At 38.3% G+C, this 288358-nt stretch overlaps 1 protein-coding gene and 2 non-coding genes across 4 annotated transcripts; 2 read left to right on the top strand and 1 right to left on the bottom strand.

The window, feature by feature from the left end:
• Window positions 1-59382: 59382 nt before the first annotated feature.
• Window positions 59383-256876, bottom strand: CHL1 (cell adhesion molecule L1 like). Of its 2 annotated transcripts, XM_060022923.1 has the most exons (27): window positions 256760-256876; window positions 140962-141142; window positions 134997-135102; window positions 131880-132067; window positions 121299-121421; window positions 120072-120242; window positions 119070-119117; window positions 117151-117271; window positions 112417-112601; window positions 105408-105572; window positions 97607-97747; window positions 97177-97288; window positions 95624-95790; window positions 91081-91246; window positions 84862-84986; window positions 81110-81211; window positions 80735-80932; window positions 79128-79198; window positions 74144-74366; window positions 72783-72898; window positions 72443-72647; window positions 72080-72202; window positions 69288-69467; window positions 65803-65964; window positions 65030-65161; window positions 63300-63372; window positions 59383-60718 (listed from the first exon to the last, which is right to left on the bottom strand). In XM_060022923.1, the coding sequence occupies exons 2-27, from the start codon at window positions 141050-141052 to the stop codon at window positions 60502-60504; spliced, it is 3711 nt and encodes a 1236-aa protein (XP_059878906.1). In that variant the 5' UTR covers window positions 141053-141142; window positions 256760-256876; the 3' UTR covers window positions 59383-60501. The 2 variants fall into 2 exon arrangements, with proteins under 2 accessions (XP_059878906.1, XP_059878907.1); XM_060022924.1 differs by lacking the exons at window positions 119070-119117; window positions 256760-256876 and having other exon boundaries at window positions 105408-105539; window positions 140962-141052.
• LOC132433058 (U6 spliceosomal RNA) lies at window positions 176504-176606 on the top strand. Its single transcript, XR_009521094.1, has one exon. It is a non-coding gene; the product is annotated as a U6 spliceosomal RNA (small nuclear RNA).
• Window positions 256877-264035: 7159 nt separating the features above from the next.
• Window positions 264036-264139, top strand: LOC132433038 (U6 spliceosomal RNA). Its single transcript, XR_009521077.1, has one exon. It is a non-coding gene; the product is annotated as a U6 spliceosomal RNA (small nuclear RNA).
• Window positions 264140-288358: the final 24219 nt, after the last annotated feature.

The following is a 288358-nucleotide window of genomic DNA, read 5'->3' as shown; positions in this document are numbered from 1 at the left end:
GGTTGAGACTCTGAGCTTCCACTGCAGCGGGCCCTGTTCGGGAAAGATCCCACATCCCACGGCGTGGTGAGGCAAAAAAAATAAAATATTTATAAACATGAAGTGGGTCTAAAATATTCTACACTGATTTTTCAAACTTTCAAATTATTTGGCTTCATATGTAATAAAGAAATCCATTAAGTAGAGGGAGTTTTCTAGACATACTGAAAATATATCCCTAAATGTTTGTCATTTATTAGCAATAGAAAATCAGTAAAGATAGTAAATTCCAAAATATATCAATGAAGGCAAATTTTTCCTTAGAAAAGATAATTTGAAATTATAGTATTGCATGGAGTTCTCCAGTGTTATTTGTTGATTTCTGCCTAATTAAATGCAGATTATAAAGCAAACATCTGCTAGGCTCATTCCCACCGATCAGTTGGGTAACTAAAGGTAACAAAATTGGTGTGTTTGGTTTTCTATCTAACACAGGATTTCTTTTATTACCAGCATTTTAAAATAGGATTTTTATCACCATTTTATGTGACTTGTAATTTATACATTAAAAATAAAAATTTCAAAAATAACGATCACTTTGCATATTATTCAATAGGAATGTAGGGTATGAAATCTTGCTTTGATTGAATACTAAGTTAGACTCCAGACTTCTAAGTGCCCCGACTACCACCTGGTCTTCCCAAATACTCATTTGTAATTTTGAATTAAATTTGAAATAATTTATTTAAACATGTCATACAAATACGTTGGTATGTTCTAGAACAAACTGTTCCTACTAGTAATACATCAGTGTATCAAAACAATTGTTTCTCTAAGCTACTGGTTTATAACTAGGAAACCAGACTTTGCCTTTTAGCTGATGTGCCCACTGCCTTACTCCCTCCAGTTCTGGGAATTTTGCAATTATTCTTCTAACCTGAATGCTACACACAGACATAAACACACACACACGCACACACACACACACACAGTTTTTGAAATAAATAGTATAACATAAAAATTCAATGGCCTGAATACCGTAACATGGTGGCTAACAGTACAGATTTTGGAGTAAATTGCTGGGTTCAAATCCTGTCTCAACCACTACTAGCTTAGGGCCCCTGGGAAAGTGACTTAGGCTCTCTGTTCCTCATTTCTTCATCTGTAAAATGGGCTAATAGTACCGAATACATAGGAGTGCTTTGAGGAAAAACTAATATTTGAAATGCATTGAGAATTCTACCTGCCACATATTAAATCATATAAGTGTTTGCTAAATTTTAAACAATGAAAATATATTTCTATTAGTACTCACATCACACACTGAAGGATTCTGTAAATGTTTTTTTTTTTTAAGTGACAAAGCTGGTATTTTTATTTTGTTTTATTTTTTAATTAAAAACTTTTTTTAACATCTTTATTAGAGTATAATTGCTTTACAACGGTGTGTTAGTTTCTACTGTATAACAAAGTGAATCAGCTATACCTATACATATATACCCATATCTCCTCCCTCTTGCATCTCCCTCCCACCCTCCGTATCCCACCCCTCTAGGTGGTCACAAAGCACCGAGCTGATCTCCCTGTGCATGCAGCTGCTTCCCACTAGCTATCCATTTTACATTTGGTAGTGTATATATATTAATGCCACTGTCTCACTTCGTCCCAGCTTACCCTTCCCCCTCCCCGTGTCCTCAAGTCCATTCTCTACATCTGCGTCTTTATTCCTGTCCTGCTCCTAGGTTCTTCAGAACCTTTTTTTTTTTTTTTTAGGTTCCATATCTATGTGTTAGCATATGGTATTTGCTTTTCTCTTTCTGACTTACTTCACTCTGTATGAGTCTCTAGGTCCATCCACCTCACTACAAATAATTCAATTTCATTTCTTTTTATGGCTGAGTAATATTCCATTGTATATATGTGCCACATCTTCTTTATCCATTCATCTGTTGATGGACACTTAGGTTACTTCCATGTCCTGGCTATTGTAAATAGAGCTGCAATGAACATTGTGGTACATGACTCTTTTTGAATTATGGTTTTCTCACGGTATATGCCCAGTAGTGGGATTGCTGGGTCTTATGGTAGTTCTATTTTAGTTTCTTAAGGAACCTCCATACTGTTCTCCATAGTGACTGTATCAATATTTTTTTAAATGTATTTATTTATTTTTGGCTGTGTTGGGTCTTCGTTTCTGTGTGAGGGCTTTCTCTAGTTGCGGCAAGCGGGGGCCACTCTTCATTGCGGTGCGTGGGCCTCTCACTATTGTGGCCTCTCTTGTTGCGGAGCACGGGCTCCAGACGTGCAGGCTCAGCAGTTGTGGCTCACGGGCCCAGTTGCTCCACAGCATGTGGGATCCTCCCAGACCAGGGCTCGAATCCACATCCCCTGCATTGGCAGGCAGACTCTCAACCACTGCGCCACCAGGGAAGCCCGTGGCTGTATCAATTTACATTCCCACTGACAGTGCAAGAGGGTTCCCTTTTCTCCACACCCTCTCCAGCATTTATTGTTTGTAGATTTTTTGATGATGGCCATTCTGACTGCTGTGAGGTGATACCTCATGGTAGTTTTGATTTGCATTTCTCTAATGATTAGTGATGTTGAGCATCCTTTCATGTGTTTGTTGGCAATCTGTATATCTTCTTTGGAGAAATGTCTATTTAGGTCTTCTGCACATTTTTGGATTTGTTTGTTTTTTTGATATTGAGCTGCGTGAGTTGCTTGTATATTTTGGAGATTAATCCTTTGTCAGTTGCTTCATTTGCAAATATTTTCTCCCATTCTGAGGCTTGTCTTTTCATATTGTTTCTGGTCTAGATCCCTGTGCAAAAGCTTTGAAGTTTCATTAGGTCCCATTTATTTATTTTTGTTTTTATTTCCATTTCTCTAGGAGGTGGGTCAAAAAGCATCTTGCTGTGATTTATGTCATAGAGTGTCGTGCCTATGTTTTCCTCTAAGAGTTATAGTGTCTGGCCTTACATTTAGGTCTTTAATCCATTTTAAGTTTATTTTGTGTACAGTGTGTGTTAGGGAGTAATCTAATTTCATTCTTTTACGTGTATCTGTCTAGTTTTCCCAGCACCACTTATTGAAGAGGCTGTCTTATCTCCATTGTATATTCTTGCCTCCTTTATCAGAAATTAGGTGACCATACATGTGTAGGTTTATCTCTGGGCTTTCTATCCTGTTCCATTGATCTGTATTTCTGTTTTTGTGCTAGTACCATACTGTCTTGATTACTGTAGCTTTGTAATATAGTCTGAAGTCAGGGACCCTGATTCCCCCAGCTCCATTTTTCTTTCTCAAGATTGCTTTGGCTATTCAGGGTCTTTTATGTTTCCATACGAATTCTGAAATTTTTTATTCTAGTTCTGTGAAAAAGGCCATTGGTAGTTTGAATAGGGATTGCATTGAATCTGTAGATTGCTTTGGATTCTGAAAATATGATGCAGTATCCACCTATTTTTTGATATTTACCTCTTCCCTTACCATAAGTATATTTGCTTCTTGCTACTGCTTTCTCAAAAACTTTATTACAAGGGGATTCCCTGATGGCACAGTGGTTAAAAATCTGCCTGCCAATGCAGGGAACACGGGTTTGAGCCCTGGTCCGGGAAGATCCCATATGCCGTGGAGCAACTAAGCCTGTGCCCTGAAACTACTGAGCCTGTGCTCTAGAGCCCATGAGCCACAACTACTGAAGCCCTTGAGCCACAACTACTGAAGCCCGCGTGCCTAGAGCCCTTGCTCCGCAAGAAGAGAAGCCACCACAATGAGAAGCCCGCGCACCGCAACGAAGAGTAGCCCCCACTCGCCACAACTAGAGAAAGCCCGTGTGCAGCAACGAAGACCCAATGCAGCCATAAATAAATAAATAAAAATATTTATTAAAAAAAAAAGGATGTTTTTTAAAAAAAAATTTATTACAAAGTATAACCATATATAAAATGCCCACATAGCTGGTTATTTCATTGAAACATAAAATTAGCCCCAGTCATCCACCCCTCAAATTATTAAACTCTTCTTTGTTGGGAATGAGTAGAATTGGGTGGATTTTACCAAGCAGAGTTTACAAGTTTTAATAGGGCCAATACTATAGAGAGCTTATGGCTCAGATACTCTTATTGAGGAATTTCTGTGGAAGGCCCCAGGAATACAAACATTTGCAAAGTCTTATCCTGATGCCCTCGAGGTGCCAGCATTAGTGATCACTGATCCCATCCAAGTTGAGATTTGAAAATTTCACCATCTTCATGTACTAAATCACACTCCACGTGAATAAGAAGCACTGTCTTTGACTCTGAGGCATGAAAGGAATTCATAGTGAACTTTTACTGATGTTTCAAGCTCAATAGGATCCACATAAAGAAAGTCATCCATTCTGTCTGCCTTTCTGTGCATTTGAATTGAAGAATTGAAACAGCTCTCTGCCCTACCTAGGAACCTGAGACTTGCTTCCTTTCACAAGTAGAATATGTTTCATATAAATATGATTTTCATCTGTCTTTTTTCCTTTTAATTATCTTATAGTAAACATGAATGGGATTCCCTTAAGAGTTGTACACATTGTTAGAGGTAAATACAGTTTATTATTTAATAGGTGAGGCTACTGGGTATCTTATTGACCTCAAATTCTCGATTAGCTCCCTTTAGACTCCCACGTGGTTAAAGTATTGGAAACAATGTGAATAGTTTTCATTGAGCAGCTCTCCCTGCAAAAGTTCAGCGGTCCCATTTTACTATTCTATTTACATACTAAGTTATACATTAACTTGTACAATAATCTTTGTTCCACGCATTGCAAATGCTGGAATATTAGTTTTGTATAATGTTAAGAAATGTTATAAGGAAAAATTTTTGCAGTGAATTTGTTTCAAAAACAGTGAGTTAAATCAAAAGAAATGGGTTTCTTTACCGCAAGTCTTCTCAGAACCATGTTAATATGCATCATCTTCAAGAGAGAGATGCAGGATGCTGTGTCTTCCCAACATTTTTACCAGCCTTTTTTTTTTTTTTTAACTTAGAGTATTTCTCAGAATTCGTGTTATGTGATACACTGTTTGGGAGTGGCTTCTTGGTACACTTTTCTTATTTCTGAAAACTGAGGCTAAAGTAATAATTTGTTTACCAACACTTGAATTCTTTTATCAGTTAATCCTTCTTCTGTTCCCAGATAGCGGAGGGTTAAGGAAAGCAGTGCAGTTGTGAATAATACTAAGAAACAAATATATACCACTTAGCTCATTCCTCCCCTGGGAAATGTAAGTACAGCTTTGAAATTTACTATTTCTGTCATCAATGTAGAAATTGATAGTGTTGAGAATATTTATAAAGAAAAGCTGTTAGCAAGACCAACTAGGTCTGCCATGGCACTAGAGAACCTCCAGCTGTTTCCCCTAGTCTAATGCCAAGCCATGGCTAGAGTACTTCTTCAGTGGCAGTGAAAAACAAATGAACACTTTCCATTAAAAGTCAAATGAGGATCAGTGAATAGGTACTCCAGGAAGCCAGCTTTGGGATTAATATGAGGGAAACATGGTCATACAAAAAGGCTAACGTGGTAAAATATGTAACAGAATAGATTAATGCTCTGAATGTAGGACCCAAAGCCAGTTAACCATACCCATGGACTTAGAGAATGTTTCTATTTGGAAGAGAACTTAGAGTAATAGTAGGAGGATTTCAGCTCCCATGATGTCCTAGTCCCTTTGGCCTGCAATTATAGAATATTATAGATTGGGTGGCTTATGAACAACAGAGATTTATTTCTCACTTTTCTGGAGACTGAGAAGTCCAAGATGCAGGTGCTAGCTTATTCACTGTGGAGCGAGTGCATGCTTCCTGTCTCACAGGTGGCTCTCACATGTTGCTGTGTCCTCACATGGCAAGAGGGGTGAAGGAGCTCTATAGGGTCTCTTTTATAAGGGCACTAATCCCGTTTATTAGGCCTGCATCTTCATGACTTAATCACCCCCAAGGTCCCCACCTCCAAATACCATCACACTGGGGATTGGGATTCAATTTATGAATTTCGGAGGGATAAAACATTCGATCCATAGCACATGCCAACTCTGATTGACTTGTAGTGGCTTTCTGAGTATTATGTGGAGGAAAATTCAAGTCTCAGTGTTAAAGTGTAACATGAACAATTAACAGAAGATCATATTTTTAGGAATTGGAGTGTTGACAGTGTATGGGTCACCTGCTTGGAATTTGAACCAGGTGTTTGCATCCCAAGTCATCTATAAAAATATACTCTGCTGAAGTTTACCCCCTGAGACAGCCATCATTGCCTTCCTTGCCATTTAAAATCTTAAATAAGACATTCAGTTATATGTCAATCATATTCACTCATCACAATTAGAGCTGTTGAAATGAGAACAATTTTTCATAAACCCACTTGGGTCTGAAAGTCTTCACAGAGCTATATAGGCTGAATAAAAGTGGAAGGGTCTGTCATTCCAACTTGTAGAGCAAACCAAGTTGGAAATCAGGCATGTTATTCTTCATAAAGAAACAAGTAGGGAAGAACAGAGAAATGTCCTTGTGTAGAAAAAGAAAATTTAAATATCATAGTTTTGCTTTTACCTTAGTGCCGTCTTTAAAATCTTTGTCTCTTGACTACACAATAAATAATGAACTCTATACATCTTATAGCAACAACATACCCATACAAAAGCTATTCAAAATATGTAATGGAAAGCTTTCTTTGCAGTGTTTCTTTTCCTCTTTCCTTTTGTCTTTGTCTTCGGACTTAAATAGACTGTCAGCCATCTATTTTTATGGAATTTTTTGTGAATTGAGCATTTGGTAAAAGATGAAAACAGAATTGTAGGTTTTAATCACATAGAGAGGGAGACATAGAGAATAATATGTTCTAAAATCTAGGAGATGTCTTACATATAAAAATGAAGTACCAGGCCTTCCCTGGTGGTCCAGTGGTTAAGACTTCACCTTCCAATGCAGGGGGTGCGGGTTTGCTCCCTGGTCGGGGAGCTAAGATCCCACATGTCTCGCGGCCAAAAAACCAAAGCATAAAACAGAAGCAGTACTGTAACAAATTCAATAAAGACGTTAAAAATGGTGGACATCAAAAATTCTTTAAAAATATAAAGTGCTGACTAAACGTTAATAGAACGTGCTTTGTGTCTTCCAGTTAATAATGTCTTTTCCAGATTTCAAGTAACTGGAATCTTGAATGTTCACAATGACTGGGATTGTCTTTGGTCATGGAATGGACACTGTGATTGTAACCTCATTAACACTCTGGTTGATTTTGTACTAATAGGATAAAACAAGCATGGTAAAAGGAAAGCAGAAATTTATCACATATAAAAATCAGAAGACCTTATTCATAAGATTAGAGAAATTTAGAACTGCAAGGGATTGTTATAGACTATTTAAACTTCTCCTTTCCAAATGAGGAAACATACCCCAAGAAATGTAGTGATGTGTGCTACGCACTTGGTTCAGTGTAATGGGGCCAAAAGTGAAACTCAGACTGTAAGATTATGCCATTTTAGTGTCCTTCCCCTTTACCCAATAGAAATGATTTTAAAATGACAAAATCATAAGCTAGTATAAACAAATTCCACTCTCATCCAGCCTTTGCAGTGACAATTTGGAAGGTCAGAACCACATTTTTTTCATTATTCTGCAAGAGTACAGTCATACGCTGAAACAATTTGAACACTTTATGGGATGTAGGCTTTCTAAGACAATTGTGAAAATAGTAGAACACTCAGATTGTTAATTTTTGAAGACACAGCTATTTCCAAACTGTTTTTACTTTCGTTATGTTTTGTCACTTACTTTTTTACACATGATGAAGATTAAGGTCTCGGTAATTTAAAAATTACGCAACAGCTGCTGCAAACTGCTTCTCACAGTGGAACATGAAATTTATGTTGGGAAAACACCTATTACTAGCTATAAAATGTGTATGAGCCTCTGCAGCCAACTTTCTCCTCGCAGCAAAATAGAATGGTTACTTTGCTTGGGGGATTAACCATTAAAGGAGAATTGTATTGATACGTGTTAAGTATTGTTCTACTACATGAATAATGCAACCATCCTTTGTGATGCTCAGTATTTTGGAATTATTTCTAGACCAATTTATTATTTAGATACTTGTATGCTGCCTTTTGCAGCAGATCTTATTTTGTTGGATAGCATGCGTAACTGTATAGGTATAAATGGCAAATGTGTATCCGTAATTAATTTTGGGTCTGTGTGTTCCCACAGCTAATTAGATGGGCATGTTTTATATACCATATAAAATATCCACATCAACCAGAAAAAAAAAATCGTACTATTTTGGGGGTGTTTTATGTTTATGACGAATGAGAAAAAGTAAGCTCTCAGGGATTTACTTTAAGAATTATTTCTCAGAGCATTTTGAATGTTTCACAAAGATAGTGTGATAATCTTGTTTTGTTTTCTTAACCATGTAAGTCTCACAGGCTTAGCAGCCCTGTTTTCGAAATCAAGACACATGGTGGTTAAACAGTTTAATCATCTTTTGCCAATGCTACCCCCAAACAGCCAAATTCATCTCCCCAAAGTATTTCTCATAAAATTTGGTCTGGTAGCTATAAAATCTTCAGCATCTCTTCCGGGTCTGCTGAATGGACTCATCTTCACATTTCGGGTCCTTTTGAGAAGCACAGCCCAGTGACTTTGCAACGCTTTCCAGCTCCACTCTCTAAATACACCTTACATGCTACAGCCCTGCCGTACCCTTATTGTTTTCTTTTTGTTCCAAGGCTCAGTCCCCCTCCACAAGAAGATCTATTCATCACCATCTTTAACAGTTCTAACTATCCTTTCAAACACAACTCAAATGCCTTTATTTGACAGTCCGATTACGTCTCATTTTATGGACTAGATATTTTGTGGGAAGTGGGAACAGTGGCCTGCAGGCTCGTGATAATCTTTCCTCATCCCCGAATTCCAGTAAAATGTACAGGTTAATATGTTGGAGATAGATCTACACTGCTTGGGTTTAAATTCCAAACGCACCATTTACTAGCTGTGTGCTTTACGGTAAGTTATTTAACCTCTTGTTACCCATCTTAGTTTGCAGCTGCTTTAACAAAATACCAAGACTGTGTAATACCCAGTTCTGGAGGATGGAAGTCCCAGGTCATGGTAGCAGCATGGCTGAATGAGGTCACACTTCCGCGTTCATTGCTAGACCGGTTTTGCTGTGTCCTCACATGGAAAGGGCTAGGGAGTTCTGGGGGATTAACTTTGTAGTTATGGGAAATGTCCACAAGATGGCAGTACTTCCTCCTGCCCAGCTCTGGTTCCTGGTGCCACCAGAGCCTGAGGGAAAGTGGGTTTTTGTGGTTTGACGATAGAGTGGCGTGTGCCAGCAGAAACGCCGCAGGGCTTGTGTCTCATTTCGTCTTTCCCCGTACCCTTCAGACTCAAGACAAACGGCAACCTCTGCCAAACCTCGATGCTGTGGCTGCCACCTCAGGAGTGCGCGGCCATCTGAGGAAGGAGGCTGGAGGTGGGAACCCCGCCACCGGGAGACCTGGAGACCTGGGGACATTTCAAAGCTAATCCCACCCAGAGGCTGCACCCTCCTTTGGGTGTGCTAGGCTTGCTTAAGCTGTAGGAGGGGCCATCTGGGTCAGGAGATTATGTCGCCAGCCAGAGGGGAGCAGGCACTCCAGGTCCAGTGGGGGCTCATTGCTGGCGCATCCTCCCCAGCTCCCTTCGCCCCAGAACAGTCCAATCTTAGACTCCAAGTCTGCATAGGCTCCAGGGTTGTGCCATCAGTTCCGTTTATCGAGGCCTGAGAGGAATAGGGATGGCATTTTTAAATTTTTAATTAGTTTTTTTTTGCGGGGGGGAAGGTTCTGCAATCGGTTTATAACATTGTGATAGTTCATGGTGCACAGCAACGTGATTCCCTCCTATATGTACATATGTCTATTATTTTTTGTAATCTTTTCATTATAGCTTAAAGTGCTAAGTAGAGTTCCCTGTGCTCTGCAGTACGTCCTTGTTGCTTATCTGTGTCATATATATTTGTGTGTATATGTTAAGCCCAGCCTCCTATTTTATCCCTTCCCCCATGTCCCCTCTTTTATAACCGTAAGTCTTTTTTCTAAGTCTTTGAGGCAGTCTGTGTCTTGTAAATTAGCATCTTCGACTCAGTTTTTAAATTCCCCCTATAAGTGATAGGCGATAATATTTTTCTTTGTCTCTCTTACATCACTTAGCCCTTGGTCTTCTTAGATCCATCCATGCATTGCGTATGGTAATATGGCTTGCTATTTCATTGCTGCGTAATACTTTTTTGTATATATGTACCACATCTTCTTTAGGCCATCCTCTGTCCATGGATATTTTGTTTGCTTCCGTGTCTTGGCTATCGTAAATCGTGGTGCAGTGAACGTTGGTGTGCATGAATCTGTGTGAATTACTTTTTTGTGCATATACGCCCAGGAGTGGGACTGCTGGATCATGTGATAGGTCATTTCTTAGCTTTTGAAAGAAGCTGTGTACTATTCTCCATAGTAACTGTATCAATTTCCATTTTGCCCAACAGTGAGGGAGGGTTCCCTTTCTTCCAGGGCCTCTCCAGCATTTATTGTCTGTAGACTTTTTAACGATGGCCACTCTGATTGACCTGAGGGTATCCCTCATTGTAGTTCTTAACTGCATTGTTCCAATAGTTAGCCATTTTGAGAATCTTTTCATGGGTTTTCTTTTTATAAACCGTTTGACTACAATATACTTGTTGAAGTGGGCTTCTTGAAAGTCGGCCCCCTTTTGAACTGCTTTTCAACTGCCTACCCCAGGGAATTTATGGGGTTCCTATGTTGGTTACAGCACCGCAGACCTTGTGAATATTCAATGCCAACAAGCTGGGGTTTTAACGTTGTAGTTATGGGAAATGTCCACAAGGTGGCAGCACTTCCTCCTGCCCAGCTCTGGGTCCCAGTGCCACCGGTGCCTTAGGGGAAGTGGGTTTTTGTGGTTTGAAGTTAGAGTGGAGTGTGCCAGCAGAAACGCCCCAGGGCTTGTGTCTCATTTCGTCTTTCCCCGTACCCTTCAGATTCAAGACAAACGGCAACCTCTGCCAAACCTCGATGCTGCGGCTGCCACCTCAGGAGTGCGCGGCCATCTGAGGAAGGAGGCTGGAGGTGGGAACCCCGCCACCGGGAGACCTGGAGACCTGCGGACATTTCAAAGCTAATCCCACCCAGAGGCTGCACCCTCCTTTGGGTGCGCTAGGCTTGCTTTAGCTGTAGGAGGGACCATCTGGGTCTGGAGATTATGTCGCCAGCCAGAGGGGAGCAGGCACTCCAGGTCCAGTGGGAGCTCATTGCTGGCCCACTCTCCGCAGCTCCCTTCGCCCCAAGACCATTCAACTCTTAGACCTCAGGTTTACTCAGGCTCCAGGGAAGTGATATCAGCCCAGATTTTCGAGGCCAGAGGGGAACAGGGTCGGCATTTCTTTTTTTAATTAATTTCTTTTCGGGGGGAGGGTGATTCTGCAATCGATTTCTAACGTTGTTTTAGTTCATGGTTCACAGCAACGTGATTCCCTTCTATACATACAGCTATCTATTATATTTTGGAATCTTTTCCCATATAGATTAATACAAAGTGCTGAGTAGACTTCCCTGTGCTCTGCAGTAGGTCCTTGTTGCTTATCTGTGTCATATATGTTTATGTGTATATGTTAAGCCCAGCCTCCTAATTTATCTTCTCCCTACACCATCCCCTCTTTCATAACCGTAGGTCTTTTTTTCTAAGTCTGTGAGGCAGTCTGTGTCTTGTAAATTAGCTTCTTCGACTCAGTTTTTGATTCCACCTATAAGAGATATGCGATGCTATATTTCTGTGCCTGTCTGTCTTACATCACTTAGCCCTTGGTCTTCCTAGATCCATCCATGCATTGCAAATGGCAATACTGCTTGCTATTTTATAGCTGAGTAATATTTTTTTGTATATATGTTCCACATCTTCTTTAGGCCATCCTCTGTCCATGGATATTTTGGTTGATTCTGTGTCTTAGCTATTGTAAATAGTGCTGCAATGAACAGTGGTGTGCGCGAATCTGTGCGAATTACTGTTTTCCGTGCATATACGCCCAGGTACGGGATTGCTGGATTATGTGATAGGTCACTTCTTAGTATTTTAAAGAACCTCCGTACTCTTCAGCGTAGTAGCTGTACCAGTTTCCATTTCACCCAACACGGAAGGAATGTTCCCTTTCTTCCAGGGCCTCTCCAGCATTTATTGAATGTAGACCTTTGGATGATGGCCATTCTGACTTGTGTGAGGGGATCCCTCGTTTTCGTTTTTATCTCCGTTGCTCTAAGCTTAGCGATTTTGAGCATCTTTTCTTGGGTTTTCTTTTTTTAAACGGTTTGACTACAGTATACCTGTTGAAATGGGCTTCTTGAAAGTCGGCCCCCTTTTGAACTCCTTTTCGACTGCCTACCCCAGGGAATTTATTGGCGCCAGGTGTTGTTTACAGCCCTGCAAGCCTTGTGAATATTCAGTGCCAAGATGCAGGGGTTTTCACGTTGTAGTTACGTGAAATGCCCACAAGATGGCAGCACTGGATCCTACCCTACCTGGTTCTTGCTGCCACCAGAACCTTTGGGGAAGTCTGGTGTTAGGGTTGTATTGGGTTGGCTAAATGTTTCGTTCGTTTTTTTCCCTAAGATGGCTCTAGTAGCACTTAGTTGTCTTTAGCTTTATTAGAAACAATTTTGTTAGATTGTATGTGACAGCTGTCATATCAGCGTGCATTTAAAGAAGAACGTATCAAAACTGGTGACGTTTTGTGTAGCCATTTTAATATTGAAGATAGAAAAAGCAACATTTTTGATGTAGTGTGCTTCATTATTTCAAGAAAGGTAAAAACGCAACTGAAACACACAAATATTTTGTGCAGTGTGTGCAGAAGTTGCTGTGACTGACCAAACAGGTCAAAAGTGGTTGCAAAGTTTCCTCCTGGAGATTTCTGGCTGGACGATGCTTTACGGTTGGGTAGACCAGTTGAAATTGATAGTGATCAAATTGAAACCGTAATTGAGAACAATTAACGTTATACACATGAGAGACAGCCGACATACTTAAAACATCCAAATCCAGCGTTGAAAATCATTTGTCCCAACTTGGTTATGTGAATCGCTTTGACGTTTGGGTTCCACATAAGTTAAGTGAAAAAAGCCTTCTTGACCGTATTTCTGTATGCCATTCTGTACTGAAATGTAATGAAAACGTTCCCTTTTTAATACAGATTGTGACAGGCATTGAGAAGTGGATACTGTAAAACAATGTGGAACAGAAGAGAGCGTCCGGAAAAAAGCGAACGAACATTTTGGCCAACCCCATACACATATCTCTTCTTCTTCCGAATTTTTTCCCATGTAGATTTTGACAGGGTTGAGTAGACTTCTTTGTGCTCTATGGAAGGTCCTTGTTGATTTTTTTATTCCATATATATTTGTGTGTATATGTTTATCCCAACCTCCTTATTTATCCTTCCCCCACTCCCCAGTCTCCTATTTGGTAACCGTAAGTCTGTTTTCTCAGTCTGTGAGTCTTTTGTAAAGTAGTTTTTATCTCCATTGCTCTAATAGTGACTTGGAGCCTCTTTCCATGTTTTTTCTTTTTTAAAACAGTTTGACTGCAATATCCCTGTTGAAATGGGCTTCTTGAAAGTCTGCCGTCTTTTGAACCTCTTTTCGACTTCCTACCCCAAGGAATTTATTAGGGTCAGGTGGTGTTTACAGCCCCGCAGTCCTTGTGAATATTCAGTGCCAAGAAGCAGGGGTTTTAACATTGCAGTTATGGGAAATGGCCACAAGACGGCAGCATTTCCTCCTGCCCATCTCTGGTTCGTGGTGCCACCGGTGCCTTAGGGGAAGTGGGTTTTTGTGGTTTGAAGTTAGAGCGGCGTGTGCCAGCAGAAACGCCGCAGGGCTTGTGTCTCGTTACTTCTTCCCCGTTACCCTTCACTACCCAGGCACATCTTAACCCTTCCAGAACCTCAATGCTGAGGGTGCCATCGTATGTGGGTGGGGTGACTCTGAGGAAGGAGGCGGGAGGTGGAAACCCCACAACCAGGAGGTGCTGAGACCAGGGAATATTTCATAGTTAATCCATCCCAGAGGCTGCACCCTCCTTTGGGTGCACTAGGCTTGCTTTAGCTGTAGGAGGGGCTTATCTGGGTCTGGAGATTGTGTCGCCAGCCAGAGGGGAGCAGGCACTCCACGTCCAAGGGGGGTTCATTGTGGCACATCCTCCCCAGCTCCCTTCGCCCCAGGGGAGTCCAGCCTTAGGACCCAAGCCTGGTCAGGCTCCAGGGGTGTGACACCAGCCCCATTTCCCCTGGGCTGAGGGTAATATAGTAGGTATACCTTTTTTTTTTTAATAATTTAAATTTTTTTTGGAGTAGTTGATTTACAATGTTGTGTTTATTTGAGGTATACAGCAACATGATTTAGTTCTATATATACACATGTACCTGTTCTTTTTCAGAATGATTTCCCGTGTAGATTATGACAGTATTGAGTAGAGTTCTTTGTGCTCTATGGTTGGTCCTTGTTGGTTTCCTAATTCATATATATTTATTGTATATGTTAATCCCAAACTCCTAATTTATCCTTCCCTCTCACTTCCTCTCCTAACGCTAACCCTCCTATCTGTCTTGTTGTGCTTACTTGCTTTTTGTTCTTTTTTATTTTATTCATTTTTTGGCTGTATTGAGTCTTCGTTGCTGCGTGCGGGCTTTCTCTAGTTGCAGCGAGCAGGGGCTGCTCTTCGTTGCGGTGCACAAGCTTCTCACTTCCGTAGCTTCTCTTGTTGTGGAGCACGGGCTCTAGACACGTGGGCTCAGTAGTTGCGGCCCACGGGCCCTAGAGCATGCGGGCTTCAGCCGTTGCAGGGTGTGGGCTCAGTAGTTGCAGGACGTGGGCTCTAGAGCACAGGCTCAGTAGCTGTGGCACACAGGATCTAGATCACAGGCTCAGTAGTTGTGGCGCACGGGCTTAGTTGCTCCGTGGCAGGTGGGATCTTCCCAGACCAGGGATCAAAGCCGTGTCCCCTGCATGGGCGGGTGGATTTTTAACCACTGCGCCACCAGGGAAGTCCTAGTGGCTACTTTTTTATGTCTTTATTTGTAGAAGTTCTGTTTTGCTCGGTTCCGGTCTCTTTCCTCAATAGTTGTTTTACAAATGGTTGTGTTTTTGGTGTCCAATGAGAGAAAATAAGCTCATAGTCACTCTACTTCATCATCTTAGCTGATCTCCTGCCGAGTTCCTCTTCCTGGCTGTTCTCTTGCTACCTCTGGAGGTGTTAGGCAACTCCCTCTTCGGTCCTGGATCCTAGCTGGGCAGTTTTTACCTTGTGAGCTTTCAGGCTGTTTGAGCATTTCTTTTCCCGGACTGGGTCCAAAACTCCTGAAATGGCAACACTGATTCCAGGGTTACTGCATGTCTCTTAGAACACACACTTCAGTAATATCCACAGTAACTCAACTTCTTCAGGAAGAAAGATATTCTGGGTAGTACTCTTCCATATGGGGCTTTTTAGTCCAGGATCAATAACCTGGATGTTAATATGCTGTAGAGCCTTTGGAAGATTTTGAGCAGGAGAGTGATATGGTCTAGTTAATTTTTGTTGTTGTTGTTTTTTGTTTTTTGTTTTTGCGGTACGCGGGCCTCTCACTGTTGTGGCCTCTCCCGTTGTGGAGCACAGGCTCTGGACGTGCAGGCTCAGCGGCCATGGCTCACGGGCCCAGCCGCTGCGCGGCATGTGGGATCTTCCCGGACCGGGGCACGAACCCGTGTCCCCTGCATTGGCAGGTGGACTCTCAACCACTGCGCCACCAGGGAAGCCCCTAGTTAATGTTTTTAAAAGTTCACCATGGGTCACTGCAAGTTAAACCAGGGGGACTGCAATGGCATGGTAGTGAGTAAGAGGAAAACCATTAGAGTGTGATGTCCTGGAAGGCAAGGAAAGAAAATAATTTTCACCATTGTGATTACTCCTGCGAGGTCTAGCAAGGACAAGGGCGTGCCCATTGGGTTTGGAAACATTAATGGCATTAATTGTATTGGAAGCAACTTTTGAGCAGTGGTAGGTATTTGAAGGATGACCGGAGTTGGAAGATGATGCAGAAATTGAGAAAGTAAATATAGACAGCTATATTAAGGAGTATGGCTTTGCGGGTGGGTGAAGTTGGAAGCCCAAGGATGGAGTGTGGTTTTGCATATGATATCAGTTAAGCCTGGCAAAGTTATGCTGACGTAACAAACAACCCTGCTGCTCAGTAGTTTAGCGCAACCCTTATTTTTCTCCCATGCTATAAACCTAATCAAATTTTGCAATGGGCTTTGCTTATCATTCTCACTCAGGGACCTAGGCTGGTGAAGGCTCTTCATTTGCTTCCATGAACACCTGGAGTGAGGCAGAAAATGTGAAAAGTCCTGACCTTGCTTTCAGACTGGAAGCTCTAAAAGTGGGAGGTGACTGACTGTAGCCATGTCTGCAGCTAACTTAAAGAAGCATGAAAAGTACACTCCTAACGTGCGTTTGCAAGGAGAAAGAAATGCTTGAAAATATACAGAAAGGAGCCTTAAAAACATCTGTAAGAACTTCTGTCATTAAATATTAGTTTCCCAAATTCTACAACACGACTGCCCCAAGTAGTGAGAAAGAGAAATGGATGATACAGGACAAAGGGGAATGGTGAAGATGGCAGAGGATGGTACTCCATGTTCAAACTGAGAAAATAGCCTTAATTCAATATAAGCAGAGATATTTGCTCTATTGTAACTATTGTAACAGAAGGCAATGCAGAACGTTTGGAGAGATTGGTATATTTGATGGGACTATTTAAATAAACAATAGGACATCACTGTGCTGACCTTTTAAAAATGGATGAAGTTTATATAGATGAAGACAGTTATCTAAAAGGTAAGTGTTACTGGAAAAAGAGTTGCATAAGACACTTACAAAATAAAATATTCTGTAAGAGGGCTTCCCTGGTGGTGCAGTGGTTGAGAGTCCACCTGCCGATGCAGGGCACACGGGTTCGTGCCCCAGTCCGGGAAGATCCCACGTGCCGCGGAGTGGCTGGGCCCGTGAGCCATGGCCGCTGAACCTGCCTGTCCGGAGCCTGTGCTCGGAAACAGGAGAGACCACAATAGTGAGAGGCCAGCGTACTGCACAAAAAAAAAAAAAAGAAACCCAGGTTATCAAGATGAGTCTTGAATCATGCAAGTTTTTAATATTTTAGGGCATTAGGAACACACTCTGGCATGAAGTGGAGTGCCCTGAACAACCGAGTGTATTAGCTGGAGTTTCAGAATGTGAGTAACTAAAGATAGATTAAATATCCCAAGAGGTCTGAAAAACTATTAACTATATAAAAATTTCTGAGCCCAAAGGGACTGGGAGAATGATGAACACAGGCTCTATAGCAATGAGCAATCTTGTAGTATCTTCCCTAACTGCCTGGGAAAACAGAAATATCACGGAAGGAAAGAAAGTATGCTTTCTTGCTAATTGAACCAATAACCAACATTTGTGCCTGAAGTTCTAGGACTGCACACTCACTAAAGTATATTTGACAGTGGATAGAGGATAATTGTAGGCAATTACTGATAATAAAGACTCCTTAATTATGGCAAAAGTTAATCTGTATTTTTCCATTGCAGAGAAATCTATCAAATGATTTTACTGGTTATTATCTTGATAAACAAACAAAAGAAACTACTGTAGTCTTGCCAAGCTGTCCAGAATGTGAAAATAGATGGTGGGTGGAGAAAAGATATATATGATGTATATCAGCCAGTCCTTTGTCTAATCAGGGATTTTAAAGTCAACTCCAATTTTTATTTCATGTTTACTTTATTAAGAATAAAGCTAAAATTTGTCTCCCCCTCACTTTTACGTATCTCCTTATTTCACAGTGTTTGGAAATTGCTTTGCTTTCAAATTCCCTTTCCTGCCCTTATGATTTGGGATTTCCTTGACCAATTACTTCTTTCTCCATTTGTTTCTTTCTTGAAGCAGGTATTTCCCCTTAGCCGAACAATGTACAACATATGACTGTCTAAGCATTTTTTTCACAAATGACTTTTCTTTGTTCTTGGAATTTTGCTATTTAGCTTTAGCGTGGAGACCCATGTCTAAACAGTGTCTCTTAAATCATATGAAGAAATAGAAACATTTAAATTAGAAAGCCAAAATAGCTGTTACAGAGGTCACTCAATATTGACCTCCCACACATAATATTCATCAAGTATGAATAAAGTTTTTTTATAGGAAAGTTATAAAGTGGAATTATTGGTAAAATTCACAGATACACGATGTTGGAGCTGTGTTAGTCGTGAAGTCGGACAGTTTGGTGTGGATGAACTAATAGGGTGGGTGCTAGGACGTGAAACATGAAAAGGTTTCACAGTGGGTTCTAGCGTGTAATTTTATTCAAAGAAATTCTGTGAATGTAACGACTAAAATGTTGTACACTAAAGTTACCATGGTATAACCTTGCCAGTTATTCTAAGGAAAGTTAAACTGATAATTATTGGTCTTTTAGTCTCCATGATTTACATCCTCTTACGGACTAAATGTCGATCTAAGAAAGAAATGGAAAATTTTGTTTGAGTCACAGTTTGAGGATTGTAACCCAGAAAGAGCATCTCAGAAAGCTCTGAGAACTGTGCCACCCATTAGAAGTCAAGGCACACTTACACAAGTTTTTTGAGACAGAGGGCTATACACTAAATGACACATTATTGACAGTGTACACCATCCAGATCATCGTGGCCCCTTACGAGATCTAGAAGAAATGTTACCTTTTAAGGCGCTGTCTTGTTGATGCTGGGAGAATGTTGCTTTTTATGGTCGAGCAGGTATTCCTGCCAGTGGAGGAGGTTTGGTTGATGCATAAAGCAGATGCACAAGGCACAGTAGGGGAGAGAGGAGGCCAAAGGGCAGAGAAAAATTTTTATGTTTAAATTTTTCTTGTCTGGCCATAAAATTTGAATTTTATTTCACATGTATATATCCCTTGAGAATTCTTGTGTTGCACCCCTCGCCCCTAGTGTGACTGTATTTGGAGATAAGACCTGTGAGGAAGTAATCATAGTTAAATGAGGTCCTGAGGGTAGGGCCCTCATCCTATAGAATTAAAAGAAGACACATCAGAGAGCGCTCTGTCTCTCTCTTTCTCTGTCTCTCTCTCTGACTCTGTCTCTCTCTTTCTTTCTCTCTTTCTGCCAGGGGAGGACACAGGAAGAATGCTGCCAGCTACAAGCCAGAGAGAGAGTCCTCACCAGGAACTGAATAAGCCAGCACCCTGCTTTTGGACTTTCCAACCTCTCGAACTGTGAGAAATAACTTTCTGTTGTTTAAGCCGCTCAGTCTGTTGTATTCTGTTAGCGCAGCCAAGCCAACTACGACACACAGGAAGTAGTATTGTATCTGTTAATGTTCACAGGGATGAGTACATCAATTAATGTGGGTAAGGCCACACATTAATCTTGTTGAATTGTAGCATTAAATAAAACTGATAGGTTGATGATTTTTGAAAATTAGTTGTAGACCTTTTCTAAGATAAAGTCACTTTTGACTCTATAGCATAGATCGGTGCTTCCCTACCTACAGATATTTATGGTGACAATGTTGAATTTTACCTCAGCCCTGTGCTCCTGGAAGAAGCCAGGACTCAGAAATCCTCCCACCATTTTGTGTTCTGGAAAATGGCTACTGCAAAAAGCACCTTTCCCCAGGTGACTTAGGTAAGAATCAAGATACCCACCCCCCAGTTTATATAAGACAAGGCTAGAGACAGACGCCGCAAATTCCCGTTCTTTGCCTTTTAAATGATTGGCTGGATCATTTTTTGTTCCCACTGACCAAGATAACAAAATACTTGTTAGAACTTGGTACAATATAGCTCAGTTTTCAGGTCTACAGAAGCTGCTGAACAACAAGAAACTTTATTAAAATACATAGAATTGGATTAGATAGAAACTTCTCTCCTTCCCCCAGGACTTAGTCTTGACCCGCGCTGAGCCAGTGCCAGCATACAGTCCCTCCTTAAAGGCCCTTCCAGGGAATAGGCAGGAGTTGATATTAGGACAAAATATTCTTCTCAGTCATCCTACTTCCCCAAGCCTGGTGTTGCCTGAAAACTGGCTTCGCCAAAAGACACGACCAAGCCAAAAGGGGGGAAGGAAGGATTTATTCATTGCAGCAAGTCAGGAGACCACCAGGGATCTTACCCAAAGCGGTGTCTCCCCTACAACAAAACTGGGGAAGTTTTAAGCTAAGGGTACATGCATACTCATGAAGGAGCTTGGGGGGTAGGCAGAGTCCAAGCTTTAGTTGATTGAAGTCCTGAGGGTCAGAAAAGGTCAACATCATCCCTTGGGTTCCAGTTGATCTGGTGGTTAAGCGCCTGAGGGGGGATTTAAATTCGGTAAAACAGCTTTGTCGTGGTCCAAAACACGGATTGGAAAAGATTTCCAGACACAAGGCAGAATGTAAAGAAGATAGAATTTATTAGAGAGAAGGGTCACTGCCAGAACAGCGGGACAGCTTCCTAGTAGTCTGAGAGAGTCGATCCCGAACATGTGCTGTTGATCAGTTTTTATAGCCAGAAAGCAAAGGAATGGTCTGAGGTGAAAATTTTGTTTACTGACTGGTCAGAGGCACATATACCTCCCTTCTATACGGTGGGAGTGGGACGGGCCAGATGCCTTTCCTTATTTGGGAGAGGTCTGGTTGCCCAGGTGGGCTCAGGAATTTCATAACCATCTCCATGTGTTAGGGAGGGCAATTAAGAATCCGGTAGGGGGTGTAACGCTGAACATTTTTCAGGCAGGGTCATCCTTTGTCCTTGAAGCACCACAAGCTTAAGACAGTGCTTTAGGCTTATCTTTGCCGTTGAAACAGGAGCGAGAGTCTTTACAACTGCTTTGTTATTTTTGCTGTTGTTATTTTTCTTGACTGATAAGTTTGTCCTTTTGTTCTCTTGAGCTTTTGTTAGTACTGAGACCTGTTTTTAAGCCCTGTGGGCCGGTTTAGATCACAAAATAACTTAGGCCAAAAATGGCTTCTCTTCTGTCAAGAAAGCCGTGCCTGATTCTCCTTCTCCAGAGACTACCGCCCCCCCCGGCCCCCCCCACCCCCACCCCCCCACCCCCCCACCCCCGAGCTTACACTGGTACTTCCTAGTCTTGTTTACTTATCCTGAGAAAAGCTGCTTTTGCCTGACCTCTGAGACACTGGCTGATCTTGTGATGCCAGTACTTCCCCCACTGCAATAGTCCCATTCACCCACCCCTCTTGTAATAATCCTTTAGAACAATCTCTCTTTACATCCAGATTGATCTTGCATTTGACGAAGGAAACCTGAAGGAAATAAAATTTTGTCAGAAGGCTCTGGCAATCTTAGATTATCCAGCTCCTCAGACTGTTCTCTCTCCTTTCCCAGTGACTACCACTGTTTTCGTTTCTGCTCCTATAATTGAACATGGATGGGTAAGATAAAGTAATACATGATCAAACTCGGGGGGGTTCGCCTTCCTTTTGGGAAGATCTCCTCTAGAATATTTTCTGTCTCATCCAATTCTACGTACTGGAATAAAGATTCTTGTTGTTCAGCACCTTCTGTAGACCTGAAAAGTGAGCCATTGCACCAAGTTAGTTTTAGGGGATTTTTATAAGATACATTAGAGAGCGATGGATGTGATTAATAGTCCTATAATGTTCTGATCAGAAGGTTTGCCTACTGAAATGATTGGGGTTCTCTCTAGGAGCAATATGTTCTGATTAGAAGTAAGTTGGGCTTGGATTTGCGACGTCCTGAGAAGAACTGTGGTTTAGAATCATGCAGAATTCGGTCCCAAGTTCAGTCTTCTGTTTTGCAGCAGCTGACTGAGTTAGGATCTCAACTGTTTCATCTGAAAATCAGAAGAAAAAATAAAAGCTCACATGGTTGCTGGGATGGGCATTGTGGGCAAAGTGCTTAGCACAGTGCCTGGGACCAGTTAAATAAAGAAATACTACTATTATTAATAAGGTACTTTTTTTTAGTCCTCCTTTGCTCAATGGAGGAAGTTCTCTTCCTGTCTCTGGCTGAACCGTTAGGCAGTTCTATGACTCTCCTGGTCCACTTTAATATCTTCAAACTCCTTTGTTAGTTTAAGTTGCAAGACACATCCTCGGTTTGGAAATGAGAATGTCTAGATCCAGAAAATCCTGATTGTAAAGTAAGCCAGCGTATGGGATCTGAATAAAGGATATGTATGTACGTGGAATATCTGATTTGTGTCTCTTTTTCTCCACCTCTAATCCTGACAGGTGTTTGTTGAAGATTCTTCCTCTCCTGGAGGATTTTGTTGGTTCTTTGGGGACCAACCCCATCCTATTGTTGGGGAACTCTTTCCTCCAGCTCCATTGACTGGGGCAAATGGATTTTCATTGCTGCTGGTCACTTCCTTCTGTAGCAGTTCCTTTAGAAACCAGAAGTCTACTGCTTGCTTTTCTCTGCTGACGTTATTCCTCCTCCAGGAAAGTCTTCTTGGACAAGATTTGACCACTAACCGCTGACCCTCCACCCCACGCTGGATCTCACTCCCTCATGGCTCTCACAGGAAAGACCTGCCCATCCTTGCCCCAACAGACACTTGTAATACAAGGTGATTCCCAAGCGGCTTTCTCTTTTCCAGCCTCTATTCCCTAAATTATCCATCTTTTGCTGTTCAGATTTCAGATAGAAGTCAAACACTAGTCTCGTCTCCTGTGTCCTTTCAACCTCAGGTGACCCATTTCAAGGTATCTGTGTGATTCTGTTGAAGTTATTTTCTCTAAAGGAAAGGGAGAAACCCTTCCCTCAATGTTGGTGGTCTGTGCAGAGACATATAACTGGTTCTTGGCCATCTAAAGCTTGCAAGTTCCACCAGGTAGGCTCTTTTACAGCACTCTTAGATATCTGCTATCTGATATCTTATAGATTTGAGTCCATTTTAACACCATCTTCCATTATTATTATTGGTTTATGAAGGCTCTTCAGCTCATATCCATAGGTTATATGTGTAATTAACATGAGCTTAGCACTAGAAATGATTCACTCCCTCTCCAAGTACAGAAACCTTGGGCAGGTGATCTAAGAAACTTCCAAAAGGCTCAGGAGGGAAAGTAAATAAATGAAAAGAAAATAAAAGGACGAGTTTTAATATTCAGCCCAAATTTCATACCAACAGCAGCAGCATGGGTGTTAGTGAAGTGTGTGGTACCAGGTTTAGTGGACATTTTAGCTTCCTTCTCAATTCATATCCTCCCTGATAGAATAAAAACACTAGCTACTATTTCTTTTCTTTTTTTTTTTTTTTTTTTTTTTTTGCGGTATACGGGCCTCTCACTGTTGTGGCCTCTCCCATTGCGGAGCACAGGCTCTGGACACGAAGGCTCAGCGGCCATTGCTCACAGGCCCAGCCGCTCCGCGGCATGTGGGATCTTCCCGGACCGGGGCACGAACCCGTGTCCCCTGCATCGGCAGGCGGACCCTCAACCACTGCGCCACCAGGGAAGCCCAGTAGCTACTATTTCAGTGGGCTTTATTAGCAGGCATTGTGCTAAACACTTTTCTATATTTTTTATGTCATTTAATCCTCAATGTCATTCAGAATGCCAGAAGAATTTAATAATGTGTCCAAGATCACATGATTAACAAACACAGAGGTATAAAGTTCATACCAGCTCTGTCTGGATCCATAACTTGAGCTCTTAGACACTGCACTGGTTGATGTTATTCCAGACCCTTTCCTAGGTTTTGCAGAAAATTTGTCCAAGGTCTTGTGTCACAATCATGCCCTGGACAGGCTCGTTCTGTGAGGAGGAAAACATGTTCTGAGAGTTTATTCAATATGTTTCCTTGAGTTTGTCTGGAGAAGTATCCTGCCACGTATCAGTTTAGAGAGCAGTGTTTTCTTTAAGTTTCCAGATGGTCCACCAGTGATACAATCAAAATCAATAATAATGGATTCAAAAGGTGCATTTTGTACACATAAACAACAGAAAATGACGTCTTATTTCTTCTTTGGGAAATACCAGACAGCCTAATGTTAGCTAGAAGGGTAGAGATTATGCAGTGAATGTACATACATCTGTTTATAGAAAGAAAAAGAAAGAGGGAGGAAGGGAGGCATGAAGGAAGGAAGGAAGGAAAAGAGAATGGGAGGGATGGAAAGGTGGTGGGGGGGGAGGAGAGAGAGAGAGAGTTGGAGAGGAAATGACTGAGATCATTAGCTCCTGAACTCTATTTTTCACATGTCCCACACGATGTTAATGTAGATTCTGTGATAGAGTTCTAAGAAGATGCACGTTTGTGAAACACTGGATTAAACAGGCTTCCATCCTACATTTTCTCAGTCTTTAACATGTATTTCAGCTCTCTAAGAAGGGGACACAGTTTACCATAATTTCACACTCCTTTGATCATAGAAGCCTTTGTTCCCTCCATCCACCCACCTCTCAGAAGAAACAAATATTACAAAGTGTCAGTGCTCCAGGGAAATTTCTTTGAGAAAGGATGGTCTTGGTGGTCACAGGAAGGAAGCTCCACTGCTCTAATCAAGTGTGATTATTGGAAGAGAAATAGAATCAGAATTGCAGGGGTCTTTTCTCCTAAAGGAACAAAGTCAAAATGGTTTTCTGGTGAGAAGGAAAGTGTCCAAGTCAGATGTTTCACCAATGGGAACACAGCATAATGACGCTGCACGTTCAACGCCACCATCTGTTGCACGTTCCCTGAGACGGATGGCAAGACTTAGGCTTCTCTTTGAAGATTTTAAGTGATAAATGCTTAGTTTTGGCGCCAAATGTCGCGGTCTTTTTTAGAGACTGATTTCCCTGCTGAAATAATTCATCATAATGATGGGCACTGACTGTACACTACAGATAAACTTCCTTCTGCTATCTGCAAATGGCACATAAACAGTAGGAGGGCACCGAGGCTGCAATATGCAGCTTCTTTTAGTAAAAGCCAGATGTTAGTAAGGGGAATGTTACAGGGCTTTCTAATTTACTTACTATTTTACATCACACAGTGTTAAAGGAGTCATATTAACCTCATTTTTCATTAGAAGAATAGCAAATAAGCTCTTCTGGTAGAAGGAAGTTATCCATGCTACTTTGGAAAACAGTGTAATGAAGATATCATTCACAGAAACTGACTTTCCTGGATTCCAAGGCTTTCTTTGCTACTAAACCCTCTTTCCACATGGCTGAGCCCAGCCAAATTGTCACCCATCGAGGATTCATGTTGACAGCTCAGAGACTGAACAGCCTTTTGCTGTGACCCTTATAAGCTAGCTCTGAAGTCACTTGGCCATTCCCCATCTTCTTGGAGAACCCCACTATTTTACCAAACCCTGCAACCATTAGCTTTCAAATCTCTTCTTAATTCTATATGAAAGTAGTTGCTGGGATTTCTTGAAAGCATAAATTCTTCACCCCTGAATCTAAGAGATTCCAAGCAAAGGAATTATGAGGTTATGTTTAAATTAGTAATTATATAGTCTGAAATAAGTGAGAAGATAATAACTCTGGTAATCTCAGATATGGGGTAAATGTGTGGTATTCCTTGCTCTTTCTGAATTTTTTAATGACATTAAAAGTCCATATTTTTACATACGTATAGAACTTTTAAATTTAGAAATTACCTTTGCTTGCAGTATCACAGATAAATCTTATCACAAGTTGGTGAGGAAGATGGAGTAAGAATTTGAAGCCCAGCCACGTGATTGGCCCAGGAGCACTGGCGAAAATGGGTCCCCCTTGATGCCATGATGTTTGAAAGGTCAGCTCACTCTCCTCTATGCATGGTGTCTCCTACAAAGATTATGTTTTTTGTTTGTTTGTTTGTTTTTTTAACATCTTTATTGGAGTATAATTGCTTTACAATGGTATGTTAGTTTCAGCTTCACAACAAAATGAATCAGTTATATATATACATATATTCCCATATCTCTTCCCGCTTGCGTCTCCCTCCCTCCCACCATCCCTATCCCACCCCTCCAGGTGGTCACAAAGCACCGAGCTGATCTCCCTGTGCTATGCGGCTGCTTCCCACTAGCTATCTACCTTACGTTTGGTAGTGTATATATGTCCATGCCTCTTTATCGCTTTGTCACCGTTTACCCTTCCCCCTCCCCATAGCCTCAAGTCCATTCTCTAGTAAGTCTGTGTCTTTATTCCTGTTTCACCCCTAGGTTTTTCATGACATTTTTTTTTTTTAATTCCATATATATGTGTTAGCATACGGTATTTGTCTCTCTCTTTCTGACTTACTTCACTCTGTATGACAGACTCTAGGTCTATCCACCTCATTACAAATAGCTCAATTTCGTCTCTTTTTATGGCTGAGTAATATTCCATTGTATATATGTGCCACATCTTCTTTATCCATTCATCCGATGATGGACACTTAGGTTGTTTCCATCTCTGGGCTATTGTAAATAGAGCTTCAATGAACATTTTGGTACATGACTCTTTTTGAATTATGGTTTTCTCAGGGTATATGCCCAGTAGTGGGATTGCTGGGTCATATGGTAGTTCTATTTGTAGCTTTTTAAGGAACCTCCATACTGTTCTCCACAGTGGCTGTATCAATTTACATTCCCACCAACAGTGCAAGAGGGTTCCCTTTTCTCCACACCCTCTCCAGCATTTATTGTTTCTAGATTTTTTGATGATGGCCATTCTGACCGGTGTGAGATGATATCTCATTGTAGTTTTGATTTGCATTTCTCTAATGATTAGTGATGTTGAGCATTCTTTCATGTGTTTGTTGGCACTCTGTATATCTTCTTTGGAGAAATGTCTATGTAGGTCTTCTGCCCATTTTTGGATTGGGTTGTTTGTTTTTCTGTTATTAAGCTGCATGAGCTGCTTATAAATTTTGGAGATTAATCCTTTGTCAGTTACTTCATTTGCAAATATTTTCTCCCATTCTGAGGGTTGTCTTTTGGTCTTCTTTATGGTTTCCTTTGCTGCACAAAAGCTTTTAAGTTTCATTAGGTCCCATTTGTTTATTTTTGTTTTTATTTCCATTTCTCTAGGAGGTGGGTCAAAAAGGACCTTGCTGTGATTTATGTCATGGAGTGTTCTGCCTATGTTTTCCTCTAAGAGTTTGATAGTTTCTGGCCTTACATTTAGGTCTTTAATCCATTTTGAGCTTATTTTTGTGTATGGTGTTAGGGAGTGATCTAATCTCATACTTTTACATGTAGCTGTCCAGTTTTCCCAGCACCACTTATTGAATAGGCTGTCCTTTCTCCACTGTACATTTCTGCCTCCTTTGTCAAAGATAAGGTGACCATATGTGCGTGGGTTTATCTCTGGGCTTTCTATCCTGTTCCATTGATCTATCTTTCTGTTTTTTGTGCCAGTACCATACCGTCTTGATAACTGTAGCTTTGTAGTATAGTCTGAAGTCAGGGAGCCTGATTCCTCCAGTTCCTTCTTTCGTTCTCAAGATTGCTTTGGCTATTCGGGGTCTTTTGTGTTTCCATACAAATTGCAGAATTTTTTGTTCTAGTTCTGTGAAAAATGCCAGTGGTAGTTTGATAGGGATTGCATTGAATCTATAGATTGCTTTGGGTAGTAGAGTCATTTTCACAATGTTGATTCTTCCAATCCAAGAACATGGTATATGTCTCCATCTATTTGTATCATCTTTAATTTCTTTCATCAGTGTCTTATAATTTTCTGCATACAGGTCTTTTGTCTCCTTAGGTAGGTTTATTCCTAGATATTTTATTCTTTTTGTTGCAATGGTAAATGGGAGTGTTTTCTTGATTTCACGTTCAGATTTTTCATCATTAGTATATAGGAATGCCAGAGATTTCTGTGCATTAATTTTGTATCCTGCCACCTTACCAAATTCATTGATTAGCTCTAGTAGTTTTCTGGTGGCATCTTTAGGGTTCTCTATGTATAGGATCATGTCATCTGCAAACAGTGACAGCTTTACTTCTTCTTTTCCGATTTGAATTCCTTTTATTTCCTTTTCTTCTCTGATTGCTGTGGCTAAAACTTCCAAAACTATGTTGAATAAGAGTGGTGAGAGTGGGCAACCTTGTCTTGTTCCTGATCTTAGTGGAAATGCTTTCAGTTTTTCACCATTGAGGATGATGTTTGCTGTGGGCTTGTCATATATGGCCTTTATTATGTTGAGGAAAGTTCCCTCTATGCCTACTTTCTGCAGGGTTTTGATCATAAATGGGTGTTGAATTTTGTCAAAAGCTTTCTCTGCATCTATTGAGATGATCATATGGTTTTTCTCCTTCAGTTTGTTAATATGGTTTATCACATTGATAGATTTGCGTATATTGAAGAATCCTTGCATTCCTGGAATAAACCCCACTTGATCATGGTGTATGATCCTTTTAATGTGCTGTTGGATTCTGTTTGCTAGTATTTTGTTGAGGATTTTTGCATCTATGATCATCAGTGATATTGGCCTGTAGTTTTCTTTCTTTGTGACATCCTTGTCTGGTTTTGGTATCAAGGTGATGGTGGCCTCGTAGAATGAGTTTGGGAGTGTTCCTCCCTCTGCTATATTGTGGAAGAGTTTGAGAAGGATAGGTGTTAGCTCTTCTCTAAATGTTTGATAGAATTCGCCTGTGAAGCCATCTGGTCCTGGGCTTTTCTTTGTTGGAAGATTTTTAATCACAGTTTCAATTTCAGTGCTTGTGATTGGTCTGTTCATATTTTCTATTTCTTCCTGATTCAGTCTTGGCAGGTTGTGCATTTCTAAGAATTTGTCCATTTCTTCCAGATTGTCCATTTTATTGGCATAGAGTTGCTTGTAGTAATCTCTCATGATCTCTTTTATTTCTGCAGTGTCAGTTGTTACCTCTCCTTTTTCATTTCTAATTCTATTGATTTGAGTCTTCTCCCTTTTTTTCTTGATCAGTCTGGCTAGTGGTTTATCTATTTTGTTTATCTTCTCAAAGAACCAGCTTTTAGTTTTATTGATCTTTGCTATTGTTTCCTTCATTTCTTTTTCATTTATTTCTGATCTGATTTTTATGATTTCTTTCCTTCTGCTAGCTTTGGGGTTTTTTTGTTCTTCTTTCTCTAATTGCTTGAGGTGCAAGGTTAGGTTGTTTATTCGAGATGTTTCCTGCTTCTTAAGGTGGGCTTGTATTGCTATAAACTTCCCCCTTAGAACTGCTTTTGCTGCATCCCACAGGTTTTGGGTCGTTGTGTCTCCATTGTCATTTGTCTCTAGGTATTTTTTGATTTCCTCTTTGATTTCTTCAGTGATCACTTCATTATTAAGTAGTGTATTGTTTAGCCTCCATGTGTTTGTATTTTTTACAGATCTTTTCCTGTAATTGATATCTAGTCTCATAGCGTTGTGGTCAGAAAAGATACTTGATACAATTTCAATTTTCTTAAATTTACCAAGGCTTGATTTGTGACCCAAGATATGATCTATCCTGGAGAATGTTCCATGAGCACTTGAGAAAAATGTGTATTCTGTTGTTTTTGGATGGAATGTCCTATAAATATCAATTAACTCCATCTCGTTTAATGTATCATTTAAGGCTTGTGTTTCCTTATTTATTTTCATTTTGGATGATCTGTCCATTGGTGAAAGTGGGGTGTTAAAGTCCCCTACTATGAATGTGTTACTGTCAATTTCCCCTTTTATGGTTGTCAGTATTTGCCTTATGTATTGAGGTGCACCTATGTTGGGTGCATAAATATTTACAATTGTTATATCTTCCTCTTGGATCGATCCCTTGATCATTATGTAGTGTCCTTCTTTGTCTCTTCTAATAGTCTTTGTTTTAAAGTCTATTTTGTCTGATATGAGAATTGCTACTCCAGCTTTCTTTTGGTTTCCATTTGCATGAAATACCTTTTTCCATCCCCTTACTTTCAGTCTGTATGTGTCTCTAGGTCTGAAGTGGGTCTCTTGTAGACAGCAAATATATGGGTCTTGTTTTTGTATCCATTCAGCCAATCTGTGTCTTTTGGTGGGAGCATTTAGTCCATTTACATTTAAGGTAATTATCGATATGTGTGTTCCTATTCCCATTTTCTTAATTGTTTTGGGTTCGTTATTGTAGGTCCTTTCCTTCTTTTGTGTTTCTTGCCTAGAGAAGTTCCTTTAGCAGTTGTTGTCAAAGATTATGTTTTGATACGTTTAGTTTTGAACTTGTTTGAAAGGCATGAATTTGGTGGGGGGGGGGGTTGGTTAGGAGGACAGATAAGGGATTGCTGTGTATTCTGTTTATTTTATACAGCAGGTTCTTATTAGTTATCTATTTTATACAAATTAGTGTATACATGTCAATCCCAATCTCCCAATTCATCTCACCCCATCCCCCCTGCCGCTCTCCCCCCTTGGTGTCCATAGGTTTGTTCTCTACTTCTGTGTCTCTATTTCTGCCCTGCAAACCAGTTCATCTGTACCATTTTTCTAGATTCCACATATATGCATTAATATACGATATTTGTTTTTCTCTTTCTGACTTACTTCACTCTGTAGGACAGTCTCTAGGTTCATCCACGTGTCTACAAATGACCCACTTTCGTTCCTTTTTATGGCCGAGTAATATTCCATTGTATATATGTACCACATCTTCTTTATCCATTTGTCTGTCTATGGGCATTTAGGTTGCTTCCATGACCTGGCTATTGTAAATAGTGCTGCAATTAACATAGGGGTGCATGTGTCTTGCTGAATTATGGTTTTCTCTGGGTATATGCCCAGGAATGGGATTGCTGGGTCATATGGTAATTCTATTTTTAGTTTTTTTAAGGAATCTCTGTACTGTTCTCCCTAGTGGCTGTATCAATTTACATTCCCACCAACAGTGCAAGAGGGTTCCCTTTTTTCCACACCCTCTCCAGCATTTGTTGTTTGTAGATTTTCTGATGATGCCCATTCTAACTGGTGTGAGGTGATACCTCATTGTAGTTTAGATTTGCATTTCTCTAATGATTAGTGATGTTGAGCAGCTTTTCATGTGCTTCTTGCCCATCTGTATGTCTTCTTTGGAGACATGTCTATTTAGTTCTTCTGTCCATTTTTTGATGGGGTGATTAGCTTCTTTAATCTTGAGCTGCATGAGCTGTTTATATATTTTGGAGATTAATCCTTTGTCTGTTGATTCATTTGGAAATACTTTCTCCCATTCTGAGAGTTCTCTTTTCGTCTTATTTATAGTTTCCTGTGCAAAAGTTTTGCTATACAAAAGCTTTTAAGTTTCATTAGGTCCCATTTGTTTATTTTTGGTTTTATTTCTATTACTTTGGTAAGTGGGTCAAAATAGATCTTGCTGTGATTTATGTCAAAGAGTGTTCTGCCCATGTTTTCCTCTAAGAGTTTTATAGTGTCCTGTCTTACATTTAGGTCTTTAATCCATTCTGAGTTTATTTTTGTGTATGGTGTTACGGAGTGTTCTAATTTCATTCTTTTACATGGAGCTGTCCAGTTTTCCCAGCACCACTTATTGAAGAGGCTGTGTTTTCTCCATTGTATATCCTTGCCTCCTTTGTCATAGATTAGTTGACCATAGGTGCGTGGGTTTATCTCTGGGCTTTCTATCCTGTTCCATTGATCTATATTTCTGTTTTGGTGCCAGTACCGTATTGTCTTAATTACTGTAGCTTTGTAGTATAGTCTGAACTCAGGGAGTCTGATTCCTCCAGCTCCATTTTTTCCCCTCAAGATTGCTTTGGCTGTTCAGGGTCTTTTGTGTCTCCATACAAAGTTTAAGATTTCTTTGTTCTCATTCTGTAAAAAATGCCATTGGTAATTTGATAGGGATTGCACTGAATCTGTAGATTGCTTTGGGTACTATAGTCATTTTCACAATATTGATTCTTCCCATCCAAGAACATGGTATATCTCTCCATCTGTTTGTGTCATTTTTGATTTCTCTCATCAGTGTCTTATAGTTTTCTGAGTAGAGGTCTTTTACCTCCTTAGGTAGGTTTATTCCTAGGTTTTTTATTCTTTTTGTTGCAATGGTGGATGGGATTGTTTCCTTAATTTCTCTTTCTAATCTTTCATTGTTTGTGTATAGGAATGCAAGAGATTTCTGTGCATTAATTTTGTATCCCGCTACTTTACTGGTTTCATTGATTAGCTCTAGTTGTTTTCTTGTGGTGTCTTTAGGATTTTCTATGTGTAGTATCATGTGATCTGCAAACAGTGACAATTTTACTTCTTCTTTTCCAATTTGTATTCCTTTTATTTCTTTTTCTTCTCTGATTGCCATGGCTAGGACTTCCAAAACTGTGTTGAATAATAGTGGCAAGAGTGGACATCCTTGTCTTGTTCCTGAAGTTGAGGAAATCCTTTCAGTTTTTCACCATTGAGGATGATGTTTGCTGTGGGTTTGTCATATATGGCCTCCATTATGGAGGTAGGTTCCCTCTATGCCCACTTTCTGGAGAGTTTTTATCATAACTGGGTGTTGAATTTTGTCAAAAGCTTTCTCTGCATCTGTTGAGATGATCCTATTTTTTTTAGTCTTCAATTTGTTAATATGGTGTATTGCATTAAGTGATTTGCGTATACTGAAGAATCCTTGCATCCCTGGGATAAATCCCACTTGCTCATGGTGTATGATCCTTTTAATGTGTTGTTGGACTCTGTTTGCTGGTATTGTGTTGAGGATTTTTGCATCTATGTTCATCCATGATATTGGTCTGTAGATTTCTTTCTTTGTGACATCTTTGTCTGGTTTTGGTATCGGGGGGATGGTGGCCTTGTAGAATGCGTTTGGGAGTGTTTCTTCCTCTGCAATTTTCTGGAAGAGTTGAGAAGGATAGGTGTTAGCTCTTCTCTAAATGTTTGATAGAATTCATCTGTGAAGCCATCTGGTCCTGGACTTCTGTTTTTTGGAAGATTTTTATTCACAGTTTCAATTTCATTACTTGTGATTGGTATGTTCATATTTTCTACTTTTTCCTGGTTTAGTCTTGGAAGCTTATACCTTTTAAGAATTTGTCCATTTCTTCCAGGTTGTCCATTTTATTGACATAGAGTTGCTTGTAGTAGTCTCTTATGATGCTTTGTATTTCTGTGGTGTCCATTGTAACTTCTCCTTTTTCATTTCTAATTTTATTGATTTGAGCCTTTTCCCTTTTTTCTTGATGAGTCTGGCTAAAGGTTTATCAATTTTATCTTCTCAAAGAACCAGCTTTTTGTTTCATTGATCTTTGCTATTGTTTTCTTTGTTTCTATTTTATTTATTTCTGTTCTGATCTTTATGACTTCTTTCCTTCTACTAAGTTTGGGTTTTGTTTGTTCTCCTTTCTCTAGTTCCTTTAGTTGTAAGGTTAGATTGTTTATTTGAGATTTTTCTTCTCTCTTCAGGTATGATTGTATTGCTGTAAACTTCCGTCTTAGAACTGCTTTGCTGCATCCCATAGGTTTTGGATCATCGTGTTTTTGTTGTCATTTGTCTCTAGGTATTTTTTGATTTCCTCCTTGATTTCTTCAGTGATCTCTTGGTTATTTAGTAACATACTGTTTAGCCTCTGTGTGTTTGTATTTTTTACGTTTTCTTCCCTGTAATTTTCTTCTAACCTCATAGCGCTGTGGTTGGAAAAGATGCTTGATATGATTTCAATTTTCTGAAATTTACCGAGGCTTGCTTTGTGACCCAAAATGTGATCTATCCTGGAGAATGTTCCATGTGTACTTGAGAAGAAAATGTAATCTGCTCTTTTCAGATGGAGTGTCCTATAAATAACAATTAAATCTGTCTGGTCTATTCTGTCATTTAAAGTTTGTGGTTCCTTATTAATTTCTGTCTGGATGATCTGTCCATTGGTATAAGTGAGGTGTTATTGTGTTATTGTCGATTTCCTCTTTTATAGCTGTTAGCAGTTGCCTTGTGTGTTGAGGTACTCCTATGTTGGGTGCATATATATTTATAATTGTTATATCTTCTTCTTGGATTGATCCCTTGATCATGATGTAGTGTCCTTCCTTGTCTCTTGTAATAGTCTTTATTTTAAAGTCAATCTTGTGTGATATGAGAATTGCTGCTCCAGCTTGCTTTTGATTTCCATTTGCATGGAATAACTTTTTCCATCCCCTCACTTTGTCTGTATGTGTCCCTAGGTCTGAAGTGGGTCTCTTGTAGAAGCATATATATGGGTCTTGTTTTTGTATCCATTCAGCCAGTCTGTGTCTTTTGGTTGGAGCATTTAACCCATTCACCTTTAAGGTAATTATCAATATGTACGTTCCTATTAGCATTTTCTTAATTGTTTAGAGTTTGTTTTTGTAGATCCTTTTTTTCTCTTGTGTTTTCCACTTAGAGAAGTTCCTTTAGCATTTGTTGTAGAGCTGATTTGGTGGTGCTGAATTCTCTTAGTTTTTGTTTGTCTGTAAATCTTTTGATTCCTCCATCGAATCTGAATGAGATCCTTTCCACGTAGAGTAATGTTGTTGTAGGTTCTTCCCTTTCATTATTTTAAATATATTGTGCCACCCCCTTCTGGCTTGTAGAGTTTCTGCTGAGAAATCAGCTATTAACCTTATGGGAGTTCCCTTGTATGTTATTTGTCATTTTTCCCTTGTTGCTTTCAGTAATTTTTCTTTGTCTTTAAGTTTTGCCAATTTGATTGTACCTCAGCATGTTTCTGCTTGGCTTTATCCTGCCTGGGACTCTCTGTGCTTCCTAGACTTGGGTGGTTATTTCCTTTCCTATGTTAGGGAAGTTTTCGACTGTAATCTTTTCAAACATTTTCTTGGGTCCTTTGTCTCTCTCTTCTCCTGCTAGGACCTCTATAATGCGAATGTTGTTGTGTTTAATGTTGTCCCAGATGTCTGTTAGGCTGTCTTCATTTCTTTTCATTCTTTTTTCTTTATTCTGTTCTGTGGCAGTGAATTCCACCATTCTGTTTTCCAGGTCACTTATCTGTTCTTCTTCCTCAGTTTTTCTGCTATTGATTCCTTCTAGTGTATTTTTCATTTCAGTTATTGTATTGTTCGTCTCTATTTGTTTGTTCTTTAATTCTTCTAGATGTCTGTTCTTTAATTCTTCTAGGTCTTTGTTAAACATTTCTTGCATGTTCTCGCTTTTTGCCTCCATTCTTTTTCTGAGGTCCTGGATCATCTTCACTATCATTATTCTGAATTCTTTTTCTGGTAGGTTGCCTATCTCCACTTCATTTAGTTGTTTTTCTGGGTTTTTATCTTGTTCCTTCATCTGGTACAAGTCCTCTGCCTTTTCATTTTGTCTATCTTTCTGTGAATGTGGTTTTCGTTCCACAGGCTGCAGGATTGTAGTTCTTCTTGCTTCTGCTGTCTGCCCTCTGGTGGATAAGGCTCTAAAAAACTCCAGCACTCCACACTCTGGAGGCCCTGCTTTGTATGTGCTGCCTCTCCCCTTCCGCACAGGTCCTCTGTGAATTCTTAATATCTCTGCTGCCTAGTTGCTTTTTCAGTGTGTGAGGAACCTGAGAAAATATTCTTTCTTTAAAATATCATTAGTAGAAGCAGTAATAGTACTGCCTAATTTTATTGACTACATAGCTGTATGCCTGGTACCACTTTACAAGCATTTAAAAATCATAACTATCAAGACAGAGACTGATGTGGGAAGAGAGAGGGAGAAAGAGAGAGAATATTAGTTTCCTCAATTACAGTTGATGAAACTGAGTGATACAGACTCAGAGATTAAATAACTCCCTGGAAGCCATTTACTTAGCTGGTTACCTAGCTGGTAAGTGGTGATGCCAGACAGTAAATCCAGGAATGTCTGACTCTTAAAACCTAGGGTTCATAACCACAAACCCAGGAAAGGCAAATACTCTGTGTATGTGCTGCTAGTCCCTATTCCTAAGTCCATGGCAGACATTATTAATCGATTCTGGCACTTTCTGTTGAACTACCTCAGTGTGCCTTCCTTCCCCACAGAGCTCTTCCAACAGCCACTACTATGTGATTGGAGCTGGCATGTAACGTGAGTTGCCGTCCATTCATCAACTATACTGACTTAAAAATTCATACTCTCAATCACTAAGATATACTTTGAGGAAAAAAGTAGCTAACTCATCTTATCAATTATTATCACGCTGTCAGTAGTAATATCACATAGGCATGGTTATATATGTATTTTAGTTGGTGACAGGTCGGAAAAGAAGTGAAGGATTGTTAATTTAGACTGCAGTGCATGCAGCCAAAGAGTGATGATCACAGACTTTGTTTGATATGGAATATGCATTTTTAATTATTTAGGCAAGTGACTCGTTGTTACTAGTTCCAAAGTATAAATAACATTTTAGAGACCATGTGTCCAACCATCTGCAGGATTCCAGTATAATGTGTGTTCTAATGAACTTAACTATACAATTGGGAGCTGTGCAAGCAATTAGTTGCTTTCTCTTTGTCCTCTGATTTCACCAAGGCTGGCAGAGAAAGGAAGAATTTTGTAAGGAAAAAGAATAAAAACAAATAAATACTTTTAATGGGTGGTGGGTCATGAATGCTATGGCCATTTGTGCATAGTCCCAAAGAAAGTATAAGGGTCCTGAAATCCTTAAAAGCAGGTTAAGGTCTTCTGTGTTACATTAGTTTCCTGAAAATCCTCAGACTATAAAAAATGGAGAACTACCCACTCAAGGGAAGCCCAGCAGTGGGCTACAATTAGAAGTGCATCCAGGGCTTCCCTGGAGGCACAGTGGTTGAGAGTCCGCCTGCCGATGCAGGGAACGCGGGTTCGTGCCGCGGTCCGGGAGGATCCCACATGCCGCGCAGCGGCTGGGTCCGTGAGCCATTGCCACTGAGCCTGCGCGTCTGGAGCCTGTGCTCTGCAACGGGAGAGGCCACAACAGTGAGAGGCCCACGTACCGCAAAAAAAAAAAAAAAAAGTGTGTCCATAGAATTTTTCACCACTTGTTTCAATTATAACAAGTCCCATACATTTTTCTGAGAAAGGCTGCAGACAATGATCAGTTTTGATGTGATGATTTCAGCGAGAGGATGGAGAAATCCGTGATGGCTGTTACAGAAGCTTTACGTCTAGCAGAGTAGAAAGATGCAAGACCTCTGGTGAGATGAAAAACTCAATAGATCCTACTGAAAAGCTCTTTTCCTATAACTTGTGGTACAGATAGTAGTTAAGACATTAAGATAGTTTATAAAAATCCATAACATAAATTATAAGGGATTTTATATTTTATGTAAGCAGTTATGGGTATTTCCATATTGATGATCATAGTCATTATCTTACTTGCTTTCACACATGAAAATCATTATATCTTACAAATAGTTACATTTGGCTTAAAGTGTCCAGCAACTATTTGGCAAGAACCTATTTTGCTCCTTGTTATTTTAGTTAAAATTTTCTTACTCATTCCTACCCACAAACCTGAAAGGTATCATCACAGATGAGAAAACTGAATTTTGAGGGGCTTGCTAGGTCATACAGCTGGAAAGTGGGGGAGCCAGGCTATGAAATCTAAAATATTGAAGGTTACCTTTTGGATTTCATCACTACAGATAAGCGATGTGACGTTAGGCAAGTCCCTTTTTCTGAATTCATCATATAAAATAATGATGTTAAACTAGATATCCTACTTTTTTCTAGCAAGGGATTCTAATCCAGAACAATGACAAATGTAAAAGCACAAACATCAAAGCACATTATAGAGGTTATACATATACACACACATTATATCCATATTTGCATACATACTTATTAAATACATATATATTTAAATACAGATATATGTATATAGATAGATGGATAAAAATATAGATAAGAAAATATGCTATATCTATATACTTTTTTCTTTCTTCCTTTTTTTTTTTTTTTTTTTTTAACATTCTGGCTACAACATGCAGCATGTGGATCTTAGTTCCCTGACCAGGGATCAAACCCATGCCCTCTGCAGTGGAAGCATGGAGTCTTAACTGCTAGATGTCCACGGAGGTCTCTGTATCTATATACTTTAACCACATGCTATAAAGAGCACAGTGACTTCGTCAAACTTTGTTTTTTAACATCTTTGTTGGAGTATAATTGCTTTACAATGGTGTGTTAGTTTCTGCTTTATAACAAAGTGAATCAGCTATACATATACATATACATATGTCCTCAAATCTCTTCCCTCTTGCATCTCCCTCCCTCCCACCCTCCCTATCCCACCCCTCTAGGTGGTCACAAAGCACCGAGCTGATCTCCCTGTGCTATGCACCTGCTTCCCACTAGCTATCTATTTTACGTTTGGTAGTGTATATATGTCCATGCCACTCTCTTACTTTGTCCCAACTTACCCTTACCCTTACCCTTCCCCATATTCTCAAGTCCATTCTCTAGTAGGTCTGTGTCTTTATTCCCATCTTGCCCCTAGGTTCTTCATGACGATTTTTTTTTTTTAGATTCCATATATATGTGTTAGCATGCAGTATTGGTTTTTCTCTTTCTGACTTACTTCACTCTGTATGATAGACTCTGGGTCCATCCACCTCACTACAAATAACTCAGTTTCGTTTCTTTTTATGGCTGAGTAATATTCCATTATATATATGTGCCACATCTTCTTTATCCATTCATCCATCTATGGACACTTAGGTTGCTTCTATGTTCTGGTTATTGTAAATAGAGCTGCAGTGAACATTTTGGTACTTTTGGTATGACTCTTTTTGCATTATGGTTTTCTCAGGGTATATGCCCAGTAGTGGGATTGCTGGGTCATATGGTAGTTCTACTTGTAGTTTTTTTTAACATCTTTATTGGGGTATAATTGCTTTACAATGGTGTGTTAGCTTCTGCTTTATAACAAAGTGAATCAGTTATACATATACATATGTTCCCATATGTCTTCCCTCTTGCATCTCCCTCCCTCCCACCCTCCCTATCCCACCCCTCCAGGCTGTCACAAAGCACCGAGCCAATATCCCTGTGCCATGTGGCTGCTTCCCACTAGCTATCTACCTTATGTTTGTCAGTGTATATATGTCCATGACTCTCTCTCGCCCTGTCACAGCTCACCCTTCCCCCTCCCCATATCCTCAAGTCCGTTCTCCAGTAGGTCTGCGTCTTTATTCCTGTCTTACCCCTAGGTTCTTCATGACATTTTTTTTCTTAAATTCCATATATATGTGTTAGCATATGGTATTTGTCTTTTTCTTTCTGACTTACTTCACTCTGTATGACAGACTCTAGGTCTATCCACCTCATTACACATAGCTCAATTTCGTTTCTTTTTATGGCTGAGTAATATTCCATTGTATATATGTGCCACATCTTCCTTATTCATTCATCCGATGATGGGCAATTAGGTTGTTTCCATCTCTGGGCTATTGTAAATAGAGCTGCAATGAACATTTTGGTACTTTTGGTATGACTTTTTTTGCATTATGGTTTTCTCAGGGTATATGCCCAGTAGTGGGATTGCTGGGTCATATGGTAGTTCTACTTGTAGTTTTTTAAGGAATCTCCATACTGTTCTCCATAGTGGCTGTATCAGTTTACATTCCCACCAACAGTGCAAGAGGGTTCTCTTTTCTCCACACCCTCTCCAGCATTTATTGTTTGTAGATTTTTTGATGATGGCCATTCTGACTAGTGTGACATGATATCTCATTGTAGTTTTGATTTGCATTTCTCTAACGATTAATGATGTTCAGCATTCTTTCATGTGTTTGTTGGCAATCTGTATTCTCCTTTGGAGAAACGTCTATTTAGGTCTTCTGCCCGTTTTTGGAATGGGTTGTTTGTTTTTATGATATTGAGCTGCATGAGCTGCTTGCAAATTTGGGAGATTAATCCTTTGTCAGTGGCTTCATTTGCAAATGTTTTCTCCCATTCTGAGTGTTGTCTTTTGGTCTTGTTTATGGTTTCCTTTGCCGTGCAAAAGCTTTGAAGTTTCATTAGGTCCCATTTGTTTATTTTTATTTCCATTTTTCTAGGAGATGGGTCAAAAAGGATCTTGCTGTGATTTATGTCATGGAGTGCTCTGCCTGTGTTTTCCTCTAAGAGTTTGATAGTGTCTGGCCTTACATTTAGGTCTCTAATCCATTTGGAGTTTATTTTTGTGTATGGTGTTAGGATGTGTTCTAATTTCATTCTTTTACATGTAGCTGTCCAGTTTTCGCAGCACCACTTATTGAAAAGGCTGTCTTTTCTCCACTGTATATTCTTGCCTCCTTTATCAAAGATAAACCCACGCACATATTGTCACCTTATCTCTGGGCTTTCTATCCTGTTCCATTGATCTATATTTCTGTTTTTGTGCCAGTACCATACTGTCTTTATTACTGTAGCTTTGTAGTATAGTCTCAAGTCAGGGAGCCTGATTACTCCAGCTCCATTTTTCTTTCTCAAGATTGTTTTGGCTATTCGGGGTCTTTTGTGTTTCCAAACAAATTGTGATTTTTTTTTGCTCTAGTTCTGTGAAAAATGCCAGTGGTAGTTTGATAGAGATTGCATTGAATCTGTAGATTGCTTTGGGTAGTAGAGTCATTTTCACAATGTTGATTCTTCCAATCCAAGAACATGGTATATCTCTCCATCTATTTGTATCATCTTTAATTTCTTTCATCAGTGTCTTATAATTTTCTGCATTTCTGGTCTTCTGTCTCCTTAGGTAGGTTTATTCCTAGGTACTTTATTCTTTTTGTTGCAATGGTAAATGGGAGTGTTTTTTTAATTTCACATTCAGGTTTTTCATCGTTAGTGTATAGGGATGCAAGAGATGTCTGTGCATTAATTTTGTATCCTGCTACTTTACCAAATTCGTTGATTAGCTCTAGTAGTTTTCTGGTAGCATCTTTACAATTCTCTATGCATAGTATCATGTCATCTGCAAACAATGACAGCTTTACTTCTTCTTTTCCAGTCTGGATTCCTTTTATTTATTTTTCTTCTCTGATTGCTTTGGCTAAAACTTCCAAAACTATGTTGAATAATAGTGGTGAGAGTGGGCAACCTTGTCTTCTTCCTGATCTTAGTGGAAATGGTTTCACTTTTTCACCATTGAGGATGATGTTTGCTGTGGGTTTGTCATATATGGCCTTTATTATGTTGGGGAAAGTTCCCTCTATGCCTACTTTCTGAAGGGTTTTTATCATATATGGGTGTTGAATTTTGTCGAAAACCTTTTCTGCATCTATTGAGATGATCATATGGTTATTCTTCTTCAATTTGTTAATATGGTGTATCACATTGATTTATTTGTGTATATTGAAGAATCCTTGAATTCCTGGGATAAACCCCACTTGATCATGGTGTATGATCCTTTTAATGTGCTGTTGGATTCTGTTTGCTAGTATTTTGATGAGGATTTTTGCATGTATGTTCATCAGTGATATTGGCCTGTAGTTTTCTTTCTTTGTGACATCTTTGTCTGCTTTTGGTATCAGGGTGATGGTGGCCTCGTAGAATGAGTTTGGGAGTATTCCTCCCTCTGCTATATTTTGGAAGAGTTTGAGAAGGATAGGTGTTAGCACTTCTCTAAATGTTTGATAGAATTTGCCTGTGAAGCCATCTGGTCCTGGGCTTTTGTTTGTTGGAAGATTTTTGTTTTTGTTTTTTTTATTTTTTTGCGGTACACGGGCTTCTCACTGTTGTGGCCTCTCCCGTTGCGGAGCACAGGCTCTGGAAGCGTAGGCTCAGCGGCCATGGCTCACAGGCCCAGCCGCTTCGTGGCATTTGGGATCTTCCCAAACCGGGGCACGAACCCGTGTCCCCTGCATCGGCAGGTGGACTCTCAACCACTGCACCACCAGGGAAGCCCTGTTGGAAGATTTTTAATCACAGTTTCAATTTCAGGGGTTGTGATTGGTCTGTTCATATTTTCTATTTCTTCCTACTTCAGCCTCAGAAGGTTGTGCATTTCTAAGAATTTGTCCATTTCTTCCAGGTTGTCCATTTTATTGGCATACAGTTGCTTGTAGGAGTGTCTCATGAGCCTTTGTATTTTTGCAGTGTCAGTTGTTACTTCTCCTTTTTCATTTCTAATTCTGTTGATTTGAGTCTTCTCCCTCTTTTTCTTGATGCGTCTGGCTAATGGTTTATCAATTTTGTTTATCTTCTCAAAGAACCAGCTTTGACTTTTATTAAGCTTTGCTATCATTTGCTTCATTTCTTTTTCATTTATTTCTGATCTTATCTTTATGATTTCTTTCCTTCTGCTAAATTTGCGGGTTTTTTGTTCTTCTTTCTCTAATTGCTTTAGGTGTAAGGTTAGGTTGTTTATTTGAGATGTTTCTTGTTTCTTAAGGTAGGATTGTATTGCTATGAACTTCCCTCTTAGAACTCCTTTTGCTGCATCCCATAGGTTTTGGGTCATCGTGTTTTCATTGTCATTTGTTTCTAGGTATTTTTTGATTTCCTCTTTGATATTTTCAGTGATCTCTTGGTTATTAAGTAGTGTATTGTTTAGCCTCCAATGTGTTTGTAATTTTTACAGATTTTTTCCTGTAATTGATATCTAGTCTTATAGTGTTGTGGTCGGAAAAGATAGTTGATACGATTTCAGTTTCTTAAATTTACCAAGGCTTGATATGTGACCCAAGATATGATCTATCCTGGAGAACGTTCCATGAGCACTTGAGAAGAATGTGTATTCTATTGTTTTTGGATAGAACGTCCTATAAATATCAGTTAAGTCCATCTTGTTTAATGTATCATTTAAAGCTTGTGTTTCCTTATTTATTTTCATTTAGGATGATCTGTCCATTGGTGAAAGTGGGGTGTTAAAGTCCTCTACTATGATTGTGTTACTGTCGATTTCCCCTTTTATGGCTGTTAGCATTTGCCTTATGTATTGAGGTGCTCCCATGTTGGTGCATAAATATTTACAATTGTTATATCTTCTTCCTGGATTGATCCCTTGATCATTATGCAGTGTCCTTCTTTGTCTCTTGTGATAGTCTTTGTTTTAAAGTCTATTTTGTCTCATATGGGAATTGCTACTCCCACTTTCTTTTGATTTCCTTTTGCATGGAATATCTTTTTCCATCCCGTCACTTTCAGTGTGTATGTGTCCCTAGGTCTGAAGTGGGTCTCTTGTAGACAGCATATATATGGGTCTTGTTTTTGTATCCATTCAGTCAGTCTGTGACTTTTGGTGGGAGCATTTAAGCCATCTACATTTAGGGTAATTATCGATATGTATGTTCCTATTACCATTTTGTTAATTGTTTTGGGTTTGTTATTGTAGGTCTTTTCCTTCTCTTGTGTTTCCTGCTAGAGAAGTTCCTTTAGCATTTGTTGTAAAGCTGGTTTGGTGGTGCTGAATTCTGTTAGCTTTTGCTTGTCTGTAACGGTTTTAATTTCTCCGTCAAATCTGAATTAGATCCTTGCTGGGTCGAGTAATCTTGGTTGTAGATTTTTCTCCTTCATCACTTTAAATATGTCCTGCCACTTCCTTCTGCCTTGCAGAGTTTCTGCTGAAAGATCAGCCCTTAACCTTACGGGAATTCCCTTGTGTGATATTTGTTGTTTTTCCCTTCCTGCTTTTAATATTTTTTCTTTGTATTTAATTTTTGATAGTTTGATTAATATGTGTCTTGGCATGTTTCTCCCTGGATTTATCCTGTATGGGACTCTCTGTGCTTCCTGGACTTGATTAACTCTTTCCTTTCCCATATTAAGGAAGTTTTCAACTATAATCTCTTCAAATATTTTCTCAGTCCCTTTCTTTTTCTCTTCTTCTTCTTCTGTGACCCCTATAATTCGAATTTTGGTGTGTTTAATGTTGTCCCAGAGGTCTCTGAGACTGTCCTCAATTATTTTCATTCTTTTTTCTTTATTCTGCTCTGCAATAGTTATTTCCACTGTTTTATCTTCCAGGTCACTTATGCGTTTTTCTGCCTCAGTTATTCTGCTATTGATCCCTTCTAGAGAATTTTTAGTTTCATTTATTATGTTGTTCATCACTGTTTGTTTGCTCTTTAGTTCTTCTAGGTCCTTGTTAAACGTTTCTTGTATTTTCTCCATTCTATTTCCAAGATTTTGGATCATCTTTACTGTCATTATTTTGAATTTTTGTTCAGGTAGACTGCCTATTTCCTCTTCATTTGTTTGGTCTGGTGGGTTTTTATCTTGCTTCTTCATCTGCTGTGTGTTTCTCTGTCTTCTCATTTTGCTTAACTTACTGTGTTTGGGGTCTCCTTTTCGCAGGCTGCAGGTTCGTAGTTCCTGTTGTTTTTGTGTCTGTCCCCAGTGGCTAAGGTTGGTTCAGTGGGTTGTGTAGGGGACTAGTGCCTGTGTTCTGGTGGATGAGGCTGGATCTCATCTTTCTGGTGGGCAGGTCCCTGTCTGGTGGTGTGTTTTGGGGTGTCTGTGGCCTTATAATGATTTTAAGCAGCCTCTGTGCTAACGGATGGGGTTGTGTTCCTGTCTTGCTATTGTTTGTCAGAGGGTGTCCAGCAGTGTAGCTTGCTGGTCGTTGTGTGGAGCTGGGTCTTGGCGTTGAGATGGAGATCTCTGGGTGATTTTCGCCGTTTGTTATTACGTGGAGCTGGGAGGTCTCTTGTGGACCAGTGTCCTGAACTTGACTTTCCCACCTCAGAGGCACAGCCCTGACGCCTGGCTGGAGCACCAAGAGCCTGTCATCCACACAGGTTTAGATTTATGTTGAGTGACTGGGCACATGCAGTTCAGTTGAAGGATATTTTATCTGTGTGCTGGTGTAAGCTTTAGCGGGTCCAGTCTCAGTCCTGTAGACATTTCTGAATCCCAGGGTAAAAGTCACTTACAGTGTTCAAGTAGGGATCCATGCCACGGTGGCCAGGAAAAGGCCCTGACCTTCAACCCGGCCTCCATCCAGGCTCTCCCACTCCCTCCTGGCTGCCATTCCCTGCTCCTCCTCAAACATTTTTTTTAGACCTCAGTTTCTTCTTAAATTAAACGTGGGGGTGACTAGATCAGGAGTTCCTAAGAAAGGTGAATAAACTGGGCTTGAGCAAATTCTCTAAACCCCTGTTTAAATGGAAAATTGAGCATCTGAGCAGCTTTGGGCATCTGATGAAAGCTATTACAGATTTTTCCCAGAAAATAGACATGTGCAAATAGATTCCAGGCTTATATATATGTCAGAATAGTAACTCCTGGACTCTGAACTCCAAAAGTTTCCATTGTGACATTCTATCACTATAAAGTGCTCTCTTCATAACAGGTTTACTTGAAAATGACTGCTTTTAAAATTTGAGTTGTATTGCTATTTTTTCCCTTACAGTTGAATATAAATTGTAGGAAATACAGTGTTCTTAATTACATTTCTAGAGTATATTTTGGGACTTCTTCTACATTTTGATACATACGGCCAAATTGCTCTTTTAAAATGTTTTACCAGTTAGTGTTACCAGGAGTTATCAACAGTTGACCATCTATCTCCCTTGCTAACCCTAAATACTATGATCATTCTTCCTCTTTACCTATCCTGTGGAGACTAATTGTGCTCTTTCTTTAAATTTTACTGTTACATTTTTTGCACCCTGTTTGCATGTCTCAGATTTGAATTTGCCACAGCCACAGCCTTGGTTGTAAATCAAGGTAAAATCTGAGAATGAAAAATGTTACCCTCTGAACAGTTATAGTTTCAGGAAGAAGTACGAACATAGATGCTTTCTCTCTGGAGTAGTGGGCTCTTGTGTAACTCTAGGAAAGTTCAGTGTTGGTATAATATGCATGTTTATTTTACCATGTACACTAGGCATCCCCATTAACTAAAAAACTTTCTAAAGATCTGTGAAGCAGAGGCTTGGAGGATCCTGGGAAGTAGGATAATTTCAAAATGGTTTACAGTAATCTGTTGTAGGCATGCACTTCTGCAGCCACTGGGAAGATAAAGAAATGGCCGAGAGAGGGGGGTAGAAACTGATTAAAGGTTTGGAAGGATTTAAGAAGTGTTGCTTATTCCAGTGCAAAGAGACTTTCTGCTCAGACTTGGAGAGAACCAAGAACTGTGAGATTGCTCTGCCACAGAACCAGAACAGACGCTGAAGCAATTTTCCAACCATTTCATAACTTCTCAGAGTCCCTCAAGAGTAGCTGTTTCATATGCTTAATTAAAAAAATATATATATATTGGGACTTCCCTGGTGGCACAGTGGTTAAGAATCTGCATGCCAATGCAGGGGACATGGGTTCAAGCCCTGGTCTGGGAAGATCCCGCATGCCGTGGAGCAGCTAAGCTCACATGCCTAGAGCCTGTGCTCTGCAACAAGAGAAGCCACCGCGATGAGAAGCCCACTCACCGCAACGAAGAGTAGCCCCCGCTCGCTGCAACTGGAGAAAGTCTGTGTGTAGCAACAAAGATCCAACAGAGCCAAAAAATAAATAAAACAAAGTAATTAAGTTAAAAAAATATATATATGTGTGTGTGTGTGTGTGTGTGTGTGTGTGTGTGTGTATGTACGTACATATAATAGGAAGTTGTGCAATTTATCCTAGAGCAGCATTTCTTGGGGTAAAAAAGAAAACATCTGTCAGCTATCCCAAAACATTGAAGATTAATATTACTTTGTTGTGGATTTTAGTCCGTAAATCATCAAGGGGATATGCTGTTACTTCTCATTCTGGAAGTTAATTTACTACTTGTGTGAAAAGAATATTCAGAGAACTGATGGAATGTAATTTTGTTCTTTCTAAATTTTTCTTTATTTTAATGGATTGTTTTCCAATATCGGCATTGTTGTAGGTCAGTTGTTCTCTAGGTGCCATCACCTGACCAGCAGGGGAAGCAGCAACATCTGGGAACTTTTAAACATGCAGATTCTTGGGTGCAACCCCAGATCTACAGAACCAGAAATTCGGGATGGAATCCAGCATTCTTGTGCTAACAAGCCCTTCAGGAGTTGCTGAGGGTGCCAAAGTTAACTTTTATGTACTGAAGTGAAAGTTCAACTTGAGTTTGAAGTTAATGTTTTATTTGTATTAGATGTCAACTCAGATTTCACTGCCTCACTTTTCTTAACAAGATAGTTTGCTTCAAATGGCACTCTTTTACTGCAGAATGATCAACATGATCATAACTACATTTTTTCTGTTAATAGGTTTTTTTGTGTTTTCTTTTGCGGTACGCTGGCCTCTCAATGTTGTGGCCTCTCCCGTTGTGGAGCACAGGCTCCGGACGTGCAGGCTCAGCGGCCATGGCTCACGGGCCCAGCCGCTCCTCAGCATGTGGGGTCCTCCCGGACCGGGGCACGAACCCGTGTCCCCTGCATCGGCAGGCAGACTCCCAACCACTGTGCCACCTGGGAAGCCCCCAGTTAACAGTTTTTAAAAAGTGTTTCATTACTAATGTCATCATGTGTGATTAGCACTTTGCATATGGCTGAGTTATTCACATATTTGAACTCATTTTCATCTTTACAACAGGCTGATGATACACGTTACTATTAATTTAGCTATGCAGATGTTCAGCAGAACATATTGTATCTTTGTACCTCTCGTATTTATAAATTACAGATAAAAGGAAGAATAAAAGGAAGATAAAAGGATAAAAGGAAGAATTATCAATTTGTTTAGAAATAGATAATAATATAAACAAATTGGAGGTCACTTCTGTTTCTACCAGAAAGGAAAAGATGAAAAAGAACATATATTTTTCATGTCCTAAGTATTATAGCACAATTTCATCATATATTGAGTTGAAAAATCCTGATCCCTTAGAAAAGACCTGTATAACTGACAAAACTTGAATTAATGAAGTTCAATAATGACACAACTTAGAAGTGAAAGAGTAAGGGTAAAAATCTCTAAGTAATATATACACAATACATGCTTCAATCTCGAAAACTGCCTTCAAGGAGAAAAACACCTTGACTGTAGAATGCTTTCTACAGGGTATAATATTGTGAAACACTCCCACCTGGTGGTTTACTCTTTTAATTACATTTTTATTAAAATAGCAAAATTATAAGATACTTATACTCTTTAACTTCATCACAGAGGCATGTGTTGGTATTTTAAAAATTAATTGTAAAACAGTAAATTTTTATACTCTATGATGAAATGTATTATCGTAGAAGTATTTGCCCTGTGAAATTATAAACATAAATTATAAATATTTAGTTATCAAAATCATTCTAATATACATTGTGCTACAGTTAACTTCTTTGTATGTAACTTGCTGAAATTTACCTCCCCCTCCAAAAAATGTGTATTGAATCTCATAAGTGCTTTAACTGATTTCATTACTGAGTTACATAGTTGTTTTACAAAACATTAAAAACAGCTTCTCCTGAAAGCACAAGACAGGGCTTGGCATCAGCTTTGAAAAAAAATTGTTTTTCCATGGTCAGGCCTGCTGTATGTAGTTTTGTATCTTTACTGAGGCACCTGTATATTCTTTTTTAAAACTGAGATATAATTGACATATGACATTATATTCTTTTCAGATATACAACATCTGACTTGATCTTTATATATATTTTGAAATGATCACCAAAATAAGTGTAATATAGTCTAAATATATGAATACTTATAAAATGCAAAATTCAGGTCAACAGGTTTTTTTTGTAGTTGTTTCTGAAGCATACTTAGGTAAGTTACAGGTGCACAACATAGTTGTTCACAATGTTTAAAGGTTAAACACCATTTATAGTTATTATAAAACATTGGTTATATTCCCTGTGTTGTATAATATATCTTCGAAGCTTATTTATTTTGTACATAATAGTTTGTACCTCTGAATCCCCTACTCCTATCTTGCCCCTACCTTTCCACAAGGTAACCACTAGTATGTTTTCTATATCTGTGAGTCTGCTTCTTTTTTGGTATATTTACTAATTTGTTTTATTTTATAGATTCCACATATAGGTAATATCATACAGGATTTGTCTTTCTCTCCCTGACTCATTTCACTTAGCATAATGCCCTCCAAGTCCATCCATGTTGCTGCAAATGGCAAAATTTTGTTCTTGTTTTTTCTTGTGTGGTTTTATGGTTGTTTTTTTTTGGCTGAGTAGTATTCCATTGTATATGTATACCACATCTTCTTTATCCATTCATTTCTTGATGAACACTTAGGTTGCTTCCCTATCTTAGCAGTTTTAAATAATGCAGCTACAAACATTGTATGTATCCTTTCGATTTAGTGTTTTTGTTTTTCTCAGCTATGTACCCAGGAGTGGAATTGCTGGGTCATATGGTAGTTCTACTTTTGTTTTCTTTGAGAAAACTCCATACTGTTTTTCACAGTGGTTGCACCAATTTACATTCCCAAGAAGAGTTAGGGTTTTCTCCACATCCTCTCCAATATTTATTATTTGTGTTCTTTTTGATGATAGCCATTCTGACAGGTTTGAGGTGGTTTAGATTTGCATCTCCCTGACGATTAGCGATGTTAAACATCTTTTCATATGCCTGTTGTCCAGAGTATTTCCTCTTTGGAAGAATGTCCATTTAGTTCTCCTGCCCATTTTTTAATTGTTTTTTTTTCTTTTATCTTGACTTGTATGACCTGTTTACATATTTTGGATATTAACCCCTTATTGATGATATAATTAGGAAATCTTTTCTCTACTTGGTAGGTGTCTTCTCATTTTGTCAGTGGTTTCCTTTTCTGTGCAAAAGCTTTTAAGTTTAATTGGGTCCCATTTGTTTCTTTTAGCTTTTATTTCCTGTGCTTTAGGAGACAGATCCAGAGAAAGATCGCTGAGATTTATGTTTAAGAGCGTTCTGCCTATGTTTTCCTCTAGGTGCTCTATGATTTCCAGTCGTACTTTAGGTCTTTAATCCATTTTGAGTTTATTTTTGTATACGGTGTGATCCAAATATTCTAGTTTAATTTTTTACGTGTAGTTGTCTAGTTTTCTCAGCACTACATATTGAAGAGACTGTCTTTTCTCCATTGTATATTCTTGCCTCCTTTGTCATAGATAATTGACTATAAGTGTGTGGGTTTAGTACTGGGCCCTCTATCCTATTCCATTGATCTGTGTGTCTGTTTTTGTGTCAACTTTGTGTAGTATACTCTGAAGTCAGGGGGTGTGATTGTTCCAGCTCTGTTCTTTCCTGGTATTGTTTTCTATTCAGAGTCTTTTGTGTGTCCATACACATTTTAAAATGATTTGTTTTAGCTCTGTGAAAACTGCCACTGTTATTTTGATAGGGATTGCTTTGAATCTGTAAAATGCCTTGGGTGGTATCATTTTAACAGTATTAATTCTTCCAATCTATAAACATGGTATATCTTTCCATCTCTTTGTGTCATCTTCAGTTTCTTTAATCAGTGTCTTACAGTTTTTGCAGTACAGTTCTTTTGCCTACTTAGGTAGGTTTATTCCTAGGTATTTTATTCTATTGGATGTGATGTTAAATGAGATTGTTTCCTTAATTTCTCTTTCTGATATTTCATTGTTACTGTATAGAAATACAACAGACTTCTGTATATTAATTTTGTATCCTGCAACTGTACCAAAATCACTTAGGATCTCTAGTAGTTCTCTGGTGGTATCTTTAGGATTTTATATGTGCAGCATCATGTCATCTGCAAACAGTGACAGTTTTACTTCTTCCTTTTCACTTTGGATTCCTTTTATTTATTTTTCCTGTCTGATTTCTGTGGCTAGAACTTCCAGTACTGTGTTGAATAAAACTGGTGAGAAAGGACATCCTTGTCTTGTTCCTGATGTTAGAGGAAATGCTTTCAGCTTTTCACTGTTGAGTATGATGTTAGATGTGAGTTTGTCATATGTGGCCTTTATTATGCTCAGATGTGTTCCCTGTATGCCCGCCTTCTGGAGAGTTTTTATCATCAATGGATGGTCAATTTTATCAAAAGCTTTTCTGCATCTATTGAGATGATCATATGGTTTTTTATTTTTCATTTTGTTAACATGGTGTATCTCATCACTTGATTTGTACATATGGAAAAATCCTTGCAGCCCTGGGATAAACCCCATTCGATCATGCTGTATGATCCTTTTAATGTGTTGGATTCAGTTTGCTAATGTTTTGTTGAGAATTTTTGCATCTATGTTCATCATTGATATTGGCCTATAATTTTTGTGTGTTATACTTTTGTCTGGTTTTGGTATTAGGATGATGGTAGCCTCATAGAATGAATTTGTAAGTGTTCCTTCCTCTGCAACTTTCTGGAATAGTTTGAGGATAGGTGTTAGGTCTTCTCTATGTCTTTGGTAGAATTCACCTGTGAAGCCACCTGGTCCTGGACTTTTGTTTGTTGGGAGCTTTTAAATTACTGATTCAGTTTCTGTACGGGTAATTGATCTGTTCATATTTTCCATTTCTTCCTGGTTTAGTCTTGGGAGATTTTACCTTTCAAGGAATTTGTCCATTTCTTCTAGGTCATCTATTTTATTGGCATATAGTTGTTTGTAGTAGTCTGTTATTATCTTTTGTATTTCTGTGGTGTCAGTTGTGAGTTCTTTTCCATTTCTGGCTTTATTGATTTGGGCCTTCTCTTTTTCTGTGTGTGTGATGAGTCTGGCTAAAGATTTATCAATTTTTTTTTTTTACAGGTTTCCTTGATTGATTGATTGGCTGCATTGTGTCTTCGTTGCTGCATGCGGGCTTTCTCTAGTTGCGGTGAGCGGGGGCTACTCTTCGTTGTGGTGCGCAGGCTTCTCATTGCAGTGGCTTCTCTTGTTGCGGAGCACGGGCTCTAGGTGCACAGGCTTCAGTAGTTGTGGCACACGGGCTCAGTAGTTGTGGCGTGCGGGCTTTAGAGAGCAGGCTCAGTAGTTGTGGCGCACAGGCTTAGTTGCTTCACGGCATGTGGGATATTCCTGTACCAGGGCTCAAACCAGTGTCCCCTGCATTGGCAGGCGTATTCTTAACCACTGCGCCACCAGGGAAGTCCCAGATTTATCAATTTTGTTTATCTTTTAAAGAACCAGCTCTTAGTTTCATTGATCTTTTCTGTCATTGTTGTTTTCTGTCTCTATTCCATTAATTTTGCTCTGATCTTTATGGTGTCTTCCACTAACTTTGGGTTTTGTTTGTTCCCCTTGCTCTAGTTCCTTTAGGTGTAAGGTTATGGTGTGTATTTGAAATTTTTCTTGTTTTTCAGATAAGCTTGAATTGGTATGAAGTTCCGTCTTAGAACTGCTTTTGTGTAAGATTTTGGGTTGTTGTGTTTTCATTTGTCTTCAGGTTTTTTTAGAATTTCCTCTGTGATTTCTTCAGTGGTCCATTGGTTGTTTAGCCTCCATGTCTGTGTTTTTTGCAGTTTTCTTCCTTGTAGTTGATTTTGAGTCTCATAGTGTTGTGGCTGGAAAAGAGGCTTGCTATGATTTCAGTGTTCTTAAGTTTAGAGAGGCTTGTTTTGTGGCCTAGCATGTGATCTGTCCTTGAGAATATTCCATGTTCACTGGAAAAGAATGTGTATTCTGCTGCTTTTGGATGGAATGTCCTATATGTATCTATTAAGTCCACTTGATATAATGAGTCATTTAAGGCCAGTGTTTTCTTATTGATTTTCTGTCTGGATGATCTATCTATTGATAGAAGTGAGATGTTAAAAATTCTCTACCATTACTGTGTTACTGGTGTTTTTCCCTTTATGCCCATTAATATTTGCCTTATGTATTTAGGTGGTCCTGTGTTTTCAGATGGTCCAAGGTAGCTGACTGCAGAACCCCAAGGAGCCCCAAGGCTAGTGCTGGCTCACTCGTGGTGGACAGAGTCAGGTTCCAGAAGACTCTGGTGCAGTTGCCAGCCCAACGGTATGTGAAGCCAAGTCCTGGGGTTAGCACTGGCCTACTAGTGGGCAGAGCTGGTCCTGGAGTCTGATTGCAGGGCGCAGGGGTCCCAGAGCTGGTGTCTAATTGCTGGGAGGGGGGTCAGTTCCTGACACAGTTGGTATGGGGCCTGGGGTGTCTCAAAGCTTGTGCTGGCCCAGTAGTAGTGAGGGTCAGGGCCCAGCTGGTCCCAGGGCAGGGTCTGGCCTGCTGGTGGGCATGCTGTGCCACTTGCTACAGGACTGTGGTTTTCTTATGTCTGCTGTCTGCCCCCTGGTGGTTGAAGCCGGTCCAGAGGCTAAAGCAGCCTTCCTGGAGGGCAGGGTGAGGGCCCAGGGGTTCTGGGGCTGGTGCCTGCCCCCTGGTGGGTGGAGCTGATTCCTGGGTTCTTGGGTGTCCAGAGGCAGCTCAGTGTGTCTGAAGGCAGCCTGTCTGCTTATGGGTGGGGCTGTGTTCCTGCCCAGTTACTTGCTTGGCCTGATGTATCCCAGCACTGGTGGCCTATAGGCTATTGGGCCAAGGTAGGGCTGGATCCTGGGGCTAAAATGCTACAGCAAGGATTCCACGATGGTGCTTGCCAACACCAGTATCCACATGGTAGGAGGAGCTCCCAAGAACGGTTCCCACAGGGTGTCTGTCGCCAGGGTGAGCCGCATCTCTCCCTGAGACTCTCCAGGATCACCAGGTAGGTCTGATCCAGGCTCCTATCCACTTACTGCTTCTGCCCTGGGTTCTGGAGTTCAGGAGAATTTGTGCGCCCCCTTTAAGAATGAAGTCTCTATTCCCCCAGCCCTCTCGTTTTTCCAGAAGCAAGCCCCACTGGGCTTCGAAGCAAAATGCTCTGGAAGCTTTGCTTCCTGGTCCAGGACCCTTAGGCTGGGAAGCCTGACATGGGGTTCAAATCATTCACTCCTTTGGGAGAACCTGTGCAATGTAATTATTCTCCAGTTTGTGGATCGCCCACTCAGGGATATGGGACTTGAGTATATCACCAGTCTACCCCTCCTACCTGTCTCCTTGAGGTTTGTACTTTAGTAGAAAGTCTTTTCTGGTAGGTTCTAGTCTTGCATCAAGGGCAATTCTGCGAATATTTGTGATTTTGATGTGCCCTTGGGAGGGTCTTACTACTCTGCCATCTTGTTTGATCTCTCCTTAGGTCAGTAGGTTTTAATAAGCAGACTAATTTGGTTTTTCCCTTACTGTGATTTGTTGTTTCCCATTTGGTGTTTAGCTCATTCATTTACCCAACAATTATCTTTTTGAGATCTATTACAGGCTGGGGCCTATTCTGGGTGTCAGAGCAGGGAACAAGATAGGCAAAGTTGCTTTTCTCACGGAGCTTACATTGTAGTAGGAGCAGGGACGAAAAAAAATGACATAAGGATATAAATTAATACAGTAATGACTGCTTTGAAGAGAGAAAAAGGAATAAAGTAGCAGCCCGTGACTATTGTAGAGTTGATAGAAACATCTTGTGTGAAGAAGTGACCTTTAAATGGCCTATGAGCCAGTTTATATAAGATTTGGGAGAACATTTCAGACAGAAAAACAGCAATTGCAAATGTCATTAGGTAGAAATGAGTTTTCCTGGGCTCTAGAAACACAGAGAAGGTCAGAGTGGCCAAAGCATAGCTCTCTACAGAAAGAGAGTATGAGATATAGTCAGTATGGTAGGCAGGTCACTAAGATAGCTCGTATGGTCATGTGGTTAGGAATTTGGAATTTTGGCTAAGTTCACTGAGAAACCATTAATATAATCTGATTTATACTTTGTAAAGCTCCCTGGGATTGTTCACGGATTGCAGAGGAGGACAAAAATGAAGCAAGAAAACCAGCCCTAGGAAAAAGATGTCTTTTGCTTGGTTTAGGATGGTAGTAATAGTGGTGAAGAACTATGAAAGGGTTTAAAATGTATTTTGGAGTTAGAACTGATAGGAGGTGATGTGAAACAGTGAGAGAAAGAGCGGATCCAGGAGTGACTTTCAGGCTTTTGGCCTGAGTCATTCAGTGGATACTGGGGTCATTTTTGAAGACAGAAAACCTGGGGAAAGAACAGTTTAGCGGTGCTAATGGAGATTCTTTCATGTTTGTGGACTCGCATTTTTCTCAAGTGCATTCATTAGCTGGGATATCTCCTTGTGACTCTCATTCTTTTATTTATTTAACAGATATTTAACAAATGTCCATCAGATGTCATACACTATACTAGACAGTTGATGTTTCCAGTAAAAACGAAGATGCAGCCCCCTACCCTTATAGAACTGCTAAACTAATCAGAGAAATAGACATGGTAATTAAATAGGCATGCTATAAAACTGCAACAGGGATTAGTGCAAAAAATGAGAGGTAAGTAATGTTGTGATACGCTAGAATAGCGTGATTTGACCTAGTTATGGAAGTCTTGGGAGGTCTCTCTTAAGAAATGGCATTAAACTTTAAAACAGATCAGTGATCTTGTGAAGAAGGAATAACTGTAAGGGGCTCATGACAGGAAGAAATTGACCAGATACTTGGAGCTGATAAAATATGGGTCTTAGCCTGAATTCCTTAACAGCAGAGCCTGCAGCAGTCAGGATATGGGCTACTAATTTATTAGGGAGTAGAGTCCTCATAAATTAGTATTAGGCATTAAGGGAAAGGGAGAATGAGGCAGGGAAAAAGTGAGAAACTATTAATAGAGGATGCACTATTCCACTGGTCACTGTTAAATGCAAACGACTGCTGTAATCCATGGAACCATCCTGTTAAAGGGAGGTGGGAGGGGACAAGGGAAAAGAGAAAAGGTTGGCATCTATCCACCAGTTTCCCTGTCTTACTGTGTAAACCTTTTCTCCATGGGGTGTTACTTCCTCCATGAGCAGGGTTCCGTGGTATCTCATGCCATAGTAGGAAGGGAAAAAGCCTGCCGGCAGAGTTTCGTCATGAGCACCCCACCACCCCGCCCTTAACCTCCACCTGGTTTTAGCCAGCTGTAGTCCATGCAGAGCCGCTCACTCCAGCAGCGGCTGCTACAAGGCAGACAGCACCCAGAGTATCCGAAGCAGGGCATAAGAGGCATTTGATACAATCACTGTAACAGGATTGGAGGGAGGAAGGGAAGAATGGTATATGATGGGAGCTTAGGAGGAGTCTGACCATGCTGGGTATTGAAGAACAATTAAAGATTTTTGTCCCTCTCTCAAGGGCACTGGAAAGTCATTTTGGGGGATCAGAATAGGGATGAAAGTGGTCCAGCTAATGTGTTCACAGGGCAGAGCAGGGGGCTGATCCAGGAGAAACACAGGCAATAATCTCAAGAGAATTTAGTGTAGGTTGAGTGTAGGGGAAAGGAGAAAGCTGGGTATGAAGGATGATGCCTAGGTTTGTGGCTTGAGTACTTGGATGGATGCTATTGCTTCAAATCACTGAACTGTACAGTTGTGGGGTGGGGGGGTGGGGGGAGGTGGATGGGAGCTGAACAGCTTTGGAAGGGGGCAATTGGCCTTCGCTTTTGAAACACTTCTCCCCCAGTCATCAGAGAGCAGACATCAAAACTTCAGCTATAAGAAGAATTCTGGGATAAAAATACCTTGAAGTCACTGGCCTGCATGTGACAATCAAAGCCTTGGATGGATGTGACACTTCAGGGAGACAGTAGAGTGGGAAACAGACTTGGAATTGAGTCTAGCAAGAACTTCAGGATCCGGTAAGTTTGGATGTCCTATTTTCTTCCTGGAGAATTGCAGTGTAGTAAATGTTACCGCTTTTTAGGTTGCATACAGTGAGCTGTTTTCTAGATACAGTTTGGCTTGTTTTCCCCCATTATATGTTCTGACCACATGATCTTAAAACCAAGCAGTTTCTAAACATGATCAATAAGTCAGCTTTGAACTCAACCTCACCTTTCTAAAGCATTCCTAAGAGGAGTGAGGGAATAAAAAATATATACTGTATGTAAACTGCTTAGTACAATTAAAACACTTTTAAAACTCACAGTTGTCCACAGATTGTCTGCTGACCCACAGGCAGTGCCCCAATTACCCACTAGCCTTATTTGAAAGTATAGCATATTGGATGTTTTCTTGCAAAGCAAAACTTCTACAGTGTTCTAAAAGCAATCAGATGAATATACATTCATCTTCATTTTACATTATCATAAACAGAGGGTTTATTGGCATATTTGTTTGTAGACGTGCATGATGTTAGATGGTTTATTTGTAACTATAGTCATTCAGATCAAAATCCTTTATTCATCCCTCATTTACGCTCTACTAATTTATACTTCATTTATAGATATCCCAGGATCAGAGGCAACTGAAGTTAAGGTTGATATGTAAATTCTGATTGTTCGTATCTGGGTAGAAAAGCATACAAACGTTTTTAGAGTACATGAAGGCGAATGTTTATTTGGAAAGTTGAATTTCTTGTATACTGAAAATATTTTTTTAAACCAAACATATTCATAAGTGTAATACAGACACCACCTACAATACAAACACATTTTAAGCAAGTTCTACTATGAATATTAACCTAAGCCAACAGAAAATCAGGGAAACCAGTTTCTACATACCTTTTACCTGTTTGGGGTTGTAATCAAACAATTTAAGATATAAAGAAAGCTTTGGCTCAACCCTACTTATTTCACTATGGGCACACTGGGATAGATACGACCACAGATTACAAACCCAATCCCTTTATAATCAATGTAAAATTGTTACAAGACTCATATCTTAATGACATGTAAACATTTTTAGGGTTTCAATTGGCAATTATGCTTTAAACGCTTAGAAAATCACACCAACATTTTTCATTTTTGTTCTCTCTTGAGCTCATCTCTTCCATGAATATAAAGTAGGAAAAATATTATTTGAGAATGCCAGCATAATTTCATTGTGCTTTACACTTTTATAAACATGGATACATCTAAAATATCAGATGCCTTTACACCAACAGAATAAATCCCCCAAATTCACATTTTCTTATAAATACACCTGCAAAATTCGTGAAAAACCCTTTTGTATAGCAAAGACCCTGCTTAATTATCTTCGGATTAATAATTTTTGATGGCATGTGCAAATCATTACTGCTCATGGAACAGTAGAGTGCGTTCCTGCAGATTTGGTTTTCTATAAAAATATATTTATGTGTTCACAGGGAAAAAGTTGAGTTGGTATGTGGGGGGTGATTTTCGACATATCATTAGATTATAGGTTTATGAAGTTAGAAGGCATCTTAGCTTTTATCATGTTCAAATTTTTCTTCATAAAAAAGAACACCCTGTGATGGAGAGAAGGTAACTGAGAGAATCATTAGCACTTTAGAGAGACAGTTTGAAGCCAACAGGTCAAGCAACTTGCCTACGGTTTATGTACAAAATCAGTGCTGGAACCAGGAAGAGAACTTGGATTTTCCCCGCCCTTGGACAGCTGTCTAGGAACTGATCCCCACCAACAGGCCTTGAGATTATATACAACCTATTACATTGAAATCCTATTGCCAGGAGACTAGAGAAAGTTAGTCATGGACCTATTCCTTCTGTGAAGCTTCCCGGTAGAAACCACATGCTATTGAGAAAAGGTAATAGAGGGTGATAGCAAAAGGCAGTGTGAAAGCAATCTCATTTTTCAAGTCCCTAAGTTTTGGCCGTTCAGAAAACATGAGCAGGAACATCCTTCTTACTCACGCAGTTAACGGAGAACTCTACGATCTAGGAAAAGCAAACATTTCATGATTTGTGTTTCCTTCTAACTTAAAGGTAATTAAATTGATAGTAAATCTAATCCTAATGCACTTCTGAGATTATGTCCATCCTGCAGGATTCCGTTAAAACCTTGTTTAGCTGATGACAAAGAAGAGCAAGTGGAATACTAGTGGGACTAAACTCAGAAGTCCTAACCTTGGCCTCATCGATAGCTGAGTACCCGAAATTCCTCCCAGGTAAGTCAAAACATGATGATTCTTCCTTGAGAAAAGTTGTGCCTTAAAATTAGATGGGGATGAAGCTCAAGGGGCCGGATGGGTGGGTGCGTGCACCCTCAGAGTGAGGGTGAGGCCCCACAGTAGTATCTTCCCCCTTTGGGAATTCTTACTTCAGGGGTGTGTTCAAGTCCTGAGCCCACAAAGAATTGTTTTAAATAAGACCTTCTTTTGCCGCCTATCCCTTTTGGAGGACAGACAAGGTTTAAAACGATCATTAGATATTCCATGTGGATTATTGCGTTGACCATTATACACACTCCCTCATTTTAGTGCACAAGAAAGAGCGGGCTACATACATCAAAGTCAAGGGTTTAACAATATACACCGATGGGTACAGTTCAAAAAACAAAGTAAAATCTGTGAGTCCATTTCACTTAAACATAATTAAGAAATACACTTAAGAATGTTGAGGTAAGGTTAAAAATGTTTTCCATAAAATGAGAAGCTCCACACTGAATTTTACTGACAGACATGCATGCACCGTCCTTCATAGTATTTCTAAACCGTTTCCATGTATAATTTTAGAAGGACTAGTAGCTCACGTGCCAGGAAATAAATTCCCTGACTTTGTACTGGCTTGGACAGAAGGCGAACATAGAAAACTATCCCCCCCACAAAGATGTTTAAAGTGGGATACAGGCAAAACCTATGTATAGGAATTTCTACTGTAAACAGTTTTCCTTTTGGGGGGCTGGGGTAGGAGCACACTCAACAACAAAAATTTACTTTGGAATCATTCCCCTCAATATTTATATGATGATATTTTATTTTGAGACAGTGGGGAAAAGCACATAAGAACAAAATCCAAATGCTTTGTACAAAGTCTTCAGTTTGGGAACCTCATGTGATTGGTTGGAGCTTTGGAATGATGAAACATGGTGTATTACTATATCCTCCAGCTGCACAGACATGCCTGTTAATGTTCTTTTTCTCACTCCAAAATAAAACAATCTCTATTTTAAATTGTGTAAATATTAACATCATATTTACAATGCATTCATGAAATATATGGAACATAACATTATACAAACATAGAGAAAAGGTACAGGCAGTCAGTTTAGAATGGAGCTATTAAATAGATACCAGTTGTTAGACCACAGCATCACGGACACCTCCTGCCTGTTCTTTCATAAGATAACCTGACCACTGCTTCTTTTGCAGCTGAATTGAGTCCAAAACAAAAACACAAAAAACAAAGATGTTTTTTGTAGATGTGATGAGTGACAGAAATTACAAATTCACGTTGAAACTGAAAAAGGTAGAATTCTGTCTAAGCATGACCGTCTCTGGGCAAAGAGTTAGGCGCTCAATAAATACTAGTTGATCGTTCACCTAAGACTTCTACTACTCAAATTTTAAATAATAAATTTAGACTGTATATATTCCACGAACTGTTTCATTCTCTTTACATTTTAAATAACCAGTTTGCTTACCATCTTTTAACCTGTCAGGAAGCGAAGTCACTAAGACAGTTCTCCGAGACGGAATACACGTGTGCATACACAGAAAACCCACAAGGTAGCAACATCTCTGCAAACACAGTGAAGAGTAAAACCAGGCAAATATGGAGTTCACTGGATGGATACTTTGGATTCAGGTGAGGTGAATCTAAATACAGGATTTGTTTTGTGTTCTACATTCTGAGCACCTGAAAAAAAAAAAACACAGGCGTGTAGGTGTTTTACTTTTTCAAGGCAGTGCTATTGTTCTCACCACAACTGCAGGAAGTTCGAATTCTGGATAAAGTCTTTTGCCACAATGTTTCTCTTCCTAGAGGAAAAGTTCTTGCTCCCTTGAAGCAGATACATATGGAATGTTGGTGTGCACCGCTGACGGGTTTCTATGCTCTGCGTTTACGCTCGGAGTGGAAATGGTGCTGTAGAACTTCCATTGCTTTCCACTGATCCTTTCTCCTTCGATCCAGCATAGGCGCCAATAAATGACCCATCCTCACTGAATAGACCGTGGTCACCTTCTCCATAATCGACTAAGCTGTCGGCACTTTCTGTGGCCTGCATATCCCTGTTAAGGGAGCGAAGGCTTCCTTTGAGAGGTTTTTCATCGCTGTCACTAGCAAATAAAAAAGAAGAATTCGACAAAATCTAATGTGAGGTATTCACGTAAAGCAAGACTCATGCACAAGTGCTAATAGGTTTTTAACTTTTCCGGATATTCATATCAGCACTGAAGACGAGACAGGTAAATCCTGAATGACCCCTTTCACCAAGAAATGTTTAAATCGTCATTACCAAATTTGTGTCGTTCTGAGTAACTGAGAAACTCACGACCCTCCTGCTTCCCTTTAAAACTGAGACATGCAGATATCCAATCTGTTGATTACATAGAGAACAAATGTTATTTCCTTCCCTTTCATGAACTTCTGGAACCCTCGTCTCGAACTCAAGTCTCAGTCTTCTTTCTTTACCTTTGATCCTGCATGTTCCTCCAAATCCCTCCAGAAATGTCTCTTTGTTTAGGTTAATCAATCAAATTCTGTTTCTTGTAACCAAAGAACTTTCTTGAGTTCCTAAACTCAGGTTTGTTAAATGAGAAAAAAAAAAAGCTGGCATTTTCAGAACAGAACTACTGCAAGTATCCTACATTCATTTATGCTTTGCATTCTATTCAACAAAAGCAAGTCTCAGTTAGTCCAAGGTCTATAAAATGATATAGTTTTCTTAATTTCTAGATGATGGGGTTTTTTTAATATCAACTTCCATCACACTAGAAAGCTGTACACCAAATTAGACGATTTTATAAAATTCTAAAAAAGGAAAATTTGGGAGAAAAATATAATTGCTGTGCTATTAGCACTTGAATGTGGTAGTCCCTGGTGCTGGTCATCCAATAGGTCCATATCTCAGCCTGCTGGAAGCGTGGCAGGATGATACTTCACTGCCCTCTGAGTTAGTTAGGCATTGCCATGGGACTTGCTTTGGCCAAAGTGAGCAGAGGTGACAGTCACTTTCCAGCCAGTACTCCGTTTGCCATGTTCCATTTCCTCTGCTGTGCTGACCCCTCAGTGCTCGCTCACCAGCCGGTGCTCCCAAGTGACCAAGATGGCTCGAGCCATCTGTGTTGCACACGCAACTTGAGAAAGAAAAATATATGGCGTTGTTTTCAACAGCAGCGTGACCCAGACTGTCCTGACTCATAGAGTGACTGGCTCCCGAACTGGGCTGCTACAGTTATAAAAGCAAATACGAAGAAAACAAAAAGACAAAATGTGGCATTACCTTAAGGACCAGGCCACAAATAGCGAGCAACTCTTACCAGAAGCTGGAAAGACGAGAATTCACGTTATGTAACTGTCTCCTTGCATAATTTTCCAGGTAAACATGTAGTTTTGGGGAAAGATGATGGAAACTGTATTAACTAACAGGATGCCAGGTGAAAGCTTGCAGGGGATGACTGTACCCGTCTTTTTACAGCAGCAGCAAAATATGAGGGAATGGGTTTGAAATAAGGCATGTCTTCGTTTTTTCCTCATAAAATCATAAAATCGAACCAGTAATATCTATCTTTCAAAAGTATTTTCAACAGTTGCCATAGGCTCTCAGTGATCCCTGCCTTGTGGGATTTGAGTCACAATTTCCTAAATTTGTATAATTCCAAGCTTTCTTTTCCTCTCTCTCCCTTCAGCCTTTAATGCTCCTTCTCCGTGGAAACTACCTCAGATGGAAGGAAGAAGAAGAAGTATAGTGCAAAGTAGAGCCTAGAATGAGGCTCAGATGTACATCAGTTAATGCAGGATGGCTAATCAGAATACTCCACATCCCTGATTCTAGTAATGATCCAGGGTGAGGCCACTCAGAGCCAAGCAAGTCCATTATTTGATATGGACGCTGGTCTTGTGTGCCAACGGCCATATACGCCTGGAAACTGTAACAGCTCCTTTGGCTGCAGTATACAGAGGACCTGACTGAAAACAGTGGCATCCTAGAAAAGAACAGGTAAGAAAAGAAGAGGTACCTACCTCATTCCAGATTTCTTGCAATTTCTCCTACGTGTGACACACTTTTATACCTTCATAAGTTTGCTCTGGTAGTTAAGAGTAACGCAGTCTTTTTCATCCTTTCCTCCTTTGGAATGGACCCTTCCCACAACTTCTCTTAGGCAGAAATGGTTGCTCCCTTTTCCGCTCTCTTATTCTCGTTCATTAATTACAGTTATTTATTTGCATTGATACTTTTTTCCTCTGAAGACTAGGTTCATCTTGAGGACATGCTCTGTGACTCAATCACCTTTTAGGTACACACCGTAGGTGCACAGGATACAAGTTTATGGGTGTAAACTCCATACAACCTGGGTTCACAATGGCCACGGCGAGGAGAGACTACAAGCTGTTTTGGCTACTCCATCTATAGCTACTCAATCTACATAACAGTAGTGTCCTCTGCATAACACCTTTCAAGAAAAGTGTCCTAGCACACACGCTACCTAGATAGCGGTTACATCCCCACCGCAGCACAGAGAAATTTGATTGGGCCCCTTAAGGCCCTTTGTTTTCTTTTCTTTTTAAACAAACTATTCTTTATAGGAGTATTAAAATATAGTCCTGTAATCGTTAAGAAGAAACACTTTTTTTCTATTTGTAAGCTGATGATGAATATGTGCTCTGCTACATTTTTCAATGGAACGTAATGTTTACCTGTATTCACCAAAGGTTTCGTCTTTCACTGACTGAACTTCTGGGTCTGGATGCAGATCTTCCTTTTCTTTTACTGAAAAAAAGGGGGAGGGGAGTAATACAAGTAATTTTTAAAGACATATTGAACAGTGCTGTTGACAGTGAAAGTCAGGTTTGTTGTGGTTGTACCTATCACCCATCAGAGTTATCTCTGCGTTCAAATAAAAACAGAAAAAGGATTCTCTGGCTTGTCTTCATTTGCCATCAGAGTTGCAGGCTGCTGCAGATATGCACACACGTAATGTAGTGTTATGTGGGCAACACGTTGTACTGGAAGAGTCCCTAACTTGGTTATGGTCTCTTAATGAAGACCAAATTACTGTATATACATTTTACTAGCCTAAACTTTTTGAAGATGTCATTGGCTGATAGCAGATCTATGTCATTACAAACGAAGGGGAATTAAGAAAAAGTCAATCATTTGGTGGTTCTCTCTCTCTTACTCCAAACTGCCTCAGTAAGCAGATTATTCAAGTCTATAATGACACAGAATAAATTAGATTTATTCTGCATCGTGGGAGACAGGCCCAGGAGGCTCTTGCTTCACTGTACCAGGAAAACTCAAACTAAAATCCTTCTTCATGGCACCTTTTACTACTACTTGCCGAGACCTGGGAGTTTCTCTTAGTTGTCCTGAAAATGAAATGCTGACTTGTTTTTCTTTTCTGGGCACGATTTGAAGAAGCTTCTTCAGAATTGGGATAGGGCAACATTTCACAAATGACAATTCGTTGGGACACTCAAAAGGAAATGCTCTCTCTCTTTAAAGTTTCCAGTTAATTACCTAGAGCGTTCATGAGTCATTAAAAATCTAATTCCTAACAAATTCAGTCTAAACAAGAAAAAACAGGTATAATGGCATAAATTCTGTGTAACTTGACAATTTAGAAATTATTCTCTTGTTTGATTGTGCAGTATACATCATGGGCTCCCCAAAATATTTTGCTGGATGAATCGTAAGCCAGTAAAGGATTTCACACTGATCTGAACATCAACAAACGAATAGCACTGGGATCTAAATCTTTGCCCCTGTGTAAAAGCATCATGAATGCTAAGCAAAAATAATAATAATAGTAACAACAGAACATGTATATCTGAAAAAGACAAACGAAATTTGGAAATTCAATGAAATTAAAGCCAAGCCAGATATTAATTAATAATTAATTAATTCAAGAGGCAGTGTATCCGATATATGTCATGGTAATAAGAAGTGTGTTCCCAGCACTGGTTAAGTTCAACACAGTTGACTAGCAGAGCCAGTACTATTATAATGGACTAATGCAAAACATCTCTGGGTCATGAATGTGTAGAGAGGCGTACTATAAATGGGTCCCTCTTTAGACATTAAAATATATGTGTGTGACTTAGTAACAGGTCTTACCAACATCTGTGATACTTTACAGATAGAAAATAGAAGCTTGGAAGTATTATATGTCTCCCTAGAGCCTATTTTATATACTAGAAACAAGAAAGCAACCAACTGGAGATAATATTCTAGACCCCACGTATTCCCTTCGGTTAGTTAATATAGGAATTTTTTCCCCCTCTCAGTATACTGTACACCTAATGTTCTAATATCAATTTGACTTAAATGTGTAATTAAAAAAAATTAAAGATGTCTCTGAAGACGGCCCCCGAGAAATTAAAGACAATTTAATAAAATTCAAAGTCATATTAAGAAACAACTTTACCTGAGTACTTTCCACCTTTGTTCCTCTTCACAAAGCAAACAGTCAACAACATTAGGGTGAGAAGAGCAATCGCACACATCAATCCAATAAACCAGCCTTGCGTGGAGATGTCATCATATAAACCAGCATATTCTGTTGTACAAAGAGAAGTCACACGTTGAGCACTAGAAACGGTCTTTGGAATTATGCCCTTCTGGGGAAAATTAAACACCATTTTTAAACGTACAAAATAGCATCAATTTTATTTTTTCCTTGGAGTGACCCTAGAGGGAATGTGATTCGAAGGACATTTCGTTGGGAGAATACTGATAAATCATTTAATCATTTTTTAGAAAGGGCCCTCTCAAATTGCGTTCGATTCTGTGGATGAAAACCAAAGACAGACAGTAGAGACAGATGCAGTTAAACACAGCAGCAACAGCAAGCAAGCAAAAGCACAAGCTGCCCCGGTTACATGCAGGTTGCTATGGAGACGCTGGGGTTTTTGGTTGTGGTTTACTTTTGGGTTTCTGTTATTAACACACGTTAATTAGCAGCAGACATTTTTAGGCAACTACTCTGGTAAAAACAATAAGGGATAACTCGGACCTTGGTGAAACATTTTTTGTTTTGACAATTTTCAAATGCTATGCCAAAACAAATGAAAACTACTGTTGTTATAGCTAACATACTTCGTATTTTTATCTTTAATATAGGAAGTATGTAACATTAAATAATCTACAGAACACAGATGTATTGTCTAAGATGGCTCCAAACAGAGTCTCATTTCTCACCTCTCCCTCTTGTCTCAATTACATCTTCAAAAATGCTATTGTTATCAACCCAATTCTTAGTCAATAGGCGAACTATATGTTCAGCTCCCGGCTCAAATGTCTCTACTGGGTGAATCTTTTGAGTAAGGTTTACTCCTTCTGATATCTTCCCGACACGTTTACCTAAGAAACGTACACAGTTAAATCATACGAATTGTCATCACTGAAAAGTAGGACATGAAAAGTAAAAAAGTATTGTTATTTGAGATGAATAAGAGAGCCCTTTGTAGCATTGTTTTCCTCAGTTTCTGAATTATCAGAAGATCAAGAAAAGCAACGTTTCAAGATTTTCTTTTTTAATATGCTGATATGGAGTAAATGAAATGAACTGATTCATGTCCTTTTAAGACGATGCACTTACTTATTAATGAAGTGATACTTTAAATCCACCTGGTCATATGAATGGTTTAAAACCAAACACAGACTTCAAAAAACTATACAATGTCATCAGTTGCAATTTGGACTTTCACAAACCTAGCAGGGACGGAATATGGCAATTTTGGCTTATAAGAAAGCATATGGCATCAAAGTCTTAACTCTGTATTATTACTTCTTTTTGCTTTGGTTGTCTTCATAAATATTGGTGGAATAGCATCACAGTATGCTCATATATTAAATATTTGAAAATTGTAGGAACTTAAGCTACATAAAAGTGCAGGTTTACAGGTACATTTAAATGAAATGCATTGAGATTTTCAAAGTGAGAAATTTACACGTTTCAAGAGAAACGTGAATATGTCAATATATTAATTGTAGAATATCAGTAGCAGATAAAAATATGACTCAAGTGTCATTAAAATATACATTTAATGTCTAATACTATAACAAAATACCTAAAATATTTTTCCTTTTGATCCATACTTTTGCTAAGAATTAACTCAATTAAATAAATGTAAACCAAGAAATGTCAACAAGTTATTTGAAAATGAAATATATTCCATGTTGAGAATATTAGGAGTCATTACACTGTTTTAAGTGAGAATGTGTCACACGTTAAAATTTAGTTACAACTTTTCACCACAGAGTAAAAATTGATTAAATAGTTACTGATAACACAAGGAGCGTTAAAAAATGGCACCATGGGAAAAATAAGACCAGTTATATTAGCTGAAGAAAGCCTTCAAGATTGAGCATCATTGAAACAAAACACAATTAATTTTGCCCTTGAAAAACAGAAATTTAGTGTTACGTTAAGTAGCGCAAGCTTTTGAAAAATAGAGCAAAGCAAGTGTTTTATTCAAACCAGTAATGACACAAAAAAGAATATTTCTGATTAACTCCATTTTTTCCCCCAGTTAGATTATGGAATGTGAGCCACCTGAAACTCAGAGTGACAACCAGAAAATGATGGGGGACAAAAATGCTTGTGTATCAAATCCCACTCTCTGATTTAATGCCAGATGACCTTAAAATGTGCCATCTATGCAAAGAGAAGAAAGATACACAGAAATAATTCCAATTTGCACAGAAGTTATCATTTTTAGAGTATTTAGTGATAGCAAGATGGATTTCCTCAATAGAAGTATATATATATATATATATATTATTTTTTCTCTTTTTCTCAAAGATCATGCTGAAATTGAGTGGCAGAAGGAGATTACAGTTTCTTTCCTGTAAATATGGCAAGATAGGCCTATAGAAGAAAAATCAGTGTCAACTAGGGAAGGGGACAGTATCTGAAAATGCAGGATCCTGAAAAAGAGCACAAACATACTAGTAAGAAACATTTTCAAATTTCAATACATGAGTGAAGAAATCTGCTGTAAAACACTCTAGCACATTAGTTATATCTTTAATTTGCAGAAAAGATGTAGCGTCATTTATAAAACCACATAAACAGCATTTTCTACCCTCTGAAAAGAGTTTGTCAAACATAAACACAACCAAGCCCAAATTCTCCAAATATTTCCATAGATACTAGAATGCCTAACTATTGTCAGGCAATTTTGTGAATTTCTTTTCTTACATGCTTCAAATTGGCAGGAATGGGATTAGCATTTCTGACACAGACTATGGTCTTGGTCTTAAAAAACAACCACCCTCTCCATGCCCTAAATTCTGATTTAGAAAATACGAAAGTTGCATGTTTACATGACCACTATTCTGACTGACTTTCTTTGTGTTGAACACTTGATATCCGTTTGAACTCTTGAGAAAGAAGAACCTTTTAGTTACTAGAAAGTTTTCAATCACCATCTTTAAATCTACCTCTTAGGAGTAAGTAAATGACTTCTTCATTTCACGTGGTGTCTAATCCATCCTTGGGAATAACTTGTGGGTTTCTGGGGAGAAACCATTTTGAATATATACATATATATTTTTTCCCCATAAAAGGGAGTTTGGAGTATTTAGGGAGTCTGAGGAAAACATAAGCTCTTCATTATTTAGCTACAGTAGGAACAAAATGAGAGGAAGAAACAAACTGACAATAAAGGTCACAGCATAACCATTCACACAAACCCATTGATTTTATACTGATTCACAAACTTCAATACATTTCCATATGTATCTTTTATAAATGATAGACAATTCAATTTTCTTCATTATTATTTTCTCTTTTTCCATAGTCTAAAAATTGGGAAAGCATCAAGAACACATAAATGACACATAAATGACTTATTTGTATTTCCCTTCCTACCATCTCCCTTCCTACCATCTCCCATTTCCTTTTGCCTGCCTCAGATATCCCTCTAAATCTGATGGACTTGAATTCTACACAAGGCCCTCTTTTTAAACTTATTAGTGTGTATATCCATTCCTCCAATCCATTTCCCTTTCTTGTTCTACCTTCTTATTTTCTCTCCTGATGCCCTGTTGATAACATAGAAAGCTTAGTAAAAATACCGCTAAAATCATAATTGGAGAAATAATTTGGGAAGGGAAATGGCCTGAGTTGGGGGAAAAAAAAAAGTGCAATTGCATTAGGAGAATTGTACAAATGAAACCAGAGATTTATGAGCCATTTTGAAGCTAGTTACTTGGCATCAACCAGTAGAGAGTAAACTAAAATTGATATATGAATCAATGTATATATGAGTCATGACATGGAGGTGAAATGTCTTAGATCAGCGTTGCTGATCAGCGTTGCAAAATGTCTACCAGTGCAAGAGGCAAATATTTTCCCGTGTGGAAACATTTCCACAAGAAAAATATCCCTCTACTAATCTTACGAGTAACTTTTTGACCTTATATCCCCCTATTTTAATTAAGCAAAATTATAGTTCCTGACCTTATATACACTAAGGCTATAGTTTGATTACTGATGTGTAGAAGTTCATACATTGAGGCAATGTGAACTTTAGAAACAAGATAAATTCTCTACGTCAGTGGAAAACAGAAGGTCAGACAGATTGAGATCACAATCATTTCTAATTTACAGTGACGAGCATGATGCAGCCCTTTCAGAGCAGTTTAAAACATAGCACGCATAAACCTCCTGTACTTACTCCCTTCTCCTAACGTGGAGCTTTCCTCGGTGATGGGTTTTCCACAGCCCTTTGAAGTGCAAGCCCTCAAGTAGAACTTGTACTTGGTAGTTGCATTGAGGTTTGAGAGACGCCAGCTGGGCTTTGATGGAGTTGTAATGTTGATATCATTTAGTTCTCCAATCTCATAGGTGTCATTTACTAAAGAAATAAACAGGCATATCAACGGCTCAAATTTCACAGCCTTAACCATTCAAGTTATGTTGTCTCTTATTTTTGCTTCTATGTACGCTTGTGGTCTGCAAGATATTATCTTAATTATTCAGAGCTATCAACTTACTTAATTCTCTGAGGTAGGTGTAATTATTATAATGTATTATACATGAGAAAATTAAGGTCTAGCAACAATAAACACCTTGCCTAGACCTAGAGCCACTAACTGGCAAACTGGGATTTGAATCCAAACTACAGCCTTTTAACTCCAGAGCCCATGTTCTTAATCACTATGCCATACTGGAAAATCACTCCAGCTTTACCACATCTATTTAAAATGATGAACTTTCCCCCATTATTATATTTTCATTGAACCCTTAAGTATTTTTTAATCTCCCTCTGGTGTGATAATTTGGACAATAATCTACATGAGTCTTCTATAGTTTCTGGTTTAATACGTGGCACCAAATCAGTACTCACATATGTAGACTCAAGAAACTGATAAATTACATATTTTTAAATATCTACTGTATACTAAGCACTATGTAAAGTCATATATGGAAAAAGATGATTTAGATAGTGCCTTTCAAAGAATCTGCCACATAGCAAGATCATGATAGTTGTGCAAGGGCACAAAGTACTGTAAGATTGCCGTAAGAATAATACAAGAGATGAAATGGTACCAAAACTGTGCAGCCATTAGTGGTAAGAAAACGACTAGAATAAACACTCTTGACGCTCAGTCCAAGAGACCATAAAAAAATACATTTACTCTTTAACATAAAAATGCCTCCATTGGTCTATATAATGCAACGATATGAATGGAAATGAAAAAGAAACTAATAATCCAAACACAGGAAAGAAGAAAGTAAAATAATCACCATTTGTAGATTATTGGAGAGCATTCCTGTAAAATACCACCAATCAATTGAAAAACTACCACAGTCAACGTAAGAATTCAGGAAAGTACAGAGAGAGCTCTCATATACACACTCGACAACTATTTAGAACATATAAGAGCCACAAAAATATATAAGCCACCTAAAAATATTTCAATCACTTAATAGAGAGCAGAATAAGTATATAATATTTTATTAAAAAATCCACATATCAAGTAGTACAGTAACCACTGCAATTGTTACTATTTCAGCCTTTTCTCTATATATTCTAAGAACTTGTTTTAAAAATAAATTTATATATTATATACAGATCAGCATGAAGGTTAGAATTTAATGTTGAGTTTCTTCATTATGAGGATAAAGATAAGGCATATCTTTATCAAGCAAAGTGACATTTGGAAAGTCTTCAAATATTTCTTCAGTGCTTTCTACATGTTTGAAATCCAGTTCATGGCATAGTGTAGGCTTTACAGTTCAGCACCTAGAATGACTGAGCTGGGTCTGAATCCTTGTGTAACACTTATTTTACTGCACAGCTCTCTGTAAGTGAGCCCTATATGCTTCTCGTCCATAAAGTAGTGATGGTACATACCTCATAGATTTCCTCTTTTAATGAAAAAAAAATGCAGGGAGAATTCTTAGTACTTACTGATCCTGCTATATACCAAACACTCAAAGACCCTAAAATGCTGCCTCTATTAGGGTTATGGCTGTATCCATTTAATCATAGGTACCTAAAACAGAATAGGCCATCAGAAGCTAAAGCTGGTACCTGACCTGAATTGCTGCAAGCCTTGAACTGACTGATGGCAGTTCAGGGCTATGATCAAGTTGACTTTTGCAAGCAGTGTAGACTGGGTTTCTATAGTCCTGGTGTTTTTTTTGTTTAGGAATTCATGTCTTCAAAGTTTAAATTTTTTCCATGAGCTCAGTCCCCTAATTTCCATTTTGCGATGATGCCTAGATTTGAAAACTATTGAAGATGGGAGGCGTTATGATTAAAATGAGCTGATTTCATCTAAACATGTTTGTTTGATTTTTTTTAACCTAACGGCACAGCAGCATAGGGGGAGAGCCTAGGGTAATGGTCCAAAGACAGCTTCTTGTTTCTCTCAATATTACATGACTGTACCACTGGGCTACCAATAGAGGATTCTCAAATACAAATAGATGCAGGGTTGAGATTGGAAACATGCACCAGAGACAGAACAGGCAGTGTAGTGTGGAAGTTAGTGCGCTTTGAATCTCCACTACGTCATTAAGTTTTTCTTTGCGTATCTCCTAATGCTCAAAGCCTCTTATATATACGTATTAAATGCATGTTTTCTGGTACCTATTAACATACTGCTTTTCTTCTAAAACAGGAATTGGCAAACCTTTCCGAAAAGGACTAGATTGTAAATATTTTAGCCTTTGTGGGCTATGCAATCTTTGTGGCAACTACTCAGCTTTGCCACTTTAGTGAGAAAGCAGCTATAGACAAATTTAAGTGAGTGGACATGGCCGTGTTGCAATAAAACGTTCTTTATACAAACAGGCAGCAGGCTGGATTTGGTCTGCCAGCCGGTTTACAAACCCTGTGCTGTAAAGGAAGTATGCCAGCTTACAAACCATGAATTGGATTCTCAGCATGGTAAACCAAGTACGCAACCAGGAAAAATGAAACATTACTAGGCAAATCCAGTTCAAATATGTACTTACTTATCTGGTACTGTAATAGATAGCCAGTTAAGTTTCCATTTAATTTCTTAGGTAGTCCCCAGGATAAAGTGGCAGTGTCTTTATCAACTTTGATGACCTTGAGAAAAGTTGGCTTTTCAGGTACTGGAAAACACAAGGTCAACAACAGACACTCATAAATTGGTAAATTTCTTTTAAAAAATTACAGTTTATTAAATTGAGAAGCTAACTCATATGACGTAAAGTACAGATTAACTAATAAGGGAGGAAATGTCTTGGCCATTGGGATATTTACTTGGTTATTTATTTTAAATTGTTATTTATTTAAAAATTGGATATTAAATTTATTAAATACATCGTTATTCTACATCATTATTCTCTCACCTCCTTCTGGTGTTTGAAATATATAAGGCTCACTCTCTGGACCAGCTCCTTTGGAATTATAGGCTAAGACTGTTAAGTGAAATTCACTAAAGGCATCTAGGGAAGGAACCATTCCATAGTTTCTTTGTCCTGAAAATCTCAGAATGTTTACTTCTTTAGGATATGTTCTTCCATCCAACAGACTTTTTGTTTTCCACCAATTTACCTGCAATGAAAATAGCAACGCTTGAACACATCAGCCGTGGTGACACATTCTCTTTTGGCTTCTTCTGGAATCAGTTCTTATTTACAGGAAATCTATTAATTCCACAGTGAGAAGAAGAAAATCTATGATAAAAACCTGATATCCTTTCAGATGTCCATGTACTCTTTCCTTTGGAATTGTTGACCAAGTAACTTTAACTAATGTGCTGTTTATCACATCCACCCCATGGATCACTGGAGCTGTATCAGGATCTGTTAAGCACATAAGAAGGATTAGCTTTCAGTAATCTCCAAGCACGATCATTAAGATCATTTCCAAAAGGTGATCTTTCATGTTTTTTAATCTGAGGAAAACACTTGTCTCAAATCAATTGCAAATGGAACCAAGAGTTTCTCATTACAGAAGAGTTTCAGGGTCCAAATAGGTTTCTAGAGAAGAGGAGAGCCTGGACCACACTGAGAAAAGCCCCCCTTCAGATGGATACAGTGTGGGCAATGTAACTGGAAACACGGGCCAGTAAAATTTTCTGTGGGCATCTGCCTCTGGAAACATGTGAGCTAAATTAATAATATAACTAAAATTACTTGGGAGTTCGATGAATCTAATATTCATAAGAAGAGCTGACATTAATTGAGCATATTCTGTGTGTCAGACACTGTGCTGAGGGCCTATACTGGACCGGCTCACATCATTGTTAGAACCACCCTATAAAGTGGTATTATTATCCCCATTCTACAGGGGAGCTAACTACATGCGAATAAACCAAACCCACCACAGCCAAGACTAATATATTAGTTCACAGTGAGAAGTCCTGTGTAGTGAGAATTTAGGTAGCAGGTGAACTAGACCTTCTTCTATTCTTGGATCAAAATATTACTTTGGATACTGCAAGAACAATGAGAATAACTCCTACCGTGTACAGATTTGGAATGCAGTCTTTCCTTTTTCCAATAATTTATTTGCAGCTGTTATTATGGTATAAATATTTAATAAGATCGTATCACCAGTACCTCAAAACTCTGTGTGTGTGTGTGTGTGTGCATGTGCTCACGTGAGATTCCATATGCAAATCTGGGTGTGCACCTCATCTTCATTAGGAAAGCTCCAGCTCTGAGGCCAGGGTGCGACAGCAGACAGCTATTAGGAAGTCCCTGACAAGTAAGGGTAGATGTGATTGGAAACCTTATGACAGTTATGCTGCTTAACTGTAGGCACTGCTGATTCCAAGTCTTTGATTTTCATGATAGAAATAGCTTTTTTGGGAAACTGAATAAAATTAAACCTTTCAACATTCTTCCTTACCACCCTATACTGACTGATCAACTCTCCTGCGGTCAACCCTGGAGTAGAAACCGTGTGTTATATGTCTTTTTATCTCCTACAGCTAGTACATCCACTTTGCATGCAGTAGTCGCTCAAAAATATTCATCGACAGAGTGTAATATACTTGAGAGAAACTATTATTAAGTACTTGGGGTTTCAGGTGCACCACTTACAGTCTTCTCCAGAATACAGAATCACTGACTGAGGCTCAGGGCCAGAGCCCAGGTGATTGATGGCTTGGACCTGGACATCATATGGAGCATAGACAGCAGACGTCATCACCCGCAGGGTGTGGTTTGTGACTGTTTCTTCCTCCCACTCCACCGGGGCTCCCTGTGGTTTCCAGGTCACTCTGTACTCCAGTCCAGGTCCATTCTGCTCCATGGGTTTCAGAGGCTGAAACAGAAGGCCACACTCATCTCGTGTGATCACAGATATGCTGAGTCAGAGACACAGAAGCCACCCTAAGTGGCCCAAGAAACGTTGCAATAAAGGTATCATTTCTTGGGAGATCTTCAGTCCCCCTCTTTGGTTTGGAAATACTTGTGAAAAATGTTGTCATTCTGTAAATTTAACCTTGAAAGTTACTCCCTTACCTCCCCAAGTAGAGACTCTCACAATTTAGATGCCTGGATTATGCCTAACAGTTCACATATGAAAGAATTTACTAAGAGATTCCACAGAGGGTTTTAGCTTTTGTTTACACTTTGTTCTATATTCTGTTTTGGTGTTTTTTCCACTCGCAGAGAAGTTGCAGAAATAAAAAGGACATGGCCATGAATTCCAGGGATGTAAATGGGATTTTTTCCATGGCTTTTCAGTCAGAACTCTTTCTACCTGACTCCCTCCATCCTCCTCCATCTTCCTTCCAAGAAAAGAGAGACAGCAAGTAAATATTTTTGGATAATATGCATTTTTATACATTAGTACCCAGAAGATGTACTCCTCTCTACAATAAAATATTTCCCCAGCTCCTTGCCCATTCTCTTTCTATTTCTTTTATGAGAAAGCGCTTCCCACCCTCCACTTTATTTTGCTGTATAGAAATATATAATGGAAGAATTTCTCATATAGGAATTGGTTATTTCCACTCCAGTTTTTAATCGAACAGTACTTTAATTCAAAAAACATCAATGTGATTTAAACCATCTGTTTAATATCATAAAAATGGGAATGTTCATTTAAGTGAATCAGTTACACAGAATACATTAAAAATGTGATTTTAGTCATAGATTTATAAGGGTCACTTATATAAATAGTAGTTTTGTCTGTATATGCAAGTGATTCAATAATATCATATATAGTGTTCTTACAGAATTTACAATGCTTCTGGACTCAGTCTGCTTTACTAAAATACTTGTTAGACGGATTGGATGGAATTAAGTTGAAAGTATACACTAAATCAGCAAAATAATTTCAAGTCTATGCTTATTCCAGGGCGAATACTTAAATTAGCTAGGAGGAAAAAATATCAAAACAAAAACTTTGAGATTTTCATAGTCATTGTTTATGTTTTGCTTTCCAAGTTGTGCCCCAAGATATCTTCTACTCTCATATAGATACAAATTCACTGGAGGCTTTAGCATTGCCTGGATAAATCAGGCCACAAGCTTTTAGTTCCATACTACAATCTGCAATTACAATTTCCTTTAGTCCCAACTGACAATAAATGTGTACAAATACTATTATTCAATTTACACGTTTTGCTTCAAGAAAGATCGTTACATTTGATAAAGCTCTCTGGAAAAACTTAAAACTAACTGTGCCACCAGAGGCAACACTTTTAAGAAAAATCTTACCTAAATCGCCAGCCTCCTTGGTGCCTAGGCTCCCAAAGAAACTGCAGGAATACTTCGTATTTGGCTTTCAGACAGTGGACAGCAAAACCTCAGCAAATTCTCAGATAGGTCCCCACTAAAGATAACAGACCAGAGGAGCAATACGGAGCCAGGGAGGTGAGTGGTGGGTAAAGACCACCAGCCTCCCCTCTGCTCATGAAGCTGCTCGGAAGGAAGGAATCTCTATAAAAGAGGTTCTTAACTTGATGGCTAGGCATCTCTAGATGGGGTCCATGAGTGCCCTTCAAAGGGTCTGAAAAGCCGTGAAACTGTTAGGAAAACTTTCTATGTATAACTTTCTAGAGCAAAACTATACTTCTATCGTATTTTCAAAGAGATCTATGAACAAAGCAAAGGTTATAATGACTCATCTAGAAACTGGACGGATTTTCTGTACTGCCTAAATTCATTTGAAAGGTGGTGGACTTTCTTATTATACTTGCAGTAGAAATAATAAATCCTAGGTCCTTTAGGAGTGAAACAACTTGGCTTTGATCATATAATCAGGTAACTGAAGCAGTTCCTATTTCCCGAACATTAGTGAATTGGGTTTTTGTTTGTTTGTTTGTTTTGTTTTTGTTCATCTGTTTTCTGGAGTCTTTGAGATTAGAAATTTGCTATTTTATAGAAGTTTAAATTTAACATAAATAAATTTACATCTAAGAACAAAGGGAAAAGTCAAGCAAGACTCATCATGGTATAATTATTTAACCAATCAGGGTGCAGGGGGCTCTTTTTCTGTTTTGAGGGATAGGAATATTATCATTTTTTAACACTTAAAACATGTGAGTGAGTCATGACCTACCTAATATAAGAGAAGTGAATCTTAGAAGATAATGCTAACTAAAAAGACTAGTTCTATCCGTAAGTTCAAATTTAATACATTAAAAAAATTTTGTATCCTTAATATTTAATGTGACACATTTATAAAGATAATTCATATATAATAGAACATGAGCTAAATAAAATAAACTGAAATTCATTTTTGACTGTAATATAAGGTTCACCCATTCAATGAGTAAATGCATATTCATTAACAAGCTACATACAAAAGTCTGTATATTATTTTCCCCCACTGAATTTTTCAAAATGGTATTGTTTTATTTCTCATGTATTTGCTTATCGTCTGTCTCTCCAACTAGATTATACATTCCAGGAGAACAAAGACTTTTTCTTAATTGCCATAAATAAACCAAGGACCTCATAATACATTGCTTTTATTCATATTTAATGCTAAAAAGAAAACATAAAACAAACAAAAATTAGGGACAACTAGTCTGTTCCTATTTAACCCTTTTGTGAAAGTTTTTTTTTTTTTTTTTTTAAACAAATTGGTTCTCTCTGGTCATTATCTTGTAGACAGGAATTATTTTGTGAGTCAGTCTTTGGATGGGATCTGGTAATACGTTCAGTGTGCGCTTGTCAACTTGGGGAATTATCTGGCATTTAACTCCTTTTTACACGATAATCGATGCAAAACAGTAACTGATGAGTAAATGTACTTAAACTTCACTGGTTGTGCTTATAGTTGTTAGATCTCTGACATTTCAAAATGATATGAAACACAATGGAATATATTATGAATATAATTGTCAACATAGTTCCAAATCTGAGTACTTTCTTCCTTTGGTCAATTAATTATTAAATTACATGTCATTTACTCTTCAAAGACAAATTGTAAACACTTTCATGGTATAATCCTATTCTTCCAAGAAGAGAGCATTAGTAATCAGTCTTATATATCTTTGGGGCGGGGGAGAAGAGTGATTTATGAATAAGATCATCAGTAAGAAGGACTGCAGATTCCTGCCCCCTTTTCATTACTGACTCAGGGCATGGCATCTGGATAAGGTCACTAAACTGACAGTCCCAGCTTCTCTGGACAGAATGTAATGCTGATACCATGGAGCTACTGTAGCCCTCCCAGAGGAGTGGTGAGGATTAAGGAGCTTATGTTAGTGGAAAATGGTATACTTCTTTGAGGATCTAACCTGGTAATGATACACTATTACTGTCATCTAATCAATCAGTTATATCATCTCTCTTACAGAAATTTCCATGGAATTTAAAAGAAGAAGTGATACTCTAAAAGAATAAGATACTACCATAATCTCAAATTCTAAATTAAATAATCATCAGGACAATGTGGTAGCAGCTATTTATGGCCACATATTCAAGAAAATAATAATATTCTTGAATATATTTAGTCTCTGTATATTACCAATTTTTGTTTCAAATGTGTAAAACTTAATTTCACTGAAATGGGAATAAAGGGTTAGTTCTGACATAAAATTACTGACTCCATATTTTGCAGGTATGGGCAATGTTGTCATATAAGACCAATATATGATGAAGAAAAAAGGAAATCAAACTTTGTACATTCTAAAATTATTCAGAAAATCACATCTGAAATGAGGTGTGGAAATAAATTAATATATTCCAGCATACATTCAAAAATGTTTGTAAAATTCAATGAATTCAATGTCAGAAAACTGTTATTAATCAGAATCTTTGGATGGGAATCTACTTTCAAGTAAGTTAAAATACTTGTTCATCAAACATGTCAAATAGAAGGGGAAAACAGCTTTCCACTATTACAGAAGAAATTTAGAAATGACATTCAAAAAAATTAAAGTCATCTGAGCAGATATAAGATTTTATGCCAAATTCAAGGAGGAAAGTCTATTTTAATAACTTTTAACAGAGATGTATATAAAGAGGAAATGAGTAGGGTTTGAAATCCAAAGATATTCATGTTGAAATCCTAGCTCTGTTGATTTCTAGTTGTGTGGTGATGGGCCAGTCTATCTATCAGCCTGGACCTCAGTTTCTGTATCTAGAACAGAGCATTAATGATGCTCTCTTGATAACACTGTTCTCAGAATTTGAAATGAGTATGCAAAATGCCTAATAGTGCTTAGTAAGTGGTGACTATTCCTTGCGAGTCATCCTTTTGATATGAATAATCTTTATTAGCCTATGTACCAAAATTTACCGAAAGACTTTCAGTATTTCTTTGAATGGGAGACGATTTAGAATATTGGTAATAAAAATATTAGGAATTGTAAACTTTGGGGGATGGATTATAACGAAATCAACCTGTGTAACCTTTCTTCAATTATCTACCACTGTTAAACTCTATTTCACAACATTCTAATCATGATGATCTTTAAAATATACAAATAAAATATTTTTATAAAATATACAAATCTTAGCCCTTTGTTCTTAAAAGATATTATTCTATCATCATACTTAGCGTGCGGACCTAAAAAAAGGAAAAACACACAAAGGTAATAAATAACACAGAAAGAATTCTCACCTCCCATTTGATAATCATTTCCTTGGGTTGAGAAGCTTGAACCCTTATGTTTTGTGGATTCTTGTCTGGAGCTGAAAAATTACAAGTATTAAAATTACTTTTTCCCACTGTATGGTCCATAGATAAATCATCATATCATCCCTCCTCCCACAAAAAACAGATTTTTAAAAACTTTGATTATATTTGTTTATTTCTATCTGGCCCAGTTTGAAAAAAGACTTACGGCAGTTTTCTTTTTTTCCCCAGCTGTACTGAGATATAATTGGCACATAACATTGTGTAAGTTAACACTATGTTAAGGTGTACAACATAATGATTTTAGAATGTATATATATCACATATATATAATATTTATATGTGTATATTGTGAAATGATCACCACAATAATGTTAGTTAACACATCTGTCATCTCACATAAGGCAGCTTTGAAATATATATTTTACTTCAGGGAGTAAAATCGTGTTCATGGAGTGATATAGTGATTATTCAATGGAGAGTGGAAGGTTTTCTTTACGTGTCTTCATTTTAACCCTGCTCTTTAAATTTTAAACCTGCTTTTAAAAATCTAAACCCACTATTAAAATATACATTTTTAGTTTTAAATCTGCTTTACTTTTTCTATTAGAATTATTGTTAGAAATTTTGCTGTGAATATTTGCCTCTAAGTGAATAAAATTAAAGATCATGTATTAATATCAACAGCCAAGTTTTAGGGGCATCAAATAGGGAACAGCAGTTAACGTGCCCATGAAATATATTCAGATGGATCCATTTTATAAAAAAGGGCTAAGTATGGAGTTTAGTGCCAAGATGAATTTATACTAAAATCATACAAGTACCTGATTCAGTTATTATCTCCCCTTGATTTTTCTCAATCCTAAAAGGGAATTCTATCCTAGCATATTTATTTCAGCCAGAGGAAAAAAACCAGGCTATGACCACATTGATAACCAATCCCAATTCAGTAATACAAATGTCAGCGCTGTCATTATTTTTTTGGTTTATAACATTATGTAAGTCTCATTCTTACAATATTATAGTTTGAATTCTGTATACACTACTACAGCATGCTCATTCTTGAGAATTTTTTTAAAAAGCATCTTGGGAATTTAGATAGGTATTAGATATTCGTTTAGCTATTGAGATACAAAAATACACTAAATGGATAAAATTAATGACACTAGATGCAATGAAAATTTAACAAGCTGCCTATAACATGTCAAATGTTTTATTTCAGGAAGTTGAAATGAGGAGAAAAATAAAGAGAGAAAGTTGACTTTCTCCCTATATACTGAACTTCGATTTAGAACTTACTTTATGGTACCTGATTTTAACACAATACTTAGCTATCAGAAGTTACTCAGAGTAATGCTTGTTCATGTACCTCCTTGTAATATCCTGCTATCTATCAAACATTTACATACGACTTTTGAGACTGATGTACTTTAAATTGTGTGCTGTTAAGTTTACAGAACTATTCAAGCTCTCTACTGGGAGAAATCTAAAATCCTACACCAGGTTATCAATCCTTTCCCTCCCCCACCGCATTTGTTCAAAGATGCGACAGACTAAAACTTGTTAGGAAGTTGAGGTGTGAACTTACATACCTGCTGGGGGTGTTTCATGATGGTCTGATGGCTGGCTAGGCTGGCTTCTCCCTACTTCATTCACGGCTATGACCCTGAACTGGTATCTCACATACGGAGCCAAAGATAACATGACTGTTGTTTCCTCTCCTTGGACTCTAGTCAATTCTTCCCACCTTCCAGGTTCCTCTCTGTTTCCTTCAAATTCTATAATATACTCTGGCAGTAGGAACATAGAAAAACACATTAGAATGGATTGAGAATGTTTAAGTTATACTAAGATTTATATACAATATTAAACATTTTAAAGGATGTTCTAAGGATAACCCACCCTTGGCGGTATTAATGGCTTTAATATTAACTCTGGAAACTACAGTTATCCCAAGTCTTCCCTACCGCTAATATTGCTGTTGTGATCATCTCCAGCCTCCCATGTCAGCCGAACACTTCTGTTCTGTCTTTCAGACAAGTGAAGGTTTTCTGGCGGATCCGGAACATCTGATTAATAATGAAAAATGACGGTGATGAGAAGGCAGATTACTGCCTTTGTCGATCCCACTTCCTCACTCAGGCACATTGCAAGCCCCCTTCCCCTCGGGGCCCCTGTCTCCACTCTGAACTGCCAAATCTCACCAATCTTTCTGGTTCTATTTCAAATGGAAGGAAGGGTGGGAGGGAGATGCAAGAGAGAGGAGATATGGGGATATATGTATATGTATAGCTGATTTGCTTTGTTATAAAGCAGAAACTAACACACCATTGTAAAGCAATTATACTCCAATAAAGATGTTAAAAAAAAAAAAACCCAAAAAACAAATGCAGCTTCCTTCACATCTGTACATTCCTGCCCTACTGTATTTACCTCACTCTGTGGTGATTCCCAGTTCTCAAGGGGCCATCTTTGACCATCGGCATCAGAATTTTTTTTTTAGGAGTAGTTATTAATGATGAAGATTTCTGGGACCTATTTCTCTGGCTTACTGAAAGAGCTGGGCCCAGGAGTCTGCATTTCTAAACAAATGTCCTGGTAGATATCATGAACAATGAATTTTGAGAAACATGAACTTGATCAAGGAGACCAGTATCTTCCAGCTCATATGCTTCTTTATATGCCTGGTTCATCTCCTGTATGCGACTAAACGGATCTTCCAGAGTAGGAACCATATTTTATTAATTTTTTCACCACCCACAATGCCTTGCACATAAATGTTTTGTGACTAAATAATTAAGTGAAAAATATATTATCACTTCAACCATGCATCTAATTATCATATTAGAGCAATAAATTTAGGCCCTATGACTACAGGAAAATAAGAGAACATGAACTCAGGCTTTCTTTTCTACATGGTTTGGATTTTTATTTTAATTTGTAACAGTGAGTTATCAGTATCTTATAGCAACTTTTATACTCTGTTGGCCTGGAGTTCAGAAGAATAGGAAGGGCGTTTATACTGGAAGAGGAAGATATGGCACTGAATGTTGTGACAGAGACTAGAAAATTGAGTAGGCGATGACAAATTTTAAGTGCTAAAGTACTTGGAAATTTCTGGTACTTTAAAAATAAAAGGAACAGTAAAAAAAAAAGTGATCCCTAATGATCCTAACTTCCAAACTTTGGTTTCAATTCTCCCATGTATTCAAGGACATTCATCTTTTCTCAGAGGAGACAATGAAAGTAGCATCTAATGGGGCCTTCTTATGGGCTCTTCTTTCTCCAAGTGGGAAGCAACATCCATTGCTCCTGCTGAGTATTTGACAATTGTTGGAAGTTTATACTGACAAAAAAATTGTTTTCAATTCAGAGGAGAATGTGTTTCTTTTAAAAATGTGGTCAGTGACTGCGTCCACACTGTAGAGCCTTAAATAAGAATTTATTTCCTTAACAGGCCTGAGGATCTCTGAGCTCGGAGAACTTAGGCTCCTCTTCAGCACTTACTAAGGCCACTCATTTCTGACATTTTCTGAACCAACCAGTGCAGCCTGTTGTGTCTGACATTAAAATCCGCTCTTTCCGAGAATCCCATGGAGCTACGATTGATGGACTGCAATTGAGACCTAAATGAATGATGCTCTTAAAGGATGTTTCTGGCAAGGCTTCTGAAAGTAACTTCTGTTTAAAATGGGTCAAGCATATACTTTAAAAGACTATTTTCCAGGAAAAAGAGTCTTTGAGAAATTATACGTGGATTTGTCATTTGTTACTGTCAGTTATGAGGCTATGCTTCTTAAAATCAGAGGCTGGCCTGAAAATTAGAATGTAAATGCCAAGAAGTGGTTAAGAAAATGCAGCCTATCTCATAGATTATTTTTTATTCTTTTCATTCTGAAAACATTTGGTAATTACCTCATAAGTAAATAGTACATGTAATCCTAGCCACTATTTATTTAAAATGATCAAAATTGAACAGTTCTAGAAGATGGCAGCCTCATTACAAGACAGATGTATTAAATTTCACAAGAAAATTTAGATGGCATGTACCAAGTGGTAGGGACCCCAGTCCCCTTGCCATTGCTCAAAATACTTGGGGGCAAAGGTCATGGATCCTGACATTTACACTTAAAACTGTCATGCCTGGGATAGACTCCAGTTTACCTTAGGTTCAACTATGTTGTCTGGAGAATTACTACTGGAATGATTACTAAGGATTGAACCTTTCTGCCCCTGAGGTAGCTGAAACGTATCACCTAAAGGTTTCATTCTTTTGAACCAAGTCCATACCACCTACCACCTGGGAGCTACATTTTTTTTTTTTTTTTTGAAAACCCAACATGGTGGCCATTTGCTTCGCTTGAAAGATGGTGGTCATTTATCTCACTTAAAATATAGTGGCCATTTGCTTCACTAGGAGAGAACCTGCCTATTTACTCATTTTTCACCAGCCTACCTCAAAAGAGACTGAATTCTTTCCTCTCAGCCTGTACCCATGGTAGGCAACCTACCTGTGAATCCCAGCCACCAAAGCGCTAAAGATACAGATACCTGTTAATAATCAGGATTAATCTAGACATATGGTAAAGGTGTTTAGGCCAAATCAAACCTCTTCTAAGAACTATCAGCAAACTCAAGGAAAACTAAATGGTGCCCACTGAAACAGAACTATGAGAGAAAACTGTAAAAATGTCTTTATCAGTCAGGGTCCCAGCACAGCAGAGAGTAAACAGTTCACACAAGTTAGGGTACTTCAAAGAGATTCTAATCAAGACTCTTTCAAAAGATGTGAGCGGGATATCCAGGGTGGGGGGTGAGGGGTGGGCAGGGCAGTTACTGGAATCCCATCAGAGAGAGCTGTGTGGACAAAGCCTCTGAGAGAATCAGTGACTTTGGCAGAGGGACACACACAACCAGCCTGCAGGGAGGGATTATCCAGAAAAAACACACTCTCCCCCAACCGCCTCTGCTGCCAGGGCTCCCCGGTGGCTGAACCGAATGAAAGCTTGAGGGTAGGTGGCTTGTTGGTGTCCACACAGGTCAGGTTTCCAGATTCAGAGAGCTGGTGGACGGTGAATCTGGAAGGGAAACTAGGAGAGCTATCCAACAGATGGTCTAAGAGCTAGCAACATGGGTAACTGCAGGGGTAATTGCATTGATTACACCAGTGAGGTGTGCACATTGTTTTCTAATCAGCATTATTATTTAAAAAAATCAGAGGCCTTTCTTTGCAGAAGAACCCTTGAAGTCCCTCCCTCCCCCCGTTCCTGGGACCCTGGGAGCTGAGCTCGGTCTAGGCCACTGGTTTAGGGCAGGGCCAGTGTTTAATCACCACTGGGCCCCTACCCTGACCCCTCCATGCTAGCCCGTCTCCATTCCTTAGCCACATTTCTCTGTGCACTAGGAAAGTGTAGCTCAAGGATCCTGGGAACTCAAGCATGCTTCAGTTTTCTTTCTGCTGATAGCATCACCTACCTCCCACCGCTTCTGGCAACATTACCCAAGTAGAGAAAAGAAGTTAAGCGTCAATTAACTTCTTTAGAACCAGAAGAGGCGAAAGCATTCGAAAGTAGGGTCACTCTTTAATTGAAAATTTCAAACTAACAATAAATGTGTACGGGCTTAAATAATCATTGGTTTAATTGCCTAAGAACAGTGGAATTTAATCGGTAATGGAAAAGAACTGAACAAAGATTTCTTTATTCGTTAGTGCACTTACCAAGGACAGTTACTTGAGTCATAGCAGCAGTGCTATCTAGAGCAGTGTGAGCTGAACACGAGTATACACCTTGGTCTTCTACGGTGACATTAGATATAGTCAAATTAGCTCCATCAATAATTATCCTACCAGGAAAAAAGTGAGTCTATGATGAGGATGAAACAAACAGAAACAATAGAAAAGTAATCCTTTCAAAACTAAATATTCCCCATAGAAAGCAATTTAAGGAAGAATTAAAAAAAAAAAACTTGTCCCATAATGTAAATTTTATTAGAGAATGCCATACTTGAAAACTGGAAGTATTATTCAAGCACACACAAATGTCTACAAGCCATGAAAGGGATCAGGTTGGTTGGTTGGTTGGTTTTTAAATTGCCAAATCCAACCATCTGTGATTCATGGGTCAGTGATGGAACCGTCTTGCCTGGTGTGTCTGAAGAGTGTACCATACCTCACAACAGCTAAGATAAATTTGAGTCATTCTTAAGGTATGTTTAGGGAACCACCTACATAGGATCAACTTGGGTGCTTCTTACAAAGGCAGATTCCTGAATCACACCCCAGTTCTGCAGAACCACAATATCTGAGATGAAGTCTGGCAATCTCTATTTTTGACAACTTTCTCTTTTCTCCATCCTTCCACCTCCCACACTGAATGCACTTTAAGATGGGATAAAAAGTGAACTCTGTGACTTATCTGAACAGTAGATGGCAGACTAGTGCTTCTTTTTGCAAATCATTTGGCTTTTTATTATTTGTTCTCTTTTTGCCAATTTGTAATTGAGTTTACTATATGAATTTTTAAAAAATGAATTACACCTTTACCCTATGCTTATGTATTATTAGCATAACTATTCAAGGATTTTTAAAAAAAATAAAGTTCCATTAAATCTGAGATATATTCACAGCAGTGAGCTATTTAATTGAAATAAACAATGTCTTCCTTGTGGGGAGGGAGGAAAAATCTTAAGTAATTTGGTTTCTTAACATAAAACTCATATAGGCTGCTGAAAAGTTCGAGTTATAGAAAACCAATTAAAACTGTAGTAAAGTCAAACATGGTTCTGCCCTTTGATTATAGACAAAGTCGGCCCCTCCACCAATCACTGAATGATTTGCTAATCAATACTACTTGGTATTGCTAGGCAAGAATCTCACTATAATTCTAATGATAAAGCTTTGACATAGTTTCTCAGTTCATGTTAGTTATGTGTCCATTTGGTACAAATATCAGAATATTACATACACTGACAAGTTTGCAAAGTTTACCTTCTTAGATGAAGAAATACAATTTAACCTCTTCAAGAGGGCTGTTTGTGTCCTGCACATCCACGAGGGCCCAGGGGAGCTGAAATCTAGCCTACAATCTTCTTGCCAAGATTTGTACCCCGGTGTGGGACTGCTTCACGCCAGAAAGAAAGGGCAACTTAAGGGCAACTTTTCTGTAACGCACTGTCTTTTAAAACTCACAAATGTCCCTCATTTTAATCAAGGTAGAATGACCCCCTGGTCCTTGAAATCTGGGAGGTATGATGTACCCAGGGAGGTTATTAAAAATTTCCTTTGTTGGGCTCAGTCCAGTTTCCAAATCAGAACTTTTGGGAATAGGACAAGGGCCACTGCATTTGAACATGATACCTAGGTAATTCTGGCTCACATCAAAATCTGACAACTATTTGTGTTAGCAAGGATACACTCTGCTGTGCTGAAGTAACAAACAGCTCCAAATTCTCAGTGCCTAAGACCACACTCTTTATTTCTGTCTTACACTATGTTTCTATCATAGGTCAACTGTATTCTGCTTGAAGAAATCCTTGTTAAGCACATTATACATTTTAAAAATGGTTTCTACTCTGCATAGAACCTGTTCCCTGGCTTCTTCTTCATCTCTGTTCCTCTCAGTCTTTCCCCGTTTTTACCTGCTTAACTACCTCCCTTTGCCTTCATTCTACAACCTCTCATCCCCTTCATCTGAAATATCCAGATCGCTAGTCCCCAAACCATGTTAACCTCCAGTGTTTTCTTGCTCCATTCCATCTTGTAACAAATTTCGCTCCAGGCAATATTAAAAATGTTGCTTTCTTTGGAGACCTGTGTTTGAGGCTCGGTTTCACCAACTATGACTTGTATAATCTTGCACAAAACTTGGAGCCTAATTCACCTTATTTAAGAAATGGGGATAACAGTATTTTCTTTCTTTTCAGGAGAAGTAAATGAGGGAAAACACATAAAGTGATTTGTGTATACAGCCTGGCTTACTATGTGCTCAAAGAGTGTTACTAATAATATTAATCAAATTGATTTAATTCATTGTTGGCTTGTAACTAATCACATTTCTTAATGCCCCCAACTCCCATTCCTCCTGCTTTTCTGCTTGAACAAATTACCTTAGTTCCTCTTTGCTTAGGAAGAGACCCTTCTCTATCCTTATAATCTCTGCCTAATCTAATGCCTTATAACCTCTGCATCCTTATCCCCCACCCTGAGTCCTACCCCATTCATCTGCTGCCACTTCTGAGGGGAAAAAGAAGCCCTTCCTTGATGCCAAGATAAAGCCCTCGCACTTGTGCTTTTGACAGCTTTTCCCTCTCACCTCCTACTCATGGACACGTGGACACGTCCCATATCCCTCTGCCATCCCTCCTCCTTCAGGACTGGGTCGTTCACTCTGTCTATGGTCATGAACAGTCCCCATTACATTTGTTGAGGACAGTCTAAATTTTAAAAGTGGTTTGATAGCATATCCACACTCCATTTCATTTTTCATAACAACATTGTACTGTCTAGAGCCACCTGCAGGTTAGAAATCCACAGACAATTCCTTGAGGTCATTTCAGCCTTCGTAATAGGTTTACTGTGAGCACCATAGAGGGAAAGCATGTATGGGAGGCACTAACATAACATGAGGCACCCAGCAGGTATAATGGTCCAGGGTAGCAGTTTCCAATACTTATCACACCCCTGTACCTAACAGGGGACAAAAGGGGAGAGAAGAAGGTATTTTACTTCTCATTTTCCTCTATGTGCCTTTGGGTCAGAAATCTAAGCACTTTCTAGGTAAAAGCTTCTGGTTCCCAGCCTAGTGATAAGGAGAAGGTGTCCCGGCAGAAGGTGAGAAATGGGAGCTTACTAATGGTTCTACAGAAGTTTAGCAGATACCTGTGATCTCAACTCCCTGCTACAATTCCATGTCTGCTCCTGGCTCTAGTCAAGACCAGCCTGCAACAGTCATTCCCAGCCCAGCCCACCCCAAATATCACTTCTGTCTTAAGGAAAACTAGAAGAATGTCTGCATTACTTAGGTGACTCAGAGAGCCAGAGGCTCAATTGGGTTCAGCCCCAGCGTCCTGCAGAAGCTATAAAACTGAGTCACACAAAGAGGCTGGTTGGAGAGTCTGGATTCAGGGCCTAAATATGCACGTCACATTACCAACCAGGCATGAGTCAGATTCCCTTCTTGGCTGTAATCCAGAGGTTATACGGAAGACCCCAAATAACTACACGGTTGACAAAACAGGGAGAATTTGGGGGGGATCTGAGCAGTTGACAAATCAACTCACACCTAACCAAAGGCTGAAGATCTCTGTTGCAACGTGTAGCCTGTTAGGTAGCAACAATTATTCTCCTTTTGTGTCACTGACAACTGGTTGCAGTACATATGCTGCCTTTCCACAAACATAAAATACAGAGGAGGGATGAGATGGAATAAATTAAGTACCCAGGGTGAAACCAATCAATGCCTTTATACAGAAGCGGCACACACACCCACAAATACCAAAAAAGACCAAGCAGGTAACAGAAATGAGACAAGACTACCAGAGAAATGAGGAGAATGAATCATCACAGCTAAACTGGACTGAGTATATTCTAAGTGCTTGGTGTTAACTCCTAATAACCCTATGATGAAGTGACCTTAAACCATTTTTTTGAACTAAACTATGTTATAGAATATAAAACTAAGGCACAGAAAAGTTAGGCAGCTGGTCTAAGGTCACAGACCCAATAAGTGACAAAGTTGGGATTCAATCCCAAGCCCCTGGGTTCCAGTGGCCGTCTTCTTAATGATGACACTGCCACCATCTTGCCTAAGGAATGCAAGTCCTGTCTAAAGATCTTCAGATTTAGTTTTTCAGAATGATGAAGAACAAGACGGCGGGTGAGATTTGGAACAAGGATGGTCAAGTTTTAACCCCTAACTTAGCAACAATGCAAAAGGAAGGGGAATGTCCTCTGCTTCCAAAAGACAGCACATGCATTCATTAAATATTGACTGTTTTCTCTTCCTTTGATACACTTAACAGTGTTTAAATATAGTGCCAGTCAGCGTCTAGTCACACTTACTCTACATTCCCTCTTCTACACTTTTACATATCCTTTACAAAGAAGCTGGAAGGCTCAAAAATATACTTGTCAATAATTATCAATGGGAAGGATCTGAGATATGATTTAGCTTCTACCCATGAGATAAATTCCTATGAGATTGGGAGGTAGAAGAGAAATGGGCAGCAGCTCCTCTGGGGCCTTGTGAGCTGACAGTGACTCCGGCAGATATAAGAGCTGGCAGTGCTGGACTCACCAGGAGAACCAGTGGGGTGAGGGGGGGCAGTGAAGACAGCAGCAATTTCCAGACATGTGAATTGCAGCTGCAATGCCACATCACCGAGAACCCAAAAGCTTAGTAAGCAGCACCCACAGACCTATCTCCTCCACTCTTTCCAACGGTTTTGTGAGCACCCAAGCCCATGCAATAAATATTCCTCAAATAACAGGAGCTGTTTCTGTTGCCTGCACTCACAGGACGGTACACGTTACATGAAAAATCGGTAGCAAAAATGAGGAGAGAAACGTGTGGAAGTGAAACAAGTACACTGTTTGACCTTTTAAATACTGCCTTAAAGACTGAAATGTCATAAGCAGTTTTTATATTTTAATTCAGTGTGTATACTTTTACAACTATTTTTCTTTCAAATGCAAGGTTTAATCCCAAGCAAATATTATGAGATACTATAATAGTTTACCATAAATAGGTGTTGTGTTTTGTTAAATTCTTTTTCTGCATCTATTGAGATTATCATATGGTATTTATCCTTTAATTTGTTAATATGGTGTATCACATTGATTGCTTTGTGTATATTGAAGAATCCTTGCATTCCTGGGATAAACCCCACCTGATCATGGTGTATGATCCTTTTAATGTGTTGTTGGATTCTGTTTGCTAGTATTTTGTTGAGGAGTTTTGCATCTATGTTCATCAGTGATACTGGCCTGTAATTTTCTTTAAAGACATACCAATTTCCAACAAACACATGAAAGGATGCTCAACATCACTAATCATTAGAGAAATGCAAATCAAAAACACAATGAGGTATCACCTCACATCGGTCAGAATGGCCATCATCAAAGAATCTACAAACAATAAATGCTGGAGAGGGTGTGGAGAAAAGGGAACCCTCTTGCACTGTTGGTGGGAATGTAAATGGATACAGCCACTATGGAGAACAGTATGGAGGTTCCTTAAAAAACTAAAAGCGGAACTACCATATGACCCAGCAATCCCACTACTGGGCATATACCCTGAGAAAACCATAATTCAAAAAGAGACATGTACCACAATGTTCACTGTGGCACTATATACAATAGCCAGGACACGGAAGCAACCTACGTGTCCATCGACAGATGAATGGATAAAGAAGATGTGGCACATATATACAATGGAATATTACTCAGCCATAAAAAGCAACGAAATTGAGTTATTTGAAGTGAGGTGGATGGACCTAGAGTCTGTCACACAGAGTGAAGTAGGTCAGAAAGAGAAAAGAAATACCGTATGCTAAGGCATATATATGGAGTCTAAAAAAATGGTACTGATGAACTTAGTGGTAGGGCAGGAGTAAAGATGAAGTCATAAAGAACGGACTTGAGGACACGGGGAGAAGGGGAAGCTGGGACGAAGTGAGAGAGTAGCAATGACATATATATAGTACCAAATGTAAAATAGATATCTAGTGGGAAGCTGCTGCATAGCACAGGGAGATCAACTCAAGGTTTTGTAATGACCTAGAGGGGGGGGATTGGGGGGTGGGAGGTAGGCTCAAGAGGGAGGGGATATGGGGATAAATGTATACATTTAGCTGATTCACTTTGTTGTACAGCAGAAACTAACACAACATTGTAAAGCAATTATACTCCAATAAAGATTAAAAAAAATAGTTTACATACCTGCCATCCTCTGTGCCATTAATTTCAAAGGCTTCTCCATCTTTACTCCAGGATAATTTTAAACTGTATTTCAAATGTGAGTCACATTTGCTCTCACAATGTAATTCAAGTGTGTGTGATCTGGGGACACGAGGATTCTTAGGAGAAACTCTAAGTTTTGTAGCATCTGTTTTTACAAAATAAAGATACTAGTTAGAGCTATAGAACACAGCTTACTTTGCTCTCAAGTGCCTGCAATTTAATCAACCAAATTGGTCAACACTGATAGTCAAATCCACATGCAATGTTTGTCACACTGTTATTTCCTAACATCATATGTCATTACTATTTTCATTCCTTCCAAGCCAGGGCACCTGGGTAGAAGTATTATATTAATAGCAATTTCCCATGAGTGTAAGCAAGCAAATGCCTCGGGATATTGAAAATAATATAAATTGTCTGGTGCTTCTGGACATGTGATCAAAATACCATAAAGAGGAAATCAATTAATTTTCTATTACCTTGTTTATTATTAACTCAAATCTGAGGTTAAATGGTGAAGCCCATGCATAGATGAACTAACAACATGAAGGTGTGGAACGCGAACATAAGCACCATGAACGTGGAGGCTTTGCTTGTTTTGTTTCATTCAAGTAACTCCAGAGCCCAGAAGGGAGCCTGCGTACAGTAGGTACTCAATACATATTTGTTGAATGAGTTACAGTGAGTCATATTTGGAAAGTAAATTAGTAATATCAATAATATGAATAAAATACCTAGGAATAAAAATAAAATACCTAGGAATAAACATACCTAAGGAGACAAAAGACTTGTATGCAGAAAACTATAAGGCACTGATGAAAGAAATTAAAGATGATACAAACAGATGGAGAGAAATACCACGTTCTTGGATTGGAAGAATCAACATTGTGAAAATGACTATACTACCCAAAGCAATCTACAGATTCAATGCAATCCCTATCAAACTACCAATGGCATTTTTCACAGAACTAGAACAAAAAATTTTACAATTTGTATGGAAACACAAACGACCCCGAATAGCCAAAGCAATCTTGAGAAAGAAAAATGGAGATGGAGGAATCAAGCTCTCCAACTTCAAACTATAGTACAAAGCTACAGTAATCAAGACCATATGGTACTGTCACAAAAAAAGAAATATAGATCAATGGAACAGGATAGAAAGCCCAGAGATAAACCTACGCACACACGGTCACCTTATCTTTGACAAAGGAGGCAAGAATATACAATGGAGAAAAGACAGCCTCTTCAATAAGTGGTGCTGGGAAAACTGGACAGCTACATGTAAAAGAATGAAACTAGAACACTTCCCAACACCGAACACAAAATAAACTCAAAATGTATTAAAGACCTAAATGTAAGGCCAGACACTATGAGACTCTTAGAGGAAAACATAGGCAGAACACTCCATGACATAAATCACAGCAAAATCCGTTATGACCCACCTCCGAGAGAAATGGAAATAAAAACAAAAATAAACAAATGGGACCTAATGAAATTTAAAAGCTTTTGCACAGCGAAGAAAACCATAAACAAGACAAAAAGAGAACCCTCAGAATGGGAGAAAATATTTGCCAATGAAGCAACACACAAAGGATTAATCTCCAAAATATACAAACAGCTCATGCAGCTCAATATCAAAAAAACAAACAACCCAATCCAAAAATGGGCAGAAGACCTAAATAGACAATTCTCCAAAGAAGATATACAGATTGTCAACAAACACATGAAAGGATGCTCAACATCACTAATCATTGGGGAAATGCAAATCAAAACTACAATGAGGTATCACCTCACACCACTCAGAATGGCCATCATCAAAATATCTACAAACAGTAAATGCTGGAGAGGGTGTGGAGAAAAGGGAACCCTCTTGCACTGTTGGTGGGAATCTAAATTGATACAGCCACTATGTAGGACAGTATGGAGGTTACTCAAAAAGCTAAAAATAGAACTACCATACGACCCAGCAATCTCACTACTAGGCATATACACCACAGAAACCATAATTCAATAAGATTCATGTACCACAATCTTCATTGCAGCTCTATTTACAATAGTCAAGACATGGAAGCAACCTATGTGTCCATCTACAGATGAATGGATAAAGAAGATGTGGCACATATATACAATGGAATATTACTCAGCCATAAAAAGAAACGAAATTGAGTTATTTGTAGTGGGGTGGACGGACCTAGGGATGGTCATACAGAGTGAAGTAAGTCAGAAAGAGAAAGACAAATACTGTATGCTAACCCATATATACAGAATTGAAAGAAAAAAAATGGATCTCATGAACGTAGGGGCAGGACAGGAATAAAGATGCAGACGTAGAGAAGGGACCTGAGGACACGGGGAGGGGGAAGGGTAATCTGGGACAAAGTGAGAGAGTAGCACTGCCATATATACACTACCAAATGTAAGATGGATAGCTAGTGGGAAGCAGGTGCGAAGCACAGGGAGATCAGCTTGGTGCTTTGTGACCACCTAGAGGGATGGGAGGGAGATGCAAGAGGGAAGGGATATGGGGATATATGTATACATGTAGCTGATTCACTTTGTTATACAGCAGAAACTAACACAACATTGTAAAGCAATTATACTCCAATAAAGATGTTAGAAAACAAAACAAAACAATATAAAGCTCAAACGTTGGTACCGTGGCTGTCTTGGAAAATGTCTGTTTCTTTATAATTGTTTCAAAACATATAATCCTTACTCTTAAGGACCATATTAAAGGCAGATATGCTTTACCCCAATGTGGCACTTGGTAATCCTCTCAGAAGCTAAATCTCATGAGCTGACCTCCAACTCCACAATCATGTTCTAATATTTGCTATCTATATGTTAGTCAAGAAACTGATTAAAAATTGAGGTGTTAGTAAAATTGAGTTTTTGATATTCCAAGCATGAAATCTGAAGAGGTTATCAAATTGAATTAATTTCAAGTGAATTACTAAACATCCTAGTTCTAAATTTAAAGGAATCCATTGAATACTAATTGATACCATTTAATAAGCACTTATTTCATTTAACTAGACTCTGTGAAGAAGTTTACATTCATTGTGACATTTTACAACAATTCTATGAATATTAATATCTCTACCTTACCGAGAAGATAACTTAAGGCTAAAATGAAATTAAGTAAGGATACTAGTATTTTCTGACTAGTAAGGGACTGAGCTGTGATTTGAACTCAAGGCTGGAAGACGCCAAAGCTCATGCTGCATAGCCTCTTATTCAATTCCATTCCTGACATTCCATTTTCATATGTGAAAAGTATGCCCTTAATTCTCATGGATACGGTTCCTATATAACCCTTACATATACAATGGACATGAGAACAGACCAAAAGTTTATGAACGTGGCCTTCTCTCTGGCCACTAGCAGTTTTGAGGTCCACTTTGGGCCAAGCACTGTGTTGGGCAATAGGAATGTGAAGGTTCATTTGGATTCCAGACTTCACTCTCCTTATCTTTCACCTGGCGGAGTTGCTTATCTTTGATCTAGGTTGGTTTTACAAAGTATAAAAAGAATCATCTTCATTGATGTTATAAGAGCATTTAAAAAATTGCACATACCACTTGAAAATGCAGAGAGACATCCACTATAAGTAGGCATCAGTGAATATTAGTGTGCCTTAAAAATATAGTCCATGGGGCTGGCATGTTGGGTAACTTAGGGTATAGAAAAAAATACGATGGAAGAAGGAAAGAAGGGTGTGCATGTGTGTGCAGAGAGAGAGACAAATGTTCAGGTAGCAGTGAAAACAGATGATTAAACAAATATGTACCTGTTATCTAAGCAGAGGTAGTAGCAGGCCATGACAGTGACCTGTCACAGGAAATACAAACCCTCCCTCCATTTACTATAGAATCTTTCTATTCTTTGTGTTTCCCTGAAAAGGGTTCTCTGAGCAATTTTAAAATCAAAATACTGCTGATGCCTGTGGATCTGGGTTCCAGTAAGCCTGAATCTAGGTGCTGAGATGCCCCTCTTTGGGACACTGACATATCTTGGCACATACTTAACTATGGGGAGCAATTACAAATGAAACAGGCTGCTTGAACAAGAGAAAAAATACAGAGCTGTTTATGACTCAAAAAGAGGACAAAACTCTGCTCACTTTGTCATGCCGGAGTCTTTACGAAACTGATCCTTTATGAGTTTATTTGTGAAATTTTTAGTTCAAAGAGTTGAATACTGGTGACATTACATTGAGCTGGTTACTGAAATAAAATAGAGTTACAGGAATACACCAAAATAGAGGACTTTTAAATATTGCTGGTCATCCATCACCAGGAACACCTAGTTCCCTCTTACAATTGTATAAAGCCATGGACACATCATCGACAATCCGATAATTCTTGTGAAGGTCGTTTAGATGAAACCCAATCTAGGAGTTTTGAAACAGTCTAAAGAAATTTAACAGATGCCTGAACTTAAATCATATTGTTTCACTTGGGAAAATGAAAAACTGAAGCCATGTGACAATTCATGCAAAGTAAAAACAAAATAAAATTACTTCTAATATCCAAATTGGCCGTGACTGCTGTTTTTCCTTTAGCGTTTTCTACCCAACAAGAGTAGGACCCAGCATCTTCTTCTGTGGTCTCACTGATCTGTAACGTGCCATTCTCATGGAAATGATACCGTCTGCCTTCAAGGGGTTTTGCTTCTTCCACCTTCTGCCTATAGAAAGTATAAATCAATGTGGGTTTGATAGAATCCTATACTCTTTGGCAAACTGGCGGCTGATGTCATTCAGTCTTATCCCTTCTTCAGGAGCTTAGCAGACCTTATGAAATGTTCCATTAGAGTTCACAATTTTTCCACAAGAGGCGATAGGGTATACATCTCACCTGCCCAAATAGACTGTGACTGGAGGAAATCTGTGTCTGAGCTCTACGCTTCTGCTGTATTTATAACAGCGCTCAGTACCACTTTACATCTGTCCTCAGAGTTTAATAAATACTTTCTGCCTTATTGATGGTGAACCCTCCAGTTAGTCATTGCTTCAGGGTACTAAATGGGAAAGCTGGTAATTGAACGAGATAATGAACATTCTGAACCTCCTGCTGTCCTAGAGGAACGTTGGTCACTCAGAAATACTATAGGCCAGGAAGTCTTTCCTGTCCTGTGGACATGGATAACACTGACCCTCATCACCCAGAGTCATTTTCTCCTACATTCATCCATTTTCCAAGCATTTGCTGCCCAGCTTGATTCTCCCTATGCGTTTCACAGTAAGAGGCTTCCGGAGAGAAAAGATGCAAAGGACAAAGTCTGGCTGCTGTCCACACGAGATTTTCCAGGGCGGGCACTAGGGTAAGGCAAGTGAGGCGCTTGCTTCCGAGACAAAATTTAAGGGTTGCCAAAACAAAAATCTCAGTATAATCAAGATAAATATTTTAATGAGGTATTTCTAAAAGTCAAAAATAATACAAAAGAATCCACAATGAACAAAATATCCAAATTTTAAATAAAGCTAGAATCTGACCCTATACTTGGATGACCTTGCCTTGCTCTCCTCATTCTAATCTCAGCCCTGCAGAGCCCTGGGGAAAATTATGTAAGACTAGTTTAACCAAGTTTTTCTAGTGAAGGAACAAATATGGTAGATTCATACAATGGTGTGTTTGAAGTTACTATACCAACTAATATATCGAAATTACATTCAAAACACATGTTGACAAAGTTTTAAACATAGGCACTTGGAATGAAATGCAGACTTAACAATTATTTAGATAACACCCAAAACGACAACAGTAATGTATGACCTTAGATATATCCGTAATGGAGACCTAAACTACCTATAAAATTGTCTTAGCAATCACTTCAATTTTTTGCTTTCCTTTGTGAGCAAAAATGGCTCACCATATTTCCCCATGTGAGAGAATACTACAAATCTAGTCAACAGTGCCAGGAAAGGTAGGTAAGTAAGTTTGCTACCTTAGTTCTCAGAGGCGCTCGCTACATGTAATAACTTGACACAGTGCAGCCTGTCAAGTGATGGATGAAGAAACAAGGCACAATCTACAACTGACATTCTCTTAAGAAAACCGTGTAACAGCTTACCAGGACACAATTGCCTCGGGTGAAGCAAAGAACTCACAGTGTAAGAAAGCACTGTACCCCACCACCGTGGCATAATTTTCTTCATCTGCAGTTTGTATCAATGGACGGACATCTGTTGGAAAACAATGTAAATGCAGTTTTAAATGTTCATATAATACAAGCAAATGTTTTTCTATACCCCAGCCATATTAATAAGGGAAAATAGTTGAATATCACAGTTCGTATTCCTGAATTGGAAAGTATCCCAATGCAATACATTTTTGGAAGTATAACTTTTAGTACGAGGTCTCATGCTCAAATGTAAGGTGAAAGGTACTTTGATTTTTCCCAACGTTTTATGTGCCAAGAATTCAATCTACTTGTGAGTATGACCGTGAACATTTTCCTGTAGAAAAGAGCAGACAAACAGTCTGCTCCCAAGTATGCTTACCTAAAACATCGATGTTGGCATTGGCAAGGATAGTGCCATGGACGTTCGAGGCTTCACACTGGTACACAGCAGTGTGATTCGGTTGCACATTGGTAAAACTGATTTCCCTGGGGGAGATGACGTCACCAGAAAATGGATTTCCTACAAGAGATGAAAGACTGTCAGTGTGATAAAAAATAGAACCTAAAATATTTATACACTATTCATTAAACGTGTCACACAGTATTTATATTTTAAGACCAGTTTAGGGTGAACAAGAGTTCACTGAAGCCAATTCTTTAGAATTTCTTAACATCAACCATGATTTTTTCTTTCCAGGCCCTTCTGCAATTTCAATCGTCCTTCAAATAAGTATTTTTTGCCAAAATATGTGTTGATCTCTAGCTGTCTGCCTCTCCATACCCCCATCCACAACAAAGATTCCACATTTTCTGTTTAGCACTCAAGTCCCACTATGAACTGAATCTCACTTACTCTTGTCATTGAAGTCCTGATACTGCCCAGCGTAAACCACATGATCAACACAGCTGGATCCCCCCAGTCCACCAATATTGACTGCTATCTTCCCCCTTGACATGTTTTTCCTGTTTCACTTCTCTGCCCGTCTGCGATTTTCCCATCTACACCATTCATTTCAATTGCCCTGCTTTGCTATTTAACCACTTCAGATAAATAGCTCATATATTTCATTTTCCCAGGAGGACTAAACTCTTCTTGAGAGCACAGACCAGGTTTTCTACCTTTTCGGCAATAAATCTTACCCCACTGCTTATCCATGTGTAATTCTGGAAATATCTTTTGCAAGTGAGAAAATCTAATATTTATGGTACTTTATATTTTTTTTAATTTATTTATCTTGGCTGAGTTGGGTCGTCGTTGCTGCACTCGGGCATTCTCTAGTTGCGGCATGCAGGAGCTACTCTTTGTTGCGCTGCACAGGCTTCTCATTGTGGTGGTTTCTCCTGTTGCAGAGCACGGGCTCTAGGCGCACGGGGTTCAGTATTTGTGGCACAAGGGCTCAGTAGTTGTGGTTCACAGGCTCTAGAGCACAGGCTCAGTAGTTGTGGCGCACAGGCTTAGTTGCTTCATTGCCTGTGGGATCTTTCTGGACCACGGCTCGAACCCTGTCCCCTGAATTGGCAGGCGGGTTCTTAACCACTGCACCACTAGGGAAGTCCCTATGGTGCTTTAATTAAGGGCCAGTGAACTCTGTTGGATACAGCACATGTGTTATCTCATTAACTCTGCTCAGAACCTGCAAGATCAGCGCCAGTATGGCCAGTGAGCAGGTCGGGGGGACTGTATTTCAGTCAATACCACATCCCACAGCATTTAAAAAAAAAATTTTATTTATTTATTTATTTGTTGTGGTGTGAGGGCTTCTCAGTGTGGTGGCTTCTCTTTGTTGTGCAGCATGGGCTCTAGGTGCACGGGTTTCAGTAGTTGTGGCACACGTGCTCAGTAGTTGTGGCACACGGGCTTAGTTGCCCCGCAGCATGTGCGGATCTTCCCAGAGCAGGGCTCGAACCCATGTCCCCTGCATTGGCAGGCGGATTCTTATCCACTGCGCCACCAGGGAAGCCCCATTCCCACAGCATTTGGCCATGTGTCAAAGCACGTGGCCTGCTCTGAAACTACAAACAAGAAGTGGGAAGAGAAACATATTAGCTAGGAATGTTGAATAAGGGGCACAAATGTTAAAATTTTTCATTTATGGGCTTCCCTGGTGGTGCAGTCGTTAAGAATCCACCTGCCAATGCAGGGGACGGGAGTTTGATCCCTGGCCCAGGAAGATCCCACATGCCACAGACCAAGTAAGCCCGTGCGCCACAACTACTGAAGCCCACGCGCCTAGAGCCCATGCTATGCAACAAGAGAAGCCACCGCAATGAGAAGCCCACGCACTGCAATGAAGAGTAGCCCCTGCGTGCTGCAACTAGAGAAAGCCCGCGGGCAACAATGAAGACCCAATGCAACCAAAAAAAAAAAAAAAAAGAAAAAGTGACGATGCTAAGTTTTAGGTCATAGAAAACATTGACTATTACATAATAAAATAGAAGATTTTTTTAACATCTTTATCGGAGTGTAATTGCTTTACGATGGTGTGTTAGCTACTGCTGTATAACAAAGCGAATCAGCTATATGTATACATATATCACCATATCCCCTCCCCTCTTGCATCTCCCTCCCTCCCACCTTCCCTATCCCACCCCTCTAGGTGGTCACAAAGCACCGAGCTGATCTCCCTGTGCTATGCAGCTGCTTCCCACTAGCTAGCTATTTTACATTAGGTAGTGTATATATGTCCATGCCACTTTCTCACTTCGTCCCAGCTTACCCTTCCCCCTCACCGTGTCCTCAAGTCTGTTCTCTATTTTATTCATGTCCTGCCCCTAGGTTCTTCAGGACCTTTTTTTTTTTTTTTTTTTAATTCTTATACATCATTTTTCCCTCTGGGAGTGAGAAATAAATACATCTTTACACTTAACTGTGAGCTCCATGGGGGCAAGACCTTGTCTATGTCTTGTGCACTATGTTCCTAGTGCCTAAAGAGCAGTTATCACAGAGGAGGCAGTCAGTAAATATCTCTTGGAATGACTGAAACATTTTTGTTGGGTGGCATTTTACCCATGGCCGAAAAATAGCCCCTGAAAGATGGCCACAGTCTAATCTCTACAACGTGTGAACATTTTACCTTATGGGGCAGAAGGGACTTTGCAGATGTGATTAAGGTCAAGGACCTTGAGATTGGATGATTATCCTGGATTATCCAAGGGGGCCCAAAGGAATTATAAGGCTCCTTATAACCAGAGAACGTTTCCTGGCTATGGCCAGCCAAAGAGAGATGTGACTACGCAAGGATGGTCGGAGAAACGCAACCTTGCTGTTTTGAAGTTGGAGGAAGGGAGCCGTGAACCAAGGAATGTGGGCAGCCTCTAGGAGCTGGAGAAAACAAGGCACGGGTTTCTCTCCTAGAGCCTCCAGAAAGAAGCACAGCACCGCTGACACCTTGATCTAAGCCCAGGGAGACCTGCATTGGCCTTCCAACCTACAGAACTGTAAAATAATAAATGTGCACTGTCTTAAGCCACTGAATTTGTGGTAACTTGTTATGGCAACAATAGAAATTTGATACAATACCGTAGGACAATGTATCTCTTAAGAAGCATCAAGATGAGTAGCTCTTACAAGTTTAACGTTAAAAAGAATTGTGTCTTTGATCTCATCCTGTACTCTCACACCCTACTTCGAATTTAACAAATTTCAGAGTAAACCCCATCATGCTGTTCAGTTCTTATACCATTTGCCCCATGGTAAACTGAGTCTGCATAGCATTACAAAAAGAAGAAATGAGACTATGGCCTCCTGTTTGGGTGACAAGTAATTAAACATTGCTCCAGGATGCCTTCTGGGATAGGTATGGAAACTGCAGAGTATTGTGGCATACAGACTTCCAGGAGTTTCCAGAATTCTAGAAAAATTCTAAAATTCTTTATCACACAAAAACCACTAGTCCTGACCTAAGTTGTCTTTGGTCAGCTCAAAGGGCAAACATGCAATATAGGGAGAGAAACTTCAGCTCCGGAATTAATCATTTCATTTCCATTTATGGCTCTAAATTCACTTGGGTTGTGTCCTCAATCAAGTAAGTAATGTAATCTCTGAGCCTCATTTGCCACATCTACAACCTGAAGAATAAAATTATCTCCTTTGCAGGGCCCACTAGGAGGCTCAGAAATATTGGATGCAAAGTATTTGAAAAAGGGTAGGCTTGTAATCAATAATAGTAATCATTTTGATTTAATTTTCAAATATTCTATATAAAGGATATGTAATTGCTAAAAATATAAGCTTAAAGAGATTTCAAACCCTTTAGTGATCCACTGGCATCAAACATCCCAATTATAAATGGTTATGACCTGTTGGCAGGGAAGCAAGGAGAGCTGTGGAAAGAACACGGAACATGGGTCCCAAAAATGTGGCTTTGGTTCTAGGTCTACCATTATCAGCTGTGCTATCTCGCATTAGTTTGTCTTCAGCCTTGATGTGCTCACCCATCAACAAACGTGTTGGCTCTATTTTGTATATAAATCCATAACCTACCTGTTACTACTACCAATCTAGCCCAAGGGCCCAGTATCTTTTAGGCAGCTCCTAATTGGAGTCATACAATTGCTTCTCCATTCAGAGGCCAGAAAAATTCTTTGTTAATAAATTAGATCCTGTCACTCTTCTGCTCTGAATCGTCCAAGAGCTGCCCACCTTACTCACAATAATATCCCAAGCGCCCTTCTGGACTTTCCCCTTTACATATGATGTGGTCCCTGCACCTCCGGACTAATCTCTCCCAGCACTGCCCCCTCCTCACTCACTCGGCTTCAGCCATACTGCAGTCCCTGCTTTTCCTCAACACTCCAAACATACCTCAGGTCTTTACACTCACTGACCTCTCCACCCTGAAAGCTCTTTCACAGGTAGTTGCATAGCTGCATCACTCTCCTCTTTCAGATCTCTACTCAAAGGTAAATAACCACAAGGATCTTACTAGTATTATCCTAAAATCGGAGAGCAGCTCTAGGTCCTGGACTCTCTTACACCCACCCCTTCCCCAGCTACTTTTCACTTTACCACATTGATGTGTTTATTCTTCTATTGCTTATCTCTCCCTACTAGGATGTCCGACTCATGAGAGCAGGGACTGTCTGTTTTATTCACTGCTATCTCCCAAGCAACAAGGCCAGTGCCTGGCACAAAGAAGGCATTCAATAAATATTATTGAATGAAATAATCAATCTGTTAAATATGAATAATCGTACTCCCTTTAAAAGGCTCATGTGGGGACAAAGCAGTACGTGAAAGTTCTTCGTAAACAGCCAAGTGCTATTCAAATATAAAATTTTATGATTTTATGTTCCAGAAAATCTGCATTTTTTGTTTTAGCACCCTTAACATTCTTTATAAACAAAAGTTGTTTTCATTTCTGATTTACCTGAAGTCTTATTTTTCATTTCTTATTCTGTTCTCTAAAGAGATGAGGAAAAATGTCTCAAATCGAGGAAACTAATAATGAGGGCTGAAGTGTCATCAACAGATGAATGAATAAAGAAAATGTGAGATAACTGCTGTATTTAAAATGGACAACCAAAAAGGACCCACTGTAGAGCACAGGGAACTCTGCTCAACGTTATGCGGCAGCCTGGATGGGAGGGGAGTCTGGGGGAGAATGGATACCTGTATATGTATGGCTGAGGCCCTTTGCTGTGCACTTGAAACTGTCACAACATTGTTCATCGGTTATACTCCAATATACAATGAAAAGTTAAAAAATAAATAAATAAAAACAAGACAGATTCACAAAAGCAAAAAAAAAGTAGAAAATGTGAGATACATATCTATCTATCTATCTATCTATATCACACACATATGCACACAACGGAGTATTATTCAGCCATAAAAATGAAAAAATCCTGTCATTTGTAACAGCCTAGATCAACCTTGAGAGCATTATTGTAAGTGACATAAGTCAGACAGAAAAAGACAAATACTGTATGATCTCACTTATATGTGAAATATAGAAAACAAAACAAAACAAGCTCATAGATACAGAGAACAGTTAGTGGTTGCCAGAGGATGGCCCAAATGGATGAAGCGGGTAAAAAGGTATAAACTTCCAGTTATAAAACGAACGTCATGGAGGTATAATGTACAGCCTGGCAGTAATAGTTATTAAGACTGTATTGCATATTTGAAAGTTGCTAAGACAGTAGATCTTAAAAGTTCTCGTCACAAGCAGAAAAATTCAGTAACTCTGTAAGGTGACAGACATTAACTAGACTTACCGAGGTGATCATTTTTGCAATATACACAAATGACAAACAATTATGTTGTACACCTGAATCTAATATAATGCATGTTCGTTATGTATCAATCAAAAAAAGAAAAGAAAAAAATTTTCAGAACTGTTCATTGTTTTGCCAAAGTATTTGTATTTTAAATAAGTAGGCACATTCTTTCTTCTGAAAGCTATAACAAGACAGAACTGAAAGTGATTTTGTGTTGTTATCTGCTGAGAAAGTAGATATGGTCATACTGTTATTTGACAATTTCTAGATTAATAGTCATAAGCTTGTGTGAGTAATAGATATTTTAAAATAACTATCATTTTAATTTTCAATCTCATCATCGAATATGTTCAGTTAGTATTTGCTTATCATTGACACTGTACCTATTGTCATACGAAGAAAAATGAAACAGATGCGTTTCTCAAAAATAACAATGAGCACTAAGGCTTCCTGAGTATTTGCTACGTGAAAACAATAGTAAACAATACTTTGGAAGTGCTTTTTGCATGGCAGTCACTGTGCTAAACATTCTCTGTGTGTGTCATTTAATCTACATAAAAATCCCCAATGGTTGGTGCTATTTTCATCCCCATTTTACTGATGAGGAAACAGGTTTTAAGAGGGTCAGTAATACACCAAATCACACAGCTAGTAAATGGTACAGCCTGAATGCAAACAAAGACCCTCTGGATCCAGAGTTTATAAACTTTCACAACGTTCTACAGATAAGTAATATCCTACTTGGTAGACTCCATCGGTCTCTTTCAATTACAACCAACTACCATTAGTTCCATTTTGCAGTTGAAAACCTAAGCTTCAGGAGATTCCCAGCTGTATGATCTTGAGCTGTTTAGTCAATCTCCCCAAGCTTAGGTGCACAGCCTAGTTGGGACTCCAGGTCTATATGTCACCAGGATGCCTGCCCTGATACGAGTGGGTCTAGGGCAAAGGAACTAATAGAATCAACACACATATGTCTCCATATTATAAATGCTCTAAATCAAGCTGATCAATTGACCAATAAGATCTGTTCTATTATCCTACTTTAACAAAGACATTCAAAATGACCAGGGACGGGACTTCCCTGGCGGTCAAGTGGTTAAGACTTCACCCTCCAGATCAGGGGATGCAGGTACATCTCTGGTCGGGAAGCTAAGATCCCACGTGCCTCGCGGCCAAAAAACCAAAACAGAAAACAGAAGCAATACTGGAACAAATTCAATGAAGACTTTAAAAATGGTCCACATCAAAAAAATCTTAATGAAAAAGGACCAGAGCTCTGGGTTCAAATTGAGGATTTGGGACTTCTTGGAGCTCTATGCTGCAACACAGTGGAGTAGGGAGATTAGGCATTCAGTTCTGGTCCATCCCTTCTTTTCCACGCCCAGCCCATCTGGGAAGGGCTCAGAGCTGACTGCGCAGGGGATTTTTCTGGTCTTGGGTTACTGAAGCTTGGTCGAGAACCTGCAGTGAGCCAGGTTCAGGCTTTGCATGTCACTTTGGCCCTGCGGACTTCTCAAATCACGGAGCTAGGCATGCCATAGCAGGTCCTTGTAAAGAGCAGAACCCAGTGAGGAGTCCCTGTTGCCTGGATCCAAGGGAAGTCCTAAATTCCAGTCTGTGCTCTCAACCACTAGGTCCCTGTTGCTGTTTCTTCTCAGGGAGAGGAACCTTCCTCCTTGGATGCATCCTCTATACCACTCAGTTGTCTTATTTTTTAAACCTTATTTTTATATAATTAACATAATAGCCCAACAAATATTATTTACGGCTTTTCCATAAATCTCAGCATAAATCAAATTGCTTTGAAAGATGCAATTTTGGATTCCCTGGTTAGATCTGTCTTGTCAGTCCAGCCACTTACCAACTCCACTTTAGCCATAACGAGGGTGTCTAAACACTGTGTCCCAGCAAACCACTGCCTTCAGCAGTGCCTCACAGTTGGCGTTTTCACTTACTCTCAATTGGGAAACCATTGACTCTCCACTTGATTGCGGGCTCAGGTTCTCCTTCAGACTCACACAACAGGATACCACTGCTCCCAGTGCTGTACACGCCACTCTGAGGTTTCTTTGTCCAGCGAGGGGGCTCTGGAGATAAACTGAAGAGCTCATCAACATTTTCTATATCACAGAAGGTCCAAAAATGTTAAGGGCTGTATTTCTAGTATGCACCAGCAGATGGCAGACACAACAAGGTGTTTCACACTAGCTGTTTTTCATAAATGTTCTCTAAGGCAAGATGGGCATTGTTTTTGCCTGGAATAAGGTTTGTGTGTGGTTATGTGCTTTTATGAGTGTGTGTGTTGCAATCTGGAATCTTAGCATGTGTAATAAAATCAACACACTAAAAGTAGTTACCTACAGTCACTGTATTTAGCTACAACGAGTATCTATCGCATTACAGAAAATGAAGGAGGGGTAAACATGTGAAGTTTATTGAGTGCAAGGCATCTAAAATGGCTGATATTCAAAAATATATTTTGAAAATTTTTTAATGAAATTAAAATGTTCAGCCGTTATTTAAAATATTTCTTAATTAATGACTCTATAGCATTTATCTTTCCATATGTAATTATCTATCTTAAGAATTTGGGAGACATTACTTCCTAGAATTTTTTTTTTTTTTTTGCAAGGGGGTGGGAGAAGGAATCCTAAAACCAATATTTACCTTTTTGCCTTCAAAACAATGGAGGAAAAGATAGATTTAAATCATACACTTGTATCTTTCTATGCCCTAACGCTCCAATCTTATAATTCTAAGTGGTGTGTCTCAGTATAGAAGGAGACATTCTTTAGTGCAAACATTACTGTCATGTTTTGTCACCTTAAGTATATTACTATGTCAGGAGTGAAGAAAAGATTCATATTAGAGCGTGGATGGTTTGGATAATTTGATTTCAGAGAAAACTGCACAATACCGGTAGGTAGTAATTCCCATCAAGTGTTGCTTATTTTCCCTAAGACATTTCTGGATTTCCATTTTTAGTCAAAAAGGAAAGTCTTTAAGATACATATATGTATAAAATGAAAAATGTCATTTAAACAATTTTTTAAGGAAAAGAGAGATTATGTGGGGGGAAAAAAGGTCTATAAATTCACCAGGGAAAACAAAAATATACAAATATCCTAGCAAGTTTAAGTCCAAACAAGAGACATGGCTTTGTAATTATTCAACAGGGTGTGGACTTGTTAAATTCCAAGTTATATATGTGTCTTCATAATCTACAATTTGTAAATATTTAGTCATTAAGTTTAAAATGCAGTAGTCCAAATTATAAACTGCACATGACCCTCCGAGGTGAAGGGTTTTAGCTTTTGTGTGTTTGTCTGCATTTTTTATGTGAGTGTTACTTTCTTTTGGTCTTTTCATATAACCACAGTGAAATTAAACATTTGAGTTAGAGAAAAAACATGAAATTTTTCCTATTCACAGTAGAAAACTAAGACTATTGCTTTCAGAACAGGTAAAAATACAGGAGATCATGGGGATGTAATATATAGCATGGTGACTATAACGGATAAATAATACTGTACTGTTTATGTGAAAGTTGCTAAGAGATTAGATCTTAAAAGTTCTCATCACAAGAAAAAAATTGTAACTATGTGGTAATGGATGAAAATGACACTTATTGTGCTGATCATTTTGCAATACATACAAATATCAAATCATTATGTTGTATACCTGAAACAAATGATGTAATATGTCAATTATATTTCAATAAAAATATTTCAATAAAAATAATAAAGGATACCATGTAATTATGACCTTTCCCTAAATCTTTATGAATAATAAAATCAAGATTTCCATTTCTATTCTCATCCTACAAATTTCATTAATCCTTCGGTACGCGGGCCTCTCACTGTTGTGGCCTCTCCCGTTGCGGAGCACAGGCTCCGGACGCGCAGGCTCAGCGGCCACGGCTCACGGGCCCAGCCGCTCCGCGGCATGTGGGATCTTCCCGGACAGGGGCACAAACCCGCGTCCCCTGCATCGGCAGGCGGACTCTCAACCACTGCGCCACCAGGGAAGCCCTTAAATGACCATCTTATCCAACCATTTCACCTTACAGATGGAGTACTGAGCTTTGGAGAAGTCATCTAACTTGCCCAGGGTCACCAGGAAAAGAAGCCCCACTTTCTGTTCTTGCCTTTCCATGGACCTGCAGACCTACTGGATGATCAGCACCGAGACTCCGAAGTAAACGTGGTGTTATTTCTAACTCATTACTATTTCACTAATTTGGATCACAGGTAGGAACCAAGGCTAAATAGCTTTACCAACTTTCACTCTGTGCTTCGAAATCCACGCTTCCGCAACAGCTATCAACTGACTCAAGAGGTTTTGCGTATCCACTAGAAATCATCGTTAAACTGTACCTGAACCCCTTCTCATAAGCTTTGTTTGGAAATTTGTTTTTATGCTTTTCATCCCTGTTTCTTCTGAAGAATTAATCTGTTCCTGAGCAAAGGTAGAATTGGCCATGCAATGCGAAAGGGACTTCAAGCCTGTCTTCTTCAGAGCATCTTCTTCTTGGGCCTGTCACGCCACTGCTCTCAATTCCAGGCCAGACTGAGAATCTCACAATTGGGATCTGTAGTGAGAGCACCTAGACTAGATCACCAGATGCGTGATCTCTGAAGAACCAGGGCAGAATTGTTCTCTTTCTGATGACTCCTCTGCTTTATATAGGGGAACAAAATCTGCCACCCCAAAATATTTCTTTGGCATCCAGATTACTTTGAGCTGAAAATAATCAAGGCCCAAAAGACTCAGGAAGAAACTCTGACCTCCCCGCTAACCGCCTAAGATAGTTTAGATAGAAGGCCTGTTTCTGGAAGAGAGCTACTACAGAAATATCTGCGAAGAACATGGGCCAGTTGTGGTAGGGGGAGCTCTGCAGGGCCTAGAGATTAGAGTCCACTCTGTGGCCCAGCAAACATCTGAGTACCAAACGCTTGCTCTACCATCTCCAGTCTTCCTTGGAGATGCTGTCCTGTCCCCCTCTGAAGTCCCAAACATCCTCTTTTGTCTTTAGCTGAAGACGGTATTTAAGATGAGGCTTGGGCCATTTGGGTGAGTTACTCAGTTTTTCTGGCTCTCTCCCATGTATACATATTATTACACTTTTGTTTTATTTTCTCCTGTTAATCTGTCTCACGTCAATTTAATTCTTAGATGAGCCACAACAAAATAGAAGGAAAGAGGAAAATTTCTTTCTCCCCGACACTGGCACAATGAGAACAGATGCTCGTGGGGTAATTTTCAGTTGAACTGAAATGACTGATCCCCAAAGACTCCAGTGAAAAAGGCACAGAGAAAAAGGAAGGGGCCTTGGACAGGAGGGAATCACTGACTTCTGGTCATTCACAATCTCATAATTTCATACCTTGATTGAACATATTTACCTCGTTGCTACTTTGTTGACAATAGGACGCATGGTGAGCCTGAGGACACGGGTACAGGATAGGAAATGTCTGGTGGCTGAAGTGAGGCTAAGGGCATGCAGGGACAGAGAACAGATTTTTCCAGAGGTTGGAACATGCAACCCTATTCCTGACAGGTAAGATCTATTTGAAAGGATGAAAAAAGGGCTCAAGAGAGAAGAATGATTAAAATGGAAAACTCTGAGAGAAAACAACATCACTGAACTCCAGTCTTTTATCTATTATCCTAAAATCTATGGTAACTGATAAGGGCTTCCCTGGTGGCGCACTGGTTGAGAGTCCGCCTGCCGATGCAGGGGACACGGGTTCGTGCCCCGGTCCGGGAAGAGCCCACATTCCGCGGAGCGGCTGGGCCCGTGAGCCATGGCCGCTGAGCCTGCGCATCCGGAGCCTGTGCTCCGCGACGGGAGAGGCCACAACAGTGAGAGGCCCACGTAACGCAAAAAAAAACAACCAAACCAACAAAACAAAAAAAATGTTAGCTATGGTAACTGATGAAAGCAACTTATGTTGAAACTTTACTCATTTAGTCATAATTGTAAATTAAAAAATAAGATGATAAATCTCTCTCACACTGCTCAAAACTGAGATGCAAATGTCTGAACATGTAGAATGTGATAAGCAAGCTAATTAGAGATGTTTTTCACTAGACGGAAAGCAAAATAAAACAGGAAATTTGGTACCTATGAAACATACAACACAGGTTATTTTCTTATAACAGATTTCTATAAAATATCTATATCCTAACAAATCAAAAATTATTAGGTTCAGCAAACGAGTTTCATTGCAGCTTTCTGGAAATAAATTTATTTGAAAATGAGGCTTTCTTAAATAGATCAGTGACTGAATTGCATTTGAGTTCATAACATCTTTTTAAAATGCAGTAAAATTATGGGTATATAATTATGTATAAATACTTTCCTATTATACTTACTAAGTTTCAAAAGCCTTACATGATAACAATGTTTGTGCTGTAAACTTTCGTACCGTGACTTTATTTAATCAGTGGAAATGCAACTGTGGTCATACTTTGATTTCTGGATTTGGAAAGTTTTAGATGCCATTTTAATAGATCTCTTTTCATTGAATGTGTAATATTATATTTAGACCATGGATTCCTAGAAAGGATAGATGTGCCTCAGCAAGACATCCCGGCTGTTGTTGCTTATACATATTATAGGATTTGAAAGTGCAGTTTGTTTTCCTATTTAGAATGTTGTAACCTAAATTACAGAGTTTGATTGTGTTTAGTAATAAAGAAGAAGTATCACAGATATAGAGAATACAGTAAAATACATGCTTTTACTTAAGCACAATGAGTGTTTTCAGAATGGGCTGGATTTTCAAAGTTCACAATAACATTGCTCTTTTCCTATATGGCTAATCCTTGTTATTTAATTTGAGTTTCCAAGCAAGAGACAAAGAAAGGGAAAGAAGAAGGTGCAGCAAGGCAGAAGAAAATTGAATGCAAGTGAACTCATCCGTCCATATAATTAATGAAGGATATATTTACTGCTTTCACACTTAACAGAAAAAAGACTTCTTGAGCTCAGTTTGCTTTTCACTCGCATGGGTGAAGAAAAACTCCTAAAACATACAACTGAGGGCTCATTTAGTAGTTTCTCATTAAGGATAAAGGATTAAATGTTCCTCATAAAAACATTATTTACATCTCAATAGTGCTAATAGCTGTTTTATGAATAGTGAGGACAATTTGTTCGGGAAACCTATATTCCTTTGGAGTCCTATAGTCAACCTTTTAAATTGTGTAATTAATTTTACATCCTTGATCTATTTTTTCCTTTTGCAACCTTTGCAGTTCTTTTGAAAGCTTCAGTCTTCTAGTCAAGAAAACCATGGCCAGATTGTTAAAATATTCAGCTACCGTAGCAATGTTCCAGCCATCTGGAAGGATTTCTAATAGTCAGCAATTCGGAGTACGAGCAGCTAACAGTGAGACCTGTCTGGTTCCTGGGTATGTGCTGGCGGGGACGGGGGCGGGGTCAGGAGTTACAGAAACACACCCCTGTTGCATGGTATAGCCATATTATGTAGAGGCATCAAACGATGACTAAAATTAGAGAAAAAAAATAAATCTCTCAAACTCTTCCTCTCTGAATTTCTTAGTGAATAATTTAATGTCAGAGGAATATGTCACTGTTGGCAAATGTTGCTATTTATCCATAATACGAGGCTTTCTCCTATACAGGTTTTGCTTGTGTGGAACTAAGGGAAACGATATTCTCATCTTTGGTTCTTCATTCTTCCTAACTTAACCAATCACACACGTTGAGAGAGGTCTTGGAAATACGCTGCTCTTCCAAACAGCAGCATGATTACAAGTTATCTTAACATTTACTTGTGAATATAATTTGTGTCTGAGTATTTTTTTTTCCACTAATTAAAACTGTGGGCCTTTACTTAGGCATTCCTTGTGCAAAATGAAGCTTTAAGAGGTGAACTTTATTGGAATAAAAATGGAAGCCTTAGAGCACCAGTTCATTAAATGGAAACCTGAAGGAGACCATTCCTTTCAATAGTTAAGCCTACACAGCACTAAATAAGTACAAATGCAGTCATCATCCCATTAATTTAATCAAAACAGTCAAGCAAACCATACACAGAAACCTCAATGTGATCAGAAGCACAGAAAATAGCCTGCATCAATCAAATTCACAGGATGAGTAGGTAACCTTTATATCTGCCCAGCAGGCAGAATCCTGCTATCTACATATTGGGGCTTACCATCTTTTTAAATGGTGACATCATCACCTACTTATTTCTATGAGTACAACGAACAAGAGCCCAACTTCTATTGCTCAAAAGGCTTGTTTACAGAAAGATGGCTTGAATATAACGTGTTTTTCTGGACCTTTTGACAGAGAAATAACACTTACACCATACTGTCTATGTTTCTTTCCCCATTAGTAACATATTTTTTTTTCCCATTAGTAACATATTAAACATCATCTGAACCCAAGATATAGACCCCAAAATAAGAAAGAACTAAGACAATAATTTGTCTGACTCCCTCAATTCATTGAAGAAATGGAGGTTCGGAAAGGTGAAGTAAATTGCTCAAGGACACAGGACGTTAATGACAGGACTGGGAAAGTCCAAGGTCTCTTCCAGGCCCATCATCATACTTTCTCCCATGGTAAGGCTTACTTAAGATTTCATATTATGCAGTGTCACATGTATATTAAAATAAATTTTTCTTCTCATAATATGGTGATATAGGAGATTAGGTTTAGTGACTATTCAAATAAATAATGGAAGTCATCTGTGTTCAGTCCCTAACCAGAGATCTTTTCTTGTCATTTGTCCCTTCTATGTGGTTTTGTGGGGTAAATGACAAACCTGATTAATTGAAGTGTAATATATTCCATTGCTTTCTCTAGAATTAAAAGTTGAAACAGCTTACTTGTTTTAACATATATGCATTAGAGGTCGACTACATATGGATTCCTTTTTTCTTTTTTTTAAATAGAAGAAAAATAAATCAACGTGGGAAACGTACCTTCTACTATAACATGAAAATCATGAATGGCTGATCCCAAGAAATTGTTGGCTGTGCAGCGATAGTTTCCTTTGTCCCGATAGGAGACATTCTCTATCTTCAAAGTTTTGCCATAATTTTCTTTTGTTTCTCTTCCCTTTGGTAAATCACCTCCCATTTTGTTCCAATCAACCTGTGGAGTTGGTCTGTGAAACAATACATAAATGATAAACATTTATTTTAAGTGAAAAATAAAAAGTAAAGAAATCCACAGGACACATCCCTCACTGTGGTGCTTTCAGGTCTGCACTCAGAGTTCCACTGAAAAACATCAGGCTTCCCAGTGCACAGACCTGCCCACCACCATCCATGGTGAACATCAGGGTTGGATCAAGTCTCTTTCATTGCAAGCTCCTTCACTAAGCTGCTTCCTCAGAAAGCCTCTATTTCCTCTACTGAGAGGGCTAACTCCATGTAAGTGCTGAATAGATACGGTTAGATGAATGACAGATTACTGGGCCTGTAGAAATATTACAAGGTATTTTTCAAGTGTGCTATCTCCCTGTGGGTGGTTTGAAAGGGCCAGAAATAACGGCCCTCTTCCCTAGAAGAGTTTGAAAAACACGATGAAGTAAGGCCCAACAGCGAGCAGCGGGAAACTGTGGTACCCCCTTTAATCCTTATGAAGCTGATATTGGACAATAAGACTCAGATGTAGGGGCCCAACGTGCTGTCTGGAACAAGGAATAGCTCATTATAGGGCAAGGTGGGCTCTGCAGCACAGACCTGGCCACCCAGGTAGCTTTCCACCCTGACGGGGAATACACCAATAGAGGAATGAACCAAATCTCCCTTGCTTAGAAAGATTAGATCACCCAATCAAAACAAACAAGTGATAAAAGAGCAAATCAATAACCAGACTGATAACTTGTCACACACAAACACAGTAACATTTTTCCACCTTATTTGGGTAGAAAACAAGAAGGAGGAATCAAGCCAGCTGCGTTTAAAACAGAAAAATCCCATCTCATGAAAACCAGACAATTGGGAGAAGTGGGACCCTCTAGACTTTTGTGATTTAAAAATGATGTGGAAAACACTGATGCCTGATTTTAACTGATGGATGTTTTTTTTTTTTCTCCTCTTCACTTGGGCTATATGACTGAGTGGAAGACACTTTTGTTGCTTTTATTGATGATTTTTTTTTCCTTCCCACTATATTTCTTTTTATCATTAATACCTGAAAGTTATTGAGTATGTTCTAAATGTGGTCATTATTATCATCATTTTACCAGTGAGGATTCTCAAGTTCAAGAAGTTAATTTGTTTAAAGTCACTGGGGTAATAAATGACACATTAGAACTTGAATTTGCCTGACTAAACTTGTTCTTTTGATCAATGTGTTCTATTTTATTTGTGCTTTTCCAACTCTTTTTTTTTTCCTTTCTAACCACGTATTCTTGGAATATAGGCTTGTAGTGAACTTAGTTACTAGTTAATAATTGAACAATTCATATTGTTTGTGTCAATTATCTTAAATTGTATTGTTAGGCGGTGGTTAAACTAATTCACTTATTATGCAAAAAATATTAGAGGTAAAGATGAAGGTCTTTTACACACATCTAGTCTCTTCCCCTTTCCTCGAGGCTCAAGTACTTACCAGCCTTACAGATCTGGAACCACTACCTTTTATTTTACCCGGCTTACAGTCCATGGCACACTTCTGCAGGAAACAGTAACGATGCTCAGACAGGCAGTTGTGAGAGTATGTTAGCCGTTGGCTTCCTGAGCACACCACCCAACAGGATGCATAACCCACGCCTCCTAACTGCTTGCTTTGCACTCCATCTGTCAAAATGGCCATTTGCCAAATTACAGGGTGCTCTGGACCTCAGTTGCTCCAAATCAGGAGTTTTTCGTGAGTCCATGCTTTAATAGTACAAGCATCTCACTTGCTGTAAAATCTTTTTTTTTTTTTGGTTAGGCCTTGGAAACCAGTCTGATCCTCTAATACCTATTCTTTGAAAGAACAGGATAAAATGATTATCTGTAAGTATCATATGACTATGAGACATAATTCATCTAAGGACACATCTATACCATTGCAAGAACGTCCTGTGATATTCTTGCTAATTTTTTTCTTTTTTTTAAATTTAATAAGCATTTACTAACAGCACTAGAACAATAAATTTTTGAAGGAAAATATATTGCTTAATCCATTTTTATACATAAATATACACCATGTCATCATCTCAAGCTTTTGTTCAGGTCTTTGCCCAGTCAACTTTAATTCTTATACTTCCTTTGTTTGCAAAAGAATCGTACGTAGCTTAAACTCGTGAATTTACAAAACAGAGAGAAAAGAGAAAATTTGAGCCCAACAGTCAGCGGAGGGAATTTGCCTTTAATCCTACTGAAGCTTTCGCAGGGTGTGACTGAGTGTGCACTGGCCCATGAATATGGTCTTTTCCACTGAGGGACTCACTGTCTGCACTTCTTCTGGGGAGGGAACGCTTTTCTTTTCTGAATGAAATTCACAACATCATTTTAACTATTCTCAGTTTCCACCTTACAGAATCTGTAGAATCTGAACCCTTCAACCTTTCCCTGTGAAAGCCTTCCCATTTTACTTAATAGTATCAATATTTTCATTATTAATAGCCATTTTCTGAAACACCTACTATAACCCACTTCTTTAGATTCAGGGGTAATGCCATCCTTTGTTCACCCTGGCTTTAACTGAACAAAACAGTTCATTTGCTTGAAATATGCCAAAGAAGTTAAATTTAGAGAGAGTTTAGGAGACAAATAGGATCGAATCCCAGCCTCCACTTCATACTAAGTGTAGAGAGGTGAATTCAACTCTCTGGCCTACATTTGCCTAAGCTGCAAATGGGAATAACTGTCATGAGAAACAGTGAGGATAAAATGAGCTAAGGTACCTATGCCAATGCCTAGAGGGGTGGGATAGGGAAGGTGGGAGGGAGACGCAAGAGGGAGGGGATATGGGGATATAAGTATACGTATAGCTGATTCACTTTGTTATACAGCAGAAACTAACACAACAATGTAAAGCAATTATACTCCAATAAAGATGTTAAAAAAAATGAGCTAATGTATGTAAAGGGCAAAACGTACCATCTGACACATAATAAAGAGGACAATGTCCTCGTTATAATTATATTTGTTACAGCACTTTAAAACTTCTAAGGAGAAAATTTTTCAGGTACTCTAAAAGTTTTACAATGTATCACCTTCACCTGAAAGGCAACCAGATCAGCCAGGATTCCCAACCCAAACCCACGATGAGTAAGAAGAAACCACTTCAGGTGAAACTCTTCTGACAAGGCATCAGGCATCCTCAAGTTCCCAAAGACAACACATATTGACATTCACTTTCTTCTTCTATATTGCTTCATGACATTGCATTTTCCAAAAAGCACGTGAGAGCCTTTCTATTATACTGAAGACAATTCATGTAGTTGCCGGCACACTCAAGAGGTAAGTTATAGCATTTGTGAGAAATAGGAAAAAAGGATTACTGACATATTCTCCCTGCCCAAAGAGTCAACCAAGAATAGTGATGAACCCTGAAAGAATTTAATTTCTACCACTATAAACGCATATGAATAAGAACAAAAGAGTAGGCAGTTACCAACATGATTCAAACTGAACCTGAGTCTTTCATCTCCTCACATAATACAGAGACCAAATTCCCGAACAGAGGCCATGTCCCTGCACGTCTAATTAATTTACGATCATACACTTTAGCAATTTAAGACAGATAAGCAACCTGAATATTTCTGCTGGATGGAAAGAGAAATTTACAAAGCTTAGGAGTTGTAAAACCATTAAAATCTGCTCCTTTTCTTCATAATCCAATTTAAAACCACCCATTCAGAATATACACTGGATTATGAATGAGTATGAACTTCAAACTCTAGTCCATGAACTAGATGCCCAGCTATGCAAAGCCCTTAGTTTACGAAATGATTTTGTAAACTTGGGTGCTAGGAAGGTGGAATGTATTTTCTCATGGTATTCCCAATGGCAGGGATGGGTATGTGGTGGTAAGCATAGAAGGATGATGATAGGAAAAAGGTGACCTTGTATGACCAAGTATTAACTAAGATGGTCCCTGTTTACGTTGACTTACGGTAGTTACTCAATAAAGTCACAATTTCAAGAGGTGACCAAGTGAAGACTCCTTAGCCTTTACTTGGAGGATTTGGAAAAGTGTTATTTCTTCAGTCGTGAAAAAAGTGTGGTTCACGAGTTCTGATGTAAAACTCTCTTAAATTGCATGATCTGGACCTGCTTGTGTGCAAAGGACAGGTGGGTGAAATAATAGATAAACAGGGCTCCGTGGAACCTGAAAAGACATTAACAAGCAGGGGCAGGACAAATACAACTGAGAGACACAAACCTTGCACTAATAGTGATGGGCGGACTCCTATCAACCTCATGCTCTAAGGATGGCATCCCACTGCTGACTGAGCCAAGGAGAATGCTGTCACTGACACCTCCATTCACACTTTCACCAACTGACAGAGAGATCTAATTATAAATCAATCTCAGTCACAGCCTGAAATCTGCAGAGTGAAGTGCAGATTACTTTCTCCAGGGATGTAGTAACAGGATTTTTTTTTTTTAAAGAAATCATTTTTAAAGATGCATGCAGGCACATCCTTCACTGCTACCTTATTCTTTACAGAACAGAACGGAAAAAATCAGGAACGGGGTCAAGTTACTCACAGGCCTTCAGCAAAACACTCGAGCAGCAGGGTGTCCCCTTTGAGGATGGTAACAGACGACTCACTGCCACTCTCGGGAGAAGGCAACAGTAGTCTGGGTTTCCTCTGCTTGATTGAATTCGCTACAAAGCAGAACAGAAAAGGATCAGATTTTTTTTTTTTCAAACTAAGAAAAGTAAACTCCTTTGGCACTCAATCTTTCTTAAAAAATATTTAACCATATGGACCTCTGTGTGTGTATGTATATTTACACACACATTTTAATTTATTTTCACACATTTACTTCACATGTTTTTCACACATTTTAATATACTCCCATTTAAATAGATTCCACTCATACCACGAAGCATGGGTTGCCCTTCAGATGCATTAAGTGTTGCATCAAGTTTTATGAAGGTTATGATTTAACCCACATCTTCAAATTCAGAAGTTCAAACACTGTTCAAGATAGTTAGTTTCTTGATGAAAGCCCTTAAGTTAATTGACAGTCAATGGTTTTATATTCTACATTTTAATCATACATGTTCATGTTTGATGGCCATGTGTATTTTTCTAGAATTTAAATGTGCCTAAATATTTGACAGGCTTCCTGGGCCCTGCACCCAGAAATTCTGATTCAGGAAGCCTGTGGTGCACACCAGGCATCTATGAATTTATCAGGCTCTTTAGGTGACTCTACTTGCAGTCTCAGGCCCTCAAAGACAAACACTGTTGTAGGAAAGACTCAGAAGCATTCTCAGTAACTGGGTAAGGAAATGTTCCATTTCTTATTTTCCTAAGAATACTTTCAAATACAATGGAAAATGAGGAAACTTCCATTTTCAATGCAAACTTTGATTTCATTTCCAAGTGTTCACACAAATTATGTTTCACATCCAATATCAATGTAATTTGACGCGATATGCAAAGAGTAAACAGGTGACGTGCTGTTGTCAGAGTAGAAGAATGAAAATTACTGGCAGCTCTGTGTACCCTGCTGTAGCTTCCTTCCAAGTGTATATTTCTTGAAAAATAATTTTGCACATGCAGGATGTGCAACGATTTTTACTGACTGCTGGAAAGATATGACAATATATGTTTGTGTTATTGACCTCAAAGGAAATGATGTTGGCCATATATACCTAGTCAGTCCATTTTCAAACTGAGGGTGTACCAAGAGGAGCCCTTATCCAGCCCTGCCGATGTTACTGGTATATTAGATATCTAAGCATGGAGGGTTCAATGCTGGTGCCAATTTTAAAAGGAATATTTGTCACATTCAAACAAATGATTCTTTTCTTTACAGAAAAACAGCCTACTATATAATTCAGGTTTACTCAGCCATCTTCCATAGAACACTACTGTGGTAAGTGCTCTGTGGGAAACACAAAAAATAAAAACCTTTTCATAGACAAATGAGTTTGGAAAATGCTGCAACCTATATTCTTTCTCAGTGAGTCACAATGGACAGTTGTGTATTAAGTACTCCAAGAGGTCTTGCACGGAAAATAACCATCTAACTTTCTTACACCCAACGCTTTCCCTATGTCTGTTACACTCGACCAGTCCTTTTTCCTTTTCTTCATGTAACAGCTCTGAACCAAACTGCTGATCAACCAGGAGAGACATTTTGGGAGACCTATAATAATTACTCCATTAAAAATGTGTTATATATGTGTATTTACTTATGTTAATTATATCATCTATAAGTATATAGGTGTATTTATATAGTTATGCATTTATAAATATCACTCCTTTTTACATATATTTAATGGGGATGGGAGGAAATAGAACCCTCTACGCTAAGCAGTTTTCCTTACTAAGAATATTAGTATTTTAATAAACTCACGACGGTATTAAAGGAAAAATTCAAATTCTAAGATGACAATGAGCTACCGTAGGTGAAAATAAATGTCAACATTCTGCACGTCATCAACTTACCCTTGGAACCAATTTCTGTGGATGAACTTGAGTCATTAGCATGCTTTACTGAAATAAAAAAATGGAAGAAAAAAACTCACAAACATAATGGTAGATGCAGATACCAAAACAGAATGAAAAGCCATAGTTTTCTCTTAGAAAAATTACAAAATGAGATATAACCATGCTTCACTAGAAAAGCACCTTTGGGGATATAGTTGAAAAACATTTATAACGAGCTTAATCTTGAACTACTACAGATGAAATCCAGGTGGAAGAGATACAAATTATAGCTCCATTAAAGAGAACTGAGGTTGCCAAAAGGATGCTATAGTGAAGCCCTGGCATAGTGAATCTACACACAATGATGAAAAAATTATGAACCAAATTAGACAATGGAATGGTCATGCCAACTTTTGACTCCACCAGAGCCAATTACTCAGTCAGTGAACTGCTGGAGATTACCTCCGCCCTTTGAATCTATGGTTCTTTCTCCCACTAATAAGGACTGTTTTCAAATGTAGGAACCCAGACTGGCATCTGCAGAATTAACTAGGAAAGAGGAGCAATTCAAATAAGTTTGCCAATTTGGGAAGGACAAAAAAGCTTGATGTGATAAAAATCGTAATACTGCTTCTTTTTATTTTTGACTCTGTTCTTTTCTTCCACGTTGTCAGCCTGCCGGTTTATCCAAAATCACAGAGATCCAGAGCCTGAGACTTGCTTAGAAAGTCCCTGGAATTTCCTCGTGTATTTCGCCCAGGGGAAATGACTAGACCTTCCAGACATCAAGTGAAATACATTTGTACTGTGAATTGAGATTTGATTTTCTGGATGCAGGAGACAGAGCTACCATCGATGTACAGCTGCAGATGTCTCTTTCATTGGGATGACTGTCTCTAGAGTTGAACTAAACACTGGTGGAAAATATCAACCCAGCTCTAACTGGCTTCAACCAGAATAAAATTATAGACACATTTGTATCCCCCATTCATGCTGGCACGAGAAATTATTTGGACTTACAACTGTTAACTGTTAGTTTCATAGGCATTTTCTGCACAATAGTCCTTAATCTTGGGAATGCAGCGAAGCAACAGTAATCATTCCGACTGTCTTTTTCTTCCACATTTGCGAAGTACAGATCTCCCTTTTGGCTCATGTATACTCTTTCATCTTGTTCGATGTGTTCTAATTCTGGAAAAGAAATATCTTGTCATTAAAAGGGGCAACTGTCCTTTATCATGTCTCATCTCCTTTTTTCATTATCCTTTCCTTTATATTAATTTTATTTTATTTTTCATGTCGGCTCTTCCTATTCCTCTCAAGTCCGGTCTTACTATAAAAGCAGTTAGTGAATAAGAAGTAAAATACAAAAAATAACAAAACCCTTGGGAGTGCACTTATCAGTCTGGGCATTCTACCTCCCCTGACCATCCAGGACTCTACCTGTGCTTTATGGGTCTGCACTGGCTTATCTGAAAACTGGTCCAATTCAGATAATGGCCTAATTATCACTCTTATTTTATTAGGATCATATATCTTTAAAACAAATTTCCACAAAAGTGTGTCTGAGATATTAATCTCTCTTCCATGGATGCAGCCTGGAAAGTTCTAAGATGAACGGAATCTGCAACTTGGGCTGCAGCCAAGAGTAGCTTCTTTTGCTTTCTTTCAAATGCTGTACGATTATTATTTTTCTCTGTGGGACACAATGGGAAAACATTTACAGAGCGCTGCTAAGGCACATGCCAGAAGTAGGCTTTACAAGAAACTGGAATTCCAACTCAAGAATTGGTAAACGTTTTTGACAAATTAAACACAAAAGTTAATACTAATTTCTATGTGTGTCACTGTACGAAGTGGGTACGACATTATTAAAAGAGAAATTTAAAGCTAGCAACACAGATACAAGCCATCCTCAGTTTTGAAATGGATAATATCCCAAAGGTAAGTAAATTGTTTGGAATACCAAAAGTATTTCCTTCATAGACATACTTTATCACATCAATAAAATAAATCCTCTACTCTTTCCAGATATGACAAAATCAAGAAACATATTTAGTGGTTTTCTAGTGCTTTCATGTGTATTTAGAACTTAGAGAAGACAACAGATAGAAATAGTTTTTAAAATCTACTTGATTTCACATTGACAACCATATATTAATTTTTTATCTTTAATTGCAGTATGTTAGTTTACATGATGCATGAAATTAAAATGTCCCCTTATGGATACAACAGAACATTACTTACCAATATTCATCCAATAAATGTGTAAAGGTGGGAGGCCTTTGGGAGGGTTGCACGGGAGGACAATTGGATCACCCTCCTCCACTTCAAGAGGGTCAATTTTTTCTTTTGGGAATTTTGGAACATCTGGTATAAAAAAATCATTTAAAGACATTATTTAAAATTTATGTTACAAGTAATGTTTTAACGTTACAAGTAATATCTTAAAGCGTTCTTTTTAAAAATTAGAGCATTTTTAATAAATTCAACACCCCAAATCTTGGTTCTCGTATCTCTCCTGCAGAGGAAAATACTGTTAAAAATATGTGGTGCATCCTTATACAACCTTAAAAATATTTCTGCATCTGTAACTGTAGACAACAGACGTTTTTGCTCTGACCAATAAGGCAACAGTATGCTTGTGCCTATTTCTCTGTGCAGAGATGTAAGCTGTGAGTCACAGGAGTCGCTCGTTTTAAGTTTTGATAGATAAGGAATCTTTTTTCTCCAAACCCTGTGATTTATTTTTAGGGAGATACTTATTTTCTGTCTTTTGCTTTATTGTAAAGCCCTTGAATGTGATTGGCAAATATTCCATTCAGAGCATAATCGAACTAAATAAACAATTCAAAGCCCACGTGGGGAAAACGGTACGAATGCAATGAAAAGCCAAACATGATCACTATATGTTGCAGAGAGAGTCATTCACATTGAAATCACTCCCAGTAAATGAAATATTAAGTGAAATGGAATTGATGTAGGAAAGGAGAGTTTGCAGTATTTCAGCATATTGTTTCTTTCCCATGCTGGAATCAATTTGCTAAAAATCAATGCATTGGGACTATAAGTCACAACTGGGTAGAAGTTGAAATCTGACACCAATGCTTGATGTTCTTATGAAGTGATTTATAAAATAGTTTTAGGAATATTCAAGATATATTCTTCCTCAACATTATTTGTACCTTTCCACTTCGTTATGGGAATTTGCGTTATAGAATTACTCAGACTCTGATGGACGAAAAGGACCTTAAGAAGGTACTTATAACCTTCCTGACCTGATGGAATTTATTAGCAGGTTTTCCGTCTCTGTATTTCATTCTTAAATTATGGTTCACAAAAGATTATCATTATTCTTGGGAGTCTAAAGATATACTCATTCATTGTAAAATTTCTTCTTGAGAAGCTTTGTGCAGTGCCTGTATATTTGCTCCCTTGAGCCTCACCCCCTAACCTAACTCTTTAGTGATTGAGGGAATTTGCTGACATTTCTTATCGATGCACTAGCTGGTTACAGTGAATTGCTTTTTGTCTAAATTCAAGGACCTTTCAAGGCTTAACACTGCAGGCGGCAGTGTGGTTATTACACTGCCTTTGCCAGTTCAAAAGGCAGGCATCAGTCATGTGACAGTCCTCAGTGGATTCCCTCATGGTCAACTCATTGTAACAGATTTCTCCTGGTGAGTCTGGAAATACATTTGAGATGGTAACTATATTGGAATCATCCTTTTGCTCTAGGTAGCATGAAATTTCCATCAAAAAATGGGAAAGAATGCTGAGTACGTTCCCTACCTTTACCTTGTAGATAAAGTATCAATACCACCTATTTGGTAAAGACTTAGCTTTGACGGACAAATGTTATGCAAGTCATTTTGCAGAAAGTATACCTTATGCAAGTTAAGTAGAGTAACTTACAAAACTAGTATGTACCCTAAGCTCCAAATTCAAATCAACTTTTACTGAAACTTGCTATAACTGAAGCCCGGTGTTTGCTGGTATTGAAGTTAGCTGTGTTGCATGGCAGTTACTGAATCTGTTTATATACAGATACGAGCAGCAAAAGAGGAAGGGAAACATAGATTAGGAACTGGAAGGAGCATGTAATCCTGTTCTATAACCAGCAAACTTTACAGTGCCAAATATGAATATACAGTTTTCTGGGTGGTATCTATTGTGAAGTAGCTAATGAAGTTGCACAAAGCCCTAATTGGAAAGCCTCCTCTTCAGTAAAAATTTAATAATTCAAACAGAGAGTATCGCCAGTGAAGCACTATCATCCTTGCCTTAATTAAATCTACATTATAGAATTCTAATTACAAAAATGTAACTACGTTATTCAACTGGCTTCCAAGGCATCAATAATAAAAAATAAAATAAAATAAAATTTAGAAGTCTACAAAACCTTTATCACACACACACCATAAATCTTTGGAACAGCTTTAACCAAAGATGAAATTAATACCTGGAAACAAGGAAGAATATTTATATATTTAATAATTTAAGGTCTAAGAATAAACACTGTAAAGGACATAAATTTGTCAGGTTTTCTTAAGTCTTACTCTTTGACTCTGAAACTATTTAGCGAGCCTGATGCAAAGCTAAAAAGTGAACATGTTAACATCCACAGATAAATGTGAAATTTAATTACTCCAACTTAACAGCAGGCATGAAGTTAATTCAAATAAAGAAATGAGTCTATTTAAAAATAACTCCAACCAATGACTTTTGCTAATTGTGTTTCTCTGGTATAAACATTAGCATTGTTGAGTCTGGACAGATGCAATACTTTAAAAAATGAATTGTAAACAATTGTTTTTCTTTTGCGTGAGCCAACTACCCTGCTTTAGCTTACCAAAACATTTCAAATAAGTGCTCCATCATCACCAAAAACAAAATAATTTGTGTTTCAGTAAGACTGGACTTTACCATGGAATGGTCTCTTTGCAAAGGGATCAGAACCAACTTCGACATCAGCATCTACCTAAGTAGGGCTTTAAAAATGTTTGGAAATCCCATAATAATCAAGTCTAGATGAAGCTATAAACATTTTGTCCCTATCAGTCTACCTGCATCAGAAAATCAAGCAAATCATAGCACTCATCTCTTTACTGTTCTCCAGTAACTTTCCACATTTATTATTCAATGTAGCAGACAGATTTCTCGTAACAACTCCAAGGGTACAATTTCCTGAAAACCCATCTAGCATGAAAAACCTTTCCTAGAGACAAAGTAGCTGCATGCTAGTCTTCTTATTGGAGCTATCAACGCATGGCAAACCTGCAAATACAAACTCTCTAGCGGCTCTACAACTTGAGGTGCTGACAATTGGTTTTGAAACTCATCATCTTAATTCTTTCAACTTAATATACTGAAAAAAATAACATCTCTGTACTTGAAATACAGAAGACTTCTGAAAAAAGTATTTTTTATCTATAGGATAGCCTACAGGATAAACTAGGCTCTAGCCCAGACACTAAAACTAATGGCTATGTAGCTTCAGACCAATATCTTTACCCTTCTGTGCCCCCTTTTACTTTTCTCTGGCATCCTAGAATCCTTTCAACTCATCTCTCTGGAGTCCTCAAAAGTCTCACTAGGTTAGAAATTTCTTAAGAGCAATCTGTAGAGTCCCACCATTCCAACACACTTAACGGTAAAGAACTGTAATGAAATGGCATCTGAGTAATTTAATTAAATACAAATCTTTCTAACTAATCACTTCAATGAAAAGATACTGGTGACTGAACCACCATCAAGTTATGTAAACTACAGATTATCTTTCTCTGGCACCCAAAGAATAAAATCAAATCTCCCTATATTCTCTACCTCTCTGGGAGTCTGATAATCACTGCCAAGGTATGTTCAACAAAGAAGTATAACGCTTTCTAACTCATCTAGAAGTTGTGTCAACAGAATGATCAAAGCATAGGCAACACTGTGTAGCATCGCGTTATACACTGCTCTGGAGCCAGCTGCCTAGGGCTGAATCCTGGCTTCATCACTTACTATGTGACCTGAACCTGTTACTTAATGTGCTTCAGTTTCCTCACTCATAAAATGGAAACTGTCATGACATCTAATACATTGATTTGCATCAAAGTTTAAATAAACAATTTCATATAAATCAATTAACATAGTGCCAGGCACTTAAAAATCACTCAGTATATGTTGGCTCTTATTCAAATGTTTTCACTTTGCATGGTACACCCAGCCACATTGTACAGAGATGAGTTGGGCAAAGAGACAAAGAGCTTTCCTTTGCTGCTGTTTCTGGTTTTTCGTGTAGCCTGTATCATAACAACTTCTGCAATTTTATGCAACTATTTGGAATTAACTTTATTAAAGAAACTAGGGAGGGGGCCAGAGGGAAGAAACACTATATATTTCATGGAGAACCTATGACTTGTTTAATGAATTATCCTGTACTGCCCTTCCTATGCCAAAGAACTTTATCTATTTTGACTTCTCACTGTTTACAGGACTGGCCTGGAGAGTTTTTGAGTGTGTTTCATTTCCCTTGAATGTGCTCGGCAAATTGCTTACAGGCTGGCACCGTTATCATGAATGCATGCTACTGAGCTCACATGCTGTATCACCCTTAACTCCAGTCTCTGTCTGCAAAGAGATTTAATTGATTCCCATTTCCTATGGTGTACCCCATTAACCCACTTAGAAGTACAGAGAAATAACATTGCCTTTCAGTCTATGAATTCACAGTAAGGAAGGACAACCAATTCAGCCCATTTCATTCTAGTCATTCACATACTCTGACGGATGAGAGCAAAATCCTGGGCCTTAATTAAACCTTTAAAACTCTAAGTTGCACTCTCAACTGAACAAATTGATCTTCTTTGGTTGGTTTGCATATATTAGTAGAAGAAGTTAACATATGCTACTGGACCCCTGCTTTTGCTAGCCCTCCCAAATCAGAGCAGTAAATAGCCAAGGTATGTCTTAAGGAAATTGACCTGAGGAATCTGAGGAAGCTGTACAAATGTAGAAACCCAGCACATTAAAAATTCAAGTCGGTTTCCATTAAAACAGTATACAGATATACAGATATACAGATATACAGCCATAAAAATGAACACACTACTGATTTATCCTACAACATGAACACATCACAAAGAACAGGCTAAGTGGAAGAAGCTAGATGCAGAAGATCATATATTGTATGATTCCATTTACAAGACGTGTTCAGAAAAAACATTTATAGAGGCAAGAGTCAGACTGGTGATTGCCTGGGGCTGGGGAGAGAGAACACCTACAAATGGGCACAAGGAATCTTTTGGGGATGATGGAAATGTTCTAATACAGGCTTTTAATGATAGTTATACCAGAATTTTTTTATGAAAAAAAATCCCCGATTGTGTACCTAAACACATAAAATTTATGATGTTAAATAATACTTCAAAAATTATTTGAAGAATACAAGGTAAGGAAAATTAGTATAGGCTAAGACGGACTGAGAATGCTAAGTGGAGAAGGTTGATCTGTGCCCTGAAGGACGCATAGTACTGAACAGCCAAAACAATTATTTATAGCATCCTTTTAACTCCACCGACGTCTGTCATAATGAAGGCAAGAAAACAGCTCATGTTCTCCCCAGACCCACTCACCACACCCACAGGATTTAAGTTTCTTGGTACAGGCTTTGTTTTGTTCACTGCTATATCTCAAATTACTAGAAGAGTGTCTGCCACATGAAGGGAGCTTAATAAAGATCTGTTGAATAATTCACTAACTCTCCATGCCATATCTTGGAAAATCCATTTAGTTAAATGATTTTCCCCATGTTTGAAAACAGCACGTTGTGTTTGGTTGGTTGGTTTTCTTTTACTCTTTCTTTTTTCAGCAAACTCAACTGCAATTTTGTTAAAAGCAGAAAAGTAAACATTGTGTATAAAGGTCTGTTTGTAGGGAGTAATAACCAGATTTTTAGCTACTGTACTTGTGTTCAAACTTAGGTGGATCAAGCCTTTAAGGTTGGTCTAAAGAAAAGTTTAAGAAATGAGAGATACAAACTCTAAAACTCAAATTACAAAGTTTAATATAAAAGAAGAATCAATTCTTTACAGCTTAAGAGAAGAATCAATTGATAAAGGTCGTAGGAAGCTTTAAATGGTCTCTGACCATTTGTCTCTGACAAATTCCTAAGAATTGGGGTGGCAGTCCTATTCAACATGTAAATGATTACAGAAAGCTGTTAGATGATGTAGTAATTTCAGGAGGGGCTGGAAATGATGCATAAGAAACCTAATTTATTTTGCTCTTTTCTATAGCAGCAGAAAAGATGGAGCAATTACCCACTACATAGCTCAGATTCAACTCTTCATCTCTTAACTACAATACTGGCAGATTCTGGCCAGAATTATCCTTATATTGTTCATGTTTTCACTTGGTCTGCTTAGATAATGAGAGAAAACATTTTTTTTAAATCCTCGTTGTAGAATCTTATACTAAAGTGTGCCATTTCCTTCTCTGCAATAGGTCTTGCAACTGCCTTTTTCCTTTGTGTTTCCATAGCAACCACTAGAATTCAGGTTAGGGATCACCCTCATGCCTTGTCTTCTACAACAGATTTTTAACATCTCCCTTTCTCTCCCTCTCTCCCATCTTATTTCAGTCAATTAGATATATATTGTATAGTTACAGTTCTATGTTATAGACTATAGTGTAGTTATATAATATAGACTGTAAGTATAGCTGTATAGTTATATGATTTTATGATTCTCAACCAGTTTTCTGACCCAGAATTCATGAACATTTCCTACTATCATTTCAAACCCAAACTCCAGAGGCCAATTTTCAACACTGTATGCCACTGCTCTGTCCATTATTATTCTATAATATCACACTTAATAACCGAGAATATCTAATTAAGACAAATCAGTATGCTACATACTTATTAATTTTATATATATTAAAAGGTCATTTATAAAATAAATGTAAAGAACAAAAAAATACAACACTCTACCTACCACCCATCATAAGAAAAACATAAAATCACCATTATCTTTCTGTTTGGTGCAGATCCTACCCCTTCCCCATTCCATCAGAGGTAACTACCGTCCTAAATTTTGTTTTCATCATTTTCTTGCTTTGCATTATAATTTTACCACATGAAATGACACTCCTGAACAATATGCTATTAATTTTTACATATACTGACCGACCTTAAATAAATAAAATCACCCTTTTTTTCTAAGATTTACTTTTATTGTTCAACATATTCTTAAGGTTCATCAATTTTCACTGCTGAGTAGTAATTCTTGTATGAATATACCACAATTATTTCATTCTATCACGAAAGAACTTCAGTTTTTTCCAGTATATTTAAAAAATACAAACAATGCTACCACAACTATTGCTGGTGCACGTGGGTAAGGGACATGTGCACGTGAACAAAGAAATGGAATTTCTGGGTCATAGGTGAGAACTTCTTTAATTAAGGAGGCAGTGACAAATATTCTCCACAGTCCAAGCAGTAAACTATTCTCATCAGTGGTGGATACGTGTTTTGGTAGCTGCACATTCCCACCTAAAATTGTTACTCTCAGACTTTGTTATATTTCCCAATTTTGTGGGATCAAATGCTTTTATTATTTGAGTTACAGTAAATCTATTTCTGATTACTAATGATATTAAAAGCATTTTCATATTTTTATTGGTCATACCAGTCTGAGGTGCAAGTTCATGTCTTTTACCACTTCATTTTTTGTTTTTTCCTTAGAGGATGGTAAAATTATTTATAAATACATTAGTATTATCTTTAGTTATATTCATTGGCCATGATTTTTTTTTTCTGGGTTGTGGCTTACCTTTTCCCTTTTGTCCTAGGGTCTTTTGATGAAAAGGGAATCTAAAAATCAAATGTAGTCAAATTATCCTTAATGGAGATTTAATTTGTCTTAAGTAATCTTTCTCTACCCTGATGTCATAAATACTTTGTCCGAATCACTTTCTAAGTTAAAAATTTTTTTTTCCTTGCAAAGTTAAGCCTTTAATCCACTTGGGATGTATTTTTTATACGATGTGACCTAGGACTTGAAATAAGTGTGTCTCTATGTGGATAATCAGTTGTTCCATACCATTTAGGGGGAGGGAGGGAGGGAGGGAGGGAGGGAAGGAAGGAAGGAAGGAAAGAAAGAAAAGAAAAAGAAAAGAAAGAAAGAAAGGGAAGGGGAGGGAAGGGAAGGGAAGGGAGGAAAGAAAGGAAGAAAGAAAGCCCATGCCAGCTCTTTCACACTACTTTCACATATATGAGGGCTGGTTTATGGGTCCTCCATGCTGTTCCACTGGCCCATTTGTCTAACGCTGTGCAAAACCATAGGCTTCAGTACATTTTACATTGAGTTTTACATTGAGTCTTGTTATCTGATAAGACCAACACCTCCTAACATTCTCCAAGTTTCTACCAAACCTTGCACTGTGTTCCTCAAATACATTTGGAAATCAAACTGGTCACGTTTCACAAACAGACAAAAACCAAACTAGAGAGTTTTGACTTTGATTATTCTATACATCAAGTCATGAAGAATTAAACTTTTAGCTTTACTGAGTCTTCAGATCAGTGAAGATGGTATTTTTTTCCACATCTATATCTTTTAAAAATGTTTTCCAATAAATATGTGTACTTTTAATACCTCCTTCTTGGATTTATTTTCTGCTTCTATACTATTGTTCCCCTTCGCTCTCTTTTGAAGTTTAACCTGTTATCTAAAGATAACTTATTAGGTAACAATTTTAAGATGAAAATGAAGGAGATAAGATTAATTTCCATCCCTTCTTCTTTTCTAAAGTATTTTGAAGATGAAAAAAATCTCTCTCCTCATAATACTTTAGCTGCCTCAAGTCTGTTTTGTTAAGCATAATTTCTACTATCATCACTTCAAAATACATTCTATTTTCCTTTGCCATTTCTTATTTGGCCTTTGAGTTAGACATGTTTTAATTCTGAAAGATATAAGACTTTTTCTAATTTTCTTTTTAATACTGATTTCTCCATTGTATTTTGGTCATATTTACTTCCTAGCTAATATACCATCAAATATTGAAAATCATTCTGCAGCTTTAGGTATAATGTTCGATACATGTTCATTAGCTAGAGCTCGTAAATGGGTTCTTTAAATCTTCTATGGGTTTTCTAATGTTTCCTCTGCTTGAGCTACCAAATAATGAAACAGATATGTTAGCATCTCTCATTACTATGGTAGATATTTCTCTTTCCCCTTGTAGTTCCTTTTCCTGCTTCAAACATTTTCGTATTATATATGCCTAGTACATTAATCTCCAGGAAGCCTTTATAAAATAAAGTCTATTTTGACTGATATTAATATAGCCATACCTACTTTTCTTTTGAATAGTATTTACCTAGTCAAGATATTTATTCAAGATATCTATTTATGTTTTCAAAAGATGGGACATGTTTTCCGTCCTTTCAGTTTCAACAATTCTATTTTCTTGTGATTTAGATGTGTTATATGGTAAATAGCTTATAGCTTTTAAAACATTTTGGAGCATTTAGTCTATCTACTTTCACCTTTAATGAGTGATATATTGAGATTTATTTCTATAGTTTTTTCTTTCTTTTTCTCTCCTTTCTTGCCTTGTTCTTCCTCACACCACATAGTTTGATAATCATTCACATTTGCTCTGTACATTTAATGTAATTATTCTGTAAATTTTAAGATGCATATTTTACCTGTCAGAGTCTAAATTTGAGCTATATTCTCTCCTCTAGAAAAATATAGAAAACTTAAAGAAATTTAAACCCAGTTCCCTGTCCCAACTTTGAGGATAACGCACAGACGTTTTTCATTATTTGTTTTTCCAAGGCTTGTGTACATTCTGCTCCTCCAGCATAAACCGTCCATATCCTGGAAGGTCTACGACTTTGAGTCTCTTCAGTGTCTAGAACTCTGCAAGAAGAAATTTCTAAATAGCAACTCTTGACAGTTTTATACCTAAGATTTTTTTCTGTAAACCCTTTGGTTAGAATCAAGTAGTGTTGGATACCTTAAAATCTGGGAAAATAAATGACCAAACTTGGAAGTCAGTCATCAGAGATCCCATGCTGGAGAGGCCAGATCTGATAATGAAGAAGTTGCTTACTCTTTGGAATAGTTATTGATAAATAACACTCTTAAGAGTAAAGGAGCTTGCAGTTTTCCATGATCATGATTTATGGAAAATATTACTACAATATACTAATCACTGGTTCTCCTCTCCTAGGGGGCACCCACAATATTGAACTTAAGTGGGCCCATGCCATTTGCTCTGCCCCCACCTAACAAACTGTGAGTAGCAGCTGCCTGTGTAACTTGTTGTTGGAAGCAACGTTCTCTGTCCTCCACTCTTTGACCTAGATGGCACAAGTTTCACATGGTGCTGACACAGGATGATGGGTACCTCCATTAGCTTGGATCGCCCAGTGGCTGCAAGGAGAACAGCTGCCCGACCCACAGCAAACTGCATCATCAAGGAATAACCTTGGGTTAACACGAGGGCTTGGGGATTACTTGTGACTGCAGTATAATTTAGCCAAATCTAACTAATATATTTAACTTTATCCTATGAGGCAAAACAAATACTATTGTTTTCCCATGTTACATATATTATTACTGAAACACAGCAAAATTATGTTGTTTTCAAGGTCATCCACTTCTAGTGGATGTATCAAGATCTGGAAGACAATTTCCCTTATAAATAAAATATAAGGCCTATATAAGCTGATTAAAGGAATAATCTGTTATTTCACTGCAGCCCAGTATAACGCCTGCTAAACTTCATTAAAACATTAAATGAAATCGCCACTGTAATACTTACTTGGAACTATAAATTCCATTTCTTCTGACATAGCAATTCCCAGTTTATTAGAAGCAAAGCAGCGGTATTTCCCTTGAAAGTGAGATATGTGCCCCTCATTCGGGATCCTGAATGTTCCCGAGTTGTTAGATACAATTATCCGAGGGTCAGAGAGATCAAAAGGCTTGTCATCCTTACTCCACGAAAATCTGTAAGATAAAACTAAAACTAGTAATCCTGAAAAATCGTATTTCTTACTTATAAACAAATGTACAGAAATGAGGAAACAGATCTTTTATAGTAAAAAAAAAAAGTATATATTTACATATTTAATTGAATATAATACAAAAAAGGGTCTCTGAAGAATCTGAGAAATCTTACAAACTCCTACAGACTGAAGGTTTATGTCCCCCTAAAATTCGTTGAAGCCTAATTCCCATTGTAATAGTATTTGAAGGCAGGGCCTTGGAGAGGTGATTAGGTCATGAGGGTGGAATCCTCACAAATGGGACTGGTGTCCTTATAAGAGAGACCCCAGAGAGCTTTCTTGCTCCCTTCCATCATGTGAGGTTACAGGGGAAAGACCGCTGTCTGTGACCAGGAAGCAGGTCATCACCACACACTATATCTGCCAGTGACTTGATCTTGGTATTCTCACCTCCAGACCTGTAAGAAACATGTTTATTGTTTAAGGCACTCAATCTGTGATATTTTTATTACAGCAGCCAGAATTGACTAAGAAACAAGCCATGAAAAAGCTGTGATAACTGACAGGAAAAAAAGGTGAAAATAGGTTTTGTTCTGTTCTTTTTAAAGTTATATTTTAAAACTTTTCCAATTAGAAAGATAATGCAGGATCTTTACTAGTATTTTAGAGACTGCAATATTTGGAGACTAAAAAATATAAATATACAATATGTCACTGTGTGTGTGTGTGCGCGCGCACGCGTGTGAAGAGCTCACTCAAAATTCAAAAACACACAAGCAAGTGCTATTAAATTTGGTCATATATGATCAATATTTTTGGACATAGCTGTAACATATTTGAGACCACAATGGATGTGTAATTTTTCCATGTGAGTTTTTCCAATTATTACAATGTTACTAAAGACAGATTTTATTACATTATCTCCTGTCTTACAGTTACTATTTAACTTACTTAACTATTTCCATTTTTCCCTTTTATGAACAATTTTGTTACAAAAAACCCTACATATTTATTTTTGGGGGTACTTATCCAAATATTTCATTAGGTTAATTCCTTAAAAATGAAACTGATAAACCAATAACATAAGAAATATTTTATCACTTTTGATAAACATTGCAGAATTGTATTCCAGAAAAAACATACACAAATTCCTATCCCCATATGTAACAGAGTCACTTCTATGGACAAGGCTGTAAAAAGCCTTTTATTAAATCTTTATCAATCCAACAGATATATAATGACTTCCCAATTAGATTTTATTTAGTATTTTATATATGAATTACCCATGCAAATTTAGGTTTGCTTCAGGACAACACAGTCTTACATAATCTAACATTCTTTCAAAAAGAATAACAAAATTTCACGAGACACATGTTTTTCTTCGGAGCATGCCTCTCTCCTGACAACAACTTTTACTTCTTTTCTCTCTCCATGTTTTTACTGCTTTAACTTACAAAAGAACACATAGAATCTGTTCTTTAAAATTCCAATACATTGACTAGGGTAACTCCACATATTCAAAATTAAGCATTTCCAATTGGTGACATGTTATATCTTTCCATTCATTCAAGTTTTCTTTTACCCTACTCTGCAATGTACATGCTAAACAGTTCATATTACGTTTTGTTGATATTGCTGTTACTATTGAAATTACTGGATTTGCTCCTTTTACTATTGTGATGGGATATTTCCTTCTCGTTTTCTAATATTTTCTGTTTTGTATAGGCATTTAATGACACCTTGAAAAAAGAATAATGATTGACTGCTTAATTCGTATTTGTAAAATCTTGGTTTTTGCCAGTGAATAATGACAATTTAACATGTTAATGATTCACTAATAATTTTTAAAATATCCAATTATCAGGCAATAAAAATGTTATTCACATTACAATTTTAAATAATCCTGATCAGGTAAATCAATAAAGGTATGTAGGTTTGCTTCCCAGAATCATTTAGAACTTTAAAATCTTTTTTTTTTAACTTTTATTGGAGTATAGTTGCTTTACAATGTTGTATTAGTTTCTACTGTACAGCTAAGTGAATCAGCTATACGTATACATATATCCCCTCTTTTTTGGATTTCCTTCTCATTTAGGTCACCATAGAGCACTGAGTAGAGTTCCCTGTGCTACACAGTAGGTTCTCATAAGTTATCTATTTTATACATAGTATCAATAGTGGATATATGTCAATCCCAATCTCCCAATTCATCCCACCTCCCCCCGCCTTCCCCTCTTGGTATCCATACGTTCGTAGAACTTTAAAATCTTGAATTCTCCCCACATCGTTTCCCTCCTTAATCTCAATACACGCACATTTCTTTCTCTCCAAACTGGGAGATACTTAGAAAAAACTTCATCACTGATTACAATTACCTACAGTAATAATTGTTTCACTAATAATAAAATACTAGATAGTAATATCCCAGTCATTTGTATGCTGCCATCTAGGATGAGTTGACATTTCTATGACAACTTAAAATATATCAAGTAACAACCTATTCACTGAATACAATATGGTTACATTAAAAGACATGCAATAACAACTATGTATAGAATATCACTTATAAATATATTAACTTTGGCTTAATAAATGCTACCTTTCACTCATCAGAATAAAGTATCTTCTGCTTTCTAGCTATCTTGTTCACTCATAAGGTAAAGAATTGTTTAATATTTCCACAATGCCAAAGTCTATGCTAAGTATTTAACGTAAGACATTTTATGATAAAAGTAATTTTAAGTGGCAAAAGAACATATGTAAAATAACCAAACTTTATTTTTATAGACATGGCTATCATTCATTTGGAAATCTTTACTTTCAATCATATGTAGACTTATAGTCCAATCAGCTTATACTGATTAGAGTAAAAATTAATATAAAGGATTGTATACATTTAAACAATTATTTAGTTTGAAGGAAATACTCACGTTGGTTCTGGATTTCCCTTAGCTTCACATTCAATTTGAAAATACTCATCAAAAGGAAAGGCAACTTGTACTTTTGACTGTTTTATGATTGTTGGAACCTGTTGAACTAAATATTAAAATATGTATTTAAATAACATGCTCTCCAATAATTGGGTGAAGTTAGTTTAGCTACAACAGAAATACTTTGAAATAAACACACTTTCTATATTGGTAAGTACAAGGATTATAAAAGAATGAAAATTATCGAACAAACCTCACTTCCTCTTCGCAAAATGTATTTAGTTGTAGGGAATATACTTCACTGCCATCAATTCATGTTGCCATATAACTTATTTAATGCCAGAATAACGTAACAGTGTAACAACTTTAAAACATCTATGTTTAAATTATTGGCATTTCATCTATGTTGATGTGTTTATACAGTTTTACTTGGTTCAGTCATTGACAGTTCTGTTTTTTATTTATAGTTTTGTAAGACATTATAGTTAATTTACTACTTCTGTATGGTTTCTTCCATTGGTATTTGATAATTTATTTAATAATTTTATTATTGGACATTAGATTTTTTTCATTCAATAGACAGCCTCAAGCATACAGATTTTTCCTTTATTGAATTAGTGACATGATAAATTTCCAGGCATGGACATAAATGGTAATGACTATGGATAAATGTTAGTATTTCATAAGGGGCTAATTACCACACACATGAGTACATTGGTTTCCCACATCCTTGCTGCCAACGAACAATAGCATTTTATAAATTTTTTTATTTATTTATTTTTGGCTGCGTTGGGTCTTCGTTGCTGCGTGTGGGCTTTCTCTAGTTACGGTGAGCGGGGGCTATTCGTTGTTGTGGTGCGTGGGCTTCTCATTGCGGTGGCTTCTCTTGTTGCGGAGCATAGGCTCTAGGTGCACAGGCTTCAGCAGTTGTGGCACGTGGGCTCAGCAGTTATGATTTGCAGGCTCTAGAGCGCAGGCTCAGTAGTTGTGGCTCACGGGCTTAGTTGCTTCGCGGCATGTAGGATCTCCCCGGACCAGGGCTCAAACCTGTGTCCCCTACATAGGCAGGTGGATTCTTAACCACTGTGCCACCAGGGAAGTCTCAAGAATAGCATTTTAAAACAATAAGATACTTCATTAATAATTAGCCAAAAAACCCAAAACCCTTCTCCTCTTTATTTTTATTTCCATTTATTGCTTTTGTTATATTTTTCCCTGAGCTTGTTTATTTGTAACTTCCCATTTACACACATTTTTTAATATCTTTTTCCTACTTGGAAGCTTGAGGGTACTTTTCCCCCGTATAGAATTTAACACTAATAATCATTAGGATAAAAATAATAACTAATAAATGATGGTTTCTTTTAAAAGGATTCCACATATTCAAATATTCCCTCATTGTGATAAACATTTTTAGTGTTTGACAAGTTAAGTACCTTCCAGACAAATTTACAAAGTATGGGGTGACTTTGTCTCTCGCCAATTCAAGCAGCTGGATGGCATTGCCGAGAATTATGATTATAAAATAAATGTACTAACGCTGAAGATACAAACTTGGATTAAGTTTTAAAATAGGACACAGATCATGATATATGTTAAAATCTACTGTCATGGAACACTCAACAGTTTTCAAATTAAGACATTACAATTTTAGTACAGTTCTAACAACCTCTGTCAGGGGACAGGATTGAATTCACAAGGAAATATAAATGGTTCAGTAGCAGGAATCTGATTCTGGCAAACATACTTTGAGAAAAGCAATTTGCAGAAAGGCCCTGAGTGTGATTCACATGGGTAATATTCCACAGCGGAGTTACAAATAGGCCCTAAACCCTGTGACATTGAGCCAGGCCCTGAACCACTCTGTTTTCTCATTTGTAAAATTAGAGATTCAAGCCAGGTAAATAGATTTTTTGGTCACTGAATGCCTTGACATTCTTAAAAATTATAGGAAATCCCAAAGTGCTTTTGTAAACGTACATTTAATAATATTTACCATGTTAGAAATGAAAACTGAGAAATCGTCTAAATATTTACTAATTCATTTAATACTATCATTTGTTAAAATAAATATTTTATCAAAAATACTAAGTATAATGAGAAAAGTGGCCTTGTTTTACATTATTGCAAATCTTGAATATTTTAATAGATGGCAGCTGGATTCTCATATCTACTTCTGTATTCCACATGTTGCTGTAAGTTGTTTTGTTGAAATAAGTGAGGAAAATTCAACCTTATACAGATATGTACTTGAAAAAGGGTGACATATTTTATAGTCCTTTCTGATTATTGTGGGCATTGTTTTTGGATAGTACACCGAAACTCACCAAGTGGCAGTTTCTTAAGGGTTTATTGCAATATGGAATCTGAAACCATATAGATAAATTTTCATATTCTGCCATTAAAGTGTTTTATCCATGGGTGCTTTTTAATTTGTGCATGATTTTGTAACATCATACAATATTCATCTGGAAAAAAATATTGGTTCACCGAGTTATACAGATCTTCCAAATACTGACACACATCACTATACAATTTAAAAAATTCACATTTGTTAATATCATCACGGATCTAAGAAAAGCCTTAAATGTGGGGAAGCTGTCAATCTCACAGTGTAGGATACAAGTTTTCCACAATTCTCATTTTCGCTTCAACAGCCAAATTTGATCATTGACAACATATATTATCAGTTGTTTCTCTTGAAGTGACAGGCTCACTTGGTTCGTTTTGGGGAAAATATCCATGAAAGTAATCAAAGTTTGTCTGTCAGTTGTACTTTTAAGTAAAAATGGTATTTGGCTTGGCACTCAAATAATGACACAATCAAGGAACAGAGACTGTCATAGTACTTTGTTACACAGCAGAATTATTTTATGTATATTTCACAGTTCATCCCACAGAATATTAAGACGAATGTACTCAAGGATGAAGATTTTTAAAAATCAATAATGTTTAACTGTTTCAACAAGGACAATCTTAAGCAAAACTTTGCTGTATGTTTTTTAGATGTTTTGTTGTTTTGGTGTGAGTATACGGTCCTGAGGAAACCCATGAGTTCGGTGTCAATGCCTTGATGTGTGCTGGGCAACTGCAGTGTTAGCACCACTGCTTTTGTGACATCAGTGCAAATGTCAACAGGATGGAAAAGGAAAAATGACACTTTAGTATTACTATGAAACATGTGATTGCATGGACTGCCTGAACAAATCTCCGTGACCCTGAGGGGTCCATGAATCACATTTTGAGCACTGACGGCCAGCCTAGAATAATAACTCAACAGCCATTTCCCATTTTAAACTTTTCTTTACTTTTGCCTAGTAAAATTTTACTAGTTAAGTGACAATGCAAGTGCAGGCTTCATATTCAGAAACATTTTAAAAACATGCAAAAAACATTCATATCTTCATTGACATTTACCTTGTTTCTGATTACCACTCTTTCTCAGTAGAGCAGATCTTGAACTTACTGCAAATTCACATACTATTTAAATGTTATTACAGTTATAAATGGTGAGGGATGGTGCACAATAGCAACAGTCCCTAAGATACCAGCTAATAACTTGTGAACAACTTGTTTATTAGAACATTATTCTTTCTTAAATTTGCTAAGGTTGTAAAGTCTCAGCCATAACTAATTATTCAGGGAGTGGAGCTAATAACCTTTGGGTGTTTATGAGAATATGTATCCTACATTATAAATCCTTTCCTCCATAATTAGGCCAATTACAGAGACACCAGACTCATTGACATTCAAATTGAATACCTGCCTTACTTGCATTTGCTAGTGAGAGCTCTAGAGTACTGAAATAAATGGGTAGTATTCAGATGTTCTGAAAACATGTCATTAATATTTTATAACAATTGTTGTCTAACGACATTAGAGTGTGAAAAGGCATAAGTAACTGAGACAACCAGAATAAAAATGTGTCTTATGTACTAATACAAAATTTCCAATCACCACTGGTGAACTAAATGAGAAAAGATGGAGGGAAAATGTACATGCTATGGTCAGAATGTATATTCTATGGTCAAGAATCTGAACCAGGAATCCCAGTGCATCTTTGGTGCTACTGGGAAGAAAATGTAAAATTATTAACCCTTTTTCCCACAAGGATTGCCAAGAACTGTGCTCTTAATTTGGCACTGCATACTCAAAACCCAAAGAATGTACTTAAGATGAATTATTTCAGGCTCTTGACCAGTGTTTGTACAAATAGGCCAATATATGTGTAGGCTAACAGATTTCACCTTGACTAAAGCAAAAGTTTAAATCTGAGAACATGTAAGTGAAATTCCTTAAAAGGGTGAATATTGACACAGAGACTTGAGGGCAGTAGAGAAAAGATTCTTACCTTGGGGATGAAATACAAATGCAGGGCCACCCAAAGTGTGTCATGTGAAACTGCTACATCAAGTATTTAAAGCAGCCCTTAGAAAATGGTTTTAGAACATATTATATACTCAGAGAATTATTTCCTTTTCTAGTCACACTCAGACTGTCCAAGTACTTCTGAAGAAAAGTTTCAGTTGCATTAGCACCTCTCCAATAGTTATTCAACTTTCTGAGGTCAAGACTAGTCCTTTGAAATTTAGATGATCTGCACAGATCATTTCCAATGCTAAGGTTCTAATAAACATTCTTATCTCTTACATTATAGCTCTCCTAATTAGGTATGGAAGAAATAATAGGGATTAATTCTTCAACTGTATGGATAAAAATACCTAAGTAATCTCTCAATGGTCTTTTTTAAAATCTTATGTGCTTATAAACGAGAAATTCCCCAAACCTGTACATTAGTTAATACACTATTACATAAATTGTGTTTGCACGTGTACTGTTTTTTGAACTAATTACTATAACTTGTTGAAACTGATTTATGATAGAGTTACATCCATTTTACCAATATATGTTAAGATATATCACGACTAACATTTTGATATGAATTCACCCTAGACAATGCTCTAAATTTGCAGAGGTGGTATCATTTTACATTTTTAGTTGTGTACTATGAAAACGGCTTTTTAATATTGTCCTAATTGTTTTCATTCTTAAATATATAATTAAAAAAAATTTTTATTGGAGTATAGTTGCTTTACAATGTTGTGTTAGTTTCTACTGTACAGCAAAGTGAATCAGCTATACGTATACAAATATCCCCTCTTTTTTGGATTTCCTTCCCATTTAGGTCACCTCAGAGCACTGAGTAGAGTTCCCTGTGCTATATAGTAGGTTCTCACTAGTTATCTTTTTTTTTTATTTTTATTTTTGCGGTACGCGGGCCTCTCACTGTTGTGGCCTCTCCCGTTGCGGAGCACAGGCTCCGGACGCGCAGGCTCAGCGACCATGGCTCACGGGCCCAGCCTCTCTGCGGCATGTGGGATCTTCCCGGACCAGGGCATGAACCTGTGTCCCCTGCATCGGCAGGTGGACTCTCAACCACTGCGCCACCAGGGAAGTCCTAGTAATCTATTTTATACATAGTATCAATAGTGTACCATTCTTAAATATATAATCATTTTGAAAATAATACAAAGTTTAATCAGTTCCTTTTTTGTCCTGATTAGTTGAATGCCAGTAACTTCTGGAGTCACATTTCTCCCTAAAATAAACTAATCTGATACATAAAAGTAATAGCTGTTGCTAATATTGCAGATTATCTTACGTGGTGAAATAGCACCTGATCTATAGGTTATATTTCTTGTTATGTGCCAAGTTTGCCTAAGAGGCTAAAAGCTGCAAAATAATTAATTATAGCAAGCGGCCAAATGTAAGTCTTCTGAAAAATTTAAAAGTCTTCTGAAAAATTTAAAAGGAGAATCATCAGAATGAATTCTGATGATAGATTGCTGTAAAATCTGTAGAAATATGGTAGAAAAATCACATCCTTAACATATAATTATTCTACTTAAAAATCAAAATGCAAATATGGACTTTTATAAGTAGGTATTGAATGTTGTCACTTTACCTGAAAGTGGTATATCAACAGCTGTTGAGAATTTTAACAAGAAGAAAATTAGAGATGTGATTAATCCTCTTCCACTTAACAGCATCCCCATTGTTCTTCAGGAAGGAAGCAACCCAGAAAGAATGAAAATCCTAATGTCTCTTCTTACTTTTGGTTGAAAGCTGAGAAGAATGTGGTTAACCTGGAAACAAACAAACAAAAGACTAACAAATTCATGTACTGTAGGGATTCTAAGTTCATGTACTATAAAAGGTCAACATAACAGCAATTGAATACATTTTTCTGTTGGTAATAATTTCCTCCTTATGAAAGTGTTCTCAAATAACTCCACACGAATCTTAGTTTTTCCTCTTTGTATTTAAAATAAAAGACAGTTGATAAATGCTATATGGTAAACCAATAAATCGTATTTTTTTGGTCAGAGGAATTTGTACTTGGAAGGTACTCTAGTATACTCTAATGAATGTCGGTGGCTATGAGAATAACCTCATTTAGGTCATTTCATTCAAAAGGTGACTCTTTCAATCAATTCTTTATATCAAGCATTCAACCCCATCTAAGTCATTCATTAAGTATCACAAATTTAACTTCTAATTTTCCTGGCAAAATACCTTTTCATGTTCAAAATTATCACACTAACAGATGGTGAATAGCAATATACAGGGAAGGGATAAAGGAAAAACAAATGGATAAGGACTGGCCATGTCAACTAAAATTTCCAAATCTAGGCTTTACTCAAGCAGAAGATAAGAGCATCAGTTACTTTCCACTTCGGCAGAATGTTTATTCACTCCAATGTTGACATAAATAGAGTAAGGATTAAAATATCAATTTTCCCTTACTTTCTCTTATGATTTTCCTTTTCTTCTGAAACATTATGATAATAGACACCCAAACGTTGTTTATAATGTATTGTTTTTCAATTAAATCAAAGATTCTTTAAGCTCTAGAGTAATTTACACTTTTTAAAAGTTTCACACACATGATTTCATGTAATCCCTTAATAACCCTTTTATTCCCCTATCCCTAGATTACCCTTGCCCCAGTGATAACCATTACTTTGTTTTCTGTATCTGTGCATTTGCTTCTTTTTTGCTTTATGCACTAGTTTGTTGTATTTTTTAGATTCCACATATCAGTGATATCATACAGTATTTTTCATTCTCTGCCTGACTTATTTCACTTAGCATAATGCCGTACTAGTCCATCCATACTACTGCAAATGGCATAATGTCATTTTTTTTTTTATGGCTGAGAAATATTCCATTGTATATACAATACCACATCTTCTTTATCCATTCATCTGTTGATGAATATTTAGGTTGCTTCCATACCCTGGCAATTGTAAATGATGCTGCAATGAAAGTTGGGGTGCATTGTGTCTTTTGGGGTTTTTTTTGGATGTATACCCAGGAGTGGAAAGCTGGGTCCTGTAGTAGTTCTATTTTTAGTTTTTTGAGAAACCTTCACACTTTTCCACAGTGGCTGCAGCAATTTACATTCCCACTAACAGTATATGAGGGTTCCCTTTTCTCCACATCCTCTCTTATTTGTGCTCTTTTTGGTGATAGCCATCCTGACAGGTGTGAGGTGATATCCCATTGTGGTTTTGATTTGCATTTCCCTGACGATTAACTATGTTGAGCATCTTTTCATGTGCCTGCTGAACATCTGCAGTTCCTCTTTGGAAAAGTTATCTATTCAGTTGTTCTGCCCATTTTTTAATTGGGTTGTTTGGGTTTTTTTTAATGTTGAGTTGTATGAGCTATTTATATGTGTTGGATGTAAAACTCTCCAGAAACTGGGCATAGAGGGAACATACCTCAACATAATAAAGGCCATATATGACCATCCCAAAGCTAAAATCATACTCAGTGGTAAAAAGCTGAAAGCATTTCCTCTAAGATCATGTACAAGACAAGGATATCCACCCTCACCACTTTTATTAAACATAGTTTTAGAAGTTGTAGCCACAGCCATAAGAGAAGAAAAAGAAATAAAAGAAATCCAAATTGGAAAAGAAGAAGTAAAACTGTCACTGTTTGCAGATGACATGATAATATACATAGGAAATCCTAAAGACACCACCGAAAACTGAGAGCTCAGCACTGAATTCAGTAGAGTTGCAGGATACAAAATTAATATAAGAAATCTGTCACATTTCTATACATTAACAATGAAGTAACAAAATGAGAAATTAAGGAAACAACCCCATTTACCATAGCATCGAAAAGAATAAAATACCTAGGAATAAACCCAGCTGAGGAGGTAAAAGACCCTACTCAGAAATCTAAGACACTGATGAAAGAAACTGAAGATGATACAAGCAGATGGCAAGATATACTGTGTTCTTGAATTGGGAGAATTAATACTGTTAAAATGACCATAGTACATAAGGCAATCTACAGATTCAATGCAATCCCTCTCAAAATGCCAAGGGCACTTTTCACAGAACTAGAACAAATGATTTTAAAATTTGTATGGAAACACAAAAGACCTCGAATAGCTGAAACGATCTTGAGAAAGAAGAACAGAGCTGGAGGAATCACACTCCCTAACTTCAGAGAATACTACAAAGCCACAGTAATCAAAACAGTATGGTACTCGAACAAAAACAGATACATAGATCATTGAAATAGGACAGAAAGCCCAGAAATAAACCCACATCCTTATGGTCAAGTAATCTACAACAAAGGAGGCAAGAATATACAATGGAGAAAAGACAGTCTCTTCAATAAGTGGTACTGGGAAAACTGGACAGCTACATGTAAAAGAATGAAACTAGAACATTCTCTAACACCATATACAAGAAAAAAAAACAAACCCTCAAAATGGATTAAAGACTTAAATGTAAGACCAGACACTATACAATTCTTAAAGGAAAACACAGGCAGAACAATCTTTGACAAAAATAGTAGCAATATTCTTTTGCACCTGTCTCCTTTAGCAAAGGAGATAAAAGCAAAACTAAACAAATGGGACCTAAGTAAACTTGCAAACTTTTGCACAGCAAAGGAAACCACTGACAAAATGAAAAGACAACGTACTAAATGGGAGAGGAAATTTGCAAATAATATAATGTATTCATAAAAATGAATTGGCTTCAAAATGTGATAATTAGTTTCTTCAGGTACATAAATTTTTCCATAAAAATAATTTATTCACTTACAACTAGTAGAAAAATTAATTCCATACAGTCAGATAAGACATCAAATTTATATTTAACTCCAAATATTTTGAGTTTTTTATTTCACCTCAAGTTGTACCTCAAGTTATGGACTGGTACTTTTCATATACTTATGCAAGTAGGTAAAATTTAAAATAGTAACTAATGCTGCTGTTTAGCTGTTTGAAAATTTTGAGAGTCTGAAGAGACAATAATCTCATTTATATTTTAAGAAAAGTTACATTGAGCACTAAGGAAAATACTGCCATCCACCCCACAAAACGTTGTGAATGTTTGTTCTTAAATTAGAGTAATGTCATTACTCTACTTTGTCTGACATCAACTGACCCATTTGTAAAATGGGAATTGGAAAAAACAAAAACAAAAACCTACCCTTGGGCTTCCCTGGTGGCACAGTGGTTGAGAGTCCGCCTGCCGATGCAGGGGACACGGGTTTGTGCCCTGGTCCGGGAAGATACCTCATGCCGCAGAGCGGCTGGGCCCGTGAGCCATGGCCGCTGAGCCTGCGCGTCCGGAGTCTGTGCTCCGCAACGGGAGAGGCCACAACAGTGAGAGGCCCGCGTACCGCAAAAAAAAAAAACCCAAAAAACCTACCCTTGTGTGGTTCAGAATAATTCCTAAAATAACAAATAACTTACATTGGTAATTAAAAATATTTTCAAATGTGTCATTATGTTAAATGACACCTATTTTCCTGGTGAAAGAATTATTCCAGTCAACAAAACAAAATGTGAAAAAAAATTGCTTTCATTATAAAAAGCAGAACATTGCCTAAGGACAAAAACTCAGTTCTGCATATTTGTATAAACTTGGGGGATACTGAACCATTTAGCTATTTCTAAGATGAAAAGTCAGAAGGAAATATTAATGCTGTGGGCTTTGAATTTTCCCTTTCCTTCTCTCTTCTGAAACACTCTGGTAATAGTAATCTAAATTCATTGTTTATAGTTATATATCACTCTTTACCTGCTATCTCTTATTTAATACTCTGTTCCCTTAATATTCAATGCTGATTTAAGGGCATTTCATGTATTTGTTTAATGAGCTGTCCTCTATCTGTAAGGAATAAGGCTTTCAAATGCTATTAGGAGACCGTATGTCCAGATTAATATATCATCCTACCCAGAAATAGAGAAAATACCAGACAATCAAATATGTGAGAACAGGCTTAATTTCAATTAACCTACTGATTTGGGCTAGTGAGCTCAACAGTCCCTAATTGCCATATTAAATAGCTTATAGATATGAATTGTTCAATAGTGATGATATGACTTTTGTAATTTTAATGATTTTTAACTACATGGTCTTGATGCAAGAAATTCTCTCCCATAAAAGTATGTCACATTGAAGCCTTGGCTTAAAATAAGCCTATAAATTAAGCGCCATAACAAACACTGATGACACCAGCAGTTTCCAGAATATGGATAATGGTTAGTTTGATATCTGACTTTATCTCCTGCAGGGAGTAGCTTCAATTTACCTGAGACTTCTATGTTAAGAGGCTGTTACAGAAAAGTCATTGGAAGTTAAAATGTGACCCCCTACAAGCAAGACTCCATTATGTGATGATGATGACAGCCCCAAATAGCTTTCCTATTGAAAAGGAAAAGTCAGTCATAATCTCATTGTCAGAATGCATAAAGGACATACTATTTAGTAATTATGTTTTACAACAGTAAGACAGCAATAAAATTATGGTAGCAATAAAATTATGTTCTCACTTGTCTTTCATCCAAGAATATGAATTTAATGCCTCACACCAGACCTCAAGATAAAAGCTACTATTGGAACTCAGGATGGAGCTGACACTTAGACAAGAAAAAAATGTACTAAACTATTTTTGAGGCACAGTCACATAAAACGGATGTCTGAATGACATTAACTCAGATCCAAAAAAGAATCAATGAATTTTCATGAATCTGGACCAATTGGGTTACATCTTCTTACTATGCTAGCTCATCCTCGGAAAGAAGAAAATCATCCCTGACATCTCACTCAAACGGAAATAGATGTCTTCTTGTCATTAACATCTGACTCTTCCTGATTGCTTCAGCTTCTCCAGGATGACTAGAGTCACAATGATTAAGAACACATTGGTTTCGAGACAGCAACTGAAACATGGACAGGCATGCATACCACATGAGACACTTCCAATACAGCAGTAAGGAAATGAAGCTCTTCGTTTCTCCAAAACAACAGCCTCTAACATACACACATCAACAACATTAGAAAGTGACCTCATAGATCCTTCTCATGTTCTTAAAATAGCTCCACTCTGGTAAATCTAGAAACAACTGACTCCCTTAAATTCATTTTCTGCTTTAAGAAATGGAAGAGAGTTGGCTTAGCCTTTTCATTCCACCTGGCCTCCACAAGTAAATGTCAAGAGACTCTGGCCTGCTGACCAGCCACAGAAGAGCGTGGTATGTAGTAAATAAGAACATGGAAAACGGAGTCAGTTTATCATGACCTCAAAGCCATCGCTCACTAATTACGTGGCCTTGGGCAGTTCACTTAACCTTTCTCATTCACCTCTATAAATGAATATGAGTTGCTGCCCTGTAAACATACTTATGAGTGTTAAGTGAGGCAATAAATGTTTAGCGTACGTGATAGGAGAAAAAATGAAATTTACTACTAGTGATAGCGATGGTCACTTTGTTGTTAGTGGTACTCGGGATATAGCCTCTAGTAATAATATTCTGATTCAAAGAGTATAGATAACTTGTATGGCTTCTATTTAATAAAACTGTAACGACCAAAAAATAAAACACTTTTCACTGAAGTATTCAATGGTGAAATGATATTAATTGATTTAAAACACTCTAAAAAAAGACTTTTTAAAAGTGTGGGGGGACTGTGATAAATTTTTTTTTTTTGACTGTGATAGATTGATAACAAAAACTCTTCAATTCTCCTTGATAACAAAAAGTCTTCAATTCTCCTGCATCCACATGCATTGCAAGATGACTTTACAGGTACATCCTGACTTCTTAAATCTGGCCAGCCTTTGACCAATCGAGTGAGCTCTGAGCTAGGGCATTGTGTGTTTTTATTCTCTCTTTTGGAACTGCTCAGTGTAGACTGCACTAGCCTGCTGGAAGATGCACGACATCACCCATCACCCTCTGAAATCCTGGCCAACAGCCAACCAGCCACCAGTGTAAAAGGACAGCCATCCTAGACGAACCAGCCCCAGATACATCAGTTGGCCACATATGCAAGAGCCAGCCTGACCACTATCAGCCCAGACTGGCTAAGATCAGCAGAACTGCTTGACAGGTTTCAGGACACACTACCCCAAAACGTGATACTTTGGCATACTGAATATTTTAAGCTGAAGGAATTTTAGGAATGGGAAGACTCTTTGACCTTCCCCTGAAGCAAATTCATAAAACCCTCATGTAAGAGTTGCTCTCCCTATACAGAGAGGAAAAGAAGCATCCTTATCTCCAAAGATGGAGGGATGCTGTCAAGAATCTAAATAAACAGACCTTGCCAACTTTCTTGCAGTTTACTATACTTAGCTCAGATTCCTTTTGTTCTACCGTATTTCCCCACGACTTTTCGTTCTTTCCCAAACCTAGCATGAAAAATACTCAGGTGTAACCACCTCTTCAGGTCTTCCTTCACTTCCTTATGAGGGCTCCCATATCACATAAAACTTACATGACATAAAGTTGCATGTTTTCTGTTCATCTGTCTTTTGTTACAGAGACCCAGCCAAGAGAGTAGAAGGAAAAATATATTATTTCCTCCTCCACACACCCAAACAGACAGACCTAGGAACAATAATAAATGGTTCTTGTATGAAATCAATCTGTTTTAGCATGGTTTGCAATGCAGAAAGAGCTAACTGATATAGTGCACATAGAATAAAAAAAATTGACACAATATTGATAATTGTTGAAGCTATGCAATAGATATACATGGAAGTTCCTTACACTATTCTATTTGGGGGTATATTTTAATATTTCCATAATAGAGATATTTTTAAATGTTTATTCAGTTTGTGGATATCAGAGATTAGCCTAAAATATTCCAACAGCAATAAGGAGATTCTTTTAGGCAAAACAAAGTCATGAGAACTTCCACTGGCATACTTCTTTAACAAAAACAAAATCATAGGCAGAAAGATTCCTTTAAGGCTACCACGCTAACCAGACCTCTTTTGTTTGAACTAGATTCAGAAGAATTTGGGTCCCTTTAACATAAGTGTATCTGTTCCACACATCCTGCACAACAAATAAATAATGTAACACAATGTCTGTTCCTTATTGTTTTATGGGTTTGGAATGTCCAACAAAAGAAAATATAAGCCCAATATATATAGTAATTATTTTAATCTGGGTAGCTGTTAGTATATATTTGATGTCTTTTGATATTTCTTTCATGCTTTCAGTCTTACCTCACTGACTTCGCATTGTTTCTGTTGGAGTCTGCTTTAAATTCCATTAATGAAGTATAAGAAAGGCAAAAAGGAATAAAAGAAGTGAAGATTACATCGTCACATTGGACTATTATATGCTACCTTTCTAAATCAAAGAGAAACACAAGTATTTTAAAATGAAAGGTCTCAGGCTATCGTTAATATATTCTGAATAATAATCGTTCCCTAATAACCACTTGTTTTTTACACTTAACAGTAATGGTGTCATGTTTACTCAAAACATTTGATACTATTGTTCTCCAAGGTCCTGTTGAATTATAAACACTTTTCTTTTTCCTTGAAAGCAATAATGTAACACAAATTCATATACTTGAATTTCAAAATAAAGACATTTCTACCTCATTTTAAAAGGAATACAATCTGACCAGTGAGGTGAATGAATCAAAAGCAGCTTAGCAAGCCAGCTAGTTCAGGATAGTAAAATTTATCTTGGTGGTATTTTTCACATTCTTGGCATTTTCTGTCAATAATTATTCACAAACATGTGCAGGTCAAATTTCTAAACAGAGACTATTATAAAGCAATTCCAAAGGGAAAAAACCCCAGCTCTTACGATCACTGTTTCTGCTGCAGCAGTTACACAAAGCAGCCGTGTCAGCGGCAGTCCACGTGCCATTTCTAAAGAAGGCATAGAAGGTAAACGGTCCCAAAAAGTGCTGTGCTGACATTCCTTTTCACTAAGACACAGCATTGAGTTGTTGTAGCCACTGTGATTTCTAGAGATCAGAATTAACTTAGGCACACTAAATCATTAAACATTTTTCTACTCGGGAAGCTTGAAATAGATCAGCAACCTTTATTATAGTCAGCAGGAAGGGATGTATTAGGACACTGGTGTCCAAATTGTGGTTTTAAAAATAACTCATTGGATTTGTGTAATAGTCTGGGACAGTGCCACAACACAGAATTATTTAACTTTTATTTTCTTTTCACACAATAAGGGCTTCAGAATCAGTGAGCTGCAACAGCAAGCGTCTTATATAAGGCTATCTGACATTTTCATGATGGGGTGGATGTCACCCTCACTTCCCTGTGACCTCAAGTGTCCCTTTATGAAACTCCTTTTTACATGCTTGTCAAGCTACGGCCAACTATTCCCCTGATTCAAGAATTAGGTCTTATGGGGAGGAAGTCCAGCGTACTTTGGTAAGACTAAAGTGTGATCTGAATCACTCAACACCTTGAAACTGGGAAAGGATAAACACAAAGAAAATGAAAAGGCTTTTTTTTCACTGACATGCTTGGCTAATACCATAAATCAATTTACAAGTGGCAGAAACATGTTAATCCTGAAATAACTGCTAATGGCATTTCGCTCTGAAAACAAAGGAAATATTGTACATTATGGCCAGATCCATTCAAATTCTGTTTCATGTCACTGAAGTGACAAGACAAAAGAATTGCTTCGAGTGGTAATTCATCCTCCCTACAGAAGATCAGAGAAATGTAGATTTTTATTATAAGCAAATTGATGTTATTGGAAAAATGTCAGCATTAATAATTATGTTGAATAAACTAACACCATTAATAATACCAATTGTTTAATTAAATAGCAAAATACTGTGCTTGAGCTCTGACAGGAATATAACTGACTATAATATTTTTTTGTTTTCCCCTTTAGTTACCTACAGATCCAAAATTCTTACCAGGCAGTATTCTGAAGTGATATCTAATTCAAATTCTTTCAACATGGAGAAAAACAATACCACCGTATTTCAAGGTCACTTGACTATAGGGATGGAGAAATTACGCTTCCACATGTAAGTCATGTTCTGAGTCATTTCTCACAAAACTCATGTATCAGTGATGATCACATAGTCAGTTTTTTAAAAACTGAGGAATAATACAGATGTACTAAAATACACAGAACTCAGGTGTACAGCTCAGTGAATTTTTACGTATGTATAAATTCATGTAACCACTTTTCAAACTTTTTAAGGAGTTCTAGGGACACAAGGCATTACATTAGCTTCCTTCCTAGAGGATTCCAGATGGCCAGTTCACAAGAAAGCAAAACCGGTTTGTGTTCCTCTAGCCTACTGGATCCAAATGTGGGTGGCACCTGGATTATGTGTGTGTGCGTAGAGGGGGGCAGTTTTGGTTGTCACAATGACTGGGGAGTGCTGTTAGCATTTTCTGTGCAGGAACCATGGATCCTAAATGACCTACATTGTTCCATGAAGTCCTGCCCAATGAACAACTGCCTTAGCTGAAAAGCTCCCCCTCCACCCCAAGCTATACTTGTGTTTAGTGTGCTTGGTGAAAAGAAGGTTGTGTGCTCAGTAAATTAGGGATATGCTATATGCTCTATTATATGCACCTGTGAAAATTTTCAGTGCATATTAGCATATAAAGGCTGAGAACCTTATTTTGCTAAATTCAGGGTTTCACAAACTTATTTGACTATGAAAATCTGTTTGTGTATTTGTGTGTGTGTTTGTGAAATTTTCATCAAAATCCACACATGGAAGAAACTGCTTCATGAGTCATCATCAGAATAACTGTTAATGATGAGATCAATAATAGCTATCAGCCTTTAAACTTTACTGAGCAGTTTTTATGTCATAATTCCTTTTACGTTTAATTCTCATATCTGCATGATGTAGATATTACAATGACATCTTATTTTATATATAAAGAAACTGAAATACAGAATGCCCAAGTCTTACAACTAAAATGTTGAGTTGAAGTTAAAACCAGTGGATTATGTTTCTAGAACCATTATTCTTAACTATTACATCTACAGCCATTTAGAAATAATCTTCAAGATTTCAAGACAATTACTGACTATCAGAATAAAACTAGAAGAAAACACATCAAAATAAGTAAGAAATATTTGGAAAGCTACTATGGAAAGTTTGTTACTGAATAATTCCATCAGGTCTTGAATAATATCGCCTAGAAAAATTGGCTAAAATACACTAATAGAGCATTTCCTTCATAGAAAAAATTATCTCCAACTAGATAATCTACAACTTTATATCACTCTAAAATTATCTCAACCAAGAAGAGTCCATCACTTCTAATTTGAGTGAAAACATTTGTGGATTATAGTCTCATCTAAAAACAAAAATCACTTTTCTAAAATAAGAGAATCGAAATACATAAAGAAATTACAACAGATTTCTGAACTATAATCAAAGATCAACTCAGGATATAAGTTCATAAATTAAAGAAAGCATCCTTACAACTCCATTTCCTTTTTCTATCTCACTTCTAGCCCCACTTCACAATACCTAAAATTCCGGAAGATTGCTAAGAGCTTTTAACAAATAAACTATTGATATCCAGCTGTCAATTAGATCAAAGCTCAATTTAAAAAATTTTTATCCTCCCCTACTTTTCTCCTTTCATTAACTACTATCCCCTCTATTTATTGCCTCTTTATTTACTCCTTATATATTTCAACTTTGCTCGGTATCAATAAAGACATTTTCAAAAAGGAAATGGTCTACCCCCAGGTAAGTTAAAAACTCTCTTCCTTATCATTTAAGACCAATGACATAAACATATGTGAAAATAGGTTTCATTGAGTCTGGAAATCAATGCTAAAAACCAACCATAAGCAAGAATTTTATAATTTTTTAAAAGGATAAATTATATAGATATAATATTTGATTACAACAAATTATTACAATTTTTAAAAAAGAAAACTGATTAAAAAATATCCCTAAGTTTTGGATGGTTTTAATATGGTTTTTCACTTTTCTGTATTAGTCAAATGCTTTTCATGTGCATAGTCTACTTATAAAACTAAAAAACGGTTCTCAAGTTGTTTTTGCACCTGCTTCGTGCACGGATTTGTAAGAGATTGTACATTCCTTGAGGCAGGCACCAGATGCTATCTGCCCTTATTTTGCATGTCTAAAATGTAGGAGAGGGACTCCCCAGATGGTGCAGTGGTTAAGAATCCGCCTGCCAATGCAGGGGACACGGGTTCGAGTCCTGGTCCAGGAAGATCCCACATGCCGCGGAGCAACTAAGCCCACGCACCACAACTACTGAGCCTGTGCTCTAGAGCCCGCGAGCCACAACTACTAACCCCACGTGCCACAACTACTGAAGCCCGTGCACCTAGAGCCTGTGCTCTGCAACAAGAGAAGCCACTGCAATGAGAAGCCCGCGCACTGCAAGGAAGAATAGCCCCTGCTTGCAGCAACTAGAGAAAGCCCGCATGCAACAACGAAGACCCAATGCAGCCAAAAATAAAATATAAATAAATAACTTCAAAAAATAAAATGTAGGAGACACTCAATAAACCTTTCTGAATAAATGAATGAATTTCATACACATGTTCACAAAATATATTCTGCATAAACATGTACAATGTTGATAAAACTCTACACTTTTTTCTTGTTTACCCAAAGACAACTCAGAAATTAAATTTTCTGAATTACTTATTACAGTAAATATGGATTTGTGTATGTAAAACATTGATCTAAACATTGCTAGGCTTGTTCCAATAATAACAGCTAGCAGAAATAGAACTTCCAATGAATATCAATTTTATCAGTGTCAACTTGAGGCCAACTATATTCATAGCTTTTAGTGGCTCTGACCATTGCCAACAGAAGTGAAATATTTTACTTTCTAAAATTTACTATAGAATACTTCAACATAAACTATGTTAGAGCTGCATAGATATGATGTAATTTTAATCTATCCCATGGTGAGTTTAGATAATATTTGAAAGGTTTTAATCATAACTCTTAATTTCTAATCAAATGTAGCAGAATTGGCTACTACAAGTACTTCAGCTGTCTTTGTTTTCTAAAATATCAGATGGCTTGTTAATCACCAGGAAAGATGTTAGAAGAATGTTCTATAGTAAAACAAGTGGTGTTCAAGATACAGGTGGCCTTGCTAGAAACGTTTGTCCCGACACAAGCGCCGTTGCATAAATGGGATACAAAAATCAAGCAAGCCCTACTCCAGACAATTTCACTGCACTCCAGGCTAAGGATCTTACTCATTCCTGCATTCAGAGTGTTTTCCTCACTCTCCAACTTGAAGGGTAGCTGAATCCAGCAGCTAGAACAGCAACTCAGCTGCCTCTACAGAAGCTTTCTTGCAGAGTTCTATCACAATGCCTCAAAGGTTTAATGGCCAGGACTGCACTGAGCTGAGAGAGCAGAGGGTATAAGTGAGTGTAGTGTGCACGTGTGTGAGCACACATAGGTATGAGCACGTGTATTTCTTTGATGGTTAATAAATATTGGGTTGGCCAAAAAGTTCATTTGGGTTTTTCTGTAACAAACTTTTTGGCCAACCCAGTATTTATTCTCCTGGGAAACTTCAGCCTAAGACAGTCCTTGCCCCATAGCACCTGATAGCCAGGTTACGAGAAAGGACAAAAACCCTCTTCTTCCTCTAAGTCCTGGAAACTATCAGTATCTAGAAAAAAAAACTAATGATGAAAAAAATGAATTGGATTAGGTCAAGATGCTAACATCAAGAAATTATTATATGCTGTAAACTTTCTATAAGGAGGCACTTTCAACAAAGATACTTATAAGTCTGAAGAAGTTATACACCATTGCCCTTAACCTTATTCTATTTCAAACTCTTTAAGGAATAAATTCCAACAATTGGTACTTGAGTGTGGTCTTATTTTTCTCTAATCTTCGAAAGGCACTTAAGAATCTTATAGTGACTGGGAGGGTCATCACTGTTAACAACTTCTAGTGACTATTAAGCACAGGAACAGGTCACTACTAGGTCTTTCAGGGAGGACAAGGCTGGATGATGAAGGTAACAGGTCCATGATTTGGAGTATCTTCCTTCTGATTTTCTGTCTATACTATCTCACAAGCACTTGTTAATTTTTTCATTTTTTCTGTTTTGTCCCATTTCTTTTCCCATTTTCTGAGGCAAAAGCATCCGAGGCAATTTATTGGTTAAAAATGCTAACGGCCATATAGTAATACTAAAACCTTCGACTTATTTTCTCTCTAAATTTGTAGTTCATAAAAATATCCCTCTTGTCAATTCAAAACTTTTAGGTGGAATATAGTGAAGCAAATCAACTATGATTAATGAGATCTGGGGCATATTAAAGAAATAATATTTATGCATTATCACAGTCTATGGGTTGTCAAAATGGGATTTCTTTATTTATATTTATAAAAAGGTGTATTTTTTTTGCAAATAGTCTGATAGATGTGTGAATGCCTAGTTATGCTAGAAATTTTAAGCTTGTCCCAAACAAGTCCTAAAAAGCAATCCTATTCAATTCAAGTCATAAAATTCAAAGGATGATTTCTAAGTACTTAAGAGAAATTTATAAATAGGTTATAATTTCCTTTGGCTCATCATTACTCTTTTGTTTCCTTCACCCAAAAGTTAGCTATTTTATTTTATTTTAATTTTTTAACATATTTTTTGGAGTATAATTGCTTTCCAATGGTGTGATAGTTTCTGCTTTATCACAAAGTGAATCAGCTATACATATACATATATCCCCATATCTCTTCCCTCTTGCGTCTCCCTCCCACCCTCCTTATCCCACCCCTCTAGGTGGTCACAAAGCAATGATGGCATTAGAGCTAACAAAGTTCATTCATCATTCTTTGTACTTTTATGAGAAGAATTAATGCAGAATCCTGGGCCCATGACCTAGATCTCTAAACCCTTTATATCTTGGACTCACTTTCCATGAATAAGAACAAGAAAGCAATATCACCTTATATGTTGTTCTGAACTGATTACCTTGTTTTATTTGTGCAGTAACCAGTTAGATACAACTTTCTGTGGTAGAGTTATACAGCTTTCTTAATACATATGTTAACAATATGAAACAATCTTATGCCTTTTGATTCTAAAACTAATAATACTTTTAAAATTGTACTTGGTATTATCACATACCATTTTACATTTTTTGTTGTTTACCTATTTTATAACAAAAACATAACTCTGTGAAATTCTAACAGAAAATAACATATTAATATATAATATTAAAATAACAATTAGATTAATATTTAATCATAATAATTAGATTAAAAGATTACATACCTCCCTTCTCCCTCCACCCCACCCAGCCAACAATTAAGGTATGACCACTTCCAGACATTTTTCTATGGGAACATATATACTATAAGGATATAATTTATCTGTTGTTACATAAATGCTATCATATATCTAGGATATTCTGTTAAGTGAAAAAGGCAAGCTGTGAACAAAGAAGAACAAAAGAATGTTGGTCTACCACTCAGTTCCACAAGGGTTAAGTCATAACCCACTGTCTTTGCCCACCCACTGTGTCACCTGAAAGAAATTCAGGATGAAAAACAGGGTGGGGCCCTCTGTGCTTTGGATATACAGGCCCTTAGATAGTTAGATGCATCTCTCAGGAAGAATTTTAATGACCCCAGATTCTTGCATCTCCCCATAAATAGAAAGGCACTAAAATCATTAACTTGAGATATCTGTTCTTTGTGATTAGCAGTAATCATTTACCAAGATGTATTCTTGACTGCATTTATTTCCTAGCCAAAAAAATACATACGAACATACATATACATATGTGTGTATGTATAGATACACACGTGTATATATATATATAGAGAGAGAGAGAGAGAGAGAGACAGACAGACAGACAGACAGACAGACAGACTTCTCTTCTACTGCTTCAGAGCAGCTTTCTCACAGCTAAGTGAGTGGCTGCCTCCCAGGTTACAGTCACCAGTAAGGTCCCTGAATAAAACTTAAATCCACAACCCTTATGTTGTGTGTCTTTCTTTAAGTCAACAAAATTATAGAGTGATATTTATAGAACTAAACAACTGAAGACCATGGGGCTCTTCCTGGGAAAGTCATTTCTTCTCATTTCAGTTTAGAAAAAGAATGACTGAAGGAAAAGCCAACATTTTAAACTTCTCCAGCTATAAATTATAATGAGGACATACGTTGCTGCCAGTATTATGAAAGTTTTTAAGTTCATCAACATTCCCAACATTAATTCATTCGTTGGATATTTCTAAGTACAAAGAACATTCTGTCTACTATAGAAAATTTTCTTTAGTATTACATTTTGTGACTCCAAAGACAATACTATATGCATTGTGCCAACTAAAAATTGGCACTTGCCATCTGCCTCTACAAGGATTAAATCACAAGCTTCCTTGTGACTGCAGGGTGGAGATCAGGAAAGAGGCATTCGGTGCTCTGGGAAAAACTGGCAGAACAGGACTTTGGATAGTTAGATATTTTCGGTAGACGATTTTATGAGCCCAATTCTTCATCCTCTCTTATCTAGAAAGGTACTAAAATCATAAACGTCGACATCTGCTCCTCGTGACTAGCAATAACCTTCTGCAAAAATGTGTGCTTGACTGCATGTATCCCCTCTTCACCAAAATCACGTATGCACTGATCTCCCCTCCTCTTTGAAGCAGTTTCTCAGAGATATCTGAAATGCTGTCTCCTGGGCTATGGTCCTCATTTTGCCCCCAATAAAATTTAACTCACAACTCTTACATTGTGTATTTTTTTCAGTCAACGATTGGAATATCCTGAGTCACTCTCAGATGACAGTGACAAAGAAGGTGTCTCCTAAATGTTTTAATGAAACTTGATGTGAACTAAAAGTGACTTTTAGCCATGATAATATCTTCCTTGTTAGAGATCTTTCCCTTGAATGAGAGATCTCAAACTATCATCCTTTGCTACTAACATACCATTAGCCTTAATAAATGATACGCTAGAAGTATGCTTCTTTCATTAATGTTGTGGTTTGTCACACAACCTGAATTCAACAGATCTAAAAGAGTCAAAAAGGAAGTAACATTTATCCATGATCAGGTATAACTGCCGTGTAATTTATCAGAGAGTAATTGATAAAGCTGCCATCCAACCACCCGAAGCGGGACCTCTCCGTGCAAGAAGATCCCAGGCAAGGAGGCAATTTCCATATAGTAATCACACAACAAGGGTAACTACTGTAGGGCAATGATGTATCTTTTTACAAGTGATTTTCACAGCATGATTTCTGCATTTTGCTCCTTACACTTTTAACTAGACAATGCTGAGTCTCTGCAAAGAGCTAGGCAATTGCAAAGAAATCCATTCTCTGAGCAACCAGAAATCACCTCCATTATGTATTGAATCATTCAACAGAGGATAATGGTACTCAGAAGATAACTGCTGACTCTGACAAGTCACTTTTGCTTATTTCTTGGGTTACAGTTGCCACTAGAGGTTGGCAATCAATTCTCTGAAGCAGCAAAAAGTGTTCTTTTGCATTCTCCTTATTTTTTGGGGGGGCGATGTATAGCTGGAACAATCTAGTTTCTCCAGACATGTGTCATTTGCCATCTGAAGCACTAGGTGACACAAAAACGTGGTCTGTGGACTAAGCCGGCCATGCCTGTTCGTGCACGCAGAAAAAGCTGTGGCGAAAGCTTCATGAGACCCCCCCCTCTCCTAATGCAGACCCTCTGGGGAGATGATGATTTCCTTCTATTTTGCTCTGGTTCCACAGCACTCCCTACCTGGGCTGTATTATCCAGGTAAAGAAGATGAAGGTTAACAATTGTTTAGATAGGAAAACCTAATTTGGTATCTCACTCTTAGGAGACATACAAAAGTCTTACCTTGTTCTCTCAGGAAACGGTTGACGGAAACCACCTGCCTTGGCCAGGCACGATGGTAACAAATTGCATGAGTTGTCTTGCAACAAGAGGTCCCAATGAGGAACAAGGTGCTGCCACCGAAAACTAAGCGGGAGAGTTCAGGAGGGGCCAAAAGGAGGATACAGGAGACAACACATCCTGCCACCTCCCAGAAACCCTCTCGCTGGAATCCGTCTTGGCTGAGAGATGCACACACCACCAAGAAGGACGCTGAGACAGAACAAATACGGGCCAAGCAAGATGACTGGCAAGAGACAACCAGGAAACTAATCCCATTACCGTAAAACCTGAGACTGCAAGCCACGTGACAGAGCAGTTCTCCTGGCTTGCCTTACCCTGCTGCTCTCCACCGGGGAGCCGCTTCCCAATAAAGTCTTTTGTTTTGTCAGCACGTGTGTCTCTTTCGACAATTCATTCTGAGTGTTAGACAAGAGCACACTCTTGGGCCCTGGAAGGGGTCCCCCGCCTTCCTGCAACAGTTCCACAAGTTCAGAATGGTCTAGATCCTGCACACATCTCTCACTGCTCTCTCTTTCGCTCCTAACTTCCCAAACACTCCAAACTACCTCTTGCCACAAGCCTCTACCTCAGTCTGGATCACTCTTCACTTCCATCACCTTTTGCAGAGACAACTCTTTATCTTTCATTTCCCAACCCGCCTTTACTTACTTAGAAGACCTTTCACTATCACAGGCTTCAGTTACACTGGGGTTTTTCCCCCCCCAGAAGCAAGACTTTTCCCATCAGAACATGTATACAAATTTGTAAGTACACATTCACTGGCATGATATCTGATGATATTTATCTCTCACTAGACTATAAACTCACGAGAGCAGGAATCATTCAGTCTTTCTCACTGAATGTGCTTTCCCCTTCACTCCCGCGAAGACAACTGAACCACGTCACTGAACTCCATGTCTTCTCCCCCAGGGACTCTGCTTCAGATCAAATTCCTGCCTGCCTATAAGCTATCTCCACCTGAAAGACCCAAACCTCAACCTTTAGATTCCTCAAACTCAGCAAATCCAGAGGTGCATTTTTTTTCCTCTCATGGCAGTTTATATCTCAGCACCGTCACCCCCCACCAAGCCTGCCACGATCAGAGTTAAAAGCTTGAGTCCCCTCAGTGTCCTAAACAAATCTTATTAGTTTTCGTTTCTGTCAGTTGATCTATGGTTGCCTCTCTAGAGAGGCAACTCTTACTCTTACTACCTTATTGCTGTCCGTTATGGCAGGCTTCTAACAATTTTCTCTAATTCCATGTTCTCTAAGTTTCCCACTTTTTCCCTTCAAATTCTTGACCAGTTTGTTTTTCTGAAACCCAGTAGTGATCCTGTCATTCCCCTACTGAAATCTTCTAGGTAGATGAGCTTAAGCATTTTGTGTTAAAGTGGGACCAGGTGCTGCGACCTGGATGGAAGGCAAAGGGAAGTGGACTTTTTTTTAAATGTCGTATTTCCAAGCAAGCTCACTATTTGTAGGTTTCTGTGTTACCATGGCTGTTCGCAGAGGCACACAGATGCAAACTATAGATGGGGACTAATTGTCGTCCTGAAGCCACCCATCATTGCTGATGTAGTTTCACTGCTTCCCAATCAGGTTAGTACAATGTGCAACCTCCAAGCCTATGGGAGCGTAACATATAAACCCATTCTCTCACCATGTGTAAACTCATTGAAAGAGAATGGGTTTTCACCAACACACTTCTAATTAGCTGTTGGACTAGACTGTCATTTATAAAATCAAGACACTATGTCCTCCAAATATGCTATGAGCATTCAGCGCTGCAACATTTCTACCTAATATTTTACCTGGAACATAGCAAGTTCTCAAAAATTGGTAGCAATATTGGAAATTTTTATTATAATTTATTCCTATCGACATTATTTATCACCTGGCCTAATCTACTTACCCACCATTTTCTCTCCTTATCACCCAAAATGGAACCAATGGTAAATATTTACAATTCCTTGGGCCCACTGCGTTCCCTTATACTTTGCCCATCTCACTCCCCTTCTCCTCCCCCAACCCGCTGAAAGCATTTTATCTTCCTGCTTTACCCCAGCAAGTGCTGATTCATCTCTCAAGATTTAACTTGTACCTTGATTCTGCATTTCTGGAGATCAACTGTGCTGCTCTTCTGAAAGATAACTGATAAATTTTTCAAAGCACCCTTATCATAATGTGTTTTTTTTTTAAAAAACACTTCCATCACCTCACATAATTACCCATTTTTTGTGGGGTGTTAACATTTAAGATCTAGTCTCTTAACTTGCATGTATATAATACAGTATTGCTAATTATAATCACCCTGTTTTACATTAGATGCCCAGAGCTTATTCACCTTTCAACTGTAAGTTTGTACCCTTTGACCAACATCTCCCCATAGCACCCACACCTCAGCCCCCCTTCTACTCTCCATTTCTGTGAGTTCAACTTCTTTAGGTTCTAAAGATAAGTGAGAATATACACAATCAAGTAAGAACAGTATTTGTCTTTGACTTACTTCACTTAGTGTAATGCCACAATGTGTTATTTATTTACCTGGCTATGTTCCCTCCAAGACCGAAAGCTCATGGGAAGCAGGAATTCTGTCTCATCTATCCTCCTATAGTGTCTGGCACATGGGAAATTATTCAATAAATGTCACCAGAATGAGTAAACTTGAAACATGTACCAATTGCATTATCCACTAAAAACCTTATCCTTCTCACAGTATTTAACCATGTTATAGCACTTCACCATTGCACTGTTCATACTACTTTAAAAAAATCGCTATCTGTTGAAAGACTTGTTCTGTGCCACATACCATGTTTGGGGTTTTAGATTCCTTATCTGTGATGTTAGTTTTGTGTTCCCCTCATTAGATTGTAAAAATATTTGAGAGCAGGGGCTGTTTCATTCATCTCTGTAACCACATCACTGAGGAAAAAATTTAGGAAGAATATGGTTAAACAGCAGGTCCGCCATTCAATACCTCCCTTTACCAAGAGAACACCTCTCAGAAATAAATGAGGTGGCCCAGTCCAATCTCCAGCTAATGGAGATAATGACAGACTTCCTTGCAAGTAAGTCAATGGCACTGACTAGTGAGAGAGTCCTTATCTGTGAAATGTTGACTGTCTAACACTGCCTATGGTAAACGACCCGGGATGTTAAGGTTAGTGGGGCATAGTCTATTGAAAAAAGTGGTGTTATTATCTGAACATAAAATGGAGATTTTTATGATCAAAATATTCCTTTGTACAAGTAATGAGAATGGCACACATCACTTAGAGACCTCCTGTGTGAAACTGGGCAGCATGCATGCTCTGAGGCAGCAAGAAAGGACGTGGGAACTTCACCGGAAGTCAAGTACTTCTCCCTCAGGTAATCACAAGGCACAAGAAGCAGGAAGAAGCCCCCAACCTCCAGTGAAGTTCCCACGTCCTTTCTTGCTGCATGAGAGCATGCAAGGGGCCCAGTTTTACACAGGGCTTCACCTTACCTGTACCCTTAAAATTACTAGTCAAAAGAAAGAAGTCCTGAAACATGCTACAATGTGGATAAGTCTTGAAAAAGTCATGCTAATTGAAAACAGTGGAACACAAAAGTCCATATATTGTGTGGTTACTGTACAATTCCACTTATATGATATGTCCAGAATATTTTAATCCACAGAGACAGGAAGTAGATTAATGGTTGCCCGGGGTGGGGAATGGGGAGGGGGATAGGGAGTGATGCTAACAAGTACAAAGTTTCTTTTTGTGGAGCTGAAAATGTTCTGCAATTAGTGTTGATAGTTGCACAACTCTGCAGACGTATTAAAAACCACGTAATTGTACACTTCAAAGAGTAAATTGCATGGTATGTGAATTATATCTCAATAAAGCTGCTGTTTTCTCTTTCAAGAAGTAAATATATACAAATGTTAAAAAAAATTATTAGTCAAGATATATTTGGGTCAGATCTGTGATTCACAGGATTCTGTTTTTAACAGTTCAACCCACTATATTATCTCAACCTCCAATAGATATTGCCTAGAAGAACACATTTTTATGCCTATTTAGCATACCAGGCGGAAATTCTGAGGGAGATCTCATTGGATATATCCAACCAACATTCACAGGCTGATACACTGTTTCTTCCTGGGACTCATAACCACTGAAAACAGTGCAGAAGTTCGGTTGTATACCCTCCGATGGAAGTAACAAGTCCACTTAGGAGTCCATTAACATAATCACAGATGATTATCAAGTGGGCCACCTAATACACGCTACCTCTGGACCTTAGAGCTATAACAGACCTACAGAGTTAGTTTGTATTTTGAAGTCTAATTCAGCTCTATAATCATTAGCCCACTGAGATGGCCGAGACATTTTCTGCATCAGAGTAAAGAAATCACAATATTAAAATCAATTTGGTCTCCTGTTGTTAACCGAGGGTCTGTTTCTTCAGTCCCACAGAGATGAGGCAAGAATGGAGCTCTCTTTGAAGCTAACAAAAGCTTAAGGTCAGATCATCTCCATGGGATACAAAGCAAACCCAGGGAGAAGTAACAGCCAAATGATATTTCAAGCATTCTATCAGAAGGGGTACTGCTATAATGCACAGCATTCAGGCACGACTGGATACAGTTTTGTTCTCTCTTCAGTGTCTGAAGTATTGTAGGATTTTAAAATATATGATGTTCTATCTCCCATTGATTAAAAATAGCACTACTTAAGAATTGTTATTACACTGGTTCACACCATATTGAAAGGCATTTTGTAAGTATGAAATCAATGTCACCCACAATCCCCGAAGTATAATATGCCTCCTAATAATGCCAAAATGTTCTACTTGCCAACGAAGAGCAAATGCAAAGATGATGATGAAGATAACAATAATATCACTTTAATTTTCTTACAACAAAGGACACTCTTTTGATCTCTTGTCTTCCCTGTGTCAATCTCTGGTCCTTTTCTCTCATTATCTTTGGCTCTCGCCCTCATATTTATCACCCCATCCTCTAACCATGTCTCTGTTCTAATCCTTTTGCTTGGTACCTCTCCCATCTATGCCCCTCTCACTAACTTCAGAATTCCCAACACCTCTTTCTGTTCTTCCCAATGCACATATTCTCCTCTCCACACTTGCTATCGTTCACCCTGTCCCCCCGACTTCACTATGCACTTTAAGTGCCGTCATTATATGCGTATATATTTCAACAAACCTAAAAAAAATCATATGTACGTTGCTTTAACTATTCTGCTCTGATTTAAGTCTATATTTCCCCCCTTACAGTGCTTTTGTCATGATATGATGAACAGCTATTATGTGTCTATAATCCTACCTTTTTTTTTTTAAATAACTTCCCACGCATTCTGTCCCAGGTGTGGCCTCATGGTCTAAGGTGGGGCATCCACAGCCCCTGACTTCTCCAGGTCACTGTGATATATGAATGTGTGGCCCAAGTGTGAGTAATGATAATGATACCCTGAGAATTCCCAAAGCCTCTTTTCCCCTGTGGTCATGAATTTATGAAAGCATGGACCAAAAACTGCCAGTGACCATGGTTCTAAATTCATGGATAAGTCAATTTAAAGAGAAAGTGAAACATACACACAAATAGAAGGAGAGACAGATATGAGAGGTGAAAGCATCTGAGTCCTCGTATCAGTATCTGTAAGGCCAGATCCATCCATATTTCACAGTTTTCTTATATGAAATAATAAATTCCATATTTGACATTAACTAATGTGAGCTCAGTTTTCATCACTTGCAATTTATCTGTAAAAATATAAAAATCTATATATTGGAGTACAGATCTGAACTTGATGACAGGCAGGTGTAGTTTTCAGTTTGGAGAAAAACCAAAACATTTATCAAGTAAGGAATTCAGTGTATAATGGGTTGCTAAAATAGAAATTTCAGCTGAGACACCAAGACACTCAAGAAATACCTTCCAAAGAATATGATGGATAAATCATAGCATTCACCAAGAAGGGTCCTAACCTCCTCACCACATCAAAGACGTAAAAAGATGGTGAGCTGATGAAAATTAGACGAGTGTTTCTTTAGAGACTTGTGCAGTGATTCCAACTCCCATCCTCCCCCAGGTAGGAGGCGTGCTATGGGTCCATCTTCTAAACTCAAACCAAATGAGGGAGAGTTAAGAGTTGGCAGATGATTGTACAAATCTACTTATGGTCACCTAAGCCTGGAACAAGGGAACAGGGCATACCTCTTCACTAGACAAGCAGTCTGCCATTCGGTAAAGAGCAAATAGTAAAGGAAGTGCAAAAGAAAAGCCACCGTCATTGCTTTGCTTCATGGGCCCTTTTCATGTGCTTAGCAAATTGCGTTTCACTTGATAATACTTCCAAATTCAACTGCATTACCTAGAGGTAGAGAACTGATTTTTTCATTCTCTTAGAATAGGGCTAACATTTTCCTTTATGTTTTTAAGGACTCTGGTAGAGATGGATGACTCAGAACAGAAAAAAGCCTTCCTTTTTAAGGGGAACAGAACTTACCAGGCCCAAATATGCCTCTTTGGCATACGGATCATTTTAGGCTGATTATTTTAAGAAACAGCAAACACAGGATAAGTTCTAAAAACTGAGTAGAAGTTACTCTTCTGTGAGAGATAGTTACACTATTTCCATTTATGAAGGTAATCTTCTCATTTCTAGAGTGTCTCCCTCTCTGTACCAGGAAGAGAAGAATGACTGTAAAACTCTAGAAACTCCTATTCATGGAGAAAGCAATGACTTAAATGGACACGATAAACTTACCCTTGTTCACTGTGCTTTTTCCTCATAAACTCACTTAACTGGCTTCCTCTCCTACCTCTAAATATCTTCCTTTTATCTTTGCTGAAGACGGTTTAAGGTTATCACTTGGGCCATTTTGGAGAGTTACTCAGTTTTCCTGGATATCTTCTATATATACAGGAGATATATACATTATTAAACTTTTGTTTCTTTTCCCACATGTTGATTTTTCTCTCTTTTTTTTTTTTTTTTATTACAGGGGGTTCTCAGCCAAGAAACTAGAGGGAAAAATCATTTCTCCCCTCACACACTTTCAAAGAACAAAACGTGATAATTCTTCATCCATGACCCCTCTCTTCTCATGATTTAATGCTACTTTTTAATATACTTTTTGTTGGTGGTATTATTTTTGTTTTAAGACTTACACATGTAAGTCCCATGCAGTGCTTTTGCCCATTAGTCAAAAGGCAAGTAATGTTCAAGCAGCTGTTCCTTTTGTGGCTCTGGGGCACTAATAACTCTTGCAATCAAACACTGTGTGCTCTTTGACTTCTTCCCTAGCTTCTTTGAAATGATAACCATTCATGGAAGGACGGTGATTCTGTATGGACCTTTAGCTCCTTATCACTCTTATGGGCCCTCTCAAGAAATGTGAAATCCAGCTCTCTCTCTAAACCCTTGGGATCTCCAAACTGTTGGGATGCGGATTAGAAGGAAGAGTGTGCTTACAAACAGAAATGACTTGGTGGAATCATATTTATGGCTACAACACCCAAAAAAGAAACTGTTAAAAACAAACAAACACAGGCCCAACATGGAGTCACTTATGCTAGGCCACGCTACCTAATTAGAGCTTAATACCTAACCTAACTGAAGCTGAGACCTCCCCCAAAAATGTAGTCCTAACTCGTCAATCAAGAACTTTCTGGTTAGCATCAGTGAGGTAATCTGTCATAGGACCATCTCCAACCCCCAAAGGAAGGTGACAAAATCTGCCACACAGACTGCTTCCCCTATAGGTAGGTTACCTGAGCCTGAAATCATCTTTTTTGTTTATGACTTCCTTGTCTTGCCTTTAAAATCCTTTCCCTTTCTGTAGCATGGAGCTCCTCTCTACTCACTAGATGGGATGCTGCCTGATTCATGAGTCTTTCATTAAAGCCAATTAGATCTTTAAAATTTACTCAGTTGAATTGTGAAGTTAAAAAGGAAGGAAGGAAAAAAAAGAGTCAAAATTTCATCTATCTATAAATTATCATTTTAGTAAGTAGGATTACAATAAGCAATCTAAAATATCTTAGAACAGCATTACAGTGTCTGGCACACAGTAAGCATCCCATAAATTCTATTAAATAAATAAAAAAGAATAAATCAATGACATTGACTCCCTACCATTTAGACATATATTGTCATGCATTGTCACAGTGAGTAGTTTGAAAGGTGAATTCTGGTCAGCTTCACTTCTAAAGGTCAAAATGTGTTCTGTCCTGCGATGTGGTGAATTGAATTTATTAACTATGTTGATTTAATTATTAGTTCCTACTTGGTGTACTGTTATTAATATATTAATTTCATATTCAGAAAAAAAATCTGCACCCTCGCCATGTTCACTGCAGCATTATTTACAATAGCCAAGATATGGAAACAACCTAAACATCTATCAATGGATGAATGGATAAAGAAGTGTGTATATACACACAATGGAGTATTATTCAGCCACAAAAAAGAATGAAATCTTGCCTTCCGTGACGACATAGATGGACCTCAACAGCATAATCCTAAATAAAATAATTCAGACAGAAAGATAATGACTGTATGATCTCTCTTATATGTGGAATCTTAAAAACAACAAGCTCATAGATATAGATATGGAGAATATAGAGAAATGGGCAACTGGGTTTTCTTTAAAGTTTCAATAAATTGAAAAAAATTTAAAATAAGAATTATTTTTAAGGATTTAATGAATGGCTACCTTTCAAAATACAGTAACAACAGTGATGTGAAAAAAAAGAAAGATAATGGACGGGTTTCTCTTAGATGCCTAATATATCATGAAGAATCTTGGTATAATTTGGTTTTGGTCATTGTTTTTAGAGTATCAGTCACAAACTACCATCCTACTTTGCTTTTCTAAGCATATGTAGCTAAATAATATTACATGGGTAATGTGAGTTCTGATAATTTCTTTTTTATTATTAATTTTATTTTTTTGGCCGCATTGCATGGCTTGCAGGATCTTAGTTCCCAGGCCAGGGATCAAACTTATGCCCCCTGCACTGGAAGCACAGAGTCCACTGGACCGCCAAGGAATTCCCTCTTTTTCTACTTAAGTCAATGGACTCAAAAATAACCTCCTTGATTCTAACATTTATTGTTAAAAATCTTGTACAGCCTTTCCTTGTATCCATGTTACAAAGCACAATGTAACACACAAACATGAATTCAATGATATCTTCAAGTCAGAGGGGCTGAGAATAATCATTTGGAAGCTTTGAGAGGAGCACAGAGGTGAAAGATGAAGAGGAATAACCAGTATCTCAAACATTAGAACATATCCTGCCTGACCTTTGATTTCTCAACAAATATTCCGTATTATTGGCTTCTGTTTATTTTACATTTGCTTTTTTTTTTTCCAGGAAAACTGGGAAAGATCCAGCTAGTTTAGATATCCAATCTATTTCTTTTCCAGCTAAAAAGTTTCCATTTACATTTCTACCTCAGCATTTCTAAATTTTAATAATGCATCAACAGTTCATTATTTAAAGGAAAGATAATGTCTTATAAACTAACCTAAAGCATTATGCTGTATCTATATTCTTACATCCAAACAATCAATAAACATTTATTGGGTCTTCCCATAAACCATAAGTCAGGTTGATAAAAATCATTAAAAAGCATTGGTACTTTATTTATGCAAGAATATCAATGTTCCTCCCAACAATATTTATCTCCTGGGGCGTGGTGAATCAAACTTACTAATTATGTTGGCTGTATTAATTTCTACTCTAGTGCTGTAGACAACGTTTCTAATATAAAAATTTTATACTTAGAAAAGAATTGCTTTAAAAGGATGTACTGAATGAATGACTTAAAAAGATGACTCTTTATTTCCGTAAGTAAAATAGCAATAAATAAGTATACAGTAGAGGCAAGCAAAACTTTGTCATTAGATATGTGCACATATCACAAAGTCAGTGCCTAAAAGATTAGGACTCATTCAAGCAACATTTTCGCTGTTTGCAGTAACAACACAAGCTTTTACAGTCCTGACTTAAAGCATCTTTGATGAAAATGGTGCGTGTGTCATTTAGGTAAGTTTATAGGACTTAACATATGGAGTCAGCATTGCTGGATTGTGAATTCGTAAGAAACACCTTTATCATTTCCAGAGCTCGTACATAGCAGAAAATGCAATAAAGAGTGACACACAAATAATAGTTTTAACATTTATGAAAAATGCAACATGAATCATTGTGAGCCTTTCTTTCTCCTGTTTAACACTGCTATCAAACTAAGAACGTGGATTCAAAGGTAAGTATAAATACTGCCTCAGGAGTATTTCCAAACATGCAAAGGTTTCATAAGCTGAACTGCAAGAGAATTTCCCCGCTGTGAGGCTCTACAGGACCAGCACAGTCAGCAGGATGTTAAGAATCCTTCCGCAAACATATGTTACCTAAGCTACTGGACTGATCCAAGGCTCATTATGTTTGCTGACAATCATTTTGAAAAGGCATAGGTCTAACACTTCTAAGGCAGCCAGTCATCATTTCAAAAAAGAATCAAAAGGTGTCCTTTAAAAGTCTCTAATTTGGGGCTTCCTGGTGGCGCAGTGGTTGAGAATCTGCCTGCCGATGCAGGGGACACGGGTTCGTGCCCTGGTCCGGGAAGATCCCACATGCCACGGAGCAGCTGGGCCTGTGAGCCATGGCCCCTGAGCCTGCGCGTCCGGAGCCTGTGCTCCGCAACGGGAGAGGCCACAATAGTGAGAGGCCCACGTACCACCAAAAAAAAAAAAGTCTCTAATTTGAAGAATGGTTAATTGAAAATATCAATATTCCAAAAAATTTCATACTTGACTGCTTAAGTAAACCAATTACTTATGTTGTAAGTTTTTATCAGTGCCCTTAAACACTGTTATAAGAAAGTCAAGGGGATGGCCAGAGTGATTAGGCCATCTTTCCACTGCTGGAATATTTAATTCCCTCTGAGGAAGAAAAATAAAAAATAAAACCAAATTCAACATGAAGAAAATTATATAGTTTATTTATTCAACTTGTTTTGCAAGGAACCTCAATAATAAAAAGGTGCAGGTAGAATTTATTTATAAAAATAGTGAAACGGAGTTAGGCTGATATGTATGATACTATTATAAATTTACATTTATGTTTTCAGAGGACAATAGGTTTGAAAGTCCTTCCTCTTTATGAACTGCAAAATTAACCTTTTGTTAACCAATCCTTCCTCCTGCCCTTGCATTAAGGGAGCCACTAATTATTATATTAAACATACATATTAAACAGGCAATCCCTATTTTATAGCAAAAATGTCCTATAATAATGTGTTAAACTGTATATCACTTATAAATTCATCAAGATGCTAATTACCACGTTATTAAAAATCATTACAATTGTCACCATAGCTAACATTTTTGCATGTGATTACAGCTACACTCACCTTATTGGCATTTGATGTTAACATCAGTTCCACAAAATTCCTCTTACAATGAGGGAAGGGGTTCATGCAGTCCTTTAAGCATTAATTGAATGCCTGCTATGCTCCCAGAATAAGGCCACGGGTTGGGAAGGAGAAAGGGGTGAAGACATGCCTCCTTCCTAAATTGTATTAGTCAGGGATGGTTAATTAGAATCTGCCCCTCAATTAAGCAAATCAGGAACGAAGAGATGGAAGGCAATACTAAAACAGTCTTCCATGGGCTCATCAAGTGACTAAGGGGAGCTAGTTTTCTCTTTTCTAACCTAAGAAGCATATGCAGGTGGCCCTCATTATTCGCAGATTCTATATTTGCAAATTAACCTAGCTACTAAAATTTATCTGTAGCCCCCAAATCAATACAGTACTTTTGTGGTCATTCACAAATATGTACAAAGCATCAAAAATTTTTGAGTTGCCTGATACAAGTGTTTCCAGCTGCCTTGAACAAGGAGTAGCTCTGCCTTTTTGTTGCAGTTCTCATACTGTAAAGAAGTGTCCTTCTCACGGTCTATTCAGTTTTTCTTGTATTTAGGCCTTTTTTCTTTTTTGGCCACACCACGCAGCTTGCTTGCAGGGACTTAGTTCCCTGACCAGGGACTGAACCCATGCCCTTGACAGTGAAGGCACAGAGTCCTAACCACTGGACCACCAGGGAATTCCCTCGTTTTAATGCTTTTTGTTGGTGATTTCACTATATAAAATGGCTCACTATTTAAAAGTGTGGTGCTCAAGTGCTGTTTACCGTTCCTAAGTTCAAAAAGGCTGTGACGAGTTTGCAGCAAAAACACATGTATTAGGTAAGTTTCATTCAGGAATGAGTTACAGTGCTATTGGCCCTGAGATCAATGTTAATGGATAAACAATATATATAATGAAGCGTCTTAAAACAGAAACATACATACAACAAGGCTATGTATTGATTGGTTATAGAAAATGTTGTGATCAAAAGCTCTAAGAAACCTAACCCTGTGTTTCCCCTTAGGAACAATGGTTCGGTATTCCATCAGTATTTGCGGCAACTTTATAGAATATAACTACCCTAAATAATGAGAATCAGCTGTAAATATTATTGTTTTTAATTATATTTTATAGCATCTCTCATATTTTTGAATTAGTTTGAGAAAAATCTTAATCCATAATAAAAGATTAAACCAAAAATCCAAGGATTAAGTAACCTATTGTCCATAATTTCCTTCACAATATTAATTGTATCAAGTTTCCATGTGTTTAAGGTAAAAAGAAATGAACTTTGCAGCAGTGAATTTTTAATCGCCAAAGTATTACATAAACATTTGTTCCACAACTCCCTTTTAAATGAAAAAATATTTTTTAAGATCATGAAATTAAAGCAAAATCAATGATGCTTATATGTATATACACATATGTAAATATATATATATATTTTTTTTTTTGCTTGAATTATAGGCTTTCAGTTCACACATTTCCCCTAGATTGCACTTCAGTGTCATTTAATCTGTGTTCCAATGGAAGAGCTATTGATTAAAGGTATTCAAAAGAATGGAATAGGTATTCTGATAGGTAGGTATTCTAAAATGCTTCTCAGTTTCACAATAAAGCTTATCCCCAGCTCTTTTTAATAACCTGTCTTCTCCATATAAAGATGGTATTCATGGTCCTGTTGATTTTTAAAAAAGTTTAAGGTCCACCCCTGTGAACACAGCCTGACACACAGAGAATGCAAAGATGGAACCCCTCCAACGTGCGTGCGCACACATGCACACACGCACGCACACAGGCGCGCGCACACACACACACACACACACACACATTTGTCAGGAAAATGCTGAGAGCCCTAACCAGTAGAGGCGGGGGGTTGGCAGGGAACTGATCACATCCTCCTACATGGCCCCCTCTGGTGACAAACAGCATTTGTGAAACAGCAGCCCAGGGGTCAGGGTAAAATCTGTGGCAATGGAACTGGACCAAAAAATAGACTCAGAGGAACAGTAGATATGTAACCTTGGCCTCATTAGTAGCAAACAGTAACCAACTGCTAATTACCTTATGGCTATATTGTAAACTGATAACGTGTGTATATAAATTGTGTATGTTTGTATATAAATTGTGTATGTGTGTATGTAAATTGGGTATGCTTGGCACCTAAAATTTGCAAGAATTTAATATGATTTAAGTTAGGGAGAGATGGTACTAGATTAACCAACACCCTCTAATGGAAAATGAAGGTTAAATCTTAAAGTAGTGATGAACTTTCTGGTGGAAAACATACTAATTGTACCAAGTATATTCACTTAGTCACATTAATTTAGCTTTGTTCTGTCCTGTATTCTGAGGAGGAGATAATTCAATCAGAATCAAAGTAAAATGAAGCTAGCTAGCTAACGCTTACCAGTAAAATAATACGTATGTTCTTCAAGAACAAAAATAATTCTTATAGTAGGCACATCACAATAAAAAGGATGCTGTAGTAAATGAAACAGTTTCTTAGAAATCCAGCTAGTTCCATGTATTGAATATATAACCTGAAGGATTAATTATATCAGAGCAGAGAGTGGCATTTATAACCTCTACAGAAGAAACTTTAGGATAGATTCTAAGATTACAAAGAGATGTCTCCCTCATCTTCCCCAAAGCACAGTTTTATAGCAACAAATAACTACAAAGCCGCATGTCTTTAATGTCTCCGTTCAAGTTTATACAAGAGACGGTGAGAAAACAACCCAAGATATAAGCCTACCAAGTGGCAATTACGGTTTGAACAGAAAAGGAAAGATCTCCAGCATCTAATACATATTGAGTGTCTATAAGTGCCAGGCACAGAGCTAGCATCCAGAGACACAGTGAAAGACAAGACAGACTTCATCACTGACTTAGTAGAATTTATATTTTAATGATGGCAAAGAGAAATACAAATGAATATAATGGTCATGGTAAGCGCCATGCAAGAGACAAACTGAGTGACGTAACTGAGAATAGGGTAGGCAAGGACCTCTTAGGGGGCTTAAAGGAGGTCTCCCTTGGGATATTTATGTTGGAACCAGAATTGTGAAAATGGGGGTAATGAAATTTATGAACTACGTTCATTGTGAATTTTGTTCACACGTTGCTCATTATTATAATTATATTCAATTATGAAAATGGGGAGGAGAAAAAAAACTGCCAGAGAGACACATAATGAGCAAAACTATATAAAGTTTCATCACAAGTCTGGAAACACTGCCCCCTCTCACTGCAACCATTTTTCTTTCTACCTCAAGCACCAATGCAGAGTCACATAGGTTCATAATCAATAAAGACCACAAAACCAAGAAAAGAAAAATCCCACAGTTTCTGTTGTTAAGTCACTTCCAGAGGATATAGGCTGCTCATAATAAAGCTATTATTTATCAAGCCTTGGCTATGTTATACGCATGCTTTGTATAGTACTTCATTTAATCCTCACAAGTCAAGAAGGCAAGCATTATAAACTCTGTTCTGCAGTTGAGTAAACTAAGAGTCTAAGTAATTTGTCGGCAGGTACACAGCTGTGGAGGAGTCGGGTTTGTATTCCGAAGCACAGTTGGACCTGTCAGACTGTGATTTTTAACTACTATGTTAGAAAGCAAAATTAAGGAAAGAATTGAAATGATTATCTTCTCTGGCTTTCTTTATTCATCCAATCATGTTCCCACTGACTGTACTGAATTTTGCACTCAATTACTTAATTGCAGTATAAAAATAGACTTTGGCTTCTCTGGCGACACAACTTTTACATGCCAGGGATACTTGTAGAGAGAACAGTGGGAGGGACTTCAGATTTCACTGAAATGCCCGAATCAAACAGCTGTAACGATACCTTCGTCAGATAAGAACTATCTTACCTTGTAGTCTGTATTTTTGTTTTGTAGAATTCCACATTTCATCAAGATGCCTGAATGGCAGCTTGATCCAGTTTTGACTTGATCCAGTGTGTAGCATAAAAGATGAAGATGTGATAGTGAAGTCATCATTCTAATTAATATTTCAATCATGCTTGCTAACAGCCTTTTACTTCCAATAGATAAACCAGCTTGCAAAAGGCGAGCACACCCCAAAAGATTTATCTAGGATTTCTCTTCAAACAGGAAATACAACCAGTGTTCAGACTATCTTATTGTGATTGGTCAAAGAGTGACATAATAGATTCTGTGATATTTTATACTTAATTTCATTATCTACACTAATGGAATTATAAATGAATCCACACACTCATAAGTTCATAGTTTTCCATTACCACAACTATATATAATTATCTAAAATACAGCCACCTTATTCAGTTATGCCTGCCTTAAAATGGGTATTTCAGTCCAATTCGAATTTAAAGAAAAATTAGGAATGTCTGATTAATGATTTGGGGTCTAACGAAGTTAGAGAGAAAAGTCATTCTCAAGATAAACATCATTTCCCTGCTTTCTTTTAAATCTATCAGGCCAGGATTTTTTCTCTTTTTTTTTTTTTTTTTTTTTTTTTTTTTTTTTTTTTTTGCGGTACGCAGGCCTCTCACTGTCATGGCCTTTCCCGTTGCGGAGCACAGGCTCCGGACGCGCAGGCTCAGCGGCCATGGCTCATGGGCCCAGCCGCTCCATGGCATGTGGGATCTTCCCGGACCGGGGCACGAACCCGCGTCCCCTGCATCGGCAGGCGGACTCTCAACCACTGCGCCACCAGGGAAGCCCCAGGATTTTCTTTCAGCAATTTTCTCTGGTCACCCCCATCTCCCCAGTTATATACAATGTCAAGAAGGTAGAAATCATATTTGTCATGTTCTCTGAATAATGTCAAGCTCTGATCACAGGATGTTTTAAAGTCTGCATATCTCACATGTGTTTTTAATGGTCCAGTATTCATGGCATTGTTATGAGAGTGAATATCTTTACATTGGTAGGATTATACACCGTCATTTAAAAATGAGCCAGACTTCAATTCGTTTGGAACAGTTTCTAAAAATTTCCATACAAATATTCCAGTGTTGTTCACATGTACAGATAAGTCAATATGCCAGCAAACGATCACCTCTTCACACTCCTAACATAAACCTTGTGTGAATAAGACATACGTCAACATGACTGAATAATTCATTCACATCCTTGCTTTGCTGTCCTCGTACTACTCAGGGCTCAGATTAAATGTCACCTCAGACAGTCCTTCTTAGTTCACTAATCTAATGTTACCCATCACCCCCTCACAACCTCCTGCTTTATTATTAACAGAATACTTATCAGCGATAACTTTTATTTAGGCGTTTGTTCTTTTTTCCCCCCCCCCGGTTCTAACCAAGGCCAGTAAACAGCATAAGAACAGAGACTTATATTTCACAAATCATTCCCACTACCTAGCAAAGTACTTGCCACATAAGAAGTATACAATAGGGCTTCCCTGGTGGTGCAGTGGTTGAGAGTCCGCCTGCCGATGCAGGAGACACAGGTTCGTGCCCCGGTCCGGGAAGATCCCACATGCCGCGGAGCGGCTGGGCTCGTGAGCCATGGCCGCTGAGCCTGCGCGTCCGGAGCCTGTGCTCCACAACGGGAGAGGCCACAACAGTGAGAGGCCCGCGTACCGCAAAAACAAAAAAAAGTACACAATAAATGCTTGTTGAATGATATATGAGTGGATGAATCAATGTGTGAGAATGGAAACCTGAGAAACACATATGGAAATACATTCATTCATCCGATAAATACCCCATCTTTAGGCATCATGTAATACTGATTTTTAAGGACTTGCATATTATGATGAAAGAAGAAAACATGTCTTTTATACCAGTGGTTCTCAACTGAGTGCAGAGGGGAAGGACATTTCGCAATATCTGAAGATGTTTTTACTTATCACAACTGGCAGGGTAATATTGGCATCTACTGGGAGGCCAGGGATGCTGATGCTAAGCGTTCAACACTGTGTAAGATAGCCCCCTACAAAACAGAAGTACCCAGCCCCAAACTTTAAGAGTACTGATGCTTTATACTATTCTCTATTCCTCATAAGAATTTAACTTAACACATATTTATTAGGCAACTACCATATGCTAGTATCAAATTGAATTTCTGTGAAGAAAAAAAGACATGCTGTAGATGGATTACAAACAGATTGACTAATAGATAGTTGACTTGCTAGATGGAAAGATAGAGGGATATATGGCTGGATGCATGGGTACTTCATAGATAGATATATGCATATATAAACCAAACTACAGCAGTCACAACACTCCGTGTTGGACTAAAATAAACCATATTAGTGATTGCTAATTGCAGGACATTTATAGTCTTGCTATCATCTTATTGTATCTCCATAGAACATGTTCTTTTTAACAACAGAATATTGGACTGCATAAAAAGATGCACATGAGTTTGGGGAGAGACTGTATGGTCATTCTGGCATTATTGCTAATGATATTTGTGAACAGATTGGCCGTAAGTGAGAACCGATCACCAGTTTTTAGTTAGGTGCCCCATGAAGTAAATATAATGTCTTCTTCAAATGAAAAGCATGCGTCTCTTTCCCAAAAACGAGCATCACTGTGACAAGTGAGAAATGTATTAACTATGTAGACGGAATGCTTCTGCATATGATTCGGTAGCAAACTGGAATCTAGGCAAAGACTTTGAGCAGAGGCTTTTCAAAAACAGATGCTCCAATAGTGGGGATTACACTTAGATCACTGGATAGAAAAGAAAAATTGTATTTCCTTGGAGGTCCTACATTTTACATAGCATGGCCCATAAATCAGGTTATGAGTAGCAAAGGCAGGATTTATAAAAAGATAGGGAGTAGAGGTAGCTTCCTCCAAGTCTTCCTCATTTCCACTATAGTACGGAGGGACCCATAGTGTATGCTTTGGAAGCTCATATATTAAAACTGAAATGATACGGAGAAGATTACCATGGCCCCTTTTTAAGGATGACATGTAAACTTACGAGGTCTTCCACATTTATCAGTGGGATGACGTATTCAAAGTGCTGATGATCAACCAAAAATTCTAAGTCCCTCAAGACAATTCTTCAAAATTAAGGAGAAATTAAGACATTCCCAGGTCAACAAAAACTTAATTTGATGCTACCATATCTGTCCCACAAGAAATATTAATGTGACTCCTTCAAGCTGAAATGAAAGGGCACTAGATGTTAAGTTGAATTTACACAGGGGAATAAAAAGCACCAGTAAAGGAAAATATATGACACTGTATATGTATTATTATTATTATTTTTTTGCGGTACGCGGGCCTCTCACTGTTGTGGCCTCTCCCGTTGCGGAGCACAGGCTCCGGACGCGCAGGCTCAGCGGCCATGGCTCACGGGCCCAGCCGCTCCGCGGCACGTGGGATCTTCCCGGACTGGGGCACGAACCTGTGTCCCCTGCATCAGCAGGCGGACTCTCAACCACTGCGCCACCAGGGAAGCCCTATATGTATTTTTTATAGCTCTTTTTTCCTCCTGATTAAAAGATAATGACATGAAGCAATAATTATAAAACTGTATTGATGAGTTTACATTGTATAAAGATGTGATTTGTATGACAGTAACAGCACAAAGCAGAGAGGAGATAACAGGAATATACTGGGGCAAAGGTTCTGTATACTACTATTTAGTATTAATCTGATACATTGTTTTAGGTCAGACTAATTGTAATCCTCAGGGCAACCATTAAGAAAATAAAATTTTAAATACAGAAAAAGAAGCAACAAGGGAAGTAAAATGATACACTAGCAATTATTTAACACAAAAGAAGGTACTAAGGGAGGAGTAGAAAAACAAAAAAATTGACAGAAAAGATAGCAAAATGCTAGATGTCAATTCTACTGTATCAATAATTACATTAAATGTAAATGGATTCAACACTCTAATTTGAAAGCAGAGCTTAAAGAAAATTTTCCAGCCAGATACTGTTCAGAAGTGAAAAATTTCTGATTCAAAAATGTTTATAGGCTGAAAGTAAAAGGAAGAAAAAGTAACCGAAACAGATCTTGGGTGGCTATGCTACCATTAGACAAAACAGACTTTAAGAAAAACATTGTTACTAAAGACAAAGAGGGACATTCTTTATAATGCTAGTAAGTCAACCCATCAGAAGATATAACAATTATAAACTAAGTGTACCTTAAAACAGAGTCCAAATACACAAGATTAAAAATGGGCAGAAATGAAAGGAGAAATAGACAATTCAACAATAATAGTTGGAAATTTCAATACTTCACTTTCAATAATGGATAAAATAACTAGGCAGAAGATCAACAAGGAAATTGAAGATCCAGAAGTTTCCATGGGCTTTTGTGGGAGGACACAGGAAGAGCTGAATAGAAATAGAAAACCACAGACACACTATACCAGGATGGAGTAAACCTGTATTAGTATGAGTTCTCCAGAGAAACAGAACCAACAGGATATGTATATCCGCATATAGATGTAAATACAGATATACAGGGATTTATTTTGAGAAACTGGCTCACACAGTAGTGGGGTTTCTTAAATCCCATTTGTGCAGAGTAAGCTAAGAGGCTGTAGACTCAGGAATGAGTTGCAGTTTGAGTCCACAGGCCGTCTGCTGGCAGACTTCCTTCTTGCCATCAGGCAAGGTCAGACTCTGTTCTATAAAAGCTGTCAACTGATTGCATGAGGCCCACCCACATCACAGAGGTCAATCTGCTTTACTTAATGTTCACCAATTTAAATGTTAATCGCATCCAAAAAAATACCTTCACAGAAACACCTAGAATAATGTGTGACCAAATACCTGGAAACTGTGGCTTAGCCAATTTGACACATAAAATTAACCATTGCAGGCTCCAGTGATGAGTTGGACAGATGATATGGCTAAGACTCAGAGGGGCCTAGCACCACGTATGGCTGTTAGCACAACTGAAGTCATCTTGGGCTCTTACATTTTCTCCTGTGCTTCTCTGACCCTACCCAGGACTGTACTGGGCAGTAAATCACTTCTGTTACAAAGGGCTTTGTAGTTAATAGGTATCATTTAATAATCATTAGGACCAGATGGCCTCTATGCTCTGTTAGTCCCGTTAGTCCCCAAACTATGATGACAACTTGTACTGACTATTCCCCCCAGCCACAAAACGACTGATAGTTACCCATTCATAAATCTTGACTTACGAATTCACGTCCTGTTTCCAAGCACCTATCCCTATGCCCTAGGTTAACTAGAAAATTATCCCAATGGCCCACTGGCAGTGTGGAATGCAGCTGCAAATGCTTCCAGATCTGTGTCTGCCCAATCCCACCCTGTGAGTAAATTACCCTGCCTCATTTTTCAGTCTCATGTTGTTCAGTTTGGTGGGCACTTTTTGTTCCCCCTGTCCTCCAACACACCACTTAACAAAACTTGAGGTGGAGAATCAAAACCAGAGGATTTCTGGGCCCTGGTAGTGCAAAAGAACCAGCAGAATCACAATTTTGCCAGCCTCATAATTTACAACAGCCTGGGGTGCTGGTCATGACTGGGTGACTGAGACATTAAATGCTAACCGCAGGGCATGATGGTGAGAGCAAGAAGGGAATCAGAAGATAGCACGGGCCTGATCACTTGGGCTATGAGCCCCTTTCTATGCACCCATGGAGTCATGTAAATTCCCAGGCTCTTTGGCAATTTCTTGGGGAGTAGAAGTCTAAAAAGGAATATCTGAAGCACTGAACAATTGCTAAGGAGACTAAGTTACTCAAAACGGTTAAGGTTTTACAACCTGAACACTACTGAAATTTTGGACTAGATAATTCTTTGCTTTCGAGAGATATCCTGCGCATTGTAGAACGTGTAGGAGCATCACTGACCTCTACCCATGAGAGACCAGTAGCACCCTTTCCTTTCCCAAGTTGTGACAATCAACAATCTCTCCAGACATTGTCAGATACTCCCTGAGGGGCAAGATCACTCCAGATGAGAACCACTAGGTTAGAGAATGTGATATTCTTAATTGGAAAATTCTCTAGCCAAGAGTTTTATATATTGTGTGTGTTTGTGTGTATATACATCCGTATGTGTGTGCACACGTTTGTATGTGGGTGTGTATGAGTGACAGGGAGGACGGGCACTTACTATTAGTTAACTCCTAAAACCAGGGAGGAAAAAGATTGCCATCTATAACCCATGAGAGAAGAATATGTATTAAACTACCCAGCTAACCAACACACCGAAGTTCTTGTAGTTCAACTCTTTACCCTTCACTGATCCCTCACAGGAAAAGTCATTTAGTTGATTATAGTCGAGGTGACAGTTTCCATCACCCCCTGACTCTCGCCTCTTGTGCCATTCTTGAATGCTTGCCTTTAGACAGATTCAGGCTCTCTTTCTCAGATCCTGCTCGCATGTAGTAAATATGCCAGAAGGAGTTCTGAACCAGCTTTACCAGTAATGAAAATATTTCAGCATTTTAATTCTTATCTAACTTATTTTGTAGGTCCTTCAGTTTGCCATTAATGATAAAATGATTTGCCACAGATTATTTTCTTCTTTCAAGAAGAAAATTATTTTCTTTTTTTAAGAAGACTGAGTTTCAATTTTCTTGACAAATTTTGCTAGAAAAAGGTTTATATACCATCCATGTCAACACAACAGTCTCTTGAAAAACCCCTGCAAAATCTCCCATTCTTTTAAGTACAAATTGTCATCACTGTTGCTGAAATTAAGTCTTAGTCTATCAATAACATTTTAAAATCTATTTCAAAATTTTATCTTAATTCTGACTTAGCAAAGATATTCCATAGACCCATAGAGCACCAGTATAGACCTCTTTTTTATTTATTTCTCTCTTTTTTTGTCTAGTGGAAATCTGATTTTATCCCAACATAAGCATAGTCAGCAGTTTAGAAAAAACACTGGATAATGTGAAATAAAGGACTATATTTTTATGCAGTGGTTTTATACTCAGTAGGAAAAAAAACCCAGTAGGAAAAAAAAAGGCATTAACACATTTTCAAGGGACTTCGCAAGTGCAATTTTTTCCCTTGGCTCAGCATTTCATTTTTACAGGATCTATTAATCAAGTCTAAGCAGCCTTTAAATCCCCAGTCCCTACTTCAGGTTGTTTCACAACTGCTGCCCTCTTCTCCCTTTGTCTCTAGTACTATCTTCCTCTTTCTCTATTGTTTAACTCAGCTCTTTGCTCTACTCCTTCAATCATCCCCATCTACCATCCTTTGAGAACAGCAGCCATCAATTTCCAAAACCATACAAGGACTAACGTTTATACTTTTGAAGGGAATTCACTGAATAATAAAGATCATTTAAGAAATGCCAGGAGAAATTGATCACTCCAGAACTTAGAGCAACCAGTCCAGACTGGAGAGAGAAAAAAAGGAAAAAGATGACAAATTCATCTTTGTTATTTATTGTATTTGAATATTAAAACTCACAGAATCTAAGAAGTGTTTAACTTAATTGAGAAGAGACCATCTATAGAAAATAGCTCCCCCTTAATTACAGTAAACCTTTTAAGAAGCTAAAGGTATGTAAAAAGATGTATAAGATTAAAAAAATAGTACAGCGATAAAAGGAACCACGTATCTCCTTCACTAGGAAATTGTTAGACCAAAATTTTTTCACTAAAGTGGAAAGCCAAGTAAGTGGTTGGCTATTTTCTTCTCTGTCCTTATCCTTAAAAGTAACTGAAAAATTCCCAAGTACCTAAAGGCTAAACATCATTAATCTATTTTTCTCAGATACCTGTCATAATTCTGAATGTTGTTATTCTATAGGTGCATTTTATTCATGTCCCCATAAAAATACTAAGATCTGGGCATGAGAAATACAGAGAAATCAGAGCAATCCCAACTTGATTGAAACCATTTAAAAGCCAAGGGCAAATCCAAGCTTCCTGTTTTTTTCTTCCACAACAAGACTCAAAATAATGCCATTTCTTGCTTTGTTCCTATCCTTGATAGAGTTCAGATACTAAAACATTACTTCCTGTCTGAGATTTGCAGACTGCTATTCATAACATCATAAGATACCGCTTTTATTGAGCAACTCTGTGTGTACCTCTGCAAGGAAACAGTCTCTTCCTTAGGTCCAATATCCCAAATCTACCATCATGCTTCTTGAAGTGACAGAAAACTGCTTTCAAATACAATCTCTACCCCGCCTTTTTATAGATACTAAAAAAAAAAAAAAAAAAAAAGCAGCAAATCAAAGGGGAAAACAGGTTAATTTTATGCCAATCACAAAACCTGGTGACAGGTGCTGCCATATGTTGCGACAAGATCTCTTGACCATGGGTCATCGCTTTGAAAGCAACTAGAGAATGTCTTGCAGTACTGTGACACACAGAAAGGCCCCCTGGGATCTCATGCAAAGAGACGGGTATGAAATTAACTCGTGGCATCATGGTATTTTCCAAACATGACAGCTCCCAGGTCAGTAGCCAGTTAAGCACAGTGGGGATTGTGGGCGGGGGTGGGGGGGGGGAACTTTGGCATCTAGTAAACGATTTCAGTGGAGTCTCTGGTGAGACCTAAGAAAAAACCATCCCCAGAGAGATGTCTAGAAAGGTTAAAATCATAGAAGGCAGTGGGCAAATATCAATACATTAAGTTAAGCTAAGTAACTCTGTTTTGGACAGTCTCCTAATTTTACTTTGCTTCCTGGACCAGTTTCCACAGAGAAGACGAATAAAGTATTCAGTATGATGATTTTGAAGAGCTCTTTGTTTCTTCCCTGAATTAGAACAAGAGTTTCAGTCATGAGTTGAGGAAGTACTGAAGAAACCACGCTTCCTCCCAACACACACACAAGGGTGCACACGAATGCGCGCACGTGTGCGCACGCACACACACAAATTCCCAAACTGGAACTTTCACAATTGTGTTACATGCGCAAATGTAAAATCTCATTATAGAAAATAAAGATGTTAAAAGAGCAAAGCAAAACACTTGCATCATATAATAAATGCATCTGTCGCAGGCTTACTTTACTGACTTCTGAGTTAATTCCCTTTCCTACACCATTTCCAAATGTCACGTCAAAGGTAATAGGTGGAAATGGGCAAATACAGAGTAGGAAGAATAAGCAAATTTAGCATCTAGAAATATAGCCACCTAAACCAGGTATTTATTTTCTTTGAATTCCTAGTATAAAAACAAGACTTTTGCACAATTTTCATAGTACGTTTTAAGAGAAACAAATCATAAGCACAGTGATTGTAGTTTGAAATGCAAGCAATTTTTGGTCCTGAAAGCATAAAAGTTACATAGGAATATGAATGTGGTAGGGAGCGAGAAATTACATGGGATTGAATGCTATGTTCTTCTGTCAACAGGCAAATTAAGTGTATTAAGGTTATGTGTGTATACAAAGAGAGACTATTAAACTCTAGTTTCACAGTCTGGGCACTAGTTACTAATGCCTAGTTCTTTATTTTACTTTTTTAAATACAAACTTTCCTCAGAATGACTTTATGATCATAGTATGTGGACCTTACCATTTAATTCTAGGACTGGGAATACCTTAATTATCAAATAATATCCTTCAATTTCCAAGCAGTTGTTTAACACATTTTAAGACCAGTAAGCATTCAGCATATTATAAATGATTTCCTGGAATGATTATATATATGTAACCAATACTATATAACACATACTATGTGCCACGCACTGTTCTAAGAACTTTATAAGTAATTCACTGAATCGTAATAGAACAATCCTCTGAGGTATGTACTATAATTATCTCTAACGTTCAGATGAGATAACACGGAAGCAGAGAAGACAAGCCATTTTAAACACATCTACAGCTAATATGTGGACTACTCTACAACTGAACCAGAATCCAGGCTCTTAACCTCCATGTCATGATGCCATGAAAGTCCTTTCCAGATCAGGGCTCAACAACCTTTCCAGTCATGATGTTTTCCCTGGGACTTAAGTTCTTTTTGTTATCACCATTTAAATTTCATGGACTAAGAGAATGGAGTCACTGAATTCCGTTAGTTGTAACTACACCACCAGCGTGATAAAACACCAACTTTCTTTCAAGCAGGTTAAATTCTTCTGCATCCCCAGCCCACCATCGCCCCCGCAAAGTCTCCAAAGCAAGACTCTAACAGCCTTAATGTTTTAACGACTCCAGCCTTCAGAACAAGATGATTCATTCAACATATTTTATTAACAACAATGTATACACATTATATATATATTATATGCATTAAATAGAGTAGTGAATTAAACAGACATGATCTTTACCTTTCACTTTTTATTTTGGTGAGGAAAATATATATTCATTGTCATGATTACTTTTATAACATAAAATTTATTTTTAAAAGAATGGTATAAATAGGTGACTTATTTGAACTTTGAAGTCCAGTAGGTCTTCAACTCTAACTCCTCTGATTACTAGGTTTTAGAACTTGAATTACTTTCTTCACCTTTCAAATTCACAGTTTTTTCAGCTATAAAAAGGGAGTAATAGTGCTTTAAAGATGAAATGAGATTAAGTATAAAATGCTTGGCATTTTATAGAAAATTAGAAAATTGCTTGGCACATATATATATATTCAATTAATAGTATCTTTACATCATTGCTAATAATGTTTAAATTTTACACATGCATCCTTTTATGTAAGTTTATCTTTACACAAGTGTTCTTTTCAGACTAAGAACTATCCTTTTGAATAGTAGTAATGGCCTTTTTTCAATTTCAGGAAATAAAGATTTCTTATGATAAAACAGTAAGTTTATTAAATTCCCCATTCAACAGTCTTATGAATACATAAACAATTAGACTACTGGAAAAAAGGCAACACACCTGGTCTCTAGGTGTCCACTGTTCCCTGTCCATGACACCATGCAAACCATCTGTTGGCTTTTTCTGCAGCAAAACACTGAATATTTCACTACACTAATTGACAAAATTGTGTCATTCTACATGGCAACTAAAACAATTCATAACATACGTTTTTTATCATAGACATGAAGCAAACCTGGACTCACTCTTGCCATCAATACACATAAACAGAAATAAGAATGTAATATTGTGGAAGTTAAAAGCACTCACAAATAACTGGAAAGCAAGTAGGATATTTGCTTTTGTTCTGCAATGATAGATTTATATTTTCAATCGGACAATGGAAATCTGACCAATGAATAGTAAGTTTAAAAAACAAATTAGGGCTTCCCTGGTGGCGCAGTGGTTAAGAATCCGCCTGCCAATGCAAGGGACACGGGTTCGAGCCCTGGTCCGGGAAGATCCCACATGCCGCGGAGCAACTAAGCCCGTGTGCCACAACTACTGAGCCTGCGCTCTAGAGCCCGTAGGCCACAACTACTGAGCCTGCGTGCCACAACTACTGAAGCCCACGTGCCTAAAGCCCATGCTCCACAACAAGGAAAGCCACTGCAATGACAAGCCCATGCTCTGCAGCGAAGAATAGCCCCCACTCGCTGCAACTAGAAGAAGCCCGCACACAGCAACCAAGACCCAACGCAGCCAAAAATAAATAAATATTTTAAAAACCAAATTATTTTAAGATAGCAAAATACATTCTTAGGATATTAGTATGATGCTACATAATGAGTCATGCAGTGAGCGAGAGCCTGGCCCAGCCCTACGAGCCAACAGCTAAGTAAACTTGGGCCATCACTGATCCTGCCTGCCCTCCCCCAATCTAAGGGGTAGTTTCATTATTAGCAAATGGGTAGAATAATCCCAACCAGCACCTACTGTGTGCACAGTGCCATGTTAGGCACTGAAGATACAGTGGTGAGCGAGACCAGCCTGGAGCCTGTGTCAACAGGATATAGTATCTAAGTTGCTTAGTCAGAAAAGGGAGGTACTTCTTTCTCATAAAATGCTGAGGCTAAGTTATATGGTCTACTAGAAAGACACATGAAGATGCTACAAGGATCACAGCGGTTTACACAGAAAACTTAAGAAATTAAATATCAGTGTTTCTTGCACATTAGCAATTGGGTAAATCCTCATATAAATGAAAGAAACACAGAAAAATTGGGCATTGACTGAGGCAAAATATACCTGTACTTCCCCAACTGGAGGAAAAATTTTTTTCAATTACAGATGGCTTAGATACTCCTGAAAATGGCCCAAAATATTCTATTTAAAATTTGAAAACCACAGTAGGGGAATCTAAAACCAAATAATGTGCTGTTTCCAGTGAAAGGGAGCTATTGGTAGCATGTGTGTCAGCCTACCTCACACTCGGGTTAAAAAAATAAATAAACCAAACAATGATTTCAACAGAAAGTTCTATTCCAGTATCTGGGTTTAGAAGCTCGTGGGTTGGTGAACTTGAAAACCAGTTCTTTCCTCATTTAACTCATTTGAATAGTGGGTATATTTATTCTGCTTATCTAAAGACAGCTTTAGTTGGCTTGATAGTTTTGAATGTTAATTTGAGCATGGTTTAACCTAGGCAAACTCATTTATATTGGAATAGTGATGTATACAAATAGCACCCAAAATGTATGCGTGTGTGCACAGTGCTTCACAGGGATCAGAAGTTCCATGTGAGACAGTACTCTGTCCAGATTTGCGCTTTCCAAAATGGTAGCCATTAGCCACATATACTATTTACATTTACATTCATTAATTTTAATTTTAATTAAAATGAAACAGAATTAACAATTTAATTTCTCAGTCAGTCACACTTCAAGTGCTCAACAACCACATGTGACTTCAGGTTACCATGTCGGACCAGGCAGATACAGAACACTTCTATCACTGAAGAAAGTTCTATGGGGCAGAGCTGGTGTGGACATTCGTTTATTTTCATTCATACATTCATTCGTACTCATTTTGGGTTCTTTGCACCACAAATATTAAGTACCTACCATGTGTCCAGCCAAGGGCTAAGCCCTGAGACACAATGGTAAGCAAATATATTGTTCCAATTACCACGGAGCTTACATTCCTATGGGGTGAATAGACATTAACTAAATAATCACACAAATAAAGGTAAAACTGAAAATATGGTAAGTGCAAAGAAGGAGATGGAAGAGGTGCTATTTTAGAGGGAGGAGATCCATCTACCCAGCAAAGATGACTCTGAAGTGACAAGTGACTTGAGCTAAGGTAGGATGTCCAGGAGCTAGCTGGGCAAAGAGGCAAGAGAGTGTAGTGGGCACAGATACATGAGCATGTGCAAAGGCTCTATGGTCAGGCGGGCCTGGAGAAAATGAGGAAGGTAAAGGTCAGTGGATGGGAGTATGTGAAGAGAGGGGGGATGTGTTCACAGTTGAGCCTGCAAGTTACTTAGGTTTGTATTACTGAAGCTTTGCAAACCATGTAAAGAGCTTGTCTTTACCCAAGATAATAGAAATTAATTTTAAGGCACGCCAAGTAATGTCAAGCAGAAGGATGGTATGATTAGCTTTGTATTTCAGAAAGAATCTCTATGTAGAGTATGAGGAACTACCATATGGGCAAGAGTATATAAGAACAGTTAGGAGACACATCCATGCATATTATCATCCTGCCACCTCGAGTTTAAATATAGACAGATTATAATTTAAAATCAAGATGCATCCATACTTAGACAGCTAAATTTTTGAAAGATGTTATTATAATAGAAAACATAAACCTAACATCAAACTCATGGATCTGATAATTTCCTAACATACGCAATTTCACCCATCCACAGAAGACAACGGGAGAGGGAAGCGACAGGGAATAATGTGAATATGCTGAATTTAGCTCCTACCAGTATCGATGAGGCTTAATGGCCGAACAATGAAGGTGCAGAGAGGACCCAGCTCCTGAATGAGATTAAAGGAGATGAGGGAGCCTGAGGAGAAAGTGATGAAGCTTCGGAGTCATAATTATCTCAAAGAAATTAAAGAGCTTAAATGCTGTGGGGAAAAGGCAGCCAAACTAAAACATATTGATTCAGGTTCTTGGAGGAGGAACTCTGAATGTGGTCACAGGAGGGGCAAACTCTTTTCGGTCGTGAAAAAGCCACTAAGCAAATTCTAGCTATTGTACACTCAGCAACACCAAAAAGACTGAAAAATGCACAAACTTCCATGAAGTGCTTGATTTACTATGACCTCCTCACTGTTCCTAGAGTATGTGCCAAACTTTCTTTCCTAAAATCTTTGCCACTGCTGTTCACCTCACTGGAATAGCTCCTTCCCAGATACTCACACAGCTACTACTCTGATCCAATGTTACCCCTTCAGAGAGGCCTCCCTTGGCTATCATATTTAACAGTGGCCCATGTCCCTGCTTTTACTTTTCTTAATAGGAAATATCACCACCTGACACTTTATTACCTACCTCTTCATTGGTTTGGCTATTTGATACCTCCCTAGGTTAGACTATAACTCCCATAAAGGCAGAAATCTGTCTTGTTCATCTCTGTATCCCCAGCACCAAATGCCTGGCAATCATACGAGTGCAATAAGTACTGGGTGAATGAATGCTTGAATGAATGAGAGGATGTGTTGAGTCGAGAGTACAAACCCAGCGGTCAGTCATCTTTGGAATGTTTATCACAAAATGTGCTGATTGCTACTTTGAACTCATTCAACATAAACTCTTGCCTGATCTTGTAACATCTTTTCCACAATGCAAACAACTCCATAGCCTTTCTAGTTATGAGACTGAAAAGTCTCTCCTGCCTTTGTTGGCTTCTTGCGGTTGAGTGTCATGGCTAACACGTTAACTTCCTACATAAGCTACCTGAGGGAAGAATCTATGTCTACCTCATCTTCTTATGTCCGCAGAACCAAAACACAGCATTTTGTAATGAAAGGAATTTGTGTTGTTGAAATGTTTCTGAGAGGGAAACTGCAAAGGGGAAATAAAAGAAGGCTTGACATTTATGAATTAGAAATATATCTATTACTAGGACTTCCCTGGTGGTCCAGTGGTAAAGAATCTGCCTTCCAATGCAGGGTACCTGGGTTCGATCCCTCGTCAGGGAACTAGGATCCCACGTGCCATGGGGCAACTAAACCCATGTGCCACAACTACTGAGCTTACGCACCCTGGAGCCCGCGCGCCACCACTAGAGAGGGAAAACCCTCAAGCCACAACTAGAGAGAAGCCCAAGCAGACCGCACGCCATAACGAGAAGATCCCACATGCCTCAACAAAGATCCCATGTGCGGCATCTAAGACCCGACACAGTCAAAAAAAAAAAAAAGAGGAGAAGTGTATCTATTACTAAACCTAAGACTTGGAAGAAGACCATAAAATCCATTCAGAAATGCCAAAGAACAGTGTACTGATAGGAATAAAAAACAAAATTATGAATTGGAAATACATATATCACTACCCCTAAGGTTTGGAAGAGTACAAGAGTACCTGCAAATTTCACAAAAAAACAAGGTAATGAGAGAAATAAAACAACTACAGCAACAAATATAGATACATCCTGAGGCTTTGAAAAGAATAAATTTCCCCAATATTTTTGGTATTGCTACATGTGCTTGTACAAATAAAATTTTTTAAATAACACTAGCAATATTATGGTAAAGTAAAAAAAAAAACAATGGCAATTTAAAAGTAATTAATAGGTGTAAGAATTCCATGTATTTAAGGCAACTGGTAAAATTATTTATATGCATATTATTTATGAATATAAAATTGCATTTGCCCAATTCTGCTGAAATCCTGCTACATTTGCAGAAAATGTCTACCGTATGATTTCACAGCTAGCACATGTCAAAACAGTGTTTTATCACAATGTGATTTTTAATAGCTAGAGATATGACTCCCAAATAGAAATGTCGCAAAAACATGATCTCCACTTAACATGAAAGACGACTTTCATAAGAGTGCTTCGAACACAGCACGCATACAAAAGGAAGAACCACGATGCATCCGTAACACACAATACTCTCACCACGTTCAATGTTCACTTTGATTTCCCTTTCCTGTCCCCATTGTTCCTCTTCATCTCTTTGTCAGATAACGTTATCACACATTTCCCGATTTCTACAGCTTAGCATGAAAGTATCAGCCTTAGCAGCTCTGCATCCCTGGATTTCTATTTATGCCAAGGTCCATTCAAAGTTAAAAATTGTGACAGTTTCTCCATCCTCACACATTCCGGGTATTTCATCTCATGGGAATTTCTACTTGGTAAATGTATCAAGTAGACTTCTGTAATCTCCCTGTCAACCACTCTGCCTATGACTAGCTAGAAAAAAATCAGTGGGCACAAGGGGTCTACGTGCAGGGAAAAGAGAACAGGAGGCCTCACGGAGTTCTCTAATCCAGCTGTGATTGGTTTATCAAGGATTCTCACCTAGGTTGGAACATTAGCAGGAAATGATTTCACTTTTTTCTTCAAACGTTGCTTTCAACACTACTTTGCCAAATTCTGCTTCCCACCACTCTATGCTGTCTTATTCCATAAGCCTCAAGTCACTCTTTAACACTAAATATCAGGCTGGTTCAGAATGCTCCCTCCTTCCCCACTTCTGGCCAGCACTATGCTGGAAGGAGTTGCAATGAGGAGAGTAATGTCATCGCTTCTTTTATTCCTCCTCTCTCTCTAGCATCCTGGAATTCGAACTGATGCTTCTAGACTGGATCTTCAGTTGTGTCGGCTCCTGAACAGGCCCCTGGCACTCCCACCTCTACCCAGTTTCCACCCCTAAGTACAGAGCCCAGACCCTCTTGTTGCTGTTGTCACCGTGCTCCTAGCCACCCCCCAGGGTGAGGTACCAGCTACTTAATACAATGTCTGTTTGATAGATGGGACATTTCAGGCACCCTGCTAGGCCCAATGGTGAAAGTCTGGACTGCTTTACCGGGTCCACCCTACCCTCTCCCCTCAGTTTGCTCCTGCCCTGCTCACATCAGCACAGTAGGAGATCAGGAAGTCGTCACTGATTCAGGTAACAGGGAACAAACTACCAGTCTCCCACCTTTCAGGAATATCAATCTGTGCGAATGTGTCATTGACCCCTTCACTTGGCTTTACAAAGGCAAAAGCGCTACAGAGAGAATCCCCTCTTACCACCGACAGTGTACATTGCGCAAGGCTAAAACATTTCAAAGAGCCACTCTCACCCTCCTGGCCCTGAATCGTGCTGTGTACAAGCTGGGCAGCTGAGGTAATGGTTGGGGAAATCTGGCTTCTTCTTTCAGCTCTTGGGAACCCCCTGCGTGGTATACTACTGTAACAGAGCAGGACTCTGTGACGCCTGCCTACAGTAGACCCCCACTCATGTCCTCCACCTGCCTTTTGTTTGCTAAAAAAAAAAAAGATTAGTCAACGAATAAATTTAATCAGAGAAATAAGAAAATGCAGAAAGAAAGGGAAACAGTCAAGAAAAACAAAATAATAATACTTTAGCCATTAAACAAAGTCAAGGACCTTTAGTTCCTCCTCAAGGACTGTAGATGATATTCTAAGCCGTGTCCTTTGAGCTGTTTTGCAGATACTGAAACCCCCACCAGGTGGAAGAAGTTAACTGTCTGCCGCCCACAAGCACGTAGACCCCAGACCAGCTGGAAGCAGAAGGTTGAAGATGCTGACTCCCGATTACCTCACCACTAGCCAATCAGAAGAATGTCCACGGAGCTGACCACGCCCTGCTCTGTGAACACTGTAAGACTCCTCACTACCCTCTCCAGGGCTGGACACACAGTTTTGAGGGCATTAGCCCACTGTGACTCCCTTTCCCTGGCAAAGCAATAAAGCTATTCTTTTCTACTCCACCCAACACTCTTTCTCCAAGTTTCTATCAGGCAGCAGTGAACAGAGGCCAAGTTCCAGCAACACAAGTCTCCGCTCTGCTTTCCGCTGTGGGTTCTAACTACCAACTTGGGAGCAACAACAACAACAAAAACACTAAGTCTCACTCAACATCCTTTCAACACTCATTACCAGAGAAGTGTAAATTACGCTAATATTTTAGCCACCACCTGAATTGCTCTTTGTCTTTATACCCTCTGTTCTAGAGAAGCAGAGCGAATTATTTCCTAAAACTGACTCCTAATAATGGACACAGGATCTAAATCCAAATCGGCCATTAAGATTGTGTTTTAATTGTTTTCTGTATGCTAAATAAAACTAAGATTTATAGGTGCCTCTGAATACAAAATTATTAAATTTTGTAACATATTTATGGCATGTATAATAACCTTGAATAAAGGAAAAGGAACCTGTATCAACAATTCCATTAATTATGAAATTGAATCCAATATAAGCACAATCTAGTCATCATTAAATATACTTTCCATGTCACTGTTGTAACTTCTACAAAATCTTATACTTTATTATTCCAAATTAGTATTTGAGTCACTGTTTAAAATAAAATGTAACATAGAAGCTTGGGAAATATACTGAAAATCTGCACGCAAAGAATTAAACCTATTGAACATGTGCTGGGGCAAAACACATTTAGAGCAAGAATAAACAGAAAATGTGATAATGACAACAAATATGAATGGAATAAACTACCAGCTGTGATTAAAAAAAAAAACAAAGCAAGTTTTTTTTCATAGGGAACATACCATTTTAAAATTGACCATCACTGGCACAGGTGATTAAACTCACGGCTAAAGGTGAGATTCCTGACGCAAATGCATTTCTAGGATAATCATTAGAACTTCTCCTTAAGAAAAAGCGCTCAATTTGCATTTACTTGTTTCTTGGAATTAGTTCACATGTTAAATCTATTTTCTCAACGAAATACCTCTTAAATCAGAGTTTGCCAGAAAGTTATATGTACTCTTCTTGAGTTTTATACAACTTAATGGAGAAAATCAACATGAATCTGGCCTTGCCTTTGAGATACACAGCAGAGTTTAATTAGGTGTTAATGTTAAATCAGTGAAGATCATAAAATATAATGTATAAGGTGATTTTAGATTCTCAAGACAGGAAATTTTATGTATGGAATGCATTTAATTTTAATTTTCTTCTGGCAAAATAAAAACAAAAAAATTTTCAGTTCTCATAATTTTAAGGTAATATCAGCCACTAGAAACTTGTCAATACTACAAGTTTTTAGAAAGTGAATACAATTTTAAGGAGAAGTAAATAAGAACAAAAATACGAACATAAAATAGAGGAAAATGAATAATCCCAACCTGCCCTAAGCCTAAAACACCTCAGGGTGGTGAATTTTGATCGTCTGCTAGTAAGTTGCTACCAGGGCAAGGAGACAAATTCTCGTCATACTTGGAGCCACGAGGGAAATGACAGCACGAAGCCTCTTCTTAGCATAATTTTGAGAAGAGATCTTGCTGCCAACTAAACGTGCCTTAACAAAAATGGTAGCACTTATTTTTTCAATTGTTCAATAGGCATTTATTTAAATCCTGGTGTATACAGTGAAAGGGTACAAAGTAACAGGAGCGTAGGATCCTTACCACTGTGAAATATGAACAACATACTGGAAATAGCAGGTGAATGCAAGGAACCAGGCTCACCAATACGAAAAATGAGGACAAATTATGCTGGTAAATGCTATGGAGGTGCAGACACATGACTTGTTATCAGCCAGCTTCCCGCAGACTCAATCCCTAGCATCTGAAGTAGGGGGAGAGTGAGATGATTTCCTGGATGTCTTAGTCTGTTCAGTCTACTGTAACTGTACCATGGACTTATAAACAACAGAAATTTATTTCTCACAGTTCTGGAGGCTGGGCAGTTGTCCAGGACGAAGGCGTTGGCAGAGTCAGAGTCTGGGAAGAACACGCTTCCTAGTCACAGGCGGCGGTCTTCTTGCCGTCTTCTCAAACGGTGGCGGAAAAGGTGAGGGAGCTCTGGGGCTCTTTTAAAGAGGCACTAATGCTATTCATGAAGGCTCCACCCTCAGGACCTAATTGCCTCCCAAAGGCCCCACCTCCTAGCCCCATCACACTGGGGATTCAGCTTCAACTTAGGCATTTTCAGGGGGTCATAAATATTCATTCTATAGCACTGAACCCTAAGATAATCAGGGAACAGCTCTGATTAATAACTACTGTTTTAATAACTACTGTTGTTACAATATGAAGTGTAAATAACTGTGTCTTAGAGTTTCCTAAACTGCTACTCCCAAGTGTTGCCTCGCTGATTTAGAGAATCCCCATCCCCAGGTGAGAGCTTCAGTGGCCACGCTGTGCTCACAGGTGTTCCAGGACTATCCAATTTGCTCCTACCTTATTTGTTCTAAGAGAAATCAACCTAACTTCTTGATGCAGGAAAACCACATAATCTCTCTCAGACAGGTTGCCACTGAGGGGGAGCGATGTATGCCACCCCCAAATGTGCCATTTTGGCATGTGGATTGTTTTGAACTGAAGCCAATTACGACCCAGCAGATTCAGGAAAAGCTTCCTGCCTCTCCCTTAACTGCCCAGAACAATATATTAATAGATACGGAGCCTGTACCAGGAAGAGAAAGCTATTGTCAGAAATAACTTTTTATATCAGAAAGATTTATCTGCAAGGCATGGCAAACATCTGATTACTAAATGGGCTCTTCTCACATTCTGTGACTTGTCTTCCACCCCTTTAAGGCCCCAGTCTCCCACCCCCTTCTCCTTAGCTCAGGATGGTATATAAGCCTCAGCTGCCTGACCGTCCGTGAGTCTCATATTTTTTTATGGAGCTCCCTAGGTACAAAATTGTTTTTCTCCCGTTCATCTGTCTCATGTGAATTTAATTATTAGGCCAGCCAAAGAAGATAGAAGGGAAGGAGGGAAAAGTTTTCCACCCCATCACAAAACAAGCCTCTACCCTGATGTTACTGGCACCAAAGCCAAAGCTTAACATTTTTACAAATAAAGAGCAGGCATGGTGCCAACTTATATCTCAAGGAAAGGGGCTAATTCTTCCATAAGTTCCATCAACTCCAAGACATCCCAAAGAAACTACAATCTAAGTAAACATAGCGTGCCTGTCATGCACATAGAGCTTCAAGGTCAGTCCCTACCCCACTTCTCAGTGAACCTCCTCCATGTAGAAATTCTAGAGCTGCCCTGAGTAAAGACACGCCCTCTTTTTCCATCTGCTGGTGTCACCTTTGTAGGTGCCTATTGGTGCCACCTGTAGCTCCAAAGGAACTGAGGCTTGAGCTAAGCCACCTGCTCCTGTTGTTGCCACAGCTGCTGGTAATATGTCCCGACTAAGCCATGTAATTCTTCAAAGTGCAAGAAAGAAGGCTCTTTCCCCAGGCATTTATGCTTAACCGAGAATGCTGCGCAACAAAGTTGGCCACGGTTACTAGACTTACCACACTTTGTGGAGCTTTTCGCAAGTGCCCTTGAGAAAATGATCTGCTCCTAGTGGACGAGGTATGCAGACCCAGAGCCGCCACCCCCTTTAAAAAGCCACTGGTCCCATTTATTTCTCTGCATGGAATTGTTTGGGGCGGGGGGGTTGGTTGGTTTGTTTATTTTCCTTAGAAGGCTTGTTATTTTGACCAAAGCTCCAGAGATTTCAAGAACTTCGAATACTGAGGAGAAACCTCTTCCATTCCAGAAGATTCCTGGGGTGTTTATCCAAATTTACCACCTCATTTTCCATTGCACTCCCCACCTTAGAGCAACCATCAAGTTTAAAAACCTTAAAATTCCACCTCATTAAACCCTCTGCTTCACTGTGAATACTTAAAAGCCTCTTTCATTGCATTCCCCACACCTCTCTCTCACACAGGTTTTGAAAGAATGTGGGGATAATATATTATTGTATAGAATTTGAGAAACATTCTGGGTAGGGGCTACCCTCTTCCTCGCTTCCGTATATCATCCTTCTCCTGGGCTTGGGGATCAGATCAATCAGAGTGTGCATTTCAACTGAGAAACTCAGTAGTTTTTGACTAAAAAAGTTAGTGTGAACCTCAATTCCTTATCTATAAAATGAGGATACTGAGAAAGCACAATTCCTTGAGTTACAGAGATCAGTAAGTGATATCAAAGTATCACAGTAGTAGATTTACAAACTATCTATATCTCATTTACAAAATATACAAAAGTCTGTATCTCACTTGTAGTTCTTTCTTAATACCCAAAATAAAGTGCTTTCAAAAATGCTTGGGATTATTAACCAGGAAGCAAAGACTGGAAAGTACTGTTGACACAGAGTTGTAGACGTCTAATTCACCTAGCACTCTGGTCTTTTAGGCAAATAGCCCATTATAAAAAAAGACAGAAGGTCTTTGTATTCCAGAATGATACATTTTCCCTACAACCCCAAGACTATTTTATTAATCAGAATGTCCTTTGTTAAAAGAGCAAGGATCATTCATTCAGAGAGTTAGATAATGACCAGACTCAAACCCCTCCCCCCGCTCAATTCTGAGTATCTCAAAGACAGGAAGTGAATCTGCCTCTGCAATCTTCATTATGGCACACAGTAGGTCCACGATACTTCCATATCCTGTATACAGGTCAGGGGCACTGTGCTAGTCTGACAGTCCTGAGTTATTAAAGATGAAAATTGCCAGCAAGCATTCTCACCGTTGATCTTTTGTAGTATTGTTTTCAAAACGACTTCTCCCTTTCTAAGTGATCTGTTTACGTGAAAACCTACGCAGTTTTATTACTACCGAGTTCTTATTTCCACTGGAATACAAATAGGGCCTCTACACGTTCATTCTCAAAATGATTCCCTAGGTGTAGGAAAGAGAGCAATAAAGGCAGGGGTTATGAACAGTATTATTTACTACGTGGGCTTGTTTAAAAAGTGCAGAAAGAAACAATTCACCTGTCCTAGTCATGTGGCAATGAGTTTAGTGTCATTTGAACAGAGTACATAAAATGAATCATTCAACTCATTTAACTACTAATTGGTTATCCTTATAGTAAGGTCTGAATGACAGTGCCAGAGCGAAGCACCCAAGGGAGAAAGAAACTAGAACAAGAAACTGCAGGCATTTCTGCAAATCTATCCTAAGACAGTGATAGTGCAGCCTGTCAACACCATCCATCTTAGATAAGCTGACACTGGACGGGAACACACAGGAAAAGGTCATTCTTTTCAAATCAATATTGACACTTTGCACTACCATCATGTGGCCCCGCACATGGATATATTCAAAATAGCTTACACAACTGTATGCAGCTAAGAACAAAGCAAAACAACTGTGGCATCCTTAAAAATCACTCTTTAAACACCCACTGACCCAACACAAATATGGTGAAGGCCCTCTATGTTCTAGAGCCTGTAAAAATCTAAAAGTAAGATATACAAAAGCAAATACATGCATAAATAAAAATAACATAATTCTTGTCTGATTGATTTATGGAGAAACTGACTCCATACATCAATTATGTGAATCAATCTTAGCTAGATGGAGAGATTTGGAGCAGTGACAAATGCAAGTGGCAACAAGGGACTTCTTATGTTTTGTCTAGAACATCCCACCACTGTAAGTTTCCAGTAACAAATGAGCATTTCCTTTCTCCAACATTATTCTTTCTTAAAAGAAAACAAAATAACAAACAAGAAACGTGCCACAACAAAACAATGAAGAAGATCTCGAAATTCAGAACCATCACAGTATAAAATGACAAATTTTCAGTTAAATGTTCAACATGTCCCGTGCATTCTTTTTTCATTAACTACTCCAAGAGCCATAACCTCTTAATGCATCAATACCACCCTGGGGATGAGACTGAATTAGCTCCTTCAAATGGCGAGGAGTTCATTTGATGAATCACCACAAGTCTCAGGGCACTAGAGCGGACAGAAGCTGGTCGATAGGGCGGCTCATTCCCATTTCTGAGGAGCTTAGCTGCCTGGGCATCTGGATTCTACTTCAGTGCAAATCATTTAGCAGGGAAATTGACACAAGAATCTACTCTCCGAATTTCCCTCACTTTGTGCTACGTTTTGGACTGAATATTATACGGTCCTCGTGTTTCAGGGCCATTCTGAATTCTATGGGGAAGGATACTCTTTAAATATCTGAACGAGATCATAAAAGAAACTGTCATTAAGGATCGACAGCTGATAGCAATTTACCTGGTAGTTGAAATGGGTAGAAGGCAACTCAGAAACCCTGGAATCAAAGGGGGGTGGGGGTGGGGGCAAACTCTGCTCTCAGGTGTCTTTGGTTTACCTTCCACACGGACTTTTCTTGAAGGCCTGAATTAGCTTCCATTGCTTAAACATTAAGCGTTTTAACAGTAAAATTCAGATTTCTGTCCTTTCTCTGAAAATGTAGAAAGTCTGACAAGACTAGTCCTGCTTTGGCATCTGGCAATGATCTTCCAGGACGTGAAATCAAGGGCAGTCATCAGTTAGTTCCCTTAAACTATAACTTGCTTAATAAATACTACGCTGTAATCGGCCTCCACTGACTAAACTCCTTTTAATTGTTCTTGCAAATTGCATACCCTCCAAACTTCACACAGCTTACTTAGACAAAACATCACAGGACTCCTTTAACTGCCCCTATAGATAACACCTCTGACTGGTGGGTTACTATAGTAACAACTGCTTAAACTGGAGCCAGTCTTGCCCAGTTCAAGCCGGTGGAGACCACTGACCTGTGTGAGTGTCCAATTGTCCGTCTTTCGACAACAGACGGCTCAGAACCCCCGCCTCAGCTCACATTAACTCTACCACTTTCTGAACATGCATCCCATGAAGATGTGTGTAACTCAGATACACCTGCACAGAACACTGATTACTTCACCATTTTCTTGCCTCCAACCATCCCTCCCCATGCCCAAGACCACCCTGCTTCTTTATCCCATAAATATCCCAAGCCCTTCATCTTTGAGGACCCTTGTTCTCCCCTCTCCTCATTTGTCTGCCTCATGAATAAACCCTCTGTCTGTGACAAGCCTCGGCGACTCAGTGTTTGGCTTGCTGCACATCGGGCAGACAAACCTCGTTGGGTAACAAGTAGAGCAGAGGTCTCCAGTTTAGAACAACCTGGATTCTCCAGGGCACCAGTCCCCACTCCTCCCCATCGTCTTCTACCTCTCCTGATACTCACCCCTTAGCATTTAAATGTGTGGCTCATGCCCTGTAAGCACTGCAGATCTTGGCTGTGAATGTACTTAAGCTATTAAAATTCTCAAGCTAAATTATTGACCTGAAGAAGTTATGAAGAATACATATTGTTCAATTTCCTTGTATTAAAATGTTAAACACTGAATTATACTCCAGCAATAGTGGCACTTCCCATTATTATCATTTTATTCAAAATTTACTTTTCCTTCTAAATTTGATTTAGGTCTTTTAGAGCCGATTCTTTGTGTCTCATATTTTTAAATAATTATTCTATTCTTTGTATTTCAAATTTGACAGATACGTTAAAAATCAAAGAGACATATAGTTTTTAAGGCTGGAATGTTGCTTCAGTATCCTTCAGCTCCAATGCATATATTTTACAAGTAAGAAATCTTAATAAATGTGTGACCTTTTGAGGGCACACAGGTAGTGAATATGATATTCAACCACGGAATATGATTGCCCAACCTCAGTAAACACTCAACTTTAGTAGCAACTGGCCTTACCTATTCCATGGTGCTTCACGAGGGAGAAAAAAATACCGTTTTCTGAATATAAGAAGTTTCTCCCATTCTCTCCCCCATCTCCCTCTCTTTTTTCTATCTTTTCTTCTTCCTTCCCCCCCTTTCTTCTCTCCCTTCCCTCTCTTCCTCCTTTCTCCCCCTTTTAAAGACCCAATATTTAATTCTTACCTCCAAGGAAACTAAACATCATGCTAAACAGATAACATTTTAGTGGAGAGCAGTATTGGGTGATATTTGTATGCAATTTTGTTTCATTAGGCTTGTATTATGCAGTACTGGACCTTCTTTTTCTACAATGATCAAAGTTAAAAACATGGGTTGTGTCCAGACCAGCTAGCTGAGAGGCAGAACTAAGTGACCAAACCATTGTGGGATTTAACAACTTAGCTCATCGTTCAGATGATTCACATTTCTTTCTGGAAAACAAATTCAGTACAATTAATTTAATAAGTGAAAAAGGGGTCAGACAGAATGGTTTCTCAAACTGTCACAAACCAGATTTCCAACAAGCTGGTGGTTGCAGAGCTGCAGAGACCTCGTGGAAAAGTTTGGGAAAAATAATTTCATTTAAAAACCATTTTGTCTTTCCTAATCTTGTTTGTTTCTTATTGCTCTTCTCCCTTATTTTATTAGTAATGCAGTTTATAGGAAAATAAGAGTGTCTCCTTCCGTGGAAAGCTTTTACGTAGATCTTTTCCTTCCACCATCCAATGCGTTGAGTTTTTGAGATCAACATTTTGAACAAGTGTCACAAACTACACCCCAGTGTCGATGAGGTAACTTTTATAAATGATCTCCCTGTCTTGTTTGTTTGGTAAGCTGCAGTAGTCTGCAAGTACCCATATATGTATGGATCTGTGCTGTCATACTGGCATGAGAATGTGATCTAGCAAAATATTATGGTTTGGGAGATAGTGATCCCATATTGGACATAATATGCAAATGACTTAAAATGTAAGATGGAAGTGGTTATTTCTAATGGCGTTATACAGATTTATGTCTTCTTTTAAGAATGTAAAGGAGAAGAACCATTTTTGGATATTTCAAAAATTTACTTTTTATATTTTATTTACAGTTTTTGGTGTATTAAACATTGTGTGCACATATGCAAAAACAGCCCTGCTAAAATTTTAGAATACAGATGAATTCCTAGAATCCCGGGCCCCCGCAGCCAGAGTGGGGCCCAGGAATCTGCATATGTAATTAACAGCCCAAGTCATTCTTTTACTCATTTATGCAATTATTCATTTAACAAAATCTTGTGACAAATATTATGCTCTGTGCTTGGTAGTATGGATAGACAAAGCCCCTGCTTTTGTAAATTGTTTTAATACGTAAATAAAAAGATATAAAATGCCTGGTAGCCACAAGAGCTACGGACAGAAATCAAATTGGGCAATAGCAGGCAAAGATGGATGAGGTAGCAAGATGGGATATTCAGGCAAGACCTCTATAATAAGATGTTGCGCATATAAATGGCTCAAGGACCAAAACCGGAGAAAAACTTCCTTTGAACAGGCTAAGGAAAAATAAAACTGATGTCTTGCTTTTCAGCTTACACATGGTGTCCGATATTTCATACGCCTTCAAATGTCTAATTTCTCTTGGTACTTAACAGTTTACTCTCATTTCCCTGCAATTCCTATTTCCTGCTACACACACACAACACAAATCACACATATTTTTATTAGAAAGACATTGGCATAAGTTTAAAACAAAGAAGGTGGGGCACAATTGTAGTATTTTTGAAAAAAGACAGTTAATGAATGATATAATAAAATTGCCAAAAAGTTGGTAATCCTAGGATATAGTAAAAGAAATACGGTATTTAGAATAAAGAATGTGATTGTCACACTTTACTTTTTTTCCCCTAAAGGAACACCTAGACATTTTTATCCAGGCTTAGGTGCTTAAATTTAAAATTGATTCAGACAATCAATGGACACCACCTCGTGGAAAGAAAGGCTGAAGGAGCTGGGGATGTTTTCCGGGGAAAAAAGATAACTCAAGCGAGACATAAAGCCTCTCTTCAAACATCTGAGTGTCACAGAAAGGAATTCGATTTTGTTTTCTAGGGGCCCAATGGGCAGAACTGGGAGAAACAAATGAAAATTCCTGGGAGAGAGATTCGAGGCTTGGAGTTACACACACATGGACTTGGAAGCCTCAGGAAGGAGCCCTCTTATCAGAGGAGGTGAAGTAGAGGTTGATGACCATGTATGAGAATGGTAATGCAAACGCCTTCACGTCCCAAAAGAATGGTTGAATTAAAGGACAGCTGAGGTCCTGCTGACTCCTATGACGCATGACTCAGAATTCAGTGACTCATAATAGTAGGACTGACTGCCCAGTGAAACAATAGTCCCTCTTACTCTCACAGGCCTCTCAAACTAGAAGGCATGTTGGTGCTGCCTGGACAGATACCCATGTGAGAAGAACTGAACATCTGAAGTTGATGCAGTTGGCCTTTCAAAGGGCCCTACGTGTCCTTCCAGGACTTGTCCACCCCCTTTGGGGGGCCGCCCTCTCCCAGCATCCATCATCATCTCCCAGGTGGCCCCAAAGACATACAAACACATCCCCAGAACATGCTGCCTCTTTCAGAACCACTCAGCCTGGGGGTCCCCAAGAGTCTCTCTTCCTCAAGGGGAGATATCAAACTAACAAAATAAACAAATTCAATGTTTCTCAAGCCATTCAAGTGATACATTCGTGATTTTTTTTCATATGCATGCATTACTTGCACTTATTTTTAATTGACTTACTTTTCTATTTAGATTAAAATATCTTTTTTTAACATCTTTATTGGAGTATAATTGCTTTACAATGGCATGTTAGTTTCTGCTTTATAACAAAGTGAATCAGTTATACATATACATATGTTCCCATATCTCTTCCCTCTTGCGTCTCCCTCCTTCCCACCCTCCCTATCCCACCCCTCTAGGTGGTCACAAACCACCTAGCTGATCTCCCTGTGTTATGCGGCTACTTTCCACTAGCTATCTACTTTACGTTTGGTAGTGTATATATGTCCACGCCACTCTCTCACTTTGTCACAGCTTACCCTTCCCCCTCCCCATATCCTCAAGTCCATGCTCTAGTAGGTCTGTGTCTTTATTCCCATCTTACCCCTAGGTTCTTCATGACCTTTTTTTGTTTTTTTCTTAGATTCCATATATATGTGTTAGCATACGGTATTTGTTTTTCTCTTTCTGACTTACTTCACTCTGTATGACAGACTCTAGGTCTATCCACCTCACTAAAATATCTTAAGGTAATATGTTCTCTCACTACTACAGAATGGGAAATCAGCACCACATCCCATAAAAATAAATACATTGAAACCTAAACAATTAAATTCTAAGCAGACACTGTGACCAGCTGAATCTTGGATTTTGAAGTCTGGTCTCTTTTTATGAGAAAGAGATGGTAGAACGTGTTAAAAATGTATAAAATCATGCACGCACAAAACTAGTTTTTGACTTAATCCGAAGCACCAAAAGAGAATGAAAAAGGAAAAATATTTGATTTATATGTCTGCTATTTACTTATACTTAATCTTAGATTATCTATGATTATTTTTTACTCCATCAGTGGTACTCATCCCATAACTAATCAAAGCTAATAACCCCATGTTAGAGGAGACATGAAGCCTTAACCCCTAAAATTACCCAGGTGGACAGAACTTTAAGGTGAGAATGCCAGGCACCATGGAAAATCCATGGAGAGATCTTTAATCACCTACATATTAAGTCCCCCCTTGAACTGGAATTTCCATGTAAGGACAAACACAGACACAGGCAGGACTCAGTTCTTGTTTCTACTGTAGTTCCCTTTTGCCTAGATACCAGGGCCAACAATATAAGGTTGTCCAGTCCAAGTCGTTCACTCATTCAATCATCCCCAAAATATATTGGGCAACCACCATATGCCAGCTGTTCTTCTAGGCACTGGGAATACAGCACTTAAAAGACAGATGAGGGGCTACCCTGGTGGCGCAGTGGTTAAGAATCCGCCCGCCATTGCAGGGGACATGGGTTCAATCCCTGGTCTGGGAAGATCCCACATGCCACGGAGCAACGAAGCCCCTGTGCCAGAACTACTGAGCCTGTGCTCTAGAGCCCGTGCTCGGCAACAAGAGAAGCCACTGCAATGAGAAGCCCGCGCACCGCGATGAAGAGTAGCCCCTGCTCGCTGCAACTAGAGAAAGCCCAGCGCGCAGCAACAAAGACCCAACACAGCCAAAAATAAAATAAATAAATTTATATATATAAAAAAAAGACAGATGAGGTTCCTGCCCTAACCTCCGAATCTGCCTGGGAACTGAGGACATTTCTTCCTTTGTCTACTCGCACACTCTCACCTTAATTCCTGGGATCTATGGTCTCATTTCCGAAAGGACAGTGAATTAATTAGAACTATACAGCAGCATTCATCAATACTGCTTTTGCTTCTTCACTTTCTTTGGGCTTCTGCTTAGAACTAAAAACATGTTAAACAAAGTAGAGAGTTCCTTGCCTCGGTTTGTGTGTATGCATGACAGAGAGAAGAAACTACAAAAGAGAAGCAATATTCATGAATGCAGTTTAAAAATATAGTAGACTTTAAGTATTCTATATCCTGGTCCTTTATTAAATCTCCAAATATATGTATATCACCAGAGCATGTCATTTCACCCATTACACAGTAAAGCAGAGCTTCTCCTTTTGAGTGATGTACAGCTGTTGTACAACTCGAAGGAAGAACTCTGCATAGAATACAAATGAATGATATTCCCTGGAGTTGTACAAGGCAGCATTCTTGCTTTGGTTGTAGGGAAGGAGGCCTTACTTAGAGCAGTGGTTTTTCAACCAGGGGTGATTTTGTACCTTCCTTATAGACATTTTAACAGACCAATGCTTCTCAACGCTACTTGTCGAATAAAATCATGGGTAGAGGTTGAAAAGAGCACCCACACCCACCACTACAAGAAATAGCTATCTGGGCTTCACCTACAAAGTTGGAATGGCTGCCCAGAGAGCCTTAGATCTAAAAAGTGCCACAGTAAATTATGATAGGCAGTCAAAGGTGAGAACTACTGTGCTAGTTTGCCAGGAAACACTGGGGGAAAACAACGCAAGAAGATACAGCTTGCAGCATATATATGAATCATTTATCTCTGCAGTTTCCGTATTTCAGATACTAAGCTTCTTCCACCAGGCACTGACACTTGCCCAAAATAAATGAAAACCTTTAGCGTTTACACTTTTTCCCGGAGAGTATACCTAAATAATTAGCGTGTGTGTGTGTGGTGTGTGCACGCACACACACACACACACACACACACACACACATACACGCCAGTTATCAGATACAAAGATGACATGGTGCCCATCTGTGCCTCTCTGTGACCTAGAAGTTACTGAATTCTAAAGGTCATTTGAATGACCCGAATCGTAAATCAATGTGGTATAAACTATAATCACTTCAAATGTCAGAAAAGGTTTTTATAATCTCATGAAACTCTAGGAAATATTCCCATTGCTTTTAAATCATAGCAACTGGAACTCTAGCCTTTTTAGTGGATAAAGAAAGATATTTCTTAAGCTACACATAATTGACTAAGTCACAACTAACAGCTCAAAACATCCTTTTCCCAGAAAACAACTGCTTTTTGAGACTATAATTATAGTAGCAAGCCAGTGAGAAGGTTAAGAATGAAAAGGTCTATAAATAGCATTCTGAGAGAAAACACAAATTCAAGTACAATTTCATAGGGCAGAAATGGGCTCCAAAGGGCGGAACCATGGTAGCTAGAGATAGGGGGAGGCGAATCCTGGTGCATGAGCAGAGAAAAGGGTAGAAACAATTGAAAATACAAGTCTAGCTTCTCTGCATGGCTTACAAGGCCCTGCATGGTCTGGTGCCTGCCAACCTCTCAAGCCTCTCTCCTCCCAGCATCTTGTGTTCTAGCTTTACAACGGTCATTTTTAAGACCCTAGAAAAAATCTAGCTCTTTCTCTGCTCAGACTTCAGAGCTATACTTCCCCCGGGCCTGAGGGTCTCAGCCAGCTTTAGCTCCTCAGAGAGGCCTCTTCTCTAGCTGGGGACGAATCTTAAGAAGTTACCATAGAAGATTTGTTTCCCTGGGAAGCAGACTCTGGTCTATTAATGAGCTATCTGAGATCAATGCATGGGGAAGGGATAGCAAGGAAGCAGAAGTGGACAAAGGGAAAAGCTGAGCTGTGACACAGCATAAAGAGACTCCTCAGCCCACCCTACAGGGAGTTCTGACGTGGGCATGATCCTTAGAGCTGTCCTAATCTGGGTTAGGGTCCTGGGTCTTTATCCCTCTACATCAGGCAGTAGATGTCTCCCTGCAAAGGAGCCATGACCTTGAGCAAGGGGGTACTCTCTTCATCTGAGGCAATCGTGACCCTGACTGGGTGCTTACATGTGAGGGCTGGCTGCTGGCAGCACTCCAAGCAACAGACAGAACCCCTGGTTCTCAAAGGCTGATCTGAGTGGAGCGTTACAGAATCTACCACTGTGACTTCATCTCATTGCTCCTCCATTCTCTCATTTGTAAAATGAGGTTGATACTAAAAATCTCAAAAGATATACAATATCTAACATGATGAATGACTCAACAGTAAGTTCTCAATGAATGTTAAATTTGCATCTTTACCTACTCTATTCAGGAAAAAATGTGGATGCAATTTTGACTAGGGAGCATTTTTTCAAAAGATGATTCCTTTCTTTCTCCCTTCATCCATTGACTCATCCAATATTAACTGAGTGGCTACTAGGTGTTAGAGATTTTCCAATATGTGAGGAAAGAGTGTAGTAGGTTCTTGTCCAAATGGAGTTTACACTTTAGTAACAGGAAGAAAGAAAATAACCATGTAAATAAATAAGTAATAGAACACTGTTAGGAGTAATAAATGTTAACTGAAGGTTGAAGAAATGTGTTTCTTAAAAAGCTGTATTATTGGACTCATTAATGGGTCATATAAACCCAAATCAAACTAACTTAATTAAGGGAATTTATTAGCCCACAAACAAAAAACATACAAAAAGCAGAGGGAGAACCATCACCAGGGGCCTCTGAATTCTGCAACCCAAACATCATCAAGCCATCGTGCTTACTCTTACTTCTGTCTTGTTTGTTTGCAGCATCCTTCTCTGAGACTAGCTCTGTTATTCCAGCGTGAGTTCAGTAAATCCCCAGCGAAGGATGCTGAATATAACCAAACTGGCATTACCTGTCCCATCCTCTAAGACTGTGGTGCTAAGGGAGGATGACTGGATCATAATTCGATAGGTACACAGCCTTGTAGCCAGGGCAATACAAGTCATGTTGTTAATAATTATCGAGGCCTTGCCATGTAGAAAATACAATGCATTTACATAATTGTATCTATTAAAAAATAAATTCTGTAAGTACTATTATCTCCTCTTTACTGAAGAGAAAACCAAAGCTCAAAGAGATTGAGTAACTCACAAATGCACGTGTTATTAGTAAGTACTGAAGGTCAAATCCAAACCCACTTCAATCAGATCTCCAAGGCACATGCTCATAACCACTAGGTAATTAGGCCATGCTAATGTTGGTTACTATATAGTTATATCATAATCAGTGTAATTATTTCATTACCTTAATTAATCCATGCTAATCGGTCTTCCACCTAACATGAAGGCATGATAATTGGACATTCACAAATGAAGAGCATATCCACACCAAGGCCAATAGAATGGGAAATGGCATAAGAAAAAAAGAGCAGAGGAAATCAAGATGAAATACCATTTAATGCTATAATCGTTGAGGCCAATCAGACAATGATTGACCAATTTAACCATATCTAATTCATGTCAGGGGTTTGCATGCTTCCATTAAGTTGGGAGGAATCTATATTACATTGGCAAATCAGTGAGGCACTGTAAAATGTACACGGGTCTAGAAGCTAGGAGATATAAGATCTAATTCTTATTCAGTAAATATGAATTTGACTTTGAATGAGTCAACATCTCAGTTTTCTAACCCATAATTTAGGGACAGTAGTCCCTAGGCTGCCTATTTAATATGTTTACTATGTATTCCCTAAGGGTTAAGATAAAGAAAAATACAAAAGAACTTAGAGTATTAATCACACAAAACATGAGGGTGAGTTTTTAAAATACCAGGTAGAAAAAACATATATCTGGATTCTTTCTTATATCTGTAGCACTAGAAAAAAAGATTAAATGTTTAACATAATACAGACGAAAGTAAACTTTGCAAAGCTGAAACATAAGTAAGTGAAGCATAAACAGACTGAAGAAGATGCTCCAATCAAACCAAACACTTATGTACTTAAATAAATAACGAGGTGTAAACTGAATCATTTTCTAGATTTAGAAATGTCATAGAATTTTACTTTGACCAAAATAACCTTAGAAGTATTCTTATGCATTTTATAAGAAATAAGAAAACACTTTTCTGGAGGTATTTCTACATGTTATAGTGGTTGAAAACTTTGGCCTGAAAGTTTGTTTTTTATCATTTGATTTTACAGTCCTAGAATTTCAATTTCCAACTCAGCTTGATATTTTTAGTTGGAAAATTAAATTCATTTTAAAGAGGACTGTAAAAATGTGACAATTACAAAGGGAATGATTTGAGAAACCAACCATAATGGGAAATTAAACATCCCACCAAAATCCTTTAAAGGCTTTTTAGCAGAAGAAGTATGTGTTATAAAATGTAATCTAAGATAATAGAAACTTCTAAAATGTGGATTATAGAAATGTAAGTAAAGTTGCTAAAAGGTGGAACTGTGCTTCTTTTCAAAATCTACTTCCCTAAAACAATACTTCCCCTAACCTGCCAGCATATAGACTTCCCATATCCAGAATGAAATTTCCAACTTTAGATTTGCCTGAAAAATCATGGAACCATTAGAACAGGAAGGAAGCTTGCAACCTAAATCCAACACCTCCATTTTATAGAAGTATGAAGTTGGAACTCAAAGTAATGAAATGATATGCCTAAAATCACACTACAGACCAGTGCTAGACCTCAAGGTTATGGTGGTGATGATGATGACGATGACAGCTACCACTTATTGAGACAATTCTGTAATGTACGGATTATGATCAGAAGCCTAAGGTTTGGAGAGGTTGACTAATTTGTCAGACCCATTCTCTTAATCAGTTTACTATCTACTGCACTGTCCTCTGCCCTGTATCTGGACCCATTTTCCACCACCACTTCCCTTCCAAGAAAAATGAAAGCGTGTTAATAAAATTCTCTAATCAAATGGATCCTTCTTACCTTCCCTTCTTGCCCAGTTTATTTCCTACCTCTGATCAGGCATCAGTTTCTCAGAGAAGCTTTCTCTGACATTCATAGGTCAAATCCCCATTTAACACTCCTTAGTAGCATTGATCAGAGTGGCAATTTCACGCTTTTTTGCATGATAATCTGATCAATCTGTGTCTACCCTAATAGAGATAAGCTTCATGAGGGTAAAAACTGCCTGTTTTAGTTTGCTGCTGTATCCTCAGCCAAGTGTCTCTTAACAGTTAAACAAAAATAATCGTTGAATAAATTAATTTTTTTTAAATGTTTAGTTTCTACAAATGAATGAAGCATCCTATATTAGACAACTGTAAAGTGATTTATAAGATTTATTTTGCTTTTACTGCCATTTTCCACGTGGCACAGGTTTAAAATGTTAAAAAATATGTAAAGTATGGGTGACAGGAGAATATAATGTATAGAGATATGGTACACAGTTAAGGAACTTGCTATACTCACAACATGGAGTGAAACACCAAAAATCACATAAGGGTTGATTAACCGGTTAACAAGAAGTTAACAGCATGGTAACATGGACTGAAGTCTCTGACCCAGCCCAAACTCAAAAGACAATAGTTACTCAAATGTAAAATAATTTGCCTTGTGTTTCCAGTTGTGAAAAGAACCCTAATATAGACAAGAAAGGGCCGCAAATAACTGGAAGCACAGCCTAGAGTCTGTTTGCAAGTAAGTTACTTAAGCTAATGGTGCCAGCTACTCTCGATCTCAAAAGCAGACCTCAAACATACTATTAAAAAAAAACAACAAGATTCATTTGTACTTTTCTAATAGTACGTGCTGTCCTTAGGAAAGGGAGTTTATACTGTACAGTGTTCTTAGAGAGCTTTGATGCATTTCTCCTTTTCCCTCCTTCTCTTGCTTTTTGTAGGGCAGGGAATGTTGTGGTGTCTGTGGAGGCCCCAATCTTTGATCTCTGTGCACAAGGCTTCTTTCCATGGCAGCGTCACTCATGACAGGCTAAATTAGCCTTTGATCAGAGGCTTTGATTTCCTTCCTACTTCCCAGCTTCATCACCAGGCTCTCAGATGCGCCTGCTAACTCTGTCCTCCCCAGCTCAGGTGGTGACAGAAGTGATGTATTTCATTGTTTTGCTTCTTCTCCAAGGCCTCAAATATTTGCACACATGTGCAGTTCAACAAAATCTGCTATTTAGGGGAGATGCCTATGATTTGTCTCACTGTTATACATGGTATTGTTCCCCAACATGGATTTCCTTAGGGCAAAAATGGCATTGTGTTGAGTAAACACAGTTTTCTCTCTTCATTGGATTTTACTCTAAGTCATTGTTTGCTGGTGATACATATTTCCATGGACATTTTATTTGTGCAGTAGGTCATGTTGCTACTTGAAAAGTCCTTTTAAATAACAATATAAGATCCACAGTGTTTGTTTATTAAAAACATCACCAAAGTTTTGCTGGGTTTCAGTGTCTTTTTGTCTTTAATTTTTTTTTTTTTTTTTTTTTTTTTTTTTTTTTTTTTTTTGCGTTACGCGGGCCTCTCACTGTTGTGGCCTCTCCCGTTGTGGAGCACAGACTCCGGACGCGCAGGCCCAGCGGCCACGGCCCATGGGCCCAGCCGCTCCGCGGCATGTGGGATCTTCCCGGACCGGGGCACGAACCCGTGTCCCCTGCATCGGCAGGCGGACTCTCAACCACTGCGCCACCAGGGAAGCCCTGTCTTTAATATTTTTATGGTCATTTTACTTCAGTCTTTTCTCTGCAAAGGAATAGCAACATTTTTCCTATTGAAAAAAGGCTCTGCCTTCTGCAATTGCATAGAGAAAATAAGTAAATGATTAGAAAATGGCTAGGAAGACTAAACCCAATCCTATTAAAATCTTACAAACCAACAGACTGGCAGTAACAACAAAAACCTGCAAAATGATCACAACGCTTGACTTTAAAATAAAATTCTTCACATAGTGCTCATTCTACAATCTTTTGATTTTGAGACTCCATTTCCCTAGTGACTTAAAAATCTACCTGTAGCATTTTAACAACATATTTGCGTATCTCACCTTCCCTCTGGAGCCCTTACTGCGTTTTCATGCTTTAGAGATCGCATTTATTTGTGTACGTGATTTGAGTAGAAGCAACTGTAATAAGACTCCAGTTGAAACAAACATGTTTTTGGCACCTAGATACCAAAATTATGTGTGCAAATTGGAGGTAATCCAAAGAACAGCCATGAGAATGATGGAGGGAATGAAGTGCTTGGCTAAGGAAGAAATGCAAGGCTTCTGAATGTCTCTAGAGTGGATAAACAACAATAGAGGAACAAAACAGCATATAAATATTTAAAAGGTGTAAACATCAACTATGGAGAGGAATGATTAATTCTGGGACAAGGGCATGGAGCTAGTTCTGATGCTCTTATATCACAGAAAGGAAAAAAAGAAAAGAAAAAGGATACTGTTTAATATCATCATTTTGAAATATGCAATATTAATTACTTATACAAAATATTTTAGCATCCAATGGAATCTTTTTTTTTTTCTTTTTGCGGTACGTGGGCTTCTCACTGTTGTGGCCTCTCCCGTTGCGGAGCACAGGCTCCAGACGCGCAGGCTCAGCGGCCATGGCTCACGGACCCAGCCGCTCCGCGGCATGTGGGATCTTCCCGGACCGGGGCACGAACCCGTGTCCCCTGCATCGGCAGGCGGACTCTCAACCACTGCGCCACCAGGGAAGCCCCAATGGAATCTTATCGTCTCTGAATGCCCTCTTTCAAGAGATGCTGAAAAATCGACACTTAATTATTCAAAATAGGGGAACTTCTTTCTGAGGAGATCAATTTTACTCAGCTTCCACTTAGGATTTCTTGAGGAGAGACTTTCATTTTCGGTTAAGACTCACTCAACAATTCCTCACGCTTTTATTTCAGAATGGTCCTGAAGTGAATTAGCCATAGGCAATGCCAATCCGGGGCCTCTTAGCCAGGTGGGGATATTAAAGACAGAAGAGTTAAGGGAACATTAGAATTCATCAGAAACCAAGTTTGAGTGAAACTAGAAACTGCTAGCAAGATTGCCTAGACTATAGGACCCAGAGAAGCAATCAGAGAATTTAGCCCAGTAGGTGTCCAAGGAGTGACCTATCAGGAGAATCTTTCCCTCCCTCTGTCCTTCCTTTTAAATCTCCCCATCCCCTACCTTTATAAAGCATCTAGTGTGAGCTAGGGTCTATGCTCAGTGATAACAAAGCAAATATATATTTGAACTGGGCCCTGCGCTCAAAGACATATTACTGAGACAAATGTGTAAACAAATAATTGAAACTTAGTGTAAGGCCCGTAAACAGAGTTAGAACAGAGAGAGGCAGGATAAGCCAAACAAGTTGCATTTGTGCAGTGTATTCATCAGGTTCTCCAGAGAAACAGAGCCAATAGCATATATATAGGGATAGAGAGAGATGTATTACAGAAATTGTCTCATGTGATTAAGGAGACTGAGAAATCCCATGGTCTGCTGTCTGCAAGCTGGAGAACCAGTAAAGCCAGTGGTATAATTCAGTATGATTCCAAAGGCCCAGGAGCCAAGAATGCTGATGACAGAGCAGAAGACAGGTGTCCCAGGTCAAACAGAGAACAAATTCCCCCTTCCTCTGCCTTTTTATTTTCTTCAAACCCTTGGTGAACTGGATGATACTCACTCAGATTGGTGAGGGTGGTCTTCTTTATTCAGTCTACTGACACAAATGCTGATCTCCTCTGGAAACACCCTTACAGACACACCCAGAAATGATGTTTCGTCAGCTATCTGGGCATCCCTTATCCCAGTCAAACTGGCATTTAAAATGAACCACCACAGGCAGTAAATGCAGCACAGTGCACTGAGAATATTTCAAAAAGGACAGGTTGTTCTATCTTGTTCCCCCCAGAGTATGGGAGCCAAGCCCTGATGTAACTGAGCATGCAGAGGGCTCTCTGAGAGGAGACATGGATTTCATTGGAAAATAATCAATACCTTTAGGACAACTTCACAGACCAGCAAGGGAAGGCAGCTATAATCTTCTCTCACATAATAGCACTATTCTAAGATTTAAAGGAAAATACTACTCTCTCTTACCTCCTCTCCAGACATGCAGCTTAGTCTTTGATATAAAAGAATATTCACCCAAATCCATAAAACAGTAGGAGGAGCTGTGTGTAGAGATAAGCACCATCAACCAGTCTCAGCACGTGACCCAAGGCGACTCACCATATTTAACAGAGCACACATTTTATGTGACCTTCTGCTATAAAAATACAGTCTCTATCATTCAACTACTTAAGCCTTCTGTTAAGATATATGGAGAGTATCATCTTCAGATAAAGTATACATAGGTATGGAAATGATTAAAATGTATAGATAAACCTATGTTAATGTGCTATGCACAAACTCAAGGTCATATGACCCACCTCCTAGAGGAATGGAAATGAAACCAAAAATAAACAAATGGGACCTAATGAAACTTCAAAGCTTTTGCACAGCAAAGGAGACCATAAACAAGATGAAAAGACAACCCTCAGAATGGGACAAAATAGTTGCAAATGAAGCAACTGACAAAGGATTAATCTCCAAAATTTACAAGCCGCTCATGCAGCTCAATATCGAAAAAACAAACAACCCAATCCAAAAATGGGCAGAAGACCTAAACAGACATTTCTCCAAAGAAGATACACAGATTGCCAACAAACACACGAAAGGATGCTCAACATCACTAATCATTAAAGAAATGCAAATCAAGACTGCAATGAGGTATCACCTCACACCGGTCAGAATGGCCATCATCAAAAAGTCTACAAACAATAAATGCTGGAGAGGGTGTGGAGAAAAGGGAACCCTCTTGCACTGTTGGTGGGAATGTAAACTGATACAGCCACTATGGAAAACAGTATGGAGGTTCCTTAAAAAACTAAAGATAGAACTACCATACGACCCAGCATTCCCACTACTGGGCATATACCCTGAGAAAAGCATAATTCAAAAAGAGTCATGTACCACAATGTTCACTGAAGCACTATTTACAATAGCCAGGACATGGAAGCAACCTAAGTGTCCATCGACAGATGAATGGATAAAGAAGATGTGGCTCATATATACAATGGAATATTACTCACCCATAAAAGGAAACAAAATTGAGTTATTTGTAGTGAGGTGGATGGACCTACAGTCTGTCATACAGAGTGAAGTAAGTCAGAAAGAGAAAAACAAATACCGTATGCTAACACATATATATGTAATCTAAAAAAAAAGGTTCTGAAGAACGTAGGGGCAGGACGGGAATAAAGACGCAGACATAGAGAATGGACTTGAGGACATGGCGAGGGGGAAGGGTAAGCTGGGACGAAGTGAGAGAGTGGCATAGACATATATACACTACCAAATGTAAAATAGATAGCTAGTGGGAAGCAGCTGCATAGCACAGGGAGGTCAGCTCCATGCTTTGGGACCACCTAAAGGGGTGGGATAGGGAGGGTGGGAGGGAGATGCAAGAGGGAGGGCATATGGGGATATATGTATATGTATAGCTGATTCACTTTTTTATATAGCAGAAACTAACACAACATTGTAAAGCAATTATACTCCAATAAAGATGTTAAAAAGAAGTATAGACTGTGCTGTAAACAAGTTCAAATACATTTGAGTGTTGAAAAACACAACAGCAAAATCAGTATTCATGTATTGTAGTCTATTCAGAGTCTTGGGGATTATTTCACCCCATATTTTTAATTCTTGAGAGGTTGTATGTGGGGGACTCTCTAAATCAGAGATTCTCAAAAGAAAATTAATGCTGAAGTATGTATGTGTGTGTGTGTGTGTGTGTGTGTGTGTGTGTCTATATCTCCTAGGACTATGATTCCCTAAGCACTTTCTGGAAGCTGCATAGTTGAATTTCTCAAGCTCTACAACAAAAATGGATGGCAAGGGAACTTATTTTGTAGAATTAAATAATGATTTGGTTGATTATCAAGAGGAACACAAGAAAATAAACATAACTCAATAAAATAAAGAATGCATTGTTATGAGTCAGCAGTTGTTTTGCAGGTTGCCATCCATTTTCATGATGTCAAAAGACACAATTATTAATACATCATCATGACACAACCCTAATTAAGGTTCCTCATGGTAGCATGCTAACATCTTTTTTTTTTTAATTTAATACCCCAGACATTGTAATTTCATCCTTTAATTTCTGAAAAGATTTACCTAGGTTTCTTAGGATCTAGAAATTCATTTGGATGAAATCATAAAAGTGTTTTAACATAATAAATGTACTCCTCATAACCAATCATCATCAAAGGATTCGATTAATCAGATTTCAGGAAGAGTTTTCTCTAAGAATATGAGTATATATCGCAAATGCTTTTTAATCTTCTAATAGACCAGCAGATTAACTGGAGTTAGAAAGACTGCACAGAGTAGCCTCTTGCAGCAAGTTCCAAAGGGAAGATCTAAATACAGTGGACGGGCAAAATCACTCCACTGAATGAGACGGAGAGCACAAGTTATTCAGAACACACACACAGTTTCCTCATAGACCTCTTCTTGGAATAGCCCCACATTTGTTTAGAAGGCCCCTCCTGGTTAACAGGCAGCAGGTAAGCTAGCAATGACTCAGAAAGTCAAGGAGTTCCACCTCTTTCCACATTGTCTTCCTTATAGCTACTAAGATCCCAATATACAACGAGCATATAGAAAGATTTTGCATGTACCCCAAAACATCTTAATTGTACAGGAATGCACATTCTTTTGGTAACAAAATGTGCTCTTGAGAAAGTAAAAAGAATATTATTCTTTCATTGAAAAAAATACCATTTTTTTCTCATGCAAAAAACGAGTGAACATAACAAAAAAGCAGTGGACTCACAGATACAGAGAACAAACCAGTGGTTACCAGTGGAGAGAGGGCTAGGGGAGGGGCAATAAAGGGGTAGAGGATTAAGAGGTACAAATTATTCATATAAAATAAGCTACAAGGATGTACTGTACAGCACGGGGAATATAGCAAATACTTTATAATAACTATAAATGTAGTATAACCTTTAAAAATAGGGAACCACTTATGGTACACCTATAATATTATGTATCAAGTATACTTCAATCAAAAATACTATTTTTTTCTCAAATTACTTTGTCTTTAAAAACTAATAATGTTAGTAAGGGTTGACATTTACCGAACAATACTATGGACTCAGCACAGTGCTAATAGCATTATCAAAATAATCTGATTTAACCCACACCTACAGGAAATTACAACTATTATTCTAATTTTATGAATTTGGAAATGGAGGTTGAAAAGGGCTAAATAGCTTCCCCACAACCAGATCCTTGTGTATCTGGCCCTTAAACGTAAACTTTTTCTCACTCTTCCAAACTCTTTGAAATTTGTTACAATTCAGCCTGGTACCGCACAAAGAATTTGAAAAAGCTCCAAAGGAGGATTCAGGTCAGATTTCACACTGATCCAGATCCAAGGGACAGTTACTGAAGCTGAAAGCCCTTCAGACCATGAAGGGGTGAGCTCTGTTTGACTGATGAAAATATAGGTTTTCTCACTAAAACTTCAAGCCGCCTAGGAAGCCAATCTGCTCAGATCCCAATGGAGAAATTCATTTTTCTATTAAAAATGATATTTAGGTAAATATCATCAAGATGCAACTTTCAAATATGCCCAGAGGTCAGCTAACAAGAAAAATAACTTTTAGTTATTCTGCTCTTTCAAAAATAAGCCATTTTAATGGAACTCCAAAAGCAAAAGACAACTCACATTATATATCTGGTCCATATCCTGGGTCACTCGCTATGGCTATATTCTTCTACCAAGCATTGCAATAATTAAATGCATTCAAGATGCATAAAGCACCTGATTAAGGAAAATATTCTTACAAGGAAATTAAGTTCCCTTTAGTTCCACTATGATATGTCTGCAGTATTAACACAGGGTTATTGTTTGTAGTTTACAGCACCTAGAGACAGATTAGAAAGAGATAATTCCCATCTAAGGATTCACTTTTAATTTTTACCTTTTCCCTGTTTAAGAAATTGATTTCATTTTTCTTTCTGTTCACCCCTCAAAAAAATTCCCAAATACCTAAACAATAGCATTGCTCTGTCGCTGAGGATAAAACACATCCTCTAGACTTCTATCTATGAATAAATGAAGCAGAGATGCAGAAAACAGCCACATAATTACTCTTCTTATTGAAAGAATTATTGACGTGTCTTTTCTCGCGGATTCAAGTATTTTGCAACAGACCACAATTTGTGCGAATTTCTACTTGGCAGTCCTCCATGAACTGTTTTTCACAATAACCATTTGCTTTTGTCTGAGGCTGTGACCAATCGATCAAAATAAAACTGTATAGTCTAAAACGATGAGAGCTCTATCAGGAAGCACTCTCCAAGATCAGAACTCTATGAATCAGAGTTAACATAAACCTTCCATTCAAGAGGCCATCTCTCACCCAGGTGTGTTATCATCAAGCCTCCCATCTTTTAAAAAATCAACATGTGAAATGAAGGAAGTGTTTCAACCAGTATATACAATCGTTTTAATGTTATTTCCCAAATCCTTTGAGGATTGGCTCCCAATCTCTAAAAGACTATTTATAAGCTTTTTTTCTGAATGCCATCCTAAGAGTACATCTATGAAAAGCTAAGATATTCTGTTGAACATAAGGACGGTCAAAATAAGTCAAAGATTTTTCTCATACCAGATGTCTTAACTTAATGAGCATCATTCAGAAGAGCTAAATTCCATCTAGTAATTCTAACTAATTCCTGTAGAAACTACTAATTAAAGAGATTTATAACACTACCATATCTTTCGCCTTAAGAGAAAGAAGGATAGCTAAAATATTCAAGCAACGCACTTCCTTTCTGTGCATTAATTGCCAACCTCTTTGGCCTTATTCCAAAAGCTGTTGTCAGAAAGTTATAAACAGATTGCAATGCCTCTGGAGAGAAACTCACACCGATACACTGAAAAGAAAAATTCCACCCTGGCAAGTATGAGAATAGTCCCTACTGCTTTCCAATTGACCAAGTGACACACTGCACAGACTGTGGCCCGTATACTTCTGTTTAGTGACCTCATTTCAATCCCTTTAGGCCGACTTCTGACACTGTTATAATTTGCCTTATTACAACAGAAAGAACTGTTTATGGATGACTCACAAAGCGCAAAACATTTAATATGGCTCCTAACCAGTGGGTTCATGGTACACTTAGCTTGAGTATAATTGTATCTATTGAGGTCTACAGGCTAATAGAAGCTTTTTCTCTAAATACAGGAATATAATAACTGGCCATCATTTGTTGTACCCAGCATCCTCTGTGTTTCAGTAGCCACCCAGTGGGGAAAAGAAAAAATGACATGTTTCCACGTGTGGATTCCAAATTAGATATGCTGACTGCCCCGCCCCATTTACTGAGGCTAAATTTAAATGATATAATATAGGATGTCCTCTACTTATCCCAGTGATAAAGAATGTCATAAATTGGGTACATTCTACAGCCAGGGAGCCACTTTTATGGTTCCCATATTAAATCTAAGACACCTCTTCAAAACCCACCCATCTCATATAGCTACTGCAGGTGGCTCTTCCCAGTGGGTCTCACCTTTTTACCTCTGTCAATGACACCCATGACAACAGAGATCAGTGCCTGTGCTGAATTATCCACACTCTCGCTTAGCAATTTCAAGATAGTTGCTTGGCATCAGGCATGGAGACTGTAGCTACTGATCAAACTTATTTGTATGCTCACAGCAGCAGCGTATGCCTGCTGAGCTCTCATCCGCTTCATTCAACTTTGGTTGAGAAGGTACTCACATTAATCACGGATATAAGTTCTAGGCTGCTAATCCAGTCATTGTGTGTGTGTGTGTGTGTGTGTGTGTGTGTGTGTGTGTCTGTGTGTGTGTGTTTGGTGTTGGTGTATATAAAGAATTATTTCTGTACTATTAGGTCTCCTTTTATTCCTTCATGTTGTATGTGTATGATCTTCAAAAAAGGGTACGCAGACAATCCCTTAGAATGCAACAAGTAATACTAAAACATATATATGTATAACTGATATTGAACATATATATTAAGGCATATAGTTTGATATTAAAATATCCATATACACATATATGAGCATATATGTTATTTTTATCGCATTGTATCACATTCTTTTAAATTTCTGTCTGCTTTTCTGTTTTCTTATGGTAAATATTAGCACACTGTGAATCTGTACAATTTGGGATATACATATGTTGGAAGTATAGGCTCAAATATTATTATGAGAAGGGTACACACATACACACACATGCACTACACTACTGAAGTCTAAGAAAATATCTTTCTGGTTCTACTTTTATTATATTTAGCAGGATACATAATCTTTTGAATTTGTTTGTTTAAAGCCTTTACCCTTTCTCCTATCACCAGATATTAGTATCACAGATTCTAATAGCTTCTTTTCCATTCTTAGAGAAAAGTTGCTTGTTTATTTTTCAAAGCCCCTAAGTTTTTCTACTTAAGAGATATTAATAAACATACCTACCAAATGTTAAGGGAGGAATGAGGAATCCTGAAAGGAAATCTGAAGAATTTAGAACCATAGTAAAGTAAAATGGGCATTTGAGGCCTTGTTGGTTGTTTGCTTTTCATTGAAAAAAAAAAGGACAACTGAAAGAAACTATAGTGTAGGCACATCAAACTAATTAAGTTAAACTCAACTCACTTGAGGAAAAAATAACAGAAAGAGAAAGTACACTAGAGGGAAAAAAAGAACTTTTTCAAAGTAAGAGGCAGTTAAAAAATGGATTGGGGTCCACCCAGTGAACAGTGAACCCATGGCAGGTATAAAACAGGAGCTTTGAATCCGCTGAAATCAGGTCTACATGCCTTCCTGATATGAACATCTTGCTGCTCTGAAGTTATTTAGAATGTGAAAATAGTATTTTTCACACAGTGTGTCCCCTACAAGCAAACCTATGACTTCATAGGTGCTCAGCAAAAGAAATGGTGATCTCTTACAATGCTGGGGGAGAGCTGGCTATATAAGAATTATTTAGAGGCAACATGCAATTCTTCTACATGGCACCATCCTGGGATACTTTTAAGGTGAATTCTCCTTACCACCGAATTTACAACAAATCATATGTAAATTGTAACTGCATTCTAGACAAAATCAGCAAGAGACCAATGGCTCTCATAAATATTCCTGCTAGCTTCCACTCTGTATTAACACAGTGAATCTTGAGTTCCATAATGTCAAACCTTGATTGCGGCTGTAATCCCAGTGCCACTGATTGGCAACATAATGAAGCTTAAAAAAATACATTTTGGATGAATTAGTGATTGAATGTGTAAAAGCTACACATATCAAAAATTAGTGGCACTTCAGTTCTTTAACCTCACAGTCATAGGTGTGAATGTCACTCTGATAGAGGCGGAAGGAGCACATTAACCACTGTATTTGGCAAAACAGACATGGAAGCATAAGGAAAAAGAGCCAGAGGAGCTAAAAATAAAGTGACTGTGCACTTACTCACTGTGTGATCTTAGGCTAATCACATAACCTTTCAGAACTCCACCTGTCTCATCGGTAAATAAGGGATAATAGTATCTACCTTGCAGTACAGGGTTGAGGGAGAGGACTAACATGTACAAATGGCTTAGCTCAGGGATGGGACCTAGAAAGTGTTCAGTGAGCAGAGGGGCAGCACAGATCTCCATCATCACCCAGAGGTAGGCAATGAGGCTGGGAGGGGCACCTGATCAGTGCCCCCCACAAGCTCAAACTCAGCCAATAGGTGGAAACCACATCCTAGCATAGGCACCTTGACAGCTGCTGTATAAGCTACCTGTGTGGACAGGTACATGCCTTATTCTCATGAGACAGAAAGGGATTTCTTTACAGTATTTTTTTTTTTTTGCAAGTTTGTGAGTTCCTCAAGGCCAGGAAAAACACTTGTTTTATTAATTTTTGCCTCCCTCAGACTCAAGCACAGTGGCTGTCAAGTTGTCAAACACTGGCTGCTTATGAAATGTACATCGAATGAAAATGCTTATTTTGGGTGTGTGTGCGGGTGTGTGTGTGTCTGTGCATGTGTGTAGTGTATGTATTTGGAATAAAGTGGATATTTTTTCTTTTCTTTTTCCTTTTAAAAATGTACCTAATCTTGGGCTTCCCTGGTGGCGCAGTGGTTAAGAATCCGCCTGCCAATGCAGGGAACACGGGTTCGAGCCCTGGTCCGGGAAGATCCCACATGCCATAGAGCAACTAAGCCCATGCGCCACAACTACTGAGCCTGCGCTCAAGAGCCCGCGAGCCACAACTACTGAACCCACAAGCCACAACTACTGAACCCGCGTGCCACAACTACTGAAGCCTGTGTGCCTAGAGCCCGTGCTCTGCAACAAGAGAAGCCGCTGTGATGAGAAGCCTGTGCACCTCAATGAAGAGGCCTCTGCTCGCCACAACTACAGAAAGCCCCTGCGCAGCAATGAAGACCCAAAACAGCTAAAAATAAATAAATAAAATAAAAAAATTTTTAAGTACCTAATTTCAATCTTTAACCACTGGAGAGTTTCTAGTGCTTTATAAAACAGACTGAGAGCACCCCAGCTTCTAGTCAATATTTGGGTCAATATCCTTAAGACGTTGTTATCGACTGACATTTACTTGGCATGAATGAGCTCTTGATTCAAATCATGGAGGTCCATACCCTCAAAAATGTGTGCCCAGATGCTCCATTCAATTCTGTTGAATGAATATAGTATCTTTTAAAAAGCAAGTGATAGGGCTTCCCTGGTGGCGCAGCGGTTGAGAATCTGCCTGCTAGTGCAGGGGACACGGGTTCGAGCCCTGGTCTGGGAGGATCCCACATGCCACAGAGCGAATAGGCCCGTGAGCCACAACTACTGAGCCTGCACGTCTGGAGCCTGTGCTCCACAACAAGAGGGGCCGCGATAGTGAAGAGGCCCACACACCGTGATAAAGAGTGGTCCCCGCTTGCCGCAACTGGAGAAAGCCCTCGCACAGAAACGAAGGCCCAACACAGCAAAAATAAATTAATTAATTAATAAACTCCTACCCCCAACATAAAAAAAAAAAAACAAGTGATATGTGATGCACATACTATTCTCTAGGATATAAGCTGGTGGTACAGTAGAAATGAACACACAACAGATATTCTTCAATATGCCTAACAAAGAATGCACAGTAAAATGAAAACAAACAAATGTTTGCTTTTGGAAATTATTTACAAGCAAAACCTTACACAAGCAATATGAAGATGTTGAATTTGTTCCTACAAACACTTCTGGAAGAATACTCTGAAAGAGTCCCTATTCCTGATCATTGGTTTTAGTATTTGTTGACTAAAAAAAAATTATTGACCCCTTACTAAGGAACAACTGAAGACATACTGGATGCTGGATGCTGTGCTAAGCAATTTGTGGATTATCTTATGTAACAGAGTGCCCTCCAAGTTAGGTAGCACTGACCATAATTTTATAGATGATTAAATGAATTCAAATAGGTTAGTTAGCCTACACAAACTCACAATAAGTGGCAGAGCCAAGACGTGAACCCAGTCTGTGTAACTCCAAGCCCATGCCTTTACCTACTAGCTTACCTTCCCTACGACATCATTCATGTCAAGTGCCATGAGTTTGAGAAAAGGACTCCATAATAATTATTTCTCTAAGTTCTATCACATTTTTTTTGTCCAATCACATTTTAAGATATACATTCAACTGTCCTAAAGATGCTAATAGCATAATATGGTGAAATTAGCAAAGAATATTCCAGGGCAATCTGACGACCTAATAAATATTATTCCTAGCTCTGTTATTAACATTGCCTATTAAGCGCAAGTTTTTTAACCAGTTTGGGTCTCAGTATCTTCATCTACGACATGAGAGTGCCAACAGTGATTTCGAGTTTCTTTTTGTCTCAGAAGTCTATAAGTACAAGAAAAAAATTCTCTGATAATGGAGTTGAAGGAGGTACACAGAAGATCAATTAAAATATTCAAGAGGCTAGGATCATGAGACATACAAGGGAAGACTCAAAAGGTTAGAAGTCTTTAGTGTGTAAAGATGAATACACAGAACAGATAGATCAAAATAAATAAAACCTTGAAGGATACAGGAGAGGTGAATACAATTGTCTTTTCTACAACTTGGACTGTTAAAACTTAAAAGCGAGGAGATCCCTCAGAAATGAGGTAATTCATACAGAATAGAATTCTATTACTATGATAGGCCATATATGTTAAAGAAATAGTTTCCAGAAAGGTCAAGTCATGTTTTTGGCAAGTGAACTCATAGTTTATTCACAGAAAGGAGGGCTTATATTTCACCATTTGAGAACATCATGCAGAACAAACACACCTTCTCAAGAACCCCTTCCTTCCCTATAGATGGCTAGTCTACAAGGATCTGGAATTAGCCAATGATATCGATTATCCTCAGGTACTCTGGATTTTGACTCAACTCCATCATGTAGCACACAGGAAGTCATCAATAAATATTTGCCAGAATGAATGAGTTCTGTCACTTACTAGTTGTGTCATCTTAAGGAAATTACTTAAGTCCTATCTTCTCTACAATCAAATGTGGCTATAATTTATTCCGTTGACTATCTGAAAGTAAGAATCAACATGACTAAACTGCAGGACAAATTCTCAGAGGTGAGGTTTTCTGCCAAAACTCCTAGGAAACCAGCTACAGCCAAGAGTTGAAGGCAGTTTGTTGTGCAGAACCCTGAGGTGGAGGAACAGGACCTGTTACTTTGGAGTATGATAGGCAGGGGCATTCCCCGTTTTCTCAATATGTCAAATGCATGTAAGTATTAACAGAAATCATTTCTGAAATGGTTTTGAAAGCAATAAGCAAACAGTCAATGTTTTAAGTTAAGAATAAATCAAATAGATAATCTTTTAGATCTCAAACAGGATCTAGCTCTGATTTTACATTACTTTCTAATGCAATTGGAGACTGTCTCCCCAGGTAGTAGGAATGTCCATTACAAATTTGCAGTAGCAATTCTGAAAACGATTGAGGAGCACTTTGCTTTTATATATGATCCAAAATGTGTGTGACAAAAATCTCATATATCAGAGAAGTGAGGCTCCTTTGACAAAAGCCTATCAAATCAGTTGATCATGGGCAAGTTAATAGCAAAAGCAGACTCATTTAGTGATGATAAGAGGATATGTTTATGTGGGGCTTGCTGTATGCCAGGCATTGTGCTAACTATTCTGTACTTTATGAATTAATTTCATCTGTACAACTCTATGAGGTAGACACTTTTTGTTTTTAAGGTCCTCATTCCAAAGATGAGAAACTAAGGCAGAAAGAATTTACATATTGCCTAGGGTTACAAAACCATTTCTCCGGAATGCACCTTTATAATTTTGATAGCCTTAAATACTGCCAAAGATATTACTGCAGCATCAGGACACTTTTAAAGCAGACCCTCGTTCTTTAGGGCTTCAAGCTTAGTGACACAAACATTTCAAATCATGATTAAAGAATGGAATTACAGACCATTAAAAGTCACACTGGAAAATGTACTGAAACTGCCTGAGAATCTTTCAGGCACATTTAGGTATGAAAGGGAGTTAACATGACTATTATTAGGACTTTCTGTCCCAAAACATTGCACAAGGGGTCGTTGTTTATTCATTCAAATATTTATTACTTGTCTACTCTGTGTCCTGCACTGTGGTCAGGCACACCCATGAATGGGGAGCCCTATCTTCCTGAAATAGGAACTTGTCTAAACAAATCCGATCCCAGGATATTATTCCCAATTTCCTGCTTGAGCCATTCCACCTGCTGCTTTGGTCAGAGCATTTGCTCAAGCGGTTTTCAACCCCTGACTGGTCTCCACTGTTCCTGCACCACTGGCTTGTGGACCTCAGACTCTACTTCCCTCTCAGCTTCACCGAAGCACACCCGAGCTACACTCTCTAATCTGCCCTTGAAATAAGACTAAATTTCAATAATCTGTCCACCTTCCCCAGATGTTTTCAGCACTGTATGTATTTTAGTCTTGATAGCTACTTAAGGTTTCACATCACAGGGAACCTTAGGAGACAAAGAATTTTCAAGTGGTTTCACTACTCCATCCATGAAGAACTCATTTTCACCCATGAATTCATGTTAGAAAGGCTTCATAGGAAATGACAATTGGTTAAGGTGGATAACTGTGTGGGGTTTTTTGCTTTATTATGAGTGTAATAAATGTTCACTGTAGAGATCTGGTAAAATACAAATGTATATGTATGTGTGTGTATATATAAATATATACATATGTGTATACACAGATATACATATAAAATAGAAATCATCTGCCAAAAATAAATATTACTAACATTTTAGTGCATTCCCTTCCCCAATTAATATATCGATATTCAACTAGTAGTACAGCTACACACACAAATATACACACATACATGTATGTATACTAATGAATACCTAAAAATCATAAACTGTTTAGCTATACATAACATTATGAACATTTTGCTTTATTGAATAACCTAACATACCTTTTCCTCTCACTGATGTGGCCTCTCCCGTTGCAGAGCACAGGCTCCAGACACGCAGGACCAGCGGCCATGGCTCACAGGCCCAGCCACTCCGCGCCATGTGGGATCCTCCCGGACCGGGGCACGAACGCGTGTCCCCTGCATCAGCAGGCGGACTCTCAACCACTGCGCCACCAGGGAAGCCCCCTAACATACCTTTTATGTTCATATGCTTGGGCCAATATTCACATAACTGGAAATCTAGCCTGATTTAGATTAAACATATGAAAAAATACTCAAACAGTAATGTAAAATGTTTACTTCCTGTAATTTATAATGATGAAATTTTGATTAACAACCTAAATGCTCAGAAACAGAGAAATAATTAAGTACTTGGAATATAGCTATGTATTAGAAAAGTTTGTAGGTTTTTTTAAAAATGTATTTTCAAAGAATATTGAATGCTAGAGAAACTTCTTATGTCATAATATTGGGTGAAACCAACAAAATTTTATAGAGTTTGAGCTTGATTTTACAAAAAAATTATATGTATCTATATCTACCTGGGCAATAACATTGGAAACAAATACATCAAATTACGAGCATTGCTTTTGGGGGGAAAGGGGCAAGGAGAGAGTAAATATGATCTAATTTAATAGATATTTTTTTAATAGTCATGAATTATTTTTTTGCACCAAAATGAACATGATAAGAAATGAAAACACTTTTCTCCCAAAGGCTGCATAGTTATCTGAACTAGGTAAGTAAATGGCCCAATTTATCAAGCTGAAAAGAAAGAAATTGCGTTCCAGTTTTAGGGTAGAGGGTGGGTATGGGAAAGCAAGAGAGGCAGCTGAGAAGTCTAAGAAAACAGAGCAGAGTCAAGAAGATAAATGAAGTTTGGGGAAGCTAAAGATAAAGACAAAGAAGAAATAAAAAAGGGATGAGGCTGAAAAAATGTAATCATTTCACAATGTATATCAAGTTATCATGTTGTACACTTTAAATATAAATGATTTTGATTCATCAATTATACCTCAATAAGGCAGGAAAAAATAAAATTATGTTTCTATTTAAAAAATAGAGATAATGTGTAACATGATGATCATATTTTATATACACTCATTGGCAAATGGAAACTTTGTTCTATAAAAAATTTCTAAGTGCAAAAACCTAACTGTGAAAATAAATAAGTAGCAGAGCATGGAAAAGTTACTCTGATAAACTCAAAAAAAATCTAAAACTGCTACAAAGAGATGTCATAAGATGTTCAAAAATTAAAGTAGGCTACTGTTATTTACAGACTTTAAATGGTATAGTAACTATTTAACTTATAAGTTATTAAAATAAAATGCTAATTCTAATTAATCGTAATGCAGAAGAAAATATACAAATTCAATGACAACTCTCAAAATACTTTTAATGGGAACCAACTCAAAATAATTCTGTATGAAGGGCTCCAGGAAACTGTGTGCAAGAAGAATAATATACAAACAAAATTGTGTCACTCAAAAGACCAAATTAATAATTTCTAACAACCCGCCAATATGTAGACCTAGACCATGATTCCCCAGTGCCTCTTCACACTGAGCTCAGTACAAGGCAGATGCCAAAACCACTGAGTTAAAGAGATGAATATGCAAATTCCCAGTATGACTTTCTGGTCAACCAGCAGTGATTGCCATGACTTCCACTCCTACCAAAAATTGATCAGTGAATCAATGAGAAATATAAGGGGATCAGAGATTTCTGACATGAAGAGATAGAAAATCACTAATGATGCTTTAAAAAATATTCATTAAAATAAAATTTATTTTGGGCTAAGTAAGGCAAAAGTATAGTTAAGGATCACACCAACCCATTGAGGGTGAGATACATTTGGGGTGATAGAGAATAAGAAATAAAGTCGAAAGATACAATTCTGGTTGAAAATTTCAATTAACATTAACTTTTTAAAATATCAAAAATCAACATTTAGAAAAAAATATTTAATGCAATCCTATTTTGCAAAATTTCAAATTTGGTCACCTAGGGCTAGGCCTGTTTCAATTCTCCATGAAACTGTGCATCTGCAATTACCTAAGACATTAAAGCAAAAGAAAAAGAAAAGACAGCAGTGGTGGTGATGGTGGTTGTGTTACTGTAAAAAAAAAAGAGAGAGAAGAAGGAAAGAAAGAAAAAAATCTGCCTTAATTATGGGAAATCACCAAAGTAATTTTTTATTTTTTATAAATATTGGGGAAAGTTATTCAGATCTCCAATCTGCATTGATTTTTATCCCCCAGGGAATGTGAAAAAGAGATAGTATAGTAAAACATAATGCAGAATTTCAGTTAGACAAAAACTCTAAGTAAATATAAACCAATATACTAAATTCACTTTTCAGGTATCCAATCCTATAGTAGTAGGACTACCAATTAATGCGAAATGAAAATTAGTGATGATTATCCAGTTAAGAGATTCTTAACCCCATTAGAATCACAAACACATTTGAAAATCTGGAGAAAGCTGACTCTTCAGAAATATACACACATATTCATGCATTAAATATACTGAACACAATTATAATGGTTTCAAAAATCCCCTCTGGGGCTTCCCTGGTGGCGCAGTGGTTGAGAGCCTGCCTGCCGATGCACGGGACACGGGTTCATACCCCGGTCCGGGAAGATCCCACATGCCACGGAGCGGCTGGGCCTGTGAGCCATGGCCGCTGAGCCTGCGCGTCCAGAGCCTGTGCTCCGCAATGGGAGAGGCCACAACAGTGAGAGGCCCACGTACCGCAAAAAAAAAAAAAAAAAAAAAATCCCCTCTGATCTAGATCATTCAAACAACTCAAGATAAAGTTCAACATAAACAGAGGATGTTCAGCCTTAAAATAGGGAACTAAAATATATCATAATTGTTTAATCAAATTTTATTGCAAATTACCTATCTTATATAACAATATAACATCTTACATTTTATAGCACTACATGACTTTTTTCATTTAATCCTTGAAATAACTTTGTGAATTTTATCAGGTTCATTTATATATCAGGAAAAATACAATCCAATGAACTAAGTTACTTCTTTAATTTCGCACATAGTAAGTGACAAAAGTCAAGTGTAGAAACCATATTGTGATTCCAATTCTAGTACTTTCTCAACAGTGTCATAATCCAGTTTCTAAGCTAAAAAAAAAAAAGTGGTTTTTACCTTGTGAAGTTAGACAGTTTAAAATAAAACAAACTCAATCCTTTACTGTGAAAGGAAAACTTTTTTTTTTTTCTCCAAATCATCAGCTGGTGGTTGTTATGACCCAGTGAGCAAGCTGTGGACCAGAGCTTTCCTACTTGGGATTTTGTCAGTTTAAAGCCTTTGCTTTCATCTATTTCTGTTTAACGTGATAACACAAAAGTCTAGAGAACCACCACCTTCCTTAGCTTCTTCACATAATCTGGGCTCATACAGGAGCTTAAAAGACATGTTTTATTCTCTTCATTATATACCGAATGCTCCATATTTATTATACAAGAAGAGATCCTTTGATCCTTCAGAAACAAGCTCCTTTTTGAAGCCCTGGCAACATAATGTTCAAGAGGGTACCTCCAATAGGGGCCAGTGGGTCACCCAGCACACATTCTTAAGTACTTACTTTGTACAGCTCCTTATTAGGTCTTTATAATAAGGCAGAAGCTCGGGGTGGGAGGATGCATCCAAAGCAAAACAAAACAAAAGCAGCAAACACTAAGAGGGGTTCAACTCCTTCCCTTAGTGAGCCCTCAGTGAAATGGAGAGAGGAAATTTTATCTAAGGAAGGCTGGGATGGTGGACGGAGGAGGGGTACAGGCGCGTAATTAATTTGCAAGTTCAAGACCAGAAACAGATTAAGGCTAAAATTGCATGCAATCAACGTTATTTTCTGTTTTCTCAAAGCCACCTAAAACATTACAAAGTATAATCTGAGCCCAGACATAAGGATCACACAGAAATCTCAATAGGCATTTTATAATTCCACAAGAGTGAAGAAACTAGTAGCTGAGAGCTGAATTAATTATCTGGAAAATTCAAGCAAAAAATCCTTTCCTCTAATACTTCCATATCCACAAATATTTCAGGAAATATTATGCTCTAGAGACCTATATATTCTAGAAAATGGACTAATTTCAGAAAAGCCAACTCTACTTCGGACATTCACATTCTTTTGGTTAGGAAATGTAATATTCTCAGGTTATTTCTTGCATTAATTATTCACTTAGTGTACTTGCAGTGGATGCCACTGAATTCGCTTCTGTGTTTAGGGCAAAATTTGTGGAACTTATGGATGGACACAAGGGGAAAACTAGCTGGTCAGTGAACGTTTGGGGAATAGCATTTTTTCCTGTCATTTTTACACATCAGTGGTCAAAATTAATGAAGTTTCTGAAGGAAATAACAATTAGAAAAAAAGATTAGGACAGACTTTTAATAAATTGTATCAGACATAAACCAAGTTGGGAGAAATTATAATTAATAAACGGTGAAATGTAACACCGCCTTAAAATAGAAAGCAGAATCTCCTTAGAAACAACACGCAGGCTAATACAAAAATCAATGCTCACCGTGCTGATTGTTTGCAAAATTACACAATTAATCCTGTGTAAACTAACCTATCAGCAATGCACACTGCAGGATGCCTGATAACTATTAGGCTGCACAATGTATTAAAGAAAGAGAACTTTAATGAGATCCCATGAGAACCTAATGATTTAAATCACTTTTTCCCCCCTAAAAGAACATTCTTACGCCACTTAACGGACATTATTTTCCATATCTAATACACATATGGTCAAATCCACCATTAAATCAATCACCAGGAACCAGAAGACAGTCTATCTTGAGTCTAAAATATGCCATTAAGCTTATTTCAAAGTAACAAAGGATTTAGAAATCTACATGAAAAAGATGCCACACTTATCTTCTTAGATTTGATAGTAATCTACTGCTATCCTATGTCAGTGGGCTCTCACAGGGGCGAAGGAGCCATTACAAAATCGTATTACCACATGATATACCACTCGAAGATATGTAGTCTTGTGTGCATTCAATTTATGTAAATTATAATCTGGCTTATTCCACTACAAAAATAACTAGAAATAAAGTAAGCATTTAGGTATAATCATTTTAAAGATAGTAAAATGATTATACATGTACCTGTTACACATGTACTTACACTTACATGAGCATATAAGTAAAGATGTTTACATTCATCTGTAGGTATTCCCTTGAACACTTAACAGATAAATAGACAATTCTGCACAGTTTAATCAGAAAAACAGTTCAATTTTTTTTTTGGGGGGGGATGATTGGGGTAAGCCTTTTAGGGACATTTTTCAACTCTTAGATTGAATGTAATTCCATCCAAAAGCATATCACTTGGATAGAGGCAAAGTGATTCTTCAAAAACTGCCCTGTGCCTTCATTACATACTCAACTGAATTGAAATGCCCTTGAAGAAGACATATTATTGTTAAATATTCCAATAACCTCATTAAATTTGGTCTTAACTTCTTCTGAGCCCTGATTCTGTAATCCTGACAGCAATCTTGTCATAGATGAAACCCAGTTAGGCATTGTCTACCTCTATACCAAACCTGCATGCCAAAATAAATGGATGCATGGATTGATCGATATGTCAATCCATCTATAGATCGATTAATACACAAGGGCATTAATTGCAATAAGCGAAATTGAGAAAAAGAGAAATGCTGTCAATCATCTTCCTGGAGCCAGTGTAGACATCCCAGGGAGCCCCAGGTGCACTCACAGGTATTGGCTGGTTTCCATCCCTTTACTCCACTGTTGGAATCAAACAGAGCAAAATTGCCAGTGGGAGGTCAGAAGCAAAGAGTACAGGTATCTTAAAGAGTAGAAAGATGGGGAAAAGTGAGGAGAGACCAAAAGAGGAAAATCCAGGAGGAGAAAAGAATACAGGCGCACAAAGGAGAGCAATTTGCCTGAAAGGCTGGAAGCCTCCAAAGCAATAAAGACAGGCTACATTTCTGCAGTGACGTGTCAGCACAAAAACTGTAGCAAGGGCCCACACGTGCCAGCGCCGTGCCACATGTCACCTACTGTCTTTCAAAATGACATGAGCCTTTTAGCTCTTATTTTCATATAATAATAAGAACGTTAAGAAAAAAGACAGGGTTTTGGTTAGTTCATTTTTTTTTCTCATTTAGCTCAGAAGCACAATACTCGCCTACTTAGTCCAAGGAACTAGCGCTGATATCTCAGCAGCATCACTAAGCGGAGCACACACACCCAGTGCTACTCTAGACCCCAACTTCAGGTCTTGCTTCTCCGGGTGGATGTATCACTTCCTGTCTCCTTATGTTTCTTCTCATATAACTTTTCTATGAACACAGTTAGGCAGAAACAAATATTAAAAGTGATCTACGAGACGGCTCCGTACTTGGTTTTAACAGATGGGCATTCATAGGTGGTTATTAAACTAAAAGTAAGATGAACATGGGGTGGGAAGGAGATGGCTACCATTTATGGTCCTTATAAACCCTGGTAATATCTACTGGGTTGGCCAGAAAGTTCGTTCGGTTAGTGAATAGGGTGTTCAATAAAATCCTTGGTGAAAATGAAAATTGTGTCTTTTTACTTAAAATCGAACGAACTTTTTGGCCAACCCAATACACCTGCTACTTTCTTGTATGATATAAATATTAATTTTACCATGAAGACTCCTGGTGAAATTATTTTCCTGAAATAATAGGCATGAATTAATCTGACATGCATTTCAGTGTTCACCAAAACTTTTCCATTTTCAACAAGAAAATATTTTGACCAGGACTAAGACACGCTTCATAAAGGACAGTCTGATACCCTGTATAGCTTCCATCGCAGCACTTATTATTCATCTATTCATCGTCTACCTACTGAGCTAGACGGTAGGTTCTTTTAGCGTAGGTAGCAATCCAGTTGCTCACTATTGTTCCTGAACTTAATGGAGAAGTTGGTATACACTCAGAGCTCAGTATTACACGTTGAAAGAATAAAAGGTTTATATACTTAATCCTCTAGTCAATTAGTACCTAACACAGTCCTTCTGAGTTCTTTCAATCAATTTTCTGCACTTTTCTCTCCCACAGAACTCTGCAATTTGATGTAACCAACATGGTTTTTGATACTTCACTGGATCTAATAATGTTCACAATTGCAGCAAATACATTTTTAGCAAATGCTACATGCTGCTCACTGTTCTAACAGTTTTTAAAAGAATAATCCATTTAGTAATTGCAACAATCTTCACAGATAGGTCTTATTCTTTATACGTGATACAGTAGCAGTTTCACTACAAAAATTGACCACGTTTTGAAAAGCAGATTAGTCCCAAAGAAAGATGGTATAGCACCCATACAAAAGTTAACTCTATGGGTCAACACTTAGAGGACATTTACCTTCTAATATTAACATCACCATGCATATTTGTTTTCCTATAACAGTTCACTTAGGTATCACTGTTTTATATCATATGACAGTGATGGACCATAAAGCTTTCACCCAAAGGTCACTTAATATTATGAATCTTTCAACCAGAAAATAGTTTGAAGGGTGGTATGTTTGGCTGAATAATGACTCCCAAAGTTGTCCACATGCTAATCCCTGAAACCTGTAAGTATGTTGCCTTACATGGTAAATGGACTTTGCAGATATGATTAAATTAAGGATATTGAGACAGTGAGATTATCCTGGATTACGTGAATGGAGCCAATGTAATCACAGGGTCCTTACAGGGAGAAGGTAGGAGGGTGAGAGTCAGAAAAGGGAATAAAAGGACAGAGCCGAGAAAGAAACTAAAAGATGCTATACACTGCTTGCTTTGAAGATGAAGAATGGGGCCGTGAGACAATGCAGGTAAACTCTAGAAGCTGAGAAATGTAAGAAACAGATTCTCCCCTAGAGGCTCTAGGGGGGGCACAGCCTTACTGACATCTGGATTTTAGGACCTGTAGCCTCCAGAATGGTAAGAGAAGAAATTTAAGCCACTAAATTGGTGGTAATTGTTAATAGCAACAATAGGAAACTAATGTAGGTTGTGTATAGCAATATGTAGATAAGAACTCACATTTTAATTTTGAGGGACAGTTTTTGGTACTTGTTTTGGGTTCATACAAATGCTGCCTTCATTCTAATTATTTTATAAGAAGATGAAGTAATATTATATTTATAAGCCAAAATTAAAATGACACTGCTTTTTACAGACACTTAAGTCTTTAAATAAGATTTGTCATGTAGATAGTCTCATATTAATCATTGAGCACATAAAATATTTTCATAAATTAAGCCACTTAATATTAAGGTAAAATGGATTAATATCTTGTATAAGTTAAACACAGCATCGACAGTCTTATTAACTTAATATGAAACAAGTAATTTAAACTCTCTTCAGTGGTGTGCTCATGTATATTCCAAGATAAGATAAGAACACTTACAGAACTGAGAAGAACACTGGGAAGATTATCTGATATTGCAAGTGTTACTAAAGTATGTCTTTGAACTTTGTGTAAGTACTGGAATGTTACTATGTAGATCCCCTCTACTCTTTTAAAGAAGAGACTGAGTTGATTTTTTTTTGCCTAGTTTTTCACAACTACCATGTTGAAAGTGGAAAGGCATGAGATTTCCCTTAGGTCTAAGCAAGTGAATCTTGGAATACGTTTACAGTCTAGTACAGGTAAATACTCTGATATGCTGGCATTGTAATCAGGAGCTGAAACAAACTCATATATCAGTCTTCTAACGATAATGTTTCCACAACTGAGGACTCAAAACCACTAACTCTGAATTTTCAATTTCACAATGTAGCTTAGATGTTTTTGTGTTATGAAGAAATTTGAATACAGAAAAGTAATACAGAAATACCTATATGATTGCCATCTGGAATTAACAAATACTAATATTTTGTCATATTTGCTTCATAACTCAACTTTTTAAATAAATAAAATACAAGAAATCAAGTCGAAGCCCCTTAAATTTCTTTTCTAAGTTCCACTTCCCGACTTCCCTGGTGGTCCAGTGGTTAATACTCCACACTGCAGAGGTAGTGGGTTTGATTCCTGGTCGGGGAAGTTCCGCATGACGCATGGTGTGGCCAAAAAAGAAAAAAAAAAAAATCCATTTCCCTTTACTTCCAGAAAGAACCAACATAATCCACTTGGTGTATAACAAGACATGTTTTATATTTTTCTACAAAGACAATATAATTTTGTATGAGTTTTTTTAATTCACATAATTGGTACCATCCGCAAGGTGTCTTTCTGAGACTTGCTTTTTTTCAGGTAAACTGTTGTTTTCAAAATCTGCATTTAGATTTAGTTCATTCATTTGAACTATTCTATAAAACTCAAGATCTATATATTAAATATTTTATATATGTCAAATTATTCATTCCCTTTAGAAGGACATTTAGGTTGGCTTGTTGTTTTGGGGGGGTTGTTTTTTGGGGTTTTTTTGTTGTTGTTTGTTTTTCACTTATAAATGGTTGCATGGAACATACTTGTATATTTCTCCTTGAGCACATGTGTGAGCATTTCTCTTGGGTGATCATGTAGCAGGCATGTGGATGAGCATGTGGCTGGGCATTGCAGGGTGTAAACATTTTCAACCTTTCTAGCTCTTGCGAATTCCTCCTCCAAAACGGGATTATGTCACTTTACACTCGTACCAGCAGAGTATGAATGCTTCCACTTCCTGGAATCTTCACAACATTCAGCACTAGAGGTTTTCATTGTTGTAGCCTAATAAATGTTAAGCAGCTTCTCACTGTGATATTTTAAAAATCAGCTTTATTGGGGTATAAGTCACATACCATAAAATTACCACATTTTAAATGAACAATTCAACGGGTATTGACAAAAGCATGCCGTTGTTTAAACATCACTGTAATCAAAATAGAAAATATCCATCTCCTCACCTCCAACCCCCACCCATCAGTCCCTGAAGTCACTGATCGTACCTCTGTCCCTTCAGTTTTGTCTTTCCCAGAATGTCATATATCGATAAACGAAATCACACACCGTTTGACTTTTTGTCTGACTCCTTTCTCTAAGCACAATGCTTCTGAGAGTCATTTCTGTTACTGTGTATATCAGCATTCACTATTTGTACTGCTGAGTAGTAGTCCATGCTGTGGATGAACCACAGTTTGTTTTCACTGTGATTTTAATTTGCACAGTCCTGATTACTCAAAAAGTTAAATATTGTTATATATATTTTGAGCCTCTTTTTTCTGAAATGGGTGCTCTCTCTTTGCCCATTTTCCCATTGTGTTATCTTTTTTTCTTATCAATTTAAAAACTATTCTTCGTTCTTTCTGTCATTCTCAGCATAAGTGATAGATATTTTTCACATAGATTTGAAAATAAATACCCAAAGTGTAAACTTTAATCCTCCTAGAAGAACACATTTAGCAGTGTTTGACATCTACAAGCCAAAAAATAGGGTAGGCATCTGGATTAAAGTCAGTGTACTTTATTTTCTATTCAGTAAACCTTTAAACGGTAGAATGGTTCTTTCCTAGGAAGGAGGGAGGTGGGTAATGTGTCCTATATTGACTTGGGGACACTTAATAGGAAACATTAATATATAGCAAGAGAAAAAGATATCTAAATTCTATTTGAAACAATTATCTCACCATTTCAACCAACACACATCATGCTTATGATCAATAATTGAATGGAAAATGTCTTCCATCTTCTACCCCCAACACAAAACTGCTGTACAAATTAATAAGCAGGTGCTCCCAGAGTAGTGTGCATGTACTCTTTCTGCAATTGCATGCCCTCATCCAGACCAGAAGCTCACTAAATGTCACTCACCCCGGCCCTGAGCCGCCCCGGGGCTCATACAACTCACTCTGCTACTAAGCAGCATGGAAACAAATATCTTAAACCTTGTCATCACACAACTCCTTATTCTTTGGTTGTTTCCTGTGTAGGTTTTCTGCCTGCACGGGCTGTGTGTTATTCCTTATAACAAGCCCCAAACCACCCATATCATCTTATTAGAAGTACAATAAACAGTCTCGCTTACAAAATCCCCTCTATCACACCCTGGTTCAAGTCCAAATCGTCCTCATCTCCCATGTAGAAAACCAACAGATCTTGCTCTCCATCATAATCTACTCTTCACACAATAGCAAAAGCGATTCTTTTTTTTTACAAACATAAATCAGATCAAGTTGCTTAAACCACCTGAATAACTGAATAGACATTTTTCCAAAGAGGAAATGCAGATGGCCAACAGGCACATAAAAAGATGTTCAACATCGCCAGTCATCAGGGAAATGCAAATCAAAACTACAATGGGATATCACCTCACACCTGTCAGAATGGTTGTCATTAACAGGAACACAAATAATACACGTTGGTGAGGATGTTGAGAAAAGAGAGCCCTTGTACACTGTTGGTGGGAATGTAAATTGGTGCAGCCACTATGGAGAACAGTATGACGGTTTCTCAGAAAACTAAAAATAGAACTAACACATGACCCAACAATTCCACTCCTGAGTATATATCCAAAAAAACCCACAAACACTAATTTGAAAACATACATGCACCCCAATGTTCAAAGCAGCATTATCTACAACTGCCAAAATATGGAAGCAACCTAAGTGTCTGTAAACAGATGAATGGATAAAGAAGATGTGGTATACACGTGCACACACACACACACACACACACACACACACATACACTGAAATACTACTCAGCCATAAAAAAGAATGAAATAATGCCATTTGCAGCAACATGGACAGACTTGGAGGGTATTACACTAAGTGAAATAAGTCAGATACAAAAAGACAAATCCTGTACGATACCACTTATGTGTGAATCTAAAAAACACAACAAACTGGTGAATATAACAAAAAAGAAGCAGACTCACAGATATAAAGAACAAACTAGTGGTTACCAGTATTGGGGCAATATAGGGGTGGGAGACTGGGTGGCACAAACTCTTGGGTGTAAAATAGGCTCAAGAATGTATTGTACAACACAGGGAACATAGTCAATATTCTGTATTAACTGTAAATGGAAAGTAACCTTTAAAATTGTATAAATGATTTTTTAAGTTGCTTAACTGCCTGGATTTTTTTGAAGTTACTTAAAATCCATATTCTCATGCATGACCTAGAACGCCTTATGTGATCTGCCTTAACCTCACCCGTGCCAAGCTCTCCCACGCTCACTGCACTCCAGGTCTCAGCCTTCTGTCAGTTCCAGACGACGCCAAATTCGTGTCTTCCACACTGCCTTTCCACTCCCTGCCCCTCTGCCTGCAACTCTGCTCTTCTGGCTCTTTTCCTATTTGCCTTCTCCCCTTTCTGGCTCAGCTTGAAAGTCACCTTCTCAGACAGCCCTTGCCAAAGTTAAGTTCCTTCTCTCATTTTTCTCTACCACAGTCCTTTGTTTCTTTCCTGTAATGATTTTATTGTTTATTTATTTATTGGCTGACATTCTCAGTAATGGCAAACTATGAGAGGGCAGGGAATCTGTCTTGACCTCAATGGTTAGCACAGTGCCTGGGATTTATAACAGCTCAATAGATATTTGAGGAATGAATGAATGACTCCTTGAAATCAAAACTACGCACATACCACACACACACACACTTCACTTGAAGACGCTGGTTCTTCTGTCTTCTATTTGGGAGCATAGCTACAGCCCCATAGGTAAATTTTTCTGATATGGTTCCTTGCCAGCATCAATCTGGTCAGACCAAGTTGCACAGAAGACAATTCCTCCCCTGATGCACACAGGACTGAAGGGGGAAAAAATCAAGCTAGTAAAAATTTCCTTCCTCTGCAGACTTGTAAACTGCTAATCAGCACAAGCAGCTTGTAGCAGATTGAGCTCGAAGTGTAGCTGAAATGGCACATACCTAATTCCAGGTGATTTAATATCTTACATGGCCCTAGTGAAAATACTGACAAAGAAGAAGAACACGATTTGGAGTCTTTCTGCACTGCTGAATTTGCTGTTAGCTTTGGAGCCTCTATCAAGGCATTTCCATTAACCAGCATTGCTGAAGAAAGGAAGTCTCGGTGTGGCATGCAGAAACCACTGCCGAATTGGGAAAATGCTAGAAAACGGTAAAATGCTAGTTATCCAGGTGTGAATATTTAGGAGCCCTTTCTCAAAATGTACGGTCCCCTTGGTGAGTGTCAATGTAACGTCCAGCAACGCGCCTTGAGCGGTCGATGGCACGTGCCTAAGGAGGAAGTAAGTCTCCTGAGTATACTGCCACTACTCACAGGCAATTACCAGCGTTAAGGGAAATATGACGTTGAGATTCTTCGAGCAAAGTCACATCTTACTAGTGCCATCTGTAAGCACAAACTTTCTTTCTTTTTTATAAACGGGTCTGATGGAAATTGACTACTCTAGGGTTCAGAGATCATTATTTTATTCATAAAAGCTTTCTCTAGGGACTTGCCTGGCGGTCCAGTGGGTAAGATTCCGTGCTCCCAATGCAGGGGGCCTGGGTTTGATCCCTAGTCGGGGAACTAGATCCCGCATAAATGCTGCAACTAAAGATCCCGCATGCCACAATGAAGATCCCACATGCTGCAACTAAGAACTGGTGTAGTCAAAATAAATAAATTTAAAAAAAGCTTTCTCTAGTGCATTATTTCAGAATTCACTCTCCTTAGCTTTATAAAAGGTAATAGTCGCTTTAATTCTTCTCCTGACAACATTAAAAAGAATACAGGGGCTTCCCTGGTGGCGCAGTGGTTGAGAGTCCGCCTGCCGATGCAGGGGGTTCGTGCCCCGGTCCGGGAAGATCCCACGTGCCGCGGAGCGGCTGGGCCCGTGATCCATGGCCGCTGAGCCTGCGCGTCCGGAGCCTGTGCTCCGCAACGGGAGAGGCCACGACAGTGAGAGGCCCGCGTATCGCAAAAAAAAAAAAAAAAAGAATACAAAAAGCAGGGAGATTTTTTTTTTCAATTGTCATATAGGAGAGTCAAATTTGAAATCATGGGACATCAAAAAGAAAAACAAAACTGTAGTATTTAGAATTATTGTGCCATATACCCTCAAAGATACATTTTACCCTCAATGAGCCAAAACTTCAAATACCAGCAATACTATTTCTCCCACAGTACTTCAGTTTAAAGCTGTACCATTAGACATCAGATTTGAAATATCACCTGATCAGTAGTGTCCCTCTAAAATACAGCAGTATTTTTTAAACACCATATTTTGTTTACATATTCTGGCAGCTAGGTCTCAGATCCTAAATTCTTAGGTTTAAAATATCTCCAAATATATATATTCTCACTCAGAACATTCATTATACCAAAGTTCAAAGGTTTAGGCTGGCAGTTGACAAATTTGATAAAACGGACCGATCCATGGAGCCAATAAATGAAAAACGAGTGGAAATGTTGAAAGTCAAACAATTTTAGAAATCGTAATATGGCAAACCCAGAGGTAAACTTCACCATTGAATCATTCAACAGATGTCAATGACACCGTTGTCAAAGCCAAGTTGTAAACCTTTTGCGAGAGATGGTTCAATGCACAGAACAGTTTTATAATTAATCACCTAGTATGTGGCCAAGAAATAGATGTCACGTTTTGCCCTCAATAAGCATACAGTGGCATAAGCAAACCCACTGACAATTTTAAGAGGTTTTCACTTTGCTGATGAATGCTTTATGAGAAAGCATAGCCTAAGAGAGTGAATGCAACATAAGTGAGGTTCTGTAGATTTGCAAAAGAGCAATTACATACACGTATGTGAGTATGTGTGTGTGCTGGCTGTGTTTAAGCTCTCAACTTTTAATCTCTACATTATGCCTTGACACTGTTACTTAGTAGATGCACATAATTATTCATTGTAAGGATATGTCACATCACTGTAACTACTGCTTTATAAACTCTACCAACGGAAGCACTTCTTCCAAGAGAACTGTGGAGTTTTGTGTATTTCTAGGTATGAATAAAAAATTCATAGCAATTAACACAGGGTGCATTATTCAGAGAGCTATCAGAAGGAAGAAGATCCATTACTAATCAATATTGTGGGTATTCATTTTTGTACCTTCTTTAAAAAGTAAAATTACTTAAAGTTGTGAGATTATACAAATAAACAAGAATTTAGAGAATCCTGATATTTCATAGTCAGACCCTAATATTTGAAGTCCTTATCATTACTTTCCTGTTTCCCCTTTTTTTCATTTCACATGCATATTATGTTTACAAAACTGACCACAGAATGACCATATGTGCATTATCTGAGCTTCCATGACTAAGAATGAGGTCCTAGAAAAGACTAGAGAACGCAGAAATAGCAGTACTCTGAAACATGGAGGAGAAATTAACCCAACTGCAAAAAAAAAAAAAAAGATAGTGCTGTGTTTTCCTACTGGTTTCCTGGACATCTTAAAACTGAAAATCACTTCGCAAGGTCACTGGCACCAAACATCCCTACGATGGCTCAGGATGCCCATACCCCTGACCTCTCTGCCAGTCAAGCAGGCATTAGGCTGGCTCCCTAAACGCAGATGCTGTGACGGTACCATCTTCCAAATACGTTTGGCTTTCTGTAAGCCCACTTCAAATTAGGGAGGGTTCTTTTTTTATAATACGTGGGAAGGTCTTTCAGAACTTGAGAAAGGTATTCAGATCACATTTTAACACTTCAGATCTTCTCAAACAGCACTAGACTACACTGTGACAAACACTGCTAAAAATCAAATGCTCATTAAATAGGGCTTGAACATGTATTTTGTTTCAGAGAAATGATAACTGAAATGGAATTTTGTCTTTGCCTTTCAAAAGTTCTGCCTTTTCCCTGACACCTTTTAGTAGTGCACAAGCTGGAAGTAACCTTTCTCTATTTTGACCACACATTATCAGTACATTAAATGGCATTTATAATCCTTTATTTTGCAGTATACTTATTTGTGTACTTGTCCCAGCTCTTTAATTAGACATACTCAGATTAATAACATTTTACGGGCATGTATTCAGTGGTAACTGTAAGCATCTTCAGGCCACCAACTGTGTCTAATTCATCTTGGAATTTGTCCATTCAGCGTAGTGATTTCCACACAGCAAGAACTTCCTAAATTTTCACGTAAAGATTAAATGCAGGAACATAATAGAATAAAAAGAGAGGAGGACTGTGATGAATTTTTCTTAGGGGTGTCTTCACCCTCCTGCAGTTGGGTTGCATGTCCTGGAGTAGTAGTCTCAGTATTGAGACAATCTTAGAAAGTGGCTTTGGGCAGGATGTAAGTGAACATCCTTTCTCTTTTAATCCTTCTGACTATAAAAACGTGGAAGTCTCAGGTAGGTTCTAATATATCATTAACAGCGCTTTAACTCTTCTAATCTTGCTGTTTCATAAAGAGGGAGCAGGACTTAAGCCTGGAGACTTGGTCAGGCAATAGGACCTCGCTAGAATGTAACGACCTTGGGTTGTTTTCATTGTATTCACGTTTGTAGTAACCTTTCATTATTTCCCACTGACGCAGGTGTTTCATTGATAGTAGTGTAATAAAACTTACATTTTAAGTCAGTGTCTTTTTATAATGAGCCAGTTAAAAATTTAAGTGAATTATGGTAGACGGCACAAAGATAAGACAAAAATCGTGACAATCGTTACATTTCAGCGAGTACAGTCTTAGAGAATTGTAGATTACTGAGTGACCAGTGACTTTAAGAAGAAAGGACAGCAGGAAATGTGTCTGAGAAGACAGACAGGAGCAACGAGCTGGCCAGTAAGAGGAGGGGGTCTCTAAGGATACAAGAAAGAAGAGAGGAATCATGAAGCCTGAGCCCAGCTGGATGTGGAAACCAAGTATGACAGTTACTTGGCCCACAGAGCAGTGGGGAGCCAGGGGAAATTTTCAGGAAGTAAGTGACATTATGGTCAAAGTGACAAGCGAGAAAGGGGATTTTAACAGTGACGTTTAGGTCTTAGTGGAGACGGGCGACAATAAAATGCAGAAATCCAGTGAGAGAAAGGTTGCTGTGGTCTAGTGATTAGAAGACTGAACAAGGAATTTTCCGGAATAGCTCATGAGAAATAAATCTCAGTGTGTCAAGGAGAAAGCTGAAGCAGGTTTTCCGGTTGTTTAAAGTAGAGAAAGGTTAAAGAGGACAGAAAATGGCAAACTGCTAAAGGGAGATGGGAGAAAAGATGCTCTCTGCTACAGTAAAAATGTATTTGCTATATCAAAAAAAAACAAAACTGTGGGGAAACCTACGATTGCTTGTGTTTCAGTAGTCCCAACCATTTTTTTAAGTACAAAGTCATTATAGAAACCTCAGTTTACAACCACCATCAATTGCTTCCATTTCTTTCATTTTTTTTCTGAGATCCAAGAGAGCAGAATTTAAAATTTATAAGGTTTTAGGTTATATCACTGAAAAATGAAACCTGTTCAGAAAACTTGCATTTTCTGAATAAAGAAATCTTTTATCAGTCACAAATGATTTGCCATTAAAATAACTTTAAGACAAAATCAGATGACCTGATTTCTAGTTCCACATTCACACATATGAGTTCCACGAGTTCCCTTAACTCTCTGAACAGGATCAATACCTACCTTGCTTAAATACCTAGCCCTTACGAGTACCAAATTAAATGTACATACATTGTGTCTTTCAAAGGCAATTTAAAGCATCACCAGTATAGAATTAAATACACCGTAGCATAGCCTTTTAGGGTTACATATATTGCATTTTGCCTGTTGACATAATTTTTGAAATATGAAAAATATAGTGCAATACTCTGCTGGTGCTTTCGGCAAGACTGCAGGAGAAACACGTCTACTCACGTTTATCAGAAAGGTGGGAGTCAGAGGTATAAGGAAAATAGCATGCTTGGCTCCCAAGTACTTAGAGAAAAAATGGCAGGCTATAGAAGGAAGAATATGATGGGAGGATTTGAGAAAATAGAAAGGCAGAAGCAATGAGAACACAAACGGAACCTACATCAGGCATGGCGGTAGCTGTTCTTCAGCCACTCTCAGTGAGCCCTTGAAGAGAAAGAAATAGTCCAAGAAAGCTCCCTGGCTATATATTCTTAACCTGCTTCTTGTTCTGTGCACAAGAAGAAATAAGAATAATGTTGGTCCTCGCTCCCCATTAGCGCCTTCCCATTACAGCCATGCTTCTGAAAGTTACAGGTAAAGCAGGGTTGCAGCCAAACGCACAATCATCATTTCAGGCCAAGAAGCCTGCTTCCTTGTCCATGTGTGGCTGTAATGGACAAATAGAAGGAAATGGAGCAGCTCTTCTCTCTCCCTCCTCAAGCCTGGTGCCTTATGGAATCTCAGCAGTCACCTCCTTGATTCCTGGCCTTCGAGTTCCACCTTGGCCCTTCTGACTCTCAGGAGGTACTCCTGGTTCTCCCACACCCAAGCCATTTCCAAGGTAAATGGAGAAGAGTAAGGATAAATGTAAATGGATCAGAAGACAAAAGCATCAGAAAAGCCTATCCCGCTGAAGAATCTTTAGGCAAAAGTATTCTTGGCCAACTCGTCCCTCCCTTACTCTCAACTCTAGCCTCTCTCTCCAGACAAAACCACAGGCACTTCCATGGAGCCCAAATTCACCCTCTTGTCACACTCCCTTCTCAAAGGCATTTGTTTTCCTGGGCTTAAGATATTCAGGAACTGGGGAAGACAAAGGAGTATCCCCTTGGGACAGAGAGTAGTTCTACTTGTTCCATGTTTCTTCCACTTTTTAATCAATCGTGTATGAAGTACATGGTGTCACAGTGGGCTTGATAATCCTGTTATTAGCATGTCTTTGAAAAAAAATTTCTTCCTACCTTGTCTACTAGAATCCTCCAGCAAGGTAGTTAGATGAGTCCTCCCTTTGAATCCAGAATAGTCTTTGATGGCTTGGACCAATGGATTACAGCAGAAGGGCTACTCCACACCTGGCCTTTAAGACAACTGACAATCTTCTAAGTTTAGCTCTTGGAGCCCTGAGCCATCACTCAAGAAGTCCAACAATCTGTTGCAGAAACCAGTGAAGAGGCCATGTGGCTACATGAAAAGGAAGAGAAGCCCAGCTGAGCTCAACCCAACTGGCTAAAACAACGGACATGCAAGTGAAGCCATCTTGGGGCCACCAGTCCAGCTTAGCCACCATCTGAAAACCACGAGGTGACCTCAGTTGTTACGAGGTGGGGCTAAAGAAATCACTTACCCCAGCCCAGGCTGAATTCCTGACCCACAAAATTATGAAATTTCATAAAATGGAGTTTTAACTTGTTTAAGTTACGGGTTAGTTTGCCAGGTAGCAATAGATTTATGGGACAATGCCCCTTCACATTTTACATGAATTGCTACATGGTCACATTTCTGAATCATTTTTCATCATTTCCCCTCTTAGCTACACATAAGCCTCCAGGTATTTTTCTTCCAAACAATAAGCAGCTTGTGTATTTCCCCAAGAATCTCATTTGCAAAACACGTATCTACTGAGGTCTTAAACAGTTTTAAGCCATATGGTGAATTCCCGGTACACAATTCAACAAAATAAATGATGAAAATAGCGTGAACTCAATTTCAGAAGTCAATGGAATGGTGATAGTATTTACACAGCACAGTCTCCCTAAGTGATGGTAATAAAAAAATACACTGTGATTTCCCTATAGTGGGCAATACAACATCTTATCTGCAAAGAATAGTACCTTGGATAGTTATCAGTACATTGCTTCTACAAGGACATCTTGTAAAAGGTTTGGAGGTTTTATTATTGCTCTTTTGTATTTGTATTTAACATTCTTAAACAGCTACATCACTAGTTAAGAGGGTTTTACGTGATTTTCAGATAAATGATCTGTACTCCTATACGTGGTACATGAAAATTTATCTTTTCTATTCTAAACTATGTTGTAATTTCTTAATGACTCAGAACCATCCATATACGCATGATTTCTGAGTTGTCTTTTTCTAGCGTTTCTATCTTTATCCCTTGCTGAAGAGATGTTAGCTGTAAATTCTTTTGTCTGTGAATGAATCTGCAACATTTCCTTCATCTGCTCTAACTTGCAGTTTATCCTGTTGTCCGCTAAAATAAAACAGACAATTAAGCTTACTGGGATGCTTCTAAATTAAGAGTAAATAGTCATCGAATAAGGCTGGTCTTTCCACAATAAAATTATTGCAGTTTGGTGAATTTTTGCAGAGATTAGATTTAGGTTGCTATGATGCCTCTTTTGTTCAATTTTTAGATACTAGCTTAGGATTTAAATACTGGAGTTACCTGGTGAGTAAACTCCAAATGAATACCTATCATTACAGTCATTGATTTATTTGACATTTTTACTCTTATTTGTAGCAGTAAAACAGCATGGAGGAAAATGAGCATTGTTTTGGCAATAGGTGAGAAATATTTATTTTTAGGACATCTACATAGGTCAAAATAAATTCGGATTGAAAGTATTTAATATGATATGTTAACTACAGATTAATAAACTACTCTGTATTATTCAAGGCTTCCAATTTTATTTTTTTAATATTTATGGACTGGGAGTAGCTGTGTAATTACTTCAGCTTTCCACTTCAGTTTTAGCATGAGTTGTGAACAGTGCACACCCTCCTGCCCACCCCATGCACGTATACACTTACAGCCGCTCACATAATCTTGTTTCATTTATGGAACCAGTTGTAAATAACCAAAACCATATTGGTATGCAATCTTCAAAGACAGTAAGTGCGATGTAAATCCAGTTGAATAAAAATCTAGAACAGGGCCTCCGTTCCCTTCATAGGACACAGAACCAAATGGACAGCCAAATTAGCCTCCCATTAAGGACACATTCTAATTTTCAGAGGAGACAATCAAGGGACTCTCCACCAGAAGCATTCAGTCTGTTAAACCCATTATTTAAATGAACTTGGGAAATGATGACACAAACCTTTCTGTCCCTCCTCATCAGCTCAGAATTTGGAGGGGCAAAGGAAGCGGAATGCATGCTTAATTGAGGCAGTAAATGCTAGGCTGTAGCAGACTGTTACACTGTTAAACACAGCAATGGGTTTTTAATGGCTGCTGTCCAAAATTACACTGGAGATAAATGGTTTATTAGTAATAATAATAGCTGGCACTTTTATCCTCAAAACACTTAACAAATATTAGCTCATTAATCCTCCAACTGCCACTGGGAGGCAACAGTAAATGCTTCTATCCTCAGTTTACAGCTGGTGAAACAGGGAAATAGAAGGTAGTAACCAAGTTTTCAAAAGGAGGTTTTGTATATGGAGGTCAATTTCCAATTCAAACAACTCATGTCAATTTTTATACATAATTGGATGGTATTCCCTCTAATGACTGCCAGCCCTTTTTTGAGGGGACAGTGATTAAGGTCAAATCCAATTTATTTGAACTTGACTCCCATGAGTTATACCTGAATTGCTCAAGCCTGGTCCTTTAGCATCATTTCAAGCAAATCAATTGTGTTCAAAATCTATTCAGCCCAAATCAATTACATGCGGAAACTTGTATGCATGGAAAAAGGTCTCTTGAGATCCTTTGAAATCTAGCTCCACTGAGAATTGCTGGAGGTCACAATGTGAAACAGGGTCGAGGTCAAATTTAAACACCTTTATTTTGGCTTTCTATTTTTAACCATTCACTCAGATCTCCTTTGTGGAAAACAGTATATGTCTCAAATTAGTGAACAATAACGAATAACCCAAAATAGTCCGTTATTCATTCTGGTGTAGTCTATAGATGTTAAAATTATTATATTTTTCTTTGTTTACTTTTCCATCGTGGACAATGTTTTCAATTTCTTGCCATTGTATAATGCCTTAAGTATGTTAATTTAATGAATGATTTCTCTGCTGAGTCATCAGAGGCACTGTACAGAACAAGTTTAGAAAGTCTCTGAATTTATAATACCAAAATAAGTTCATTTCTTGAGGAGCTAAGTGCTGTACTCTAAAGAAGCAGGCATGGATCAAACAAAAGCCTTAAAGCAATTCCACTCCATATAGTCCAAGGAAATGGGATCTGCTCTATAGACAAAGCAGAAAGCAAACACATTTTTGCCACTATCTATTATATAAAAAAGAGCCTTTTGGAGTCAGTGTTTGAGAATGCTACTTGTATTTTGCATATTAAAAAATGTACATTTTTTTCTAAACACCACACACCAAAAAAATCAAACACCTCTCAAAAATCCTAAATATATTGACCATGCCTATAATAGAGTTGATTTCTTTTTCCCTCCAAAGCCTTATCTTAACTGACAGCTGCTAATAAAGACAGCGCCGTCGTTATGATAGGTGTCATTTTCAAGAACAGTCAGGCTGGGATATGGCATCTATCACTGCCGACTATTTCTGTCTTAATCGGGAGTGGCAGATACACCTTTGTGGAAATGTCAACCGTGTAATGCAATTGGTTACATATAATACCCAGATATGAAGGAAATCCATGCATATTGATACTATAGAGCATCAGAAACATTCCTGCCAAGAAATAAGAAATGGTAATGAGGGCAAGCAAAAGCTTTGGTGAGGGTGAAGGTTGATTTTTACATATACTGGTGCCCAGGACACATTTCAGGAAGACTCAGACACCAAACACTTTTATGACATGATTTTGGAGAAAACACAGATGTCCTCCTTTCCCAATGTATCTCCCACATGGCAGTGCCTCACAATGAATCTTTGCAACAAGAATTTTAAATCCACCATTTTAAATGCCACCATTCCTGGTATAAACATACAATATCATGTAATACCCTAGGAGGAGCCCTTATTATCTACTTTTCCACATGTTTACCTGAGGTAATAAGACACGGAACAGGTAAATCTGGTTGGACAACGGGGATGAGTGCTGGCCCTTGATGAAGACCATAGTTAGAGAATCCTACGAATCCAGGGGGGTACTGACGGACATTGCACACATGGGAAATGAAGTCAAAGAGAGAAGAGAAAGGGTGTGCAATGGACTGAACGTGTGTGTCTCCCCCAGATTCGTATGTTGAAACCCTAATACAGATGTGATGGTATTTGGAGGTGTGGCCTTTGGGAGGGAATTAGATCATAAGGGTAGAGCCCTCATGAATGAGATTGGTACCCTTATAAAAGGGAAACTGGAGAACTCTCTTGGGCCCTTTCTGCCGTTCTCCCTGTGACAATACAACAAGAAGTCAGCAGTCTGCAAACAGAAGATGGCTGGCACCCTGATCTCAGGCTTCTAGTCTCCAGAACTGTGAGAAATAAATGTCTGTTTTTATAAGCCTCTCAGTCTGTGGTACTTTGCTACAGCAGTCCAAACTAAGAGGGGGTGCTGAAGGGGTCTGCCGGACTCAAAGGCAGCATAGTGTAGTAGTTAAGATCTTGTGGCTGGGGAGCAGATACTTCTGAGTTTAAGTTCCGGCTCAGCAACTTCCAGGCCATATTGTGTGAGCCAGGACAAGGACGCCCCTACGTCTGTGACACTCAGCGTTAAATGGGTATTATCATAATAGTACTTTCCTCAAAACACTGATGCAGAGATTGCAAAATGCATCATAAACATTTAATAAGTGATAGCTATTTAAGTGTTTGCCTGGCACAGTCTCAGTCCTGCGCAAAGCAGTTATTCAATAAAAGTTTTTTAATGATTGGTCGCTGTCAATGTCTCACAGAACATACAATCAATCAATCAACTAATCAATCAATGTGCACTGGAATTACGGAAGCTATGTAAAAAAATCTAATCTCTCTACCTTTGGGCAGGGCTATATTCAACCTTGGAAATATAATTGGTGAAGTTTTCAATACTTCCCCTACATTTACTGCATCCCTCAGCATATATATTAACTCTGAATTTGTTTTTAAAAAAAGAAATCAGCTATACGATAGTTCTCTTTTTTTTTTTCAAATAAGGAAATCTAAAAGCTGTAGAGTGGATTATGAACTTGGTTACATATCAGGGTATCTGCACTTTAATTCTGGTTTCACCACTGCCCAGCCCGCTATTCGACCTTGCTTCAGTTTTTTTTCCTCTATATAATGAGCTAGCAAACCTGTCACTTTTTGTGTGCCATGTTGTTGAAAAAGTCACATGAGATATGGGGCTTTTAAAACTCTTTAAAAAGCTCAAATAAGTACTCAAATAATGCAAGACATGGTGATTTTTAAATAGAAATATTCAGAAGGAATCTTCCAAATGGATGGAAATGCAGTGTCAAGTGTCAAGAGTCTCAGAAAAGGTCAATACTTATCTTCCCCTTGAACCTTTGCACATGAGAGGTGTTATTTCCTTTGAACACATCAATATGTAAGACATCCCATAGTAAGCTGATATTCTATCACATTACATTCTTTAGTGGAGGTCTTCAACACAGAACAAACTGAATTCACAATCAACTCTAATAGCATCAAATCATCAAAAATCTCCACATTTTTCTCACCAATTTACCTTCTATTACACTGACTACGTCCCTTGGCCAGGGAACATACAAATTTCTCACATCAGGATGCTACCAATGCATCCCTGATCTATTTCCTCATCCTCTTTACCCTGACACCACTACACCAAAGAGAGGTACCCTCCAGAGACCCAAATATCCAGGTCGCAGTGACTTCAGGCTGCCAGAGGATTATTTGAGGGTGTCTCCACTTCCTGGGTACGACACCTGCAATCTCTAGAGTTAAAATCACCACTTACAGCAAAAGCTTTTGTTAGGGAGGAAACTCTGCTAAAAATGCAAGCCTGTTACCTTAGAAGAGAGAATACATCTTTTGCATTATTCTCTCTGCTGTAAAGCTCTCATCTTGGAAAGCAGAGATAATGCAAGGGAATAGACAAGTTTGTTTTGAAGTTTGAAGGCTGCAACTGAAACTCACCTCTGGCCATGAGCATGCCCACCTGGGGCAATGAAAGAGGAGCCGAGAAAGGAACAACAAAGAAAAAGAGGAAAAGATAGCCCTGAATGCAAATTTAATGATTCTCCATCTTGTCCTGCTTTTGGCGATTCGAGCTTTCTTCCTCCCCATTACCCACATTCTATACATTTGAAGCCTTCAAGGTGTGCTTCATATTCTTCATTAACCCCCCAGATTCAGATCCCTTCTCCACCTTTCTCCAGGCTGCTCTGTGCAGAGGGATCCAACTTCAGCAGGACACTTGCACCAGGCTCCCTTGTGCACTGCCTGCTGGTGGGTACAGCCACTGCGAGGAAGGAGCCGAAGATCTTGGGGTAGGAGACCAGTGTCCTGTTACTCAAGAATGGCTATGTTTCTCTAAAACCACAATTCCTGTCTGCAGCCTTCCCCAAAGCTATGGCTCTCACCTTCCAGTAAATTTTCTCTCTTGTCGTCCCACTGGACTAAGGGCAGTAACAGCCCCAGGGGTGCCTCTGCAGCCCTTGTTGGTTTCCCTCAACCCTGCCCAAAAAGATGTGGTCCCTTCTTTAAATGCCCTTCAATTGCCCCATTTGAGTACTACTTATATACAGGAAAAAATCAAAGTGAAAGCAAGAGAGTGCCAGGTTTTATCCAGAGAAGATGAAAAACTCTGGGTCCTTTAAGACTGCCAAGGGGACATGTTACCCAGTTCCAGCCAGTGGTACTCTCTGTCACCTGGGCATTCAGGTCCAATATTCCAAGAACATCAAGTTTTCCAAGGTAAGTCAGAAATATGAATTTTATGTGAAATATCTGGGTTTTAAATATTGGCTCAAATATTTCTTAAACATGCCTCAGGCCAAATAACACATATATAGGCTGGGTTCAGTCCAAGGGACACAGGGTTGGATCTTAAATAGACTACGGTGCCTCTTCTTAAAAAAAAAAAAAAAAATCTGCTTTTCCTTATAATGCAGAATTATAACAAGAAAGGTAGAAATTCTCATCTATACAGCTCTTTCCTACTCAATTATTTAGTCCAAAAACAACCACCTTCCCTCCCTCATTTGAAATCTCAAGGCGAAAAGAGAGAAACAACCAGAACTCAAAAGTGACAGGAATCTTGATATCTGGGTCTGTTCTAAATGTATGAATCTAATCAAATTATTTAATTTCTGTATGGCTCTCTCCATTCATCCACGAAATCAGGATAATGACTTTTTTCCTACCATCTTCACAGAGACATTTGGCTGAAAAATGAAATACATAGTAAATGAAAAGCACATTTGAGCTCTTCAGAGAATAAAGTGCTGTCTAAACCAAAGGGATTAGTAAGAAAAACCTCAGAGGTTTATCAGAGCTCTTCTTTTTCAACCACATTTCATTATGCCAAGGTAACCGTGAGTCAATGCCTCAGGCCAACATGATATTATAGAAGACCCACCCAAATCTAAGGCGGTGGCTCTCAACTCTTGCATCAGAATCTCACCGGAAGCTTTCAAAAATCCACATGCCTGATGACCACCTCCAGGGATTCTTATTGAACTGATCTGGGTTGCTAGTTTTAAGAAAAGCTCTCCAGGTGATTCTCATTTCAGCCAAGCCTGAAAACTACTACTCAGGATCTTTCAAAGATGTGAAACAATCACAACCAGTATATGTGCAGATAATTGATGTATATGTGCACATAATTGATGTAGGTGTCAACCCATGTTCCATACTTTTAATAATAATATAATAAGCTCATACTTATTCATATACATAGATACACACTTATGTCTATCTCTCTTTTATCCATTCATACACTGAGCATGGAGTAACTATTATAATAAAAAAGCCAGAATTTACTGAATGCTTAATGAGTTCTAATAAGTTGTCTACATAGACTGCCCCATATAACGCTCATAATAACACACGTGAGCTGGGTGTGGATATTACTCCTCATTTCCATAGATGAAATCAGTCTCAGGGAGGTTAAAATGACTCAGCCAGGGCCACACACTGAGGAGTTCACAGAACTGGATTTGGAAGCCTGGCAGCCTGACTATTACAGCCACACCAGTCTGCTTCCCACTGTGCCAGAATCTGTAGGGTTTATGAGATGCATAGAATGAAGCATGCGCCCTCAAAAGATTTTACCATCTGAGAAGGGAATTACGATGCACACTAACATTCACAGGCTGAATAGGAAAATGGTATATGGTAGTCCCTGGAGTCAGGGAGAGGTGGACTGAAAGATGGGCAATGGCTGGCTTTGCTAAGCTCCTACTTCACAACTACAGGGGAAATGAGATGCACGCAAACATCTGAGGAGAGAGTGTGATAAGACCACCTGGAGAAGAAACCCTGGTCAAAGAACAGAGTGCATTTATATATCTGCCATTCAGCACATTTATTATTCTGATCATCTCCCAGTATCACTTGGATTGAATGTTTATGCCCCCCTAAATTTACCAAATTATCATGTCAGTCATGACTTTTGAAGACTTCACCTCAGTTCGAAATTTATTTCTGATTCTTACTGAAAAATTGTGTACACACAATTTTAACATACACACATACACACACACACAGACACACACACTCCCAATAATTTGACTTCCAAAGAGGTACACAAGTTGCAATCTTTTGGTAGTAATAAACTAATGTGAAAATTAAGTAAACAGTTTTTACGGAAAATTTTTAAAAACTGAAAACAGAATATTCTCTTTGTATTTTTACTATCTAAACACAGTGGAAAGGTAAGCAGGATCATTTTTCATCCACAATACATAAAATCTAAATTAGTTATGGTCTATTTGTGCACTGACTAAAAACATTCGTTAACAAAACAGAATTTTCTAGTTTACTGGATAAATATACCAGGAGAAATTGCAGAATAGTGTTAGGTTGCCAAGCAACCACTGCTCTACTCCCTCATTCATCAAGCTTCTTATCCCAGTGCTAGAGAATTCCAACCGATTTGTTTCTTGGGAAAATTACAGTGACTTTCGGTAACACAATAATACTTCTATTCTCAGAAGATAAACTTAGATGTTCTTTTGATCAAAGAGATGTGTTAATTCATTATTCTCTACATGGTGCTAATGAGAAAGCTATAATTAACTAACTATACTAGTGCGACACATAAAATAAACTGCAGTAATCAGTAATGTTTAAGGTTTTAACCAGATTCCCAAATCAGAAAATACAGAATCTTTCCTCCAATAAAGATGTAGAGAAAGGAGAAATCACCATAACTAATTAAATTGAGAACTGTTTCCATTCTCTACCCTCTCCCCCCCAAAAAAGGGATAGAGGCACGGGATTGCCAAAATGTGAGAGATTTCACTTTAATAGCAAAGAAAATAGCTCAATGACAATTCTACTTGTAGGTAGACATAAAATGCCGGAGAATACTGTAATCTTTTCTTTGAAAGAATGCTTAGCACAATATTTTTCCAGGAATGAAAAGAAAGAATATTAGGCTTTCACTCACTAGCCGTGTTAATTTAGCATATTGTATGTAAATCACCATAATAATTGCATTCCCTTCATACGGAATTAGTTAGTTAGAATGAAGCTGTAATCAAAATGTTCATAATTGAAAATATAGTATTCTCGGTCTCGTTTTGAAAAAATAACAAGGAACACTGATTGAATCAGATAATACAGTACATCATTGAAAACAGCCTTGGTATAGAGACAGGTTGGTCCTCTAGATTATACCTTAGCATGTCAATTAGCTCCCCAGATTCAGGACTCAACACTTCTGGATCTGTCATGGGTTTTTATTTTTACCCTTTGTCTTCAGCCTAACTTAAACTTTCCATGTGCATTACTGCTTAAATTTTTAGGGAAAATACAAAATAGTGAAAAGCTAAATTTTGTTTCTAAAAAGTATTAGACTCTATGGCACTGCTGGCTGTCATAAGTCAAAGTGCAAAATAATTTCCAATAAATGAAACATTTAATGCCAATGCTCCTGGGAAAGAATGTGTAAATGATCACATGAATTTCAGGCAAGCTGTCACACTAATTCCTCAAGGCACCCTTTAAAGATGACATATTCACTGTGAAGAAGGGGGTGTTGGTTGTCGTGCAAAAGTCAAACTTGACTCAATACTCTGCTATCTGAATTGATATTCACAGAGCTTCCTGACACTCATTTCTTCAAATCTAATGCCATTAGCTACCCTCTATTACTTAATTTTCTTTTATGAGATAAAAACTAGTAGAATCTTAAATCAGTCTTAAATCATTACTTTTATTTATAATTCTCCATTAAAAAAAAATGAATCAGGCTAAAATATTTCAAAAAAGCAATTTTGGGTCAAACAACCTGCTATCTTCAAAGAATTCAGAAGTTAACTATAAAAATCAAGCTCCTATCCAGCAAACATTTTCCTAGGTGAGGTCTATTTTGTAAAATCATAAGGAGCTTTGTGACGGTGACATCTGTCTGGTTTTACTTGCTTCAGCTTCATCAAAACTTGCCAATATTTTAATAAGCAAGTAATTTAAAAATGAATTTAATACTACTTCATTTAATGAGATGAATTAACTTTAAGGTAATAAATACATTATGTGCAATATCAAATCCTGTCAGACCTGTAATTAGGTCAATGGGGTGTATAGTTTGCTCATCACCAGATATGTTGGAGCACCTATATAACCAAGAGTAGTAATAAACGTCCGTAGCCTTTTCTTTAAAGGGAAGGGCCCATAAGATGCAACAGAGAACAATCTGGAAAACACAGATTAATCATCACAGTCCTGCACTTCTGCAGTGAAGAGTACAAACATGCTCGGAAAGAGATTTTAATGAACTTTCTTAGCCAGTACTCACACCTGCCTAGACATAATTATTTGTCTCCATTTATTCACTGACAGTATTCAGGAGCTTGTGAGGAATGATTATACACTGTGTGCCCTGCCGTTCCTAGAGGTGAGTCCACTGCAGCACTTCAGGCCATAAAATGGAAAGCCATGTTACACACTAGACTCTACAACCAAGTTAAATTTTGAAAGCCACAGGGTGGTCCATTATAAAGAGAATGAAATTAAGACAAAGCCAATTGCAACATTAGCAGGTGAAAGAGGAAACATTTTTACACACAAAGCGGTAAAAGCAACTGTTTTTTTCTTGTCACTAAAAGTTTCCCCCAGTAGCTTTCTAAGCTTCTCTCTCCATCCAGTTGGTCAGTTTATATCTTCCAATCTGCTCCAAAGCAACGCTTTGTAGGAGTAGGACTGGCCAGTAATATTAATGTCAATTGATGGTCTCCAAAAGTAGAAATTAGTATTTTGCCTTGAATAAAAATGCAGAGTAATGAGAACACGCCGTATCTAATTGAGGACTAACTTATAATAAAAGTAACGGCGTCAGCAACCATAACTTTTAGTGTTTATTATGCATCAGACACTGAGCTAAACTGTCTACTGGAATTATCTCATTCCAGGCGCTCAAAAACCCTAAAAGGAAGGTACTGATATTATCCCTATTATTCAAAAGGGGAAACTGGGGTACGGGGTCGATAAATGTCTCGTCCAAAAGCACACATCTCAGAGACCATGGACCTGAAATTCGAACGCACGTGAGCACGGCGAGAGCCTTTGCCTTGCACGAGCCCAGGTGGCTCACCAGTTGCCCACCTCCGCGCGCACGCGCAAATGTGCCCCCCACCTGGGGCGTTCCCGTGAGCGCGCCATCGCGCGCGCGCGTGCCAGGCGCCGCTTGCCAGCTCTGGGCGCTCTTTGGGAGCTCACGCGGGCGGGGCTGGAACCCCGCGCCCCTCGAGTTGGGCTGGACCTGGATCTTCCTCCCCGCCTTGCCGCCCTGCTGTGTCACTACACACCCGCCTTCAGCCGCTCACCTCCCACCCCTTCCCCTGCCCGCCCTTCGGCGGACAGCCCGACCACCCACCCTGCGCTCGCCCCAGGGCGCGGCTCCGGGCGTGGGTACCTGAGCTAGCGCGGCGGAGGCTTCTTGGGCCCTGGCTTGTCGCAGGAATTCCTCCGTCCTGCCCTTGCATGAGAAAGTGAGGCTCGCAGCGGGCAAAAGGAGTGGGAATGAAGAGACTGGCTAGCGTTCCCCAGCCTCCTGGCTCCAGTCTCTGCTCTCCAAATTAATCACTTTCTCCCTGCTCCCTCCCCACGCACACTCTCACTCAAAAAAAAAAGAAAAAAAAAAAGGAAGGAGGAGAGGCACAAAGAGGAAGAAGGGACCTTCCATGACTGGCATCTCTAGCTCCCTCAGCTTCGCTACCAGGGAGCCATGGCAACACGCCCCCAGCCTGACCCCTCGCCCCCTCGGTGGCCTGGGGAGGTGGAGCTCCTAACCCTCCCAGTTTTCTCGCCCCCCAACCCAGCTGTCCACAGATCTCCCTTTTCCAGCTGGCGTCGCGTACCGAACCCCAGCGGGATCTGGAATCCTCCCCTGAGAGTGGGAGCAAGACAGTGGGGCGGGGGTGTTGGCGGAAGAGAACTGAGCCTTACGACCCAAGAGATGGTAAGGGGCAGAGAGGAGTGAAGCCAGGACTGACCCCAAACCCAGCTGGTCCTCGCAGCCCCCTCTCGGGAGAGGGCTGGAATCTCCAGGAGGGTCTGGAATCCTCTCCAGAGGGTAGGAAGAGATGCTGGTAAGGGAGGTTGGAGGAAAGACAAGAGGGTCAACCTACCCGTGACCAGGCGGAGAAAGTGGGAGCCGGAGGATTCGAGGACCCGTTTACTCCGTCCGACTGACCGGAGGGGTCTGAATCCAGCCTCAGCCTCCAGGGGGCGGGGCTGGGAAAGGGGGTGTCTCTAACTGGTTTAAGGCTGAGGGACCTCGGACCACCCTACTTCGTGCAACAACGGAGCCCTGATTGCACACCATCTCCGACCCATAAGGAGTTGACCCCCTCCCCCCAGAAGCAAACCACTTACCCTCCTGCTGTCTCGCTCAAAGATTTGGGGAGCCCCCAGGGCTAACGAAACAAACGCAAACTGACCCTCACCCCGGACACACCTGAGTCGCTTCCTGCACCAGATCCGTTCGGTACCTTCCCTCGGGAAAACCTCTCCCTCAGGCTGGCTTGGAACGGCAGAGGGACGTGGGGGTCCAGTAGCTCCCGGCAGATCCACGGGAGTTTCTGGCCGGCCGCTCCCAGCTGATCTGCACGCGGGTCTGCCCGCGGAGATACCGCCGCGCCCCGCCCACCGCCGGCAGTGGCCGAGAGGACGCGGACCTGTTCTGGCTTGCGCTCCGTTCCACGCCCACCCGGTAGAGGCTGGTTCGCGCCTCTCCTCTCTCCGCTGGTTCTGCTCCGCTACCCCTCACCCACGCCGCTTATTTTCCTTCCCTTTGCACACTCCCGTGGGACAGGGAGAGTTACAGGCTTAAGACTTTTATTTCATGGTGAAAAGCAAGGGACGAAGCCAAAACTTTGCTCGCCATTTTCCACATCTATGGTCAAAGAGGTCAAAAGATCGCTGCCCCTTTTGTCTGGAAAAAAGAAATTTTAAAGAAACCCCTCCTCCTCCCGAGAGTTCCAGTCAGTACATATTCCAGACACGGGTCGCCAGTCTGGTTTTCTCTCAGTGCTGCGTGTTGAAGGAGTGTGATGCCATGGACCTATTAAAAATAATTCTTTTTGCTTTCCTTCCTCATTTAGAGGCGTGATGGGGCGTGCTATTTAATTTACAAATGATGCTACTTCCATAAACTGCCAAATTATTGTATACATAAATTTACGCACCTTCTTCTGTTACCATTTTAAAAACATTGTTCTAACACTTACGGTCTATAATTTTACCATATTGTTCCCTAACATTTTTTTCCTATTTATTCTGTATTAATTCACTATTATAAAGTAGAAGAAAGCCCTGCGTGCTTATTTCCATTGCAAAAGGCCACTTCTGATGCCTTATCAATTCCACCAAAAAAAGCAAATTTTATTTTAGGATTCCAAAATTAATCTGGGAAAGTTACAGTCCTTGCAGTATAAGTGGTTTATATACCCCTTTCATTTTTTTCTCCACCGTGATCATATTTTCCAAAATTTTCACACAGTACTACGTTTTTTTTTTAAAAAATCCTGTTGAATTTAAGTTCTCTTTGATGGTTAGAGAATCATTGACTTCTAATTTTTACTCTAGTAAGGCAGTGAGATTGACCTTACAGTCTGGTTTTGTTCTCATCTAGTGCATTGAACAATGAGGACATTTAGAGCTGTGAGCTACCCTCAGAGCTGGATGCCACTATAGTGAGCAGCAAGGGGAAGGCAACTCAGGATTCAGCTTCAGAAGCAACTGAATAAAATATTTTGAAAAGGAATAAATGAACTTTTAATTTTAATAATTGCTAACCTTGAAGCCCCAATTCTGTCAGTTCATGTGTGGGCATAGTTCTTACTGACTGCATCGCAAATTGCAAATGCAAGTGAGGGCAGGATTTGTCCTGAGTTTAAATTGAACTGCTGGAGTAATTTCTTTGCCTGAGGCCTCATTATTCACGTGGCATGTCTTCTAAAGTAGAAACAAAGATAGAATATTGAATAAAATTCCAACAGGGAAAATACTGTGTCTGTAGGAAAACATTTCCAAGGTCAAGGAGACACAAAGCTAAGTTGATCTCGGGAGTTTACCACCTTCTGGATAAACATCTGCTGAGCAAAAGACTCAGAACTCCATCCTGGCCAAACCAACAGAATACTGAAACATATTGTTCTTCTTTTCTCTATGATGAGTTTGCTTGACATCTGGATCATTATTTTAAAAACAAATGTTTATTGAGCACCTACTGTTTATCAGTCATTGTCCTAGGTGCTAGGGTACAGTGGAAAATTCAACAGGCAAGGCCAGTTGCGTCTTTTTAAATCAACTGCCCAAAGATATATAAAAGAATACCAAAGTATAATACCTGAAACAAGAAGATGAAGTGTCAGCTCTTAAATATGGGTTTTTATTGAAAGGAAAATAACAATAACATACTTCTGAGCCTCTGGCACTGCATATAAATTAGGAAATACCCAAAGAGTGAACCCGTGGCTTACCAGGGACAGCCATTAAGTCAACATATACACAAAAAACTTTACTCCAGGCAGCTACATTTTAAGAAAGAAGTGAGAAAGAAGAAAAAGATAGGTAAGGAAAAGGGAAGAAAGGGAGGGACAGACGGTAGGAGGAAGGAAGAGAGGGAGGAAGACAGGCAAATGATTAACCAAGAAAGGAAAACAGTATTGAGAACAAGAAAGTATTTTAGCCAACTAAAGGAAGTTTTTTTTTTAAAGGAATACAAAATGGAGGCAATGACTTAAACTTCCACATCCAAGAAACACCTCATAGCTCTTACCTCCAAGGATAAGTTCTTATTTTTAATACATATTTAAGGGCAGGCAACCAATCTAGGCTTTCCTGTCCCAAGAAACTTGCTGCTTTGAAACCCTCTCTTGGCTCCCATTCTCCTGTCTGACACTTTATTCAGCACATTTCCCACTCTACAAACAATCCTAATCTATCAGGCATCACGCCTTTGCACGTGGGTGCTGCAGAAAGACTAGATACTTATGTCACGTAAAAATTTGATTGCATTAGCCTTGAAAGGTGTGAATTGCTCTCTCACAATGGAGGAACACCACGTAAAATAAAAATTCAACTATTAAATCACAAATGAAGGGGAGAAAAGGAGTTCTTTCATGAATAGAAGCAGAAGGTGAGAGAGATAGGCCAGTCATCTGGAAAAAAGAGAAAAGGTATTAAAAGCTGGGGTATTTTTTAGCTTTTACTGCTAATTTACTACTTACCCCGGCCTGAACCATCATTTGGTATCATTCCCAGAGTAGGGCCATTGGAGGAATACTGCCTTTTGGCAAAGCCCAGTAGCTAGGGATATGGCATCACTCCTAGAAAAAATTGTTTAGCAGAAGAGCTGTAGTTTTGGAAATGGCATTTCAGTCTATCAGTTCAGAATAGTCACAGATCGACAGAGGTTTTCTGGCCAACTGCTATAAAAAAGGAAAGCCGGATGTTCCACTGAGGGATAAACTCTCAAAGGAAACCTTGGAAGTACAAAGCAGCCACCTTCGGCTTAGATATTAATCAAGCTAAAGAAGACCGTATTAACTCTGAGGACTTAAAATGACAGAGTCGATACTCCTTTAACCTGTCCTTTAATGTGAGAACAAACGACATGTGTTAAAAATCAAAGGGCAATAATTCTGGAACAAATAAAAAGATAAAATCTTGTATTTCATTCTGTGGATCATTAATATGTGTGATTCACCCTTAGGAGGTCATGGAACCAGATACTTTAACTGGATTCTAAAAGGGCTAGCTAATGTTATGGTCATTAATAACATTATACTTACATAGCTAAGACATTGCTTGTATTTTGCCAAATCTCAGGCTTCAGGGCATTTGTTGATTTCTTGTGGAGATCAGAAAGATTTCCTATCCTCCAACCAGAAACGCCCAACTGACAATTATGGCCAGCTCACTTTCCTATTGGTGATTGCCCTAAAGTCCTAGTCAATCAAATTTTGTCTCAAAGACCTGTGAACTGTGTTATAGAATGAATTCACATTTATTGCGGGAAAACACTGGTATTTTGGGAGGGTGGGAATTTCATCTAAACCTCTCTACTTCCAACATAATATAAAATCTTTTCAATCTGATAGGGACCTCAGATAAAATATTCTCCTACAACTTCTTTTTATATTGATACCTGAGATGGGTAAGGTTCACAAATTTTCTCAAGGTTGTACAATCGGTTAGTGGCCTAGAAAAAATTGAAAGATCTCCTAGTTTTTAATCTTGTGTCATTTTAGAATATGACAAGCCACTGCCATCTTGGAAGATAATTTTATTTATTCCAATTCTGCTACAGCAAATAAACGTAGGCTGAATAGTCAAATGGTGAGTGATACCACAAGAATAAGGGTATTTGTCTCTGACATTTACAGAGACAAATAGTTTAGTCGAAGTAAAGGACTTAGTTTATCCTTTTTCCCTGTCTATTTTGTCCAGTTGATTTTGGACAATAGGTTTTACCACTGTCAACATGAAGTAAACATGTTAGAGAAAAAGGAGAGAACCAGTGGCTCTCCTTAATGTAAGACCTTGTGGCAGGGGACTTCCCTGGTGGCACAGTGGTTAAGAATCTGCCTGCCAGTGCAGGGACATGGGTTTGAGCCCTTGTCCAGAAGGATCCCACATGCCACAGGGCAACTAACCCCGTGCTCCACAACTACTGAGCCTGTGCTCTGGAGACCGTGAGCCACAACTACCGAGCCCGCGAGCCACAACTACCGAGCCCACGTGCCACAACTACTGAGCTTACACTCTAGAGCCCGTGCTCAGTGATAAGAGAAGCCACTGCAATGAGAAGCCCGCGCACTGCAACGAAGAGTAGCCCCCGCTCGCTGCAACTAGAGAAAGCCCATGCGCAGCAACAAAAACCCAATGCGGCCAAAAATAAACAAAATTTAAAAAAAAAAAAAAGGACCTTGTGACAGGATGTTGTTTGCTCTCCTCCCTTCTCCTGCCTCACCCCCAAATCTGTTCCTTCTGTTTTTTTTCTTCCTGGGCACATGGCCACCTACCAAAAGACTACATTTCCCAGTTTCCCTCGTGACCAAGTTTGAACCCAAGACTAAGTTCTCACTAAAGCGACATGAGGAGAAATGTAGTTGGCAACTTCCAGGTCATCTACTTAAAAATAATCTAGCTTCACAGCTCTTTTACCTTCTAGCTAGCCTGCAGTGGTAAAATTTTTATGTTGAAGAAGACAAAAAAACACCCCTTAGCCTGAGTCACTGGATGACTCCATGGATTGGAGCCCACTTCTTACCAGGAAATGACTTTATCTCTTCTTTGAGCCAATGTCTTTTGCGGTCTCTTTATTATAACCGTTTAAGCTTTTCCCTAACTAATACAATTGTGATCTCTGTCATCAGAACGATTTCAGAATAGTAAAGGAAAATAAGAATGGAAGCTGCAGTGGACAGTGCTATTTTTTTGTTTGCCTGGCATTTATCTGCATTCATAGAGCTCAACCAGCTTTAGAGAATAACATCCCCCTGTGTTTATATGGCTGAGTTGAGGCTAAGTGCAATGCTTCTTATCTACCTCTGGTCCAGGTGACACAGGCATGAACAACCAATATTTTCTATCCCTCTGATCAGAGCAATGAAAGGCAGATTCAAAAGGAGCCAATGAGAGACCTACCTTGGACTCACTCTGAGCAATGGGGATAAAACCTGAGGATTGCTCAGCAGGCATGAGGGAAGTGAGGCTGTTTTTTATCAACACTTAGAGCACGCCTGACAATGAAGGCACCGCAGGGAAAAGAAAAGGAGAGAGACAGTTACTTGACATTCTTATTTGAAGACTTAAATCTTCAAATAAGCTGAAAGTTCATTGTTTATTAAAAGCTGAAACTGGAATACATCTTGACTCTGTAGCTAGGTGAGTGGAAAAATATTTTACATAAAATAGTTTGTATTGGTTTCCTGTTTCTTGTGATCGAAATCATTTTTATTCACTATAAATGCCCAAGTAAGATTATTCTCTTGGGATAAGTTGTTTAGTAAAAGGGATGTGCATGGCAAAGTGTCTTCCTTTCACGAGATCACCGATCTGATTGGCAATGACCCCCTGAAATACTCTGTCCAAAGGATTCCACCCTATATCTGAGTTCAGCAGGAAAGGACAAAGTGATCTATTAATGATGCCTGTCATTGATATTACACAAGAAATGATTCTCATGTGCCACAGGTATTTGTCATCCTTGTTTTAAGTCATTCTTAAAGTTTGGCATAAATCTAGATGTATGTGGACTTTACTTTTGTAAAAAATTATGACATAATAGTACATTCTCTGGGAGCACATTTTTAGCTCTTTAAAAATGAGCCATGGACCAATTAGTCCTCTCCCTGTAGTGTTTAGTGGCCATAATTCATGCTTTCATTTGACTTTTTTCCTGCAAAATAAACAAATTAATTAGCAGACTTGCATTTAAAGCACAAATTGCTAGTATGTTATACTGTGTTAGCAGAAACCATAACTCAGTGATTTAGTCATTGCACTGGATTTATTTTCTTTCAAGGGTTAAATGAGACTTATCAATCGATTTTTTTCATGTTGTTTTTCAGAATATGATAAACAGACAAACTCAGTAAGGCATTCCAAACCCTATGCCACAGTACAATAAGCTCACAGCAAGGATTCTGAATCCCGTTTGTATTGACACAAAAGATTTGCCTTATCATATAGGCATTAGTTCTTCTATCTTCCGCTGTACCTTTTGTGTTTCTCACTCAGGTAGTTTTTTGCCAGCTTATGCTAAAACATTTAAGGACACAGAACTACAGGCACGAGTGTTACATAACCCTTATATTGCCGATATATAGTGTTTCCTCCAAACAAGCAAAATTTATTGGCTTATATTCTTTTTCCTATTGCTCAGTCCATCACACTAATACAAATGGGAAACATGGTTAAAATTTTTCATATCTTGTATAAAGAAGCCAGCATAAAAGTTTCCTAAAATTAAGCAGCTTTTAATATCCTCAAATATAAGTAAAGGAAGAAATTTGATGATGCAAGTCTGGAATATTCCAGGGTCCCTAAAATATTCTGATACAGTATCCAAAGAAGACATACATGAATTGACAAGTACCATGAATATATGCAATGTAGATAATAACGAACAACCATAGCACATAAATCAAAGTAAATAACTTGATAATATTTTGGCTAATGAAAATAAACTAAACAAAACAAAAAAGCAAAGCCCAAATATAATTGCATTACCCAATTTTAGGACAGACACCATTTTAGACACCATTAATTCATGTAACCATTTTAGGAAAAAATAATTACATTATGTATTATTGTTTTAAAATTAAATAATAAAATTAGCAATTATACTCAATAAGTTTAAGGATGTCCATAAATTTGGATCCAGGATTCCCACTTCTACGGCTCTATACAACGTAAATAACCTGAAATACAGGTAACTCAATATGCCCATAAATACTCAATGATAAAATTAATTATAAATACATGAGAACATAATTACCAGGTTGAATTATATGAAATTGTTCCTATGTCAGTCCTGCAAACATGGTGATTTCACACTGTTCAACCTAATGAATTATTCTGCAACCTTATGATGATTAAACAGTCTAAAATTATATTTTTAAAGATTTGTAATGTAAGAAATTCTTTCCAATGTAAAGTTGTGGAATTCTAGTTATGGTTCCTTTCAGGACCAACCCTCCTGTAGATAAAAACTGTAAAGAGTGCTCGCTTCGGCAGCACATATACTAAAATTGGAACGATACAGAGATTAGCACGGCCCCTGCGCAAGGATGACATGCAAATTTGTGAAGCGTTCCATATTTTTCTGTTTAAAAAATTATATATATGTAGAACTGGGGGGTTTGAATACTCATTAGATATTTGGTAATATTAAGGAATTATTGTTAATTTTGTGGTTGTGATAATGATATTGTGGGTTTTTTTTTTTAATCCCTATCTAGAGATACATGCTGATATATTTAAAACAAAATAATATGATGTTGGGAGCCATTCAAAATAATCTGGGATGAGGGGTGAGTAAGTAGCATTATTGTTGAAACAAGATTGTCTATGAGTTAACTGTTGGAAGCTGGGTGACAGGTCATGGTGGAGGGGGTCCTCAAACTCTTTTCTCTTTTGCTTATGTTTGAATTTTCCATAATAAAAACTTAAAAATAAAATAAAAACAAGCAAGCAAACAAAAAAACTGTAAAGAATGGATAGAATATAAACGTAATAACTGAAAGCGCTGGAAGGTTTTCCCAAACAGGCAGATGCTGGAAAGGGTAGAAACCCAGAGGAAGGAAACAGCACTGGATGAGTTTCCTATTTTATAGCTTTTAACCAGAGGGCAGGACCCAGTCTGTCAGCTAGATCAACAGAAATTTTCCAACCTCAAAGAGAGAGACAAGATTGGAGGGAGAAAAATGAATGCAGCTTCAAAATACTTAATATGTGTATAATTGGAGTCCCAAAAGAAGAGAGAAAGATGGGGCATAAAATATATTTGAAGAAATAATGGCAAAGATTTACCGAAAGTGATGCAAGTCAGAAATGTATAGATTCAAGGAATTCAGCAATGCTATAGCAGAATAAATACAAAGAAAACCCCACCTAGAGCACAGTAATTAAGCTGCTAAAAAACAAAGAGTAAAAGAAAACCTTGAAAGAAGACAGAGAGAAAAGCAACACATAACATACACATGAATAGCAAGCTTAAAGTGCTAAAAGAAAAAAAAAAAAAAACCCTAGAAGTCTAGATCCAGTGAAAGTATTCTTCAAGTATGAAGGCAAGATAAAGATAGTTCCAGATAAAAGAAAACTAAAGAGGGTTATCACCGTCAGAGCTGCACTACAAGAAATGTTAAAAGTAGTTTTTAAGGCTGAAGGGAAATGATACCAGATGAAACTAAGATCTTTAGAAAGAAATAAAGACCCTGGAAATGGAAATATGTGGGTAAATATTAAAGACTATTTTTTCTTCCAATTTATTTAAAGTATACGTGACTGTTTAAACAAAAAGCCCTAGCTCTTACTTCCAATAAAACTGAGACAATTCTCCCAACTCAAGAGAAAATGCACATTATTACACATACAAAAAAATACCATATATATATACCATTTCATATATAAAGATATGTTTCAATAATTTATATTCCTGAACAAAAATATAGCATCTTTCATAATGTAGATTTCATCCAGGGTTTTATTATTAGCACAACTGCAAAGCCTGCAGAGATTTTACAGAAAGATCAGCCCAATTAGATAAAAATGAGAATCCTCTTTTCAGATCTAAATTTTGCATCATTATCTCTCTAGGAAGAGATCATTAAATTATGATTTAGTCACAGGGCTGTTTACTGATTAGAATGCAAAACACTTAACCATTTGCATTTGAAAACAAAGTGGAAGATATATAGCTAGTCCACTTTAAAATAAAAGAGCTTAAAATTTATCTACATTTTAATGAATTGCTTAAGAGGAAGTACAAAACAACTCTCTGCCCAGTATAGTGTGTTTTTTCTATTATGCACGCTCAAAGGGCTGATAAATTGATAAATATCTTACACACAAGGTAATTAACAACAATTCTTGTATACCAAACATGTTTTCTTTGCTTCATCCAATGAAAAATACATTTGGGGGAAACTTGTTTCTGTTTCTCAAAATTAGACTGATGTTTATTCCAGGACCAGATACAATTATTATGAACCAAAAAAGTATTTATCTTACGGTGTTTCAACCAATATCATATCATGCAACAATTGGTTATCATGAGCAGAAGAAAGATCTTTTTTATTTTTCATAATCATCTAATAATCAGAAATTATGAAAGCATAATGTATAATGCAATTTTTGTGAGTTTTCAAGGCACTGGTAAGTATTAAGTGTCAAGTTAAAAAAGAGGACAAGACAGAATAAATAAATGTGAGTTTGTTTTATATTCCTAAAAATTTTTCTTTATAAAATAAATATTTGAAGGATACCATGTTTTTAACACACATAAAAATATGACAAATCTAATGTACATACAGAAAACACAATTTTCCACTAAACGCTACTGAAATAAATTGCAAATAATGTTTTTATAAACTGATATTATCTGGCAGCCTAATTATGTCTTTAATTCACACACTCACTCCAAAATTCAGATATAGTGAAAAGATAAAATGCTCACCAAGGGACTTCCCTCGTGACACAGTGATAAGAATCCGCCTGCCAATGCAGGGGACACGGATTCGAGCCCTGGTCCAGGAAGAACCCACATGCTGCAGAGCAACTAAGCCCGTGTGCCACAACTACTGAGCCTTTGCTCTAGAGCCCGCAAGCCACAACTACTGAAGCCTGCGTGCCTAGAGCCCGTGCTCTGCAACATGATATACCACCACAATAAGGCGGTGCAGCTCAATGAAGTGTAGCCCCTGCTCGCCGCAACTAGAGAAAGCCCACGCACAGCAAAGAAGACCCAACACAGCCAAAAAAAAAAAAAAAAAAAATGCTCACCAAGATATCTAATGAAGGATAATAGTAACCTTTTGAAAAATTTAAAATGCTATTGAAATATTTTCATTTTGAAAGTAAGCTAACATATTTACTAGGGACAAATTGCAAAGCCTTACTGACTAATTCTTACTCAAATGATTTAAATATCAAAGACTGTTGCCAGATTTTGAAGGTGATAGCTGGCAATTAACTTCTGTGAAAGTTTGTGAATAAAGCAAGGCATATGTTCCACACTTGACGAATTACACACATCCATTATAAGATCTAGAATAGAAAGACAGTCCCATGCCAACCTTCAAGCCTCAACAAGAATTTATTCAAGCCATAACTCTACACTGATGACAGAGCAAACCAACATAAAGTGGGGACTTTACCAAAGGAATTGTTTATAGAAGGTCAGAAGAGGTTTCCCGTAAAATGCTGTGGAAACCCAACTGTTTTGTTCTATTTTATACTTACCATAATAAACTCCTATCCTTTAAGTTATAGAATTTTCTCACCATCATGTGATCTAAAATGTAAGGTGAAACAGGCCCTTGTTGGAATTATCTCAAAGAGGGAAAATAAAATATGGTCTCTGAAATGGTGACTGTGGTTTTGTTCATATCCTTTGACAAATGAATTAGCCTCCTCGGGAATTGGTAGTTAAATGTAATTCTGGTCGTGGAGATCATCACCAATTTTGTACTTACTTCCATCAGTAGGTGTAATCTTCTATATTTGTTGAAGATGGATGACTTTGTCTGTGCTCTTGATTCCCCAGAGATTGAAATTCTGTAAAAGAGTACAGAAAGTGTCATTAAACGGGGCATCTATGGTGCACATTAAACTCAGAAAAGTGCATAATAAAGTCAGAAAAATAACAAGCCTAAAACACGAGCAAACATTGCTTCCCTAAGTAAGCAGGAGCAATGGAGAGAGACAGAAAGGGAAAAACATAAATCGCATAATGCATACTAAAAATGCTTCCTCTAGAAAACACATTTTTATACCTTTATTTCACATTCTTTGAGAAATAAATAACCCTATCAATAAAATATGTGGTATTCTAGGGTCAAAGCGGTAAACTGAACTTAAAAGGATCATTCAGATTTTAAAAGGGAATTGGAAAATAGGCATAGGCACGTAATTGACAACCAGATGCTTTTGTGAACCTTAGACTTTGCGAGCATTTCAGAGGCCCTCCAAGTGAAGAATACAGTTAAATTGTATAGTGATACCATTGTTCATATAAATTATCTTAGGAGAAAGAAAGAGTCTGTAATGCTACCTGAATCATTATCTAACACATATACACATAATCTGCATATGGGAAACATGTAACATGGAAACTTCTGCTTGAACCAGAATAGTTAATTTTCTAATATTTGGAATAAATGGAACTTTAGTATGTTTTAAAGACCACCTTGAATACCTTATGGAAGCAATAGGTCCTTCTTGTATCTAAAGTTGGAGAGATTCACTGCCTTCATAACAGCCTAATCCTTACCAAGGGATATCCTGTGGAGATGTTCAGTATCTGCCATAATAGGGATTCCTTTCATCTGAAATGTAGCTCTGATAACAGTGCTGCTTACAGGATACTCGGGAAGTGAATAGAAGTGGAGCATCCTGCTATGAGCTAGAAAGCACAGGCAGGATCTTCACCACTCTGCCAGGCCAACACCAAGGCTCCAAAAACAAAGGGCTCTTTCCTAGTAGAGGTACACACAACTCAGTCCAGGTGAAATGCATTCCCTAAGGCTGATTTGTCTTCCCTCCATGCATCAACGAGGTTATAGTCCAATTGGTCCAAATGGCCATTTCATTAAGGCTCTCGGTAAATACTGGCTTGGCATAGTAGTTGGCCAAGTTTAAAAACAAATATGTTTTATTCTGAGAGGTAAACTATTTAAAATAGCTCCTTGGTCTTTACAATCACAGTATTTGATCAAAACAGCAAAACCAGCAAAGTAGAGCCAAATAAGATGTTTCCATCTAAGTTGATTTTTTCTCCCGATGGGGAAAACAGGGGTGATGTTCATATATAAGCAAAATTCTGTAGAATAATCAAGTTCTTAATCATTCTGAAGAGTGTATCTCAGAATTATAATCAGTTGATTTTGTTCTCTAATTTTACATCAGTGGAGATGACTTGGCTGGTGTATCTACAGACTTTTTGTCTTGTAACAAAGCACCACATGCATTTTTAACCATAAATTATCCTTGATTTGATAGTACTGAATGTAACCATGGAACAAAGTGACAACGTGAATATATCTTCATAAAATAAAGTGATCTGAGAATTCCTAAATCATTTGCTTCAATCAAAGAAGATATATTTCAGTAAATGATCAAGTATTTGCTGAATACTTATTATGTACCAAAAATAAAAACTCTGAAATAATGCATAGTTCATTCTTACTCCACTTGGGACAATGCAATATATAAATGGGGATAAATTATAAAACTGGCCTTTATAAGGGTCAGGCATACAGGAATAGGGGATCATTGTAAGATTTTAAGTTATTTTAAAACATTGATTCCATCAAATTTTTCCCATACTCAAAAATCTAAACTGTCTCCCCATCATGAATAGGAGGAAGTCCTCATGTCCTGGGTTATTACTAGAGGCCAACACCAATCATACTCAGTCCTACCAGCACCACTCACAAGCACACAGTCTATGTTTGTGCTGGGATGTTAAATAAACTGATTCCACAGAGACCGTAGCTCACCCATGACCTTGAATCACCATAACTCTAGATGACCCATCTTGGCTCTTAACATGTGTGGTCTTATTGTCGCAATTATCCTTTCATTTTTCATTAATAATAATAATGACAATAATAAGGGCTAACACTTATTGAGGGTTTACTAGAGGTTTGCCACAGTGCTAAGGTTTAGATATGCCACCTCCTAATTTGTACTCACAAAACATCTCTCAAGGATGTACGATGATTATCCACATGAGAAAATGAGCCATGGTGAGGTTAAGCAAATTGTCTAAGGTCAGAGAAAGTGATGGAGCCACGACTTTATCACAAGACAGTTTGAGTCCATAGTATAGAGATGTGATCAATATCTAGTGTTCCCCAAGAGAAGGTACTTTTTGAAAAGCTAGGAGTTGTCTGATATTTCATGTATCACTCACAGTGAAGCCTGCAGACTATTTGGCCCATAGTAAGGCCTTAATGATTGTTGAATCGGTGCATGGATGGATAGATGGATGGATGGAAGGACAAATGGAGAGATACTAAGGGCAGGAATTAATTCAGGGATGAGGCCTGAGGTTCTTTTAAACAGATGGTGAAGATAGGATATTTGGCACGAAGGACAGGATTTGAGAACCGAATGAATATGAGAGGAGAAGAAGTAGGAGAGTAGAACATGACTTAAACGTTGTAAGACTGGGAAATTGAAGCAATGGTGGCAAGTTAGAAAGATGAATCAAGTTTCAGACCACATATTCAGTTCGGTTTGGGACATGCTTTGATATGAATAAGATACTCATGGAAATATCAGCTAATCGTAAAGTTGCAAATGAGAGATTTTGAAGTAATGAACCTAAGGATTTTGTTTTGTTTTGGGGGTTGTTGAGAGTTGCTGCTCTGTAAGGGTTCTCGAGAGTGTGAGCTGCGGGGGGGCGGGGGGGCACGTGCGGAAGGAGTACCGGAATAAACCACATCCACCATCACATTTTAGGAGGCAGAGAAAGAAAGCCACCAAAGCACATGAAGAATAAAGTATAAAAAAAGTAAAAGAAATACTAAAAAGTACAATGCCATGATCATTACAGCAGAAAAATATGTCAAGGAAATGGTATTTAACAATATCAAATGAATAAAGGGTTTGGAGCCAAAAAAAAAAAATAAAGTAACTGTTGACTTTGCTGAAACATTGGTAGACTTATGGTTCTAGAAATCTTATTTCATTAAAAATCGGGTTATTGAAAAAAAATTAATAAACTGTTTACAAGGGATTACTAGGTACCAAAAACTGAACTCAGTGGTATATATAGACTAACATTTAATCTACACAAAAACAAAGCTCTGAGTTTGATACTATGATTATGCCAACTTTAAGAATGAAGAAACTGGGACTGAGGGTGAAGTGCTGAACCCCAGGGCTAAAGAGTGAAAGATCAGGGACTCGAACTTGGATCTGTGTGATTCATACATGCTTTATTGCATCATTTGGCAGATCTAATTAGAAGAGACAGCAATATCTCAAGAAGGCACTTATGATATAAAGGAGATAGACTGGTATAGAAGGATAAAGTGGAGATGATTGGTAAAAATAAGGGTGACTATGAGATTCCTCAGGATTTAAGAAATAGTGAAATCAAGAAAAGTTATCTCGGGCTTCCCTGGTGGCACAGTGGTGAGAGAATCTCCCTGCTAATGCAGGGGACATGGGCTCGAGCCCTGGTCTGGGAGGATCCCACATGCCGCGGAGCAACTAGGCCCGTGAGCCACAACTACTGAGCCTGCGCGTCTGAAACTTGTGCTCTGCAACTGGAGAGGCCGCGATAGTGAGAGGCCCGTGCACTGTGATGAACAGTGGCCCCCGCTTGCCACAACTAGATAAAGCCCTCGCACAGAAACGAAGACGCAACACAGCAAAAATAAATAAATTAATTAATATACTCCTACCCCGAACATCAAAAAAAAAAAAAAAAGAAAAGTTATGTCTACAGGCAAGAAAAACCAATCCTTCCTCTAAGACAAATCAAAGTTAGGAGGAATTCACTATAACATCTAGCTGTGTTCCACCACTGTCTTCCCCTTGTCACTTCTCTTTTCTTTCATAACCAGATCAAGTAGTTACCTTTGATTCCAAGGACAGTTTTCACAAAGTAACTTTGTTCTCTCCTGCTACAAGTGATACTCCCTGTGGTCTGACCAGGTAAATTCCAGCATAGCAAAGCCATATTTTGATGTTACTGCTGGGCAGTCCCCTATGCTCACTGTCTATGCAAAATTATCTGGGCATGAGACTGAAATTCTTGCAAAATAACAGATTACCCAATATGCTGGCTGAAGGGTCGCCAAACCAAGGCCTGTAGGCCAAATCTGTCCTGCCACCTGTTTCGTAAATAAAGTTTTATTGATGCATATTCATGCTCATTTGTTTACCTATTGCCTATGCACGATTTTGTGCTACAATGACCGTTGAGTTATTTCAACAGAGACCATATGGCACTGAAAACCTAAAATCTTTGTATCTGGCCCTTTACAGAAATGTTCTCAACCCCTGTCCTGGACCTTTGGGATTGCCAGCAAATGTTTACAGTGTTAAGAGTAAATCCCCAAATCCAGATGGTCTTCTAAGTTATCCAGATAGGCATATATACTATAACAACTTAACTACTCCTTTTTCTCCTTTTCCATTATATATAACTCTGCAAAATAGAAGTTTGGTAGGCCACGAGGCAGAGACTACAAGTGTCAATCAATACTCTGTTCTCCTTTTGTTCCTGGGCATGCAGTTGAGCTAGTTTTCTCAGGATCCCTTGCAGCTGGGTGGAATCATGTGACTGATTTCTGGCCAATGGAATATGGGATGGAGAAATATGTGCCCCTTCCAAGGATGGTCATAAAACAATCTTTCAAGTTTGCTCTCTTTCCACCTTTGGGGATGAAAGCAAAGGGGAAAACAGCTGTGTTTCAAGAGAGAAAGAACCTGGGCTCTCTGCATTAACTTTTAGAGAAGAGACACCTAACCTGGAACACTTACAGTGAATTTATATGAACAAGGAAAAGGTTCTGTGAAGCCACTAGGATTTTGGAGAAGGGACAAAAATTTCGTTATATCAGCAAACATTAATTGCTCTAATAAGGCCCATAAGATATAAGTTTTCCACCAAATAAAATGATAGTATTATGTTTTTAACCTTTATAATATAACCATCAGATCATTAGAAAACAGTTATTAATGATCTTATTTTACAAAGCCTGAGTTATGGTAACATGCCCCTGTTAATACTAATTATCTGCATCTATCTAAAAATGTTGTTTCTATATTCTCTATTTCTGTGAATCACACTGTGTTAGTTTGCTAGGGTTGCCATAAAAAAATATCACAGATTGAGTTGCTTAAACAACAGAAATTTATTGTCTCACAGTTCTGGAGGCCAGATGCCAATATCAAGGTGTTGTTAAGTTTGGTTTCTTCTGAGGCCTCTCTCCTTGGCTTGCAGATGCCTGTCTTCTCACTGTCTCCACACCTGATCTTTCTTCTGCATGTACACATCCCTGGTCTCTGTGTGTCTGACTTTCCTCTTCTTATAAGGACACTAGTCAGATTGGATGAGGGCCCATTCTGAGGGCCTCATATTAATTTAATGACTTCCTTAAATGCTCTATCTCTAAATATTATCATATTCTGAGCTACTGGGGTTTAAAGCTTCAACATATAAATTTTGGAGGGGACACAATTCAGCCTATAACAGGCACCAAGAATCATTCATTACTTGACCCTTGTTCCTTTCCCCTGCGTCACCTCATATATTTGTCAAGTCTGATTAAGTTTATCCCAGAATTATCTTTCATTTCTGTTCCTTCATCCCCATTTCTACTGCCACCGAGTCCATAACCTCATTTCTTTTAGCCTGAACTTCAGTAAACTGTCCTTCTGTATCTACTTCCCTGCATCTTCATACCATCCCACTATCTGCTCAAAATTCAACAAAGGTTTTCAACTACCCTATGAAATAAAGATCATACTTTTAGACCTATCATTCATAGAAGATTATGTTTCTAGCCTTCTATCCTAATACCTGCTTTCATTCAAATTTGACATTTATTCCCCCAAATCTAATCTGGTTTTCTTAACACTCGGCATTTAATTTCTCTACTCCTTGCTCCTGGAAAACCTGTGCTGTTATCTTGATCTACCTTAACTGAATGTATTTTTAAACTCTCCAACAGAATGCTTCTGATCTCCAAAGTTATTCCACAGAAATTCCCTTCTGAACTTCCATCACATCTTCAGTTTCACTTACACTAGTGGAACTCCATTTTGTCTTATCATTACTGTAATAATTATTACATTAGGTACTGTGCAAAATGCTTGACATATATTACCTCATTAATCTTCCCTTTCATCTTCAATATCTGTAATTCTTTCCCCCATTTCACAGAGAAAAAAATGAATCTTAGAGAGTTGAATATCTTCCTGAAGTTTACACAGGTAAAAGTGGCAGAGCACACACTTGAATCTAAGTCTGTCTGCTCTGGTTCCAGTGATTTTAAACACATAGTATATTACCTCTGCAGACTTACACAGAAGCTTTTCTATCTGTGAGCATCTCACTTATGAACTTCCATGGATGTGGTCAAAGCCATTCCCAAAACAGAAGCATATCAACTCTGTCAGCTGCCAACAAATGGCATGTGATATAGGGTCACTTTCGTCTCTGCCATTATGCTCACATACAGCCCATTTTCAATTATGGGTAGAATCATTCATATTTTAGTCACCTTTGTAAGCCATAGCGTTCACTACCTGGTGTGTCTTGCGTATGTATATGCTACACAAAATGATGCACAAATCAATTGGAAAAATGAAGAGTATTATCAATTTCAACCAAGAAGATCACCATATTCTCATGTATGATGGATTGCCATCTATTAAAAAAAGAAAGGAAAGGAAAACCTATACAGAATTAAAGTTTGTGTTATATTTTTCTCTGGATCATTTCTCTCCTCTTAGGATGTCAGACATATATGGCTTTCAAAATATGTGGCACCCTTTTTAAACAGAGTGAACAAATTAAAGTACTTATAGACACTAATTATATAAACTATTCACATTTGCTTGATAATATATATGTGCATATATATATTTCTCAACAAATTAGAAATTTGGTGTTATTTAAACTAAATAACAATGTGTATTTATTTTAAAAATCATGACCACTCATTTTACTACCATGACTTAAATCATATCTACACCAAGTAAAGTGAGTAACTGAGGTAGTCATCCAAATAATTCAGATCAAATCAACTTTAGTACAAAAATTCAAGCAATTTTCCTTTCTGAATTATTCTGTTAATTGTTTGTACTCTGAACTTCACTCTATTTGTGAAAAAACAGAATTATTTCCAAATCTCTGTTACTATTAAGTCTGGATCATTAATTAGTAATACATTTTCTGAGCTCAGAAGGAAATCACACATGAGGCAGTGACCATGGGCATAAGGAGTTGACTCTATCAAAAGACTAATTTTATGATCAATGCAGTAACAAAAAGAAATCTCAGTATGATCATCCAAATTGATTTAGTTGAAACAACAAAACTATATCTGCATAAACACAGTCTGAATTTCACTTTTTCCATGGTATTCTTAGTAGGTTAGCAAGTACAAAGAATCAATTCATGAACCTTCTTTACCTCAGGTATATTCTGAGCAGTCTATAGAAGGAAAAATTAGTCTCTGGACCCAAATTTCCAATGCCCTGTCTTAGTTTGACAAAAACACATAAGGGCAAAGATGTATGTGGGCTAGTGCCGCAAGTTCTTCAAAATGAAGAAATGCTTACAATGCATTTAGAAAGCATGTTGGTGACAGGCAAATGAGACCTAAATTTAGCTTGAACTGTGGTGAAGCGGATAAAGAGTGATTATGGCTGTTTGTTCTGATGAGGTTAGTAGCCTGGATCATGACCTCTTGAGAAAAATAAGATGGAGTGTTCTAATGGATTTTTCTTAATCTAATGTAGAAATGACATTGAATGATGGTTCTTAATTAGCATCTTCCTCTTCACCAGCATTTGGTGTGACATCCCCGCATTTGCTTTGATAGTCTGAGTAATACAAAGCTAAGTCTCAAAAGGTGAGCTCCTTCTCTCTGCACGGAGGACATGAGAACGACAAATTTAAATTGGTACCATGCAAACGAAGAAAGAGACGTTGCCTCAAATTTTCACAAGTAACTCAAATTTGTATTGCAAAGTCATAAGAATGCTGGCCAATGTTACAATATAGCACTTCTAATTCCTTTACAGAATTATTCACTCTTGACTCTATCACTCAACGGATATACAATGTTAAAAAACACAGCAGAAAAAGCATGGTGGTGGATATTGATCGTTTTCAAAGGCTTTGGGCAGTAATAGCCCTTGAGAGTCTATGCACGGTAATTCATCCTATGTTTAACGATGTAACAAGAGGGTGCCAGATTTATTTTTTCCTTACTGCTTAAAGAAACAGCCTGTTGTTCAACATCCCCTCTCTGAAACAAGAAAAAATAAAAGGAATATAAGATTCTGAAAATCCTTCCTCAATTAACCTAGTGTCTGACTCCTGTATTTTGGCTAACATAGTACCTTACCGCGAAGCATGTAAGTTTCTTCCAAGATTTTCCTGCAGGAAATCTACTAATGACCTCGGAAAGAAATAGAATGTTTGGTGGTGGTAGTGGCTATGGCGGGTGGGGGTGGGGGGGCACAAGGTGTGAGGGCTTGCTGTCTGACCCATGTTTTAAGATAACCTCATATCAGGAATTAAATTCAACATTCAGAATCCATTCCAATTCCTTATCTTTAAAACCAATAGAGCTGGTAATTCGGAAAAGCCGGATGGATAAATGGAAAACCAGACTCTGATTTCCTCAGGAGAATCAAGCTTGCAAATCCCTGCTGAATCATGGAAATTAAGCATTTCCCCAAACCAACCTTTTCTTTTGCCCTAGGATAACCTGATCACATTTCTTGGCTTCATTTTCTCTATTGGGCTAGCAGTAATATGAAACGCAGAGGCCCTGTCAGGCCTAAAGCCAATTTCAAAGGAAAGCCAGTTCCTTGGGGGAAAGGCAGCCATGCAAAGGCAAGATTGTGCTAATAGTTAAATCCCATCTTCAAATGCCACCAACTGTCTTAAGAGAAGATGAAATAGGAAGAGAGAAGAAGAGAGAGAGCCAATATGAGGAAATAAAGCAGCAATGAGAAGGAACAGCAGAAAATGGAGACAGAGGGCAATCAGTGGAAGAAGGCAGTGAAAAACAAAAGCTCCTCCATGTTTTAGGAAATGTTCTATCTATCCTGGGATCTGCAAGCTAAATGCAGACTAGTTCTTCACAAATAATTTGAAACGTTCTTCATGCTGATTTGTTACGTGAAAGAATTAATTCAAAGTGATATTTCATAACACCTTTGAAGCTATTTTACTCTGATGACTATTTGGGTAATAAAATGAGAATCATTGGGGAAAAAAATAGCTATTTATTTACTTACTTTATGATACTACTTTATAATAGTGACTTTCAAATTCTTCGTGATTTTGGAGAAAATTTAGCTGATACATTCTGAGAATTATTAGGTTTTTTACAGTATTGGCTATTACACTTTATTATTGTTGCAGATTATATTAAATATTGGCTATTATAGACTATGTCCAAGTATTATAAATAGAGGTGTTTGAAGAAGAAATTTTTGGTATTACATGTATGTTGGGTAAGATATTATTATTGAGAAGTGGTACAGAATAGAAATATTACTATTTAATGACCTTCCTTACCTGGTCAAATTACCTTTGAATTAACAATTCGTAAGGTGTATGAATACTAATCAAAACAATGTGCATTGTTAACATGGAAATTACTTAACAGGAAGTCATCTTTTTTTTTTTTACCCTGAGCGGCCATAAATTCAACACAAATTCAAATTCTAAGTAACATTCATGTAGAAATTATTAAGAACATTGTTCATTTAGGAAGCTTCTGAGCATAGTTTGCTTAAGTTAATTTATTCTGAAATTTTCAAACAACAAAAGGAAATATGAAGGTTTATTTTCAATTATTTAATGAGCCAAGCTGAGTAATATGCAGAAGACACAAATCACAATTTCATTCCCAAAGACCACTTACTTCCTCATGCTTAGACCAGAGATATTAAGATTTGTAATTCTTTATCTTTCTTAGTCCCACATTTGGATTTTAAGAAGCTCCTGTTCCTTTGCTTTGCTAAATCACTATCATGATGTAGACATCATAAGGAAAGCGTAAGAAATAATTTTTGCTCTAGGTTTGAGGATTTAAACAGGTACATAGGAGAGTAATAAGTAAAAGAAACAGAATTATAAGAATCCAGGAAAAAACAAAAGGCAAATGAAGATAAACAGAGAATGAGATTGCATGCAGCAGAAAAAATAACAATAAACAATTTCAGTAGTTCACGTTTATTGAGAACCTACTATGTGCAGCACACAATTAAGCAATGTGGTTTCACAAACTTTCCAGAAGAACAAACTGAGGCTGAAAGAGAATACATAACTCAGCCAAGGTAACACAGCTACAAAATTACTGAGCTTGGATTCAATCCAGGACAACAGAATGTACACTGCTCTCTCTCACTGATGGCTCTATTTCTGAATAAAATTAGATTTGGATAGAATTTATTAAACTTAATTCAGGAAAAAATACACCCTGAACTACCAGGATTCTTTATATCTTATATATTTAAATAATTCTTTAATAATGTCCTGAAAATTTGAAATTTGTAGTCTCAACTTGTAATATGGAATTCCTCCAGAAAATATACAGACACATTCAAAGTTATATCCACAAGAAAGAGAAATTTCTTTAGTACTTCACCTTAAGTTCAAAATATAAGCCCAGAACAGCATTAGCAATAAATCAAATTAATGAACATTAATAAAATCCTAGTGATATTGCTGCAGTCCAGTGTAAAATACAACCCCAGAGAGTACTGTCATATTTCAAAATAAAAATACATTTTGCTAAGTTGGTAGGAATGAGATGTATATCTTATTTCATAGCTACTGTTTGAAGACCAAAAGGTCTGCTTTCAGATTGAGGCACGCCTTCTCTAATGTCAGATAAAATGTTAAGAACTACCCTTTGAATTTTCAAAGAGGTATCTTATAGTTTATCACCTCAGAGTTCATTTGCTATCGGTTAGGGCTTTCGCTCTAGAAGCCTGGAGCTGAGAACAATTCAAGGTCACTCACTTGACAAGTTAGAACTTGGAAAGAGAGTACCACATGCAGTGAATCTGGTTCAGATTAAAAGACTCAATATTCAGCTATGTCAGTCCACCATCCCAGAGTACACTTTATAACACTTGAGGATTTTATAAACTTAAAAAAATTACACCTTTAAAATTTGCTTTCAGATGGAGTGAAATTGTCTCTGTCAGTAATGACTTTAATATTTTTAGTACTTTAAAGATCATTTTAGATTTGTCTATATATGTTAGATCCAAAGATATCAAATGCATACTTTACAAATGTACCCTGCATAGTGATGTTTTGCATAACATCTGCAAACCATGAAAATAGTCCTGAAGACTCTAGGAAGAGCTTATGTGCGAAAAGTACCCAGAAAAGGAGATTTATGGTGACCTGTTGATGGTTTTGGCTGTGTATGGACAAGACAACCAGTCCAGTGAGGGAATGTTTTACTTTGCATCCTGTAGCACTGTCAACTCACATTTGCAAAGGTCAAAGGGTCATGACATCAGAAGGATTCAAAGAAGCTTCGTACCAATTCATTAAAAAATCAATTTGCAAGCACAGATAGGATATCAAGGTATTGGTAACAGCCAAATCTGATTTATCAAAAATGAATCAAGCTAAATAAATACAACTTTTATCATATCAAAGAACTCACACTGCAGGTAGGAAAAATTTAGAAATAAGAATGGATTTGATTTTTCTTTTGTTTTGAACCTACACTCACATGAAGTTTTTATTTACAAAATGGTGAAGGAGATTACTTCCGGAACAAGAATAATTCAAAGAAAGCACACATATGCTCGTATGCTTGTATACAAGTATATACGTAGTTGTATATATGAATGCATACTTCCATGGAATTTTCCATGCAAACTTCCTGGAGTTTTCTGGCATTTTCACTCAGTTTTTCAAATCCAAATTACCTGCATTGAGGATGAATAGAATTTAGATAAGAAAGAAATATATTAATATAATATATAATATAATCCAGTGGTGGGAACACTTAAGCAAATGCATATAGATGGGCATAATTGTAGCTTGTTTATCATACATTGAGAACAGTGGGCCATCCGGACATAAGGAATGTGTTGGAGAAGAATGGTAGCAGGAAGAGACGCAGTCAATGATGAGTATTCAAAGAGAGGCAAAGGAGTTTGGATTTATATGTATTTAGATGTAGGAACCTAGCAAGGATTTGAGCAACAGCAGAAATGGCATGGCTCCAGAAATGTGACCTTCAGTAGTGAGCAGGATGGATTAGAGGAGAGAGACGAGCTGGGAAATAAGCTAGGAAGATATCACAATGATACAAGCATGACTGTGATATGGTGGCCAGATGGGGTTGGCAGGGGGTTGGTGGTGTGACACTTCAAAGACAGAATCGGGGGAACCTGGTGTCTTTACCGCCCGCATACAAAACCTGAACTAAGGATTCAATCTGGGCATTGGGGAAATTGGGAGAAAAGTCTTTGTATAAACACCAACTGTGTGATCTTGGGCTCATTATGTTTTCCCTTGAGATTCAATTTCCACATCTGCAGGTAAGGTTATCAGTAGATGCTTTTTCTCAGCTCAGAACTCTATGCTTCTACAATACAATACACTGAAAGAATGGCCACAGTAAAATGGACTGCAATGAGATAAAGAAAAAAGTAAGAATGGATAGTTGTTTGTATATAAAACATACTAGCGCACTTAATATGGATGAGGAATTGTGTTAATTATTTCATATTTAGTTTCTTGTTTAGGTCTCATAGCAAACCAGTAACTCAAGAGGTAGATTAAAGGAACGAACAACCAGCCAATAGAAATGCATGTCGAGGGAGGCAGCAAAGTATCCTCTGGGGAAAGATGGGCTAAACTGACAGGGTAGAAATCTGAGGGTGTTCTGGAATGAAGCAGTCTCCGTCAAGTCTGGCCCAAGTGGCCTGGGGTTCAGTTTAATACTAACTCAATGATATCTCTTATTTATTTAACTCCCAGTGGCCCATCTGAAAAGAAAGGGCAGTGACACCCATCTTAGTCTCCATTTACCAGCAGGCTGTGAATCTTCTTCTTTTCCTACTTGCCAACCTCAGACCACTAAATTCCTATAGCTGCCTTGTTACTAAGCCATTTCAGCATCAAATGCATTCCTTTTTGGCCTCTCCTGACCAGGAGCAAAGTAGAGAACAATTGTTTAGGTGACATTAACACTCGAGCTTAGATTAATGATGCCAAATCTGATTTATATTGTCTCTCCTCAGCCATATGATCTAGCATTCTCTGTGCCCTTTCACTGCAGTTGCACATTAAGCTGCATGCTTTAGAGGTTTTCTGCAACAACTCCCAGACCACTTTCCTAATCAGTATTCGCCAGTATCTTTCCTTCCAACAGAAGCACATTACTTTCTTCTCCCTTTGTTCTTATGTTTATTCTTGTAAGGTTTGTCAGCATCAACTTTACAATTTATTAGTCTGGTTTCAATAATGACCGAACATCCTATAAAAATATATATTTACTTTGCTTGATAGAAAAGTACACCAGCCTGTTTATAGGAAAATTACGAGGTAGCATTTATGAGGAATGCCTAAAAATAAGACATCTTTCTTCAACTGGGTAATCAAATATTGACAGAATTTTTAAAGTTTTAAGATTTATGGTGGAATCTTGGTTTAGGTCTTATAATAGATGACATATTTTATCTTACTGTGTGTAAAATCATTTTGGTCAAAATATGTATAAAGGCGTCAGTTTGTTTTGGAAGAGAAAGAATGAATGCATTATGAAACTGTTACAAGACTTTATTTTTCTTTAAGCTCTGGTATGTAATTTTTTTAAAAGGCAACTAATTGCAAAATGTTATTGAATCAATCTTAGATATAAGATTTTCAGCTTATGTATTTTCAGCTTTCTTGACACAAAAATGTGAAAAGCTTGATGAAAATCGAAGAGTATGAGATGCTGCTTAAAGATAATAATCTTTTCATTCTGGGCTCACAGACTGTGCCAGGGAGAAAGCACAGGGAAACAAAAGCATTAGGCCCCAGGCTTCCAAAGGAGGAACAGACAGGATTTCAATCCGTGGGTTTATTCAAGTGGTGGTCACTGTGATTCACTAGCTGAATTCTGGCTCTAATTGCCATTACTCAGAGTATGCCTATTTATCCCCAGACAGGACAAAATGGCTGTCTTTGTAGCCCAGCTTTACAGCAGCACATTTACAACGATCAACACTTGCAATTGTTCTTTATTCATGCCTCTAAGAATACAAATTGCACTGAATGGTGAGAAGTAGCAAGATGAGTAGTGCTTATGTTTTAAATCAATCAGGTTATGCATTCATTCATTCACTCATTCATATATACATACAATATATATACTAGACATGGTGCTAAATGCTGTGAATAAATAGTGAAGAAAAGCAGACACAGTCCCTACCTGCAAGGAGCTTACAGTCTAGTGGGGAAGGGGGTGGAAAGAGGCGATGTTAATCAAAACATCACACAAATGACAATTATCACATAGGCAGTGAGGGAGAGGTACATGTGTACCAGAGCCCATAAGAGGAGAATACACACCACGGTCAAGAATCTCCGTGAAATTGTCCCAGAGGGAGTAACACAACACTGTGATAATGTGAAATGATGGAATAAATTAACAGGGTGAAGAAGCAGCCCAGGCAGAAGAAACAGGATGGGTAAGCCCCTGGTGTGAGGGGAGCTTGATGAAAGGAACTAAAAGGGCAGCTTTGTTGGAGTACAGACTGAGAAGTTTTAGCATCGCAATAAGAATCCAGTTTTAAAAAGAGTCCTCTGGGCCATAACATGGAGTTTTGTTTTATTCGGTATGGAATGGGAAAATATTAAACTGTTTCAAATAGGGAAGGCATAATCAGATTTGCATTATAAAAGAATCGCCCTGGCTTCAACGTGGAGAATAGATTATAAGAGAAAATCAGAAAATCCCCAGGACTCTTCATGGTCTGTAGTGCAAACAAGTGATGAGGCAATTACATTCCCATTTTGGCTGTACTGAAATTAGAAAGATGGCAGAGAAGATATACTTGGACTGAGCTGACAGGTTAGATTGTGACCCAATTGCTCTGCAGAGCATGGTCTGGTCTTAACAACCTAATGAGGTTGGAAACAAAGTTCTCTATCAACCTCTTCACTTCCATGACCCCCAACTCTGGTTCAAGTCATAGATCGCTCTTTTGCTCCTCCAATGGCCTCTATCTAACTTGGAGTAGAGGATACACTTGTCACAAAATGGCTTTCAATGCCCTAAGCCATCTTCACAAGTTCTTTTTCTTATCCTGCTGTTAAGTCTTTAACTTCATGTGCTCCCCCACCCCCATTCTCTTCTCTCCAGCCACGCCAGCCACCTTGCTGTTCTTTGAGCAGGCATACTCTTGCCTCAGGATTAGGACCTGCTATTCCATCTGCTGGAGCACTCTTCCCCCCATATCCACTTGGCTGGCTCCCTCATCTCTTTCAGCTTTTTACTCAAATGTGCCTTTCTCACAGAGACCTAACATGACCATCCTATTGAAACTTGCAATGACCCCTTTCCTCAAGTTCTCCCTCACATCTCTCTCCAACCCGCTTTTATTTTTTTTCTCCAAACCATGCATTATAAGCATAGAAAAGATGACTTGCTTTATTTGTTGCTTTTATTTCTTATCTGTCCCTTCTCACTGAGATTCCTTTTGGGGTTTTGTTGTTTTCTGAGTTCCCAGTGTCTAGAAGAATGCCTGTTGCCTCATGGGCTTCCAGTCCATACTTGTGAAACGAATGAATCTTGGGCCACTCTCCAGTGCTTCTGTCCAAGCAGTCCAACCAGGAAATTTCTCTTTCAAACATTTTGTTGCTAAAGCAAAGCTTATTTATTCTCTAATTACACAGTGTCCTCTCCATATCAGCCACTTTTTTAAAAGATTTGTTTCTTCATTCCAGTTGTATTAATGCAAAAAGTATTTACAGGGCATCAACTCTGAGATGAACTCCATGTGCTATGCTGGGACTATAATCAAAACGTATAGATTTGGCCCTCAAATATCCCCATCCAGATGAGGGCTTACATATAGGTCACAGGTGTAGAGTAGTATGCAAAGTGTTATTTTCAAGGTCAGTCTGCTGCTCCTGGAGAACACTTAAGAATGCTTGGGCATTTAGGAAGGACTCTATGGTGGAAATTATTTTGATCTAGGCTCGCAAACTGGCAGTCAGCAGGCTGACTCCAGACTGAGGTTGTATTTAATGTGGCACATAGAATATTCTCTGCCCTCATCAAAATAAGCAAATGAGTATATACATACATACACTATGATTTTAAAGTGGGACTTCATATTAAAATCTGGATCCCTTATTACTCTAGAAAAAGAATCTTTTTTATTTATTTATTTATTTTTTAACATCTTTAAAAAGAATCTTTTAAGGAAATAGAAGATGTGAGAGTACTGTAGCCATCTCCTTCATGGCAGTGATGAGCTTAAGCTGATCATTCTGTTTTTATCAAAACAAGAAGACAAAGAAATGATCAAGAATGGAGAAAATATTAAGAAAAATGGAATCAAGCGTATCTCTTGCTGCAAGTGTCATTTCTGTGTTTAATAGGTAACTACCAGCACATTCCCCTCATTTGCATTATTTCCCTGGTCCCTGTAGGCCAGGGAAATCTGAGATTGTATAATGTGATGCAGACCTTGAAAGATGAGTTGGGAAGGACATTGCAGGCAGAGAGAGCAGAGAGGTAGAGAAGAGGATGTGAGCTGCTGGAGAGAAGAGCGCGTAGAAGAAGTGGGGAGCCAGGCCATAGAGGAAAGCTGTGGCCAGATTATGAAGGTTCCTTTATGAAATGCTAAAATGTTGAGATTACCCTGTGGGGGAATAACTGAGGCAAATGTATTTTTCAAGCTGTTGAATGAATTATTCATTAATCCTGTTACACTTGTGAATTAAAAAGGAATAAATAAAACTGAAAATGAAGACCTGAGGGATTTTCTATAAATTTAGCTCCATGAACTTGAATACAATTCTTTCAGCTGCTCAAAGCTGTTTGCTACTTTCCAGTTCATGAGTATGTTGTAACAAGTTTGACGTTATGGGAAATACGATCTCCAGAGGAGTTTTTCTATTAAATTTATTGTACTAGAATGAATTCAAAATTTTATTTATAAACTTCAATTAAGATACAGTAAAGAGTAAGAGACAAAGAAATGTATGCACCGTGTGCACACACGAATAACATAAGCTATAGTCAACCCCAGGCTCCCTTGCGGCTCCTGCACTGAAGTTGGAGATGAATAACCACCACCCGCCTCCACTTCCAGTTACAAGAGTCTAAGTGACCCAGTTATGGCCCAAGAGACATAAACAGAAGTCTTCCAGGGGGACTTAAGAGAAAATATTTGCTTTCCTAATAAAAGGGAAAGGCATGTCTGGCAAAGATGCTCTTTTTCTTGTTCTTTCTTCTTCTTCCTACCAAATGCCAGCAGGTAACTGCCATTCTGCTCCTTTCTTGGAAGCCCCGAAAATATTCAGCTACTGAACCCCTCTCTGGCTTCTTGTTATGTGAGAAGGATAAATGTCTCTTTCTTTAAGCCAATTCTCATTCCTGGTTGTGGTACTTCTAAGAAGTCCCTCAATGATCTCACTTCCTGGTATTCAAATCCTTGTGTCATCTCCTCCTCTGGAGGGTAGCTGAGACCTAGGTATACTTGCTTCTCAGAAACAGAATACACCAAAAGAAAAAGAAAAACAATGTCAAAAGTGATGGGATATCACTTCCAAGATTAGTTTACACTCGACAGTAAGCTCCATTTGGCTTTCTCTCTTGCTCTCTTGGGAAACCAGCTGTCGTATTGTGAGGTGCTCTTTGGGAAAAACACCGGTGTCTCTGGCCAACAGCCCACAGGGAATGAGGCTACAACAAGCACATGAGTGGGCTCAAAAGCAGATTTTCCCCCATTTGAGCCTCGAGATGACTGCAGTCTCAGCTGACACCCTGATTAGTCTTTTTTTTAAAAAAAATATTTATTTAATTTATTTATTTTGGCTGTGCTGGGTCTTCATTGAGGCACTTGGGATCTTTTAGTTGCGGCATGTGGACTCTTAGTTGTGGCATGCATGTGGGATCTAGTTCCCTGACCAGGGTTCGAACATGGGGTCCCTGCATTGGAAGTGCAGAGTCTTACCCACTGGACCACAAAGGAAGTCCCCAACCTGATTAGTCTTAGGAGAGAACCTATGCCAGAGGTACCCAGCTCAGCTGCACCTAGATGTCTGACCTGTGAGATAATAAAAGTTTGTTGCTTTTAGTTGCTAAGTTTTGAAGTAACTTGTTATGTAACGATAGAGAATAATACACGAGCAGACATTAGAATGCCTAAGGGAGCTTTTTTTTTTTTTTTTTTTTTGCGGTACACGGGCCTCTTACTGCTGTGGCCTCTCCCGCCGCGGAGCACAGGCTCCGGACGCGCAGGCTCAGCGGCCATGGCTCACGGGCCCAGCTGCTCCGCGGCATGCGGGATCTTCCCGGCCCGGGCCACGGACCCGTGTCCCCTGCATCGGCAGGCAGACTCTCAACCACTGCGTCACCAGGGAAGCCCCTAAGGGAGCTTTTTAAACATACCTGTGCAATGGCCCTGAAAGAGACCAATTTCATCAGAAACAGAAAGGGCTGGGGCCCAGGAATCAGTCATTTTAAATAATGTCTGGGTAATTCCAAAGTCAGCCGTACTTTAGAACAACTGCTTCAAGCTATTTCTGGCTGGTTTTCCTGTATCTTGCAGCTGAACAGGTTCCTAACTGTTATGACTTCTAATGTCAACTATATAACAAAATATTTCAGATTTTGTTCAAATTCAAAATATTTTAGAATTAGATTTCTTAACCTAATTCTGGTTTTTCTTTTTGCATTCAGTAAAGTGCTGAACTTAACCTTTGTCGTTGCCTTATATCATTACAAGAGTTTTGATTTTCTTTACCTATTATTAATTTTAACATGTCAATTTTGGGAGGAAGGGGAAACCTATTCTCTTCTCCTAACTATAGTTGCCTATGTTCTTAACCTTCTAAGTTCAGAATAGATATAGAAAGAAATGTCAAGTTATAGGACCGTATCAGGCACTACATAAAAACAGCATAAAAACCCTGTCTCTATGTTCCATTCTGTGAAAAGACACCATAGGAGTCACATCTGGATACTCGGTCCCACTTCTGTCCTCACTAAGCAAGTCACTGTTTCTGTGGTCGGTGCATTTTTACAAAGCATTCAGGCAAAGTTTGCTTTTTAACTTTAAATAATTTTTATACATTTGAGGTAGCACTTACTGAAAGTACCTGAACTGGGGATCCGGAAAGAATTGGTTATGAATTCTTATTCATTTACCAACTAATTCATATTGAGTAAATCTGCTCATATGCTGTTCAATTTCTTCATGTATAAATAGGAATAATGATATATAATTTACAGAATTATTATGAAATTTACACAGAAAAATATAAAGCTCAGATAGATCCTAGACACTTCGTCAGTGCTTGGTAAATGCTAGTTGCTATTATTGTTGATATTTTTGTTTTTAATAAACAAAAGAACAGTTACATAAAATATAATGTCATGGTTAGCTCTCCAAGGATAACAATAATAATAATTCTATATCTAAGTTTCTGGAAAGCACATAAAAGAGGAGGATAAAATGTTTTTAAAATTCATGTCTAAGGGTAAGCTGGGACAAAGTGAGAGAGTGGCATGGACATATATACACTACCAAACATAAAATAGATAGCTAGTGGGAAGCAGCTGAATAGCATAGGGAGATCAGCTCAGTGCTGTGTGACCACCTAGAGGCGGGTGATAGGGAGGGTGGGAGGGAGGGAGATGCAAGAGGGAAGAGATATGGGGACATATGTATATGTATAACTGATTCACTTTGTTATAAAGCAGAAACTAACACACCATTGTAAAGTAATTATACTCCAATAAAGATGTTTAAATAAATAAATAAGCAAAATAAAATAAAATTCACATCTGTAGAAATTATTACCTTGTAAAAATGTTCTAGGGCATATACCTTGAAGAATTTTGGAGGTGGTACATAACCAATGTTAAGAGTTCATGGGTACTTTTAAAGCTTGAAAGAACCTAGTAGGAATTAACAGGTACTATATATTTAAGTGAGGCAAGGGAGCTGGACTAATGAGTCCCGTGAATACATTTTATTAGGATTTATGCTCTTTCTGTTTGGATCCTGCCAAAGCAGTATTCCCACATTGGAAAGTAACAAGTTAGACTACAATGTAACAGCAAAACCATTGGAGCTTTTTCAGGTAACATTCTATAAGAGTTGCCTGAATTCAGTTCATATTGCATCGTAAAATTAACCACAATCTGGACTGTCTAACATAACAAATCTAGAAATAAGGGTTATAAACATTAGGTAGTAATAAAAATCAAAGAAGAAAATAATGGAAAGAAACTTGAAAATACTGACATTTTATGGGAATCAAAGTAGGCTTTAGATATTGGCAAATATGACCAAAGTTAGAGTTGTCCTGGGCACAAGAAAGATCAGTAAAACCAGCAAACTTGATACCTTC

This window comes from Delphinus delphis, chromosome 10 (genome assembly GCF_949987515.2).
Source record: "Delphinus delphis chromosome 10, mDelDel1.2, whole genome shotgun sequence".
NCBI lineage: Eukaryota > Metazoa > Chordata > Mammalia > Artiodactyla > Delphinidae > Delphinus > Delphinus delphis.
This window is presented reverse-complemented; position numbering and strand designations above follow the sequence as displayed.

What these genes read in the sequence shown, in the direction of transcription:
- CHL1 (XM_060022923.1), bottom strand. Translation starts at nt 141,052, where the DNA reads ATGGGGATGCTGTTAAGTGGAAGAGGATTAATCACATCTCTAATTTTC. An exon ending in CACAGAAATTGGTTCCAAGG is followed by an intron (nt 117,272 to 119,069) that starts GTAAGTTGATGA and finishes TCTGCTTTGTAG; the next exon opens with CGAATTCAATCAAGCAGAGG. An exon ending in CCCGAGGCAATTGTGTCCTG is followed by an intron (nt 95,791 to 97,176) that starts GTAAGCTGTTAC and finishes TACTTTCTATAG; the next exon opens with GCAGAAGGTGGAAGAAGCAA.